This window comes from Xenopus tropicalis, chromosome 2 (assembly GCF_000004195.4).
Source record: "Xenopus tropicalis strain Nigerian chromosome 2, UCB_Xtro_10.0, whole genome shotgun sequence".
NCBI lineage: Eukaryota > Metazoa > Chordata > Amphibia > Anura > Pipidae > Xenopus > Xenopus tropicalis.
The window spans coordinates 110,369,921-110,640,682 of NC_030678.2; the positions used below are offsets into that span (position 1 = coordinate 110,369,921).

The 270,762-nt window shown below is 39.0% G+C and overlaps 5 protein-coding genes across 14 annotated transcripts; 2 read left to right on the forward strand and 3 right to left on the reverse strand.

Moving 5' to 3' along the window:
- Nucleotides 1-8,509: 8,509 nt before the first annotated feature.
- cnot11 (CCR4-NOT transcription complex subunit 11) lies at nt 8,510-19,631 on the forward strand. Of its 2 annotated transcripts, none has more exons than XM_012957669.3 (7): nt 8,510-9,332; nt 13,822-13,986; nt 14,392-14,544; nt 14,946-15,148; nt 15,257-15,459; nt 17,394-17,490; nt 19,118-19,631. In XM_012957669.3, exons 1-7 carry the CDS (start codon nt 8,924-8,926, stop codon nt 19,313-19,315), a joined length of 1,428 nt encoding a protein of 475 aa, XP_012813123.1. In that variant the 5' UTR covers nt 8,510-8,923; the 3' UTR covers nt 19,316-19,631. The 2 variants fall into 2 exon arrangements, with proteins under 2 accessions (XP_012813123.1, XP_002934570.1); XM_002934524.5 differs by having other exon boundaries at nt 8,522-9,245.
- A 1,449-nt stretch (nt 19,632-21,080) lies between these two features.
- On the reverse strand, nt 21,081-49,354 carry rnf149 (ring finger protein 149). 2 transcript variants are annotated; one of them, XM_012957300.3, is made up of 8 exons: nt 48,552-49,354; nt 42,005-42,025; nt 29,323-29,573; nt 28,771-28,839; nt 26,094-26,176; nt 25,128-25,224; nt 24,118-24,313; nt 21,081-23,888 (listed from the first exon to the last, which is right to left on the reverse strand). In XM_012957300.3, exons 1-8 carry the CDS (start codon nt 48,976-48,978, stop codon nt 23,836-23,838), a joined length of 1,197 nt encoding a protein of 398 aa, XP_012812754.1. In that variant the 5' UTR covers nt 48,979-49,354; the 3' UTR covers nt 21,081-23,835. The 2 variants fall into 2 exon arrangements, with proteins under 2 accessions (XP_012812754.1, NP_001072694.1); NM_001079226.1 differs by lacking the exon at nt 42,005-42,025 and having other exon boundaries at nt 21,213-23,888; nt 48,552-49,259.
- An 11,916-nt stretch (nt 49,355-61,270) lies between these two features.
- creg2 (cellular repressor of E1A stimulated genes 2) lies at nt 61,271-70,028 on the reverse strand. The gene is made up of 4 exons (XM_002934507.5): nt 68,823-70,028; nt 65,859-66,028; nt 63,631-63,741; nt 61,271-61,747 (listed from the first exon to the last, which is right to left on the reverse strand). The coding sequence occupies exons 1-4, from the start codon at nt 69,279-69,281 to the stop codon at nt 61,615-61,617; spliced, it is 873 nt and encodes a 290-aa protein (XP_002934553.1). The 5' UTR covers nt 69,282-70,028; the 3' UTR covers nt 61,271-61,614.
- Nucleotides 70,029-129,111: 59,083 nt separating this feature from the next.
- map4k4 (mitogen-activated protein kinase kinase kinase kinase 4) lies at nt 129,112-234,191 on the forward strand. 8 transcript variants are annotated; one of them, XM_002934506.5, is made up of 33 exons: nt 129,112-129,511; nt 130,125-130,190; nt 172,639-172,695; nt 188,939-189,064; nt 190,977-191,087; nt 192,844-192,934; nt 193,949-194,079; nt 196,132-196,186; nt 197,263-197,341; nt 199,815-199,990; nt 202,111-202,183; nt 202,573-202,783; nt 205,556-205,717; nt 207,297-207,383; nt 209,052-209,285; nt 212,328-212,489; nt 213,199-213,429; nt 215,036-215,142; nt 215,846-215,997; nt 216,896-216,993; nt 217,189-217,197; nt 217,607-217,782; nt 218,796-218,916; nt 219,701-219,883; nt 221,395-221,512; nt 223,148-223,372; nt 224,629-224,772; nt 224,960-225,094; nt 228,471-228,571; nt 229,077-229,226; nt 229,844-230,003; nt 230,300-230,439; nt 231,169-234,191. In XM_002934506.5, the coding sequence occupies exons 1-33, from the start codon at nt 129,455-129,457 to the stop codon at nt 231,250-231,252; spliced, it is 4,212 nt and encodes a 1,403-aa protein (XP_002934552.1). In that variant the 5' UTR covers nt 129,112-129,454; the 3' UTR covers nt 231,253-234,191. The 8 variants fall into 8 exon arrangements, with proteins under 8 accessions (XP_002934552.1, XP_004911842.1, XP_012813125.1 ...); XM_004911783.4 differs by having other exon boundaries at nt 129,113-129,511; nt 223,202-223,372; XM_004911785.4 differs by lacking the exon at nt 219,701-219,883.
- Nucleotides 234,192-240,857: 6,666 nt separating this feature from the next.
- il1r1 (interleukin 1 receptor type 1) lies at nt 240,858-266,008 on the reverse strand. The gene is made up of 11 exons (XM_002934505.5): nt 265,728-266,008; nt 262,673-262,736; nt 258,725-258,962; nt 256,936-257,104; nt 252,762-252,927; nt 249,553-249,618; nt 245,601-245,727; nt 244,427-244,569; nt 244,073-244,216; nt 243,414-243,575; nt 240,858-242,603 (listed from the first exon to the last, which is right to left on the reverse strand). Exons 2-11 carry the CDS (start codon nt 262,725-262,727, stop codon nt 242,248-242,250), a joined length of 1,626 nt encoding a protein of 541 aa, XP_002934551.2. The 5' UTR covers nt 262,728-262,736; nt 265,728-266,008; the 3' UTR covers nt 240,858-242,247.
- Between the last annotated feature and the right edge of the window lie 4,754 nt (nt 266,009-270,762).

Sequence of the window (270,762 nt, forward strand, 5' to 3'; positions counted from 1 at the left end):
AGCAAATTTTGCACAGAGCTAGTTTTGTGTATGGGGCAGAGTTGTACTGGATCACAAGGTCACTGGATAAAAAAGAGTTTGAGTAAGGAGAAGTAAAAAGTAGTTTGTAGAGTGGGCTGGTCGGCCCATGGCATCCCAGTTCGAATGTGGACAGGGGCTTTATTGTGCTGAAACATAAATATGCCTTTCCCAAAGTGTTGCCACAAAGAAGCAGGTAATTTTCATGAATGTCATTGTACTCTGTAGCATTAGGCTAATGCCACAATAGTGTAGAAGACCCAATGCTCTGAAGTGCTCTTTCTGATTGTATATTTGCTGACAGGCATAGCATCAGCCTGTCAGTGCAAACACACAGCAGATTTTGGCATGGAAACTGTAAATGATCCATTTTACTGTGTGTCCCTACTTTGTGTGTGCGCACTGGTGGTCTGATCCCATGCCTGTTTGCAAACATACATTCCAGAAGAGGAAGGCAGAAGAACTGCTTTTCTTCTATTCTTTCAGGAAAGACGAACTATGTGCCATTGGCCTTAAAGTTTGGAAGAGCTCACTGGAAGAGGCCAAACCATGATAAACAACCAAGGTCATATTCATCCTGCAACAAACTTTACAGCTGCCATTATACATTCACACAGGTAACAATCTTCTGGCATTTACCATAAGCTCATTTTATTTATATAAAGGTTCCGAAGAATAATCTTGTGATGACATTTATTCCAGAGACTGGAACTCGGCAGTAAATGTCTTGAATTATGGCTGTTCCTAGACATTTCCATTTCACAAACACTTGACTCAGGGCTTGGCCAGCTATAACAGGGCAGAAACTTGACACACTTACTTCTTGAAATGGTAGCGTACAATGATGGTGCCACAAAAGAAGTAACTGAGCCCTTCAATCTAACTCTTTTTGCTGTTGACATTTTGTGTTTAATAATACAATTCTAAAAGCACTGGGTGGTTTAACAATATACCATAGATATTTAAGCCAGTGGCTTAAAAATATTATATGTTTAAAGACTGCCAAGTTCACATACTGGACAGGGAGGAGGACTGGTTTAAAAGAGGTGTTAAAGAATCCATATATGTGAAAATGGAAAATCAAACATAAATAGAGGCAAGGGGGGCGTGCAACATCTACTGTCTGCCCCAAACAATCATGTTTTGGCACCTCTCCCTGGATTATTTTATAACACATAGCTCACACACCTTACTTTCATGAGATCCCTGACTCCATGCTGGTTATCATAAATAGTTTATGCTGATTGAAGCAACATTCCAGGATATTTTTTCCAGAAAGATCCTTGTACAAGTGGAAAAACACAGCCCAAACAAAAATCCAGTTGATTTGACTTGTTACTGCAGATATGCAACTGTAAGGGTGAAGACACACAGATACTAGTAGCAACTACTTGTTACGGCTACTAAAATAGACAATGCTGATCATTTACTAATAACTGTCTCTATGTGTGTTTTAGCAGAGGCAGTTCTGAGTATTGTCTATGGCAGAATAATATCTGGTGCTTAGTAGCCATGACAGGTAGCTGCTACTAAGTGTGTCTTCGCCCTAATATTATTTTGGTCATCAAATGCTTCCTATAGCTTACTCCAGATGAATCGTGACAAGCATCAGTAGAAATACATTACTTATAATAGCAGGATTGCAGTACTCTCAGATTAACTACCAGAGATCTCCTCTGCTTTCAGTTTAAACACCTGGATCCTTAAGATTATGGATATTACAGGGGTTCTGACATCTGACCCCAGTCACCCACAGTCATCTGAAGCTATTAGCTGCCCATAAAAGAAGTCCTTACCACCTTCTGCTTCTAAAGCACCTACAATTAGGACCTAACCCATTGACTGGTTCCTACCTCATTGTCAGGTCCTGGTTAAAATAAATCACAGCAAAAGCAAATTATAACTTTAGTTCACTTTTGAATTCTATTCAGCACATAACAGAACATAGTATGTCTAACAACTTTTCATTTGAATATCTCTTACCTGCACTTGAAAGGTCTTCTGTCCCTGTGTAGTGCAAAACCCAACTCTGACATTTTGCAGCTCTTTCTGTCTGCAAAGCCCCTGCTTTAGGGGCGGCATGCAGCCCAGCTGCTAATTTGGGTCCAAAGCATTGGGAAGTGTGGGAGACCTAATAGTTTTTAATGCTCCATGCACCAATCCCCAGTACTCTGGACCCGACTACAGATGTCTGAGTATGCGCACATCTGAGCGTGCCTTAATGGAAGGGGGCAGCAGTGACCGAGGAGAAGGGGCCTAGGGGCTCCCACATTAGGAATTCAGGCCTGGGCAAGCCTATGATTAAGTGTCAGATGGACACAAAACGTGTCAAGTTTTTTCTTTTTAACTATTGGAATGGCCTGTTTTTGGATTACTAGAGTGCTCTTCTCCCTTTTTTTCTTGTTTTGATGTTTAACGGTTTGTCCGTTCCTTGGAGCACATGGACCATCTTGTTCACCTTGGTAAGCTTTTTACAGGTTATGGGTGCCGTTTTGCTAAATATATATGAGAATCTGTGCTAGGGATGCCTGAGAAAAGTAAATAAAATGGTGGTGCTGTATTAGTTTTGTCTCCAGTCTGGTGCATTTTTACCTCAAAGGAAAAAACCTTTTTAGATGCAATTAGATTCATTGGTGGGTGCTTAACATATTAGCACCCACAATAATTGTTTGGTTTCCTTGTCCTTTAACACCATTTTAAGTTAAGATCTATTCACCTTCACTTGAATGTCCTTGACAACTTTTCATTGTGAAATCTCTTTACCTTCCCTTGCTTGACCTCTCAAGGCAGGACCCAAAACAGTGCAAATCTCTTTGCTGGAAACTCCTATGCTCTGCAGAACTCGTTGCTGGGTCCTGTTTACATTAAATCTGAACGAAAGTGAATTAAAGGAGTACTTCATTTTAAATATCCTTTGGTATGTTATAGAACAGTCTGTTTATAACAGTTTTTCAGTTTAAGATCTCTTTACCTTCTCTTGAAAGTCTTGTTGCACTTTCACAGCTTTCTTTCTTGCTTCACACTTCAAGGCAGGACTCAACACACTGCAAACCTCTTTGCTGGAAACAATGACGCTCTGCAGTTCTTATTCTCTTTACTTTGGATTAAAGGAACAGTAACACCAAAAAATGAAAGTGTATAAAAGTAACTAAAATATAATGTGCTGCTGCCCTGCACTGGTAAAAGTTGTGTGTTTACTTCAGAAAGTCTACTATAATTTATATAAATAAGCTGCTATGTAGTATGGGGGCAGCCATTCAAAGGAGAAAAGGCACAGGCACATAGCAGATAACAGATAAAACACTATTGTATTCTATAGAACTTATCTGCTATGTAACCTGTGCCTTTTCTCCTTTTTTCCAGCTTGAATGGCTGCCCCCGTGGCTACACCGCAGCTTATTATATAAATTATAGTAGTGTTACTGTAGCAAACACACCAGTTTTACCAGTGCAGGGCAACAGTGCATTATATTTTTATTTCTTTGGTGTTACTGTTCCTTTAAAAGTCTTTTTGTCCTATAGCAGTCTTCTTCCTTTGTTAACCTCTGAAGGCAGGACTGAGCGCACTGCAAACCTCTTCTGGAAACTGTGGCACACTACAGCTCTCATTTCCAGGTCCTGTTTATAACACATGATTGTAAGAATTACTGTCATTACATCACTTTTTCTTGCGAAATATTGCCAAAATCCGTCAATTTCTTTCTACTGCAACAGCTAGGCTGCTCATGCATGCTCTCATTCTATCCTGACTTGACTACTGTAACCTGCTACTAACCGGCCTCCCTAACTCCCATCTTTCCCCCCTACAGTCTGTATTAAATACTGCTGCCAGAATTCTCCTCCTCTCATCCAGGAGAGTTCAGGCCCTTCCCCTGCTAAAGTCCTTATCATGGCTTCCTATTAAACAAGGAATATCTTACATTCTCCTTCTCTTAACCTTCAAAGCCCTCAGTTCCTCTGCTCCTCACTACATCTCTTCCCTTGTGTCTCCGTACGTTCCTGGCCGACTCGTTCCTTGCAGAGCAACCGCTTGGTTGTGCCCCCCACTACTACTGCTGTTTCCCGCCTTAAACCTTTCTGCCTTGCTGCCCCTTACATTTTGAATGCCCTCCCTGATTTCCTCCGGAGAGAATCCTTCCTCAGTCATTTTAAAACTAAACTTAAAGACTACCTTTTGACTGGAGTGGTATCCGTGGGCCCAATATCTGGAGAGCCAGCAGCCAGATAGCTCTGAATAGAAATCGACGAGAACCAGTAATCTCTACTCTCACCTGACCCCCACTTTTCCTCCTCTTACCCCAACAACCTTACCTTTATACCTCTACCTAACCCACTAGATCACACCTCTTACCCAATCAACCACAGCTTATCAGAAGAAAGAACCAACCAAGAGAACAAAAAAGAAAACAAGCACAAAACAAATATGCAGTTAAGATTGTAAACTCTTTTATTGTGAAATATTTAGTAACAATGTTTAAAGGCAAATCAGATACGTTGATTGTACTGTTTCATATTTAACAAAAATCAGTAAAAATCTTCAAATTTAAAGACTACCTTTTGGAGCACTCGCACCGCACCTGATCTGGGAATCAGCACTTATATTGTAGTGTCACCCACTGTGACCTGCAGCACTTATATTTGCCTTTTATTTATTTGTGTTTATTATAATATGTTGTATTTATCTATTATCTTAATAACCTCCTGTTTGCATTAATGTATTCTACTGTACAGCGCTGCATACATAAGTAGCGCTTTATAAATAAAGATATACAAACCGGATTCCAAAAAAGTTGGGACACTAAACAAATTGTGAATAAAAACTGAACGCAATGATGTGGAGGTGCCAACTTCTAATATTTTATTCAGAATAGAACATAAATCACAGAACAAAAGTTTAAACTGAGAAAATGTACCATTTTAAAGGGAAAAATATGTTGATTCAGAATTTCATGGTGTCAACAAATCCCAAAAAAGTTGGTACAAGTAGCAATAAGAGGCTGGAAAAAGTAAATTTGAGCATAACGAAGAGCTGGAAGACCAAATAACACTAATTAGGTCAATTGGCAACATGATTGGGTATAAAAAGAGCTTCTCAGAGTGGCAGTGTCTCTCAGAAGCCAAGATGGGGAGAGGATCACCAATTCCCACAATGTTGCGCAGAAAGATAGTGGAGCAATATCAGAAAGGTGTTACCCAGCGAAAAATTGCAAAGATTTTGCATCTATCATCATCAACTGTGCATAACATCATCCGAAGATTCAGAAAATCTGGAACAATCTCTGTGCGTTAGGGTTAAGGCCGTAAAACCATACTGGATGCCTGTGATCTCCGGGCCCTTAAACGACACTGCACCACAAACAGGAATGCTACTGTAAAGGAAATCACAGAATGGGCTCAGGAATACTTCCAGAAACCATTGTCAGTGAACACAATCCACCGTGCCATCCGCCGTTGCCAGCTGAAACTTTACAGTGCAAAGAAGAAGCCATTTCTAAGCAAGATCCACAAGCTCAGGCGTTTTCACTGGGCCAGGGATCATTTAAAATGGAGTGTGGCAAAATGGAAGACGTGGTCAGATGAGTCACGATTCGAAGTTCTTTTTGGAAATCTGGGACGCCATGTCATCCGGACCAAAGAGGACAAGGACAACCCAAGTTGTTATTCAGAAGCCTGCATCTCTGATGGTATGGGGTTGCATGAGTGCGTGTGGCATGGGCAGCTTGCATGTCTGGAAAGGCAGCATCAATGCAGAAAAATATATTCAGGTTCTAGAACAACATATGCTCCCATCCAGACGTCATCTTTTTCAGGGAAGACCCTGCATTTTCAACAAGATAATGCCAGACCACATTCTGCATCAATCACAACATCATGGCTGCGTAGGAGAAGGATCCGGGTACTGAAATGGCCAGTCTGCAGTCCAGATCTTTCACCTATAGAGAACATTTGGCGCATCATAAAGAGGAAGGTGCGACACAGAAGGCCCAAGACGATTGAACAGTTAGAGGCCTGTATTAGACAAGAATGGGAGAGCATTCCTATTCCTAAACTTGAGAAACTGGTCTCCTCGGTCCCCAGAGGTCTGTTGAGTGTTGTAAGAAGAAGGGGAGATGCCACACAGTGGTGAAAATGACCTTGTCCCAACTTTTTTGGGATTTGTTGACACTATGAAATTCTGAATCAACATATTTTTCCCTTAAAATGGTACATTTTCTCAGTTTAAACTTTTGTTCCGTGATTTATGTTCTATTCTGAATAAACTATTAGAAGTTGGCACCTCCACATCATTGCGTTCAGTTTTTATTCACAATTTGTTTAGTGTCCCAACTTTTTTGGAATCCGGTTTGTACATACATACATACATACATATATCCTAGGAAATGTTACATTCATCTTGTTCAGGGTTGGACTGTCCTACTGGGATACCCGGAAAAATCCCATTGGCCCTTTCAGACAACAGCTGCCCTCCTCGATCCTGCTGACTACCTGCTGCCCACTGCCTGACTGAAATTGTTTGATGTCTTTGGAAGTCAACAAAAAATCACGATGGTCATGCTTTCCACTTTGAAATGTGAAATTTTTACAGTTTTTGCGTGAATTTCAGCTATGCAGGAGGCAAGCAGCATGAGAGGACTGGAAGAGAGGAAAAGTTTATTATATTTTATTTGTGGATGTGTGGGTGAAGAAATGCTTTCATTTATCCTTTTCTGTTGTGATCTTACTGGCGTGTCTGGGTTAATGTGGTCATTGTCCATTTTCTGCAGTGATTTTACTGGCATGTGTGGGGGTTAAGATGCTCATTGTCCATTTCTGCACTAACTTTACTGGCATATCTAGAGTTAATATGCTCATTATCAATTTTCTGCAGTCATGTTACTGGTACATCTCAGGTTAATATGCTCATTATGAGTATTCTGCATTCTCTGCAAAGGGCCTAAAGGTTTTAGCAGTCAGTCCATACTGATGAACAGGGGAAAGAAAAAGCTGCAAGGGGGTGTGGTGGCAGCTGTTAAACAAGTATCAGCCATATTTATGATCACCCATACAGTCTGTTTCTGTTTGTGGAGAAGTTGGCCAATGTATGCCTCCTTGAGGGAAAACTGAGGTTGTTAAAATGCCTCTTTTTTCACATTTGCTTGAATGGGAAGTGTGTTCTCTATTGCTTCTCCTACCAGGTCACCCTGGGAGCATGACCCATCTAACAAGAAGAATGGGGCCCAATTTAAAAAATTGCCCCCACATGCACAGCCATGACTCTTATCTCCTCCCTGGTCATAGACCATTTTGTCAAACCACACACAACTCACCTAAACTCCCACTTTCCCCTCCCCTATGCAAACAGAAATCATGCTTGGGGCCCGGGACTGCAGTAGCCCCTGTGCCCCTTCAAGTATTTTTGTGTATAGGTATGAGATATATGAGATATATTATGCTGGAACCCATTACCCAAAATGCTCTGTAACAAAGCAATGTCATACTATAAAAAAATAAATAGGCTGTAATCAATTTTTTTCACCTTAGATTTATTTGTGGCTGGCCAGCCTACTAATTAAAAATACTTATTATCACATACAATTCATGACTTAAGGTCAACTCTTCAATACAAAACACAGACCACCCCTCCTTTGAATCACAAACTGGGACAATAGCACATCTTTAGTGAACTCCAATAAAGGGTAATTTTCAAGTTTGATCATTTTTATCCCAGAATAAAACCAGCATCATATATTATTTATTATTGACTACATAGCTGGGATAAGACCAGCATCATATATTATTTATAATTGGCTACATAGTTGGGGTAAGTAATAGCATTATTAGTAATTGTATGTAATAATCAGTATTTGAATTAGTAGGCTGACCAGCCAAAAATAATTTTAAGGTCAAGTCTAAATAAAGTGAATACAGAAAACCCAGTGTATTTTTTATAGTATTGCTTTAACCTTACCCATTTGGGTTAGGATTTGTTGCCATTGGTACATTGCATTATTCCTTTTGGGATAAACAAAGCAAAGTTGCTTCCAGTAGTATCCTGTTTATATTCCTCACTATTGCAGGCGACTACTCTCCCTGACATGCCATCCCACTGGCAAGAATGTAAATCGCCGGTGGGATGGTATACGCATCACTTCACTCGGCTGAAATTGCCTTGCAAGCAAACTTGCGGGCGACTTTGGAAAACTGAAGCAGCTCATATACCATCCCACAGGTGATTTACATTCTTGCCAGTGGGATGGCAAGTTGGGGAGATTAGTCACTCACAATAGTGAAGATTTAATGCAGTTGACCAATCTCCCTTTGTGCCACTGCCCTTAAAGAAGAAAAGGTAAAATGTTAGGCTACAATCACTGGGGGGTGCTTTTCTTCTCCTTTAATTAGCATTATTATTCTAAGTCAGAAAACTTTGACCTCAAAAACAAATATGTTTTATTAGACAAACAATTTTCCACCAGTTCAGAAATACCCCTTATCCAGAAACCTCCAACATTTACCAATAACAGACCCTGGCTGTGTTTATTTTACTGTGGAAATGTTACAGTCCATGTAGCCACTATCAATAGCAGTCCCTTGCGGCTTTGTTGACATTCCAAAACTATGAACGGAACGCTCATCCCCACGTGATTTGTGCATAGTTCGTCACTTCCTGCTGTGTGAGTCCATATCCCGGTCCATTTTAGAAATCTTCTATCCAATCTCACGGCTGCGACGCATACAGAACCAAATAATACACACGCCGATCTGAGAAATACAAAACTTTATTGACACGTGTTTGAAAGAACAGTGACAGGCAGGCTGCTTGTGTAGGCCGCCATACATGTAATAACACGGGAGAAGGCGCGGGCTGTCTCGGCTGCCACAGAAGGCAGCGGCGTTACACTTACACGCTGTCCGCATTCCCGCCAACATGAGCCTCTGTGGGAAAGAACTGTCCAACCTGCTGGGCATCATGACGGAGGAGGCCTGCAGTACCACGTTCGAGGGCCTCTCAGCCGCCTTCCATCACTGCTTCTCCAAAGCAGACCATTTCCGTGTGGGCTCCGTGCTAGTCATGCTCCTGCAGCAGCCCGACCTACTGCCCAGTGTCCCGCAGCGCCTCACCGCCCTCTACCTGCTGTGGGAGATGTACCGCACCGAGCCGCTGGCTGCAAATCCTTTCGCTGCTGTCTTCGCTCACCTGCTTAACCCACCCCCTTCTGCTGTAGAGGAGGTAGAGAGACCCCTGTCAGGTAATCATTGTCCAGAGGTGGTGGGGGTTCACCCAAAGCTGGAGGGCAGCAAGTCTGATATACCCCGGTGTAGTCGTCTTCACAAAGGTAGTTGACTAAATGCAGTGATATTGTAATTAGTGGACCAATTTACTTTCTGTAGCTCTTCAGCTTGAAATTTTAGCAGCAATCTGGTTACTATGGTCCAGGTTAGCCTAGCAACCAGTCAGCAAGTGTAGATTTATAAAAGAGGACCTTGCTGAAGTCAGTGGCTATCAACTACAGTAGAACCCCATTTTACGTTTTTCAGGGGATCATGAAAAAAAGATGTAAAATCGGGGAAAATGTAAAATCAGGGAAATGTGTTAAGGACACATAAATGTCAATGATTTAAAAGAAATAAGTACAGGAATAATTTTTTATTTGCAACACAGTTCCTTTACTGAGTTATTTCACAGGTTTTAGCAGAAGTACTGAAACAACTTTTTACAGTACTGTAAAACATTTTGCATTTAATGCATGTGTTTGCTAAAAGTTTGAATATCACTATAAATTAATAAGATGCGGAAAAGAATACTGTACAGCACTGAAACAAAAATCTGTATTCTTTTAAAAATCTGCACCTTGTACAGCTGTTCCCCATACTTGTGCAACTCTCGCTGTATTTTGTACGCTCCGGGATAGGTACGCATACGCAGTATGAAATACTGGCGATAGTGGTGACGCTGACCTTCCTAAGATGGCGTCTGTGATCGCAAGACATGGGGGAAACTTTAATTCCTAAAGTAAGCTGTATTTTTACCTTAAAACTAAGCGATTTGCTAGGGAGAGGCATGATAAAAACAGTGTAAAATGCGGGAAATTCATATGTAAAATCCGGGAATAGAGCCCATAGGAATGCATTAAAATTGGTGGGACCACAAAAAAAACGGTGTAAAAAGCGGGAAAACTTAAAATCCGGGGATGTAAATTGGGGGTTCTACTGTATTAAGGTGGCCGTACGCTATAAGACACTCGATTTTCTCCCGATATGCCCACCCATGACTGGGCAATATCAGGGTAATTCGAACGGTTGGCCACATAAGCGCCGTTGTATCGGGAAAGTCGATCCAAAGGAAAAATCAAACCTGACAGATTGAAATCTGCCCAATTTCGTGCCAGATGTCTGTCTGTAAGACCCTTTGGTGGTGCCCATATCCTGCAGATAAAGGACTTATATTGGCAGCTGAAATCGACCCATGTATGGGCACCTTTACACAGGGTTTTAAACTGCAAACTGGAAAGGTGCAGAAAAGGAAGGCAATTAACTGAAAACTGGTCAGAAAGTTACTATGAACAATAGGCTGTTTTATAACTAAAGTTAGATAATAGTCAGGAGTGTAGTTAACATCACTGGCATATGGAAACGTACATGTGGAAAGACTGAATACACCACATGGAGGGCATCCCTGATCCAGAATATGGGTAACAAACTGGCTTGGGACTTTCCTACACTCTGGTTTCTGCTATCAGGCCATACCATGTCAATGTGAGAGCTGTGCATTAATTCGGCTAATAATATATAATTAGTTACTCATCTTTTATTTCTGCTTTGTCTTTGGAGTGATAACTTCTTTCTGGAAGTTGTAGTCATAAACATGCCATCATTAAATAGCAGGGGTCAAAACATCTGCTACATCCATTAAGCCTATATGTCACATGGGGCTGATTTTTGACCTTAGAATCGGCCCCTATACTGGCATCTGCCCTGTGCCCGCACCCGGAGCCACTGCATCAACCTGGGTGCAGTCACACAGTGTGGATTCCGGTTTTGAAAACTTAAACTTGCAAGTTTCAGGGACAAAATCTGCTCCTGGTGCATCAGCACCATGTGGCATTAGGTTGAAGTTACATGGAGCGATTAGTCACTGCAACTTTTTAAAAAGTTGCGGCGACTAGCTGCCGTGCTGCAAACGACGTACAACGCGTATATTGATCTATGGCAGCTAAATCGCCGCTGCAGAGTTTTTAAAAGTCTTGGCCTTGTATCTTTGCCCTTAACATGACTATCCTGAGAAGAGAGTTTAGCTATCATCACAGGCCTTGCAAGCAAGATATATTGGCAGATAACAAAATTGATGTTTTTCCTGGGTTGTCTCATTTGTAGTCAGAACTCTAGAGTGAGTGCTAGAAAGGTATGTAGCATCTGAAAAGGTACACACAGAGAATATTCAATACCAATACAGGTATGGGACCTGTGTTTTTCAAGATAAGGGATCTTTCTGTAATTTTGATCACCATGCCTAGTCTACTAAAAATCATTTTAACATTGAATAAACCCAATAGGATTGTTCTGCTTCCAATAAGGATTCATTATATCTTAATTAGGATCAAATTCATGGTACAGTACTGTTTTGATATTACAGAGAAAAAGGAAATCATTTTTTTCAATTATTTCTGAATTATTTGATTATATTGGCATCTGTTGGAAATGGCCTTTCTGTATTTCAGAGCTTTCTAGTTAACAGGTTTCTAGATACAGTATGTATGTTGTTTAGCCTTCTTGGTAATTCTAGTAAAATCCTGTTATCCACCTCAGAATATGCTGCATCTAGTACCAGAGACTAAAGCTACAGTAGTGTTTTTGGGGAGATATGGTGCAATAGGATTTGGAGCAGTTAAATTATTTTATATAATTGGTTTCCAATATTATACTGTGATTAGATTGTTTTTCTCTTTTTGGGAAAGACTATTAGTGTTTATTTCTGGCAGAAAACCTGACATTTCCTATTATGTAGCCAAGGGAAAGATTTTCCAGGGTGGAACTATTTCATAAGTGCTCTAATATGAGCAGCCTTATAAAATGGGTAATAACTTGGACATAAAACCCCTACAGATATTTTTATAGTAGAGAGTTAACTTTCCTTAGTGCAATTTTAGGATCCAATCAATTTTAAAGGAGAACTAAAGCTTAACTTAACTCTATTTAAAAAAAAAAAAAAAGTTTTTGGTAACTAGGACATTTTCACTGCGCATGTTCTTTCTAGACACAAAATATAGTATCTAAACCAAGATCCCATAAAAACAATCCGCACACCAGAGGCCACCCCTTTAGATTAGAGGAACGGAGCTTTCATTTGAAGCAGCGTAGGTGGTTTTTTTACGAGGGCAGTGAGGTTGGGGAATGCCCTTCCTAGTGATGTGGTAATGGCAGACTCTGTTAATGCCTATAAGAGGGGCTTGGATGAGTTCTTGAACAAGCATAGTATCCAAGGCTATTGTGATACTAATATCTACAGTTAGTATTAATGTTGGTATATATAGTTTATGTACGTGAGTGGATAGATAGGTCAGTATGTGTCTATATGTGTAAACTGGTTCACTTGAACTTGGTGGTCTTTTTTGAACCCAACTTAACTACTTTATATACTCAAGTATAAGCCTAGTTTTTCAGCACCCATGGGTCCGTCTAGACTAGCACCCTCTCTCCTTTGTGTGCAAATTAGGCCACCTGCAACCAGACCCTCCAGTGCCCTGGCCTAGGCTCCCACTAGCAATACTTATTTGCCCTTACATCTCCTCCGGGACCCGGTCTGCTGCCAGTTTGCCAATGTGCAATGAGCATAGGGTAGTACTCATATTGTTTTTGTTGACCCTCTTCTCCACTTACAGAGCTAGTTTACTGTTTTTCTTTGAAATAAATATTGAAAAACATATACCCCACTGATACCTCAATTTATGTAATTTTATTGGTATTTATTTTAATTATTAAAACTTAGCAGTAGCTGCTGTATTTCCCACCCTAGGCTTATACTTGAGTCAATAAGTTTTTCCAGTTTTCTTAGGTACGTCGGCTTATACTTGAGTATATACGGTATGTAACTATTCTGATAATTGTATTACTCCACTGAGTATTGGCCAAACCTAGTGAGGCAAATGGTTTAGCAGCAGGTCATTTGCATAAACTTGTTTTATATTTTCTCCCTGACTCTAAGTAGTCCCGTGATCTGGCGTCGTGCCTCAAGAACTGACGCAAGGGCTCAGTGAGTCCAGCAATGGGCTCCTTATTTTGTTAAATTTATATGGAGCTCCTCTTGCATTGTGTCAGTTTATAAAAGAATGTTTGTTTGTTTGTTTACTAAGGCTTTCCATCTGGTAAGAATCAGCCCAGTAAGGCCCATCCATGTCATTGCAACCAGCTTCTTGGTATAGAATAATGAGCAGTAGTGAATGAGTGTGAATTAGGTAACAAATTATCTGCAATGGACAAACTCTTGACGCAAAAGATTTGGTAGTGCTAGTTCATGATCAGGAACTAGAGTACTTTTGCCAATACCTTTGGACAGAGGGACATTTCAAGATAACATGCATAAAAGTTCCATTGTCAGTGATTGTAATACTTAAAAGTAACAGGAAGTCTTGTTTATGTGATTCCTCTTTATATTATAGTTATTGTTCTTGTAATGCTGGGTAGGTAAAGTAATATTTCTTATAAAAGATACCAGTATTTGTGTTTATATGTATTTTATATTTCTTCCTTTATCATTTTGCTTGATGGTGCAAATAAATGTGGAAATCAATATACAACATATGTGTTATATATCTATTGGTTTTACAGGATTTCTGCCTCCAATTACTCCACCAGAAAAATTTTTCCTCTCACAGTTGATGTTGGCACCACCAAGGGAGCTATTTAAAAAGACACCCAGGCAGATTGCTGTGATGGATGTGACCAGTTTGGCTCAACCAGTGGACATTAGTGGACTACAGTTAGCTCTTGCTGGTAAGGCATTCGAAAACATTCAGATGAACATATTGGGGCTAAAGCTGTCTCATAAAGGCTCAACATGTTAACAAACATATGCTGAGCATTACTTTTGCCATTATAAAGCAGTAATTCCCCACTCTCCACTATAAACAGGGTATTTGTTCAGTGAGAGATAATTTTCTGGGGTTTCTGGATAAGAGATTATGTAATTCGAATCACTATACCTTACATCTGCTAATAATCATTTAAACTTAAGTCAAGTAAACTTAAGTAGAATTTTTTTGCTGCTCCTTTAGTACAAGGTACTGTTTTATTGCTGAGAAAAAGGAAATCATTTTTAAAAATTAGAGTGATTGTTTTTTGTTTTTTTTATTTTAAAGCTTACTTTGTTGTATCTGCTGACTTTCTATTTCCCTCCAGAGCGCCAGTCTGAGCTCCCAACACAGAGCAAAGCCAGCTTTCCCAGTATTCTTAGTGACCCAGACCCAGATTCTTCCAATTCCGGCTTTGACAGTTCTGTTGCATCGCAAATAATAGAAGCATTAGTCAGCGGCCCAAAACCACCAATTGAAAGTACGTTTTGTTTTATTGTTTGTATATGTGTCTAAAACCAAGGTTTTATATTTAGTTAAGTAGTTAAATATACATACATTTTGAAAAACTACTGTAAGAAGTGTATTGAAATGTCTTATTAGTTTGCTTCAAAAACCGTATCCGTCACACTTTATGGCCAAGATTCAAGCTATCTTTATAAAAGACCTTATTAATAAAAGTGGTCACAGATCCTATCCAGTATCCATAATGTACAGCACTGCAGGATTTGACTAGCATTTAGTATAGTTATCTTATGAAGACCTGATATCTTTATATCTGTCCTTTGCTAATTATGAATTGCACACAAATAAAGTTGCAATATTAAAAATTGCTGATACTCACACACAGTGTATCTGAACCTGTCTTTGTGATGTTTCTAGGCCACTTTCGCCCAGAATTTATCCGTCCCCCACCTCCTCTTCATGTTTGTGAGGATGAGTTAGCCTGGCTCAATCTTATAGAACCAGATCATGCCATTAAATGGGACCGATCCATGTGTGTAAAGAACAGCACTGGAGTGGAAATTAAGCGGATTATGGCTAAAGCATTCAAAAGCCCACTTTCCTCTCCTCAGCAAACTCAGGTAAAGAGTAATAAAGTACACAGTATTACCATGATAATATACACCAGATGAGTTAAACTAAGATTACGATTAACCAGTTTTTTTTTCTTCTTATATTCCTTTTGCTAGCTTCTTGGAGAATTAGAAAAAGACCCTAAGTTAGTTTACCACATTGGCCTCACTCCTGCCAAGCTCCCAGATTTGGTAGAAAATAATCCGTTGGTTGCTATTGAAATGCTGCTCAAGTTAATGCAATCAAGTCAAATAACAGAATATTTCTCTGTGCTTGTCAACATGGATATGTCTTTACATTCAATGGAAGTTGTAAATAGGTGAGTCTTTGTTTATTTCTTTTTCTAATAAAATATTTTGCAGGCACAGAACATGGTGAATTGAATATAGTAAGCCTCCAAGGAAATCTGCAAAAAAAACCAATAAACCGAGGGGGCAGATTTTTTAGAGGCTGGACACAAAAACACCTGCTTCTTATCACCAGAAGGGGGCATAAAATATATTTTTTTCACAATACAGTACTTTTTAAAGCATTTTCTTAAAAGATGCAAAACCATTTTTATAAAGTAAGATTTCCCATATATGTACACTTTTTTTGGTTCAAAGAATAGAATGAAATGTACCTGCTTAAAGCTAAATTATTTTATTAGCAGAGATGATTAAGAAAGGTAAATAACCAAGATTGTTAATAAGTATGAGACTTTGTCAGCCTCTGTTAAATCTGCCACTCACTGAACCATTAAGGGCTCTGGCACACGGGGAGATTAGTCGCCCGCAACAAAACTCCCTGTTCACGGGCAACTAATCTCCCCGGATTGCCATCCCACTGGCGAAAATGTAAATCGCCAGTGGGATGGCATACGCAGCGGCGCAAGTTGCTTCGAGAGGAAACATGTGCAATTTCAGTGAAATTGCGCCGCCGTGTATACCATCCCACCGGCGATTTACATTTTCGCCGGTGGGATGGCATTTCGGGGAGGTTAGTCGCCCAAGACACGGGAGATTTGTCGCGGGCGACTAATCTCCCCGTGTGCCAGAGCCCTAAGAAGTCATTCATGTTCATTTACATCTGCTGACAAATATACTGACCTGCAACTCTGAATTAATTTTTTCTTTTGTTGCTTGGTTCATTATAAATTCATTAACTAATGCACATTGAGCATGGGATTCCACACCAATTTATGATATCAAAGGTGTGTTGCTTTCTATATATTTTACTCCTGCTGTGTTTCGTTTTGTCTTAATGCTTTCACCTCAATTCTTAAGCTGGCCTCACACGTGGCGATTTTCGATCCAACCCTCCACTGACGTTCAGCGCTGAATCGTCAGATATGGAGGTAGAAACAATAGGATTTCTACCTCCAGCCCTGAACATAGATTTTGCTCGGGCACAAAATCTTTTAACCCACCTGATCGGCAAGTCGTCCAATATCTGCAGCTTTTTTGCAATATCGGTTGCCTTGTTGAGTTGCCATACATGCACCGAATATCGTACGAAACGAGGTTTCGTACAATATTATCGGTGCGTGTATGCCCAGCGTTAGACAGGATTGCTTTTCCTGATCTCATAGGCCTAGTTCTGATACTTTATAACCTAAATGTGCACCACAGAATTAAGTGCCGTAAGCTTGTTGGGTGGTTTTTCTTTTGCATTATATCTGCTTTTACACTCTACTTTGTGTATACATTTTATTCAAACCAGCCTTTTTAGCTGTGTTTAGTAAAACAAAGAATGTGCATGGGTGCCATAAATTGAAAGTAAAGTTTTGTGTAAATACAATCAAATAAAAACATTTACCAGGGCCCCTTAAATGTATGCTGGTTAGAGTTCATGGACAAAGTTAAATACCAAGTATAAAGTGCATGCTGCTGCTGTATAACAGTATGGTTCAGTGTATATGTAAAAATGTAAATACCTTAATGAAGTATAAATATTTAATATCTAAATCATGTTGTCATTGCTTAAATTTTTTTACAGTGCAATTTAAGATTGAAATGTATTTTGTTGCTATTATTGTTGTGTATCCCAACGCTGTTTAGCTTTAGTGTACCCAGAACTTGAGCTTCTAGTGCGGCCAATCTCCTTTTTCTTGTACTTTCTACCTTGAGGTGGCACACAATACAGTACTCTACGATGAGTAGGGAGACCTGCGGAGAAACCCATGAGTTAAATAGTAGGGAAGCAGCCTATCATCTATATGGTCTTGTTCCTTAATCTGTTTTGTTTTTTATAAACTGTTTTTCTTCTTTTAAGACTTACAACAGCAGTGGATCTTCCTCCTGAGTTCATTCACCTTTACATTTCAAATTGTATATCCACATGTGAGCAGATTAAGGACAAGTATATGCAGGTAAGAAACATGCAAAACATGATACTATCCATTCAGTTAAAGGCTATTTGATTTCTTATCCAGAAGATGGAAAGACAGTTTAGTGCTTTTTTAATGGTGACTAGCGCTTTGAAAAGTCCCAGCAGGCATAGCTCAGGGGTGAGTACTGGGAATGGTTTTGCTGCAAGGGATGTCATCCTCTCCATTAAAAAGCGATTAGATTAAAACTCTCATAATAAATGGAAAATGGAGATATCCAGCTATGGATATATTTACTAGCCTGATTTTTATGATGTAATCTGGGACACTCTTTCATTAACCACATCAATTTGCCCCTGCATGCACCATGAGTGGGCTCCAATTGGGGGGTGCAGCACATGATTCGGGACATTCCTAATAAATTCTATTGTTTTCCCCGTTTTTGTGATAGATTTTTAATGGTGTACTTCCTGGCATAGTCAAAAGAAAAAAATAGCAATAGGGCCTGTGATGTTGCCCATAGAAACCAATCAGATCTTTTCTGTTGTTTTCTAACTTGTAGGTGACTGTCTAATTGGCTGGTTTGTCTCTGTTAATAAAAATGCCCCCAAATGTAAAGAAATAGGGGCTCACATATCAAATTTTACAAGATTCCTGTACGTTTTAATAGAGGCTTGAATTGATAGGGCAGTTCAAAAGAACCTTTAGATATTGTTTAATCTCCTAGGATTAGTTATTCTAAACCAGCCAAAACAACAGCTGTTTGTGTCAAATGTCACTAAAGGCTACTGGCAGTGATTTTTTTGTTCATATATATATATTTATTGATCCGTATTTTCTGTATTGTACTTTTGTTTAGACACTTAACGTTAAAACATTAATCACATCCTGCTTTTCTTTGCATTATGACTAAAGGTCTTATGTGTTAGTTAAAGTATGAATTGCCCTGTATGCCAGGTGCTCCAGTAGTTTTGCATAGCTACTAAAACTTATAAAAAAAGAGGCAAACAGTTTATTTGCAGAGAATTAAAAATGAGTCCTTTGTAAAGGGAATTGGTCATTATTTTGCAACTGAAGAAGAGGGAAATGGTTACGTAAAACTAGTTGCTACAGAAGAAAGGGGAAAACAACCAAACATGGGTGTGCTGTGCTCTTATTTGACCTTTTTGATATATAATACTGTGTGGCCTCTTGTATATGGACACCACTTATAATTAGTGGAATTGATTAAGCTATGCCCATCATTGCTGACACAGGTGCCACTTGACAGTTCTTATGGCTTTTTGGTGCTAGTTTGGGGAAGTCTCTATTTGAGCAGGATTAAGCCCCCGTTTTAGAATATGTTGGACAGGCAGGTGTCCACCTACATTTGGCATTATAATGTATGTATGTTTTCCCTCCTTCCTTCTGAAACATTATCATGACTTCCTAATCAGATATTTCTTATTTTTATCTGATGTTTCTTAACATTTGGATTTTAGAGCTCTGGATTGACATTATTTCTGTGCTGACTTCCCAAGTACATGTATTTGATGCTGATGTTGACAATATTGTGTGTTTCATTTGCTGTAAACTCCAAATGTATTGTGTGGGGAGAGCTACAATTCATGTCATAGCTTTTCATGTATTAACATGCTAATGTATTTATTTTTTTGTTCATCTGTTACAGAATCGTTTGGTGCGATTAGTTTGTGTTTTCCTCCAGTCCTTGATTAGAAACAAGATAATCAACGTCCAGGACTTGTTTATAGAGGTGCAAGCTTTCTGTATAGAGTTCAGCAGGATCCGGGAAGCAGCCGGCTTGTTCAGGTTGTTAAAAACTTTGGACACTGGAGAAAACCCTTCAGAGGCAAAGCCTTCAAAATAAGATTTTTCTCATTGCCTTTGTAAAGAAACTGCTATCTGTAGATGGAGTCTTGTAAATTAACTTTTTTTTTTTTTTAATATTTCGTTTTAAGCATTTTGATGTACTGTGCTCAGGGCATAGTGTATTCCTACAGTTTAAAAGCATTTTATGCCCAGTAAATAGTTTTTCACCTGTACACTTTAGGGCAATTCCAGAAATACTTTTTCCTAAATATTTAAATTTGTAAATATTCTGTGACTGTTTGTTGGCTGGTTCGGGCTACATTTCCATGACTAATAGGTGTTGGAATAAAATGTACTCTTCTGATGCCCTTACAGAACTGTGAAAGTATTCTTGTTCATTGTTCAAAAAGAACAATGTTATTTGCAGGCAAACCGCTGCATTTATTACAGCTATGTGCATAGCTTTTTCTTTACTGGATACTTAGTTGATGGCATGCTATCACATTGCTGATTAAATTTGCTTTACTGCTTGAAACAGAATTAGGATGAAGCTCCATGCCTGTCCTGCCTGCACAGGGTGCTGTCATTTGGCACTGTGAGCTGTTGCCCTACTATACAGGTATGATAGTTAAGAAAAATTATTATTGCTCAACAAACTGACTGACTTTAATTTTTCAGTTAAAAATTTTGTCCACTTGGTATGACATTAGTCTATCTCCTATGCCCCACCAAGAACTTTGCCAGCAGGTAGATCTATTCCAACTCTTCTCTCTCTATGTAACAGACACGTTTGTTCTACAGCTAAACAGTAACTGCTACCTGCTGATTGGATGCCACAGGCTACCAGACCTATTGGAAACTTAAGACTTTTAATATATTAATGATTTCTGCTCCTTATGAAGGGGGCAAAGCTTGGACCCAAATGAGTGCTGTTTTACACTGTGCTGATTTCTGTGGGTGGTGTAAAACAGGGTGAAGTCACTTTGACCACTAGGGGAAGCTATTGCTCCACAAGCTTCTTTTACCATACTTATGAAGACGTGGCTAGGTTGAATTTGAGACCATCTGGTTATATGAATGTCAGCAAAAGGGTCAAGTGGTAGATTAATCCTGCAGTTTGAATCATTGTTGCCCCCATAAACTGAAACTCAACCTCCCTAGAAAAGCCTCTCTTGGCCTTGCCTGTGTTCCTCATGGGCTTATGGACCCAGAAGCACAGTAGAATGTGGGCTGCCAATCAGAGCTCTACTTTTCACACAAACAGCAGTTCCTTGTCCAGTCTCTCTAGCTCATGGCTGCCCACCTACCAGATGGTGACTGGCTGGTATCCTAACTGCTTGTTAGGAGACTATTTCCAAATCCTGTTCAGTGTAATGTTTCTTTATCTTTTTCTCACTCTCCAGCATTTCAGATTTACACTGTACTGTTACTATATACACTATCTCTGCTAACCTTGTTTTGCTATCATCTCTGATCTGCATCAAACATGTGTATTCCATTTTAACTCCATCCAAGTCACAGACTTCTGAATTCTACACCTCCTAGCCAGCCCAACTGAATTTTCTTTTTGGTTGTTCTAAGAACTGTAGATGGAAGCTACAATAGGGCACAGGATGTTGTGGGGGGAAGGGAACGAGTTAATGCAACAAGAACAAGGAAAAGACCTATGAAGCATATCTAAAGGCAACAAGGATTTCCAGACCAAGAACTGCACACAGTACATGCATGAATGCCATTCTGAAACAACCTCACATCATCAAGCACAAAAGTAAGAACCATAACATGACATCTGACCCCAACATCTAAAAAAAACAAATGCTCCGTAAGGCTACAATTTTATTGTTACTGCTACTTTTTATTACTCATCTTTTTTTCAGGTTCTCCCCAATCCATATTCCAGCCTCTTACTGAAATAAATGGTAATTTGGACCGTAGCAACCAGATAGCAGCTGAAATTCCGAACTGGAACGCTGTTTAATAAGCTAAATAGCGCAAAAACTGCACAAATAAGAACCAAATGGAAATTGTTTCAGAATATTAATTTCTACATCAAGCTAAAAGTTAATTTAAAGGTGAACTCATTTAAGGCCAACATACTGCCAGTCTGTAACTTTTAAACCAAAAAGCAAAAATCTGTACTGCAGGAAGTGAATGAACAGAACAATTGTTGTTCTGATTGGAATGGGAACTGACCATTCTGATAAGGGAATCCCTGGACAATTTGTGGGGTCTCCTGTTAATGCATGGGTTTCTTGTTTTGGGTAAAATAAACTCAGTAATAATATAACAGAATCATTGGTCCCACTTGTATTAGTGATAATTTTATTGATACATAAATAATAGTTTTATAGTAAAGTCATGTAAAAGCAACTTGCTTGAGTTTGGAGATAAAGCTTTGGAATGTAACCATCTGTCAGTGAAAGACAAACTAACGTTAAAGGGATGCTCTCTTACAAATCAACTCATATGCTGTACACAATAGCGGAATGATTTTACTTTTTTGATTCTCTTGCTACATTGTATTTTATTGATGCTACGTTATGTACCAGTGCAATCATATAAATATTTATCTCTATACAGGTATGGGATCAGTTATCCAGAATGCCCTGCATTACGGGCCATCTCCCATAGACTCCATTTTAATGAAATAATTAAAACTGATTTCCTTTTCTGTAATAATAAAACAGCACTTTATACTTGATCCCGTCCAAAATATAATGAATCCCTACCAGAGGCAAAACAATCCTATTGGATTTATTTAATGTCTAAATTATTTTTTTATTAGATTCAGGGTATGTTGATATGAAAGGACCTCTTATCCAGAAACCCCCAGGGCCTGAGCATTCTGGATAACAGGTCTCATACCTGTATTTTTTTCCTTTGCTAATTACCTACCATCCTTTATTTCTTTTTTACCTTCTGGCTGTTTCAAATTGTAACATAATCATATTGCTATTGCCAGCAGCATACTAAGAGTTAATTTAAGGCCAAATATCTTTTTCACTTTGGAAGTAGAAATAAAAAATTTAAATTATCCATGTACAACTGCCAAGGAAACATAGATTGAGCTATGGAGAGGCTTCTAAGAACAGCAGTCCAATCATTTAACTGAAAGGCAAGATATGGCCTGATGGGTTTCACAAGAGCAGTTCCTGCTTCCAGCTACATGAAGTACCTTGTATCAGTTTGGGGTGCACCAAATCCATAATTTTTGCATTCATCTGAATCTTCCGCAAAAAGACTCTGCTCAAACGCCAAACAGAATGCACACCAGATTTGGATATTCACATTTGAGAGAAGGCAAAATATTGCATTGTATGCAAACGAAAGATTGCCATGCCCAGTTGTGCAGAGCCGTACAGTCATGATTTATTGTAAAGTCCTGCCAAATATGTTGCCCCTTTATAAATGCACCTTTGTAATAATAATAGTGTAACTCTACGGGTCTGAATTTAGTTCAGCCATATGCTGGATTCCGGGGCTTCCCTGTTTGTAGTTGTGAAGCTAAAAGTAAAACAAATATCCAACTATAAGTTATACAATATGGCATCACAGTTGCATATTATTTGTATAACTAAAGTGTGGTAATGTGAAGTATAAATATGAGCTTTTCCTGTATGAAGAGGACCATTCAAGGCCAAACAATGAGATTAAAAATAACCGCAGATAAACAGAAGGATACTCAAAGCAACCATTACATTTGCTTGAGCTTTGTGCTTTATCCTTTGTATTAACATCTTTGCTCTCAGTCTGGATACGTGCTTTTACTGTAAATGGGGGGGGAGACATTCAGCAGCTTTTGGTAAAATGAAGAAGTAAACATTGAACCCATTGCAGTTATTTATGCATATCTTCCTAAAAGCTGTGAAATCGTGCAACTTCTGCTGAGTTTTATCCTAGAAAATAGAATGTGCTGTTACATGGATTCCTGAGCCAGATCCCAGAGAAAGGAACTTGTTCATTACTGCTCTTGTACAGGTTCCTGAGCCATATTTACGAAGGTTGAACTTGTTCATCACTGCTGTCATACAGATTCCTGAGCTGGATACAAGCGAATGTCAAGTGCTGCCATACAGATACCTGAGACAATTTCCAGTCATAGAAAACATTATGTACTGCATCCCTGTAAAGCAAAATCCAGCGATGATATCTCGGACATCTCCCTTTTTCATTCTCCATGCCCCTTCTCTACTAAGTGCCCGCAAATCTTGCTTCTCATATGGTCTGAGTAAAGTGAGAGAAGTTCCAATTCAGAATGAATAACGGAAGAAAAACAAAAGAGTGACTGCTTTACCGAGATGAAGTGGGAACAAAATGTAAAAAGATTCACTGTGATCCATTTACGCCTGTGTTTGGGCCTTTCGGCATGAAACGTCACATGACCCCAAATAAGACCCTTGTGGAATCTTGACCTTCGATGGAAAAACAGTCAACATAAATCTGCACAAGAAAAGGGCCTCATTCTTGTAAACTGTAACAGACTAGGTTCTTATTAATTTTAAATTAAGACCTAATGGTTAAATAAACCTTTAACATAATAGTTTCAATAGTCAGTGGGTGTGTCCTCCAAACAGGGAGCTAGTGAGAGTCCTGTGTGTTCATTCCTGCTGTATTGTCATTGCCTGGGTCATCTGCAGGAAAAAGAGACACTGAGAACCAATTTTTGGTAATCAAAAGAAAAATGTAACCCCCCCTCAAACGATTACTTATATATAGTATAGTGTCATTTAAAAATGTGATTGTGATGTAGAAGATTGTGCTTGTTTATTTATTTTACAATTTACTAAATCCCCTAGATCAATATTTTAGCACTGAGGGTGTATATAACCCTGTAGACCTTTGGTCTATGTACCTACTCACCTAGCAAAGCTGTTGTTTCCCCAGCATCTTCCTTGACACTGTTACTTTGTTGTAGGGAGCTGCCTGTTGAAGAGGAAGGCAGGTTGTTTCCTTCACTCCTGCTCTCCTCTTGGGTAATGCTCACAGTCCCAATGGAAAGGCTGCTGCCAGCAATGGAGACCGGCACGTGGATATCCACAGTTTCTTCAGGTTCCACCTTTAAAGATAAATTTGAGATTTAGGAAGTGACAACTCATATGGTGTATCCATAACATGCCAACAGCTAAGTTCTGACATGTTCTGTATCATATGGAAAATCTAGCAGGTTCGTCTCATGAAATAAATGAAATCTAAAAGCACATTTAATATATACAAGAATATCACCCCTTAGTATAGGGGTAATACAAATCATTTTCTAGTTATAGGAACTCCTTACTTAACTATAGAAGATGCTGCTTCTCCATGCATTTTTTCCCATTTTATCACACTTTCTGTAGGTCACTACAATGAGGGTAACACTATACCAAGATATGCTTCTCACAAATGACTCGATGAATGACTCAAATGAAATGATGAAGTGAAGGAGGGACCTACACGTATATTATCAATGCAAACTACTTCCCATTACAGTGGGGAGTTATGACGCACTGGTTGGAAGGCATTCAAAGGAAAACACTCCCGTCTAGGCTTGCAAAACCAAAGAATCTTTTTATTGTAACAGAAGCATGAACTCAGCATTATGCATTTTCTGTTGTAACTCCTAAACCTATGACTAAGGCTAGTTACAGCATGAAATACATAATGTATTTGTCACAGTTTTTCCGCCTCCCTATGCTGTAGGCTCAGGGCAGTGCACTTGAGTCCTCCATTGTGCATATATAAAATGTACACATTACATAGGGTAAATAACTGAATGATTCCTTGTTCACATCATCTAATCAGTTGTGCCATAGTTATTTCTTCCAAATTATTGAGCTCCCTCCATATGTGTCAGCATTGTTGGTAATAGTTCTATCATAGCATTCCCTTACCCAAAACCCAAGAGCTTTGATGACATCTAGTTTACACATAGGACATGTTCTGTGTTCAATGAGCCATGGATCTATACAAAGCCTATGGAAAATATGCCTAGGAAGAGAAAGAAGAAATAAAATGAAGTTAGCACTGTGTCTATATTCAGTGCTTTAAAAAAAGCATTCAAACCCTTGATCAATTCCCTGCTTATACTGAATGAAAAAAGCTGAAACTTGTGTTATTTGTGATTTTCTTTTCCTTTTAAACACTATGCTTTATTTATAATAAAGGCACAAAATTTGCCCAGGTACAGTAACCCACAGCAAGCAATGTTTTATTTTTAACAGGTGGCCAGTATTTTTTAAAGCTGATTGGTTGTTATAGATAGATAAGTAGCAAAATTTGAACTATACCTACAGTGAAGTATGGTGGTGGTAGCCTCACGTTGTAGGGCTGAAAAGTGCATATCTCGGGGGTTAACAGTTCTAATATTAATAAATCTGGGAATCAATGACACTATTTGAGGTGCACAAGTATCATCTGACTAGACTGACTGCAGATATGCTCAAAAATTAGAGCATATCTCCCTAAAAGAATGAGCCAAAAGCATTCCCAAATTCCCACATTTAGCCCAAAAGAATATAACAACTGTTTAGGGTCAGCAGGTTACATTTAACTTTCCTTAATCATGCTTTGCAGTATCTGCTTTTATTTGAAGCATTTAGGCAAAGACACATATGGTGATTGTCACATTGTCGGCGACTAATAAGCATACCGCAAACAACAAGCGATTGGTCAGATGACTAATAACCTTATGTGTCTTCGCCTATGTAAGCTTTTGCAATCATATCCTGGGCTGTTCCATCATTCATTCAAGCACAAATAAGTATAAATCTGAGTGATCTAATTTGCTAAAGGAGTATTTATGCTAGTCTGAAGCAATGTGTAGAGTGAGCACAGACTGTAAATATGAGGCTACCTACTTGCATGGCAGAATGCGAACAAGGTCTTTGGTTTTGTAATTTTCAATGCACACCGCACAGTTCTCAGCATCAATGTCAATACCCTTGGACAAAGGAAGAAACACCATGTCAATATATGGAACATCGTCGTCATCACTAGAATTTAAGCATTACTGATGGGGTGAGTCACATCCTGTGCCATTTAGCTGGCAATTCTCTTCAGCAGACAAGTTCAGAATCAATTCGGCTGGATTTTGATCAGTCCCAAGGTGAAAGAGGCTGCACAAATCTCATTTCTCCAAAATGCTTATTCTCACGCCATAAAGCAAAATGTACAGTTAAATTGTTCATTGCTAGTTTTATATTATGTGTTATACCTATGTATATTGGCATGAGTTCTTTTGAGAGATATTTAGCTTGCTTTGTTAAGGTGTTTCTAAAGGCCCTAGCTTAGATTATTTGACCAATAAGCCCATGGAGAGTCATGGATCAGGAACTAAGTAGAAGAATGGGAAATGTTAGTAACTTTCTATGGATATGTGTGATTTAAAAAGGTGTGCAACTGGACTATTATGTCATGATGATATTAGCACTTTACATAAATGTATAAGCATGGCACAGAATAGTATTAGTAGCCCAAAACATCACCCACTGACCTCTAAATAGTATGACCTGTGCCACTGATGGTGCCCCCAGTAGCATCCCATCTTTTTTCTTACTGTTTCACAAAACTCAGTATATAAAATAGATTTCTAGCCATAAACAGTTTCATCTAAGTCGTGTATCTTTTTTGGGGGATTTTTAGTTTTCCTTTAATAGTGATCAATATATTGTGCTGAGTGCTTGTTCAGAAGGTACTTTTTTGCCAAGGTTTTTATTTTGATTCTGTTAAGGTGTTTAAATGCAAAAGCCCATGTTCAAGTTATTTGACCAGACAGCCCAAGAACAAATGGTTAGTCACATGTAAATATCCAAATAACGAGTATTTGCTTATTAGTTAATTGGGTACCAATAGGAGATACCGGCATAATAGATTTCCTGTCGGGACAGACAGCAGCCAAAACCAGTTCCCCTGGGGCTCATGTATACAGTGAAACATTGAGCATATGGATTCAACAATGAGTACTTGAAAGTGGTCTTGATAGAGGTCTAGGAATAACTAGGAAACTAAGAACAATACATATGGGTGCCTTTCTCTCTGGTACTACATCAGTTAGCTCTCAATGTCAGCAGAACAGCTGACCTGACATTAAAAAAAAGCAGAGTGCCACCTGAAATTTCTTTATCTATATCCACTGCAGATTTACTGGTACTTACAGGGTTAAATAAGGTGTTCTGTTGAAGTCAGAATGAGTCAGAACCAACTCATACAACTTGCCTGGCTTTGGTACTGTTATCATTAGGTAGTACATACTTGTGTAGAAAACATGCCAAATTACCCGCCCATAATGCATGTTGTGGTGCCCTGAGGTTTGGCACAGCTACACACAGAAAGGATGGGATGAGCAGCCCCTTAACGTGTACACGATTCAGAATGTGCAAGCCTAATATGCCTACTAGTAAATGGTTCACTGCACCTGTCTGCAATGCATAATCATAAGGTGAAGGGTACAGCTTCTAAAGTCCAAAAGGCTAAATACAAGTATATAGAAACTGGCTATCTAAGGTGAGCAATTTTCTGCCTACCAGTTTAAAAATGAACCCTATCTGCTCAGTGGTTTGTTTCTCTAAGGGCTGTGACACACGGGGAGATTAGTCGCAGTGCGAAATGCCATACCACCGGCTAAAATGTGAATCGCCAGTGGGATGGGCCGATTTCCTCTCAAGGCGACTTCGGAAAATCGCAGCGCCATGCTCAATTTACATTCTAGCTGGTGGGATGGCATTGCGGGGAGCTTAGTCGCCCCCGACAAGGAAGATTTGTTGCACGGTGACAAATCTCCCCGTGTGTCACAGCCCTTATTAGGAGTGCACATAAATCACTTAAGAGGTTTATGACTGTGCCCCAAAAACATATTGCTGGGCACATTTAACCCATGTCATGCTTTTTTGGTGTATGCTTTGGGGATAATTTTCTGGTTTTGATTTTTAAGTGACTTGTTAATGCATTTTACTACTATTGAGAAGATGTTGTATAGCAGTCTCATGGCAGATGAAGAAAGGAGAAAATCGATGCACATTGCATACAACATGGGGAATGAGTAGTTTTGAGATGTTCAAAGGACACTTTTTAATATGGCTGAATGAGCCTTGCAAGCTTTTTATTTATTCCCTGCTGAAGCAAGGCTTCTACTTACTAAAACATGAATCTAAAGCTGGCCATACAAACACACACACTCTCCATCTATTCTGCCCATGGGCCAATTGATTAAAGAGCGCAGGAGATCAGCCTGTGTATGGTCACCTTAAGCAGCTGTTTTATGATTAATGCTGTCAGATTTAAGTTCTTTTTGGTGCTGGAACAAAATAAACATGTCTATAAATCAAGAATCCAGTTTATTTGATTGATTAAAAAGAAATAAAGGCAATAGTGTGGGCAATTCACATACAGTTTTTTAAAACCTTAAATGTTATCATCATAGTGGCTCTGGTTGAACTTTAAGGGCCTCAGCTGCAGAGGGTACCAATGATATTGGAGAGTACATTTCGAAACAAATTTAAAACAAGGATGAACAAGCAATGCATATAATTGTATTACCTTTTCTCCTTTCTTTACCCTGTGTAGCTGCAATTGACTGATGGCTTTTTTGGTCTCTTTTCTGTTGCTCTTTAACAAAGAGGGAAAAGGAAAACAAACGATTAACAATTTTCAGAGGGCATTATCTAAAAGAAGAACAATTATTATCTTGCAAATGTTGTTCACCATAAAAGAATATAAAGTATACCTCTCCTTTTTCACAACTGGTTCAATGAATAGGGCTTGTTCTGATGTTCTAAACATATGTTTAATCTAAAAAAATGTTATATATACATACACACACACACTTTCCTTACAATGAAAACAGATCAAGACTACATAAGAAGCCTCTGCATAATGAAGTGGTCTAGCTGGTAGAAGGGGGGTGTTGTTTATGAACAGCAGTTAAAGTGCTAATGCTTATGGAATTAGCAGGACAATGTTTATATATAAGAAGAAAGAAAAATAAAAAATAGATACAAAATGTAAATAGTGCTTGCCTAAATATTACATTTTGATATTCAATGTCTTCCATACATAACTGAAACATACCACACAGTATTTTACAGTTACCTGATTGCCACACTGTGCACCAGTGTACAGGAACCGCTGAATGTAGTAGAATATAAGCCAGGCCAAGGAGATTATCATCATAGTGATAAATGCAATGGCAACAAATACCACTGACTGCCCACTGATGAATTCCTGGACATGACGGGTACCCATTGTAATAACCATTTTCACTGGTATATCTCTTCTCATGGGTTCCAGGATTTCCATTCCTTTTGGATAGCTCACCATAATCACAACTGTATTCCCAGTTCCTAAAGGAAGAGAGAGATTAGACAAGTAGACTTCAGCATTTTCAGTTCACTGTTTACTAGCCACATTAAAATGTTGTGCATATATTTAAAAAGAAGCATGAAACCCATATATGTAACCTTGGGGGATCCACAACAGACACTTTCTTCACTTTAAGGCAGTTTAGTAACACAGTTGTGACCAAATCAGCACACAAAACATAAAAAATAACTCATGCCCTCTGGGGGATGCCATCTTATTTTTGATGAGCTCCCTCACTAAACTGGGCCCCTTGTGGACTACCAGTAAGAAAACACACACATTTACAATCCTTCTTTGGGGGGGGGTTGCATTTCCCAGCCTCCTGGCTTTCCTCTCAGTTTCCCCACACTCTCTTTGTGAAAGGCTCCCTCTGCTCCTTGCAGTGGCAGTCAGTCCTCTGGGAGTTGTAAAAAACAGACAGGTATGCTTCCTGCTCTGTGCCCTGCTCTGAGAGACCTTCCACACATTTTCCATAAGATAAATCCACAGTACAGCCTTCCTGTGGAAAGTGAGCACCAATAGGTGAGCTGGACAACTGGAATGGATCACCTGGTCTGCCTGTTCCTTCCAGAACACTAGAAGTTCCCAGAAAAGACTGCAAAGTCTTTTAAACCAGTGCTGTCCAACTCCTGTGGTACCGAGGGTTGGAATTTTTCTGGCCTACATGGTGGAGGGCCGATAATGGAAGCCTGTTTTGACCACTCCCCCTTTTTTAAACCATACCCACTTCAAACCAAACCCATGTTATCACAAGAGCTTTTAAGACCATACCCACATTAATGATGACGGCGCAGCAAAAATCCAAATGGTTGGTGCTCACTGTAAGGATATCACCCATCATTCATATTTGAAATACTTATTTTATGTCATATTAAAGGAACAGTAACACAAAAAAATAACTTTCAACATATCCATTCTAAATATTTTATTAAGATATGTAGCGTTTAAAAAAATGCAATATTCTACAGGGTTTTAAAATAAATCACATTACCAGTGCTTTACTGTGCAGAGCTTGAAAGGCGATATGGCGACTTCCGGTTTAATCCGGAAGTTAAATGCCGCATTCTTCAGAGTCTGTTGTGAGTGATTTATGGGCTGTTAGCAGTTGGGGCATGGAGAGGGAGAGGGAGAGGAGAGGGATCACAGACATACCGTTCCTTCTGTCCAGCTAAGTCTGTATCGCTGTTTGAAGTAGCGCTGCGTGTGCCTGCATTAGGAGAGGGGGGGTGGAGGGGGGAGTTGAACGGAAGCGTGGTGCGAGAGTTGGGAGTAAATGGCAGCCTGTTCTCTATAAATCAATGCTAAAGTAAGATTTCTAAAAAAAACCACTGCTGCTATTGAAATTTCTGTATGATATATTTGATAATCAAAGTGTATAGAATGGATATTTTGAATGTTAAAAAATTGTGTTACAGTTCCTTTAAGACACACCCTTAAATCCATATGCCTCCTCGTTCTCTGTGGATAGCACAGAAACCCCAGCATATAATTACACGCCTTAGGCACCATATAATGACTACTTTCAAATGCTAACAAACTCCCAGAACAAACCTCTGCCAGGTTCACCTCCCACAGGCAGCATAGGGCAGAGAGTATGGCACACACAAGCAGCATAGGGCAGAGAGTATGGCACACACAGGCAGCATAGGTCAGGCAGAGTATGGCACACACAGGCAGCATAGGTCAGGCAGAGTATGACACACACAAGCAGCCTAGGGCAGGCAGAGTATGGCACACACAAGCAGCCTAGGGCAGGCAGAGTATGGCACACACAGGCAGCCTAGGCCAGGCAGAGTACGGCACACATGTTTTCCCATGACACTATTAACTACTTTTATTCTGTGATGTTCTTCTTAGTATGAAGCTGTCTCTTTTTCTACTACAGAAAAATATCACCTTAATATATGTGTGCACTGGAATTAATGATCAGGGCACAAATAATACCCTTAACAACTATGTTAAAGAAGAGACCTTCATAAGAAAAGCCATAAAAATGGGAGTTCATCCAGGTCTCACCCTTGTCATATGGCTTCCTGCTTGACTTCTCTTTTCCTTTTTGTTTTTAACACTGATCTTTTCAGTGCACATGGGGTAGATTTTAATGCAAAAGCACAAAAGTCTGCAGACTGCCTTTTCTCAGCCAGCATAAATACACTGCTTGCCACTAACCTTGGGGTTTGGATTTGAATTTGGGTCAGGCAGCCAAAGATTATGGACAATCCCTTGTTAAAAGAGAAAGCCATTACATTATTCTGCATACATTATTGTTGAGTGCAGTTAAAACCAGTTTCATTTCAGTCATTTACGCTATAAAATTGTGATAAATCATAAATGTCTAATGAAACATTTTAATGATACTGAGGCGCAGGAATGCAATAATACTGCTGCTTCCTTCAATAACAGCAGTGTATTTTGCTAATACATTGCTTGTGACAAACTATTTTAAGCACTTATTAGCAGTGTAGGCTTAACTGCATCATGCTTGTGCTTTTTAAAGGGCAGCTAAGGCCTGAAGAAATAAGCTGTCATTTGATTCTAATGATTTATATTGCTGTTCCACATCTCACAGCTCATATTTTTCAGCCTTGCTTTGCCTCTACTTACCTTCTAGGACCCTCCCTACTTACTTCTGTTTAATTGAACTTGATGAAATTGTTGTGAAAATTACATCATTTTCAGTGCTTGGTGTAAAAGGGACATCTCCACATGATTCTTTAGCCACAAGTCTGCACCATCTAATTATGCAGTAGACAGAGAGAACCCTGGAATCACCTCTAACCTAAAACTGGCAGTAGCTCCAAAATTTAAACTGGAGGTGGGATAGATGCACTAGTGCCGAACACAACTAGGGAAGTGCAAGGGGCTTTAATGAACGGTATCATTATATGCAATGACTGTGTCCATTTCTGTGACAACAAATTAGCCCTATGCTGTGCCTCACTAGGATACTAGGTAATGATATAGAGCACAATCCAGCACAACATGGCAGCAATATAAAAGTTCACTTTACCATGGGTGAAGAGAAGGACTGCACCAGAAGGGAAAAAAAGAGAAGTTAAGGCACAAGGGGAAGGTTTCAATGTATGGAAAAAGTCACTGACTTCAATGCTTTTTGCAAAGTTTTGCCATTTTACAAATTTTTCCAATTAGCTTGTTAATCTTGAGAGGATATTAAAAATGTTGTAGTTGAACATCTATATTGCCGAAGGTTCAAAATTTATGTCTGTGAAAGAGAAAGACTTAGGGGCTGATTTACTAACCCACGAATCCGACCCGAATTGGAAAAGTTCCGACTTGAAAACGAACATTTTGCGACTTTTTTGTATGTTTTGCGATTTTTTCGGCGTCTTTACGAATTTTTCGTTACCAATACGATTTTTGAGTAAAAACGCGAGTTTTTCGTAGCCTTTACGAAAGTTGCGTAAAATCTTGCGATCTTTCCGTAGCGTTAAAACTTACGCGAAAAGTTGCGCCTTTTTCGTAGCGTTAAAACTTAAAAGGTGCGAAGTTTCGCGTAAGTTTTAACGCTACGAAAAAAGCGCAACTTTTTGCACAAGTTTTAACGCTACGAAAAATCGCAAGATTTTACGCAACTTTCGTAATGGCTACGAAAAACTCGCGTTTTTACGCAAAAATCATATTGGTAACGAAAAATTCGTAAAGACGCCGAAAAAAATCGCAAAAAATACGAAAAAATCGCAAAATACCGATCTTTACGAAAAAAACGCAATCGGACTCATTTCGACCCGTTCGTGGGTTAGTAAATGTGCCCCTTAAAGTAGCCATAGGAGCAAATCTTCACCCCCCCCCAATATGCCCACCTCAGGGCAATATCATGTTAATATGATCGTGGGCCCTAGGGCCAAATGATTGCATTGCAATGAAGGTGATAGGAAAATGTTGGAGCAAGGACTGCATCAATGAGCTGATGTGGTCCCCGATCAAACAAAAAATCAAGCCTGTCCGATCAACATCTGGCCAATGGGGAGGTCTGCTGGAGGGCCCCATACATCGGCAGATACGCTGCAGAGATGGTCTTAATGACCCAAATCGGCAGCTGAAATCTACCCATGTATGGCCACCTTTACTTCACTGGCAAACCATTCTGCTAGCAAGGGGAACAAGAGGAAGCGAATCCCAGCAGAAGTTGTATTATTTTGAGTTTGTGTGATATAAGCATTTTCTTCCTAATCCAGCAGCTAGAAACTGCCAGCTAGACAAAGGCAATCTAACCTCTTTTTCTGCTTTAAACAGCACTGCTGACCAGCCGAAACTGGCAGAAAAAGGCTGAGCAATAGCTTCTGATGTGTTGTCTTTCATCAAAAAATTGAAGATTAGGAGAACAAGGTTTATTAGTCATAACCCAACATCACAAATAATATGTATGATGGGTTCCACTTCTGCATTGTAAACATTCATATTTTTTAGTGTTCAAGATTTATCTCAGTATTCCAATAAAATTATTACTTTCTGTTCATAGACAGAGTTCTTCCTGCTGTTCATTTGAGATCTGGAGAAAAGTTTCTTTGCAAATGTTGCTTTAAAGGAGTCATATCCTATAAAAATTAAGAATGCACCAGTGAATACTCCTCTAGATATATAAGGATTGTGCTTAAAAAAAAGTTGTGTTTCAGTTTTATTGAGAAATTCCACCAAAACCCCACTAGTCTTACCCACCTGTTCCATTCCTGCTGGCTGATTTCTCTGGATGTGCAGGGGAGCCGCCGACTCTCAGTACACTGCACTGTAGGATAGGAACCAATCAGCAGCTAGGCTGACCTGATAGGGAACTGAAGTCTATCTTTGCTTGTGTGAGTGCAGGGCTGTGATTGACTTACATTTTATATGTATTTAAATTAAATATAAAGGCAAACAATTTAAAATTAAACAAAGTAAATCATTGTGTGCAGGATTATCATTACACTGGCATATGACTATATCATATATATCACAAAAATGCAAGCGAGCAGGCAAGCATTTGTACTTTCTCTACTTTTTAATCTGTCAACATTTTAGTAAGAACCTGATACGGCATATCTATAAAGCATTCTTTTTATTGTGGGAAGTACTGTAGCTATATATCTGGTCTCAAGTGGGTATGATCCCCTTTTACTTCTAGGAGTAGTTGTACTAATGGAACAAAATGTATTTATTGGTGAACTGGATGGTGCTTTTTACTTTCTTATAAAGGAAAACTAAGAGCAAACAATAGATACACATCATGTGTCACATCACAGTAAAGATTCACACGTGTTGATACTAAATATAAAATAACTATTCATAATGTAAATCTTGACTAATCCTTTGTGAAAGTTTAGTTGACCTTTAAAGGTAAAGAAAGTATTTACAGCTGCTTTTTACTTTATTATTGGTGATCCATCCCACAAGTGTATTGACAGCAATGATCAAGATCCATGTCTCATTGCACCCATGTGGCAGATTTCAGCCACAAAATGCCAACACAAAGCATCTTTTCTGCCACGTGTGTGGAGTGACAGGTGAGTTTCATTTATTCCTGTACCTATTCATGAGGTTTGTGTGTTGGACCGTAGGGAGTGCACTAGGTCATTTTTATGGAAGCCCCCTTTAAAAAGAATAAAGGCCGACAGCAGAGAATGCCATACAGAACATCACCAAGGACATTTTAATGTGAACTTTGAACATAAAGATTTCAAAATATTTCAAATAATCTGCAAAGCACCAAGTCTTGCATGCAATCAAGAGTACCGTTTAAGTATCATAACTTGCTACAGCATAGTTTGTAATTCTGACAATCCACATTCATTTTCACTATCTGCAATTTCCTGAGATAATTAGGCATATGCACTTTTCAGAATATATTATTATAAAAACTCACAGACCAATGTACATTTGCCATCACTTGGCTAGATTTCCAAATGACCTGACCTACGGCAATTTAAAGTAGTTTACACTTAAGTAAGCTTTTAGTATGTTATAGAATGTCCTAGGTTTAGCAATTATTCTTCCAGTCTCTGATTTAAACCACTACCTGACTGCTACAGTAAACTGGAACCTAGCAAGCTGCTGAAATTCCAAACTAAGGAGCTGCAAAAGAAAATGGTGAATAATTAAAAACCACAAAAAAAACAAAAAACATTAAAAACAAATTGCAAATTCTTAGAATATCAATGCCTACATTAGGAATGCACCAAATCCAGGATTCGGTTTGGGATTTGGCTAATATTTGGCCTTTTTTAGCAGGATTCTGATTCAGCCGAATCCACACTCCTGGCTGAACCGAATCCGAATCCTTAAAATCACGTGACTTTTTGTCACAAACACAGAAGTTGAAAAATTTTCAGGCTCTCTTTAACCCTTCTGTGTCCTAATTTGCATATGCAAATTCAGATTCCGTTCCGTATTCGGCCAAATCTTTTATGAAGGATTTGGTTGAATCCAAAAACAGCAGATTCGGTGCATCCCTAGTCTGCATCATACTAAAAGTTAACTTAAAGGCAAGCTACTGCTTTAAGCATGGAGCTACAGAAATACAGCAAAGACTAGGCATTTTGAGCACTGCTAAAAAAGTGGACTTGCCATTGTGCCATAATGAATTGTATGGATTTCAAGTAGGTACTACTGAGAGAACCCTATAAATGTAGGATAAATAAAAAAAATCCCTGCATTTAGGCTATTAAGTAACAATATCAAAAGGATAAAAATGTCAGACGAATCAATCAGTAAAAGTGGGTAAAATGAAGAATACTTGTTTATTAAGAACTCCTAAGAAGTGAACTTTCCCTTGCTTAATCTGCAGCAGGTTCCAGTGTCAAAAGTTATTATATTAATATTAAGCAGAATTTTGCGTTATAATAATTTAGTTCATACCTGTCAACTCCCCAGATTCCTAACACTAGATGCCATTCTCCCCGTTTCCCTGGCTAGGCTAGATGTGTGTATGCACAGTGACATAAGAAGTGCCTTAGTGATGGAGAAGGACCTTTAATTAGGCCATGTTCACATTAGTTAATGAACACCTGGCCAATAGATAGAGCTAGTGAACAGACACATGGGTGGTCAGGGCTTACAAGTAATAATCCTCACTTTAGGAAGAATCCCTGGGATCTGAAGTATGTAGTGCTATGCATCTACATACAGCCAGTTTATGTAACTGTTGTTTTTATCATGTCGTAACTTTATTAATGTGCATTAAGAATAAGAGAAGAGGCACTGTGATATAAAGAGAGCCTGCCTGGCCAACACTATCTATCTGCACCCTATCATAAATCACAACTCACTAAGCAAAAGAGGAGGAGTGTACTACCCCTGTCTGATCCAAACCTGCAATGATTGTGCAAATTTCAACCTGAACTCATCTGACCCGTTAATAAACCAGTGTATTTTGGGTCAACCACACATCACTAATAAGTAGGTTATGGGTTCCCCTGTCTATCACATTTAGTGGTTTACTATTTGTAAATTGTCAGTCTTTCTGTTTTTCCAGGGGTTAAAATGCTTACCCCAATAACAACAGATACAAGAATGAGCTCTCTTACCCACAAGCCTCATATCGAGAAAGGCCATCACCTAAAACACATTTAAGGCAAATACAGTAGAACCCCAATCTTTCGTTTCTCAGGGGATCAGAAAAATATGGTGTAAAATCCAAGAAAATGTAAAATCAGTAAAATTTAATTTACATTATATTTTGGCAGGATCACACACAAAAAAGTGCAAAATGAGGGAAAATCAGGGTATTTAAAATTGAGGTTTCACTGTAATTCAATTTCCCCTTTTTCTGCAATAATAAAACAATGCATTGTACTCGATGGCAACAAATCTATCATAATCCATACTGGTGGCAAATAAGATATGGTGATCCTAATTAGGAAAAATAATTACCAATTGCTGTCATAAACTCATCTGATAAATATTTACAAAGCTGCAAAGTAATGCAAATTCCACAGATTCAGGGATTATCAGAATCTTAACATAACGGGAACATTTTTATATTTCTGAAATAGTGCCCAAAAATGTCCTTCTTTGTATGGCAGTCTCTTGATTAGGTAAAAATTAGGTCAGTGATCCCTTCCTAGCACACTGCCCTTTGTGCATACGCATCCTTGTGTAAACAGAATACAAAGTCCACTATTCATTATGGGCAAGCATATGCTATGTGCAGCATGGCCGGACCCCTAATACCCAGAAAAACATGATGGCGGCCACGGGAGCATGACTTGGTCAGTGGGGCCCACAAAGGATTTTTTTTCCAGTGTTCCGCCAGGCCAGTCCAACACTGTTTAGTTACGTAACACAAAGTAAACTGGGCAACATCTTCAGTGATCAAAACATCATAGGGTCAGTAAAATAAAGAAAAAGGTTTATAGCTTGAAATATGTATTTTTGATGGGATCCCAAAAAAGAGCTCATATAGCAGAGTACTCATTTTAGTTTGCTTATACTATCCACTATACTATAAAGATGCCATTAACAAATGTAGTTGTTTAGATGCAAATACTCAAGTTAAACTTCCTGAAAATCCAACAGAAATCATTTTAAGATTTTGGACCCTGCCAAGTCACTTTTAGGTAAATATATGTTTACTTAAAATATTAAAATTAGATTATGTAGGCTCAGTGTATTGCAACCCTTCCGTAACCTTGTTCAACTGTGAAGTGATGGATTCTGGGATGTGAAGCCATCTTCTTTGTAGACAGTTTGTACACCAACCAATATAAAAGAGCAAAGACAGATCACATGCCACAATTCATCACTTCACAATGGAACATGGTGATTGCATTAGGGTGACCATGCACAGGCAGATTTAAGCTGTCAATTTGAGTCCTTCAGACCAATTCAGCAGCTTATCTGCCCAAGTATGGGGTCCCCCAATGGGCCTACCTGACTGATATCTGGCCAAAAATTGGCCAAGTTTTGATCGGGCACGTTCGATTTTCCTGTCACACGGGAATAGGAGCTGTTGGTGGGAGGACCACATCAGCTCCCACCTACTTATTGCAATACCATCCTTTTATGTAAACACTGTTTATATATACATTTTTTCATTTATTCTTTGACCACCTAGCTATTAATTTATCCAGTTGAATACCACCCTCTAGGACGCATTGGTTAAACAACATGGGGGTGTACTCCTGCAAGTAGCACATCACTTTTTCACATCACTTGTTGTATTTCCCGGCATACACGGTATTTATGGTTTTCCCTCACTTGATTGTGTAACTTTGAGAAAGGCTAGTGTTTCAGCCGAAATGTTAGTTCACTGTTGCCTATATACATACATACATACATACATACATACACACACACTAAATACTGTATTCAAAGTAAAATGGACTCCTCTACTTATATGCTTTGAGTATATAAACAATAAGTTGCTTTATCATATTTCCCTGATTTTACACCTTTTTTCTGGCCTCCTGAAAAACATAAAACGGTGCTTCTACTATAAATAGATACATATATACACACATACCTACATACTGGAGGAATCGTGCAAAACATTGCACTTGATAGACAGCTGTCTTTTTCCAAGCCAAATTACCTATGTAGCTTTGAAGCGAGGCACAGAGGCATGTAAATATTTGATCAAATTCCGGTGTGAGCAGAAAGTAGCAGAGTTCACTGTGTGTCTGTGCAGCTACAGTAGGAAAATCTACCCATATCAATAGCAAAGGAGTTGACATTGTGTCATTTAAAACCACCATTTAATATTATGAAATGGCTCATCAAACAAATAAAGGCTTTCCACATGCTAAAGTGTGATCCCCTAAAGAAGCGCACCATGATAACTGATACAAGCACAGAGAGTATAAAGCAGGAAAGCTGCTTCACTTTCCATTTTATACTAATGGATAACAGATTGCTGGATATTTATTCTACAGGAGAGATCTATTTCACGTTAGCATAGGGAGGAAACTGAAGCCAACTGTAATTTAAGTAAAGTTGGCATGCAGACAGATAAATTAGAGCAATATATTGTAAACTGTAGAGTACAGGTATGGGATCCATTATCCAGAAACCCGTTATCCAGAAATTTCCAAATTACAGGAAGGCCATCTCCCATAGGCTCCATTATAAGCAAATAATTCTCATTTTTAAAAATGATTTCCCTTTTCTCTGTAATAATAAAACAGTACCTTGTACTTGATCCTAACTAAGATACAATTAATACTTATTGGAAGCAAAACAATCCTAATGGGTTTAATTAATGTTCGAATAATCTTCTAGTAGACTTAAGGTATGGAGATCCAAATTACGAAAAATAATGGGTCCCATACCTTTAGTACTGTAACTATAGTACAAATATCAGTGTAAGTCTATAATGATACAAAGGGTGGTCACAGACCAATATTCTTTATTGCCATTTACAGTAAGAAGTACATTTTCCTTATATACAAAAGTATATCTTTAACAGTGACACACGGAGCGCAAGGAGCACTAGTTTATTTTTGGACCTTAGGAGGAAACAAAAGTACTGTTCTTGCAGAAAGTCCACACAGACTTTGGGAGAACATAAAAAGTTATCCAGCTTTAATGAAACCCATTTACCGAAATCTGTGTTTAATGTTTAAATTTACTTTTTACAACCTCCACCTTTCTATTGTAAACAAAGCCCAGGCTATGGTATTGTTAATGGATGCACAGACATGCTAGATATGTGATGATTGGTCACTGTTGACCAGATTGATGGCCTGCTGGCTTTCAATTGCACTGGTCCGATCTATAATAAATCAAATTTTCAGTACAGGTATCGGACCCCTTATCCGGAAACCCCTTATCCAGAAAGCTCCGAATTACGGAAAGCCCGTCTCCCATAGACTCCATTATAAGCAAATAATTCAGAATTTTAAAACTGATTTCCTTTTTTTATGTAGAAATAAAACAGAACCTTGTAATTGATCCCAACTAAGATATTAATAATCCTTATTGGATGCAAAACAATCCTATTGGGTTTAATTAATGTTTTATTAATTTTTTAGTAGACTTAAGGTATGGAGATCCAAATTACGGAAAGACCCCTTATCCGGAATACCCTTGGTCCCGAGCATTCTGGATAATGGGTCCTATACCTGTATTATTTTTATAATTATGTCTGAGAAGTGCCCCAGAAAATCATTTTGGCCCATGTTAAAACAGTTATAGAAATGGCTGCAGGTGATAATACAGCACTAAGAAAGTATACATTCACAAGTATTTGTTGATGTGTGCTTTATATTTTGGTTGTGGTTTGCAAACTGATATCATGTACAAGTTTAGAGCATTGGGTTCTAACCTATGGATCTGGATCCCTGTAAGACCCAGAGCGGTTAGAGTGAATGGATATTCACTCTTTAAAGCCCTGTCTGAAGGTCAGCTTTTGGATGGGCTTTTATTTGTGACTCAAGATATTTTGGCAATATTTTCATAACCTTTTAAAACTAAAAGGGGTCCTGAGCAAATGTGGGACCTTAAAGAGAGCGCTTGAACACAAAAAGTCTAAAAACCTATGGTCTTACACCAAACTGCTATGCTCAGATGTCACGGTAACCAGAATGTTATTGACAGCAGAACAGCTTAACCGCATGATCAACAATGAACATTAGAAAGTGATCACTGTAATTGGGCAGTGACCTTACAATGTCAGCAAAACACATGGAGCGTGTCAGCATCACTGCTTGTACCGTTTGAGGGTGAAACGTACACACTTAGAAGGATGATTAAAAAAATAAATAAATAAAAAAGGAAAGTTGGGGTGGGATGATACTATGCACTAATAATTTTCATCTCAACTGTACCCATTGGGGCATACAGAAGAAAAATAAGACCATAACCATAATAACCATAACAAAAAAAGCAACTTACTCCACACTCCATGTTGATTACAGCAGTATGCAATTATATATGAATATTACCTCTCTCTGCCAATGATAATACTGTGAAAAATACACATTAATTGGCCTTCCGACAATCATTATCCAACACCCACAGTTTGTGATCAAACAAAATGGCCATAAACAATAAAAGCAATCAATTTCAGCACAGGCCAGCAGGAAATCAATCTCATCACTGGAAATATTATAAGTTAATATGTTATTGCGACAACTAATTAAAAAAACACTAATAAATTTCCTAGGGATTTCTTAAAACAAGGCTGGAAAGCTGATAAACATTTGGATTTCTGTTGTAGAACTATGTACATGCTTGACTGGTTTTAACAGAGAGGTTACATTTATAAGTAATTTAGATTGTAAGCTCTACGGGGCAGGGACCTCCTTCCTACTGTGTCTAATACCACATTGCACTTATACTGTATATATATATATATATATTTATATGTCCTCCCTGAGTGTAATTTTGTATTCTGTAAGATTGTACAGTGCTGCGTACCCTTGTGGCGCTTTATAAATAAAGTTATACATACATACAAGTCATTGGTTATAAATGGAATCACCTTCTGAAGTATCCATACTTTCTAAAAAGAAATAAAAAAAAAAAAAAGGACAGTTTAGTGTTATCGGTGTTATAAGCAATGTGATGTTCTATGCTATTAATTCATGGCATATCAATGTATTGCAGTGTCAATGCTTTTTTTTTTTTATTTTTTTAATAATTTTTCTCACACTTATTGTGTCTACTAGTGATTTGCTTAGGTTATTTTTCATGCCAGAAGTCCTGCAGGTGGAGAAAATGCCTGTAACACTCAATAGCACCTTACTACTCACATGGGGGAGATGCATCCCAAAATAAATGTCACTTACTACAAACATTGGCTGGTATCACCTAGAGCGACATTAGCCTTATAGTGCTGATATTTAATAGACTTTCACCTATACTGCCATAGACTAGTCTTCTCATCCGTTTAATAAGGTTTTTTTCTTTGAGATATCTGGAAAAACACAATGGCCAACTGTTAATGTAACTGCAGGATGCAAAAAAAAACATAACCAATTAGTTCACCAGTCACAACTGTCCCCTAGAATCTATTACTCTTTTCATTTCTTTGAAGACAAAAGAAACAGCATAACGCAAACTACACAACTGCATTCATTTGTTTAAAATTAAGAAACTCTTAAGGCGAAATAATGAGGCTAAATGAGCTGCTGTGGAAGCATCTGTTATGCTCTCTCTCCCACAAGGCCGGGTACATCATAGGGCATATTCATTAAGATTGGAGACAAACATCACTGATAATGTTGCCTGTGGCAACCAATCAGATCTTTGCTTTTGTTTTCTAACATTAAAGGAAGAGGAGAGGGAGGTAACATGTACTGCAACAGTAATGCAGGGACAAAAAATATAACCAAGTAAACCAAAAATACAGAAAATTGTTTAAAGCAATATTTACTCCAAACCAGTAAAACACACTGGTGCTCATTAACAATAGAGGGAAGTTTGCAATTGGGCAGTAACCAATGGCAACCAATCAGTGATTTGCTTTAATTTTTTTTTAATCAGCAGCTGAATAGAATAGAATAAGGCTGATGCCACACGTGGCGTTTTTACACTGCGTATTTTCTAATTCTCTCGGCAGCTGAAAAACGCACAATATGATCATCCATAGAAATAACTTGAAAAGACTCGAAGGAAACCACACAATGCGTAAATATACTAGAAAACGGCTTACCACGGATTTTTCAAGCGTTTGCCGAAATACGCCGTTATTTGCACAGCAACCTATTCCTATGTATACACAAAGGCAGCTGCCAGACCTAGCGGAAATACAGTGTTTTTTGCTGGTCATGCGATTCACAGATTTTCAGACGAGAAAACGGTCTGAATAGCCAGTACATTAATTTAAATGGTTATCACTTGGACCCACACAGCAATCTCAAGTGATTATCACTCGGAAAGTCACAATGTGAGGAAACAAATATTTTGGATTAAAAATAAGTAACTGATAATTTTTCTAATTATTTAGAGTTTGAGCAATAAAGGATTTAAATATAAACACTGCAGGGCTTGCAGTAACAGGTTCAAAACCACTGGCAATTAATGTGGAGTAATGTATTCAAGAGGTGATTTAAGGTGACCATTAACAGGTAAATGTATATATTTATTTGTCAAATTCCCTCACACTCAAATTTCCTGCATGGTAAAAGAATAAGACTCACAATCATTATTTTACACAGGGAGATTAGTAGTTGCTACTTGTAGCTGGCTAGAAATAGGATGTATTCTTTCCTATGCGTATAATAAACAACTTGCACCCTAGGAAACAAAGAAAGCTATTTCTATCTTAACAGGTGCACATTTATCTCATAAGGCAAGAATAGTAGACAGCTCAGACAAAAGAGAGCCTTATTGTCTCTAAAAAACATTAAATTACATCCTCCTCACTATCCAAGAATTTAGGTCAGACACCTCCCAGATTCCAGATGTTTCCTTGCTCCTCTTCCTTTGTCCTCTCAAATAATATGCTTAGTTTATAGCCTCATGGAAGCAAGCCAAACACCTACTAAATGCCACACTGTAGATCGATGTATTCTCAAGACAATGCCAAGCAGCGAGCAAAATAAGACAGAAAACAGAGTGAAAGGGCTATATGATTGTCATCTGGCATCATGGAGACAGATCTGCCCTATCAAACAGAGATGTTTATACAAGCAGTCTTTCAAGATTAAAATGAGATAAGCTGTTGCTAAAAACCACGAGATCAAACAGGCATCAACCCAAAAAAACAGGTCTAGGTATGCAACCAGCAACAGGTTTGTTTATGTTGCTGCTTATCAGGGCAGAGCATACTGCATCAAAAGAAACCAAAACAAGAAATAATGACCATTTATAAAATGCTGTTCATTATGGCCCCTGGCAACAAACCCCACAACAATAGGAGTGTTGTGCGTTGACTTGTATTACCACAAGCAGACTACTGGCCACTGCAATTTTGTAAGATAGTAGGTTACATCAGGCATCTTATAAGGTAGTATCATATGGGGAAATCACCTCCTGTGCACAACAAAATGCTGAAATGATTTTGCCTTTGCTTAGATCAGAATCACCATGCCTAAAACATTTGATAAAGGTATAGTCAGGCATTCGGTCGGCCGTGAGGAAAGCGAATATGCCTGTAGGATATTCCTAAACAAATTAATGTCAGACACCACTTTTCCATTTTATTTTTATTGTGATAGTTTTAACTGAAAGAGTGACACTTCTAAGTGACTGATGCCACACAGGGCTGATTATGAGCCTCCTGCCTTGCCTGCACCCAGAAGCATTGTCTCCCACTGGGTGCAAACACATGGGGCAGATATTGGCAAAAAAACACGCAAGTTCCCATTTCAGAGCCAATACTATCCAGTCGAACACAATGTTTCCGGGTGCAGGCATGGTAGGAGGCTGATGGCAGAGGAGGGGACGATTCTTGGCATGCGTTTTTTTCCAGAGAATCGAGAATCAGCCCTGTGTGGCATCAGCCTAATGCTGGCTACACACATACAGATGGCACTAAATCCTAACAGAAGAACCAAGTGGTCTGTGACAGATACATGTATCAAGCAATTACTGGCCAAATGGTTTAGCAACATGTCAAAATATAAAAGCTAGGCCATGCAAAATAAGTGCATTTTTTAATAAAATAAATTGGACACAAATGTTTTTTTCCCTGTGGTCCCATGTCACTTAGATTGTAAGCTCTACAGCAGGGATCTCCTTCCTCTTGTCTCTTTGAGACTTAGGTCTTTAATACAGGTGCACTTTGTAAAAAAAAAAATATAAAATATTTAAAAATATACATATATAAAATGTTTGCCCTAGTCATTGTGTGTACAAAGTCACATTGCTCAAAAAACTATTTTTCTTATTATGTACAGCAATGTCACGTGGCATGCTTTTGTACAACAGCCCCGCTAAATACCAGTGGGCTCTTAGCAAGAAAAATCCTGTTAAAATACCTGCTATGCAAAAATAAAACCTGCCATAAAATACATGAGCTCAGCTGAAGTTTCACAAAGATATTTCTTTCAGAGAGAAAAACATATGATTTCTAAATCCACCTGTTTTTCATGTGAATATTAACGGATAACTGCAATTATTGATTTTGAAGCAAATCCAGTATGTTATTTATTCTATTTTTTTGTGCTGCATATTAAAAGAGGAAAGGGGGTCAGATCAAGGAAAGCCACAGAATATGTTAATAATGAATAATACTTAATGTGGGAAGAACAGCTGTTACCAAAATATAATCAACAACACAAAAAATAGCTTTGTTAAAAAGGACAGGAGAGATCATACAAATATGAGGGTTTGTCATTGCCAGGAAACTATAGCCAGGAATTTGCCACTAATCACAAAACTACCAAAAGTCAAAATTAACTCTTAACTGTAAATGCTAAAGAACATTTTTTCTCTAGTATAGGTCTGCACAGTATATGTATCTATCTGTATATATTGTATTCTTGATGTATGTTGTTGTACAAGCAGAAAATATGTTAGTGCTTTATATATGGTGTAATACTATTATATTAATTATGTTAGAGGCAGAAGCAAATCAAATAGCATATTTAGCAAATCATCAATATGATGTTTTTAAATTACATCTGTAATCCTAAAAAGCTGTACAAACTTTTATCCTTAGGTAGTCAGGACACACAACAACTAACATTACAAAATGGTCAGTTACTGTGAGCTATAGCTCTACAAGAGGTTGGGAAGCACAGAACTTCTAATGTGTAAAAAGTTTGCTTTCTTTTTGTAAACAGACAGTAAGGGTATTTGTGCTTCACAATGCTGCTCCTTGTAGTTTTCAATTTTGACATCTTTTATAAATAATGGAAACCCCTAAACACAGTACATTTTTACAGAAAACAAACAGTAAAGCACCCCTAGACATTCATATGGGACAAATTTGGCCTACCCTCCTCCAAAACGGGGAAAAAAGGAAAATACAATGTCCTTAATTAACAATACTCCAAGTTGTGGTGTACTTTATAGGGGTAGGGAGGCAACCATTTGGCTGTCATTCTGAATAACAAAGCAGAAGACATAATGAGACTCACCCAAATGATTAATAATTCACATGGGCTCATATGATAAAAGTGTGTGCTGTGCTGAATAATATGTAATGATTGATAAGATGTGCTTACTGGAGTTATGTTTGCCTAATGATTTCTATCAATACCTGGCCCATATTTATCAAATACACCAAAAAGGCAGCTTTGCTTCACTTTTGTCCTTGGCATTCTACTCAATTTAAAAGACAGGTTGAGCAGATATGTAAGTATGTACAATTTATTTTAATATAATTTACTATTAGCATAACCATGTTTGTATATTCCGGCATGTTGCACAGTAAACACATTACATGAAGCAGATTAAGCAAGTAATCTGTATTATGAAGAAATGTCTAGCATGACAGCCTCCAGCATCCCTTGATTTTTTTTCTGGATCATTGGAGCTGTATTTAAACAACAGATGTTGGTGGCTGGATTTCCTAGTGTAAATTCCCTGTTTGAACACTCACACAATACTACCCGATTCACATCTGTTCGTTAAAGTCAAGGATAAAATCCCATTGCCTTATAACTGTGGGGAAAGGGTTAGGTAATACACAACATTCACATGAAAAATGTGGCAAAAGACAAAGGCAACATGAGTAAATAGATGGGGCCTGAAAACCTTTACATAGCACCTCACTTGTTGTTACAAGCAAGTCCCAGAATCCCCAGCAAATTTAAAAGAAATTATGATTGCAACAGAAACTGAAGTGGAATTGACCCACAATCCATTATTTCCAATATGGTAAATCTAGAAGAATAACAACATTCTGGGGTTATAAGTGAAGTGTATCTAGATTCAACACAATTCCATCTTCCCAGATGGTCTGGCAAGCCATCCTAGACCTATAGAATTTAAGATTAACATGAAAAGAGTTGGGATGCATGTTGATCTGTCTTGAATAGTCAATTAATATATTTATGGTTTCGCATATGTATAGCCTTGTAATTAGTTGGGATTGCCCCAGAAAACATTGCTGTATAAAATGTGCACCTTATCCCAAAAGGTATGAAAAGCTCTACTCTAGAACTGGTCTGGAAAAAAAAAAAGAAAGAAAAGAAGGACAGGGCCATTACCTGGCCCCCCAGCTGTGACTGCAACAAAGCTTCAGTAGAACTAAGCTGGTTTAAGAAGAAGAATAATAATAATGACATTTTGGGGATACAATTTAAAGGGTTTCTAGAATAAACACAGTTCTGAAACTACAGCTGGATATATAGCTTCCTCTAATACAGTGATCCCCAGCCAGTGGCTCAGGGGCAACATGTTGCTCACCAACCCATTGGATGTTGCTCTCAGTGCCCCCAAACCAGGTAGTTATTTTTGAATTCCTGACTTGGGGGCAAGTTTTGGTTGAATAAAAACAAGATTTACTCCCAAATAAAGCCTCCTGTAAGCTGATAGTGTGCATAGAGGCTGCCTAATAGCCAATCTTAGCCCTTATTTGGCACCTCCATGAACTTTTATGATGCTTGTGTTGCTCTCCAAGTCTTTTTACATTTGACTGTGGCTCACGAGTAAGAAAGGTTGGGGACCCCTGCTCTAATATATGTGATCATGCAAGAAGTTATAGCACCAGCAACATACACCCAACAGTGGAGTACATAAACATTTTGCATATACACCCATTATCCAGACTGATCAATCTACACACAGTTATTTTAAAAAAGAATTAAAGAACACAAGTAACAGCAGGTTCATGGGCATCTTTCTGTGGTATGGTAGTGGCAAGGGAAGCCGTTAATGGATTAGAAAGTGAAGAGCAGGAGAGCATAAGAAAGAAACAGACAGAAGTGAAAAGGAGAATGAGCGATATAAGGAGCTGGAAAGGGGAATGGGATTCTGACAGCCTGGAATGACTGCTCTGCTCAGTGGCTGCAGTGGCTGCAGTGACAGGAGGGGAAGGGGATCCTGCTGGGATTAGATAATATTTTACACCAAAACAAAGGCAGGTCACAGGACAGTGCAATATAGCACCATATTCTTCCCTTCTTGGTACTTACCGAGGTGTGACATGGACACGGTGGCATTGCCACTCTTGGCCTCATTGTAGATGACCACAGCCGATGCCCCCCTGTTCGCTGCGTTAAACACTTTCTCCTTAAAAGTGCAGCCGCCCCGAGCTATCAGCGCGATCCAGTCCGAGTCCGGCGCCGGGGAGGCGGGCATGCCTGGAACTATATACTGAGTGTCGGGGTGGCAGCCTTCCAGCTGCCATGGGTCCCGAGGGTATCCCACTAAGCCTTGCACCGTGTCCTTGGGGGAGCTGTCCCCATAGCGGCCGCTCTCCGTGCTGCCCGTCACCGTGCTGTTAGTCAGGGGCTCGGTATACTCGGTGCGAACCAGAGCAGTGAACCATTCCAGGGAGCGAGCCGAGGAGCCGTGTGTCAGAGCGCACAGCGCCGAGCATAGGCACAGCCATCGGAGCATCCCACACTGGCAGCCCTGAAGATGACAAACACTAGCCACAGAGCGACACGGTAGCTTGTAATCAGTAATATACGGTCACTGCCAAGAAAAGCGGCTACAGATAATGCCCTCTGGATGGTCTCTATCAGCTGGAAGCTCTATACCAACTTGGCACTGCCCGCTGTCGCCAATAACAGCCTCGGAGAAAGCTCCTGGGAGCTGCGAAGATTTGGCTCAGTTAAACCTTTGTACCTTGCTGGTAACCTGGCACTGTGGTCCAAGAAGCATGTACCCTGTGTGGGTATACGTCTTGTCAGTGCCAGCTCTCTGTGCCAGCTACAATAGTACCCCCTTCTCCAGATTAACTTCCTTTTACAGCACTGAGGCTCCTCCCCTTCCTCTTTTAAACGCACAGCCTCTTCCTATAGTATCGCCTGTGGTGTCTCGGTTTTGGGGAATTGCTGCTGAAGTGTTTTATCTGTTGTAATTAACATGTACTTACTAGGCGCCAGCATACTGGGCAGCACTATACAATACGTTTCTGTATATATTAAATATACAGATTACATTCATTTATCAACATCTGGAAGATTTGCACCAGGGCAGTAACCTATAGCAACCTATCAGTTATTATCTTTGATCAACCAGCTGTAGGTAGAACAGTGAGAAAAAAATTTGATGGTTGCCTTAGGTTACTGCCCAAGTGTAAATTTGCCCAGTGTTGATAAACTTGTCACAATAATGGCACACAATAACTGCAACTTTACATTACACACATACTTATACTAATTATTAAAGAATTTTTAAACCCAATTATACAATTTTGCCTAGTGAATGCAAATGTAATTCTAAGCAACTTTTTGTTAGCATTATTTACAAATGTCCAGGGATTTTAAAGTTATCCATAAATGTAAAAGCCATATCTGCTCCATGGTACTGCATCCACTGCTGTATGTTCCTTTGAAACTATATAGCAGTATATATAGACATAGGAACAGTATAGTCTATAGCCTGAGATTACAGTTAGTTTGGTCTGAGCAGGTGGCTCAACTGTGAATTTCTTGTCTAGGGCTTCATTTACTGTATGTGCCCCACAGGGTAAGTTGTGTTGATATCTCTGATTGAGATCAGGGCAAGTTCCCCTTTAACCCCACTTAAATCATTCACAAATAGTCCTCAGAAATGCTGTCAGGAGTATTATTCTTAATGATCAGTTATTCATATATCCTTCTTTTTGACAACATTTCAATGTAAGATGAAGATAAAAATGTGAGTATGAGCAGTAAGAAAGTTCAAATTGTTAAACCTGACAAGACGTGGGTGTGTACTGGTGAACGTGTAAATGATGAACAATCTTTGTAAAGTGCTGCAGAATATGTCAGCGCTATATGAATAAACCATAATAATAAAGCAAGTATACTGCAGTTATTTTTATCAGTTTGCCCTCTAGTGTTGAAAAATTTATATTACTGTACTTTGTATAAGAAGAGAGGCTGTCATCCCAAGTAACATAACTGTCATCCACAAATCTAAATGTGCAGGGAAGGCAATCACCATTGTCTATTTATGTCAAAATAATCAGGAGAAAAATTCTGCTTATACAGTATATTGCATTTTTTTTGAAAGAACAAAATCCTCCCCCCAACCTTCTCCTCCATGCTTCCTTCCCACACCATCTGTTACTGTGAAGTGTCCCTACATGTGTATCTGTTATAAAAATGCAGAGTTGCACAGTGGGGTTGGCAGGCAGAGTGCCATCTAGTACCACTTGAGATTATTAGATCGCTGACAGCCTTCGGGAGTTTAAGCTGATCAGGGTCCAAGTTTCATCTGTACATGCCACTGCTGGCAGCTCTGACAGACGATCCAAACAAAACAAAAATCTGTATGATTTGTAGTATGTTTATGGTTGCCCACTTGGGTTGCTATCTTTTTGTGTAAAAAATACCAGCATTGCTATTTTCTATCTTTATTCCCCTACTGGCATCAAGCAATGCTTTTACTGGCCAGGACGGCATCAACCCAGATGAGGAAATGAAGAGGAGCTGCAGTTCCTTTTCACTTCCTCCTGTTTCAGTTGTTTGGGCTGTCTGCCAAAAGGCATAGACTCTTGTATGGTATATAGCTATTCGGTCTATGGGATGACAGACCAGATAACATACTCAGGCTATTTATTGCCTTTGACGTAGTAGGCCTGCTTAAATATATTGCAATATATGTACAGCTGAGATTAACTGCAGGTGATTAATCTCCTAAAACTAATAACCCACAAAAATATTAGTTGCCTGCAATAAATCTCTGCTATCGCTGGCAACTAATCTCCCCAAAATGCCTTCCCACTGGCAATAATGTGAACCACCGTTGGGTAGGCATACACATTGCTAAATAGCCCAAAGTTTCTTTCACAATGATTTAGTGATGTGTATGCCTTCCTACTGGTGGTTCACATTATTGCGGTGGGAAGGCATTTTGGGGAAATTAATTGCCTGTATGTTTGAAAAATCATCTAATTGTGCCTGAACCCCAAAGCATAGAATCTGCCCAGGTGCAGGCACACTTAGCCGATATCCGCCAACTCCCTCCATATCATCTCAATGTAACACTTTGTCCTATGCTAATTGGCACCCGCAATGTTACAAAAGCGAGTAAATAAAGTCTGTAAAATGCGACCCAGGGCTCCAACTGAAAATCTGCATAGATCAGTTACTACTGATTGACATAGTGTCATCTTTAGAATGTGCCTCTCAAACATGCTGAACATCTGCCTGCACTCCTTGAACAAATGTTAATGGATGCTATAAAGGACATCAATTAAAGACAGTAGTGATTTTGGGGGCTCAGCAAGAGTTACAGCTACAGGAGGGACCTAAAAGAGGTATGAGCAAATTTTTTTTTCTGGAATTCAGTTTTTGATGTTAAAGGCAAAAGCTTAAAACCCATATACTGATGATTATGAACATTGGCAGTTGATTGTCCCTATGTAACAATACCTTGTGGTCTAGTGGGGTGGCAGGGACGCCTGCCTCTTGTTAAGTTCTGGTGCGACCGTCCCTTTATTTTGATGTGTGACATCATTCAAATATTTTAAGGCGCCTTGCCCATTTGCACGTGATGTTATTCAAATATTTAAAAGCGCCTTGCCCATTTTTTCACTGCCCAACCGTAGGTTCAGTTCTCTAGTTCCTGGATGTGGTTTCCTTCTTGATTCCTGTGTTTTGACCTTAACCTTGGCAATTGCTGCCTGAACTGTCCCTTTTGCCTGATCTTCTACTACACTTTCTGGATCCTGATTTTGTACCTCACTGCTAGTACGGTTTAGACCTTGGCCTGTGTGTGACTTTGCCCCCTCTCCCTGTACTCCGATATATGCTTAGGTTCCTTTGCCTTCCCAGAATGATTGCCTTGGTTCTGTTACATTAAATCCAAGTGGCTTCCAAGTAGCGGAGGGTGAAAGGTGGCTGTTATAGGCAGAAAAGTGATCTCAGACTGGGATCTTGTCGTTTGTTCTGGGTTTTGGGATACTGTGCATTAAACCCTATTTTCCATCTCAGTTTCTTTAGCAGTTGCAGGGGTGTTATAACCCATCTCCTTCCAAATGTGTACTTAATAAACTTGTGCAACAAAAAGAACGATAACTTAGATAGGGATCAGAACTGATCTGTAGGAAATTTTTCATAATTATATAGAGCAGCATTAGCTAAGGCTCTTACACAATTCATTTAGTTTGCTGAGCATGCAGGTCAGGATCAAAAGCAAACTGACTGATAAGGTATATGTGGGCCCTCCGCTATTTGCCAACTATTAACAGGTTAGAGGTTTTTGCTATTAGAGCTCTGGCACACGGGGAGATTAGTCGTCCGCATCAAAACTCCCTGTTCGTGGACGACTAATCTCCCCGGATTGCCACACCACCGGCGTAAATGTTAATCGCCGGTGGGATGGCAAACGCGGCGGCGCGATTTCACTGAAGTTGCCTCGAGAGGAAACATGCGCAATTTCACTGAAATCACGCCGCCGCCTATGCCATCCCACCGCCGATTTACATTTTCGCCGGTGGGATGGCATTTCGGGGAGATTAGTCGCCCGAGACACAGGAGATTTGTTGCGGGCGACTAATCTCCCCGTGTGCCAGAGCCCTTATGGTAAAGACACATGGAGCTACTAGTAGCAGCTAATTTTCACAGCTACTAAAATAGACAATGCTGATCTTTTACTGATAATTGTCTCTATGTGTGTTTTAGCAGAGGCAAATCTCAGTAATGTGCTCAGTAATGGCTAGAGTTTAGTAGTCGTGAAAAAATAGCTGCTACTAGTAGCTCCGTGTGTCTTCACCCTTACATTAGACATCCATTCACTCTAGCCTTTATACATTAAATTTCTGGCTAACTGACTATTGTGAAAATATTTTTTTAATTTGCATAGCCAATGAATTTACCCAGTTTTATTTTATACATTTTGTTCCTTTAAGGCAATAAAACAGGACAGGGCCATCTGCTACCTACAGAGTGTGCTAATGCACTGTTTACAAGATGCACCCATTTAGTAATTGCCAAACAAAAGAAAAGAGGTGCACATATGCACACTGCCCCCCTTTGTAAATGAGAATGAATTTATTAAATGCAGTAAAAAACATCTGGTCTCATTACTTAGATCACTTTGTCTCTCACCCTCATGCTTAACCCCACCGCATAAAAAAAGGTTATGTGTTCTGTGCTAGCAATGAATGGCTTAATAGGCTATGTGAAGGGTTGGGGTAGCAACTCTAGTTATTAATGCTGGTATTCAGCATGAGGTTATTAAGAATCAGATATTGTAGTAATATCACAAGTAGGAAAAAATAATTTAAGAGTATAATGTTATGGATTTTTAGAAAATATGCCATGCAGGGTACACCTAAAATGTAATTCTTGCTGTATGTATAGTTCAGGACTTTCTTATTAAATTGTAAGGCTTGGTAACTCTTGATCAGATTACCGAGAAACTGTTATATTTTAATTACTTTAAAACTGTTCACTGGAAACACACGGGGGCAAATGTATCAAAGAGTGTGAGATTAGAGCTCACCACCCACTCTATTTATTACTATGGGATTTTTAGAAACGTATTTATCAATGTGTGAAAGTTAAGGTCCTCATACACGCTGCGATCCGCTCGCTTGGCGAGATCGCCAAGCGAGCAAATCTGCACCCGATATCCCCACCTACGGGTGGGCGATATCGGGGAGCGTGTAGTTAAAAAAAAAATAATTTGATTGTTTGGCCCTGGGGTCAAACGATCGAATTATACTGGTGGCAAGGGGCAGTCAGTTCGGGGACCGCATCAACGAGCCCATGCGGTCCCCAATCCGACGGAATTTTCTAACCTGGCCGATCAAAATCTGGCCAATTTCAGGCCAGATATCGGTAGGCCAGGCCCCTCGTTTCTGGCCCTACACGGGCAGATAAGCTGCTGAATCGGTCCAAGCTACAATCTGCCCGTGTATGGGGACCTTAACTCCCATCTTTCCCCCCTACAGTCTATATTAAATACTGCTGCCAGAATTCTCCTCCTCTCATCCAGGAGAGTTCAGGCCCTTCCCCTGCTAAAGTCCTTATTGTGGCTTCCTATTAGAGTTCACCATTTGATATGGTAAATATGCTTCTAAAAATCCCATAGGAATGAACAGTGAGTGATTTTTTTGTTGTGAGCCCTTTGATAAATCTGTCCCCTACATTAGTCATGTTCAAGTTAACAGAGCAGTGTTTTTTAACTTACACAAATATATTTAATGAGGTAATATACCTGTATAAAACTGTAATATAAGCTTTATCTCACATAAATAAGATTCTTTCTAATTCACTTCAATATGGAACAAAGTGAGTGAGGGAGGGAATGAATGACTGTCAGCCTAAGGGGGGTGGGGAAATGATGCCTTTGAGTCAGATAATCATGGTTTTTAGGGCTCTGGCACACGGGGAGATAAGTTGTTCGTTGGCGACTAATCCTCCCGAAATGCCATCCCACCGGAGAAAATGTAAATCGCCGGTGGGATGGCATACGCAGCGCCGCGATTTCCCTGAAACCGCGGAAGTTGCCTTGAGAGGAAACTTCCGCGATTTCAGGGAAATTGCGGCGCCGCAGTGGGATGGCATTTCGGGGAGATTAGTCGCCCGCAAACAGGGAGATTTGTCGCGGGCAACTAATCTTCCCGAGTGCCAGAGCCCTTAATGTGAGCAATCATGTGTGACTGTGTAAAAAAAAATTAAATTAGTTCCATTCTCATTAATATTGTGACACAATCTTTTTTCTAGTCACAATGGATTTTTCCTCTGTTCTAACTTCTTTGCTAAACCCATTTGCTAAATGTAAATCTGAAAAGCAAACATTTTTAGTCCATTTTTAATCCATTCATTCAGTATTTCATTTTTTATTCCTATAGGATATTTAAAAGAGCATTTATCAATAGGTAAAAGTTAGAGTTCACCATTTGATAAATAGACTTCTAGAAATCCCATAAGAATGAATAAAAAGTGGGTGAATTTTTCTGTGGTGAGCTCTAATCTCATATTTTAATAAATCTGCCCTTTAGGGTGAAGACATATTGAGCTACTAGTAGCAGCTACTTGTCACGGCTACAAAAATAGACAATGCTGATCATTTACTGATAATTGTCTCTACATGTGTTAGCAGAGACAATTCTCATGCTGGGAGCTTGCAGTGGAAGCAAAGTCTCGTGCACCCATGTGCATGGCATCACTTCTGTATGCTGGGTGTACATGAAAGGGGTGGTTCACCTTTAAGTTAACTTTTAGTATGTTATAGAAATGCCTGTTCTAATCAACTTTTCAGATGGCCTTCATTATTTGATTCTAATAGCTTTTGATCTTTTTTGAGCTTTTTGATTTTTCTTCTAATTCACTGCAGCTTTCAAAAGGGGGTCACTATTGCTTGGTGAGGCTAAAATGTTATTTTTATTGTTACTTTTTATAACTTGTTTTTCTATTCAGGTCCTCTCCTATTCATTTACCATCCTCTCATTCAAACTGCTCCCTGGTTCCTAAGGTAATTTGGACTCTAGCAACCAGATAACTGCTGAAACTACAGTTGCTGTACAAAAAAAGAATTAAAAAACTACAAATAAAAAAAAACTCTACTGAACTCTCTACATCATACTAAAAGTTAACTGAAAGGTGAACAGGTGAACTCAAAGGTACTTAGCATGGCACAGGATGTAAATTCAGCCCTAACTGTATACACTCAGTAGTAACTGATATACAATGCACTTTAATGTTTATTATTGTAAGACAGAGGGTCTATCAGACAACCTATAAATTGGCTAGGTGAGAGAAGCATAAAACCTGGAAAAGAAGCATGAATATCTGTTTCTACAGACAGGTCTGATTTTAGGCTGTCGGCCAAACCGACCAACCATGTATATAGACAAATGGGATAAAATCTAAGCACTAATATGTGTAGATAATCAGTCATACACAATAAAAATCAGCCTATTTATGCAGGGGATTAATATAACTTGATCAGCCCCCCACCCCAGCATAAAACCCCCCAAAATACTAATACTGACTCCTCCACATCATGAAGCCAGCAATGCTAATTCTGTTGCGGCAACTTATCGCAGCGACTTTTCTTCCATAATAGAAGTTGCCGTGACTAAGCGCTTGCGAGTTTTCGCTGAACAGATTAGTCACTGCAACTTTTTAAGTCACGCCGACTAATCGACCTGTGTGTCTTCGGCCTAAAACTAGTCACTGCAGTGCAGTAAAATTTCCCAGTCTTAATTTCCTATTCTTAATGCACAATACTAAGGGGCCCATTTATCAAAATATGATTGCCTCCGAATACAAAAAAATTGTATTTTTTCAAATTTTTCGTACCTTGCGTATTTTTTCAAATTTTTTCGCGAATTTGCGCAACTTTTTCCGTGCTGTGCGTCAAAACTTACGCAACAAAATCGTACTGTCGCGCCGAGTATCACAGTTTCGGATTCATTCAAGCTTCAGTATCAAGCTGCAGAGTGCCATTGAGTCCTATGGAAGGCTTCTAAAAACATGCACAGAACGATCAGAAAGTCAGAAAGATTTTCCCACCGTTGACGAGCGTTAGGATACAAAAATGTTGTGACTTTCGGATCCCCAATACGATATTATTGTGACTAATATGATTTTTTCGTAAGCATATTTGTGACATTTGTGATCATCAGAAATTACCGTATCTAATCCGAATTTTACCCATTTCGGGATTCAAACTATTACTTTGATGAATCAGCCCCTAAGTATTACAAAGAGCTGTGAATATGCTACTATTTTCTTTCTCAACTTTTTACTATTAGCCCTGTTATTGTATTAGTATGTAGTCATAACTTTGCCAGCCTTGCATAACACATTTGCATATTACAGTATCATAAAACATTACCGCACACTTTAACTGAAATCTGCAGCTAAAACCCTCCAATAAAAAAGTTTGTGCTATATAAAAAGCTGTGTGTTTCAGAAATAATTAAGCTGCTGTGTAGCCATGGGGGCAGCCATTCCAGCTGGAAAAAGGAGAAAAGGTACAGGTTACTTAAGCAGATAACAGATAAGTTGGAATTCCCATTGTATTCTACAGAGCTTATCTGTTATCTGCTATGTGACCTGTGCCTTTTCTCCTTTTTCTACACAGCAGCGTTGTTTATATAAACTATAGTAGTGTTTCTGAAGCAGACAAAACTTTTACCAGGGTAGGGCAATAATACAAAATATATTTATTTTGATACATTTAAATTTTTTGGTGTTACTGTTCCTTTACCAATAGCTATACTGTAATTGTCACATACAATGGCAACTTAATGTTGACTGAACACAGCAAAATAGGTGTAAAAACCACCTAATAATGTAATAATGTATTTTCTTGTTTTCTTGGCATTCACCCAGTCACACCCCCACCCATTTTACAACAATAGTAAGAAACAAGGCTTAATTTTGCAAGTAATGATTCTTTAATGCCTTGTCTTTCAAACCTCAAAACTCTAGTATAAAATGGATACATTAAAGAATAATACATTCACTTTTTCATTAACTGTTTACAACCAGAGAGGCACGAAAAATAATTCCAACACTCTCTTGATGTTAATGTTGACTGAACACAGCAAAATAGGTGTTAATACCACCTAATAATGTATTTTCTTGTTTTCTTGGCATTCACCCAGTCACGCCCCCCACTCCCATTTAACAACAATAGTAAGAAGGGAGGCTTAATTTTGCAAGTAATGATTCTTTAATGCCTTGTCTTTCAAACCTCAAAACTCTAGTATAAAACGGATAAATTAAAGATTAATACATTCACTTTTTCATTAACTGTTTACAACCAGAGAGGCACGAAAAATTATTCCAACACTCCCTTGATGGAAGAAGTAACCTAGGACTTACATCTAATCTAATGTCCTTCATATTCATAACATGGAAATGCAAATAAAAATGCAGGACATATCTACTGAATGTATGGTAAGTGGCCTCAATGGATACTTTGTCAACATTACACCCCTATCTTTGGGTAAAGCTTTTGCCAAACTACATATAGACATCCCAGGCTGGCTGGTCAAAAAAAGGCCAAAACTAAGCAGCGGGTGCACACATCCATATATTTAAGCAATTTACAAATATATGTGCTCAGGAATTTGTTTTTTGTTCTGAGACAGAGAAGGCACTACTACAGAAAAGTATGATGCCAAACTAATATGTGGTTTATGTCAGGCCAAAGATTTTCTTTCAGCAAGCAAGTGCCTTTATGGTGATCATACTATACATGTACAGTGGAGGAAATAATTATTTGACCCCTCACTGATTTTGTAAGTTTGTCCAATGACAAAGAAATGAAAAGTCTCAGAACAGTATCATTTCAATGGTAGGTTTATTTTAACAGTGGCAGATAGCACATCAAAAGGAAAATCGAAAAAATAACTTTAAATAAAAGATAGCAACTGATTTGCATTTCATTGAGTGAAATAAGTTTTTGAACCCCTACCAACCATTAAGAGTTCTGGCTCCCACAGAGTGGTTAGACACTTCTACTCAATTAGTCAACCTCATTAAGGACACCTGTCTTAACTAGTCACCTGTATAAAAGACACCTGTCCACAGAATCAATCAATCAAGCAGACTCCAAACTCTCCAACATGGGAAAGACCAAAGAGCTGTCCAAGGATGTCAGAGACAAAATTGTAGACCTGCACAAGGCTGGAATGGGCTACAAAACCATTAGCAAGAAGCTGGGAGAGAAGGTGACAACTGTTGGTGCGATTGTTCGAAAATGGAAGGAGCACAAAATGACCATCAATCGACCTCGCTCTGGGGCTCCACGCAAGATCTCACCTCGTGGGGTGTCAATGATTCTGAGAAAGGTGAAAAAGCATCCTAGAACTACACGGGAGGAGTTAGTTAATGACCTCAAATTAGCAGGGACCACAGTCACCAAGAAAACCATTGGAAACACATTACACCGCAATGGATTAAAATCCTGCAGGGCTCGCAAGGTCCCCCTGCTCAAGAAGGCACATGTGCAGGCCCGTCTGAAGTTTGCCAATGAACACCTGAATGATTCTGTGAGTGACTGGGAGAAGGTGCTGTGGTCTGATGAGACCAAAATAGAGCTCTTTGGCATTAACTCAACTCGCTGTGTTTGGAGGAAGAAAAATGCTGCCTATGACCCCCAAAACACCGTCCCCACCATCAAGCATGGGGGTGGAAACATTTTGCTTTGGGGGTGTTTTTCTGCTAAGGGCACAGGACAACTTATTCGCATTAACGGGAAAATGGACGGAGCCATGTATCGTGAAATCCTGAACGACAACCTCCTTCCCTCTGCCAGGAAACTGAAAATGGGTCGTGGATGGGTGTTCCAGCACGACAATGACCCAAAACATACAGCAAAGGCAACAAAGGAGTGGCTCAAGAAGAAGCACATTAAGGTCATGGAGTGGCCTAGTCAGTCTCCGGACCTTAATCCAATAGAAAACCTATGGAGGGAGCTCAAGCTCAGAGTTGCACAGAGACAGCCTCGAAACCTTAGGGATTTAGAGATGATCTGCAAAGAGGAGTGGACCAACATTCCTCCTAAAATGTGCGCAAACTTGGTCATCAATTACAAGAAACGTTTGACCTCTGTGCTTGCAAACAAGGGTTTTTCCACTAAGTATTAAGTCTTTTTTTGTTAGAGGGTTCAAAAACTTATTTCACTCAATGAAATGCAAATCAGTTGCTATCTTTTATTTAAAGTTATTTTTTCGATTTTCCTTTTGATGTGCCACTGTTAAAATAAACCTACCATTGAAATGATACTGTTCTGAGACTTTTCATTTCTTTGTCATTGAACAAACTTACAAAATCAGTGAGGGGTCAAATAATTATTTCCTCCACTGTATGTAATGTATATGATTTTGTATATGTATAGTTATACTTATCCTGACCTTACATGTTCTAGTTTTCTATATTGGACCAGGATATGTTGTCAGATTTACAAACAATAGGCTTTCAGCATAGAATAATATTTAGCCAAGAAGAGTGCAATAAGTTCTTACCTAAGAAGTCCAGAATACAAGCTGAAGAAAATAAAGTTAAAGAACACTTATACTGTATAAGAAATAGTGACTGTGTGGAAAAACATATGCAAGACAGAGAGGGAAACCTTTAGGAAGTTCACTCTTTATATAATTTACCAAATCCATTATTAGTCATTTTATTTAACCACTAGATTGTTATTGCCTGTTGTATTTACTGTCACAATCATATCAGCAAAACCTGTAATAAATCTACAAATGATCTGTTGATCATGTCTCTCCATTAAATGTAGGATACAGCTTATGCATTTATAGGCAACATACAAGATTTCAGGGGCCCTACATCTGGCCTCTGTTAACCCAGAATGGCCACAAAACTGCATTTAAAAATACCAGAAAATACTGGATTCTGGAAACAATATTAAAGGAACAGTAACACCAAAAAATGAAAGTGTATAAAAGTAATAAGAATAAAATATACTGCTGCCCTGCACTGGTACAACTGGTGTGTTTGCCTCAGTAATTTATATAAACAAAGCTGCTGTTTAGCCACGGGGGCAGCCATTCAAAGGTGAAAAGGCACAGGCACATAGGAGATAACAGATAAACACTATTGTATTCTAGAGAGGTTATCTGTTATCTGCTATGTAACCTGTGCCTTTTCTCCTTATTTCCAACTTTAATGGCTGCCCCCATGGTTACGCAGCAGCTTATTTATATAAACTATAATAGAGTTACTGTAGCAAACACACAACTTTTACGAGTGCAGGGCAACAGTACATTATATTTTAATTACTTTAAAACACTTTCATTTTTTGGTGTTACTGTTCCTTTAATACATCTGTACCTATATTGTGCTATATTTGAGAGATACCTTGGCAGAGTAAGCAGTATGCAGCACCCACTTGCATTAAGAAATACAAATATGTAGAAGTACAAAGACCAGTGCAGAATATTTTTCTCCTCCTCATCGAACACTGACAGGTTAATGAAGTGAAGCTAAAACATACTTCTGAGCGGGACGTCTCCTGTTTGGATGCAAAAACCTCACATGTATAGTGAATTCCTCCCTTTTAAAGAAATATGGCCATTAATACCATGCTTTATAGTACTCAAGAAGCACCATGCTAAGCTCTGTAGTAATCTTCCATCTTAATTGTGAAAGCCTTGCCATAACAATCTGTTACATGGACATGCTCGGTCTTCATTTTCATTAGCAGCCATCCAGCAATTGGAGACAATTTCCTCATTACAGGGTGCCTGTGAAGAATGCAGTAGTAAAATTTCATCTGGTAAAAAAACAGTTGTCACTAACAGCCTGTATGTCCCACACTGCTCAAGGAACAAGACACCCTGCATTCAACAGGCACCACATTACAGAGTTTTTTTTTTTACAATTGCATTGTTGGGCTACTTACTGCAGTTGATTTTACTTACATACTTTACATTTAGCCCTTACCCTGTTTTTATTTCTTTCTTTCTACCACACTGGCCATACAGCTATTTCATGCCATCCAAATTCTACTGGGAACACAAAATAAGGGTCATTGTATGGCCTTTCAATTTAACATAATCCTGTAGTTTAGAAATGTAGCATCCTGCTCTATTTACTCAACCGCTTGGCGGCTCTGTATTTTCTTTTTAATTGCTCTTCATCCGGTTTCTCCAGTTCATGCTTGATGCTTGCACTATTTTTGTGTTTATGTGGGTGGCGCATTTACTCTAGGCTAAAGGAGTACTTTTTTTTAAAGAAAATTTGATTCTAAGCAACTTTTGAATGTAAATGGGGTGGACCCCCTTAAAGCCTTGATTATGATAAGCAGAAGTCATCTGACTATTTAGCTGGTTTGGCTCTACACACAGACCTACCAAAATAGCCTATATAATTGACCTGTGCAGTCAATACTTAGAAAACACAGCTTGGATAGAAATACAGTACATTGCAATAAACACTGGCTAAGCACTGGCCTACCAGTAAGATTCAGGTCTGTGGTTAGCTAATGACCCCATAAACAGTGGGGGCTGTTTGTTCACCTTTTGGCTGACCAAATGGGGTACACTTTCATGACTCAGATTGTCATTTTGATGATTGGAGGACCTTATGGCTTAGTTAGCAATGACAAAATTATACAGAAAGTGAACTTATAAGTGCTACTACAAGTATCTAAAAAAAAAAGGTCACATAAAGGGTCCATATGTGAAACACTCTTTCATATAAAGTTTTTATATAAAAACTGTGCCAGTAGCATGTGCTACTACATAATCCCATATTGAAATACTGCCATTTTAAGCAAATAAGTCTGCCCTTCTGTGCTCACACACAAAACAACATGCATGGTAGGTTTCACCAGTCAATGAATGGACAGAGTTGTGCCTTTTACTCCCACTGTTACAAGGTCATCAGTGAGTGACAAACATCACAAAATAGTGCAATAGTGGATTCATGGTGAGGTACCCATTTTTAAAACATTGTTTTAATGAGTTTAGTTTTTCCTGATTAAAACAATAGGTAAAAACTATGTTAATTCGTGAGTTAAACAGGGCAAACTGGGAAACTAAAGCTACTCTATGTTTGGTCCTTGTTAGGTAGATAATTAGATTACCAGCACACAAATAAGCCCATGCATAACAGGCACAATGGAGAGGACTGTATAGTTGTAATGCAATTGTCTATCTTGCAAGGACTAAACATGGAGTAACTTCACTGTTTAGCTAGATTGCTGACCTTCTGAACTGTCTGTACCATTTGAAATATTAGAAGATATGTTTTTCAGCAGCATTGTAGCAATGCCAGCAACTTATTTGTTAACTGTAATCAGTAGTAATAGCAGGGACTGAAACTCCTGCATCTGCTGAGGGATATATAATATAATGTATGAAATTGAAACATTTTAAATAACAGGCAACGTGGCTCACTAACTTTCTACTAAAAGATGTGAAAAGAAAAAAAGAAATGAATGCATTTTGTAACTAAAACGGAATAAAACCATTTGGGGTATGCTTTTGTGAAGGTGAACTGCCCACTTAAATTATACATTATAACAATGAAAGGGACAAAAATCAAACAGAATACATGTGAAACTAAATCCATGCTATCTATTGTTTAGCACATGGATTATACACTAAAGCATGATCAGTATTACCTGGAAAACAATGCTTTTTTAGCAAAGTCTACTTCTTCTGGTTGCACGGTTACCATCTGGCCTGTGAGGGTCAAGACAGCAGTTTGAGGATCATCCTCTTCAGTGATGCTCCTTCAAATAAGTAAAAAAAACAGCGAACAAGGGTTTTATATAATGTAATTATAGGTTGGAAAGAGAAATAAAGAGCTCAACCTCAACAGGCTAACATAGTAAACTAGGTGGAAAAAACACACGCAACCAAACTTTTGTGTCTATGTAGAAGCTGCCTAAAATGCTAGCTGATCCTGAAGGCGGCAAAAACCTCTTCTGAAACCTTCAAATTTGCCACAGAGAAAAAAATCCTTCCTGACTCCAAGATGACTCCAAGTCCCTGGATCAACTTATACTAAGAGAGATATATAAAGAAACCCTTTCCTAATATTTAAATAGAACCTCCTTTCTTCGAAAATGTATGCCATTGTGTCTGCTGGAAGAATCTATGGGTAAATAAATCATTAGAGTGATTATATGATCCCCTTTATATTTATAATATCCCCCCTTAAAGGAAGTTTTGTGTAAAAAAAGAAAATGGTAAATAGATAGGCCATGCAAGATAAAAAATGTTTGTAATGTAGTCAGCCAAAATTGTTATCTATAAACCCTGAGAATACAGGTCAGATTTGTAAACAGTTATGTTCCATAAGTCAACCCCCCCCCCCCCCCGCCAGTCACTAATTAGTTACAGACTGTTAACAGGTTAGAGAGCTGCAAAGGAGAAAGTGATTTGACTATTACGTTCTGTTCACTTCAGCCTTTTTTAGTCTACATTTTTGGCTAAATAACATTAAAAACATTCTTCTGTTTGCACAGCCTATTTACCCAGTTTTATTTTACACTAAACAGTTCTTTTAAGCGTTTCCTCTCCAGTTTAAATCAGACCCAACTTGGTCATTCTTTCTTGATAACAAGAGACTTTCCATACCCTTTACCAGCTTAGTTGCCTTTCTTTGGATCCTCTCTCTCTCTATAAATATTATATATATATATTAATTCATTAATATCCCGCTTGAGCACCGGAGACCAAAAATGCACAGAATATTCTAGATCGGGCCTTACCAGCTCTATGTTAAGTGGAAGAATAACCCACTCTCCGGTAAATCTATGCCCCTTAATATAGATCAAAACCTTGTTTGCCCTTGCAGCTGCTGCCTGGCATTGCTTGCTACAGCCAAGTTTATTATCTACAAGGAGTCCAAGGTTCTTCTCCATTATGGATTTGCTACTCCAGCTCCATTAAGTTTATAAGAGGCTTGCATATTTTTACATACCAGGTGCAAGACCTTACATTTATCGACATTTAATCTCATCTGCCACTTAGCCACCCAGATTGCCATTTTGTCAAGATCTTGCTGCAAGGATGCCACATCCTGGGTAGAATTAATTGGGCTGCAGAGTTTTGTTTCATCTGCAAACACTGATACATTACTTACAGTAACCTCCCCTAAAGGTCCCCATACACGGGCCGATAGAAGCTGCCGATATCGGTCCCTTGGACCGACTCGGCAGCTTATCGGCCCGTGTAGGGGCAGAAACGATCGGACTGGCCGACCGATATCTGGCCTGAAATTGGGCAGATATCGGTCGGCCAGGTTAGAAAATCCCGTCAGATCGGGGACCGCATCGGCTCGTTGATGCGGTCCCCGAACCGACTGCCCCAGGGCCAAATGATCTAATTCACCGACATGCCTCCCCGATATCACCACCCGTAGGTGGGGATATCGGGTGAAGATCCGCTCGCTTGGCGACATTGCCAAGCTAGCGGATCTGCCCGTGTATGGCCACCTTAAGTCATTAATGACCAAGTTAACTCAAGTTAACTCTGTCAGAAATTCCCATTTATGTATTTATTATTTCTTCATTTAATGGTTACATTTGCTAAAAGCAAAAAATCAGGATGGGGACTAACAATTCACATAGATTCTAGTACAGATTCAATATATGCTATTGACATCAACCTAACACAATGCTTTGCAGTCCTTACATGTACTAAGCCATTTATTTGTCATTCCACATATTCGAGGGCCAACTTATACCGAAATTATTATATTATTCAAACAGGTTTCCAGTTGGACAGAAATAGCTTAGCATATTTTGGTATTATACTGTACCACTACCAATTTTAAGAATTTTTAAGAAAGTTGTACATTTTGGTGTATCATAAATTTTATAGCCAATAAAATTACACATACTTGCACACATCAGCATCCAGATCTGCAATAGTCAGCGAGGCTACTGGATTCTTTAGCAAATCAGAGATAAAGCTGGCCTTTGGGCTGGCATAAATAAAAGGGTCACCTGTACCATTATCTATTGGGCCATCACTGATGAGTAGAACATGTCCAAAGGGTACACCTACAATCTGGTGAAACAAAGAAGATCAGCTGTTTAAATAATTTGCTGAAACATTATTAATTTTTTTTTGAAGGTTTTTATTTTTGCATTTTTTTGCATAGACTACATCCATTGGTGGGGTGGGGGTCACTAACATATTTGCACCTCCAGTGAATGTGGTCATTTTACACCATCCCCAAGGTTCTTAAATCTCAGCTTCTAGGGAGCCAGAATCACCACATGCACCATTGACCTTAGTTAGATCTGCCTGCTTAGTTAAAATGCTTTTTAGTTTGCTACTGTAAACATACTTTTGATGATGTACTGAGTAGACCTAATGGTAAACATATACTAACAGCAAGATAGTTACAGAGTGGAATCCTTCAAATGCATGAGAAAATTGATTTATTGTTCAAGTTTCTGAGCACCAAAATTTGATCACAACTGCAACATGGGCTATTTACTGCAGTCTCTTATGGAGGAATTTTGTTTTAAGCTGTGATGTTTCACTCATCATTTCTAACATGAAAATTTGGTGTAAATGTTATATACAACAAACCCTTAATATATGCACTTCTTTCCCACCCCTTTTGTTTCTTACTGTATCCTCTCCCTAATAGATTGTAAGCTCTTTGGGGCAGGGAATTCACTTGAACTGTACTGGAATCACCTAAGCTCTTAAATATTGATTTACTGTCACTGTCTAATCTATTATAATTGTACTCCTGTTTGTGTCTATGCCTTGTAACTATATTTTTTAACATAGCTTAATAAATATGTTCCCTTTTGTGGTTTATTCCAAGCCACACTAGCAAGGCAAACTCCCTAGCTGACCATATCATCTGATATCACTTAGGCCAGTGATCCCCAACCAGTAGCTCGCGAGCAACATGTTGCTCCCCAACCCTTGGATGTTGCTCCCAGTGGCCTCAAACCAGGTGCTCATTTTTGAATTTCTGGTAAAGGAGGCAAGTTCTGGAGCCATAAAAAAACAAGTATAATGCCAAACAGAGCCTTCTATAGCCTGCCAGTCCACATAGGGGCTATGAAATAGCCAATGATAGCTCTCATTGGCACCTCCAGGAAACTTTTTCATGCTTGTGTTGCTCCCCAACACTTTTTCCACTTGAATGTGGCTCACGGGTATAAAAGGTTGGGGATCCCTGACTTAGGCTAACAGTTTTCAATTGCAGACTGTCAATGCAAATGGAGGCCTGCTTAAAAGTATATCAAATATTGCTTTCATCTGTGGACACTGCTCCAATTATTACTCTGCACATGAATGGCATGCCCCTTTTGTGTCATAGTGGTCATGCAACATCTGTAACTAACTTTATCTATTCTATAGCTATCCTTATAGTAATTTGTTGTGAGTGGTTTGGATATGAGCCATTCAACAGGTAAAAGAGCTCATAGCTAAAACAATTTCAGTAAATGAGAACACAGCTCAAAGCATTGCCTATTTGTTGCTGAGGTACAAATTAAGATGGGGAGTTCACTGAATGCAGCTGTCCTGCACTAAGAATAGTGCATTTATTTATTTATGAGGCCCTGCAGAAAGACAGCTTTATTAAGATAGAAAGTAAATAACCTCCATTGCACCAAACTAGGGTACTCGCCAATTCTGCAAGTTAAAGTTTACCATTAATGAAACTTTTAGTACGACATGGAAAAGAGGCGCTTGCGAGGGGACATGATTACTCTGTACAAGTACATTAGAGGGGATTATAGGCAGTTGGGGGATGTTCTTTTTTCCCATGAAAACAATCAGCGCACCAGAGGTCACCCCTTTAGATTAGAGGAAAGGAGCTTCCATTTGAAGCAGCGTAGGTGGTTTTTCACGGTGAGGGCAGTGAGGTTATGGAATGCCCTTCCTAGTGATGTGGTAATGGCAGATTCTGTTAATGCCTTTAAGAGGGGCCTGGATGAGTTCTTGATCAATCAGAATATCCAAGGCTATTGTGATACTAATATCTACAGTTAGTACTAGTGGTTGTATATATAGTGTATGTATGTGAGTGTATAGATTGGTAGGTGTGGGTTAAGTGTGCTGGGTTTACTTGGATGGGTTGAACTTGATGGACACTGGTCTTTTTTCAACCCTATGTAACTATGTAACTATGTAACTATATTGATATTATGAGAAAATTTGCAATTGGTTTACATCTTTAATTTTTTTGAGTTTTTTCAGTTCTTTTTTTTTGTTCTGCAGCTCTCTAGTTTGGAATTTTAATGGCTATCTGGTTGCTAGGGTCTTGTTTACCTTGGCACCAGGCAGTGGTTTGAATGAGAGACTGGAATATAATTACGAGAATGTCTAAATAGAAAGATTAGAAAGGGATTTAAAGTAACGATAACCATAAAATGGTAACCTCACGGTAACCTCTGCTGAGGTTAATCCCCCCCCCCCAATCTGAACGCTGGAAAAATGACAAAGCTAAAGTCAAATAATACAGAAATTATTTTTAAAAAATAATGAAGACCAATTGCAAAGTTGTTAGCAAAAGGACATTTTATAACATGCTAAAAGAAACACCCCTTTAACACCTAGGTGGTAAACATATCCAGATCTTGTTAGAGACTGCAAATGTGGCATTGTGTATACAGTAGCGCAAGAGGGTGTCAGATCAATTGTATGTAAGTAACGTCCAACCTGCCTTGAGCAGCAGTTAAACTACAACTTCCAAATCTGAAGATAGTGGCTTCTAAAGAGATTCTAGCAACCACAACTGCCAGACTGCATGCTGCATAGCTGGATATTTTACATAGTGAGGCTATATTTTTCCAACCCTAGCCATATCTAGGCTCCTAAATACACTTACCAAATCCTGTGTAGACACTGTGGCTAGAAAACCCCATTTGCTGTGGTGCGCAAGGACCCTGGCACTCCTGGCCATTTTCTGATGGCGGGCCACTGCTGCTTGAGGAGGAGAGGGGCTCTCTGTGCCCACATTACTTTCTCTCTTGTATGAGAACATTCTGGAGGGAGAAGAGATCTGCTTGGATCTGTCTGACGCAGGCCTGGTTTTCGTTTCTCTGTCCTCTTTGAAAGCAGAGGCTGGGTAGCTTTGTTTCCATATGCTGATGGTATCCTCCAGCAGTGCTGGCAACGCATCTTCTGTGGATGAACTGTCCAGTTCCTCCTCCACCTCATTAGTTACTGACCAGGACACTGAGTTGACAATGACATAGCTGCGGGAGTGGGGAAGCCAGGTGCAGGCGAACACACAGAGCAAACACACAAAAGCAGCTATTCTGCTAGGAAAGAAGCACACAGACATTTTGAGGCTGCCATAGGATGCTGGAATCTACATTGCCTAAGCCGAAAGAAAGCGCAGACAATTTTAGTCATATCACAATACTCCGAGCGCCCTCTATTGACAGAATCTGGTTTTGCCTTGGCTGTCGTTCATAGGCTTGAACGTGTGATTAGCTGACTCCTAAACTGCCCGATGCAAAAAAATATTTAATTCACGTTCCCTCTGAAAAGATAAAAACTTTGGAAATATTTAGGTCATTATTTGTTATTTAGGTTTTTTAATTTACTTACAAGAGCACGCCATTTAGAAGTTCACGGGAAAATCATTAAGCAGCACAGGTGGATCTGCTCTTCCATTTGCTTACCCTCCTCCAAGAGCAGAATAGACTATTCCACATAAAGTTACAGGGTCAATTGTCATTCAGGCAGATACTAAAATAACAGGACAACAAGTAATTCAAAATGAACTCAAGGAGCAGGGCTTGTGCTGAATATCCGTTTTGCCTAATTTAATTAAGAAATATTTTTGTTGTTATTTATTGCTCCTAACTAGAAAATGAAACTACCTTTACTTTAGCACTTCCCATTTAAAAGCTAGCAACTTCCTGGCTCAGTTAAGTAGAGGAGCAATAATAAGGACCACAAATAAACCTTTTGCATTATGAGCTGCCTCTGACCTATGACACACATAGCATTTCTCCACCAGCCAAATATATGCAGATTTGGCCAACTGCAACTGCTACTATGCAGTAACCAGCTTACTGATACCCAATTGTCACTGTGCACACTAGGTGGATTCTGGCACTGTTTTTTCAGAATTTAGCAATTCAGTCCCAAACACAGCCCATTTTTTCAAGTTAACCCTTATTATGGGACAGGTCAGTTAGCCCCAATTAGCAGTGTGTTTGCTGCACATTTTGTTTAGAGAAAGAGGCAGTCAACTACCATGTGGTAATGATGCGGTAAAAAATAGCAGTAACAGGTGAGATTTTTGCTCCAGTTTGAGCTATGGATGGCCACACATAGCGTAGAGCGTATTCTTGGCAAGCTGAAAAAAGCTTGTCAAAATACACCCCACTACTTTAAATGCGCTTACCTTGTGCCTGCACCCGAATGAATGGCGTACGCTCGAGTGCAGGCACATGTAGTCGATATCCGACAAAAAATACAAGACTTTGCATTTACGGGCAGATATGGGCTACATGTGCCTGCACCTGAGCATATTCATTCATGTGCAGGCACAGGTAGGGGCATTTTTAAGCATTTTTTTAAAAACATTTGCAGAGAATAGGCTCCCTAAAATCCCCTTTTTTGGTAATTTCTGTAAAATTAGAAGCAATTCATAAATATTTCACTTAAATATTTGGAACTAGTATCATGATCCTTATTGTCAGCTTAAATAGCAAAGGATAAAGCTCTATATTCACTGCTCTCACCTTGGAACCCTGCAGTATTTTCAAGAAATACAAACCACTGAACACTGCATTGATTTCTAAAGGTTCCCTGTAGACGGTCTGTCTGCCATCAATTTGGCAAAAACCACATTCTGATAGAAGAACGAGAAATCCTGAGTTAAGGAAAACTGTCATTCATTAAACCTTGTGATGTCTTATCCAGATACCCAAAAACCAGCTTGGTCCAAATTAAAAAAAAAATAATTCCTTTTTCTTTGTAATAATAAAACAGTGCCTTGTAATTGATCCTAACTAAGCAACGTGAATCCATATTGATGGCAAAACAATGCCTTTAGCAATGGGTTTAATTTAAAGTTAGACAATTGTCAATTTACCTTTATTATTTTTAATTTACCTTTCTTATAAAAGTAGGGTGCGGCTAATACAGTGGGGTCCTTTCCCTGTGCCTACCTTTACAGCAGCTCTAACAGGTTGCTATGCTCCAGAGAATGTTTGCTTTATCGCTGTAAGCTTGTCGAATTTACTTTGCTGACTTTACTGACTACACAACTTTGCAGCACAGCCTTGCTTACTTTATTGACAGTGTTCCATGGTATTATATGTACTTCAGGCTGCATCTCCTTAGCAGGGCCGCCATCAGAAATCACGGGGCCCCTCACAAAAAAAAATTCTGGGGCCCCCTCCCACTAGTACAAAGGACTCACAGATATGAGACATTGGTAGCCAGCAGGGCCCCCCTAATACATGGAAGCCAGCAGTGCCCCCCCAGTACATTGGTAGCCAGCAGGGCCCCCCTAATACATGGTAGCCAGTAGTGCCCCCCCAGTACATTGGTAGCCAGCTGTGCCCCCCTTCCCCCAGTACATTGGTAGCCAGCTGTGCCCCCCTTCCCCCAGTACATTGGTAGCCAGTGTCTTGTGCGGCGGTTCCTCCTTGGCGGCGGCAGCGGCTTCGCGCTCCTCCGGCGAGGCCTTCCCTGTATGACACCTCGGCGCTTCTGAGCGCCGGCAGAAGACAGGCCCTTTTATAAGGTTGCGCCCCGTGCGTACTGACGTGTGTACGCACGGGGCGCGACCAATAGGATCCCCCGCTGACCACCAATGACAGGGGGCCCGGAATCGATTTAAGGGGGCCCGAGCTACTAAGAATACTTTAGCACGGCCGGGCCCCCTTTTAAAGTTAAAATCGCCCGGGCCCGGGACGGCTGTACCCCCTGTGCTCCCCTGATGGCGGCCCTGGCCACCTGGCTGATATTTTACTGGCCTAGCTTTAAATAAAAATACACATGATGCCAATGTTAAACAAAAAATATATACTCTCTTTATTTGACATAATCTTATTTAGCAGGGCATATGTACCTTGTATGATGCAGCACATCTATTTTAGGCTAATGCCACACGGGCGTATTCTCGGCAAGCTGAAAAATGCTTAGTCTACCTTGTGCCTGCACCCGAATGAATGGAATACGCTCGGGTGCAGGCACATGTAGCTGATATCTGCCAAAAAACCCAAGACTTCATATTTTTGATGGATATCGGCAACATGTGCCTGCACCTGAGCGTATTTCATTCATTCAGGGCGCAGGCACAGGTCAAACGTATGGAGCGTATTTTCAGCAAGCATTTTTCAGCTTGCCGAAAATATATACCATACGCTAAGGGGCAGATTTACCAAAGCACGAATTCGAATCCCGAATGGCAAAAATTGGGATTGGAAACGAAAATTTTGCGACTTTTTTCGTCTTTATCTTATTGAACGATCATAAACGGTGGAAAAACCTTTCCGACTTTGCATGATTTTGGAAGCCTCACTGAGGAATAAATGGCACTCTGCTGCTCCAACCTGGCCCAAGGAAAGTAACGATACTGAAGCTTAAATGAATCCGAAACTTTCGTACTCGGCGCAACAATACGATTTTTTTGCGACAGCGCCGAAAAAGTTACGAAAAATATAAGAAAAAGTCGTGACGGCGCCGAAAAAGTTGCGGACAATAAGAAAAAGTCACGACGGCGGCGAAAAAGTCGCAAAAATACCGATCATTACGAAAAAAAACGCATTCGGACGCATTCGGACCATTCGTGGATTAGTAAATCTGCCCCTAAGTGTGCCATTAGCCTTATGTTTGTTCAGTCACATAGAGATATTCCATCAACACATACGTGGTTTTGTGTAGACCCACAGCTGGGGTTGACACATTTTTTACAACAAAACCATGACCAGGTGGCAGCTCTACCCACAAGCAGCTAAATAGACTTTTGCTTTCATTAATCACTCTTATGTGGATCAACCAAATCTAATGGATGATTGTTTTTTAACACACTGTGGCAAATTCTCCATTACCTGGTAATGTATACATCATGACAATCTCATAGGGGGGAATTCACAAAAGTGGTGATATTGAGACAAAATAAAAGTGGAGATAGATTTGTGGGATTTTCCACCTAATTTACAAACCTCTATCTCCACTTTTGTGAATTTGTCTTTTAAATAGACAGTTTTCAGATTTTGTCATTTTCGCGACGTTTTTTTTATGAATTTGCCTTTAGCTCTTAAATTAGTCGGTGCCATCAAACCCAGTCCCAAATCTACATGAGCCTTGGAATAAGGATTTTACCAGCAGGATTTTGCATTTCATATGCCATTTCCTGAGGGGTAATTTTAGTTTGCACAGGGAAACTATACATCATTTTTTCAGGACAATCTATCATTTTTTTCTATATTTCTGTGTAATTCCACTTCTGTAACAAGATTTAACGGTCTAAATACCTTATTCTCTAGCTCCTACTCATTACTGCTTGTAATAGCAATTATAAATACAAATAACTCAAAAACCATTACAAACTTGTAATAAATGTATATTGCAAAGCTGCTTAGAATTTTGGTTTCTTTTATTAGGCAAAAAAATATATTTTGAGTTGCCTTGTCCTTTAAAGAGGGGGCACTGCTGCTAAAACTAAAATTTTGCCTGGGAGGCTTTAATTTTCCTTTAAATAAAAATGAATATATTCACTCAAAATGTTATTATTGCCCCATTCATTAAGCTAAAACTAGCATAACAATGCAAATGTGAGATAAAAACTTTTTTATATAAAACATATCAATTCAACTTTTTGTTTAATCAGTGTTTTACTTGCTTATAAAATGTCAATGAGGCTTTTTGCCCCCCCCCCGGGGCTCACTTATCAACTTTCTCAGAGAATGTTGATAAATGGAGGATTCATTCTCCCTACTTATTAAACAGTCCCCCTAGTTATATAGGTCTTGAGCAAACAGCAGGCTTCTCAGTTAGGATACACCAACTGCCACTATGTAGCAAATAAAAAACATCCTATAAGTGGGAGGAGGTAGGATAGCCTAGTGGTAGGGAGACCGCCCTGTGACGACGGGGTTGCAGGTTCAATTCCCTCCTCCGGGGTCCGCCTCGTGACTGCCCTGGGCACGGTCACATAACCTCCCAACGTGAAGATATCAGCCTTTAGAAATGGGCTGGTGGAGCGATGTCCAGATTTTTTTTCAGTGGCTGCATTTACATTTTCCACAAATCCTCTCTTTGCATTTTCAAGGGAATTGTGCTGTCTATGGCCGCTGAAAGCAACTGTCACAGGAAAAATCAGTTTATCACTGGCAATAAGAAGCCAATTGATAGGTGAGCTGAGCTGCAGCACAGGGACAATGTGCAAGTGCATTTTAGGGTTATTTTTTGGAATTTGATTAGGATATATGGAAATAATCATAGAACAGAATCTACACTGGGGAGCTGATAGGAGAGTAATGGAGATATTCCCTGAGCCGTATAATAGTGCCCATATGGTATGTAATACAGGTGATATCCTGTGAGCGCTATCTGTTATCCCCTGCTGGTATATGGTACAGGAGATTCACCCTACTTCTACAACTGCCCCAGTATTGAGTATGTTGCAGACTACACTGATTCCCAAGCAGCCACGGCTCATGTATCTAAATGGATTACTAATGAACTCTGAGCAGCGAATTGCCTTTGCATCTTTATACAAAATGAATAATAAAGTGGTCAGGTTCCATTTGCCAAAACACTGTCCAGTCGGGGGTCGCAACACAAACTGGGCAAATTTTAATTAAAATGTTTACAATATATTCGCACAAAATGTTATTATTGCCTCATTCATTAAGCTAAAATTTGCATAATCATGTAAATGTAAGGTAAAAACTTTTTATATATATAAATAATATATATTATAAAAGTAAAAACTTTTTAGGTATAAATTGAACTTTTTTTAATCAGTGTTTTACTTGTTTATAAAATGTTAATGAGGCTTTTTGCACCTATTGTTCTAGGGTTAGACAGAAACTTGTCTCCTAACAATAGGCTGCTAATCCATTACTATGTTAACGATCCCCCAATGGGGCCCCTACCTTAGGTCTGAAGTGGAGACTGGAGGAAACAAAACAGAAGAGCTTAGAATTGATCTAACAGAGTTACACTGAGCTTTACTCCATTTTAAAAATGTTGGGAAAAAATGTTGTTAAAATGTCATATAAATGTTGTTTAAATGACAAATTCACAAAAGTGTCTGTAAACTGTCTTTCTTTCACCAAAAACGGAAAAGTGGCGGATCAGTCGGAATTTAGGCGGATTTCTGTTTGTGAATCTGGAGAAAGTGTTTTCCACCAGTTTTCCCACCACTTTTACTCCAAAAAAGAGTTCACATAGTTGAGGGGGATGGATGCCTAAGGGGCAGATTCATTAAATACGAGTTCGAATCCCGAAATGGGTAAAATTCAGATTAGATATGATAATTTCTGATGATCGGAAATGTCATGAAAATGCTTACGAAAAAAATCGTAATAGTTACGATAATATCATATTGGTGATCCGAAAGTCACAAAATTTTGTATCCGAACGATCGTAAACAGTGGGAAAACCTTTCTGACTTTGATCCTTCTGTGCATGATTTTGGAAGCCTCCCATAAGACTCAATAGCAATCTGCAGCTCCAACCTGGCCCAAGAAAAGTCACGATACCGAAGCTTGAATGAATCCCAAATTTTCATACTTGTTGCAACAAATACGATTTTGTGGCGTAAGTTTAGTACAAAAAAGTCACGCAAATTAACAAAAAGACGCAGAAAATACACACAGTACGGAAACAATCGTACTTTGGTGAATGTGCCCCTAAGTGTGGCATTAGCCTTATGTTTGTTCAGTCACATAGAGATACTCCATCAACACATACGTGGTTTACTCCATAGACCCACAGATGGGGTTGCCACATTTTTTACAACAAAACCACGACCAGGTGGCAGCTCTATCCATAAGCAGCTATATAGACTTTTGCTTTCATTAATCACCCTTATGTGGATCAACCAAATCTAATGGATGATTGTTTTTTAGCACACTGTGGCAAATTCTCCATTACCTGGTAATGTACACATCATGACAATCTCATAGATTTCACATTGTTGAGGGGGGTGGATGCCTTAGTGTTAATTATATTTTGAGTAAAGTATTGCATTGGAAACATTTTGACAATTAGAAAACAGTATAATATACATTCAGTTTAGTGCACATTCAGAGGCTGTTGCTAACGCTCAGTCTATACCAGTGCTGGTTAACCTGTTATTGTCTCAACTGTTAATACTTGCCTATTTATGGAGCCATAGAAAAGGAAGAGTGTTAAGGGCATGGGCCCCTAAATTGGGAATAAACCAAGAGACTTGAGAATTACAGCTGATGCAAAATGGTAATGAAGTAGGGTTCCTGCATCTGTGAATCAGATTATCTTGCAATAGTTTAGAGACAAGGTATTATCACTAGGATTATATGAAGACAGCTGCTTATGGTGGGAGTTTGGATTGAATTGGATTAACTCACCAGGAGCCATTACAATTCATTTTTTAAAATTATAAAAACACAGGGATAAAAATGGGATCTAGTGTTAAGACTGTGGTATAAACTAAAAGTATATTGGCTTACACATACAAGTGCTCCTTTTGTGATACATTAGGTTAAGGATATTTGACTAGTCAAGTGGCACTGCAAGGCATTAGCAGGTCTTTGTAGTATAAATTATAGTTTGCCTGCCAAATATTAGTGTGGATTTAATAATTGTTTAATGTCAGGAAAAAAGAAATATGTATATTTATATGGAAAACACACACACACTTTCTCTGTCTCTCTAAAATAGAAAAAAATACTGTTGCACAACAGCAACAAAAGAAGAATATTTATATTACAAATCAATGTTTTGGCCCTTAATTGGAACTTCTTCATAAATACAAGGTACTGTTTTACTATTACAGAGGAAAAGGAAATAATTTTTTTAAATTAGAATTATTTGCTTCTAGTGGACTTTATAGAAGATGTCTATCCCTTAATTCTAAGTTTCAAGATAAAGGATAAAGTGTGAGTTTAGAGCTTAATACAAAAAAAAACTCACCCACGTTCTATTAATTCCTATGGGATTTTTAGAAGTGTATTTATCTATGGGTGAAAGTTAGAACTCACCATTTGATAAATATGCTTCTAAAAATCCCATAGGAATAAATAGAGCGTGGGTGAGTTTTTTTGTATTAAGCTCTAAACTCACATTTTGATAAATCTGCCCCATAGTGTAACCCAGTAGTGCCTGAAGTTTATATTCTTTTCTTTTTCCAATTCACTAGTTGTTAGGGTTGCCTAGGTTACTGACACTAATGGATAGTGCTGGATCTCAAACAGATGAGATGATACATTTTACTAAGATACTTGGTGGTGAAGGCTATTGTAGTAACCCATGAATCATTGCCAACAGTAAATGCTAAAGACCTACCTGTTAGGGGTAAGTTATCTTGAGGTCATTTAGAACCTGCATATTATTCAGGATTCAGAATATTATAAAACCAATGGGGCAAGGCAGTCAGGCCCGAACTGGCAATCTCTGGGTTCTGGCAAATGCCAGAGGGGCTGCTGTAAGATGCCATAGACAGTCACTATTTCTTGGGCTCCTGGGAGGCCTCCGTGTATATGAAATGTCAGAGCCTATTTTGAATCCCATTCCAGACCTGATAACAGTTTTTGTTGTAATGAAAGAAGAGAAAAGCGATAAAGTTCCTTCTGGACAGAAGCAGAACCAGGAACATGATACACTATATTCTCTCCATGGCAGGGGCACCTGCTCTTTTCTATAAATTGCTTCTTGGAAAAATGTGTGCAATCTGTTCTTTCATCCCAGCATACATCACACTTATTTAAGATTCAATAACCAGAGCTAGTTATTCATAGGTGACAGAGAGTGCATACCCAGCATGCACTGGAACACTCGAGTCAAACTTTCCATTACAGGAGACAAATTTAGTTACAATGAAACCACAGGTTGTGAAAAAATCTGCATTAATATAAATCTAGTGGTTTATTACGTAGGAAGTGTATTTCCTTTGGAGCTTTCTAAAACTAAATTATTTATAACTGCAATTAAGGGTAAGCCTATTTTCATTACATTGATTCCTGCACTTGTGGTGCTCCATATATTATCTAACTAGCCAAAGCACTTAGTCTAGGTGTTGATTTCCTTGTCACACTTGCATTTTCAGCATGGTTTTATTCAATTACCTTACACGTTAGCTTAAATCCTGCTGCAGGTATTGTGTGGGTTGTGGGTAGGCAATACAGTAGGAGTGTGGGCTAAAGAATCAGCAGGTGGTGGATGGCAAGATAGGCTCCTTCCCCTCGTTTGACTCTTTCCCCAACATCTGATGACATCATGTTCAGCTTTATGATAATCAAATATTCAGTTTTATGGAGGTCTGGGGCAGACCAGTTTGTGGTGAGTCTGAATGGGTAAAAATTTGGGTTGCAGGTCTATGGGTGGGTGTATGCAACGATCTTTTGTTTTCACTTTTTTAAGTCTGTTTTTTTCCCATTGAGATTATTAATACCTAGAAATTGTAACAGATACGGTAATTGTTCTATGACACAAAATAAATACCCTGGTACTGTATATTTCACAGAGATTTTACCTGTTGCTATAAACTATATTATTATTTTTTAATGGAGAAGGAAAGTCATTTTGGCATTTTACTGCCAATAGATTCGCCACATTAGCGCCACCTAGAATGCTATATTTATTCTGCAGAAAGCTTTATTATATCTGAGTAAAGAGCCCTAGAAGCTTTCTCTATTTATTAAAGAATGTGCACATGCTGTGTATGTGGTCTATGGCCAACAGTATTTCACTGATTTACATGTGGATCATATCTGATTGGTAGGGTGGACAAATTTGGTAATGCTTTGTTCATTTGTTGACCTTGTCAGGGGACCTGGCTCTTCCAATGCACAACTAGCTTTAATCTTGCTTAAGATGACATCCTCAGGCTGTCAAACCTTCATTACTACCTTCAGGCTGGAATTTTTGGGAAGGCCACAAAGTCCCGGGCCTAGAGCAGCAGGGATTTAGGGGTGGCATGCCACTCAGCTGCATTGGAATTGGTTCCGAAACCACTGGGGACGTGCAGGAGATTTGATAGCTCTTTAAATCTTCAGGGCTACTGACCCGACAAGGAAGAACTCCCGCATGTGATGGGGGAGGCAGGGGGGTCAGGAGCAGTGCTAGCCTAGGGATTTCTGCAGTTTAAATCCGGGCCTGAATAGCTTAGGGTTGTAGGGACCCATAGGGTTATTTTAGCCAAATAGGGGTTACAGGGTTTATGCCAAGTAATAAAATAGTTCAGACACATTAGTACAGACCAAAGAGAGGGATACCTTAACACTATGCATGCAAAATTGTTGGCCTGTACTATGTGCAGTTTCCAAAGGAAATTACAAGGTGTAGCAGTCCTTTAATGATTTAACCCTGACCTCTGTTTGTATCTGCACTCACCTACTAGGGGATTCAAAAATTGTTTTGGGGCTATGACATCACCTTAATTTTAATTGTGTTATAATGTATGCACTTACTCCATCTATCTTAGTCTTTTTTATCTAAAAGAAAAAAAATGATCCCACCATTTTGATCATCAGAGGTAGCTTCAAACTTTCCTGAACTCAGACTTTCCAAAACAGAATTATCATTCCTCTTTCATCAGTCATGATTTTCAGATGTCTCCATAATTATTAACACTGTAATTTACTCCTTCTTGAGTATACTTTGCCTTATAGCCATTCTTACAGGCAAAAGGGATCATTTACGACCCCCTGGGTAGTGTACAAAGTGCAAAAAAACAGGCAAAATGCCATTGCAGAATTGCTGCAGGCCTCTGCCCTTCATTATGGAGCACATAGATCTGAGGCTACCCCCTTGAATACGGCAATGTCTGCATTTGGTAGCACTCTGTTTAAGAGGGGGGTGTAATGTAATTGTACCCCTCCACCCCCTACCCATTGCCTAATTTGTGCTTATGGCCAGGAGGTAAGGACAGGAAAGGACTATGCCCCCTGATGCTAGACTGTGCCCCTCTTGCACCCCTTGATCTTCTTGTACTTCTGCCCGAGGGAATCATAAATGTCCCATAAAGTCTTTCTTATTATTAAATTGGGTTTTTTCTTCATCTATTGCATTCTGGGTCAAATAAATAAGATAGAATTGCAAATAAAAAATCACATTCTGTTTTGTTTAAGATATGTAGTCTTTAAGGGCTCTGGCACACGGGGGAGATTAGTCGCCGGCGGGATGGCAGGGGTAGGCAACTCGGGGAGATTAGTCGCCCGCGAACAGGGAGTTAAATCGCGGGCGACTAATCTCCCCCGTGTGCCAGAGCCCTAAAGGGTAATCAACTGCTGCACGTAAAGCAATTGTGTAATAAAAATTATTAACCTACAGGTGGAGTATGGGGTATTGCAAATGATGCAACCCAGAGAGTGATCTGGTGACATAACTGGAGGAACACCTAACAACACTGAAACTGTAAATTTGCTTAGTAAGCCAACCCAGGAATTCCATGGTAGTGTCAGTTCTTATCCATGTAATTGATTTTGCATTAATTAGAAAACACTATTGCTTTCACTATTTAAAGGAAAAGTAACACTAAAAAATATTAAGTAAAACATTTATTCTACCCTGCCCCAATAACTGCCCTATCCTGCACATCACTTATTATTTTGAATGCTTTATTAGAAAATACCTGCTAAAACTTGGCTTCATTTGAAATAAGGCAATACCGCGATGCAGCATAGAATCCACTCTGCAACGATCGATTGATTGAGCCTACTGAAGGAAGGCTAGGCTCGATCAATCGATCGTCGCATAGTGGATTCTTCCCTGCATCACCGTATCGCCCTATTTCAAAAGACCAGAAGCCAAGTTTTATCAGGTATTTTCTAATAAAGCATTCAAAATAATAAATTGTGTGCAGGATAGGGCAATTATTGGAGCAGATTAGAATAGAATTTTTAGTGTAACTTTTCCTTTAAAGATAGGCAAATTATTTGGTTTCATTTTACTTTCATTATACTTTTATCATACCAGTCAGTAGGGGGCAGTATTTCCCAATATTCTTCAATCCACACAAATGTTTCCTCTCAACAAATTTTACAATTTCCACTAGAGGTCCATAGCAGTATGTGGACAGCGGCTGATCAGTGTCAAAATAAAATCAAGGTTGCAAAAGGGTAAGTAAAAAATGTAATAAACTTTTGAACTTTTAACACTTTTAACCCAACTAGGTAAATATCTCGCCTTGTACCTTTTAAAGCCATAATTTCCTATATTTTGTCACTATTTGTCACCATGTTGCCTTTTCTCTTTAGCATATAAAACATTTAGGGCAGATGTTGGTGACCATAAAGTAGGGATGCATGACCAAAAAAATAATATTCATTATAATGAACAAAGTGAATAATAATGATTTATGTATGTATGTATTGTATATTTTTATTTATAAAGCGCTACTTATGTACGCAGCGCTGTACAGTAGAATACATTAATACAAACAGGGGGTTAATAAGATAATAGATAAATACAAAGTATAACAATAAATACAAATAAATACAAGATACAGTAACAGTTGCAATAAGTTAAGAGTCAAAGACACAAGAGGATGGAGGTCCCTGCCCCGTAGAGCTTATAATCTAATTATTTCCTCACTATGTTATAAATACCTGCATTAAAAAAGCATTAAATACAGTTTTATAGTCATTTGTAAAAATATTTGAATAATAGCATAATAATATTGGCTTCCTTAAGCCATATCAATGTTTTAATCTTTAATCATCATTCCTATCCCATTTTAATAATACTTTTGCATTGTGTCCCATGGCCACATTCCTTGTGGCAGGTGTCATAAAGAGTCTGCAGGTGAATAAAGTCTGCTAATAGCTTGCTTATACTATCCATTTATATGGATGAATGATAAAAAAAAGATATCAAAACCTGTTATCTAATTAGACCCATCACAACAATCCCCCATGCTATATCCTTTACATACACAACATACTGAATGGCCAGTTGCTGGATTACTGTGCACATAAAGAGGTTCTTAACGCTTCTTAGAATGTTACACTTGGTAAATAAAAAAAAAATTGGAAACTGTAACACAAAAGGGTGACATTTACAGGAGGATACAGCCAGAATATTACCAAATATTTCTATAATAAGGTTCATCTAAGTGGGCCCGTGCCTGTTGGTGAGCCGGTTACAGTGGTGGTTTGTAGTAGTGAGTAAGGTATAGATTCATTAAATATGAGATAGAGATTACATTGTAACTTAATCCCCATGGTTCTTAAAAAAATCTTATTTATACAACAAATGTTTTCCATGTAGAAGGTTCAGAAGCAGTTGATGGTGGTGAGGTAAGGCCAGTAAGAATGAAATTTACGGGTTTATGCTATTTACTGTTCTTGATACTTCTGGAACTGTAGTAGAATGGCTTTAATGGCAATAAATAAATAACTAAAGTAGAGGCTTATCATATTTTGGAACAAAAAATGGAAAGGGAGATCTTCAACCTGAGAGCACTATTAATAGAGTCAAATGGTTTCTAACACTCAAGTCATGTAGCCACTTAAAATTGCTTCACTGTACTGCATGGGGTAAGAATATGTAGAATTAGTGCTGTTTGAAATGACCTGCAGTTAATTCAATGATGTATGGCACACCATTGCTAGCTCTTTGCATAATAAAAACACTTAAGAATCATGTTATAAATATGAACATGGCATTTATATTGTCTGAGGCTGGCTTTCGCTAATTCGAAGTGGGCATGTGTATACATTGCACCTCATTTGTTCCCTTTAAAAGAAAACACAGTGTGGGGGCTCTGGTAAGTAAATATTGTGAATAACTTTTGTTTTCAGCTTCCCTGTACATTAACATTTCTTTTAATTTTGATGTTACATCATTACAATGCAGAAGCCTGCAGATCAAAAACACTTTTATTCTAGGAATTACAAATGAATATAGTAAAGATGTCAAAACATTATCCATAACCAGTTACTAATGGAAAGACAACTAGTTCCCATGAAGAATGAAAAGTCTGCAGCTATATAAGCATGTCAGCGATAGTTGGTATAGAGGCACATTTCTTTAATTTGTCCAAAAAATTATTTGTTACTCTTCAAACATTTTTGTCCATTAATGTATTTCACTGATTTCTATAAATGTGTTTATTTCATACATAAAGATGGATATATTAACATCTTTCTTTGGCCGATGTAGGCTCAAGGAGTTAATAGCTTCTCAAATGCAGCAGCGTTTTAAACCCCAGGATTAGCGAAACATTCAAGGTTCAAATTTCATATTAGATGGTAAAAAAAAGACGGAAAGGAAGAAGAGAAACATCTGTTTGCCTGTTGATTAGATTACCAAATGCTCTCAGATCCTTTTGTAGCAAACAAACTTTTTGAGGTGAAAGGATGGATGGGAGTTTGCTGTTGAATTCTGCTGCAGAAAGAGCTGAGGCATTGCAAATGGTTTATGATTCAAAATTTTCTTGAGTAAGACAGTAAAAGATAATATTTACCATTCATTTGCCACACGCTGCAAGATCTACTGTGTGGGAGATTCTGCATTTCCATTTTAGGGCCATCACTAAATTGTAATTAAAAGGAATTATTCATAATTTGAATTGAATGGGATTGTGAAGTCATATCCATGCTCTTTTTAGCTACTTTCAGCATAGACAGCAGTAGCGTAAATAAGAACCCCGCAGACCCCACAATGCAGAGGGGTCCTGAGTCCTGAAGGGCCCCGCTGCCACTGGCATCTAAGGGGACCTAAAAGTGTCTGCCACCACACCACCGTGCCACCACTGCTGCTTCTGGGTCACCGCTGCATGCACCCAGAAATGATGTCACTCTGCAGGAGGGCCCCACAAACGTTACGTTGCTGATAGGCAGCCATGCATCTTAATGGTTACTAACTGATACATAATAGCACAGATACACTTGAGATGAGTGCAGTGGGATGCGCTGTAAAATTTAAGTACCATAACTGACATAGATTGAAAAGCATGGCCTGAGAATAAATAGCTGTATGACCGAGCCTTAGAGATCTGGCACAGAGAAGACAAAACACTACATGCAAGGAAAGGCAACCCGTGGCTCTTCTCAACAATATTAAAGATCTACAACTTCCAGCATCCCACCAATAGCCAAAGGCTGTCAGGTGCTGCTCTCACGGCCAAAAGGCGATTATTTCTGGTACACAAGCCTATCAAGCTTAACCATTGCATAACTAGCTCAATATTAGTTAGAGAAACAACAATCGGAGACAGAAACTCATCTTTTTAATCTGAAAATTGCCAAAACAATAACTCCTTAATAATCATGTTTCATGCTTTTCCACCCACTTAATCACAAACATACCTATAATTAATAGAGTGGCTATAATTAAGCTGTCTCTGTGATTTATCATATTACATATACTAAACTTTTAAAAGTTAAAGCAGATTTTTTTTTTTTCGTTTGTTGCCAAACTGTGAGGCAGAAAGCCCAACCTTTATTTGATGCTCTATATACATGGAACAATGGCTGAAAAACTGATATACCAGGTATCTGTAACCTTGTCATACAGGATTGGGGCCCTTTACAAAGGTTAGATCTCCAAAGCTCCCACAATCATGTCATAGCCTGTGGCCTGACAATGGTAGTCTAGCCAAGGCAAAGGGCTATGGCACACACTGAAAATGACTCAGAACAGGGGTCCCCAACCATTGGTCCGGGGACCGGTGCTGGGCCGTGGGGTGTGCTGAACCGGGCCACCTCTGGTCCCAATTACTTGTGATCCCAACTCCCTGATGCGTTACACAGCCATGACAATGGCTATGCGAAGCCCAGGAAGATTTCTACTGATTACAACAAGGACCAAAGTACTTTATTAAGCTGTATGTAATAATAATATTAATAGTAAAGTGCATAATATAGAATTTAACTAGCACTAATTGCGCCGCACCCCCCATCCCCGGTCCTTGGCAAAATTGTCTTGCTTGAAACCGTGTTGTGCAAAAAAGGTTGGGAACCACTGGCTCAGAAGATTGATTCAGCATTTCTGAGCAGTGTTTTTTCCTACTGCCAGTGTCTGCCATAGGCAGACTGTTTCCCATATTTTTAGATGGGAAGCGATGAATGGTGATTAAGGGTGTTTTGACTGCCACAGTTCTCCCTAAGTGCACTTCAGCTGTCAAAACACTCCATGTGCCATTAAACTAAAAGTGCAGCTGAGCAAGCATTATAAAAAACAATAGAGAAATAATAAAAAGGGTCATCTATGAATACACTAGTGCTCCAAAGTGGATGCAATGTAAAGTACATGATGATGCAATTTGTTAATTAACTTGCTTCCATATGGGTGCAAATTGTGTCCATCTTAGGTCTAATAAATATAGAGAAAGCTGGGCATTAAAAGGCATCAGTTATGCACTGTTTTTAACAGTACAGGTTAAAAAGGGATCCCCCTTTATCCAGAAACCCATTATCCAGAAAGTTCTGGATTACAGGAAGGTCATCTCCCATAGATCAATTTTAAACAAAGAGACAACAAATCTCTTTTCTTTTGACAGATAACTCAGTGCAGCGTTTCTGTGAGTACTTATGGCTGTATTTACATAGACCTTTCTGATAAAGTTTACTTTGTTTTTACCTTTCCATCTCTTTTAAAGGGATTCTATCATGATTCTATCATGATTTTTATGTTGTACTTTTTTTTTTTTCTAAATTACCCTGTTTACATACACACAAATAATTCACTCCATTTAAAATTGTATTCTTGAACCAACAAATGTTTTATCTTTAGTTGTAATATTAGTGTGTAGGTAGCCATCTCTGAGCTTTCAGAAAGAGCCAGCGCTACACATTAAAAATGCTTTTTGATAACCTATTTCTCCTACTCCCATGTAACTGGAGGAGTCCCAAGCCGGACTTGGATTTCTTAATATTGAGTGCTATTCTGATATCTACTGGGAGCTGCAAACCTGCTACCTTCCCATTGTTCTGCTAATCAGCGGAACAACTTGGAGCTCACTCCAACTTGCAGCTCAGCAGTAAAGTGTGACTGAAGTTTATTGGAGCACAGGTCATGAGGCTGTAGCACTCTGGGAAATAAAGAATAAGGCTAACCCCATGTTAAATGTTTAAATGAAAAAAAATGTTTTTGAAAAACAGATTTCAATGCAGGAGCTTGCTGGAGAAGCTTTATTTACTAATTTTGCAAAAAAAAACATGTTGACAGTATTTCTTTAATCTTACTGCTTTAATCTTACCTATCATGCTGGCAGATAGGTATTGTGTGTGTATATATATACTGGGCTTCTCAGGAACTGCTTTTCTGCATTCTTGTTTTTCTTTTAAGTTAGATATGGAGTAGGGAGGCTCAGAAATGTGAAAGACTGAAACAAATCATACTTGGTTTTTAAAGAGAATTATATATCAAAGGGAATGAGCTGACCCCACAGTCTTCACCTCATACTCTAATTTATATTACAGTACCAAATTTCAAATTTTCCAAAACCCTGGGAGCAATGTGATATTATACACACAGTAAGCTGGGATGTGGGAGCTTAAGGGAAGAGTTCAATTAAATCCACTCTTTCAAGGTTTCAACCTCTGCTTGTTGAATGTTACCCAGATGTTATGGTTTCCATCACTCATTGCCTGCAGTTTGGATTGTTTTAAAGGCAAGTACAAGAATGCCCTTCCTAAACTTCAAAATCATCATGCTGTAATACCCTCATTAGAAAAAAAAGGCCATGCTGGTGTGGTTTTGTAAAATTATGTTTTTATGCATTTCATTACTAGATTCATGTTTTTAAAGGACAAATTCATATCCGTATCTGTACATATAAATATGTGTTCAATAACTACAGGAGGTTTGATTTAAAGAAGAACTAAAGGTATAATCACGGGTGGGGGGCAAAATGTTAGGCACTCCCCCAGTGATTATAAGTGCTTTCCTCATACCCCAGGCCGGTGCTCCTGTTCTCTAAAAACTGCACCAATCTAGGATATTATTGTAGAAGATCATTTTCTTCATCCTCTTTGGTCTCTTCCGTCTTTTCTTCCTTCTAGTCTGGGTAGACGCATGCACAGTAGAGTAAAAAGGCAAACTTAGATACAAAAAGCCTGCTTGGGGAAAGAGAGAAAGAAGCCTGCCTAGGAATAATATGTGGAAGAAGATTGTGGCATATAGGAGCACCAATCTGGGGTATCAGCTAAGCAGTTAAAATTGCAGATTGTGTACCCCATTGATTATACCTTGCCTTCTTCTTAGTTCATTACTGTTTTCTCTATTGCCTGCTTTTGAGTATGTACACATATTTCCTCTGTGGAAATATATTCCAATAGAGAATATTGGTTTTGTTTGAGTAACACTATCTTGGCCTAAATCAGTGCTTTACCTACAATTTAGGTAGGTAACAGTGTATTTAGAAAGCAGGTGTAATGATATCTGGTGGTCTAGTGGGGTGGTTGGGATGCCTGCCATCTTCCTTCACTATGTGTGTGCATGCATACTCGTGTCTTTTCATTCAGTTCTGTGTGTGATATATATTTAAAGCTCTCACTGCCCTGCACTCATTGCCCAACATAGGTCAATTCTTGATTGTTCCTGGGTGCGTTCCTGTTCTGATTTCCTGTGCTTTGACTCTTGCCTGTTCCTGACCGTTGTCTTATTGCTGCCTAAACCGACCTTTGATTGACTATTCTTCACTTTCCGATTTTGTACCGCGCTGACTGTTTGTTACTGACCTCAGCCTGTCCTTTGAGCACGCTAACCTATTCCCTGTTCCTCCTGTCACACGATCTGGTTCCCCTGCCTGTTCAGAACTCTCGCCTTGGGTCTCTCACTTTAAGTTCTGGCGGCATCCAAGTCTTCTCCTGATGTGAAAAGCGGCTGTTATAGGCAGAAGCGTGAGTTGTGACCAGATCCTTTGTGTCTGTTCTGAGTTTGAGGATACCAATCATGACAGTAGGGTTGCTACCTTTTGTGGAAATCCAATGGAGGGCAGGTGATGTTTCAATGGGCAGGTCTGTGTCATAAGGACAGGGCAATGATGCAGCAATTGATGATAGACCATTCAGACTTCATTCAGTCTTATGATTTCTCAGAAATATTACAGTTTTGTGCACCTGTATTTGTTTTATGGTGTGCTCTTGAGCTTACAATTGACTCACAGCTTCCTGGTCCTACACAAGCTTGGAATTGCATTCATATAATAAATGCTGCACTGAACTTAACTCCATTAAATCCTAAGGAGGGTGGGAACTTTATTATGCCATTAGCATTATACATAAAGTTATAAAGACACAATTATATAATTGATAGCAATGTGTGAGTGTTACTAGAAGTTAATGGCAGCAAAGGCAGCAATCTTCTTCTTCCTTTTTTTCAACACGACTTCCTCTAAGCCAAAACATCAAATAAGGTGACAAGGTGACAGTCTTAGCAGGTAGTGTAGGAATCTTACCTGTGGTAAAGGTGGGTCCGGGTGCTCATGCCCCAGACCTTCAGCTTAGGGAGCCATAATGGAGATTAATCACATAGAAAAGTAGTATAGGCAGGCACTCCGATTCCCAGAAAAAAATGTATCAAAAAGCAGCCATGTTATCAGTAAAAAAAGTATATAAAGTTTATTTAATCCATATATAAGTACAAAGAAGCCTTACACGTTTTGTACCATTAGGGTACTTAATCATAGGCTCAATCATAGGCTCTCTAAGCCACCCCAACCGGTTCTGGCACTCTCTGGTGGCACCAGTGGCAGAACTACTGGGAGCGCGGGGAGTGCCCTCGGGGCCCGCCAGCGGTTTACACGCATCCAGGGTGTCTGTAAATGACCCCAACTGTTTAAAATTTCTAAAGGATAACTATATGGGTACTTCAAATCCACATTTCTATGTTTTTTTTAACGTTTTGCATCAGGCATGTAATCTATAGATTGTGATTACACAATATTTAAGGACCACGTAGCTAAAGTATCAAGGTGAAGAAAAGGAATGCTGTTCCTCAGTAAGGACAATTAGCTGGTTCCAGCATCAGTGATGTGAATTTGAATGTGAACTTGAGCAAGAGAAGGCAGAAAAGATTTTCTTATGAAAACGGGAATTCGTACGTATGAAAGGAAGGTTTTGAATTCAACTAACTGCTAGGCAGAAGGCCACTGTGATTCTCAATGCTGCATAGAAACCTCCTTTGTGTACAGTATGTAAGGGATTAATCCAGCCCTTTACAACTCCATGAAAAGACACAGACAATACGAGTGAATAAAGTTTTCTAGCTTTTAAATCTAAATTCAAATGTTCCAAAGAGGATCAATGTCACTTTCTTGTGAAAATTAACTAGTGTCTGACATCTGCAAATTAATTTCTGTTTTTTTTATCTTAAATACTTGCTTTAATTAATCAGTAATTGTGTTTTGAGAGGTGAAGGAGCATTTTAAAAAGAATAAAACAAATGTGGAAGTTAGCTTCTGCCTCACTGAAAATTTTTGTGTGTAAATATAAGTTTACAAATTAAATCATTTGACAAAAAGGAATAGCTTCTGCACATTTTGTTAAAACATTAGTAATAAACGGCAATGTCATAAAGTGGTTACATACACTGACCAGCTTTGATTAGGATCTTACCACTGGTGACAGTAGACAGCAGAAGCTCCATCAAACTTTCATACTTTTACCTCTCACGTCCTGCTTAATTAATCATCTCTTATGGACACATCTGCTTTGCCAGCTGCCATTTCTCTTGTCCATGTCTTCCCGTATTCCTGTACCACCATTGATGCCATTGATGTGTTCTGTTTTTCTGATAATCTGATGACTTGTCTCAAAATTATATAACAACTTTGCACCTCTTGCCTTTTCTTTTAAAATACCTTTTATACTCCTGTGAAAACTAACTAACCTCAGTATTGTGAATACTGTATGCTAGACACAGTTTCATGTTCTGATTCTCTACAGGCATCTAAACTTTATGATTTTGTTATGCACTCTTTATGTCATTTTTATTTCCTTTAAACCATGACAGTAATCACCTCATTAAACAAAGAAAAAGTGTATCCCAAAACAAAATAAAAAAAATCAATAAAATAGCAAATGTATTCAGAACTACATAGAAAAAAAATACAGTAAAAAAATACAGTCCCTATAAAGTTCCATCTTATGCGTTTTGTACCCTCATAGGCCTATGATTAAGTACTGGAGGGTGGAAGGCGAGACATTATGGTGTCTGTATGTATTTTTTAATATGTAGTTCTCATTACATTTGCTATTTTATTGATTTTTTTGTTTTGTTTTAGAATACTCTTCTTCCTTGTTTATTGCATCTGCCATTTTGATCTGGGGGAAATATCCCATACTAGGGCCCTTTGACTTGCCCACATGTATACATTCCCTGCAGTTAGTAATTGCTTCATGCCATGTTCCCACCCTCCAGATTTCACTCCCAAGTCATTGTCACATACACATCTGCCTGCAAGATAAGCAGAGATAGAATGTTTATGAAAGCAAATCCACCAATAGAGGCATAATTATATAGTTAGATATACCATTATACAAAAAGCCTTGGTGAACTGCAATAACAAGGGAATTTTGGAAAAAAATGCTGCATTGAAGGTCAATACATGACGATTGTATTTAAACTTGCACTTTGCTCACTGCACTTGCGGACATACATGTGCCCTTTATTATTTACAATGAGAAGCCGCTAGATACATGACTTGCTAACATTACATCGTTATTAATGTCCTGCAAACTGTATTAATTCTGCTTCTCTAGTGGAATGCAATATGTGTGATGATGTAGGACTCACTTGTCTTAGAAGTCTTGTGTGTTAAGTATGTCTCGTCTTTGCAAATTAATCTTTGGCTTTGCTTTTCCCTTGAGGCTGCATCAGTTCATAGAAACCTAATCCAATTTCTTACAGATCTGTGTGCCAAAGAAATTTGAGTCGGCCCAGACATGGTAGCAATATTCTTCCGGTAGAACAAAAGAGGCAATATTCAGGCTTCCATGCAGAGCATGATGCATCCCTTTGTAACATCTGCCAAACAGCCTTTCACACTTCCTCTACAGAAACTGATGACTGCAGCTTAATATAAAGAGGGAAATAGACATTCAGTACACTTAAAAATAACCTGAATACACCTAACCATTTTATTGTTCAACCCAACACGATTTGCAAACAGTTTTAATTGCTAAAAGTAGCAATTTCTCCTCAAATTCCAATATTCTATATAAATCTAGATGTATCCCCATATAGCTGTTTATGGGAATTTCTAGAAAGCAATGCTTAGATGCAAGAGTACCATATTTTACTGGTGCTTAGACTGTGGTGCTAGCCACCCTGTGGTGGCCCATTAAAGTGAATAGTTGGGCTCAGCCCTTCCAGATTGGCTCACTGGATAAACATACAACTATTCATTTTAAAATGTTCATTATAAGGCACCTGCCCCCCACCCCGATGGCATGGATGCACGTTTATTTCGCTCACATACAGAGAGCACTGGGGACGGGACGTGCTGAAGCTGGCCTCGCCACAAATCTGGGCCTGTATACAACAGCAAATAAATCGAGTGCTTCTGTTCAGAGGGTACTTTATTTTGTATTCAGTTCCTTAGAACCAGTATAGGCTGATCTCTAAGGACAAACAACCAAACTGATGGCAGGTGATCCTACACTAATTTTAGATGCAGGATACTGTAACTATACTAATCCACATGCAGTCAGGTGCAGGTTAAACCCCAGCATTTTGTCATTGCTTTGAATGTCTTTAATATTCTAACCAGTTTCTGGGCTTTTTGCCAAACTGCAGGCCAACCCTTGCTCTATGGTATACCATTTATAGAAGTATTCTCTATTATTATGGCTTTGTGGCTCTAGGCCTAGGGTCTAAACTGAGATCATTCTCATTAATCATGTAGGTTATGTACTGCCGTGCAGTGCTATTTAATGAGAGGCTTTCATAGAGCATAGTGTCCCAACTAGTCTCAGATAACTAGGTTGTTTTCCAGTCTGCTGTATAAATCTTTCAAACTGATGCAAAACTGATGCAAAACTGATGCAAAAAATAAATATACAAATATACACAATTCACCCACTTTCTATTTATTCCCATGGGATTTTAGAAGCATGTTTATCAAATGGTGTCTGGCTGAACTGAATCTGAAATGAAACTTTGGTTCACAGATAATGCAAACATCCAAAAATTATTTGATGCCTCCTTAAAATAGGCAACTGTTGGAATGTACAGAAATACAAATGCATGGAATAAAGAAGTGGTGGACATAAAAATACGTACAAAAGCCTAGATTATACCTTCATCATCCAACTGCCATACATGGATCAGCACTTTGCATTTGTTTTCTTTGTTATCTTGAAAGGATTTTTGTTCTCCCAACATGAGCTTTTTCCTTCAAACCTGCAGGTGTTCTGGCTGATGGCAGCAAAGCTCAAAGTTTTCAAAAGCTGAGCAAGGGAACAAGTACACAGGAATGCTATCAATCTGGTAACCTGATTATGACCTGAAATGAGTTCAGTTGTGGATTTATAGGGCATCAGGTGACCAGACTAAAATTATGTGCATGGCAACCTTAGGGTTGCTTTGTGAATCCAGGTAAGTTACAACCTCACGTCTATTAGAAAAATTAGGAAAGTAGTTTTAATTTGCATCCAGTATGTTCATTAACCTTTGTAAACCATAGTAAAACCGTATACCATAATATAATTTATACCATCAATTATATAGATAAAAGGCCACCAGCTCTTCAGCCCAGAGTTTTTCATAGCAAAACATTACATTAAAAAACATGAATTTGCATTATGAACAGTATTCTGAAATATGTTTTATGTACCGAAATTACCACTATTTGACTTAATATTGAAAAGAGGTGCTTGCTATGTTCTACTTCATTTTAGAGTATTATTAATTATAATTGTTATTATTAAAAGGTACAGGTATAGGATTTGTTGTCTGGAAACCCATTATCTAGAAAGCTCCAAATTACGTGAAGGCTATCTCCCATATTCTCCATTATAAGCAAATCATTTAAAAAAATATTTTCTTTTTCTCTGTAGTAATAAAACAGTACCTTGTACTTGACCCCAACTAAGATATAATCAGTTCTTACTAGAGTCAAAACAACCCCACTGGGTTTTCTTAATGTTAAAATGATTTTTAGTAGATCTAAATTACAGAAAGATCCCTTAACTGAAAAAAACCCAGGTCCCACACGTTCTGGATAATAGGTCCCATACCTGTATTCATAAATCTCAAACATATTCTGCAGCTCTGTACAATAAATGGTTGTAAACAGTGAACTTCTATAAAAAACAGAAAAAGTTCATAAACTCACAGTTGCCCTTTTAGAAAAGACTTGAATCCGTTGTCCATTGGTGCAGTCCCTCCAAAGGCATCAGGCTCAGAAAGTGCAAGTAACAATAAGAAAAGGCAAAGAGGATGCACAAATAAAAAATAAGTTTGTTTTTTTTGTGCACACCGCAATAAATGCTTTTGGAGGTATTTTTACACCACTTTCATATGCTCAATTACATACGGAGCAGTGGGGGAGAGGTCCCCATTGCTCCGTATGTGCAAAAAACTTTAATATTTTGGTGCGGCGGGGCGGCATGCCGCCCCCCCAATTTTTGCCGCCCTAGGCCCGGGCCTTTGTGGCCTTTCCACAAATCCGGGCCTGGCTGGAGCCCTTAAACATACCCCTGGTAGCTCTATATTTGAGAGATTTATTGTTCAAATGTAACTGATTAATATTACCAAGAAAACACTTTGCCCACAAGATGCCGGTTTGCAAAAGTTTATGGAAAATGTTTTATTGTTTTGTATAGCAATCAGTGTGACAACTTCCAAAAAGACCACACATTTAGTATTTATTCTATGTGGGCACCTGTGCTCTGCTGTGTGTTTTGTAGGCTACCCCCTTAAAGCTGCCGCCCTGGGCATTAGCCCTTAAGTACCTATATAATTTAATCCTGGGTAGAGGATTTGCAAGCGTATCACTTCACCACTGACCATTGGGTGTAGGTTTAAGATATTTAAAACACCTATACTTATTTTATTCAGTGGGAAAAAAGTACATTAAATGCATGTAATGCTGGTTCATTTGCAAAATGCAGTCCAATGTTTTCACACTTTTCTTTTCCCATCTGCCACTCTCTTGTCTGTTTTTTTCTGCTAATAGGAGAATTTGACAGCACTGTGCAAATATGAAAATGGCATAGCTAAAGAAAAATAACGACTATTCTAATTATTAATATTAATAGACATGTGTACATTAATTACATAGTATTACAGAGCTCTCTGTATACAGCACATAATATAGAAAATAATACTCTGGAATATGCATGGTTTAAATTATTAGGACTAGTTCAATGCTCAGTAAGCGAAAGGTACAAGCGCTTGAAAAGCATATCCAAACGCGGACTAGTCACTCTGATTTATGCCTCAAACAACTTCTACAACGTTTTGGGGGTTGTAGAAGTTGGGAGCATGCTAAGGAAGTTTTTAAAAAAAAAACGAATCACTGGGGCCCCATATGGAATTGACTTTTGAGTGCTGGTATCTTTCATTCAGGCTTGGCCAGGCAATCTATAGATTCTGGCAAATGCCATAGCAGCTGCTGTAAGATGCCATAGACAGTCACTATTAAGTGGGCTGCTGGGGGGCTCTTTGGGTCTCTGTGTATTTGAAATGCTAGGGCCTCTGTGGAATCCTAGTCCTGCTTTGGTTGATTGGGCATTTGATAGGCAGTGCTGTCTTTCAGAACTCTTCCATTTAGCTACATGGGTTTTCAGAAGCAACAGACATGCATAATTGTAGCCCTGCCAAAAACAGCTCACGCATTTCCCTTTTTATAGCTTGGATTAGTTTAAAATGAAACAGTTGGCTTTAAATTTTCAATAGATAAATGTTTTGGGTACCATGATTTTGTGTGGGAAGAAGCCTGGAGCTTCACAAAACAATTATTGCATGGGGTCCTTGATGTTATGCCACTGCCCAAAGGGTTTCTCCAGTGGTTTAACTAGATGCACATGGCCCCACAAATATGGAGATTCTCTATTTACCCTACCCCAATATACTACATAGAACATAACACAAAATGAAAATAGGTATTTTTTCTGTCACAATATTCCCTGATACTACTTGGATATAGTATTGCATACCCTAGTTCTCTATTATCAGGCCCCTGATTTTGTCTCCTTACCTTCTTATACATATACAGAAGTAATAATGATACATTTGCCATGGCATCTTTGTTTCTATTAATTTATGCATCTTGCTGTTTTTTTAAAGCTTGATAGAGTGAAAGAGATGGGGAGAGATGGTTTCTGACTGTACAAAGCAGATTTCATCCTTGCCTGGAAACAAGCTCTTTTTAGATCAAAAGAAAAAACTTGTTTGGATATACATGGGAGCAAGATATCCACAATTTGAGCTGCTATTAAAACTATGAATAAATTATCATTTGTTTAGACTGTGCAAATGAAATGCACAAAGAATATATTAACCAATTTGTTGGATTCAACACCGTGATAGCTGTTACAATGGTATGCTTTTAAACAATTCAGCAAATCCATTCTTACAAGAAACAGCAACACAATTAATTTATTATCCCGTTGTTTCCATTTCAGATATGTACTGTATAGTGAGTACGCAAACAGCCATGGTTTAGGACAGAATCCCAGAGCAACATCCAGGAGTTTAAGGCTCCTGCCACACAGGACGGGTTCTTGGTCTGCAGGTCAAGAATCCGCACATACGCATCAAAAAGCTTATTAATGTACCTGCACCCGAAGCAGATTTTGGTGCATAAATGCATTCTCAAGCGAGATAAAGTAAAAATGGGATACACTAGAAAGTAAGGCAGCAATTCACAAAAGAAACAATAAAAAAAGCATCTGGAAGAATATTCTGTAAACCAATACGGGTCTATATACATATGAGAATGCAGAATTATACAGTAAGGTCCTTTTTCTAGTGCCCTTGCATCATGGTATCACCAGTGAATCAGTGCTTGTGTAAATGTAGCCTTATTGGTAGTATTGTTAAGCAAACACTCAACAGTGTTCTTCCAATGGGAATTGGGATAGGTGCCTGGGTAAGATGGGGGTACTGTGAACTTTTAAACAACTGTTTTGACTTATTTAGCATTAGGATCCCAGGTCTCTTCCTGTAATCTTGCTCATACATTCATCAGTGGTGGTCATTATGCAGTCATACAAGCCAAGACCAGCATTAGTACTGCACCCCAGAGTGGCAAGTTTTGTTAAGTATTAGCACCAACTTTTTCTGATTTACTGAGTTTAGAGTTCAAGTGCATACGCTTTATAGTATATATCAGTAATATTATTAATATATTAGTAATATTATTTTAAATATTTAAACCAAAAATAAAAAAAATCAGAACCAGAAATGAAACAAATGTGTCTAAACCTTTTTTGGAATTGGATTTGATGTTCTGTTTTTAATCGGTCAGTTCATGTGTAAACACTTGTGACACGTGTAAAGGCTCCAGCTCATTAAAAAGAGCTAGATGGGGAAAAAAACATGTAAGGCTGAGCTTAAAATATATTTAAAATAGAGATGACTTTGATTTGACATGCCTGATGTCTGTGGGATTTTATCGAAGAATGCCGATTATCCAAAAATGACTCTCATGAAAATTTGTATATTCTTTTATTTACCATACCTTGTTTACAGAAATGTAACCCTTCTGCATTTTTAGGCTCTTCTTATTGACTGCTTAATGAATATTATAGAGTACATAAACCCCTTTAGGAACAATAGAAAGGGATCCTTTGTTTTAGATATTGGATCTAACATTCTTTGAGAAATTCTTCCAGGAAAGTATCACTTTGATGACGAGAACCATTTGAACTCCATTCTTCTGTACCAGCACCTGCAAACATCTACATTATAATTTTGTTCTGGGTTGATCCATTCAGTCAGACAAATTATAGCTGCTTTTTTTTGGAGATAGACAATAGTTTAGCGCTTGAGCTATAATGTGTTTCCTTACACAGTCGTCTGCAAGGGTACACAAAAGATCTCAGTTTTGGTATAAAGCAGAGCTTTCAAGTCATTATACCATTTAAAGAGAATCAGGATACAGGGGAACGTTTTCGCTTACTGTAAAATGTTATGCAGGGTGATATTAGTAATACAAAGCAAAACCTGAATGGGATTGACCCTTCATTGGGATGGTGTCCTGTTTCAATATCATTCTTTACAAATGCCTCATATGGGGAAAAATACATCTATCATTTTAATGCAGTGTTTTTTTACTTGGCCTTGCTGTACTGCAGATATACTGTATGTTTTGAATCTAGAAGATATAGCAGTATACAACATACATTTATGGTACCATCTTTATTAAACCTACATTTTTCTTGGTGTACATTGTATATGATAACAACATATTGTACAGCTCTTTAGAGAGATTGTATATCATTTACATCAGCCCCTGCCTTAGCAGAGCTTATAATCTTATTTAGCTTTTTGCCTGAAGCAAAGCCATGGGAGTCAGTAGAACTACCATTTGTCTAGGCTAATTTAGATCAGCACTGACCCTAAACATGCATAGCTGCAAGGCTACTAACTACCAACCTTTTCCAATTGATAGTGAGCAGAGGTATGGATTATTATCTGCACAGAATGGGTTTGTCTATGGGAAAACTGAACTTTTTCATTCATTTCAGTGTAATTGAAAAGAGTCACTTGAGTGGTGAATAAATGCCCTGCTAAAATGAGCCCTGGAACAATCAAATGTGAAACAAATACTAAGGTTGCTGGTATATTATAGTAAGATATACTCTGTTACAATGTGAGATCTATCCCCATGTTTAAATGCTAAATGAGTCATGGCTTGCCTTTACATTCTTGTGCCCTGCCGATGGCAATCACAGTTAACTGTGTAGGGACCCATAAGATTAACAGTCCCTATAGATGTAAATCTCCTACAACTGCTATTTCTAGGTGCTAGACAGAAGCCTATGTATCTAAGTTACCTAATTTACATACATTAGCTTATAAAGTTAGTGACCACTTACTGTTACAATTTAAAATAGTGATTGGATAGGGGTGGTTCTTCCCCTTTGGCCTTCCATCCTCTGACCCAGGTGCATGCATCTGGGGAGCCTGGTGTCAACAAGGCCCGGTGAAGAGTTCAACCCTTCTACAGAAGTCAGGAATCAATTTTGTCACTGTATGTTCTAGGAACATGAGATAGATGTAGCTAGAAAGAGCAGCTTTTGTTTTAAATAAAGTGAGGTGATCACAGTGTGAAGGGTCTTTATTGTTTCACTCCCTGAACAGTTTCCATTAAAGGGGATCTGGACCACTGGCATGCAGATATAACCTATCAAGTAATCTTCACAGTATCACAATTGCTAGCTCCCTTCATGCCTTCATGATTGTATTTGACTGCACAACAATATTACCTCATTGTTTGTGAGTATTAACCCTGTGGCACTTTAACAATAAGGGCTTTTTTACGCCAAGATAGGGTTACAACTGGATAATATAGGGTTAAAAATTGGTTATTTTTCTTTTATCCCTTCTGTAAAACTTAAGAGCCTAAGTGGGCTGGATCTGCAAATTAGAGTACTCTTGACAAGATAGATGGGGAGGATCTCGTAATTATCTGTGCATAATGGAAATAATGGAAGTGAGATGTTAGTGTGCTGACACATGGTAGCATATATTCATTAAAAACACCACACCTAAATTCTGTTTCCTATCATTTTGGTTTTTGGTAGACTGCTAGTGCCATAGATGGAAAGCAGGCTGCTAGATTATTTATAAATGGTTAAAAGACTATTTCAACAGGTTTACACCACGCCTCTGAGGTCCCATGATACCCAGTCCTGGGCTTTCTTCCTTTATTTCACACACTCCTGAGGGTCTGATAGTGTGCCTAGGTTTTGGCCCAGACTACAATCCCAAACACTTGAATCCTCCAGCAAGTTTTTCCGATAAGTAAACACTTTTATGATGATATGATAATTTTTGTCAGCAATTTCTATAATTTTCCCAGTCCAATTTAAGGAAATCTGACCTTTGTCGAATATTTTGCTAACTTCGCTCTTGTTGGAAAGCTTCTCTGACCCCAGAGAAATGAGTGAAATTCACATTGCTGACAATGTTCATCCTAAGGCCTTATAAAGCTAAACTTGATATTTTGGCTGCTTTTGCAGTTTCTCAGATTTACAATTTCAGGAGGCACATTCATGTTTCATAATCAGTTGAAAAACAAAATATTTTGCCACTGGAGAGTGTGAGACTGAAATAAAAAGTTGTTATTTAAAGGACAATGAAAGGTTAATATAAATTAAAAGTCTAAAGGCATTCTTTTTAAGTACTTACTTCATATCTAAATTCCCAGATCCCTGCTTGCCTCTCTAAGATATGGTGCTGGCAGCCTACAGCAGTGTGAAGACTACAGTGACATCACTGAAATCTCTCTTCCCCTCCTGTAGACTGCCAGCGGCAGCCTTCCTATTCTCTGAGCATGTGTGTAACTTGATCCTGTCTCCTGTTCTGAGCTACACATGCCCACCAGCCAATCAGAAGCGGATCTGGCAGAGGGGAGGGGGGGAGGGAATGAAACACATGTGCAGTATGAAGCAAGGAGGGAAAGGAAGGGAGAATACCTTTTTAGAGATGGCTGCCTGTTCTAGAAAATATGAAGTAAGTGTGACTGAGTAAATATTTGATTAGGTGAGCCAAAAGTGTGGCGTTTTTACTAAACAATAGGAGGACTATTGGGCAGTATGCTTTTTAAATTTTGACTTGCATTCTCCTTTAAAGCTTTACACTTTTATTTAAAGCTTTACACAGGAAAGAGGCAAATTCTCTTTCTCTGAATATAGGTCAGCCATGGCTGCAACATAAACAAAACACACCTTATAAATTATAATCAAGAACACAATGATTGTCTTATTTAAAAGCCCCACGAGTTGTATAAATTAACAAATCATCTTAGGCCACTGTCAAATCTTTAATAGGGGTGGTTCACCTTTAAGTTAACTTTCAGTATGTTATAAAATTGCCAATTCTATGCACTTTTTCAATTCATCTTTGATAATTTTTTATAGTTTTTGAATTATTTGCCTTCTAGTTCTTCTTCTAACTCTTTGCAGCTTTTAAATGAAGGTCTCCGCCCCCAGGTGCCAAAAAACTATTGCTCTGTGAGACTACAGTTTTGTTATTGAAACATTCCTTACCTTTCTATTGAGGTCCTCTCCCATTCAAATACCAGTCTCTCATTCAAACAACTTCCTGGTAATTTGGACCCTAGCAACCAGATAGCTGCTAAAACTCACTCAACTGGAGAGCTGCTGAACAAAAAGTGAAATAACTAAAAAGACTAAAAAAAATAAAAATAAAGACCAATTGCAAACTGGCTCAGAAATTTACTCTCTACATACTAAAAGTTAACTCAAAGGTAAACAAACCATTTAAGAACAAAATTTGTACCCAGTGCTGAAATTTAACAAATTAAATATATGCATTTAGGAAGACATAACGCAGATGGCAGGCAATGCAATGCCAATAAACCATCTGCTAGATAAGGAGAGTTGTATAAAAAGTGCAAATATCAACTAACCGTTCCAAAGATAGATATAATTGTTCAAACATCTTGGCTGACTTATTTGCAACTTGTTTCATTTGTTCAATAAAATGAAATTATTAGACCATTTGGTTATTGTCAGTCTATTATACACGTCAAAAGGATATATTTGCTAGGTTATTGATAACAAGTGATTACAAATTAATCATTTTAGTAACTTATAGCTGGAATATTTGTTTAAAAATAGCTGTCTTTGTGGTTCGGGTTTAAATAAATGAGATTGTATCCTATGAAGCAAACGACCCAAGCAATTCTAGCTAAAATACGTATTAAAGGAGAACTAAAGCTTAACTAAAGAAGTAGGCTAGAAATGTTGAATATTATATTTTGGACTTCTATACCAACCCAAGGCAACCACAGCAGGGAAGATCTGTGCCTTTAAAGATGCACCTAGTAGCTCCCCATCTTCTTTTCTGCTGATTCACTGCACATGCTCTGTGCTGCTGTCAGTTACTGAGCTTAGGGACCGATGCACAATACATAAAATATGAATGTAACAATATAAGGCTGATTAGTAAATAATTCATATTATTAGTACATGGCAGCCCTGAAACCAGTGCAATTAACATCTGAATTTAATAATAAGTCCTGTAACATCAGCTTATTTTACAGGCAAACCTTATTTTCTGATTAATAATTTGTGATGTCTCCCGAGCTTAGCTTCTCAACAGCTGCCCAGAGCACACTGAGAATGTGAGTGTTGCAGACACTTCTGATTAAATCCAAGATAGGGCGCTTCAACCAAATCACCAAATCTGGTGCACTAAGTTCAATATACAGTATAAAATATGGCATTTCTAGCAATGTTTATGTTTAGGGTTTAGTGTCCCTTCAAGTGTAGGGTTCTGTGAATCCTACCACTTATTAAAGGAGTAAACCAGACAAGGGGCTTCCTTGGGTTCAATGTCCTATAAGAAAAAGTGAAGTTAATTAAAACTTCAAGGCTAATTCACATGAAAGATTTCTGGCCTGCTGTTTGTTGTAGGCTTGCAAGAGATTTCATTGTACTTTGTGGCTCAAACCACTTAAAATACTAGAAGGAGAAACATCTATTGAACATAACTGGTATTGTGGGGGCGTGGCCAGCAACTCCATGTGAGAAGTCGCACTTCTGTTGAGCTCCGCTTCCAGGGCTTACATATCCTGTAAAAAATATACCCCAGCGAGCCATCACAGACTCACACCACCTACACTGGGAAGTGCTACCCCAGAGGAACCTGATGGGCCAAAATAAAGCACAAAAGAGAACTTCAGAGACGGCCGCAAGGCTGGAGAAAATTTCCCGCTACAACAAGAAAGTGCAAGATGGCGACCAGAGAGCAGGCCCAACGCACCCTAACTCTCCATCACCGAGGATACAAGCGCAGAAATGGCATCCAACATCTCCATTTGATATGCAGTAACGCATTGACCGGACCACTAAGACTTATTCTGAATTGCCATCACAGACACTCTACTGCGGACTGAATCGCTTTAAGAGTACAAGACACGTAAATATGCATAACCTAAATACTGTGCTTACTTAACATTATTTAAATGTTTCTATGAATGTGGATAACATTGCTGGGGTAAAAGTGTGCCCAAACCCTGGTTGGGGAGCCCACAAGCGGAACAGCCCTAGCCTTCTCCTCACAGTCTCCTCACCACTAAAAGTTCTAAATTAATCCGGCTACACTCGCTAGCCCTGGGGTATATCTTACGGTTGGGTAAAGTTCCACCTCGGTTCCAAAAGGGTCGGGGCAGGTTATGCGCTATTGCGCATTTATGGTTTATGTTCTTAAGGTACAGTATTTGCTCAGGTAGTAGTAACAAACTGAAAAGCATACATGCACAGGGTGCAATGGCCCAAGAAGTTTCTGTTTGTATATCATACCCGCATTCCGACAATGGCAATTAAAGTCATATCTTGGAATGTGCGTCTCAACAACCCCATTAAGCGTAAGCTAGTACTTGACTACTTAAAGCGCAACAATGTGCACATCGCACTCCTGCAGGAAACCCACTTGGTGGGTAGTAAAACAATGGCGCTCAAACACACTTGGATAGGGTGGGCGTATCATTCATCCTACTCAGTGTACTCGACGGGAGTATCAATCAATGTAGTACACAAACATTTACCCTTTAAGTTAGAGAACCTAAGCATTGACCAGAAAAGTAAATTCATCTTACTGCACGGCCGAACTGGGCAAAATGAGCTAGTGATAGCAAACATGTACATACCGCCCCCGTATTCAGACGACAGTATTAAGGCATGGATGGACTACTCTGCAAAATACCCGCACACCCTCAGCTTGCTGGCTGGGGACTTTAACACTGTTCTCAACCCAGACTCTGATCGCCTACGCAAAGTAGGATCATGTACCACTGAACCCGCTACTAACCTCCGGTATTTAATGGAGGAACCAACATCCTCATGAGAAACAGTTTTCCTGCTTCTCTGCCTCCCATAAGGTTCTCTCAAAGCTAGATATGATGTTTGCAAACGCAAGTCTTCTCCCTAAAATATTGCAAACTAAATACCTGCCTAGGGGCATCTCAGACCACGCACCAATGCTGGCAGTCTTAACAATTACCAACCCCCCAACAACCACCCATTGGAACCCATTCTGGTTTCATATACTTAACAACCAGCTGAACTAGACGAGGTAATCTCTAAGTTCTTCCAAATAAACAGCGGTACTAAAGACACTCTTACGGTCTGGGAAACCTTTAAAGCGTATGTCAGAGGTACCCTTAACCCCAAATCAAGGCCCATAAAAGAAATCTAGGGCGGCAGTGGTTGAAACAGAAAACAAAATAATGGAAGTAGAATGTCAGGCTACCCAAAATCCAACAGAAAGTAATTTAGAACTATTGCATAAGTGGCAAGAGATATACACGAAACAACAATGGGAAATTTCCTAACATAAGCTCCAAAATTAACACATTTGAGCATGGGGAAAAAGCAGGCAACTACCTGGTTGGAACAAGATATATACACGTTGGGGAATATATGGGGGAGGAAAGGTACGATTCAATTTAGAACCCTCCAACTAGAATATGGGCTCCCTAACTCCCAGTGGTTAGCGTACAACGGTATTGCTACAGCACTCCGGAAACGTAACAGTACCCACAAAATAACAATTGGCATCTCTGACATAGCCACTGCCACAGCAGAAGGAAAGAATAAAGGGCCAACCTATATAAGAAACTATTAAAGCAAAAAGTCCAGACCAGTACTACCAAATCGCAAACTAAATGGGAAAATGATATCCCCACACTTACTCCCAATGGCAGCAAACGCTTAAAACCCAACCCAGGTGTCGCTAAACTACAAATACAGATTGCTGCAACTCTGCATTGTGCATAGGGCCTACTTAACCAAGAGTAGGCTACACAAAATTGACGCTAATATCTCTCCCCTATGCAACAGGTGTGGGCATGAGGAGGGCACACTTATACACACACTATGGTCCTGTACCAAGTTAAATATATATTGGGCCGAAATTCTAGATGCTCTATCGTAACTACTACAATACCCTATCCCAAGGTCACCGGAAGTATGTCTATTAGGGGTAACAACATCACTAAAACTGCCCACAGTGGGGGACCTGTGCAAAATTGAAAAAGCTGCTTATACTAAGAACGGAAATTACAATAAATATGTAGTAATCTGGAGCAAATGGAATAACGCATACAATTCAATGTCATAAATGTCAATGTGCTATAGCTTACTATCTATGTCCAACATGATGAAGCTCTGTAAAAAACTACATCTGCAATGCCTATGTTACAAAAGTTTTCCAAGCAAATATCCAATGTACCTATGCACTGTTATGTACCTTTTAAATAAACTTACCTGAGTAAAAAAAAAACATAACTGGTATTGTAGCCTGTCCCAGGAACATTAAAATCTCTTTTTTAGATTCCAATAAATAGTCAACTACAAATTGCTCTGGTGATCTCTCACAAAGGATTTTTATTGGTGTAACATTTTCCTATGGTTTCATCTTCAGAAACAAATAAACATACAGTATATACAGTATAGCTAGCTGCAACCAAATAAAGCCTAAAGCTGGCCCTACGTGTCCTCATTTTACTTCTCAAATCTAATTGTTTGGGTGCCAGCCTGAATTGATGGAAAATGTTATTCAGCCACAGTTGTGGATTGCCAAGTTGCACAATATCTGTGATTGGTTGGTTTGGTTGCACTGGGAGGTATGGTAGGAAGTGGTCTAAAGGTGGCTACAATGAAATCCATTGTTTGTTTAGAAGCTAGATCTTTGGCTCACCAGCCACATATAGCCACAATGTCTAGGATACTGACACTAACCTATATATTGTGTTAATAGACAGTAATTGGTAACAATATGCTTTCACTTGCTTATCCTTGTCCTGTGCTAATCTAATACTATATGTAATTATTGCAGTAAGTTGATATCCTTGACTGTCTACAACATAAACAAAATTCTTGATCCTTCTGCCCCTCCAGTATTTGGGTCAGAATCCACTGTAGTTGAAATTTGTTGGTGGAAAATGCTGTTTAAGCTAAATGTTTGTGTTATCCTCAAACCCCTTAGAATGCTTGTTTATCAAGCACAAGCCAGGAAACACATGAGCAAGTACCCATAGTAATATCCATTGTACTAATGGAACTGAATCAGAAGCAGAAGGAATTGCTTTAAAGGAACAGTAACACCAAAAAATGAAAGTGTATAAAAGTAATTACAATATAATGTACTGTTGCCCTGCATTGCTACAACTGGTGTGTTTGCCTCAGAAAGATTACTATAGTTTATATAAGTAAGCTGCTGTGTAGCCATGGGGGCAGCCATTCAAAGGAGAAAAGGCACAGGTTACTTAGCAGATAACAGGTAAACCCCCATTATATGGAGCTTATCTACTAGTATGTACCCTGTGCCTTTTCTCCTTTTTTTCCAGCTTGAATGGCTGCCCCCATGGCTACACAGCAGCTTTTTTATATAGTAGCTTTTCTGTAGCAAAAACACCAGTTTTTTTGCAGAGCAACAGCACATTGTATTTTAATTACTTTAAAACACTTTAATTTTTTGATGTTACTGTTCCTTTAATGTTTCAACCGGATTGAAAAAGTCCTGAGAAGAACAGTAAATAGATGTTTCCAAAAATGTCATCAGAATTTTTCTTGAAGATATAAACACATCACTGGCAAAGCCCCAGTACTTAACACCTGCCTTGACTAGGTAGTAAGGGCCAACACTAATGTTTTGCACCAGTGAAGTGTGATGTAGCAGGTGCACATATGCTGAAATTCTGAGAAAGAATGTCAATTGCTAGCAAAAGAAGCATGGAGGCCACTATGTATGCATTAGAAGCATACAGTGCAGCTGTGGTTTGCAAAGTTAAATGTACAAATTTTTACTTTTTAAAATGAAAATTTGACTCTCTGCTAGTGTAGAGAGTGCAATATCGCTCTATGCACTAGTGATGCAGTCATTTCTGAGCCCACTCCGACACTAAACGTGGAATGGGAGAGATAGGGCTGCATTAGGCCTGCTGCCTCAGGTGGCGGCAGCCCCAAGATTGCTCCTGCTTTTATTGCCACTGCCTTCGTCCTTCGTCCTGTTTTTGCATCCTTTAATGCGGGGGAACCCTGGAGCTACCACCACCTCTGAAAGCCCATATGTCAAATGTTTTTCTTTTATGTACAGAATAGCAAACTTTAAAGGCGTGGTTTCTCCTTCAGGTTAATTTTTAGTATGTTATAGAATGACCTATTTTTAGCAACTTTTCAATTGGTCTTAATTTTTTATTTTGTATAGTTGTTTTAATTATTTGCCTTCTTCTTCTGACTCTTTCCAGCATTCAAATGTGGGGTCACTGACCCGAAAGCCAAAGACTTTTTATTGCTTATCTTTTTATTTAAGTCCGTCTCTATTCATATTCCCTTCTCTCTTTCAAATCACTGCCTGGTTGTTAGTTTAAACTGGACCCTAGCAACAAGATAGCTGAAGATAACAAGATGCTAAAATTCCAAACTGAAGAGCTGCTGAACAAAAAGCTAAATAATTCAAAAACCGCAAATAATTCAAGAACAACTGCAAATTGTATGAGAATAGCGTTCTCTATCTCACACCAAGGGGCTGATTTACTAACCCACGAATCCGACCCGAATTGGAAAAGTTCCGACTTGAAAACTAACATTTTGCGACTTTTTCGTATGTTTTGCGATTTTTTCGGATTCTTTACGAATTTTTCGTTACCAATACGATTTTTGCGTAAAAACGCGAGTTTTTCGTATCCATTACGAAAGTTGCGTAAAAAGTTGCGCATTTTTCGTAGCGTTAAAACTTACGCGAAAAGTTGCGCATTTTTCGCGTAAGTTTTAACGCTACGAAAAATGCGCAACTTTTTACGCAACTTTCGTAATGGATACGAAAACTCGCGTTTTACGCAAAAATCGTATTGGTAACGAAAAATTCGTAAAGAATCCGAAAAAATCGCAAAACATACGAAAAAATCGCAAAATACCGATCATTACGAAAAAAACGCAATCGGACTCCATTCGACCCGTTCGTGGGTAAGTAAATCAGCCCCTAAGAGTTAATGTAAAGGTGAACTTTTCTTCATTTATGGTTTCATTCCACTTGAAACTTGGGTCCTTTGTATTGTATAGATGCCATCTACAGCTACATCTGCCCCAGGAAATTTGTATTTCCTCTATCAGCATATGCTGTAGTTTGGTTCACTCGCCCAGATCCATATCAGAACATATGCTGCATGTTCAGAAAGAAAGAACTGCACACACCCATGTTAACTGGCGTGTGTGGTTGCGACACATGCTCATTTTCCCACAGACTGCCTTTACAGGGATATCACAGTCAAACCAAAAACTGCTGCTTGCAGGAAAGTGTCATGAGGGCTGATCGAATGCGTTAATTCCCGTGCAACTGTGTGCGTTAATGAATGAAATGAAAAGAATACGAACGCATGATTCACAAAAGCACCTAAAGCATTAAATGCGTTAATTAGAGCACGAATGTGTGCGTATTTTAGCACCTGATTGGGGGAGGCATTGGGCAGAGCACATTTTTTATTTTGTAGTGGAAAAAGCTAAAATGTATGCTATGGGGTTTCTGCTTGACAGGGAGGAGGAATGTCAAGACCCCCAGCCTTCCTGAGTTATGCGGCTCAATAGGGCAGCGATATCCAGCCTGTATGAGCTGCTTGAGCCTTCCCTGCAACCACTGACTCGCCGAAGCCATGCTGTGCCCGGGATGGTCAAACTGCTGTGCTCCCTGCACTTTTTGGCCACTGGCAGTTTCCAGAGGGTTGGGGGGGTTTACGGGGGGTGTCACAGCCCATCTTTTCACGGTGCCTTGGCCAGGTCCTGGACACCATCCGCTCGGTGTCCAGGAATTTAATCTCGTTCCCCCAACATCGGAACGAGTGGAACGCTGTGAAAAGGCATTTTTATGGGGTAAGTGGTATCCCCAATGTGTTGGGTGCAATTGATTGCACCCATGTGGCGTTAAATCCCCCCCCCCAAGACAGGGAGCACATTTTTAGAAACAGGAAGGGCTACCACTCCCTTAACAAGCAAGTGGTGTGCGATGGCCGTATGAACATCATGAGCATCGTGTCTGGGTTCCCCGGCTCCTCTCACGATGCTTACATCCTAAGGCTGTCTGCACTTTACCATTCTTTCGAGACAGGACAAATGCCTCACGGGTGGCTGTTAGGTAAGTATTTGTGTCACCTATCTAGCACAACTTACCCACATTTGCTTTCTGTCTCCCACTGTCAAACCAGGCCCTGCCTGCCATAAGCTTGTTTTGCAATTTGAAAAGTGCCCTCTTTTGCCACTGGGAGAGTCAAAGCATTTTCACACTGTCACATCTGTTGCAAAAGGGCCGTGTTTTGACACAGGGAGACTGGAAGCAGCTTATTTGTTTGCAGCATCTTATTACATCTTATTTTATTTCAGGAGATGCTGGCTACCCCTGCTGTCGGTGGCTCCTAACACCCATTCACAGGCTGTGTTCACGGGCCAAGTGTGCTTTTAATGAAGCACATGTTAGAGCGTGGTCTGTGATTGAGCGGACATTTGGGGTCCTTAAAAGCCGGTTCCATTGCCTGGATAAATCAGGAGGCAGCCTCATGTACAGCCCCTCTAAAGTTGGCCAAATTGTGGCTGCATGTGCTGTACTGCACAATCTGGCGAACCGGCATGGCTTACCAGGCGATGTGGCTGAGGACCTGGATGACCCCATACATCCCCAAGATCCTGTCCGAGGTGCGGATGCCAGAGGGAATGAAGTCCGGGGACAAATCGTTACCAATTACTTTTCCTGTAAGTACCTACAATCTTAATCCCATAAACAAGAAATACCAAACAACTTCTCCAAAAAAAAAGGTTTTATTTACAGGGAACCCATTTCCAAAAGAAATGGTTTGAGCAGGTGTTTCCCCCACCCGCAACACAAATAGAATAAACAGAAAGAAATATTTACAAACAACATAGGCCTAACAAAAGATAGGTTCCACAGATCCCTAATGTGGCACATTTATTTTCTTTTCCGAAGCTGCCTAGTGGGAGCGGCAATAGCGGTAGCTGAGCTCTCACCACTAGCTCTACTGGTAGAGCATGTTGGCTCAATAGCCTTTTGTGCCTTTTCTTGCAAGGCAATTTGTTGCTCTAGGCCTAGCCAACAATGCAAGTATTTGGCGTTGTAGTTCTAACCGATCCTCTTGCAGGCTTAACATTGCAGCCTCGTGTGCAGCTTGGCGTGCCTGACTGGCCTGTTGGAGGCTTAACATGGCAGCCTCGTGTGCAGCTTGGCGTGCCTGACTGGCATTGTAGGCGTTAGTGGCCACACACAAGTCGACATGCAGTGTGTACAACTTTTTCATTACATTTTTATTATGCCTCATTAGGGATTTGTGGAACCTATCTTTCTCAGGTTCCTGGGGGGCCACATTAGCTGTTCTGGCCTGGGTTGTGACCTGCTGCTGGGCAATGTTGGCCGGCTCCTCATCTGAGAACAAGGCCACATCGCTGCCACATACGTGTGACCCTCTCTCACTTACCTCCCCACTAAAAGTTTCCCCTTCAGTTTCAGGATCACACTGTGGGAAGTGGAGCGGAGACGAGGAGTATCCAGCAGAGCGTCCGTGGCCACCTTTTGGAAAAAAGAAAAAGACTTTATTTAATTTTTTGTTATTATGTTCATGATTCCAGGCAAACTTCATGGGCAATAATGATTGTCATTTGTTTTAAAACATGACCAAGTTTATTTTGCAAAAACTATTTGTGGACATTGATTCATTCCAAAGGAGTCAAAAAGGTCAAATCAAGTTGAAAAGATTGACTGTCCAAAAGTACAAGATGAACTGACTGCACCTAAGCCAGCAAGACACACTTGTCCAATAACACACCTATCTTATTAGCAATACCCTGCACTTCTGTAATTGAAACACCTGCAATATACACGGATATAATTCACTATTATGCCACTGCACTGCACAAGCCTAACACAAAACCCAGGTCCAACAAAATTTGGTAACAAAAATACCTGGAATGGGAGCAGATGACGATTGTCTTGTGCCAGGTGGTGGTAAGGATGAATCTGTTGTAGAAAACATTGGATTAAATTAATATTAAGCTTCTCTGCAAGAGTAAATACACTTGTATTAATGTCATTACACCTACCTTGGCCAACATTCCTGTTGGAATCAACGATGCCGGCGACACCAGTCACGCTCTCTGCATGAAGAAATGGCAAGAGTTGCTCCTCATACCTGGTGAATTAGACTTTCTTTGCAGGGCCACCTCCAGTTCCCGATCTAAATAAAATATATGAATGGTTTTATTGTGCTGCCTCAAATAAGCAAGCCATAACAACGCAGTCACTTTTTGTTACTCATTGTTGCCCCAATCAATTCCCTTTACTTTCAAGTGTAACAATACTAAGGCATGCTCTGACACAAACCCTACTAAAATGCTGCAAGTTGCTGCTAAGTGGCCTCGCTAACTCCCAGGGCTCTCCCTTATACTCTGTATCAGTGCTGTCCAACTTCTGTTGTACCGAGGGCCGGAATTTTTCCGACCTACATGGTGGAGGGCCGATAATGGAAGCCAGTTTTGACCACTCCCCTTTTTGAAACCGCACCCACTTGAAACCACACCCATGTTATCACATGACCATACCCATATTAATGGTTGTAGTACAGCAAAAACCTGCCATACTCTGCCTGCCCTACCCTGCCTGTGTGTGCCATACTCTGCCTTCCCTACCCTGCCTGTGTGTGCCATACTCTGCCTTCCCTACCCTGCCTGTGTGTGCCATACTCTACCTGCCCTACCCTGCCTGTGTGTGCCATTCTTGGCTGGTTTGTGCCATACTTGGCCTGTGTGTGCCATACTCTGCCTTCCCTACCCTGCCTGTGTGTGCCATACTCTACCTGCCCTACCCTGCCTGTGTGTGCCATTCTTGGCTGGTTTGTGCCATACTCTGCCTGTGTGTGCCATACTCTGCCTTCCCTACCCTGCCTGTGTGTGCCATACTCTGCTTGCCCTATGATGCCTGTGTGTATGGCACACACAGGCAGCCTACAGTGACACAATGCTGGCACTGCTCCTACAGTCTGCACAATAACTATATATTAAAAAACTTTTTAATTGAAGTACCTCAGTATACTGTATGTTCTTTTTGTAGTGTGCAGGGATTATTTGTGGGTTTCTACTGCTGTTGAGGTGTGAACAGGGGAACAATGGGGGTGATTACAGCCTGAGCCTGAGGTGTGAACACTGCAGGGGGTGAACAATGCAGAGATTAAAAGGTGTGAACAACACAGGGGATTACATATTTAAACAATACAGCCTGATGGTGAGAACCATGGAGGGGGGGCAGTTAATCACAGTACTGATACCATTTAGAGCTTACACAAGAGTAAGCCATCAAAGCAGCCAGACAGGTGGGGGGCCACACAGAGGGGGGCCGCCAGTTGGACAGCACTGCTCTGTATTAAACAATGCTTCCACAATAATCCTCCTTGATAAAGGAGAGTACAGGGCATTAAGTATTTTGGGAAATATTTCTTAAAAGACCCCCCTATTTATTGGCCTAATTTGTTGTTGTACTCCACAGCTTTGAGGACATAAGTTGCGCACATAATAATAGGCGTGCCATACATACATTACATACAAGTAAAGTAAGTAGGAAAGAAGCCAAAAAGGAAGGAAAGACAGTAAGCCAAAAGGAAAAGCAGATTGAGGAGAAAAGCAGATGAGCAAGTGTTAAATAGAAAGACGAATGTAAGATATTTACCTGGATTGCGCACCGCCACCTTCCGCGCTCTCCTAGTGCAAATGCGCAAAATGGTGCTATTTATGTGCCGCGCGCGACAAGTAGCGTACGTGCTTTAATTAGCATGCGTTGCGTCATACCGCACAAAAAAAGTCTTTGCGACTTATATACCACAAAAAGCATCGCATCTAAATTAATGCAAATATCCTTTTAGTGAATCGTGCGTTAAGTCACAAAAAATAAGACGCGCTAAAAATGTTAACGCATGCTATAAATAGCGCTTGTTTCAACACACCTTAGTGAATCAACCCTATGGTTTTTAATGCAACCAAAATGTGCTACTAAGCCACAAATTCAGAAATAAGCACCATCTTTGAGGCCACCGAGAGCAACATCCAAGGGGTTAGTAAGAAACATGTTGCTCCTGAGCCACTGGTTGGGGATCACTGGTCTAGAATATGCACAGATACACTACATCATATATTTTAGTATGTATAGTGTTGCATATTGAATAGTATGTTAGAATAGCACAGATATGCAGATATACAATAAACATATTGCAAAAATTAGTGTAGTATACAACTCTCCAATATATATTAATAACAAAAAATCTTTTTTCAAAGTTTTTAACGGGATCTGCAATTGTAACTACATCTAAAACAGGATATATTTATTCCTTTCTCATCTTTGCACAAATTCTGCTTTTGACTGATGAACAATATAGCAGAGGTGAGTTCCCCTCAAGGTCCCTAAATCAGCTGGAGTCTGCTACATTGTTTCAGTAGTCTGAACCAGTTCTGCAATAAAAAAGCCAGACAGATACTGTTTTCAACAGCAATTAAATTTACAAATAACTTTTACACCACTTGGAAAAAAAAAAAAAATATATATATATATATATATTGGAAAGTTGCTTAGAATTATATTATCTTTCATTATGCAATTAAAGTTTTGTCACCAATTTTCACCAACACATCTCTGCCATGTATATATTAAACTTTAAAATATTAACTGTTGATGATATTGTCCCTTTGAATATAAGTGTAATCCTTTTTATTCTCTTTAGAGATGTTGCTGTAGCTTGTTAAACAGTGAACATGCTAGACTGAAATTCATTCTGAAATATGTGTTCTTTATTTATCATGAGAAGAGCTAAGTTATTTAAAGACAGAGAATCCTTAGAGAGAGTTACTAGGTCACATCCATGTGCACTCACAGATTTTCTCAGTTCACTGACTATGATTATCCACTCACAAGCTGCTTGAACAAAAGACAAAGAGCAGCCTTTTGTGCTTAGGCCTGCCCCTTGTGTCACTAACTATTGACATTGCCATTTGCCCTGCAACATTTCAACTGTAAGACCTGGATTATATACTTTTTATCATTATTATTGAGAGGCAAATGCTCTAGGTAACACTAAGGAAATAGACATAATGTAAACAGAACTATTGTTCTTATAATTTTCCTCACAGTTATTGTACAATATCTGTTATACTTGTGTGGCAAAAAACTTGTCCAGCAGGTGGGTAGAAAAAAAAATCTATTAAATCTGCGCAGAAGCAAAATAATAAATGTTTTACTCTTTTTCAAAAAAGTTATTTTTATATTACCTTTAAAATGGTAGGAATCTTGGGAAGAAAGGCAAACCAGTAAGATAGAGCTCTTTGACTAGCCATGTTACCTGGGAATATATGAGTAACAACGTATACCCACGGATAAAGGATAAAATAATAAGGAGAAACATAAGGATAGTAATAATAATAGTTTCATTTACATTATGAAGCATACAACTGTGGAGTAGAGATGTAGCGAACCTCACAAAAAAAGTTTGCGAACCCGTTCGCGAACTTCTGCCAAAAAGTGCGAACTTTTGCGAACTTTGCGAACCCCATAGACTTCAATGGGAAGGCGAACTTTAAAACCTAGAAAAGCCATTTCTGGCCAGAAAACTGATTTTAAAGTTGTTTAAAAGGGTGCCACGACCTGGACAGTGGCATGCAGGAGGGGGATCAAGGGCAAAAATTTCTCTGAAAAATACGTTGTTGACACAGTGTTGCATTTTGTGCCGTAAAGGACAGAAATCACACTACATTTCTAAACTTGTGTAATAAACTGCTTTTACAAGGACCATTGGGTTATAGCAGATGAGATCAGCAGGACAGCTGTCCCCAGCAGCTACATACAGAGCAGTAGAAAGTAGATTACTAGTCAGCAAAGCTACCTAAACTGCCCCTCAAACCCCTGCACAGCTCTCTCCCTATGCTAACTCATCAAGCACACACAGGCAGAATGTAAAATGGCTGCTGGGCTTTGGTTTATATATGGAAGGGAGTGGTCCGGGGGTGGTCCAGGAGGGAGAGCTGCCTGATTGGCTGCCATGTATCTGCTGGCTCTGGGGTGAGAGGTCAAAATTTGGCTCCAGCTAAGGCGAACCCAAAATTGCAAACTTCGCTAAAAGTTCGCGAACTTGTGAACTTGCGAACACCCGATTTTCGTGCGAATTAGTTCTCCGGCGAACAGTTCGCTACATCTCTACTGTGGAGTCTACTAGGCTAGGCAGCTGGGCATAGGCTGGCAATAAAGCTAAATCTGGCCCTGGGGCCTGCCCCCTGTATAGTTTGCCACTGATATGAACCATTTCACTAAGATATCACTATAGAAGGAATTAGAGTTTTGGGAAGAGAAGTGTCAAACTGTTGACAACCCTGAGGCAGAGCTGGGAAGTTGAAATTGGAGGAGAGAGCTCATATGCTGATTTAGATATTATATGACTACAGCAGGCTGACCTTTCTAAACGTGTGTTTATATATCTATAATCTTATTTTAAACTGGAGAAAGAGGCTAGATACAAAATTTGATGGTAAAGGATTCCAAGAGTGGAGCTTTGATCTAAGCTTGTGCTCTTCTGTTTGGATGTGTGTGCGCGTCTCTGTGTGAATTTTTCTAAAACTGTAACAGTATACCTTTTCTGTACTAACAGCTCTGTAGATGGGCATGGGGAAGGACATGGGCTCACATTAAATGAGGAACCTTGAATCAAAATGTGACTTTCCTAGGCAAAAAAACAGTAGAGCACACTTTGAAAATTCAATAAAGATAGTTTTGTCTTCAGCAGATTTTTTTTTTTCAGGAGGTTGTGATTCCACACCCTCAGGGAGGTAACAACAGAGGCAGCAGACCCAGCTGCTGAGGTCAGGTTATACCACACCGTTTACAGATATACAACACTGACAGATGGTAGTTTTTCCTGTTTTATTGTTTTATCAGAAGGAGTGGTATACAGCTATTAGAAAATATATATATACATATTATGTATATACTTTCTAGTGTCTGCACTCTGATGCTAAAAAATCCCACATAGCAGGGTGCAATTGCATACAAAATATATTTTCAGACCCTCATATCCCTATTAAAATTCAGTGTCTTTATTGTAAGCACATCACACAAAAATGTCGGATTTTTGTGCGATAAGCTTACAATAAAGACATTGAATTTTAATTAGGGTGTGCTAGTCTGAAAATATATTTTGTATATATATATATGTAACCCCTATTTAGCTGTAAAACAAGCAACACCAGCTAGATTGGCTTTAGAGCATGAGGTACCTAGGACTCTACACACCAAATGGGCTTTCACTATGTGGAAATATCTTTGGGGTGTAATGCAACTACAACTCACTTAGGCTGTGTGCAAAATAATAGAAAGAATGGATGCCAGAAGGTTCTTTTGCGGTAAACCATAAATCAACTTGTTTATTGTCCAAGACAATTAGCAGTCAGGGTTATTGCAGATACTCACACAGAGGAGATAGCAGTTTAATGCTCTAAGTATAGAAAGAGAGGATGTCCACCAGTTTATCCTACCTCTAATGAGTCTGAGCAGGGTAAAGACACCAAACAGCATGGCACCACTGTGGAGGGTAGTCTGGACAAATACCTCAGGTCCTCAAGATATATAGCTTAGCTGTTAAGGATCCCAAACAGCCGACTATGGATTAGGGATAGGAACTAACCTGATTCCTGCGTCTAAACCGTGGCCCTATGCTAAGGCAGCAATGCCTGTAAGGAAGGGTACTTCCCAGCTAACCTCTCCTGGTTGGAGCCAGAACCTGCTCTGATCATTCTGTCTCACTTTCCTAGAAAGTGACCTTAGAATGTTCTACTATTCTAACTATTCTCAAGGATTAGAAAGGTCCTGTTGAGGATGAGAAAGGTCCTGTTGATGATGAAAAAGGTGCTGTTGAGAATGAAAAAGGTCCTGTTGAGGACCTAATGTTGGATTTTTGTTTATACAATGTGTTTGCAATAAACGTATGATAATCTTACAGGGTGTGCAAGTCATTAAATATCTACTGTGTATATATATATATATAGTATATAGCAAAAGGAATTCAGCACACACAGAACTTAAAAAAACAAAAAATCTTTTTATTTGTGCAAAGCAACATTTCGGTCATGTACTCAGACCTTTATCAAGATGATAAAGGTCCGTGTAGGTAACTGAAACATTGATTTTGCACAAATAAAATTATTTTTTTGTTTTCTGAAGTCCTGTGAGTGCTGGGTTCACTTTTGCTATATACATTATTACATCTTACATCTATACAAATATTTTGTTCTACATTTTCTTCACGGCACCCAGACCCGGTAATTTATGACCTCCAAAGCAGTGTGCTCTTGTGTTTCTGCACAGGTAAACTTTAAATTAGCTTTATAGTTTTGCTCTGATGATATGTCCAGTTAAGGTTTTGCTTTTACGGTAAACCTAGGTATTTATCACTTGTGCATTTAACAAATAGTTGTGTACATAAAAATGTACATACAAAAACAATAACAGGTACAAGAAGAATTCACTAAGGACCTCGAGTGGCACAACAGGTAAGTGTTTGATTCGTATTGCATAGAGTCCAGTGCTTGAAACCCAGTAATTCCTGACAGTACCATATGGTTATAGTAAAGATGCTTGAATAAAGTCTTCTTATTCTATATGGTGGGAGCAGTACTTTAAACAAAACTCTGAAGAGTAGTGAAAACTAATGAAAGGGTATATGAGAAAGGATCTATAAATGTGATTATGGTAGGTGATTATGGGTTCGGAGCTGACCTCAGCACATCAATTGTGGGTCGCGGGCTGGTTCGGGTTAAGCTCTTCCACTCACCCACCCACAACCTAACGCTGCCGGCTTTCTCTTCCAGCTCTATAATTTTTAGGCGCACACCAGGCATGTCCAGTGCCTGATTTCTTAACTGGGCACCCCGGACCCCCCTTCCCGTGCGCATGCGGGTTAGGGTTGGTTACGGGTCGAAAATTTCTAGACACGGACATCTCTACAATTTGCCAACTTCCTTGGAGGTTTTTGGTTTTTTTTTTTGATTTGTAAATCCATGAAGATTTGTGAAAAAACATAAAAACAACAAAAATATATATAAATACACAGGGAATAAGTGCCATGTGGTATAAGACACAGTAGGAAAGAGGTCCCTGCCCCATAGAGCTTACAATCTAAGTCATACATCCCTATTCCATATGCTATAGCTGAACAGATTCAACGCCTTGAATAGTCACGCTTGTATGAGTTTTGAGTAGGATTTCAGCTGTACTGTCAGTTGTCTACACTGAGGGGCATAGGCAGATTTTCAATAAGGCTAGGGGAGGCTAAGCCTCCACAAACCTGTTTGGCACCTTAAAAGAAAGAAAGAAACAAACAAACAAAAAAAACCCTCACTCCGTTTCTGCACTGTCCTGGAAATCTTGTGTTCCTGCAAGCTGATTCTGCTGTGCTCTAATTGGATCTTTCTTCTTGTGGATTCTCCAATCAGAGCACAGCTTTCTTGACAGACAGCAAAATTGACCAATCAAGGCACAGATGCAGACAGGGATCGGGAGATATTACAAACTAAGGGCAGTGCAGAAATGAACTTTTGCTGCAGATTTCATCCCACTCCCAGAGGTACTATACGCAGTTACTATACACAGGTGCAATACGCAGGTGCTATACCCAGGTGCTATACGCAGTTGCTATACGCAGGTACTATACCCAGGTGCAATACGCAGGTACTATACGCAGGTGCAATTCGCAGGTACTATGCAGGTGCTATACGCAGGTGCTATACCCAGGTGCTATACGCAGGTACTATACGCAGGTGCAATACGCAGGTACTATGCAGGTACTATACACAGGTGCAATACGCAAATACTATACGCAGGTGCAATACGCAGGTACTATATGCAGGTACTATATGCAGGTACTATGCAGGTACTGTATGCAGGTGCTATACCCAGGTGCTATACACAGGTGCTATACAGTTCTAAAGGCTGACCCACTAGCTGAAATTAAATTGTTTTTTTGCCTGACCTGACATCTATAATATCCCTATCACCTACCCTAACAGATGAATGGTTAGTTAACTCTTTCCCCCTGAAAAAGCTCATTGTGCTTTTATACATTTGTTGTTGTTTTTTGCACTTACTATTTTTTTTTCTACTTTTGTCATTGTTTTGTTCATTTCTAGTTACAGTGGAGCCAATGTATCCGTGCCAGTGTTATAGTGCCAGGGCCTGCATATCTGCCATCCGTACCCACTGCTTCTCACTGCATATAATGTGCTGGTTTTGTAAATACAGACTGCGTCTCACTGTATATAATGTGCCTGGGATGTCAATACCCACTGCTTCTCTCTCTATAAAACTAACGTAAACACATCTAAAGGGGTGGTTTACTTTTAAGTTAACTTTTAGTATGTTATAGAATGGCCTATTCCTAGCAACTTTGCAATTGGTCTTCCTAATTAATTTTTTTATAGTTCTTAAATAATTTTCCTTTCTCTTCTGCCTCTTTCCGGCTTTCAAATTGAGGTCACTAACCACGGCAGCCAAAAAGTATTGTTCTGCAAGGCTACAATTTTATTATTATTGTAATTTTTATTACTTACTTTTCCATGCAGGGCCCCTTAACTATTCATAGTCCATCTCTTGTTTAAACCACTACCTGGTTGCTAGGGTAAATAAGACCCTAGCAACCAGGTAGCTGGTAAACTACCAAACGGAGAGCTGCTGAACAAAACATTAAAAATAACAGGACCAATTGCAAATTGTCTCAGAATATTAAAGTCTACATCATATTAAATGTTAATTTAAAGGTGAACTACCAAACACAAATGTATGGAGAACCCGTCACAGAAGTAAATACTTGTATATCCTAAGCAATTTAGGGTAAAAAAAAGCACTCCCATCTGCACTATTGCAAAGTATGCCTGGAATTCATTGGAAACAGCAAGAAGTAATTGGGGGGTTCATTTTTTTTCATACACCAGCAGTGAATCCATTTAGTCTCACATTAGCTGTAGGTCAGTCTATGTATGGCCCATCTTTAGCCTCCCCAAACAAAAAAGTCACCCTCCGCCTATGCTGAGGGGCCTATTTATTATGTGGTGTAAACCGACATTTGCTGAAAAAGTGGTGTAAAAACTGTGTAAAATAACTGTCCGAATGTCAGATTTTATGCCATTATTTTATGTAAGTTCTAGCATAAGAAAAAAACTCATAAAAGCCTGGAGATGTTTAATGAATTTGGACACTGTTTTTAACACAGCATAAAAAACAGGCCCCTGAATGTGCTTTTACCTTTGAAATGAATAGAGAGTGGCAGAATTTCACCCTGCTAAGAGTAAGAACCCACAAAGTGGTTCAGCCACCCACGACAGATCTCTGCTGTCACGGTTGACTAATAGGGTGACAATAGGAGTCGCCGGTGGAAAGCCCTGCGAATCACTTCGTTTACAGTTGTGCAAAGTTGCCTTCTATCATGGGCGACTGAACGTTGAGTGTTGACTGGAAGAAAGTTCCCTTCTGTTAAATTTTCAGAACCAGGAGTACAAAAGGGAACAATTAAAAACTGCTTTTGATTGCAGTTACATTGCAAGACCAATTAGAAGTCTTATTTAGTGTACATGGGAAAGAGGCTTAGAATTAAAATGGCCATAGACAGGCAGAATTTAGCTGCTAATTCAGTCCAAGTCTGCAGGTTATATGTCTGTGTATGGGGCACTCCAACGGGCCTACCCGACTGATACCTGGGAGAAAATCAGCCAGATATTGATCAGACAAGCTTAAGGTGGCCATACACGCTAAGATCTGCTTGCTTTGTGAGGTCCCCACCTACAGGTGGGCGATATTGTGCTAAATTGATCATTTGGCCCTGGGGCGGGTATAGGCATCCATTGGTTTGGGGACCGCATCAATGAGCCAATGCGGTCCCCAATCTGACTAAATTTTTGTTTAGTCAGATTGTTGCTTGCTGCTTCCTCAAAAGAACCCTCCCTTGAATGAGTCTCAAATGTGACCTCCTTATTAACAGCTACTGTTATAGAGGCTGAAGTTATTTAAAGGGCATTTGCCAAAATAATGAATAAGTTGGTGAGGAGGGGCAATAGAGGGATGGTGGGTGGGCTGGGTGTATAAAGAGGGAGCAGACACTGCTGTTATGTATTCAGAGCTGCCAATCACAAGATCTATAGGTTGAAAAAAGATCTTTGTGATTATAAAATTAAAAGTAATACGATGGAAACGCATAAAAAATATAAAAATGAAGAACAAACACACAATAGTATAATATGTACAATTTGTTGAATCCACCTACAGTGCCAAATGTGAATATACCAACAAAACAATTAGTGAAATGCACATGTGATCACCACCACTGGATGTGGTAAAAGTGCGCACACACCAGATGAAAAATATGATATGCAGAGATAAATCATTGTGAGTGAATGTTGATTTGAGTATGATTCAGAACCTCCATAAGCTTATAGATGCTAAAGAGAACAGAAATAGTATAATACCATTTATTCAAAACAATCCTGCAACAATACAGGCTACTCACAGTGTCTGGATATGAAATAAAACAGCTCAACATGCTTCACGTGTATCCAACACACTTCCTATAGCTCCTGAGGTAAAATAGTACAACCTTACCAAATGAGCAGATCTTATTGTGTATGGCCACTTATATTTTGCCTAAGAAAACCCTATGCAAGACAATTGGCCATGTGTTTTGATGCATTTTAAATAACTCATATGTACTTCCATAAAATGTAATTCTTCCAGTAGCACTTTGGTAGGTATACATTTTTCCAAGCCTCGGTTGATGTCACATTCATCCACTGAAGCAGTCCCTAGGTTAAGTTAGCCATTAACGGGCAGATTTAAGCTGCTAATTAAGCCCCTTCAGTCTAAGTGGGCCTCTGTATAATTTAAATGCCAGGGCCTATCTTTAATTCCAGTCTGGTGCTGCACTGGATAGAGGACTTAAAGGAACAGTTACACCAAAAAATGAAAGTGTTTTAAAGTAATTAAAATATAATGTACCGTAGCCCTGCGCTGGTAAAACTGGTAAGCTTGCAACAGAAACGCTACTATAGTTAATATAAATGAGCTGCTATGTCAACACGGGGGCAGCCATTGAAGCTGGGAAAAAGGAGAAAAGGCACAGGCACATAGCAGATAACAGATAAGCTTTGTAGAATATAATGGGGTTTTATCTGTTATCTACCTGTGCCTTTTCTCCTGTAAATGGCTGCCCCCGTGGCTACACAGAAGCTTTATTATATAAACTATAGTAGTCTTTCTAAGGAAAACACACCAGTTGTACCAGTACAAGGCAGCATTACATTATATAGTAATTACTTTTATACACTTTCATTTTTTGGTGTTACTGTCCCTTTAAGTTGTCCATACACATACACAAGATATGCTTTTTTTGCAAGGTCACCAAACAAGTGGATCTTTAACTGATTCAGTCACCTACAGTACGTGCTGGTTTGAAATGGGCTAAATTGATTGTTTGTCCCTTTGGCCAACAATCACTTCACACAGAGGGTCTGTCTATGGACATTTTTTGGCCAAATATCTGTTGGGAAGGCAGTTAGGCAGGGGCCCACATGTGCAGATTAGCTGCCAACTCAGTCTGAAGGGGCCAAATCAGCAGTTTAAATATGCCGATGTATGGCCAGCTTTAGTCTTCCAGTTTTCAGCTTTAAAGGAGAAGGAAAGGCAAAGTCATTTGGGGGTGCCAAAATGTTAGGCACCCCCAAATGACTTGAATCGCATACCTTTTACCCCAGGCTGGTGCCCCTGTTCAGAGAGAACAGCACCAGCCCGGGGTACCTGCAACGCTTCCTCCTTCCTGTATCGCTCGCGCACGCATGCGCAGTAGAGTGAAAAGCCGAACTTTAACAGAGAAGTCAGCTTTTCACTCTACTGCACATGTGCCTATTGTGTTAGCCGCAGCGAAACGCAGACGGAAGGAGGAAGCGCATCACTCCAGGTACCCCGGGCTGGTGCTTTTTTCTCCTAACAGGGGCACCAGCCCGGGGTACGAGGTAAGCAATTAAAGTCACTTGGGGGTGCTTAACATTTTAGCACCCCAAAGTGACTTAGCCTTTCCTTCTCCTTTAAACAGTAATGTCAAGAGATCTTATAAGAAACAGTAAAACTAGAGAAACATTCCTTAGCTAAAGCAGCCCCAACCCCTTATTATATAAATATTACTTAAAGATATCTTCTGGAGATAAATGGCCATTTATATTTTGTCCCTTTGCAACCAGTACATTTATTTAAAATATATTGGAAACAACCATCACTTAAAATATAAAACAACACTAAGATGTTATTACTGATAATTTCATTTACTACACAATTGATTGTAAACATTTTTAGATTTTGCATTATATTGTACTTGATACTTCTGTTTATGTAAGTGCTACATTGTCCTTTGATTTATTTTGCAATTTACATTAAGATTTGTGATGACTCTTCCAGGAGGGGGACATTTTTCTGTTCATAATAATTTAAACACCTGGTGCCTGTTTGTTATTGCATCAGTCTTAATAGTGAAAATGTGAAGGTGCTGATTTACACAATTGAAAACATATTGCTAACCTTGGCTTTTTACTAGGCTGGTTTAAATTGTTGAAAGTGAAAGGTTCCCTATAAACATAAATGATCTTAATAATTACTATATTGTTCATGTTAATAGCTACTATATTGTTTACCTGATTGTGAGATTGGGAAGAAGCAAATATAAGATGGTGTCTGAAGTAGAAAATAAAGATGGCGACAGAAAGCTGAACTGATTTTTGATCACCTGCTGCCTGCTAAGGACCTCAATACCCCTCCTTATTTCCCTCTATTTATCTGGACCACATGTGGCAGAATTACCCATCCACTCATGCTGCACATACAGCTGTTGAGGTAAAAAGATAGATATGAGAACCACTGATTTATGAGACTGAGTGCATCCTGATTCAGAGAGCCCATCCTGACATTTCATGTAGGTTTATTGTGGAACTGTGTATTACATCTAGCCTTGTCCTTTCCATTTATGAGTTGTGTTATTTATTGTTCCTGTCCAGCTACTGTAACCCTTCCTTAGATCCCTATTATGTCTGTGTGATGGTGCATGAGTTACTGTGACATACAGTGGGTCAACTTTCCTTTACTGCCTGTATCAAAAGAGTGTAAATAAACAGGGAGTTTTGTACTTAAAAAAATCTAATAAAGTAACAATGAAACAACTAATAACAATGAAAATACATAAGTTACCATTTGTCTCTGTAGAAAAATGACAGTAGTCAGTAAAGATTTTCTGTAGATTTTTTATTCAATGGGTCAGGACCTACCCAAATCCATACTCAGGATATGCCAAATTCCAGAGTTGGTTTGGGATTCAACTGGATTTTTTTTAGCAGGATTCCGATTTGGCCATATTCAAACCGAATGGAAACCCTTAAAATCATGTTACTTCTAGTCACATGGGTGTCACAACTTTTTTCATATGCAAATTAGGGTTGGGATTCGGTTTGGCCAAACCCTTCATGAAAGATCTGAGATTCATACGACTTCCAAAATAGTTTTGGTGTATCCTAGATTTATATCCTGGATTTGATAATGATTTGGCAGCACTTTTACCTTTTGAGTCAATGGAGGCTTTTGGAGTTTATCTTTATTAGTAAAGCAAAACATTCTCTACCACCTATTTCTCCACAGGTTCCTCCCCCAATCTTATTTAAGCTTTTAAAGTGCATATTAGCCTGCCTCTTTTTATTCTTGGGGTCCTCTGAGTATATGGTTCCACTACATGCCCTGTATATTGACACTATCTGACCTTTGTTCTATGTATTGCCTCTGTATGCCACCTGTCCTGATCCCTGGCCATGTGTTTTGGACTTTGCCTCGTCCTTCCTCCTGCCCTAATCTCAAGTCTGCCATAAGCCCTGACCTCTGAACTATATACAGGACTCTACCTGCCAACTTCTCTGACCTTTGGTCTGTGTGTTGGATTCAGCCTCAGTCCACTGCCTGTTTTACTCTCTTCCTTCTCACGGCCCTATTTACCAGTGTTAATCTGGCCATACACGTGTAGATTTTTTAAAGATCTTTTTGTTATTATACAACCAAGCGTATCTTAAAATTATTGTTTAGAAGTACTATTTCTCCATCAACAAAAACGACCATGGTCCTGCAAACAACTGGACAAATTTCATTGTTATGACTAAAATATTCAAAACTGCCTGATCAACTTTTTGACTGATGTCAGATAAAAAACTGGTAGATGTACATAATTCGGGGCACACTAACCTTTTGATAAATTGATGGTTGGTCAAATTATTGGTCATTAAACGGAGAAAAATTGTTATATGTATGGCCAGCTTTACCAAACATATAGGCTTCAGTCCATCTATACTCACCCGGTTATACCTTGCAGACCTGACACCCTAAGAAAGTCTGCATAAGTGTCTTGCATGCCTCCTATCTTCCTAGCATTTGCTAGATGGGTGAGTGTCAGTTAAAATAGAGTTAAACCATCCAAAGAAATATGGGTAGAGGAGCTATTTTTTGGGCCTATCTCTGCTCCACTTCATGTACCTGTACTTTTCAGTGCAGATAAAAAGAACTGAGGAAGGAAGCCTATTTGCTTCTCTCAGCCTACAGAAAAAATGCAAGCTGAGAGCAGTGGAGCCAGTGCTCCCTGTGCCCTTGGCCTAAAGAACTGTGGTCACCTGGCCAAAACACTCTACTCTGGTACAGGTGGCCCAAACACTCTCTGCACTTCCCGTCAACACGTGTCGTGAAGGAAGGTAGGCGGCACATATGCACAGATGGGTTGACTTCCTTGTCATCACTGGGCTCAGTGCAAAGGTCAAGACTGGGTTGGGGGCCCCTGAGGTAGCAGACTACCTCAGGAAGTAGCCCCAGACACCCCAGTCCAACATTGCTTTTTTGTGAAGCTTTACTTCTCATTTAATGCAATAGCTTTTTAAGGCTGTATTTTCATGCCGAAAAGTAGTTAAGACACTAGATTCCGCAGTGGTACCTCCAACATTTTAGAATGATGTCCCATGTGTGTTAGTCACTGACAATAAATCGTGGACAACTAACAGTTCCGAAATGCCTTTCCACCGGCAATAACAGGAGTTGCATCACTTTGGTTTTACAAAGTCTCCTGCTTTGGAAAACTGAAGCGATGTGAAGGTGATTCTATTTGTGCCGGTGAAAAGGCATTTCAGAGCGTTTAGTAGCCCGCAATAGTAGAGATTTATCGCGGACGACTAACATGCTCCATGGGACATCAGTCTTAAGTTCAAAGACTTGTCACGCTTGGGGAAGTCAAACTTTTACTATGCTTTTATTCTAGCAGTGAAATAGCACTGTGAAATATCTAAGGCTGATAAATATGCTGAGACAGGTACAGAGTGGAGAAGAAATTTGAAATTAGGAAATTAAGGTAAGAAAAAAGGGAGAAAGTAGCCTGGATGAGACAGGACAACATGAGAAGGACTGTTGAAGAAAAAAAGTATAAAGAACTGGGAGAGGACACAACAGTGGAGGGTGCAGAGGAGATTATTGAAGGGGGGAGGATACAGGAAATTGGAGATATACTGGAGAAGAGATATAGAGAGTGGGGGAGAAGCTGAGGGTGGGAGAGTCAGAATGATGAAAGACAAGGAAGAACTGTATATCGGAGCACTTCCTGTAGTGAACATCTATTCTGCTAGTAAAACCACTGGTAATCGTATTATCATGGTATATTTGCTTTTGCCTAATTTGTAGAACTATAATACTGTGCAAGAATGTAGTCATAAACAGGGCTTCCAGACAGTTTCCGTAAAAAAACAGGAAACTATAAAAGATGTTGGGATGTGTCTCTCATATACAATACCTCATATGCATAAGTATCATAACCAGAGTTCCCTCAAGCTGAAATCACATAATTTGAAGATGAATAAATACGACAGATCCTTGTTCTTAAAAAAACAGACTAAAACTTTGGTGAACAGCAAGACTGGCAGCTAAATCAGCAGTCATTTCAGGATGCAGGGACTGGTTTTGCCAATGGATTGATAAACTCAGTGACCTATTACACCCCAGGGGTGTAGCTCTGCTCCCTGGCCCACCTTTTGGGAGTGGTTTCTCCCCATGTACCTTTTAAACAGTAAAAGAAGCACATTGTTTCATCTATTTTATATAAAGCTTAACCAAAGATTAAGTGATACATATATTCTTCACCATCTGTGGTAAAAGAAAATGACACTGATATATGCAGGGCCACTGGACATAGGGGCCCAATGTTTTTTTAAACAAAACATCTGTTGACACACCCTAGTAAGTTTCATTCAGCCTTACTGTGTTCAAATACATAAAGAACAAATACAGATAAAAACAAAGGCACAAATGGACATACTTTCTTACATACATAGTACAGTATATACAATTACCCTATACTTTAACATTTGAGTATAAAATTTGGGTATAAAATAAAAATGCATGAGGGCAGAGAAACTCTGAAGTTACTTATAATATACTTCAGAGTTTCTCTGCCCTCATGCATTTTTATTTTACAATAGGGCAAGCTGTCTGTGTAAGGAATTATGGGTTTTGGCTCTGTGGGACAGAGAACAACTGACAGTAGGGTAAGAGAAAGAGATGGAGAGAAAAGAGATAAAGTGGCCAAGCCATGGGATGAGTTGAATTATTCTATTGTGGTTGAATAAGAGGTTCTGGTTAAGAGGAAAGTGTTGGCTTTTCACTTTGTTACAATCTTGTGGAAACTCCACAAACCAAGATAGTAGATAGTACCTCAGCCCTAATCAAACATAAGGTTAATGCCAAATAACAGGCAGCCTGTGTATAAATAATTTGCTCTATGGAGTAAGTGTACTTGCAGGCGTGGCATCAGCCTGTCTGCACACATAGAGTGAAAACACTAAGGGCTCTGGCACACGGGGAGATTAGTCGTCCGCGACAAATCTCCCTGTTCGCGGGCGACTAATCTCCCCGAGTTGCCATCAGTTGCCAAATCGCCGAAAATGCCTCACAAGGCAACTTCGGCGATTTGCCGAAATCGCGCCGCCGCGTGTGCCATCCCACCGGCGACTTACATTGCAATTCGCGGGCGACTAATCTCCCCGTGTGCCAGAGCCCTAAAGCAGTGCTTTAGTGTTCCCCAACCAATGGCTCGGGGTAACATGTTACTCACCAACCCCTTGGATGTTGCTCTCAGTGTCCCCAAACCATGTAATTATTTTTGAATTACTGACTTGGTGGCAAATTTTGGTTGAATAAAAACAATATTTACTACCAAATAAAGCCTTCTGTAAGCTGATAGTGTGCATAGAGGCTACCTAATAGCCAATCTTAGCCCTTATTTGGCACCTCCATGAACTTTTATTATGCTTTCTAAGTCTTTTTACATTTGACTGTGGCTCACGAGTAAAAAAAGTTGGGTATTCCTGCACTAAAGTATGCATTTTCACGGCAAAATCCAAAAGGCACTTATTCCACTGAGCTGATGGGGGTGGTTTTGGCCAGTTCTCTGCCATTCACAGGAGAAACAGCCTTTTGTGGCATTACCCTTAAACCCTGATAAAGTGATGAAACAATGCAAACCTCTGTATCACACCTGGATTACATTGTAAAATATACAGCCCCACCCCAAGCAATACTATTACTGATAGTAAACTGTAAGTCAAAGTGGGATGTTGCTGCTAAAGAACAAAATATGCTACATTGCAATATAATTTTATTGTTTTTCTTCAGATAATATACAATGACTTCTCTGCTGCTGGGTTAAAACAAGTAAACTCTGATGCCTTGCTAGAGGGCCAGTATAACTCCTGTCTACTTAGCAGTGTTAATGGGCAATGAGCAGGCTTTTGGCAAATGCATTTGCACTCTGAAGAAGAGACTGTATGAACACAAGAGCTGCTACTTTCCAAACTGCGCTCGACTGGACCCAGTTATACAAGTTGAATATATACTTTGTGTCATAAAGAGGTGAGTTTCGGGTACACTGCTCCATTTAAGGGGCTTGGATGCCAGGCTCTTTTTCTCAATGTATGCAGTCTGGTTAGGCCCTACAAAGAAAATGTGCTTGAAAAATAGTGTGGTACGGATAAATACAAGTGCTTTTAGCCCATTGAATCACACCTTAAAAATACAACCAAGTTAATAAAAAACAAATGCACTTAAAAGGTCCCAAAGTCACATTCTCTGATGAGCAGGCACACAATCCTCCTCAGTTTTGTTTGCACAGCTCCCGCTTCATTAGGAACCCCTTGGCGTAGCACGTTGAGTGGACCATGTTCTTTTTACTGACATATGCATAAGGCAACTTGTAAAATGTTGTATAGTTTTGAAGCACCCCTATCAAATCTGTCAATGTCTTTGGACTTTAGCATTAAATGACAGAACACACTTCCTTGTCAGAAAAAACTGTTTTTGACTTGTAAAATGAATAAAACAGTAGTGAAAATGTGACACTTCTTCTATTTATTGTGCCTGTACTGCTATTATTTTCCTATAGTATTATCCTGCAGTTCCAAAAACTGCATTATGGCCTGTAGTTGGGATTTCTCAAAAACCTCAACCATCGGATGGAAAAATTATTCTACACAGTCCTGGCCAATGTGACACAAAATGCGTTGCATTAAATGGACGGACTACTATGTGTTGCAGTTAAAAATCAACTGGAGGGCCACAGATTTGGAGCTAGGACCCGGCAGCTCTGCCTACTAATGCAAAGTAAGTAAACCCTCCCGGTAGGCGGGGCCACATCAGAACCCCGCCCAGCTGTGCTGCCCCACACCCTCCTCCCCTTAGTGCCTGCCTGTGTGTCCGAGGGGAGGAAGAAAGAAAGAAAAGAGGGAGGGGAGAGAAACAGCCCGGCTCACTGTGCTGGGAGCTGCCACCTCAACATGGTGTAAATCCCTTCCCTGCAGCAGCCAGCCGATAGGAGAAAGGTTGGGGGGGGGGAAGCGTGAGACAAGAACGGAAAGGAGACGGGGAGCGCCCGCACCCAGGCACGACCCCACGCTCCCCTACCCAATGAGGAGTTGGAACATTGCGAGAAGAGCGTGACTCGCCCTGTTGTGTCTGGGTCCGGGGGGGATACATACGGGGGGCTGCTGCCGCTGAGACATACTGAGGGTGGCGACCATGGCCAACGATTCGCCTGCCAAAAGTCTTGTGGATATAGACCTGTCGTCTCTGAGGGTGAGTGAATCATGGCATGTGTGAATCCAGGCTTTGTACAAAGGCGGCTGGCTCATTCCTTGCCCTGAATGATGAGGAGCAGCCGCAGCAGCAGCAGCAGGCCCCCACCCAAATGATGGAGGCTGGGCTGAGCCCCTATTTTTTCTTTTTAGTCTTGCTTGTTGTGTATGTTGTAGGAGGCCGGTGGGGGGCAGCTTTCTTTCCTCCTTACCTTGTTTATGGCTGACTTTGTCTCTCTGCCCATTTTGTGGGCATTCTGTTTATATTAGCCAGACAATTCAGTCTGTGGCCTTTCAGATGATATTATACTAAAACTCCCAGCACCCACCCCACTGGCACCAAAGTGCAGGAGAGTATTTCAGCAACAGCTGGAGGACCAGGGGCTGGGCATCCCTGATATGCCACAGGGGTGTTTTCTGTGCTGAAGAGTTCCTCTCATTCACCCTGGCTTCCTTTGTTTGCATGTGTTGGCATGTGCCTCAAGTGGAGGAAAAAGGAAAATTAGGGAGCAACAGCTGCACCAGTCCCCCTACCCCAACATCACCCCTCCCCACCAACCCCCTTGCATGTGCTGCTTTATACATCTTGGTTTTTTTTTTTGCTTCTTTTTCAGGACCCAGCTGGCATCTTTGAATTAGTGGAAGTGGTAGGAAATGGCACCTATGGACAAGTATATAAGGTGTGTATCAAATTTTATTTAGAATTTTAATAAATAATGCTTTAGGTCTTGTGCAGGAGTGGTAAAACAGCAACATCCTCTTGAAGAAAACGCATTTGTGGGATACTGGAAACTATAAGTCAACTGATGGGTATGCAAAGGGTGCAACTATCATGGGCCTGTCATTCTTGAGTCCAGTACAAATATGCTGATTGGACTAGGCCCCAGCCTGGCATGTGGCATTCTGATTTCACCCATGGAGAGTGCTGCAGTTATCTTCATTGGTCATTTTGGTTTGAATATCTCATTTGTCTGTGCATACTTGTATTGCCCGATAGGTGGTTTATTACACTCATTTTCACTAAATATATAGACTTTTGTTGGCTTTCATAATTGGTGTACTTTGCAAAATTACATTCATCTACAAAGTATATATGCGTTTACTATCAACCCCAACGTTATGTGCCTTAACAATATACAAGACAAGAATATGGTAATATTAACTGAATATTTTTGTGTAGCACACCGCACAAACCAAGTGGTGTGGGTGCTGGATTTTCTGGGGACTTCAAGGTCACTGTTACCATTATATATATATATATATATATAACATTGTTAAAAAAAAGTGACACCTGAACAAATGTTGACAAAGAGGTTTGATTGGTTTGTGTTGAATAGTAACATTGTAAACTCCTGTTGGATATTTATCTCAGTAGGCATATGTTCTGAGTCTTCTGCAAACCTTGATTAGGATGGGACAAAACCTTATCCCAGTTGTAGCATGAAGAAATTGGCTAGCGACTAGACATACTTAATGGCCTGTGTTTGATCAGTTTTAAATAATCTAATAATTTACGTATTTAGGTTTTTTTTTTTAATTTTAATTACAAGCACACCTAGATTATAGAGTTAGCTATAGTTACAGTATACAGCCTTTACAGGGAAGTGTTTTAATTTATATAAACTGTAACAAATATGGAATCTTCCAGTTCCTTTGCTCTCTGTATAAGGCATATTAAATACAGTGAGGACATAAAGAACAATTCTGCTATCAAAAGGTAATGATCGACTATGATCTACCAGTGGTTATCTGTAAATCAAAGCTGACCAACAGTGCTTGGTACTCCTGACTTTTAGACTGTCTCTAAACATGTCACTACCTTGTGTTTTTTTTTTTTTTTTAATTGTTAAAATTATTGTTGAAAATAAGTTGCCAAAACTAGTAGCCATGCCAGAAATAGAAGCAGCCACATGTGAATGTCAGCTGAAATGCTCACTTGTGAAAGTTGCTATGAGCCTTTCCCCTGGGACACTTTGCTTAGCTCATTAAACCTCACCGGAACGTCAGCAGTGACATAGTGTAAGCTCGACTGCCGAACACTGTTGTCATGTAGTTTGCGCCTCACTGGATTGCAAATTTATGATCTTCATCAGAGCATAAATAGAATATAGCTTCCTTTAAGGTTACCCGCTCTGTTGTAGTGGAAAGAGATGGCTGCATGTGCACTTTAGTTGATTTATTGACTTTACTTTGTCATTTGCAGGGCATGACCATGTTTCTATGTTGCACCTTTACTATTGATAAAGGAGGTTTTGTCCTTGGATGTTAGGACACATGAATCCTTGTTCTGATCTGACCTTTTAATGCGCTGGCTTTGAGGTTAAATTGGCCTGAATTGTGTCTCTATTTCTTCTTGTACACCCATATAGTGAGTAAATGAAAAAAAGCACCAATGTATATACATTTTCTTTTGACTTTTCTGTAGTGGCTTAATTTTTTTTGTAACTGCAGATACAAAGGAGGTTTTCTGACACATAATCTGTGAAATTCTCATTTTGAGTATCAGTAAGATTTCTATTTAAAGAGTAGACCATTGGTCTGTGTGCGGTCATAAGTTTTTTTCAGGGATCAAATTTTGCCACTTTCTCCTCAGAATTACCTAAATGGAAAACATGTTTGTTCTTCATTAATTTCTTCTTTAAGTTCAGGGGCCTGTATCCCTGCACCTGATTGATCGCCCCCAGGAGGTCTGTATTGGTAGATTTTGACCATTCTTATGTGTATTGAATTTGTACTACATCCTACCAATTTATATTCCCTTACCTTTGCCTGTGTGCTACTAAAAGGAACTTATTATGTTTATTATTTTTTAATTATTACATTAGGTTACATAATGTGAGATGCTTTCTATTCAGTCACTTTTAAATTGTAGTGTCTAATAAATGCTAATTAGCATAACAATATTGGTGATCAAACAAACTCCTTAAGGGCCCTTCTACTCTCATTTGTTGTTTATTAAATAACTTTACAGATATTTTTTTTGTTTCAAGTGGACCTGTCACCCAGGCATGAAGCGCTGTATAATAAAAGTCCTTTTCAAATTAAACATAAAAACCAAAATTCATTTTTATATTAACACATTCAAGCCCATTATAAATGCATTTAAAAATCCCAGCTGTCAATCATATACTGCCTGCCAGACAATTACTTAAACTTTCCATTCAGCACTCACATTCTCCCTACCTTCTCACCATCCAATTGTGTAGCCAGTGCATGGGCAAGGGCATCAGGTCCCCCATTCTGGCACATACACAAGATTTTGGGGTGATACAAAGCTTGCTGTAATAACAGTGCCCACAAAATGGCAGCTGTCTGCTGGCTGTGATTGTATATTCCCAAGACTGAAGGAAACAAGATATATATTTCATTTATATAGCATGTGAATTTAATTTTGCTTAACAAACACAATGGAAAAGAAATTGGAATTATTTCTTAGGGGGACATGTCCCCCTTTCAGCCCTCTGTTTGTGTTAGGTTTGACTGTTAAGAAAGTGATTGACCAGTTATGATAACTTTTTTATTCTTTTGGAATAAATTTAATATGAGAGAGAGAAGTGTGCATGCGGAAACAGAAATTACCTTTTCTTCTGAAAATTGTGTGTGCCTGTATTTTGAACACTAATGTGTATGTGTGTGCTTGTAATGACCGCAAGGCAAGGTCGCGAGTTCTGGATTTCATGAGGCCTGGTGATGATGAAACAGATACTGTGCTGCAGAGGTTGACTATTTTCATAGGTAGGGAAGGCCTAGGATATGTAGAGAAGACTTTTGGTATTTAGCTATTACCATAATTAATAGGTTATTAAAACAGAGATTGTATGTTTCTTCTATACTGTGATTGGATGAGAAATCTATGTATTTTACAAGGCTTGTAGAATAACAGGTATTGCTGGTCCATTCAGTGGTATTATATTCTGTGCAAAGAACTTCAGATTTATAAATGGCAATATATAAAGTAAAGATCAGATATTGTTAATGAATTCAGTAAATTCTGTGTGCAACCAAATAACAAATATGCTGAATCATAAGGCTAAAATCCAGTTCTGTGTACAAAAAATAAAAGCAATGTATGAATACAAAGAGGTAAAAATGCCAAGTACCAAGTACACCCATACCCAACCCTTGGAGGAGGTATAGTAGTACTGTGCGAAGTGCTTCATTCCCAGAATGTCTACAGCTCTTTCTCAAAGCACATCATACCTTTACACTCATCAGTAATGCATTGGCTTTGGAACTTTGGAACAATCATTTGAGTGTAACTTGAGTGTTCTGGAAATGCTTTTGAACCAAAACAGTATATAACTTGGAATAGATAGGTACATTGCTAAGCTCCAGCACAGCCACCCGCTGTTTGACATGGTATTTATAAAATGCCTCTTTGCTCTTTTAAACTGACTGGCCTTGATTTAGGTTGTGTTTAATTTTCTGAAAAGAATAGTCAGTCACAGCAATGTCCAAATATATGGGCTACCTATGTATACTTAAATGGGTTGCATTAACAGCTATAATTTATCTTTGAATCAATGCATATTACTTTAGTTTAGGATTAAATTTTCATTATTAATGTCTTAACAATACAGTATATTTCCCTAGGGTTTAAAGGATAGAAATCATCAACTTTTTTCCTACTTTTTTTTCTGCTTCTGATAATGTGAACAGAAATGTGCAGATTTTAAAAAAGGCAACTGAGCCTGCCCCTTAACAGTTGCTTAGCTATGACAGGTTTTTTTTGTGTTGGTTGCTACAGTAACCATGAAATTCTGATTTACCTTTCCAGCACCAATTATTAAATACTATTTATCTAATTTGTGTATTTATGTACTGAATCCTTGCCCAACCTGAGAAGTACGTTTTGCACTTTCACATAATTTGTTACACAGGTATTTGGCAAAAAATCTGCCCCCCCCTTTTTTTTCTTTTTGCAAATAAAAGTGGCCATACATGGCCAGTTCACTCATTTTGTAAGATTTACAAACAAGCGGATCTGGGACTGAGTTGACCATAAAATTGATATTATCATCAATTAGGGCCTTTTAAGACTTGTCTGAGTACCGCATCGACATCCAAAGGGATTTTCATACCTGTCGAGTAGACCCCTGGACAGTTTTCACCCAAATTGGTTGGTCAGAGGGCCCTATACACAGGCACAGTAATTCTGCTCATGTATCGGCATCTTTATTGTCCATCATTTGGTGTGTCTTTTTTGGCTTGGGGATTTTACAGGTATGGAGGCGTCTGCTGAGAAAGCATCCAAGGAAAGTGATGTATTTTGTTTTGAGCTGACTGCAATTCCAATTTGATTGTTGAATGTAATAACACCTTCTTATACAAGTAATTTTTTTTTACTGTGTTTTATTCGCCCGGTTTATAAATGTTCATCTTGGGTAATCCTAAACTAAACCATCCTGTCCTGGAATTAGGCCTCCCAGCAGCCTCTGTCATCCAGAAGTCATTAGCAGGTTGGGAATCCCTGCACTGTGCACAAGTACCATACAGGTGCAGCAAAAAAAAAAAATTGTCTTTGCTGGTAAATTGTGTTGGATGCATTGCTATTTGACATGCCTGGACTTGTTCTTAGGGCTGTAGGTTTCCTCTTAATGGAAACAAGTGCTCACTGCCTGCATGTTCTATTTTCTTAAACTTTACTCAAGAGTTCATTTTTTTCTTCTTTATTAATTGAATGAAGGATGGCATCTAGATATGATCATTGTTCACCAATGATTTCTTAGGTCTTTGTTCCAAGCTTAATGAAGCGACAGGGAGAGTTTGCCTGTAAAGTGCTGACTCAGAAGGCAGTGAATAGGTCAGGAATCTAGGTGTGATTGACAAGTACATGGTATTTAAGAACTTATTGCAAACTCAAAACCTATTTGCAGGATTTTCACACTGATTCTGGTAACTGGATATACATACAGAAAAAATGTGAAAGTCATTTCCATGTAAATAAATAAATATATATATAAATATATATATATATATATATATAATATATATATAAATTATATATATATAATATATAAATATATATGCTGTAAATTATTAATATATAAATATATATATATATATATATGTGCTGTGTTTTGTGTGTGTATTTAATATCACACACCCACTCAGGCTTAAATGATGGTTCATGCCATTGTTTGTGCCTTAAAACCATTTATTCACTTTGTATACTCTAACCACTTATCCTGTCGTAGTGAGCAATTTCTACATAATGCTCATGTTTTTTATCCACTCAGTCTGTACATACATATATACATACATACATATGATTTGCTGATTTGTACTGGGAAACAGACTATAAGCCAGACAAAACAAATAAATACGCTTGACAGTTTCTCTGCAAGTCTTTGTTAAATCTGGGAGGAAATCGTTATGGGCATATCCTTCATTTAAAGGCAGTTTTCCTTTTGAACTCCTGGGTACTTTCTTAACAGAAGTTTGCTTAAAACCACTAGGAAGTGCTGAGAATGGAAGGAGGAAAACTCAGCTCCCTGCCTTCTATATGATTCTTTTCCCCCAGTTTGACTACCTAGCTAGATAATTTTTTGTGATTTAAAACAATAGACAAAAAGTATGTTCAGCAGAAGGTCTATTCATTGAGCATCTTGAAAAAGTGGTTATAATGCCTCGTTAATTAGCTGGCTTCTGCTAAATTGTTTCAGGAGGTAGAAATGCAGAGGATGTAAGCAGCCAGGCAGATACTGATTATAGTAGCAATTATATATAGATTATACTAAACTATTGAAAATCTTTCATAAAAGCGATAGTGACACACTTTCGTGAAAATGAATCACATTGCTAGGCAAATTTGGCCACAACCTTGCCCTTAAGCAGTGTTCCCCAGCCAGTGGCTCATGAGCAATATGTTACTCACCAACCCCTTGGATGTTGCTCCCAGTGGCCTCAAATCAGATGCTTATTTTTGATTTCCTGACTTGAAGGCAGGTTTTGGTTGCATAAAAATTCAGATGTACTGCCGACCAGAGTCTGCTGTAAGCTGCCATTTCACATAAGGGCTACCAAATAGCCATTCATAGCTCTTATTTGGCACCCCTGGAACATTTTTCATGCTTATGTTGCTCCCCAATTCTTTTTCCATTTCAATGTTGCCCAGTTGTATAAAAGGTTGGGAACCCCTGCCCTTAAGAGTAATGCCAAACCATTGCATACTATGGAAAGGAATTTTTGACCGTTGTAGTGTTGCACTAAAATGTGGGCATAAAAACAAAATCTGTTGTTGCCCTGAAAACCTCCTGGATTTTCAGTGGAGAGCGCTTCTTCCTTTGGGCTGGAAGCAATGCAGTCCTTATAGGACAAGGAAAGGGTGCTTTTACAAAGTTGCTTATTTCATTTGTCTCATTTCCCTCTCCCAGATCGCTACCTTTGTTTTCAGAAAACCTTCTTGAAAGCGAATAGTCAATCATTTAATCTAAGAGTTTCTTTAGTAGATCGCGTCTGCCATTTTTTTCGTGATTGCGTCACCCTTGTCAATCTTCTGCGCATGTGCGAAATTTCTTTGTGTGTATCAGCATAGTTATGCTAGTGCCAGAGACAGAGCCAGCTTCAGGGGACGAGCGCACGCTCACAAGAAGGATAAAGTACGCATGTGCTGACTAAAGAGCTGGTCTCGGTGCAGGAGCTATGCATTATGGGAATCTTCTTTACACAGCTCAGTGTTTTTTCTTCCTGTTTGGCTTCTGATCATCTGAACGGTTGAAATATGGGGAGACTTAAGGGCTCTATTGAGACAACTGAAGGTATGCCTGCAGCTTGAGATTAATTCTTTACTAGCCTTTCCTTCTACTTTAAGAGTGATGCTTTCAGGTAAGCAGGTAAACCATAATGGAGTAATGAATGTCATTAAGTACCAGTGAGTCAGGATATTTGGGGGCATGTTTGTAAAGAGAGAAGGCTTTTAACATTCTTGCTTAGTAATACCTACAACTAATGGGTTCTTTCATTAGAAAAAAAACTTAAGTTCCTAAAAAATATTTGCTTATTTTTTTTTTTTGCTTTTACAAGGCACTGCATGTAATAAGTGAGGGCTAATATTGTTATCTGTAATTGTCTTTTAAACTGTTTTATGCAATTGCCATTGAGCAGTAAATATTATGGATTTTCAGCTGTCTGCGTGCAAGGAGCGCTGTTTGGTTCAATGACCACAGATATTTTATATGTGGGTGCAATTAAGCCTTTCTGCACTGATTTTGTAAAATGTAGTTTTTATGTGACTGCCTGTGAAGTAGATGCAAACATTTTTATTTATTTGAATTCCATAAATACTGATATATTAATAAATGCTTGTGCCTGCATATAATGTAAGAATGTGAGGGCCGTTGTGCTTTGTAACTGCAGCTTTTTCTAGAACTTTGTTGCCTCCGTGACCAATAGTTTGGGAACCTTTGCTCAACCAGTGTTTTTCTTGCTTTTTAAGTTCAACTACTCTTGAGACCTTGTCAGACATAGCTTTGTTAAAGGAGAAGGAAAGGCTAGTAAAGAGTTAATCTCAAGCTGCAGGCATACCTTCAGTTGTCTTAATAGTGCCCTTAAGTCTCCCCATATTTCACCTGTTCAGAAGATCTGAAGCCAAACAGGAAGAAAAAACACTGAGCTGTGTAAAGAAAGTAAGTAAGACTATGGGGGAAATTCACAAAAGTGGTGATATTGAGACAAAATAAAAGTGGAGATAGATTTGTCGGATTTTCCACCTAATTCACAAACTTCTATCTCCACTTTTGTGAATTTGTCTTTTCAACAGAAAGTTTTCAGATTTTGTCATTTTACCGACATTTTTTTATGAATTTGTCTTTAGCTCTTAGTAAATCTGTCGGTGCCATCAAACCCAGTCCCACATCTACATGAGCCTTGCAATAAGGATTTTACCAGCAGGATTTTCATTTAATTTGCCATTTGTCATTGCTGTTTGCTGATATCCAAGATGGCTGCTGGGAACAGAAGGGACACAGCTAAAGGTGGGGGGTGGGGGGAGAGGAAATGCTGTTAAGCAGCTCTGTAGTTCTGGACATGCTATGGGGGCACAAATAAATTGGGGCAAATATCAGTGAAGTGATTAAAGAGGGGGCACTGCTGTTAAAACTAAAAATTTGCCTGGGAGGTTTTACTTCTCCTTTAAATAAAAATGTATACAATATATTTACTCAAAATGTTATTATTGCCTCATCCATTAAGCTAAAACTAGCATAATCATGCAAATGTGAGGTAAAAACTTTTTATATATAAGATATAAATGTAACTTTTTTTTTAATCAGTGTTTTCTTGTTTATAAAATGTTAATGAGGCTTTTTGCACCTATTGTTCTAGGGTTAGACAGAGACTTGTCCCCTAACAATAGTCTACTAATTTCCATTAATATGCTAATGGAGCTCCTACCAGAGGTGTGAATTGGAGACTGGGTGAAACCAAACAAGTTACACTGAGCTTTACTCCATTTTTAAAATGTCGGGGAAAAAATGTTGTTAAAACGTCGTATAAATGTCGTTTTAAAAGAAAAATTCACAAAAGTGTCTGTAAACTGTCTTTCTTTCACCAAAAACGGAAAAGTGGCGGTTGAGTCGGAATTTAGGCGGATTTCTGTTTGTGAATCTGTAGAAAGTGTTTTCCACCACTTTTTCCACCACTTTTACTCCAAAAAAGGGCTATCTCCACTTTTGTGAATTACCCCCCTATGAGTCAGCTTCCTGCTGATTGGCTCAGATCCACAATCCTAAGGGGGGGGGGAGTGAGTTCTTAGCATTCTTGAGGGAGGGGGGAGCAGGAAAGAGCAGAAAGCAAAGAGCTGCTGTCTCTGGCAGAGGAAAACAGACACAACTAATCTTTTGACAGGGAACTCAGTGCAGTGTGAGTGCTTATGGCTGTATTTACATAGACCTTTCTGATAAAGCTTACTTAGTTTTTCCTTTCCATCTCCTTTAAAACTTTAAAAATGCTAATGAATAAATAATTGACCATAGTGCCATAAATATCAAGGATAGTCAGTTCTAGAACTTACTTGCCTTCCAGTAGTATCAAGGGGAGCAAACAGGCATTCCCTCCATATTTTACCAAAACTGGTCCCCCTTGGGAACCATTGCCCTAAAGTGAAGCAAATGTCATTTTCATAGAATTTTTATTTATTTTTCGCAGCACCACTAGCCCCTCTAAAAATTAAAGGGGTTATGTATTTAAAGGATAACTAAAGATCAACAAGGAATGTCTGGATATGTTTAACCATATGTTTTGGATTCATTTCCAGCCTAAGGCAACCACAACCCTTAGTGGGGAAGATCTGTGCCTGCAAAGATGTCTCCAGTAGCTCCCCATCTTCTTTTTTGCTGATTCACTGCACTGCTTTGTGCTGCTATAAGTCACTGAGCTTAGGGACAGACTTAAAATATACTATGTATGTATGTATGTATGTATGTATGTATGTATGTATGTGTATTACAGAATATAATGACAGGCACTCTCGACAAACAAAGTTCAAAGATGCCTGGGTGCAGTCTAAAAAATGGAGTAAAGTAACAGAAAGTTACTGGCACCGCACTCACAGGACTTATGAAAGTACATAAAGATTTATTCAAAAATTGTGTCTAACGTTTCGGCTACCACTGCAGCCTTTCTCAAAGACTATGTATGTGTGTATGTATGTATGTGTGTGTAATATATATAATGATAAAGGACCAGCACTCTGTGTATCATAAATAATAATTGTACTTTTATTCCACCATTGTGCTGAAAATTCCAACGTTTGGGTCCCACTAGGGGACCTTTATCAAGGATAACTAGGTCCCCTAGTGGGACCAAAACGTTGGAATTTTCAGCACAATTGTGGAAAAAAAAGCACAATTATTATTTATGATACACGGAGTGCTGGTACTTTATCTTCTATAAATGAAAGCTTTGACCTTGCACCCTCAGCTGGCAAGAGTATTGTGTGCGGACTTCATCTGAGGGGAAAAAAAAAATACACATATATAAGCTCTGTAGCATCAGCTGCATATGTTATCTCACTTTCTGCTAATGTCTTAATTATTCCTTAGCTTTGTTTCTCAATGCAGCACACTGAGAATGGGCAGTACCACAGGATGTCAATGGATTGATGTCAGACATCCCTTTCCTTTGTTTGTATTTAATTTTGTTAATGTCTAACCCGGTTAAAGGACTAGTGATCTATTGACAATACTGCTCTATAACTTTAAAGACATGTATCACACAGAATACACAAGTTCTCCCATCATATTTAGGCTAATTGTTTATTGGGGCTCATTTGCGAACAGTGACAATCATGCTTGTATACACCATACTTTGTAATTCCCACAAAGTAAATAGTTGTCTTTGTATATTTGCGATTTATCATGACAAAATCCCATGTATGACTTAAATGGCACCTATCACCCCTATATTGTATATATGCAAATAGCAAACTAGATACATGGGTCTTGCCCAGTAACATAATAAAGAAGAAAGTGGTAGGGTTTAAAGCCATAGGGGTATATTAACCCTATGGGTCCCTACACTTATTTATAAGAATTAGAATTTAAAATTTGTATTCTACACATTATTTTCAATGGGTCTACAAACTTCTAAGATAATTTGAATTGAAGAAATGGCTTAAATTTTGCTTAGGACAACTCCTATTAACTTTTACATTTGAGTTTTTCAAATTTTTGTGCACTTAACTATTAAATATTTTAAGTTTTGTATACCCTAATTCGAAAATATTTGAACCTTGAACTTTGATAAAAATCAGCCCCTAATAGGTACTTTTTATAAATCCAATTATAGCATATACAGTATATTTACTGATACCATAGATGTACCAAATGTAGTTGTGTATGATGTAATTCCTCAACAAGTTAGAAGAGTTCAATGGATTCTTTGCATGAATGTGTGAAATAATGGAGAAAATCTAGTTGTTTTATAAGAGCCAAAGCCAACTGCTCACTGTTTGTTGTGGGTTACTATGTTAAATAAATGAGCCCCACTGTATTTTGTAACTGGGTGTTGTTTTTAGTTTGTGCATTTGTTTTGTCCCTCAAAATGGCTGCAACCACTATCAATTTTGAATAAAAGCTACTTATGATGCTATGCAGGGGTTCCTGTAAAACAGTCCTTTGCAAATACATCAGACTGATTTACAGTGCACCATGCAGTGTGCAAAAACAGACCTTTGTTGGTGGGGGGAGGTATGTAAGGGACCCCATTTTGCCTACTACCTTTGCAGGTCTATTTACTACCTTTGCAGGTCTATTTTTTGGAGAACAAGGCAGGGAGCAGCAGGAGGTGCAGCCCACATTGGGGCCCTGTCTTTACAGTCTGACGTTGCTCTTTGCAAGTGCCCAATGTTTTTGCAAGTGCCCTTTTTTTTTTTAAATATTTCACTGTTCCATTTAAGTGGAGGTAATGACACATAGGGGCAGATTTATCAAAATGTGAATTTGGAGCTTATTACATAAAACACCCACATTCTATTAATTCCAATGGGATTTTTAGAAGTGTATTTATCAATGGGTGAAACCTAGAACTTACCATTTGATAAATACACTTCTAAAAATCTCATAGGAAAGAATAGAAAGTGGGTGAGTTTTTATGTATTAAGCTCTAAACTCACTTTTTAATAAATTTGCACCATTGTGTTAAGAGTTTATTGTAATTTGCTTAAATTGCTACATGTATTAGCTAATAGAGCTTGTCCTTGGAACTGCATTTATGAAAGATCAGAGGAAGCAATTTTTATTTGCTCTCATTTTTAACAAGACTAGCCTTCCCTTTTATATCTCTTTAACAGGAACTGTCATGTTATCTCAACTGTCTTTTTTTTTTTTCAGTATTACTGCTGAGGGATTGGATAACTCTTCCTTTTTTGTTAAATTATTATTTATTTATTTTACATTTTTGAAAGATTGTGATTCTATTCATACTAACTGAGCCAAAATGAATTATCTTTCGAAATCTAAAATAAATAAAAAAAAAAAAGGGAAGAGTTACCCAGTTCCTTGGCAGTAATACTGAAAAGACAGTTGAGATAACATGACAATCAACCATATGTGTGGCTTTAAGGGCTCTGGCACACGGGGAGATTAGTCACCCACGTCAAATCTCCCTGTTCGCAGGTGACTAATATCCCCGAATTGCCATCCCACCGGCGAAAATGTAAATCGCCAGTGGGATGGCGTTGAAATTGCGGAAGTTGCCTTGAGAGGAAACTTCCTTGATTTCCTTGAAATTGCGGCACCGCGTATGCCATCCCACCGGCGATTTACATTTTCGCCGGTGGGATGGCATTTCGGGGAGATTTGTCGCGGGTGACTAATCTCCCCATGTGCCAGAGCCCCCAAGGAAGACCAAGTTTTCAAAACTGTTTCTCCATGCACAATAGCACTTGTATAAATTTGTTTTAAGGAAACCAGAGCGTGGTGAATCGGGGCTGTCCAGCTGGAGCCCCTGGACTACATACAACTCTCCAAGGTCAATGCATAAGCATATTGTATGACCTCTTTGTCCCAGTAGGTTATGGGCCTGTCAGATAATAAACAGCTCTGCTAGAGACATTCTTAAATATGTTTACGAATGTGTACTGCGATAACTGTATGGAGCTCTGACTCAGAATACAGACAATAAATAGAAGGTATATTTGGCTACATCTAACTACACTGCACAGCCTTAATCTGGCAAAGAGGATGCTTAACACATAGAACCAGATATCTGCTAATAGCTTTATTGTAAAACCCTTTCAGTGCAGGTGTGCTCTACAATCCTATATTATTACACAGGATTTGACATATTGGCACTATTTTGCCACAGTCAGTTTTGCATTTCTCATATGATCATGCAGGTTTAGAGATACACTGTAAAGAAGGTGTAGAGTGCACACACAGCGTTTTCTCCACTGCCATATCTTAGCTGATTGAGAATTGGCTAAAAGAATCCCTGCAACCAATGACTTCAATACTTCTAAGCCCAAAGTAAATGTGAGTTAACAAGGGCGATTTTTGGCATATATCTCCACTAAAATACAGTGCAAGAAAAGACACCCTGTATGTAGTCCGCTTATATAGTAGACTCCTATTTTTTTGGTCTCTGAAGACCAATCCTTGCAGTTGAGGCTATTTCAATAAAACTAAACTTTTTCTTTATTTTTGTAACAAAAATGTTTGGTTACGTGTTCAGTAATGCTCTACATTACGGTGTAAAGCATTACCTAATGTTTTACACCGTAATGGGAGAAATATCTGATGACTGTCTAGACCAGTCACCATTGAGTAACAGGAAATAAAGCTAGGCTTTCATAAGACTTGTGTCACCTTTACAGGCAGTAAAAGGAGGGGTTGTTTGAGTACTCCAAGGCTATGTAAAAATATAAAAAAGTATAATGGAAGTGTGACTGATATGGTGAAGTTAGCTACAAACCTACAAAAGAGAGGGGTTTAATCAATGCACATTCCCTGGTCCCCCTTTTTTTATTAGTCATTTCTTATCTATGCAAGTTTATGTATGTAAAAAAAAAAAGTTCTTAGTTTTAACCATAAAATAAAATCCTTTGTAGGCAATGGTAGGCTAATAATGTGATAAGTATTGTTGCTGGTGATATTCCCTTTAAATATAGTATCTATTTATGAATTAATAAATGTATTAATTAGTCACACCGCCCTTCCACTAAAGGGGTGATTTATCAACAGTTGAGGTTTTTTTTTTCTCGATTTCAAGTTTTATTGCGCTTAAACTCAAATTTGAGTTATGGTTCAAAACTCAAATGTCTGGTATTAATTATCAGTTAAGTTCAAAAAAACAGAAACTCAGATGTCAAAGTCAGCATCTAAAAGCTTGCGAGTTTATATAGAAGTCAATGGGAGTTGTCATAAGCCATATACTCAAACTCAAAGTATTTTTTATTTTTATTCAAACAAATTTTCCTTATTAATAAATAAGCGAGCATTCGATATGTGAGTTTATTTGATGTAGAAAAAACAAACTAAAATTCACAAACTCGAAAACTGATAACTAAGCCCATAAGCATTCTGTGCCACTATGAATTAGGCCAAGTTGCAGTGTGCAGAGCATTTGGTTCAAGGGAACTTTGTACTCAGCATATGCCTTGAATGGTGTTATGTACAGGGAGTTTCTGTGTGCTAAGCACTTGCATCTTGGGTTGCATACACTTTCTGGTTGTGTAAGTTCATGCCTGTATCTTCGCTGTGAATTTGCAATCTAAGTGGAGCACATTTTATATTTGGTGGAAACATTTGTTCTGATTAGTGATGTGCAATTTTACTAGAATTCTGGGAAAGAAAGTTGCGCTATGGCTAAATAAAAAAAAGTCTGTGCTGATCCCACCCCCCACTTTGCACTTGCTAAGTAAATGAGCCCTTGTGCCCTTCTCCACCAGAGGCTAGTTTCATTGCTTTATTGCTTGCTGTACAGAGGATCTTTGGTTTTAAAATACCACACCAAGTGACCTTGTGACACTAGCCTAGGGCCACTTCTTGCTAAAGTGTTTCCAACAGTAAGCTGTCATAGTCACCAAATAGGAAATCTTTCAAATGACCCAGACAAATGCTGTCTGTATGGATTCTTTTTCATACAATATGACAAAAGACTGCAGTTTATGACACAGCATTAGATACAGGCACATGATTAGAGAGGCAAAAAAGCTGTTATTTAAAAGAAGAAGAATGTAATAAAACTGGTTAAAAGGAAACTGAAGTACTGGGAAATGTTGTACCTCAGAACTGCACTGTTATATGTTTATGAACTATAGGTGTGAAGACACACAGAGCTACCTTGTTTCCCCGAAAATAGGACATCCTCCGAAAGTAAGGCACCCCCCCGATTTTTCACCCCCCTCGGAAAATAAGGCACCCCCCGAAAATAAGACACCCACCTAGGGCTGGGCGATAAATCTCGCCCAAACGATGGAATAAATGTGTACTGTATTCTTCTTCATGGAAAAATAAGACATCCCCTGAAAATAAGACCTAGTGCATATTTTCGGGGAAACACGGTACTAGTAGCAGCTTCTTTTCCACTTTGCAAGAGAATGCAAAGTGGCATACGCTCCGGTGCAGGGACATATAGCTGAAATGTTATGCATATTTTGTCTGTATGTGCCTGCACCCGAGCGTATTCCATTCATTCGGGTGCAGGCACAGGTAGCAGGCGCATGGCGGTATTTTCAGCAAGCGTTTTTTAAAATATACGCCATACGCCTGGTCTGACATTAGCCTAAAGGTGGTGAATTTCAGTGCGATATGACAAATCCGTCAATTTATTGTAAGGTTTAGTGGACACCAAACAATTGCACATCTAGCGATTTTTCTTAATTACTGCAAATTACTGCAGGAAAGAAGAGGCACTTGACATCTATTAAATGTTGTTGAATGAACATAGTTGCTTAACCTAAGTGTAGGTTCTTGTGTCAATAAAATTTTAATTTCATGAGTGTGTGAGATATGATGTATTGGCCTTATTAGCCAAGGCACAAGATAACATACCTGGTGCAGGGTGGTTGAGTGTGGGGTTGTAGCCTGCTGAGTGATGGAACTGTGCTTGTAACTGCAACTTTAATGCATACCTCTGTCGATGCATTAAAATAAGTATGTTTGTATGTCTAATACAAACACTCAAGGTTTGTGGTGTGGCAGACATTTGGGGCAGGTAAAAAGTCTATTATTTCTTATTATCTTGTAGCATTGTGAGTTTTTCAGCAGTTAATATAATGAAATAAAGCAATAAAGCTTCTCATTGCTTGGTATAGACTAAAAAGACCTGGATGAAGGTGGATTTTTCTTATGAATCGGGGACCACATATCTCATTGATGCTACCCTTTTTCCGACAGCTCATACTCCCATATCTGTAATCCCCTAGGGCCAAACAACTGAATTAGCCTGATATCACACACCTTAACTGGGCATATTGGGAGAAAGATCTGCTTGTTTTGCAACCTCACCGGTGGAAAGGCATTTTGGAGCTGTTGGCTCTATTGTGGGCGACTATCTCGCTCTGTGGGCCATCAGCCTTGGACTGGCCTCTCTATGTTTGTTTTATGGCAGAGCTGGAAGCAGTAAATCAAAATCTAGGGACAGCAGGATGCATATTTGCAAAATTTAGGGCAATAGCACATAAGCGGCAATCAACAGAAGCAGGTTCACTTTGTTTTTAAGGCCATATGAAGGTCTACTAGTAGCCAAAGACTTGCAATTATTGTTTAAATTGTGTACTGTGGGCAGTTTTACGTAATAATCATAGGTCTGAGGCTACATGCTGGTTTTACTGTTACTTGTTAATGGGTAGCGACTTGCTGTAGTTAAAACACCTGCTGTGCCTTAAGCCTTGCTTCTCCAGGTGCATAATTATTGTTGGCAGAGGTTTCTAAATAATCCTGTCTGCTATTATTGTGAAATGTATCTGATCATATTAGTGTAAAACCTGGAAGATTCCTTTAAAACAGATTAATTTGATTGGAGTACCAGAGGTTTGCAAGAATCTTTAGGGGGTCTGTGATTTCTGATGCCTCTCATTTGCCCTAGATCTACCCTAAAACTGGCCTTCAGACTAGACTTTCAGGTGAATATCAGTCAATGGCCATTCTCAAGTATTCTCTCCCTTATTGGACTTAAGGTTGTTCCCCATTTCCCCCACCACTGTTCCAAGCCACCCAAAGGGGCAAACCTCACAATTTTGTAACTACTATAGTACATTGTTTAAAGGGTCAGAACCAGAAAACAGAAAGGGCTTTTAACAGTAATTAGTTTTACTTATAACTTTAAAACCATTTTAAATTTTGAGCAAACATATATTGAAAAGTTTTTTGGAATTACATTTTTTTCAGAGTTTTTGGGTTGTATACTTTTACTTGTAACTTGTTTTTTTTCAATGATTAAACGGGCTATATTAGAGTCAGTGGCTTACTATAGAGAAATCAGATCTCCCGGTCGAGGAGGGCTCGGGGGACAGGAGGTCCTGTACCACAGGGTTTGCTTTCTCTATAGCTGCGCTAGTCACAGAAACTTTGCATGCCCACTGCAAACTTTCAGGGCAATGGTTGGAGCATGTGGATAGGTGGTTGGTAGCTGTGCATGACCAGCCCCTCTGAAGATCCTTTTTTCGGGGATTAGTATATATTTTTTCCTGATTGTTGCATCTTTACCTGATCCCCCATCCAATTATTCACAGGCAATTAATGCTTTGTTACGTGGTTATACCTACTTTGTTCCCCTTCTTGCATACCTGACCTCTCTGTCTTGCCTCTGTAAGCTACATCATCATTTCAGGCCCTGTGGGGGAAACATAATGATAGCTTCTATGAGGGCTGGATCACATTACTCTCTTAAAGGAGAAGAAAAGGCTACTAAAGAGTTAATCTCAAGCTGCAGGCATACCTTCAGTTGTCTCGATAGTGCCCTTAAGTCTCCCCATATTTCACCTGTTCAGAAGATCTGAAGCCAAACAGGAAGAAAAAATGCTGAGCTGGGTAGAGAAGATTCCCATAATGCAACGCTCCTGCACAGACACTACGACCAGGACTGTAGGCGGCGCATGCGCACAAGCAGGAGCGCTCCCCCTGGCGTCTGGTTGCTATGGCGACCGACGAATTTATAAAAAGTGGATGCAGCAGCAGCTGGGGCCATAACAAGAGGACGCAGCTGGCAGGCAGGTGCGGAGGGGGGGGCGGGGCGGTGAATGCCCACAGACCGTCGTCTCTGGACACTTTGTACAGGCAGTAAGGTGGAGTGCAGTATTCATCTGGTATTTATACCTTTGTTGGGGTTTGAGCAAAGGGTATAATGGGGCTTGGTTGGGGTTTGACATAGATGTGCCAACAACTACCTGAATTTTTTGGGGAAGTTGGGGTTTTTTTGGGAAGTTGATGGTTTTTGAAAAATGGAGTTAGGACAAGAAATATGAACTATATTAAGGTAATTAGAGTTTATTATGTGCTGTACAACATATAAATAACATAAACAATACTCATAAACCATAAGAGCAGAGAATAAAGTAAACACTACTTATAAACAGGCTAGATTTCTTTTTAATGTACAGGGGGTGCTGCCATGCTGCATAGCGGAATAATATTCAAGAAACATGTTTGAAATAATTTACTTTTCTAACTTGGGAGGACTCTTGTTTGATCAATAAGACAAATAATACTGCATAATAAAGCAGTATAAGTTGAGTTCAAAATGATTATCCTTCAGTGTGTGTGGTGGGTGTCATGTTTGTTTAATTTATATTTGTGATGTAATATTGTGTTAACATAGGTTGCAGAGAAGATACTTTTCACCTTGGCAATGAGAACACACCAAGCCTTTGTTTGATTTTCTCGCTAGGCTAGTTACCTGTGTGATCTCATCTACCTTTGAGGAAATGGCACATTTATCTTATGATCCTTGCAGCTTTTTAGCTAGGTGGCTTTGTCTGGTAGTAGTTAAAAGATTCTCTTTACAAGAAATGCAGAAGCAGTTGATCTGTATATTGATAGTTTTAAAATGCAGGTATTAAGTAAAGAGTTGAAAATGCAGTATTAGTTCTACAGTACCTTCAGGGTGAAGACACATGGATCTACTAGTAGCAGCTACTTGTTCCTTCAGAGGCAACTTCGGGCAACTACAGTAAAACCGAAGCAACATGTATGCTTTCCCACCAATTTACATTCTTGCCAGCGGGGTGACATTTCATGGAGATTAGTTGCCGATAGCGAAGATTTATTGCGGGTGACTAATCTCCTCGTGTTCCACTGCCCTAACAGAGATCCACAGCAGAGTTTTCATGGTCACAGGGTTACCTGTCTCTCCCTAACAACATGGCAATCCTGGGGCATCTGCTAAATTTACAGACAGATTTTGCTTCAGGGCTGAAGTTACCCATTAACTACTTGGACATCAACAGTTCTTTGGGAACATGTAGCACTAGTAGGGAAAGTAAGTAAGGGTTGAAAAAGATCAAAGTTCAATCCTTCCAAGTCAACCTAGCACTCACAAACCTATGCAGTATTATTTTGAGCCTTATTTCTGTCTGAGGAAATATGTACATCACAAATTATTATAAACACTATTACTATTACTAAAGTAATCAGTCATACAGACTAATACCCCATTTGATCTTTCACTTATGTCTTTTATGTCTTTTATGTTGTCCATTGGTACATACTATTTGTGTATAGGGGTTACCATGGTTACGGTTTGTACATTTTGGCGCCATTTTTGTGCACTAGGGTTTTTAAGGGTTGTGTATGCACTTTTGTCTTTTGGTTTGTCCCTGAGGAAGAGCACAGTTTGGTGCTCGAAACGTCGGATCTCTTTCAATAAACCTTTTTTGTTTTTTCATAAAGTCCCTACGTGTGCGGTACTCTTTTTGCTTATTGGAATTTTGTTTGACCAGCACCGAGGGCATTTGTTTGCCTGAAGGGTGTGCTCCTCTCTGTTCGTGTGTGTGTGTGTGTGTGTGTGTGTCCGGCACCCTGTGCAAGTCTGCTCCTGGACTTATAAAGAATAAGAATAAGACCCTAGCAACCCAACAGATAGCTGCTAAAATACCAAACTGAAGAGTTGCTTAACAAAAATCGGAATCACTCAAAAACTTAATTAAAATTGAAGGCCAGCTAAAGAATTGTCTCAGAATATTTAAGTCTACATCTTATTAAAAGTGAATTTAAATGTGAACTACCCCTTTAATGCATTTTAAGAGTGGCTTGGATAATTTTGAACAAGCATAATATCCAAGGCTTAAAATCTACAGGTAGTTAGTATAGATCAGGGGTCCCCATCCTTTCTTGTGAGCCGCAGTCAAATGTAAAAAGACTTGGATAGCAACACAAGCATCAAAAATGTTCATGGAGGTGCCAAATAAGGGATAAGATTGGCTATTAGGTAGCCTCTATGCACACTATCGGCTTACAGGAGGCTTTATTTGGTAGTAAATCTTGTTTTTATTCAACCAAAACTTGCCACCAAGTCAGGAATTCAAAAATAACTACCTGGTTTGGGGGCACTGAGAGCAACATCCAAAGGGTTAGTGAGCAACATGTTGCCCATGAGCCACTGGTTGGGGATCACTGGTATAGATATTGGTGTAAGTGTATAGATAAGTCAGTAGAAGTATGTGCATATTTGTGCACTGGGGTTCCTTTGGAGGGGTTGAATTTGATGGAGTTGGCTTAACTTAAGTATGTAACTATGTAAATACAGGGATGCGTGTTCTTGCAGTGTCCTATTTAGCACAGTTCTTAAATTTTGACTGATTGCTATTTTTCTTTAAATAATGACTTCACAGTACCTTGAACTTGAACTAACCTAGCATAAATCTTTGCTAAGGGGAAAATAGTCCTATTGGATTTTTACTTTAATTTTTACTTTAATTTGTTTTTAGTATTCTTAAAGGACCTGTAACACCAAAAAGTTAAAATATTTATTTACATTTAAAATGTAATCTGTTAATAAAACAGATATAAGTAAAACTTTTTTTGGCAACAAATGTCCTATTTTTTCAGTCTTCATTATATAGTCTTATTGAGATCCATAAATGGCATTTGACTTCTGTTCATTTTCCTGTCTAAGAACTAAACCCATTGTATTTTACAGAACTTATTTGCTGTGTAGCCTTTACCTTTTTCTTCTTTTTCAGATTGAATGGTTGCCCCCACAGTTACACAGCAGCATATTCATATAAACTTAAGTAGGGCTTCTGAAATGCAATTTTTAACAGTGCAGGGTAATATAGTGCATGATGATTTAATTACTATAAAACACTTTCATTTTGTGGTTGTGTTATTGTTCCTGTAAAGCATTATATATAGAAAGTTTATATATATTTAAATTTAAGTATTATGTATAATACATCCCATACCTATATTTTTCCCACCTTTTTTTTTTTTTTTTGCAAAAGGTAGATTTTTATCAGCTATCGTAAAAATTATAGTCTTTAGATCAGAAATTCAGTGAATAAAAATAACTTCTGCTCTTAGACAGAGAGTTGCCATGGAGACATAAGTTTAGACCATAGCGCTTCATTTTGCATTATCCGTATGTGAAAAAAGTGTGTGTGTATGTATAAAATATGTGTGTGTGTACACAAAAAATCTAGTATATCATTTCAGTTAGAGCTGGGCGGTATGACCAAAAATTTATATCACAGTATTTTTCAAAATTATATCGGTGTCACGGTATTTGACAGTATTTTTTTTTTCCATGCATGATTAGGTGTTAACCCCATTTCCTAATAAATTAGAGGCAAGCGAAGGATCGGCAACAGAATGTCGTAAGGTAAATCAGGCAGGTTTAGTTTCCCAGGCAAGGCCGCAGACAACATAGCACAGGAGGAGGCGTTTGATAGCTTTAAATACCCCCCACGCATGCGCAGAACCGGCGCTGTCAGCGCGTCGCGGACGTGCACGCTTTGACGCACGTGGGCAACGTCCCGCGGACAACGGGACACGCGCGAGACCGGGCCGCACGGGTGAGTACCCTGACACGGTATTGCGGTATCTGAAAAATGAATATAGTTTTAAAAAAAAAAACACCGGTATTCGGTATTAAACGGTATATCGCCCAGCCCTAATTTCAGTACAAATTGGTACTAATAAGCAAAATTAGATTGTAAAATGTGTACTTTTATGCTTCTCCAAAAGAATCACCCCATCCACAAAATCACAACATAAGATGAGAAACCCTGTTTCAGTACTTTGGGATACAGGAAAGTGTAGCAAGGCAAATATGGAAATGACGTAATGATGTTTCATGAGCAAGCACAAAGATAGCAATAGCAAGGATGTTGTATGGGAAGGCATAAGGACATACATAACAGACTATTTGACTGATATCTGTTCATTGGTTTAATGTGAGGGGCAAGCAGACAAGAAAACTCTAAACAAAGCAAGATCAGGCAGTATTATGGCATATAGTCTGAAAATCCTGAGCACTTCTCAATTGTGTGACTGGGCCCATTATCCCTGAAAGTTAAGTGAGATGTGGAGAATCCTGTTTGCAGACACTGTTGAAGTGCATGTATGGGGAACACTAAAAAAAACAGGCTGCAGTGCTGTTTTTCATAGTAAAGGCCATCACAGAAGGGGGTGGGGTGATCTAGTCATCTGCCAAACGTAGAGTATACTATGGTATAAACACAAGCTAGAGGCAGCTTGTGATGGTTGTTTTTAGGGTGATGACACACTGGTATGTTTGAGAAAACTTTGGGCTACTTCGAAACACTGGAGTGTATGTATGTATATCTTCATTTATAAACGCTATGTACGCAGCGCTGTTTATGTACGGATTGGTGTGTAAGTTTGTTTTTCCACTGCCGATCTACATTATTGCCGATGAAATATTAGTCACCCGGGGTAGAGCAGATTTATATTTTAGTGGATACATTAACCAAACTGCAATGCACTTCAGTAGTTCTAGGGCATATAGTCTGTAACAATAGAATTGATTGCTTTTGTAGTTTAAAGGGAGCATGGCAGCTTTCTTAGCAGGCAGTCCTGTGCACATTTGCCATATTTTGTGACTAGTGAACTGTCTTGCAGAACATACCCTAAGGACTTGGGCTTGTCATGTAGCACTATTTTCCACAACAAATAAAAGTAGTGTCTGGATCACACAAGTGTGGGAGAGAAAACTCCCCTTACCGGTTTATGTCAGCAGTGAGGCAACCGCTCTGCTAAATGTGCCTGACTCACCTTACATATATGCCTGAAACTGTTTTACTGCTTGCCTTCAGTTCTTACAAATGAAGTTGACAAAATTCAGCGAATACTCAAAGTTAAACTCTATAGTAATCAAAAGAGGGGTCTTCTTCCCAAGTCCGTCCTGCTTTTTGGCTGTAGCTATTTAACCTGCATCTTTAATCCCCCAACCATCTTGGAGCTTTACATTCCTAGCAATTGTTTTTTTATATAGTTTTTGAATTATTTTACTTCCTCTTATGACTCTTTCCAGCATTCAAATGGGGGTCAGTGACCCCAGCAGCCAAAACACAATTGGTCTGTGAGGCTACAATTTTATTGTTATTGTTACTTTGTTAATTTTCTATGCAGGCCCTCAATATATCTGTGTCTCATTCAAAAGAGTCTCTTGTTGCTAAGGCAATTTGAACCCTAGCAACCAGTTTACTGCTGAAATTCTAAAATGGAGAGTTGCTGAACAAAAAAATATTTAAATAACCACAAATAATAAAAAATGAAGACCAGTTGCAAATTGGCTCGGAATATCACATTCTACATCAATCTAAAAGTTAACCAAAAAGTATAAATAACTCCTTTTAATGTAGTTCTTTGAAATATTGATTATCTCTGTTCATCCTCATTCCCACACGCTTGAAACTGATCATATTGGCATTTTGCTGCCTGTTTTGCATTTTAGGAAATAGTCCTGTAATTATTTGCATATGTTCTAGGTGTTATATTATATATCATTAACAAACAGCCAACATGCTGTACAGAGTTGTACAATAAATGGGTACATACATTTAAACAGATAAGAAAACGACATGCAAAACAGCCAAAACCAATGCAAGAGATGAAGAGGGCCTTGCCCAAAAAGAGCTTATTCTACAAATAACCTATAAATTCTTGTCCTAAAAAGAATTGCTAGAAATATTTCTTCAAAATTTTCCAAAATGGATTACTATCGTATATTTATAAAGTGCTAACTTATTCTGCACTGCTGTACATTAGATGGGTATTTACATAGAACATACAAATTACATCTAATTAAAGGAAGGTAAAGAGGGCCCTGCTAAATAGACTTTTCAAAAATAGACTTTTCAAGTAGCTTTCCCTAAATCCAAAAAGGACACCCATATGAGAATAGGCTTTGTTCAGAAATAGGCTTTGTTTACATATTATTTGCTAGCCCGTTGGTTGTTTTAATTTATCATTATTACCTGCAGTGATTCCTCACTATTTAGCCTGTGATACATGGCATATTCTACATTGTAGACTCTACACTGGGGTTTTTTCAGTGGCAGAGAACTGCCTGATCTTTTCCATTCAGGCTGTCACCTTTGTGCCATAGGCCTTTAAAAGCTATTAAAACAATGTATAATCCATGTATCTTTAGAACAGGTTTGTCTGATCTCTACCAGAAGTAGGAAAAAGTAGGCTACTATGGAGGAACTCTGGTAAGCTGTGGTAAACAAAGGGCTGACATTTAATATGAATAGGGCAGCTGTTATGTGAAAGTAGATCTGCAGCCCATTTGCAGAAGCATAAACAAAGTAAGGGGTATTGCATGTCGGACCTTCTTACTTGGACATGACACTTTTGTTCCATACTTTAACTTGACACTAAGTTTTTTGTTTTTTTTTTCCATCCATGTTAAAGGGCACCTGTCACCCTGAAATTGTTTCCCCCAGAGGTGTGGGTTAACAGAGGCCTGCATTTAACATGGGCGAGGTGGATGCATCTCGCAAGCCTACCACCACATATGCATAAAGAGAGAGTTATGGCATTCGTTTGTTATGCGCATGTGTGTGCCCACATGGCTAGCCCCACTGGAAGCTTCCTTCTGGTGCTCGTGGCCTAGAACTTGTGAGGGCTGTTTGTTTCCCCCAACCAAAATTTGGGCTCTATTAGCCCACACCTTTAGTGGAGATAACAATTTCAGGGTGACAGGTGCCCTTTAATTCATATTGCCAATTAAAAAAGGCTCTTCTTAATTACTTTAACAGCAACACACACGACCCTGATTCATAGCTTTTATTCCAGGTTTCTTCTCATCCATTGAGTCATTTTAACATAAACACACAAAAAATGTTTTTTGTTGTGTTCCAGGAAACAATATTAATGCCTCTGTTTTTCAGATGGTATAATACCATTCCAAGCAAGCCCTAATTCTGTGTGAAAAACAGAACTTCATGTGACCTTGGGCGGCTGCAGTTACGGTGCGTCTTGCTTTGTTTCCAAACCATGCAGTGTTTACATTCAGAGTCAAGGCAAATATTTGAAGCCGGGTTTTCAGTCTGCAGAGTTTGCACCATCAGCAAAAGACTGAACCTTTTGTTTGCACAGCGAATAGAAGTCTATGTCCACTCTGCTTAAAGAGATAATGTCATGTTCTGCCTTCCTATACATTTATTTTGGTTCTGGCTACAGTCATGTTCAGTTAGGTTCCTAAAGTTAAAATGCATTCCATGTAGTGTGTAAAGCCTAAATCTCCATTACATATGTGACAGTATAAAAGCATTCTGGATACCAGGTCCCATACCTGTATTTGCAAGCATATTAATTAATTTAAAGACCATGTACTGAGCTAGAAATTAGTGCTGTCTCCGAGAAAAGGATTTGACATTACCTTACCTGACCTCATTGTTCTGCTCTGAAAGTGTTCTTTTCTTATAAAAGCGATTCCCTGACTTTCACATATTTTTTTTTAAAACTTATGTTTGCACAAGGAAAAAATACTTTAAACATACTTGTGATTTGGCATAGGAAGGAATTACTAGAATTTCAGTTTTAGTACAAACATTTTCTCCATTTCCATTGAAACAATTGAGAGATTAGTGCTATAAGCTGAAACTGAGAAAGCAGAAAGGTCTGTAACCAGGATCCAGGTGTTAAAATATATATAGGGGAGAAAAAAACTACTTTTTTTCCAAGTGGAACTCTATACAGAATGTGGATTTATTTAATCATACCTCCCAACATTTGAAAAATGAAAAGAGGGACAAAAAGATTTGGTGCGTGCAGCGCGGCAATTTTTTTGACCACGCCCACTTTTGTGGCCATGACCCAATTACCACACCCCATTAAAAAAAATACTGCTTTTATATAGATGAAATGGTGGGATCAGACGCAAATGTGCTATACCCTCATACTGAACGACCTAAGGAAAACAATATAGCAACTCCTAAATTAAAATACAAATATAGAGAGAAGGCAGTCGGTTATAAGTGAGTTATAACTATGTACCAGTTTTGCTCCCCCACACACAGTAGCCCCCCCACACACAGTACCCCCCATAGGGCTCTGCTTTCGTCTGCGGCTTCTCTCCTTATGCGGCTCCTTGTGCGGAGGCGACAGGCCCTTTTATAAGGTTACGCCCGTGCGTAATGACGTCACACGTACCCAGGGGCGCAACCTTATAAAAGGGCCTGTCGCGCTGTATATGGAGCCGCATAAGGAGAGAAGCCGCAGGAGAAGCCTGAACATCCGGCTCCAGCCAGCGCATCCGAATGCGGGACATTCATGGAACTATCCGGGACAGCGGGATGCGCCATAAAAATCGGGACTGTCCCGCGAAAAGCGGGACAGTTGGGGGGTATGATTTAATATTTAAGTAATTCTTTAGTAGACCTATCATATATACAGTTGTGTTCAACATTATTCAACCCCCAATGCTGTAAAGGGTTTTAGAGAATTCAGTGTACATTTGTAATTGTGTTCAGAATGAAATCTTACAAGGACTTTTTAAAGAACCAAATGCAACTAAAATGACATCAATTGTTTTTGTAATACAGTATTAAATGTTTTTTTGTGATTTCTTCATTGACACAATTATTCAACCCCTTAAAGACTACCACTCTTAAGAACAGAGGTTCATTCAAGTGTTTTCAATCAGGTATTGAAAACACTCGTGGATGTCAACAAGCAGCAATCAAGCAAAGTAAGCACAAAATTAGGCAGATTTAAAATGACTGTGATACTCCGCTAGTTCTAGACATTTACTGGTGTGTTTACAAACATGGTGAAACATACCAATAGACACCATAGGAAGCATCATTCGCAAATTCAAGGCAAAGGGCACTGTTGAAACGCTACCTGGTCGTGGCAGAAAGAAGATGCTGACTTCGACTGCTGTGCACTACCTGAAGCTCAAAGTGGAGAAAAGTCCCAGTGTGACTGCTGAGGAACTGAAAAAAGATTTGTCAGATGCGGGTACTGAAGTTTCAGCTCAGACAATAAGGTGCACACTACGTTATGAAGGCCTCCATGCCAGAACTCCCAGGCGCACCCCCTTGCTGTCTCCAAAGAATAAGAAGAGTCGACTGCAGTATGCCAAAAGTCATGTGGACAAACCACAAAAGTTTTGGGATAGTGTTCTGTGGACTGATGAAACAAAATTAGAACTGTTTGGGCTCATGGATCAACGCTATGTTTGGAGGAGGCCTATGAAGAAAAGAACACCTTGCCTACTGTGAAGCATGGCGGGGGGTCAATCATGCTTTGGGGCTGTTTTGCTTCTGCAGGTACAGGGAAGCTTCAGCGTGTGCAAGGTACCATGAATTCTCTTTAGTACCAGGAGATATTGGAAGAAAATGTGATGCAGTCCGTCACAAACCTGAGGCTTGGGAGACGTTGGGCCTTTCAACAGGACAATGATCCCAAGCATACCTCCAAGTCCACTAGAGCATGGTTGCAGATTAAAGGCTGGAACATTTTGGAGTGGCCATCATAGTCACCTGACTTAAATCCGATTGAGAACCTCTGGTGGGACTTAAAGAAAGCAGTTGCAGCGCGCAAGCCTAAGAATGTGACTGAACTGGAGGCTTTTGCCCATGAAGAATGGGCTAAGATACCCGTAGATCGCTGCAAGAAACTTGTGTCAAGCTATGCTTCACGTTTAAAAGCTGTTATAACTGGAAAAGGATGTTGTACTAAGTACTAAGAATGATTGTCACTTGGGGGTTGAATAAAACTGATAATGATGTGAGCACAGAAAAGACACTTGTGGTCATTTCATTATAAATATTATGTTATATTTGTCTGACTTACAAGTGCCTCTTTGATTTAATTGTAAACAAGATGACTGAAATGATCAAAATCAATGTCAAACTGGCCAAAACACTCCATTTCAGTGGGGGTTGAATAATTTTGAACACAAATTTAGATCCAGATTACAGAAAGATGCCCAGAAAATCCCAAGCATTCTGTTTGTGCAGTGAATGTATTATTCTCTATACAGTGCAGCACTTTACAGTGATTATACATCATTCACATCAATCCGTGTCCCTGCCTGTATGTTTTTTTTTTTTTTGTTTTTTTTTGAAGCGTGGGACAAGCAAGCATGGGGAGAGATTTATAGAAACGGACTGACAAATACTGTTTTCAGCAACTATAAATTTTGCCTCCTAATTACCTTTTCTTTGATTATGCAAAACTTTTTTGGTTGACCTTTTAAATGGAATCTTACACTTTGTTGTACAACCCACAGCACCCCTGTTAACTGGTGGGGGAAGCTTGCTTTGCCAACAGCTTGTTTGTTTCCTTTTAGGATACCAATTGTATGACTTTGAAATTGTTATATACAATATTATATATAATCATAATTGCTATAGCTCCCATACTTTGATATAAGTATTGAAGGTCATTGAAATGTGGCTTCGTTTATACGTACTAAATGGGAAATCCATCCAAATTTAGCTTTGATGTAAGCAGGTCTGTATCGCTAAAAGGATAATTTAAATCCCAGTCATATTTGAAAGAGTTGTTGTGCTGAACTGAAGGGAAACACTCCAAATCTCAAGGATAAACAGTAAATCCATTGGTTGCTACTATATGAAAGGTCTTTGAGGCTCCCTGATACCATTCTCAAAAAAGGGCAGGGATCAGATCTTGTTATGACTAATGTTACACCTTTGTTTCTTAGCTGCATAAATCCATCTATTGACACACATTAGAACCCCATAATTAGGATTATTTCAAGGCAGTGCTTACGCCAGTCAGCCAGAATTATTTCATCCAGAGTTTGACACCACATCCATTTGATAAAACTTGTTAAAGAAATTACTGTACAATTATTCATTCAAAGAAACAGTTTTGTGCCTTCATGGCTAACCTTGCATGAAACATCTGTTTATAGATGCTTGGATTTACTTTCAATGCTTGTAGTCATTAAAGGGAAAGGAAAGGCTAAGTCACTTGGGGGTGCCAAAATGTTAGGCACCCCCAAGTGACTTAGATCGCTTACCTTGTACCCTGGGCTGGTGCCCCTGTTAGGAGAAAAAAGCACCAGCCCAGGTTCTTCTGCTGGCGAAATCTGTCGGCTGGCGCATGCACAGTAGAGTGAAAAGCCGACTTTCTTGTTTAAGTCCGACTTTTCACTCTACTGCGCGTGCGCGCGCAAGCGAAAAGGAAGGAGGAAGCGCTCACTGCTACCCCGGGCTGGTGCTGTTCTCTCCGTACAGGGGCACCAGCCCGGGGTAAAAGGTAAGCGATCTAAGTCACTTGGGGGTGCCTAATTTTGGCACCCCCAAGTGACTTAGCCTTTCCTTCTCCTTTAAAGGGTCCTTACACCCAAAAGCTATTTGTCCACAGTAAAAAAAAAGTTTTTCTACAAATTTCCAAAATACATTTTATGATGAAATTTTTGTGGCTTTAAAGTTATTGCAAAATGCAGTTGCTATTAAATGTAGTGTGTTTCTAAATGTTTATATTAGCTGGAACAATGTTGCAAGCCAGCTGATTAAAAGGACCACAGGAGACCTGCCTCCTGTTACATTGTATTAAGAGTTAGGTCCAGGGGAACAGAAAGTGATATAAACAGTGATTTCAATAGCAATTGAATTTACAAAATGTTAAAATCATGTTTAAAAGTTGCTTTAAAAAAAAAAAATTTTAAAAGTTTTTTTTTTTATGTCTTAAAATTATGCATATTTCGAGACTGCAGCTGAATCCTGATTTGTTGGGGGTCTGACCGATAGACTTTCAGTTGCTTTTTTGTTCTTTTAAAATTTTGCTGTATTTTACCTATAGTGGTACAGTTATTTACTATAATGTTTGAAGGCCAGGTTATAATTAAACAATGTTCTTAAAAGTGGTCAGTTGAGCAGTCTGGGGGCTATATCATTTTTAGGCACAGTCAGCCTGATCTACATTAAAAGTTTCTTTGTAGACAATCTACCCCTTTGAGATCACACATTTCAGCATACTTTTCAGTCCTGTACAATGTAATACTGCTAGTCACTGCTTAAGAATGAAGTACTAAAGTGATAAGGATTGGCATGTGTGTTTCAATGTGCAGCAAGCTGTGATTACAGTGCCATGCAATGTAATACTATCCTAGCAACCAGTAAATATCTTATACATTCACATTTTACATTTAAAGGCACAGTGTTTACAGAGGCATTTTCATGGCTTAGCAAAAACTGCTGATGTCCTTAAAAGAGAAGTCAACGACATGAGAAAAACCTCTTTGTGGGCCCCAAACAGCTGCAGCCAGGGTCACAAACTGTCTGCTACATTGCTACATTCCACCTGCCTGCTGTATTCTGCTTCATTGAGCAGAGTGAGCCTTGTTGCCTCTGTAAAAACTAGCTGGTTTTAACAAGAAAATCATACGCACAGAGTGCTGGCTACATTTATAAAAATAAAACAAAACAAAACTAATACACACACACATTATATATAATCATTTAAGAATGGAAATTGTGTTTGACTTTTTTGCTGTGAAATAACCTTTGTAGAAAACACTGCATGTATTCATGTTTTACTGTTCTAATATCCCTTCTTTTTTAAAAAACAAAACAAAAAAAAATTATACTGCACTTAACTTAAAGTACCACTTGAACCCTATAGAATGTTTTTATTTTCTAATTTGTGGTTATATTTTTGACCTTCAGTGGTGATGATGTTCTGTAAGACTTTTAGATTATAGACTATTTTTTTTTTTTCCCGGTAAGGACGTGTTTATTCAGTCACTTAAGACCATTATTTGCAGTAGGTAAGGCTCTTAGGCCTCTTAGGGCTGTGACACACGGGGAGATTAGTTGCACCGCGTCAAATCTTCCTTGTCGCGGGTGACTAATCTCCCTGCAATGCCATCCCACCGGCTAGAATGTAAATCGCCGGTGGGATGGCATACGCGGTGCCGCGGTTTGCTGAAGTTGCTTTGAGAGGAAACTTCGGCAACTTCAGCAAATCGCGGCGCCATGTATGCCATCCCACCAATTTACTTTCTAGCCGGTGGGATGGCATTGCGGGGAGATCAGTCACCCGCGACAAGGGAGATTAGTTTTGGCGCGACTTATCTCCCAGTGTGTCACAGCCCTTAGCAAGTAGGTACTGTGTAAGCTTGAAGCATGGTGGACTCTTTAAAGCTGGAAGCATAGCTCCCAAAGCTCACGGCACATGAGGCACATTCTCCACTTGTGGTTTTCTGCTAGCTGAGAAATGCTTAAACCTGGCAGGCTGTTATTCGTATTAGTGAAAACCACCTGAAATGACAGGTGGATTATGGCCACAAAACATGCTTGAGAGCACATGAGGAGAGATCTGGAGAGGATCCTGAGCTTTGTCCTGTGTTGGATTATAGATGTGCCATACACATGTCAACTGATTGTTTGCAGTTGTCTGTCGAAGTGGATGAAGTGCATAAAGTGGAGTGCGTGGGAAACAAATAATGAGGAAAGATCAATTAACACATTCCTGGAGTTAATCGTAATACAGAATAATAAAAAGGCTCCCTTACCAGAAAGATATGGTATGATATTGACTTGGGTCTGGCCACCCTCACGTGATTCACAGCTTTAGCAGTTATGATCTGCAGTTATGATCATTTGTACTGCATATATCCCCTCCGCTTGCCAGCACTATCACATTTTCCTAAACAAATAGCAGCTTTCACATGGTGGCCATTTTTCCTCTGATACATAATCAGATACATTTAAATCTGCAAACAGCCTACACACAGAGACCCTTATTCAGCATACATTTTATCAAGAATACAGCCTCACACAGGCAGAACTGTCTTTGATAAAAGTTCTTCTTTGTTTGAGCTGAGCTCAGGAGAGTTGGTTGGGAGGAAAAAATTGAAGCAGACAGCTAGAGCTGAGTTTCTATGGGAATAACTGCCCTATCCTGCAAACCACTTTTAAATGCTTTAATAGAAAATACCTGCTAAAAGTTGGCTTCCTGTCAATTGAACTACGGCGATAAGGCGAAGGAAGGAGCTGCATCCACTATGCAACGATCGATTGATCGAGCCTAGCCTGACTCCTTCCTATACAGAAAGAAGGCTAGGCCCGATTAATCGATCGTCGCATAGTGGACGCAGCTCCTTCCTTCGCCTTATCGCCATAGTTCAATTGACAGGAAGCCAAGTTTTAGAAGGTATTTTCTATTGAAGCATTTAAAATACTAAGTGGTTTGCAGGATAGGGCAGTTATTGGTGCAGGGTAGAATAGCTTTTTTACTTAAAAAATTTTAGTGTTACTTTTCCTTTAAAGTTTGGTTTTTCACTCTACTGCGCATGCACGCGCTCGTGAAGCAGGAAGCGCTGCAGCTACCCCGGGCTGGTGCTGTTCTCTACCAACAGGGGCACCAGCCTGGGGTAAAAGGTAGGCGATTAAAGTCACTTGGGGGGTGCCTAACATTTTGGCACCCCCAAGTCACTTTGCCTTTCCATGTCCTTTAAGGAGATGTTGCAGCCTTACTATTAACCTCTGGGCAACCAGTGTGGCAGATATTGAGAGATTTTATTGAGAGGTTTACATGTCCTTTAAGGCATGCTTGAAGGTGATAATCTTTTAGGGCAAAAATAATTTTCAGTAATAATTTTTTTATTACATTCACTGGTGCAAACTAACATTTCAAGTCTTTTTTTTTTTCTGAGTAACAGGAGTTGTGGTTTAAGGGTAATGTCCCATGGGGAGATTAGTCACCCCTGATAAATCTCTGCTACCGCGGGCGATTTATCTCCCCAAAAAGCCTTTCCACTGGCTCTAAAGGGAATCGTAGGTGCACAAAGTTTCCTCTTGCAGGCAACTTTTGTGGGACTTCAGAACACTGAAGCAAAGTGTAGGCCAGGGGTCGGGAACCTTATTGGCTGAGAGAGCCATAAACACCACATATTTTAAAATGTAATTCCGTGAGAGCCATACAATGGCCAACGGGAGCTAGGCCGAAGGCCGCGGATGCTGCGGGGCAAGGTAGGGTGGGTGTCATCTTTAGCTGTTCAATATGGCTTGTTAGTGGTATAACTAGAGGGCTACCTAGCACAGTGCACAGTTGGCTTCTCTTTGTAGCCCCAACAGAGACATATTGCCCACATTTGATTTTCAATTCAAGCGTGACAGGTTTCTGCTCCAATGTCCCTCTCAGTTCCCTGGGCCCTGGTTCAAGTGCAACCCGGTAAGGATGCCGGACATGGAGGAGGGCGTGGCCTGCGCTTGGCGGATAGAAGATGTGTTCTAAGGCATAGAACACCTCTTCTATCCGCTAAGCGCAGGCCACGCCCCACGCTATTTTTTTTTGTTAAAGATTTGGCAGGGAGCCAGATGCAGCCATCAAAAGAGCCACATCTGGCTCCCGAGCCGTAGGTTCCCTACCCCTGGTGTAGGCCATAGGCGGAGGTTGACTTTTTTGTTTTGGGAGGCTAAAGATGGGTCATACATAGACTGACCTGAAGCTAATGTGAGACTAAGTGGATTCGTTGCTGGTGATACTGCTCAAAAGTGCAGGTGGGAGTGCTTTTTTTTTTTTTTTTAACCCTAAAATGCTTAGGATGTAAAAGTATTAATACGTGCACTATTGTGAGGGGTTCTCCATTCATTTGTGTTTGTGATCAGTTAGCTTTAAAGGGTAGTTCACCTTTAAATTAACTTTTAATATGATGTAGACATTGATATTCTGAGACAATTTGCAGTTGGTCCTCTTTTATTTTTAATGGTTTTTCAGTTATTTAGCTTTTTGTTCAGCAGCTCTTCATTTGGTATTTCAGCAGCGATCTGGTTTCTATGGTCTTATGTACCATAGCAACAAGGTAGTGGTTTAAGCAAGAGATGGGAATATGAATAGTGAACGGGCCTGCATGGAAAAATAAGTATTAAAAAATTACAATAATAAAATTGTAGCCCCGCAGAGCAGTACTTCTTGGCAGCTGGGGTCAGTGACCCATATTTGAAAGCTGGAAAGAGGCAAATATAGAAAAATTAATTAGGATGACCAATTGCAAAGTTGCTAATAGGCCATTCTATAACATACTAAAAGTTAACTTAAAAGTGACCCCCCCCCCCCCCCTTAGATGTGAGACGCAGTCTGTATTTACAAAACCAGCACATTATATGCAGTGAGAAGCAGTGGGTACTGATGGCAGATATTCAGGCCCTGGCACTATAACACTGGCACTGATACACAACATTGGCCCCTCTGTAACTAACTAGAAATTAACAAAACAATGACAAAAGTAAAAAAAATAGTAAGTGCAAAAAACAACTGATATATAAACACAATTAAGTGTTTCAGGGGGAAAGAGTTAACTTACCATGCATCTGGATAGGTGATAGGGATATTATAACTGTCAGGTCAGGCAAAAAACAATTTAATTTCAGTTAGTGATTCAGCCTTTAGAACTGAATAATACCTGTCTGCAGATTCTTCTTTTCAGTCTTCATTTCTGCACTGCCTTCAGTTTGTGATATCTCCCAAGCCCTGTGTGCATCTGTGCCTTGGTCAATTTTATGCTCTGTCAAGAAAGCTGTGCTCTGATTGGAGAATCCACAAGAAGAAAGATCCAATGAGAGCACAGCAGAACAGGAGACAATTTCCAGGACAGTGCAGAAACTGAGTGAGGTTTTTTTATATTTGTATTTTTAAGGTGCCTAGCAGGTTTGGGGCGGCTTAGCCCCAGGGAAGCAGAGATTTATCGCGTGCAACTAAGCTCCCTATGGAACATTACCCTCACTCACAGTTTACAAATTCTCTTGCAATTTGTCTATGTGAAGGCATACATTTTCGCATTGCCAATATTTTGTCACTAACCATTTAATACTCTCCCCAGCATGACTTTTGGTTTCCTTTTGTTCATCCAACCTCAGTTATTTGCCGCACTCAGCAGTAACTCCAGGTTGTTATTCCTTGACAGCTGCCTAACTGAACAGAGCCTGCTGCTGTAGGTCTAATGTGTCCCTGACTTTCTGAAGTGCCTAATGGGTAATAGCTTAATGGGTTTGATGCAAATTGAGCTAAACATTATACAGCCTGGATGATCTAATTTTACTTTACCATCTAGGCTGGTCATGTGACCGCTCTTAGAAAGGCTTTTCTGTGGTCAGGCATTGATATGGGGCAGCTTGCCATTAGTCATCAATGTGACAGTGACCCTCATTGTTCAGCAGTGGGCCCATTTCCCATGTGCTTGTGGTTCAGTAAAGGAAAATCCACAATGCAGTTGGTGGCAATAATCTGAAGAAAGACTTAACTGGTAACCTAATATAAGATATTGGCCTTGTTTTACACCTGCTAAATAGCGTGTTCCTTTGTGTTTGAATGCAGAAGTCAAGCTGGCAGTAGGTCTTCTATATGTATTTGTGAAAAGTGATTTTCCGTATTGTACACCAAGCTGAAAGCAGTAACCTCTTATAAGTGTCATGTAGTACAGTTTGGGTTTTATGTATAAAGAACTTTTTATTACCAATTTGGAAAAAAAGAATTCAATAAATCAACTGTTCATTTAAAAAAAAAAAAAAAAAAAAAAATTAATGTTAAATATATTAGGTGGTAAGCAGGCCTACCTTAGGTGGTATAAATAGTTCTAATGGTTTAATCTGACATTCAGAATTTCTCAATCAGTAGCTTGTATGCAAGATGAACACTTGTCTTTTTTGCTTTCTTTTGATGTTTATTATCATTAAATGGGAAAGAAACTTATTGTATGACACTGGTATAGAATATGCTTGTAAGGCCTGTATCTTGTGTTAATTGACTTCCAATTAAAAAGCTTTTGTTGTTACAGAGGTTGGCATAGATTATAAGTGAAAAGTAGATAGCCCGGGAACATTACAGTGGATGCATCAGAAATACTCATTGCATCTGTTTGTGGGTAAATGCTCTAATGACCATTTGTTCATTGAGATGTTTGCAAGAATTCTTTGAAGTTTTGCCAGGTCCATAAGTGAAGTCTCTGCTGACTCTTTTGTATACCAAACTTTGTAGGTGATTATTAAGAAGCATTGTGGTGAAATTCCCTTTGAAAGCAGCCTTTAGTGCAGTGATCCCCAACCAGTGGTTCGTGGGCAACATTGCTCACCAACCCCTTGGATGTTGCTCCCAGTGGCCTCAAAGCAGGTGCCCATTTTTGAATTTCTGGCTTGAAGGTGAGTTTTGGTTGCATAAAACCCGGTATAAAGCCTAACAGAGCCTTCTGTAGGCTTCCAGTCCACATGGGGGCTACCAAATAGCTCTTATTTGCACTCCCAGGAACATTTTCAATGCTTGTGTTGCTCCCCAACACTTTCCATTTAAATGTGGCTCACGGGTGTAAAAGGTTGGGGATCCCTGCTCCAGTGGTACTGGTAGAATGGGTGTCCCAATTTTATGTCTCTCATATTCTTTTTGCATGATCCGCAGTGCATGGGCCCTATTAAAAATACTTTTACTTTACCTATGTTTTCATTTTGAGCAGGAATCTGAGAGTCCTGTAACAGGGAGTTGTTAGGTTTATTATCTTCAGCAGCTGTGTTTATTTAAGTTAGAATCGCCATGGCCAGAAGATGGATGTATGGTATGTAAAAGCCCTAGTTTTTCGAAGTGGGACCCTGTGCCATATTTCCTTGCTTGCACATATGGACTAGGCTAGGGCATGTTAGGGGCCTCATTTCTCTTTTTTCTCTCTGGTATGTGGTAACTGGTATCTACATGGAAATTACTCATTGCCCTTTTTCTGCTTTTGCCACCATGTCTGTATTGTGAAAATGTTTAGTGTTACATACCCAAGTAGTATGGTATAAATGAGGGGGTATGCAAATATAGATACATATATATACATACATACATACATACATACATACATACATAAGAGTTAAAGACTCAATGCAGCTTTTATTTTTGTCATGCTTTGCATTTATTTTCCATTGTATGTGCTGCTCTACATTTTAGAGGATTTTTATAATACATAGAGGCTAAAATGCCTATTTCATCAGAAAAAAAGCTTACTCTCATGATGCATATTGCAGTGCATTATCACCCTTCAGTTTGTCATTGAGCTAAAAATGTTTGTCTGAGTTGGTGCAGTTATTGGTTTCACAAATAGAAATGGCTATCCATCTACCCATACTAAAGTTCAGTGTGCATCACAAACACAATGACATGAAAAACACATCTACAAACCATTTTCTTTGTCTAATGCTCCTGAAAATGGTAGTTGTCAGCTAATGCTAGTGTCTGAGCTGTCACATGCATGTGTTTAAACCCAGCTGGTGGTAAATGGGATATTCTGCAACGTGCAGTTAAATAATGTTATCCATTTTATTTTATTTATTTTATTTAATGCAATAAGAGAATGTAAAACTGGTTAGCCATTACAGCAAATTGTTAACTTTTACATTGTATGACCTACTGTTGAAACAGTTAATGCAGGATATATCTTTTTCTGTTCTCTTTGACGTTTCAAAAAACAAAAGCAGGAAAGAACAGTAAGATTGACTCAGATGGAAAACCGGTGCTTTTCCTATCAAATGCAAAGATGTGTACAAAAATACATTTGGAGCCACATACCAGCAATTAAGATTTAACAACTAGAGCCAAGTATTTAAATGGGGGTAAAAAAATGTGGTGGTCATTTTTAATTGCCACCCTGTACTTGCTTGTTGCACTTCTGGCACTATCTGCCACTTTTTTTTTTTTTTACAGTTTTCCCACAGGCAAACCTCAGCTCAGAAATGCTCAGTACTTAAAGGCCTGCTCATTTAGCAAGGTCATCAAACAAGATGATCTAGACTCGATTTGGCTTCTCATGCGCAGGGTCAAATAGGGCTGTTCTGATCATTAGCCCTGAAGCAAACGATAGGTTCATACATAAATCTGGGGTGAAATGCATCAACACACTGATGTGGTCCTCATTCAACAGGATTTAAACATGGTCAATTTTCTGCTAGATATTCGTAGCACGTACCTGTTGGAGGGTCTCATACATGGGCCAAGAAGCTGCCAAGATGTTCTGGAGGTGCTGAGTCAACAGCTTTTATAGGCTTTTGTATGTGCATCTTTAGCCTCTGTGTCAGAGACACTGACTTCAATGTTTCCATACATGCATGTACACCCTAACTTTTGGGGCTTCTAATCATAGCAGAATTAAAATAGTAGGAATTACCTTATGTGACATTGATTAAATGCAGTTTGCAAGGACAATTTTTTTGTGAGAATTAATATGTTAGCAATTTGTTAGTAAATGAGTAATCCAGTTGTGTGAAACCTCCTTGCATAACCGTGCATTAAAATTCCTTTTTGGCTGTTTTTGGTTTGAAGTCATGATTTGAGTGTTGCTGCTAGAATGTTTGTTGATTGAAGAGTAAGGAAGGAAAGTGTCTGAGGAATGCTGTAAGTAAGAGAAGGGCCTGAGTCATTAAACCAAGATTGTCATCACAAATGAGATGTCCTCTCTTATGTACTTGAACACAATTAATTGTTCTGTCAAAATCCAGAAGTAGCTAGGGTTTCTGCTTCTTGGTATTGTCTGATGCTTTGGGCAAAAGTTGGACCTTAATGAGAATCTCAAACAAAAATAAAATAGGTCTCAATACCACTGTCCTGCATGGTGCTGGTTAGAAATAGGTTCTGCTGATTTTGTGGTGGGGGAAAAATAGATTACTTGGCCAGTGGCAAATAATAAAACCCACTTATTTATCCTTTATTTATATAACACTGATATCTTTATGATCTTTTTTTGCCACTTATTAGAATGGATTATATCTTGGTTGGTTACAAGATGCTGTTTTATTATTACAGAGAAAAAGGAAATAATTTTTAAAAATTATAATTATTTGCTTATAATGTAGTCTATGGGAAATGGGCTTTCCGTAATTCAGAGCTTTTTGGATAATGGGTTTCCGAATAATGAAACCATACCTGTATTCATCTTTTCTCTGATGCTAGCCACCCCCTAACTTGTATACTTACTATAAATCAGTGTGCTTCAGAAAATATTACTGACTATCTCGATTTTTGGGAAGGCAGCTTCAGCAGGCTGGTGCTTTTGGATCATGGTTTGTCCTTCTAATTTTTTAAACAAAAAGACAATTTGTTCTAACCATTATGTCTTGGGTTTCATTTAATCACAAGGTATTTTAAAGGGCTTAGAGTGAAACTTGTACAGAGTAAATCTCTTTTGACCCCAGAAAGGGAGTAATGATTTGGTGGTTTGCTTGCCTAGCCTAGTATAATTGGAGGTTGCTTACTTTTGCTTAAAAATGAGTAATATTTTGGAAAGTAGTTTTGTTTTGGCAAAGATTGCCTCCTAAGTGATTTATAGCATATGGGTGGGCATCAAAAAGCCAAAAATAGTTTGCCAGTAATGATAATCATAAAAAAACTTTATTTCCAGTAATGATAATCATGCTGACCCTGCAAAACCTTTGTGTTTTAGCACTAACCTGCAAGATAGAAATCCTGGCAGGTGGTAAAACAAAAAATCCTCACCGAAATGTCGGATTTTTGTGCGATGTGCTTGTAATAAAAACATTGAATTTTAATAAGGGTGTGCCAGTCTGAAAATATAATTTGCATGCAATTGATTTGACTAAGCACCCCACTACGAGTGAATTTTTTATGCAGCAGAGTGCAGACACTAGAAAGACTGTTATGTATATATTTATATGTCCATAGGGTAGCACTCTGCTTCAAAAAACTTAGAATCCACAAAATGACCATCAACACCGGGATTTTTTTTAGTGAAAAACCAAATGTGTATTTAGTAGGAACATACAGCAAACGTTACGTTTCAGTCATATGTGTGTGTGTGTGTGTATATAAAAACATACATACATACATACATACATACATACATACATACATACATACATACATACATACCTTTGGAGATCTGTGTTTAGGACAAAATCTGCTTCTGTGTTGCAACCCATTTAGCACTGAATGACAAAACAGGGAATAACTTTTTAAATAAGGAATGGACTTAGGTTAGGGTGCCTTTAAAAGGGGGGGTTGGTTTTATCTTTAGTCTTGGAAATTTGGCACAGATGTCTCCCTGGAGGATATAACCATTTTCAAAACCTATTTGAGAACTTTTCTTATTCTTTAGAAAGACGCTTAAGTGAAAACATACAGTTTGGATTGTTAAACCCATGCAGATGTCAGATATGACATCATACTGCAGTGTTGATTGTGGCCTCTAAAGCAGACCTTGTTAGCACTGGCCAGGCAGTGATTTTTCTTAGAATTGTATTAGGTTTTTCTTTGTAAAGGCCTTGCTATAAAGATTCCATATGGGGGAATTTCTGGTAGTCCAGAGACACCAGGTCAGCCCAAATGACCCCGTCACCTGAAGGTACCAATCATAGTGCTTGTCGGGTAGTTGAGAGGGGGTAGAATGCTTTTATTGGCTGTTCCTTTTTTTCCTTTCTGAACTGTTTTGTTTCTAGGTGAGCAGTGCTATCTGCAGCTGATATGACATGGTGATCTTGTGCAGATGAGCTCATTACAGTGTAGTGAGCATGTGCGCCTAGCAATGCACAGCTGCGCTCTGCCCCTGCTCTTCTGCCTTCTCCTAGATACAGCATTCTCACTGGATAACTGCTGGCATACGCTCAGAGCTGGGGAGAAGGAATCCAGCAATGGGCTCCCACGTGGCACAAACTTCAGATCTACACAGTGCATGCATGAATAGTTTCTGGCACACCACTACAGGGCATTTTTTTTTTTGCATGTTAAATCATTTCTCCATTAGGGATATTGTAGTTTTGTACCATGTGAATCATCCATTTGTCCTAAATAACACAGTGAGGTTTGTGTTTAGCTTTTATGTACTTATAATTCTTGGGCCTTAGGGTACACTGATTTTAGTTAGTCTATCTCACTCCCTCTCCTTGAAAAAGATTAAGCATCACTCCCTTTATGTTTTTGTCTTCCCCAAAATAGTTTTTTTCATGTTACCCATAAATATTTTCTGATGAGCTGTAAGAGCTGCCTAGTCAGTTTTGTACCCATTATTGTTTAGTAGATATATCTAACACACACTGAAAAAAAATTTGGTGGGAAAAAGCTATTCCATTTAGAGCCAAGTTACTAAATATGTCAAGTTTGCACAAAATTATGTAGTTTGAAAAGTTGTGGAGTTCCTTCCTTGCAGTGATGAAAATGAAATGTTTTCTTTGATCACTGTGATCTGGGTTATTTTAAATAGCTAGAACCCCAGCCATAAAGCATTATGGAACTGCTGCTCTGTGAGGGCAAAAGAAAATGCAGACATATCCATTTACATATATTTCCCCAATGAAAACACAATATTTATAATCCTAATTAAATGTTATTTAATCATTTTCCAGGGACAGGTTTTCCAGGTTAGTTCCCAATGCTATCCACCAAAGTAGTAGTCATTGAAGAGCCATGCTAACAACAATAACTACAAATATGAACACAAGTTATGTATAAAGAAGCTTCCGTTTGTGTGATGGTATTGATGGTGACAGAAAATAGTGTAACTCAATTGGATGCTCTACATCCACTAAGAAACCACAAATTTGTGACACTAAGGTGTAATCGTTAAGAGGATCTACAGCAATACAAAACCTAATTCATGTACACTTATTTGAAGTGACCCTCTAAACACTTTTGCAATTTACATTATTTATGTTTTCAGTAGATTGAGATATTTGCCTAGCATCTCTAGGGTTAACCGACTACACAGGAAGTACATAGAGATTTAGGGTCACTGACACTGAGCCATCAAAGAGACCTTCAAAGAGTTAAAAGCTCGGTATTAGCAGCCTAGAACTACTAATATCTTGGCAACCACTAAAATTAAGAATAAATGAGGACCACTTTGAAGTTTACATGAATGTGGTTTTTTTTTATAATTTTTTTTATAGTAGACCATTGTGGATGTTACAAAATACCCTTGTATAGGTGCATTTTAGTAGTGGGTTCCTTTTAATACCTATAGAATTAAAGCAGGATTAGTTTTTAGGTATAAATAAGCAGTCATTACCTGGCTATGAGTTATAAGTACAAATAAAGAGCAGGTGTAAAAACACAACTGTTTTATTGCTTGAGGGCAAGGAGGAAGTGTGTCCTATCTAAGTGCAAGAACCATAACTTTATCACCTTACCAACACACGTCAGGTTACAGTATTTTTAATGCTAAGTTCTAAAGAAACTAACTTAAATGATTTACATGTCCACATTTTTGCCATGTTTAATTTGTATGTTGTATGAATTTTAACAAGATTTCTTGATTGCTTTTTAGGGCCGACATGTCAAAACAGGCCAACTTGCAGCCATCAAAGTCATGGATGTTACAGAGGTAAATGATCAGTCAACTTGTATGCATTTATTCCCATCGTTTAGTACTCTAAAGTTAAAAATGTGCATTTCTAACCCGAGAAGAAATTTCATACCTAAATAAATTGCTGAAAAATCATTCCGACCAGCATTTTAATGAACACATTGATAATTTATTGTATTGAAGGACAAGGAAACCTTAATTCAGCTGAGAGTGCCAACATGTTAGATGCCACCCCTCCTTAATGAATTAAATTGATATGTATTTTTTTCCCTGGTCAGAGAATTTTAACACTTTTAGTCTACATGTGCAATTTTAAATCTTAAGAAAAAAAGATCTATGAAAAGTAACTCCGCTTCTCTACCTGCTTATATATATATAATATATATATATATATATATATATATATATATAATATATTATATAATAATATATATAATAATTTTTTTTTTTCCTACCTTATAACTGCCCTACCCCCAAACCCAAACAATAAAGGTTCAAAAAGACAGACTTGTGTGGCATATGGTATGGTCTTTCCTCGCAGCCTAGGTCTGTAGGACATCAGCCAAGAATCTAGTTGTCTGCTGATGTTCCCGGCAGAGCTATGATTGTATCTGTTCTTTGACCACCGGTTTCTTAAATATTGTTGTTCTGATGTGTGGTAAAAATGTTCATAAATATTCAGTATAGAATATCATATCTATTTCTTAAAGGGGCACTGCATTGATATAAACATATATTCTAGTTTTTGAGATATTAATGGTAGTAATGAAATATTAGTGGTTAATCTGAGTGTATCCATAACCTAATATTTTTACCCTACTGTAAACAACTCAGCCATGCTGATTTTTAGTGGTGCATTACAGATCACTCATGCTGGAATCAGCTCTCTGCATTAGTGTATTTGCAGCAGGGAGAATAGATTTAGAATACACAAATAAGATAAACAACTTTAAGAAAACTAAATAACCCTATTGTGATTATATAATTACATGCAATATGCTTACTACTTTTCTTGTCGGCTGTAGCAACCAGTCAGCAGGTAGCATTTACCATCCTATTGGTTGCTGTGGTTTACTGGACCTGGGCAAACTTTGACATTTTATTGCATATTTGTGAAATACATTTGTTAAAAAATTTGTTAAATTGGCCTGCTTTCCTTTACCAGGCCAATATCTGGCCTAAAACTGGGCAGGTATCAATTGGGCATGTTTGATTTTCTGTCTGATCAGAGGCCGCATCGGCTTGCTGATGTGGTCCTTGGTCCAACTGCGCCTATGCCCGCTATTGTAATTTGATCGTTTGACCCTAGGGCCAAAAGAGCGAATTAGCCAGAAATCGCCCACTTTTAGGTGGGCACATCAGGAGAAGATCTGCTTATTTGGTGACCTTGCCAAACAAGCAAATCTTACCAAATAGCCACCTTTACACAGCCCGAGAATAAGTCCCTACAGTCCAAAAAGCCTTTCCATGTGTCTGCATCCAGAGCCACTACGTCAACCAGGGTGCAGGTACATTTAGTGGATTATGGATTTTGGTGCCAAAATCACTATGTGCCTGTATCTGACCCGACGCAGTGGCTCCAAGTGCAGGCACATCTGAAAGCTGTTCTGAGCATAGGGGCCGGTTCTTGGTCTGCATTTATCCCTAACCTGCAAAACCTTAACCAGCTGTAACTCGCAAAATGTTGCAATTGTAAGACCCGCACCCAACCTTTACCCACATCTTTGCATTATGTACTCTACCTCTATGCACACCGTAGATTACAAGACAGGGAAACTTTGGGAACAGAGGGAGAGTGTACTTTTGCAGTCTGACCCGCACCCAACCTGACCCTGCATTGGTTGCCCAAATTTCAACCTTAACCTGCCAGTCTTAAAGGGGTGGTTCACCTTTAAGCTAACTTTTAGTATGTTATAGAATGTCCTATTCTAAGCAACTTTTCAGTAGGTCTTCATTATTTGCAACTCTTGTCATTTTTAAATGGGGGTCACTGACCCCACCAAAAAACTATTGCTCTGTGAGGCTGTAGTTTTATTGTTATTGTTATGGTTTGGGGGAATGCTACAAAAAGTGGAAGGTTTAAACTGTCAGTTTTGACTGTAAGGAATGTAATCAAAATGGAAGGCCACAGGCACAGTTGCTGTAAAACCCAGATCTGCAGGCCAAGAAAAATACAGGAGCGGCATATACAGAGGATTGTGAGAATAGTTACAGATAACCCAAAGATCACCTCCAAAGACCTGTAAGAACATCTTGCTGCAGATGGTGTATCTGTACATGGTTTTACAATTCAGCGCAATTTGCACTAAGAACATCTGTACGGCTGGGCAGAAAAAAAGCCCTTTCTGCACTCACGCCACAAACAGAGTCGCTTGTTGTAGCAAAAGCTCATTTAGACAAGCCACAGTCATTTTGGAACATTTTGGAACTGATGAGCTGATGAGCCAAAAATTGAGTTATTTGGTCATAACAAAAAGCACTTTGCATGACTTGCACCACATTCCAAGAAAAACACCTGCTACCTACTGTCATATTTGGTAGAGGTTCCATCATGCTGTGAAGCTGTGTGGCTAGTTCAGGGACTGGGGCCCTTGTTAAAGTGGAGAGTCGGATGAATTCAACCCAATATCAACAAATTCTTCAGGATAATGTTCAAGCATCAGTCACAAAGTTGATGTTACGCAGGGGTTGGATATTCCAACTAGACAATGACCCTAAACATAGTTGGAAATCTACAAAGTGGTTTATGCAGCGGGAGAAGTACAATATTCTGGAATGGCCGTCACAGTCTCCTGACTGTCTAATTTTGTTATGATGCATATTGCATATTTTCTGTTAATCCAATAAACTTTGCCACGGCTGAAATACTACCATAAGGTATGTTATATATTAAAAGGAAGTTGCTACTTTGAAAACTTAGCCAATTATAAAACTCCAATAAATTAAGAGGGGTTCCCAAATTTTTTTCTTATGATATAATATATAATTAAAGGATTTCATTTCACCCAAAATGTGTTCTATGGCCTGAAAGTTACATTATAGTGCGGTGCATCTCAATTGTCTTGATTTAGACTGCTGATGGGAAAAAAAACCTTCTATGGTTTTGTTCACTTATTTTCCCAGCTGTTGGATATTCTTGACACCCTATTCTGACTGTCTATTCTTAATATTTGGCATTCCCACGAAAAGTAAACACTGACACAAAGTGTCAGGTGTCTACAAATATGTAGACATAAGCCCTCTTCCAATTTTGGAGATTTATGGGTTTGCCCTGGATCCGCAAACCTGGTTTAGTGCATTTGTACTAGTAAAATTCTAGGAACATGGTATCATATAAACACTGTTGGTTGTAAAACATGATATCAAAATTGCTGTAGTTCTGGGAGTTGCAGTTCACTAGAGAACTGCGAGATAGATGTTGCAGATTCAAGTTTTGTTGCTGAAGATAAAACCAAATAGCTCTGTTCTGTGAGGAAAATATTGAAACAAGTTATACCAGTTGCTGCCATGAGTACTGTGTAGGATTGTTCTTGTTTTCTTATAACTCTTTCTGCTATTTAACCCCTGTGACTGTTATGAGGAAGAGTGGAACCTTTAACTTAAACTGTCCTTATTAGTTCTCTAATATATGTAACAAAAAAACTTACAAATGCAGTCTCCAGTGAGAATGCTGCTTACCAGAAATGTGTCGCCTTGCTGTTACATATTGAGGTTATAGATAGTGATGAGTGAATCTGTCCCGTTTTGTTTTGCCGAAAAATTAGCAAAACCTCAGTAAAATTTGCAAAACCGCTGTGTTTGCCATTTGACTTTTTTCTTCGCCCGCTCTTTTTTTTTTTGGTCACCTGCGACCGCACCTATTTTGATGTGACTGCAACTTTTTCTCTGAAGTTTTGGGAAACAATTTGCCAATGGCGAAATGCGGAAATTCGCTGTGAATCTATGCCTGTGAAAAAACATTTGCTCATCACTAGTTATAGATGTGCAAGTTATCACCTTTGCCTTGTGTGTTAAAGCTCCTTGACCCAGCTCTTCCCCCATAATACATAGTTAGCAGGACATGCCAGTCTAGGGGTCTGGAGTTGGTCCCTGCCAAAAGTGAAATTTAAAAAAAAAAAAAAAAAAAAAAAAAAAAAGCTTCCAAATAGAAGATGCCCTCTCCCTGCAAGAATCTTCCCTTTGTTGCTAACAGGACTCTCTCCTGTCCCCACCTCTTATGATGGCTGGCCCAGTGTTTTTACTATTGCCTGTACAAGTTGGTAATTACAGATTTATTACAAAAAAAGTAGATAAGAAAAGTGATAGTTTTAAGATTTAAGAACCACTATAATCCTTCTTGCCCATATCGTGTTTATACTGCAGTTTTGTCAGGGGTTGCTAAGTCTCTGGCTAGTAACTAGTTTGTAGGAGTTATAATGGCTTATAACAATTTAAAGAGATTGAGCTTAAAGGGACAGTAACACCAAAAAATGAAAGTGTATAAAAGTAACTAAAATATAATGTGCTGCTGCCCTGAATTGGTAAAAGATGTGTGTTTACTTCAGAAAGTCTACTATAATTTATATAAATAAGCTCCTGTGTAGCCATGGAGGCAGCCATTCAAAGGAGAAAAGGCGCAGGCACATAGCAGATAACAGATAAAACACTATTGTATTCTATAGAACTTATCTGCTATGTAACCTGTGCTTTTTCTCTTTTTTTCCAGCTTGAATGGCTGCCCCCGTGGCTACACAGCAGCTTATTATATAAATTATAGTAGTGTTACTGTAGCAAACACACCAATTTTACCAGTGCAGGGCAACAGTGCATTATATTTTTTATTACTTTAAAGCTCTTTAATTTTTTGGTGTTACTGTTCCTTTAAGAGACTGAGTCACAATTCGTAATTCCTGGGCTCTATTTTAACACGGAGTCGTCTTTTTCTGCTCATTTCTCATAGTTAATCTGACTAACAAAAGGATGTAAGGAAAGATATATTTGTGTCATGCACTCAGCCATAGTATAATTAATCATAGTAGATTACTGCATGACTATCACTAAAAAGATTTATAGGTGTAGCATGACTAAATATGAGTTTGCACTTTCTGTTGAAGTGACTTTAAATAACACTATTACTAGCCCCAACTTAGCCTTACTGTTTACACAGTGTGGTAAACTTAGGTTTGATTTGGAGAGTAGAAAGCAACTGTAAGAAATGATTTTTATTTTGAACCTGACAGAGCAAATTATTCCATCAATTTTCACAAGAGGGAAGGATTAAGCTGTCTCTTCTAATGGTTTCCATGACATTGATTTAGATAATCACTTCATCCTGTTTAGTTTGTAGAACATTTGCTAATTAGAATGAAGAGTTATAATCAATAAATTGGAACTAAATTAATATGCTTCCCATTGGTCTGTCTGCATGTAGGGAAATTATGCATGTGCATATAAAGGCATTGTTGGCAATGTAACTTGTTAGGAGGGCAGAAGTAAACATAGAAAAGCATACACACATTTTTTTGTTCCAGTAGATATATTCGCAACAAATAAAAAAATGTGAAGAATATTATAGAAAGTGCTTTAACAACTCACTTGGCTAGGGGAATAGGGTCAGTCAAAGATCTCCAGCTTGTGGCCCATGGGCTGGATGTTCCCCTAAAAGTCATTTTTAATGGCCCTGAATCTGCTAGTGAGCATCAGACATCTCATTTTTTATGTTTTTTTTTAGTCCTTCATAATTTTATGTTAATGGAACAGTTTCCAGCATTAGTTTAGTAAATGGTGCTAAACATGCTATTATTGTTTTAATTTAGGAAATATGTATGGTTTTTGTCATTTATTTTACTAAACAGGGCAAAATCCAAAATTGGAAGTAAAGTTACATCCTACTTCTGGTTAGCAATCAATACAGATGAACAATCCTCTGTAGTGCCACTGTTTAATGAGATGCATTTCATAAAGTATGAATGATTAAACCATGGCCCTCTTAGGGGGCACCACTGCTGGCAAAACACCCTTGCCCCTTGCAGCAACTTCATATTCATTTGAAGAGAGAAATGTGCTGCCTGTGCAGATGCTAGCAGTCTTAAGGTGGCCATACACGAGCAGATCCGCTCGCTTGGCGATGTCGCCAAGCGAGCGGATCTTCCCCCGATATCCCCACCTACGGGTGGGCGATATCGGGGACCATTTAGGTAAAAATAATAATCCGATCGTTTGGCCCTGGGGCCAGACGATCGGATTATGTGGGCGGCAATGGGGCAGTCGGATCGGGGACCGCATCAACGAGCCGATGCGGTCCCTGATCCGACCAGATTTTCTAACCTGGCCGATCGAGATCTGGCCAATTTCAGGCCAGATATCGGTCGGCCAGGCCGCTCTGCTCTCCCCATACACGGGCCGATTAGCTGCCGAATCGGTCCAAGGGACCAATATCGGCAGCTATAGTCGGCCCGTGTATGGCCACCTTTAGGTAGGTATTATTTTAGAACATTTAGTTTTGTGTTCTCCAGTAATCTATGTTTGACAGTATGTATTCTGCATGTTACTTTTTCCCCATTCAAAATAGAGTGGGGAGCATCTGCAGGCAGGCAATGCAGGCAGTGCTGTGACCCTTGTCCATGGTCACAAGAGAAACGAAGCCTGGTCTTATAATATTGCGTTTGGTCCAGTTATATTTCTTTACTGAGGAATAATTTTGCAAGAGCTGGTCTGCTATTCTATTACATTGTTTGTGGCAGGCAATCCCCAGTCGCTGCAGATGAACTATTTCATTACAGGATATAGCTTTTCAGTCTTATAAGCTTGTTTTTTGCCATCAAATATCTAAGGAAGAACTGGTGATCAGATCACCGCTTACTGGTGCATGTTGAGATCAAAGTAATTTGTGTCTCATAAACAGATACATTTGAACAGAAGAAAAAAAAATAAATCTAAAATGCCCATTAATGTAACCAACTCAGTGGAACAGTGTGAGATATATATATATATTATAAATGCCAGAGCTTTGGGACCTGGGTCTATAAATATATGTAGCCAGACGCCTTTTTCCGTGGTGCTGGGAAAGACCCTGGGAATCTGACCACAGCATTCCTCAACCCTTTAGATAAATGTTGCTTGAGGTCCAAAAGACAGGAATTTCTCACTGATCTGCACTTTGTTAATCTGTAGTTCTGCATGTGAATTTGCTTTGGTGCAGCCTCCTCCTCTTGCATTGGGTTTCTTATGCTGAAGAAACTTTTCTAGGATCTTTCATAATGCCCAGTCTTGCATGATTCACACTAGGTTATGTTTAGTCTGGAAACATAAGCTCCCACACTCAAGCAATAGCTTGATCTGTTCCTTGCACTAAGGAATGGGTTAAAGGCACGTCTGTTCTGTCTGTGTTGAGCTCTATCCCAGTATGACCTTGGCTGGGCAGTTCTAATCTAAATGCACAGTGTTGATGTAGTCAGTAGGTCAATCCTTGTAATAATCTGCTCACACCTGGGATCATGGTGCCTTGTGCAAACCATGTGGAGCGGCAAGCAGTCCTGTCTGTTGCCAGCAGTGCTTTGTGCTCTAGGATTAGGCAAGGGAGGCCGTCTCCCAGGTGACAATAGCTTTAGACAGCCATATGGCACTGAGCTGAGAAGGAAATGTTTCAGTGGTTTAGTCCTGTGCCTGAAATTTTATCTGGATCATAAAAAATAATGTACAGAACTGCTTTTTATCTAACTGGTCACCACTTAAACTTGGTTCTAAAAAAAGTAACTTGTTTAACCCCAATTTCTATATTTTTAAGTCTATGCTGAAGCAATGGTGCTTGAAAGATTGTGTACCCATTTGAATATTTATTGTTTCTACATAAATTATGGTTTCCACCTGTCTGCTTTTCACATAGGATGTCCCATTCAAAAGTGCCTGCCCAGTTTTACCATTCTGAAACAAAAGAAACAAAACTAAGTTCTCTAAAGTACTGAAATTAAGTCAGTCCCCATGCGCCACATGATTACTCCCAGCCGCTAATGGCAACGTCTGCCCCTAAATGGCACCACCCTACCCACTGAGGTCATTTCGATTATCCCTGTGATGTCACTGCCCTGATTAGAAAATGACAAAATGTGACAATCCTAGCATAAATATAACCTAAAACATATTTTTATTTGTAAAACTAGATATTTAGAACCAAATTAAAGAAATGGGTGAAAACATAAATCCTGTTCATTTACTATTTGAGGAAAATCAAAAGGTTATATATTTGTGTTTGGCAAAAGTATGTGAACCTCAAGGATTCTCAGTGTGGGAGGCCTGCCTTATTTAAAGAACAAAAATCTGGGCCTTCACCCACAACTATCCAAAAAGAACATTGCTGGGCAGTTTGCTATAGACCATGTGGATAAGTCAGAAGTCCACTGAGTAAAAATGTTCTGTGGATGCACGAGACCTAAAAAAAATGGCAAACAGTGCATTTTAGCATTTCCATCTGTGAAACATGGTGGTAGCATTATCCTGGTTTGGGCCTGCTCTGGTGCCTCTAGTCCAAGATGGCTTGCTGTCATTGCCTCCAGCTTTGCCTTGTGGACTCAGCACCCCATCTTTGGGTTTGCGAATGACGATGAAGTGGCATGCAAGGTGAACCATTTAGTATTCTATAAGCATTCATTTGGATGCCCCTTTCTAGCATGACATTCATTTATTCCAAGGAATGTGTGGATACCATATTAGGGGACATGCACATGGCAGGACCAGTCTGTTTTGATCATTCAGGCCGACAAACAGAATGATCAGAACAGCAGGATATTAAGAAGAGCCAAGTCTCCTCTTCCCTTCTAAATCTCAGATGCACCATACATTGGCATATATGGTTTACGTGCAAATTTAAATATCACTAAACAACAGAGCGACTGATGTCTACAGTACACAGATATCGGTTAAGATTTTCACCCTGACATATTTGTAACAAAAATCATTACTTTCATGGACCGTTTTAGACAAGCCTACTGTGAGGCAACAAAACCTCAAATAACCTCTACACTGGATAACCTATGCTTGTTGTTTCTTGAAGCCCTAATAGAAGTGATGTCTTACTGGTCCTTTGGTTACTTTATGGATACATAAACATCTGGTAACTGTTAAGCTGACCATACATGAATGTTTTTCTCTCCGTAATGACCAATTTCAGTGTGATCTGACAATCTGTCAAATTATTGCAAGGTTAGTGGGCACCGAACGATCGTACACCAGAGAGGCAGGTTTAAAAATTTGTCATTAGCAATAGTTTGCCTATTGTCCAATTGTTTGCTGGACAAAGCAGGTAGCTTCCTAGTTTCAACTAGGCAGTATCGCTTGAAATGGTTGTTTTCTTTGATGGGCAAATCTTAATTTTAAATAGGGATGCACAGAATCCACTGTTTTCAGATTCAGCCGAACCCCCGAATCCTTCATGAAAGAATCGGGAAGGGGTAAAGAGAATTGTGATTTTAAGGATTCGCATTTGGTTCGGCCACGAGTGTGGATTCGCCTGAATCCAAATCCTATTGAAAATGGCTGAATCCCAAACCAAATCCTGAATTTGATTCATCCCTTTTAAACAATCCTTTCAGAATAAGCGCGGTCCTACCATAACAAAAAGATTTAAAAATCTTAATGTGAATACTTAAAACTGAGAGTTCAGAAATATCAAACTGCTCTTCTAACAATTGATACTGTGCAGACTTTAATAGACCTTAACCCTTACATAATTTGCAGTTGTTTCAACAATGGCAATTTGAAAAGCTGCTGTTTCTTGTTTAAAAATCAGAATGATAATGCTGACAATGACATATTTGCATATCCTTACTGTGTGGAGGGTCCCTTGAAAGTTAGAGGGAATGGGCTCTTTCCTGCTTACCTTTTTATATACACTAATTGTCTCTTTATGCCCTGTTATTTGTGCCCAGTAATACATGTAAATAAAGGATGTTTGTCATGTTCTCAGTACATACCATACTCTCTTCCCCAAAAAAGTATGATGCAAGATAAAAGGAAGCATGCCGTTCTGTGCCCTTTAATAAAGGCTTGATAAAGGATCTAGAAAGGTTTGTATGTTGCTTTAGAATTTGTATGTTTCAGAATGCTTCAGTTCTGAGCTGCATGATTCATCTTTCTGCTTTTTGATTAGACAGTGGTGTGGAACCAGCTTTTTCAGTGCTGTATCCAGTGGCAATTAAAGATCTGCCCTTCCATGCTTAATTGCTGGGTTTCTAGATACAGAATCTGGGCAGTGAATTATGTCAAGACAGCATCCCCTTAAAAGAAAAAAAACCTTTTTCCCCCTAAATAATGACTTAGGGCAGTGCTGTCCAACTTCTACGGTGCCGAGGGCCGGAATTTCTCTAGCATACATGGTGGAGGGCCGCTAATGGAAGCCAGTTTTGACCACTCCCCTTTTTAAACCACACCCACTTCAAACCACACCTATTTTATCACAATGGTGGTAGCACAGCAAAATCCCAAATGCTTGGTCCTTACTGTGGGGATATCAACCATCATTCATATGTGAAAGAATTATGTCACATTAAGATATACCCTTAAATTCCATATGCCTCCTCCTCCCCTGTGGATAGCAGAGCAACCCCCAGTACATAATTACACACCTTAGGGACCATTTAATGGCTATTTCCAACTGCTAACAAACTCCCACAACAAACCCCCTGCCAGGTTCACCTCCCACAAGCAGCATAGGGCAAGCAGAGCATGGCACACACAGGAAGCATTCTGCCTGTCCTAAGCTGTCTGTGCGTGCCATACTCTGCCTGTCCTACCCTGCCTGTGTGTGCCATACTCTGCCTTCCCTATGCTGCCTCTGTGTGCCATACTTTGCCTGCCCTACCCTGCCTGTGTGTGCCATACTCTGCCTGCCCTACCCTGACTGTGTGTGCCATACTCTGCCTGCCCTACCCTGACTGTGTGTGCCATACTTTGCCTGCCCTACCCTTCCTGTGTGTGCCATACCCTCCCTGACCTATGCTGCCTGTGTGTGCCATACTCTACCTGCCCTATGCTGGCTGTATGTGCCATACTCTGCCTACAGTACCTATGTCTGAGGTGTGAAGAAGTGAACAATGGGAGTGATTACAGTCTGAGCCTGAGGTGTGAACACTGCAGGGGGTGAACAATGCAGGTATTAAAAGGTGTGAAAAACACAGGGGATTACATTTTTAAACAATACAGAGGGATTACAGCCTGAATCTGAGGTGAGAACCATGCAGGGGGCCAGTTAATCTCAGTACTGATACCATTTAATGCTTACTCAAAGGTAAGCCATCAAAGCAGCCAGACAGGTGGGGGGCCACACAGGGGGGTCGCGGGCCGCCAGTTGGACAGCACTGACTTAGGGAATTGCATAGGACAGGGGTCGGGAACCTTTTTGGCTGAGAGAGCCATAAGCACCACATATTTTAAAATGTAGTTCCGTGAGAGCCATACAATATGTTTGGCCGCGGATGCTGAGGGCAAGGTAGGGTGGGTCCCAAGGATGCCGGATGCGATGCAGAGGAGGCCGTGGCCTGGGCTCGGGAGATAGAAGACGTGTTCTAAGGCTTAGAACACGTCTTCTATCCGCCAAGTGCAGGGGCAAGTAGGGTGGGTCCCAAGGATGCCGGATGCGATGCGAAGGAGAGTGTGGCCTGCGCTTGGTGGATAGAAGACATATTCTAAGGCTTAGAACACATCTTCTATCCACCGAGTGCAGAGGCAAGGTAGCATGGTGGGTCACAAGAACGCCGGATGCGATGCGGAGGAGAGCGTGGCCTGCGCTTGGCGGATAGAAGACGTGTTCTAAGGCTTAGAACGTGTCTTCTATCCGCCAAGCGCAGGCCATGTCTCCCGTTATTTTTTTTATTAAAGATTTGTCAGTGAGCCAGATGCAGCCATCAAAAGCCACATCTGGCTCCCGAGCCATAGGTTCCCTACCCCTGGCATAGGACAAAATTTATAAGTGTCTGTATAAATCCCAAAAAGTAAAATGAGTGTGAAAATGCAGGAAGTTTGCCTTTTCAGTACACCACCAAAATGAACTATATATCTTGTGGTAAAGTACAACATCTTTATTTAATCCACAATAAATCATATTTTTTTTATTATGGTAACCCTTTATTTACTTTATTTACTGCCTTTTAACTTGAATTGCCTTATCTAATTTTTTAAACTGTATTTTTGTTTATTTGTCAAGTGAAAAATGGGAAGAGATGAATTTGTATAGGGTTTCCTGTATTGTTCTCTTAAGGTCCCCATACACTAAGATCCGCTCGCTTTGCAATGTCGCCAAGCGAGCGGATCATTACCCGATATCCTTTATTCTGTGGAGATGTTACTGAGTGCATGCAGTGACCTCCAGAAAAAACCTGTTATCCAGAAAGCTCTGAATTACAAGAAGGTCAACACCCATAGACTTCATTGTAATCAAATAATTCAGAACGTTCACGTTTCCTTTTTCTGTGTAATAATAAAACAGTAGCTTGTACTTGATCCAACTAAGATATAGTTAATCCTTATTGGAGGCAAAACAATCGTATTGGGTTTATTAAATATTAGAATTATTTTTTAGTAGACTATTGTATAGTATAGTGGTCTAAACTATGGAAAGATCCCTTATCCAGAAAACCCCAGGTCGCAAGCATTCTGCTTAATAAATCCCATATCTGCACATTTAATTATTAATTAAAAATGAATTACAGTACTAAATTAAAAAAAAAAATCAGTTTTTAAAAATGTGTTCTACCTCATTATTCTTCTTGCAGCACAATATAATTAATAGTAGTTTTGGTTTTAACCAGAGCTGCTTTTTCTCAAGCTACAATGTTAGTGGATCATTCATTTCACTTTTGAATACTATCCAAGTAGGCCATGAGGCCAGCAACACTAAGACAGGATTTGACACAAGTATTGTGTGTCTAGGGGCATTTAAGATTTAAATATATGAGCATATGGCACTCTTAATCCTTGTGATTATACCTGACTGCAAGAAGACTGCTGCCATCCATTCAAAACCACTGTTTTTATCTCGTCTTTGTGGGAGATGATGTCCCAGGATCGCCCACCCACTACTAATGCTTAGATTTGCTGACTTATCAGAAAAAATAAATTACTATATGGTCAAGTGGCATCTAGTGGGCTAGAACTGAATGGGAAAATAATCCAGATTTTTTTTTATGTAGCACTCTGCAGATACATTTTAAAGAGGGAGTTGAACCAAAAACTATTTTGCATTCTAAGACAGGGATCCCCAGCCTTTTTTAACTGTGAGCCACATTTTAATGTAAAAGACTTGGGAAGCAACATAAGCATGGAAAAGCTCCTGCTGTTGCAGTTGAAAATAGTATTGATACCTTTTTATGTCAAGGTCTGACTCTTGAAACATTAGTAGAGGCCCGTTCCCTAGGCCATTTAGAGTGATTGCACACTGGGCAATTATTTGCCCACTGGAAATAACCTCTGCTGTAGGCGTCAACAAAGGAACCAAAAATACCTTGCCATTGGGAACCACTGGAACTGTCATGGGGTAGTATATATGAATTGATTAATTGCACGGGACTGTCCCTTCTGCAGTTTCATGTGAATACTAGATTAATTTTTACCTGCTGCAATTCTCTTGTCGCAATAGCAAGGTATTCAAGCCCATTGTTGTTCATGGGGGAGCACAATATTCAGTGTTTGACCAAGTAACCCTTGTGCCATCACTCTTCATCAGCTGGGTTATGCTACATTGTTTCAGGTGTCAGAGCCAGGATAAACAATCAGATACTGATTTCAATTGCAATTACATATGCAAACAACTTTAAAGACACTTTAATGTATTTTGGAAAGTTGCTTAAAATTCATTTTCTTTCATTAGACTATATTTTTAAATGGAGGACCATCAAAATGTAGATATCAAGAAGAAGCTATATTTACGTTAAAAACATTCCAAGTTTTATTAAATCCATGCACAATATAAAAAGAGCCTTATGCGTTTTATGCCACAAGGGGCACTTAATCATAGGCTAAGCTTAACCCCCCAAAAAACACTCACAATTTAAAGCAAAACCCAATCACATTCTGGGACAAAGGTAACCAATCGAAGGTTAGAATAAGTATCATAAAACAGACTGTCATATTGGTTACTTGCAAAAAGGTTAAAACAAAAAATAAACAATGAAATTGTGTATGGATCAAAAAGTATAAACACAGTTTCCACCTAAACAGCAAATCTGCTAACAGAAAATTTTACATAACGTGATACATCATATTCAAAATTTAATCCATCTGGTTACCTTGTGTTTTAATAGAAAATCCATTTGGTCTCTCTTTTAATTAATTTATTAGTAATATCACCTCCCCTGGAGCCTGGAAATATTTTTTTTTATACCTGTAACTGTCAGATAGGACAAGGACCCATGGGAACATTCCGTAAAGTGCCTGGCAACTGTTTATTGTCTGTGATATTAAGATACAGTGGATATAAAAAGTCTACACACCCCTGGTAAAATGTCAGGTTCCTGTGCTGTACAAAAATGAGACAAAGATAAACCATTTCAGAACTTTTTCCACCTCTAATACTTTCTTTTAATTTCATACTGGTTTGTCCTATATATTGCTTATTACATGTCAACAAATGACATATGCCGTATTACAGTTAATGTAAAGTTTTATTTGATGTACTCTTTTTGTAACTGAAGAAGTAAAAGATTGTGTCTTTTTAATATAATTACAAGTAATGCATGGTCTCAAGCCACATTTGAACATTCCTATTGTTGATAACTAAGTTTTACTTAGGTTGTCTCCAAGCCTCATTTAAACAAACAATTACCCAGAGTTTGTTTTCCTACTGCCATATCTGTAACCTTTGTTCAATATATGTCTCAAAGTTGAGTCTGTTTTTAAAATCATTAAATTTGATGGTGATCTGCCCTTTTTTCCCTGGATGCAAAAATAATGCTACCCTGGCCAATAAAAAGGATTCATGATGCCAGTGTTAGTAGGGAGGAAAGATAAAAATATAGGAAGGCTGGCATTTTTTGCCAAAAAAAAAAAAAAAAAAAAAAAAAATGGCAACCCAAGTCCTTACACATGTTTGTATCTCTGCGTTTGCCCAGTGGTGGATTTTTTATGTTGGAGGTTTGAGCTCATCTGACTATCTCCATGGTGTGTACCCAAGGGCATGGTGAATGCAGATGTAATTGACTCTGATGCCACATGATGGAACGCATATAAGATCTACCACATGGCAAACAAAATGGGCATGTGTATGAGCACTAAGGGCACACTCAGGTAGGTGATTTGCTCTTATCTCAGATTTCAGTGTGTTCTGCTGCATTTTAATGTGCTCTTAGGGACTGAATATAGAATTGCCACTAGTAATGAGCAAAACTGCCGCGTGAATAAAACATGATTTGTTTCTTGTCTAAACAAAAATTCTAGCTCAGATTCATGAAAACACTCACAAAACCTCAAAATGTTGCTGTAAATCTGTATTAGGTGAAAAAAACAGATCATTCCTACACATTAACAAAGAAGTAGCCTGCAGATGGAAATTAATGTAGGAGTTAAGTTGGAGGAATAAGTATTAAAATGTCTTCATACTGGACAAGTTAAAAAGAAACAAATCATTTTTATAGTAAAAGGAAACAAATTGCATTTGGTAAGTTCAACTTTCCCTTTAAATCTGTGTATCTGGCAGCTTCCACAGCAAAGGGCAGATGCATCATTTATGTGGAGACAGGTTTAGAACAATAAACTTAGAAATCCTCTATAAAGCCAACTGTTTAGCTCACTGCCTGAAGCAGTACTTACTTGATCTCTGCTGTTGCTACATTTTCCAAAAGAATATAGTTTATACAGCACCAAAACTACCCTATACATGAACCCTTCATTTTACCTGAAGATTTTTCTTCATAAACCCAACTGAATAAGCTCATGCCAAAAAGGTGGATATATTTTTTCTTTGTTACCTGTAATTTTTGTTTTCCTGTGTAACATGAATCCTGTATCTTTAGGTTATATTTCTTATGGCATGTTGTATTACCAAAGGCACTACAGACCACTGTGTATGACATTATTTTATTATAATTTTGCTTTTTCATGGTGGGTCAGCACTTCTGTAGGCAAAATACCAAAAATATACTGGAACCTAATTTGTATTTGTAAAATAACAAAAGTGGAATGTGTTATGTCTCCATTCATATCTGAATAGTGCCAATACAATGTAAGTGACAAAATCCAAAGAAAAATCTTGAATTCAGCAACTAATGACATTTTTCCTTCAATCTGTTTTGTAAAGGATGAAGAGGAAGAAATCAAACTGGAAATCAATATGTTGAAGAAATATTCCCACCACAGAAATATAGCTACTTATTATGGTGCTTTTATTAAGAAAAGTCCTCCTGGGCATGATGACCAGCTTTGGGTGAGTATGATTTATTTATCATGCAAAACACTGGCTTCCTTCAGTGCTAAATAGTTAGGTTAGTGTAATGTCAAGGCTGGTGGGGTGAACAAAAGTTTTGCTGTAATCTCTTTGTTGACATAAATGTCACTCTTCTGGTTGATAATAATGAAAGTGATTGGATGCAGTTCATGGTATTTGGTTAGTGATCAAAATACCCAATGTGCCATTGACCTTAGATAGGAAGACTCAGGCATTGTGTTTTCTTTAGTGCTATATTAGAACATTGCAACTGGTGGGGCTGGTTCACTCTGAAATGGATTGTTTTTATCTTGGTGTAGGCTGCACACTTAATTTAAGGTTTTGCCGTATGAGTTGTCGACTCTGCAGTGTAAAAAGTAATGTTATAAAAGAAAAAACTTTTGGTCTTCTAATGTAACTTTTTCAAAATCACTGTGCAAAACCAGTTGTCTGCCTTGTCAAAAGCTATAGAAGATTGACTTTGGCAGAAACCAAATGTTTTAAAGGTTCTTTGTCATTCAGTACAACAAGTGCTTCTAACCTCTTGTGTCTTGAATACAATTTTGCACATGGCAATTTGTTATTCCAGTGTTTAGAAGTGCTAACTAGTTGGTTGGTATAATGTCAAGGCTGGTGGGGTGAACGTTATTGAATTACGAGGAATGCTTTTATGGCAGTGACACACAGGGAGATTTGTCGCCCACATTAAAAGTTCGCTACAATAGGCAAAAAAATCTCCCTTCTTAATCAAATGCAAAAGCAGAAGTTTTCCTGCATTTAAGCCAAATTGCTGTGAGTGATGTAATTTTATTTAGGGGATTACGATGTAAGTGAAGGGCAAGCATTTTGGGGGACTTTTTTTGCCCACAGCAGTAAATTTTTAACATGGACTACAAGTCTCCCCATTGCTCTAGAACTCTGCAACCAGTAAGTGGGTGTCAGCTGAGACATTTAATGGAGATCTGTGTTTTTGCTTACTTAGGGGATACTAAGTGCTGATGGCAGTTTCTATCCTAGGGATTTATGTTCAATAGCTAAGTGGACACTGTTGTGGTCAGCAGCAAAATAACAGGGGCTAGCTAATCGCCCCATCTGTCTTCACCCTAAGGGCTGTGACACACGGGGAGATTAGTTGACGTGCGACAAATCTCCCTTGTCGCGGGCGACTAATCTTCCCGAAATGCTGAAGTTGTGGAAGTTGCCTTTAGAGGAAACTTCCGCGACTTTGGAAAATCGCGGCGCTGTGTATACCATCCCACTGACGATTTACATTCTAGCCGGTGGGATGGCATTTTGGGGAGATTTGTCGCACGGCAACTAATCTCCCCGTGTGTCACAGCCCTTAATGGCACAAGGTAAATAGTGGATAACAAATAAACTCTGTAGAACACCATTGTATTCCACATAGCTTATCTGGTATCTCCTATGTAACCTGATCCTTTTCTTTTTTTTGATTGGCTGCCCACATGGCTACACATGGCAACATATTTATATAAACTATAGTATAGTAAATAAAACACACCAGTTTTATGTGTGCAGTGCAACAGTACATTATATTTAAATTGCTTGAAAACACTTTTTTTGATACTATTGTTCTTTAACAAGGACATATGCCTTTTAAAAGCAGGCTGTATTTATATTTCCTCAAATATGCATTAACATACTTTATTATGGCTTTGTCCAACTTGGACTAATGTGACAGGCACAAACCTTCCTATGTTGTGTGTATGCAGTGACAGAAAATGGAATCCACCTCTTACTTTTTACACAGCAAATTTAGGGCCACAAAATTGGTTTCTTCTCCTCGCGCAAAGGATTTTTTAATCTCTATATCCAGTCCAATCTATTTTTACTTATAGCACATTTCTACTGTATTGGTTCTGATCAAAGATTTTATTTGCTTGTTTTACAGTTGGTGATGGAGTTTTGTGGTGCTGGCTCAATCACTGACCTGGTGAAGAATACAAAGGGGAATAGTTTGAAAGAAGACTGGATTGCCTATATCTCTCGTGAGATACTTAGGGTGAGAGCAAAATGCACTTTTCACTGTGTGAAGTACAGTTGCCATTAAATATTCATCACCTGTTATAGACCTCTGAGAGGGAATCCTACTTTACTACAGAGACAACGTGCAGTGCTTTGGCATAACAGGGTTTCCAGTACACAAACTGGTGCTAGTTGTGTTTAAAAAAAAAATGTATATATCTTGTATTGAAAAGACCAAGACATCATTAGTGCTAGCTGTACAATATCCTCATGTGGTATTATATGCTGAACAATCCTTATCTGTCATCCTGTCATAAAAAAGATGCCTCCGCAGCTTAGGGCAGTGGCACACAGGGAGATTATTCGTCCCACGGCAAATCTTCATTACCGTGGGTGACTAATCTCCCCACAATGCCATCCCACTGGCAAGAATGGAAATCGCATCACTACGACTGCCAGAAGTCCCCCGAAGCTTCCTTGAGAGGCGACTTCGGGCGACTTTGGGAAGTCGTAGCAATGCGGTGACAAGTAGGGATGTAGCGAACCTAAAAAAAAAAGTTTGCGAACCCGTTCGCAAACTTACGCCAAAAAGTGCGAAAGTTCGCGAACTTTGTGAACCCCATAGACTTCAATGGGAAGGCGAACTTTAAAATCTAGAAAAGCCATTTCTGGCCAGAAAACTGATTTTAAAGTTGTTTAAAGGGTGCCACGACCTGGACAGTGGCATGCAGGAGGAGGATCAAAAATTTCTCTGAAAAATACTTTGTTGACACAGCGTTGCGTAAAAACGCAAGCTATTCCTATGTATACGCAAAGGCAGCTGGCAGACCTAGCGGAAATACGCTGCGTTTTTTGCTATTTTGCACTATTAGCACCATGGAAACGGGATTTGCTGAAAAACGGCATGTGTGGCTTGTGCAGCGTTTTTAGGGTGAGAAAAAACGCTGCGGAAAAACGCCACGCGAACCCAAATCGCGAACATACGCAAAAAGTTCGCGAACTTGCAAACACCCGATGTTCGCGCGAATTAGTTCGCCGGCGAACAGTTCGCTACATCTCTAGTGACAAGTAGCTGCTACTAAATAGCTCCATGTGTCTTCACCCTAAATGCAGCTTTTGCTTGGGTGCCTTTAACAGCACCTGATCAAAATCTTTTGTCCCGCCTGATCAATGAGATGACTGATATCCAAGGCTCTTGCAGTATCGGTCACCTTGTCAATCCACCATACATGCACTGGATTGGGCGCTAATATCGGTGCATGCATGGCCAGCTTTAAGGTGGCCATACATGGTAAGATCTTTCCCCTGATTTGGCCCTAGGGCCAAACAATCAGATTACAACTACAGGAATAAGAGTTGATGGAACAAGGGATGCATCAACGAGCCAATGTGGTCCTTGGTCCAACTGGAAAATCAAACCTGTCCGATCAACATCTGGCCAATTTTCAGCCAGATATCATTTGGGTAGCCCTGTCAAAGGGCCCCATAAACGTGCAGATAAGCTGTTGAAAGGCCCAAATCTTAAATCTGTGGCAACCTTTAGTGCCCACTTCTGCCCTCTTAGTGAAAGTTTTATTGTGTGCAATGACAGGTGGGACATTTTGTCACCCGTGATTAATCTCTGATACAGCAGGCAACAAAGCATTCCTTGTTTCCTTTCCATTTGGCTAACATGATAATCGCTGCTTGGGTAACTTTCTGGCTACTTCTGAAAGTTAGATGCATTGTGGCACATTATCCATTATGTCACACAGATACTGTAAACTCAAAGTTTTGTGTCTTGGTTGTTCTAGGGATTGGCCCACCTCCATGCTCATCATGTGATTCACCGGGATATCAAAGGACAGAATGTGCTGCTAACAGAGAATGCCGAAGTGAAATTAGGTAGGCTCCAAAAATATGCCAGTTTACCAAGTCCATTACATTTTCAAGACTTACTGACTGTCAAACAATTGAAGCTTTATCTGTAGCATCCATAAAAATGCCATATGCGAACCCAATATTATGAAATTTTGGCCCTGCTGAGTTTACTAGTTCCAACACACAAGAAGCTTGCATGTTTGTGCGTGTGTACACACAAATACTTACACACAAAAAACAAGCTTCTTTTGTGGGGGCCACTAAAATCAGCAAGCTGTATATACATAAATTAAATTATCCCAGTTTGGATCTATCCTCCTTTAGTTTGGAGCTTTGTAAATAATAAAGAATAAATTTATTGATGGAAATACGTCAATCTAACTTTTCGGCTGTATCCACAGCCTTTCTCACTTTGAGTGAGACCTGTGAGTGCGGCATCTTTTTCTACATTGTGCTACGGTTTGCTATTATACTGCACCCAGGCATACAGTAACCTTGATATACGTGAGTGCCTACTCTTTTGCATTCTCTATAATATTATACAAAGATGCAGGTCAATACAAATCTATGGTTTTATGCTTGGAGGGAGAGGGGTTCCAAGAAAAAGCAGGGTGCTGATTTAGCTCCAAGAATCATCCATCTAATTCTGCTTTAATGAACCTGATGTAAAAATGTTTTGTTGTAGTAGGTTTCTAAAATTAGCTTCTAATGGCAAGCTCTAAAATAAAAGACAAGAAAAGGGAAGAGGATTCCAATTTTAGTGGCGTCACTTATTTTCCGTATTTTAGCTGAGAAGCTGCTTCCATTTTGACTTGCTTCTGTAGATATCTAATATTTACAGCTGTGACTAAAGGACAGTGGCAGTGCTGCACCCTATTGATTTCCTGTCAGCTTATAAAATCTGTTTGAGAGTGTTTTGAAGCCTTAATAGTGTATTGATCTCTTATGCTAACTGTGCAGCCTTTAATTAGGTTGATGGCATGTTTTGTTTTTTTTTATTTGATTATGAACCTGCTTTTATCATTTTTTTTTCTGCAGTGGATTTTGGTGTTAGTGCACAGCTGGATAGGACAGTGGGCCGAAGGAACACATTTATTGGTACACCATACTGGATGGCTCCAGAAGTTATCGCCTGTGATGAGAACCCAGATGCTACCTATGACTATAGGGTGAGTGAGGAGAGAAGAAAGATGTTAACAGCAAATTTGTCTGTTGGCAATGAGTAGGAGAAATTCTTTGTTACAAGTACACTTCAAATTACTTTACATACTGCTTGCAGATCATTGGCTTGATTTAGAAGTTTGTCAGCAGTTTGAGCCCCAAGGGCCAAAGATTCTTGCTACAGATAAAGCTAAAAATGTAGCATATAAAGATTAAATGCAAAGATATAATTGCAGTTGGAAGATAATCAGCTTACAGGCATGTTACAGGCCTATTTTTCATGTTTTCATATGGAAAACAGTGTTATGAAAAAGGAGTATTTATCAAGATGTGCATTTTATTTAAGCCAGCTTATTGTATATGATGCCATTATTTTACACCACTTCTGAATTAGGTAGTTCTGGTGGAAGTTGTTCTTTTAAAAAAAACAAAAACAAAAAAACCCTGTTTTCTGTAAGCTGTTTGCGCTGAAAATAAATACAAAACGTATGCTATTTTTTACACAGCAATATCTGTCTATTAGGTGGTGATACATGGGGTATTTGATCACCATTATCATAGTATCATAGTATTCCTATGTATGCTGGTCTCAAAAAGGCCCCAAAACTACACTACTATACACAGTGGTATTTAAAAATGTGTACTTTTGGGGAAGGGGGGAAGCTTTAGTTTTCAGACATATTGGACTGTGGAATGGTAAGTTGGCTCTCCTCTATTCATTTCAATGACATGGGCCAGAGTCTCATATATATACATATATAAAATGTCATTGAAATGAATCTCCCTCCCTGATATATATATATATATATATATATCCCTCCCTGATAAAGGTCCCAGGAGGGACTGAAACGTTGGAACGCACGGTGAATGAATAAATAGAAAAATTGCTGTGAAATGGTGTGCTGGTCCTGTTTATAGGTATTTACATATTTTGACTTCATCACTTATCTTTTAAACTGGTTTAGAGTGCGGACACACAGCCTATAATATATAGGCCTTTGGCAAGGTGTCAAAAGTACAGGATTAACCAAATCTGTGATTCTAAGAATAAAAAGGGAATCCATGTGGTAGAATACAAAACAGTCAGTATCTTAAAGGAATGCTTTCATGGGAAAACATGTATTTTTTCAAAATGCATCAGTTAATAGAGCTTCTCCAGCAGAATCCTGCATTGGAAAAAAAAAGCGCAATTTTGATATTTTACATGGGGCTAGACATGATCTTTATTTCCCAGGGTGCCACAGCCATGCGACCTGTGCTCTAACACTCAGTCAGTCAGTCACACTTCACTGCTGTGATGCAAGTTGGAGTGATGTCAACCCAAGCCCCCACTCAATAGTAAGATATCCAAGTCCATCTTGGGACTCCTCCAGTTGCATGGGAGTAGGAGAAACAATAGATTAACTAAAAGCAGTTTTAAATTCCTGTAAGCCCAGAATCAGGCACCTGCTGCCTACATGCCAATATTACAACTAAAGAGAAAAAAATACATTTGTTGGTTCAAGAATAACATTTTTCATGTGTACATATGGTTTAAATAATAATTGTCTGAGTAACACTGTGGTGAATATTAAGAAAACAAATGAATAATGCAAATATGTGGTTTAGCATATTTAAATCATAGCATATATAATTTATAGCATATGTAATTTATAATAAAATTGAAGATATTAATTTATACACAGGCTGTGTGACTGTAACCATAGTCTCTGCAGGCCTCTCAAACTCAACAATGCTAATGTGCTATTGTCCTATCGATACTAGCTGTTGAAATTAAACACCACCACCCAAAAACTCTTTTGCCTGCATTATAATAGAGTATCGTGCCAGGACTTCAAGTCTTCACTGGAGAAGCGGTAGTTGGTAGTGGATGTTTAATTCATTTACGGCTAAAAAACACGTATTGTTGTTCCACTGCATGTTTTTTTTTTGTTATAGGGAATTCTTTTTCTTTCCCTGCATTGTAAAGTGTGTGCTATATTTATACTGCAGCTCTTATAGTATTCTTTACTTTGTACAGCTTCTGATGTTTACTTTTTTCTATACCTTGTGTTTTTCAGAGTGACCTCTGGTCATGTGGTATTACAGCGATTGAAATGGCAGAAGGTGCTCCTCGTAAGTTCTTTTATGTTTTCTTCCTACTTCAATCTGCTGTACCCCTGCTTAGATCCAGCAGCCAAATTGCTATCGAACACCGAAAAGCCAAGCAACCTGTATGCAGTTGGGCCCATAACTTCACACAGCTGTAGCACTTTTTCAACAAATCTGTGCTGACCCTAGGTTAGCAGGGCTTTGAGATATCTTAGATTAATATTATAGAAATCCAATTTTCCTATTGTATCTCCTAAACATTTGGGATTGCATTAGGTTGGTATATTTGGAGACCGTTTAAAGGCACAGTCAAGTGCATATCAAATGCAATTTAGTGCTCCGTGTGTGACTTCCCGAACGGATCAATATTCATAGTGCATGAATATCGATCAAGATTGGCTGAACTCCATGCATAAAGTATCATGTGGTTATTTGTTTGTTTCTTGTGATAATATGTTATTGGTATGTCAAAAGGCCTGTTATGTGCATGTACAGCTTGGAAAAAGGATATATATAAAAATAATCTTTAGGATAAAAATATTCACAATTGTAACAGCTGTATAAATACAGAAATATTACATTGTTGAGCTTCAAAGCAGAAGAAAATTAGGGGAGCACACACCAGGATAGCCCGCTAAGGTAAGTTAATTCGTGCTGCCACGCTAGGCTGCCCCCGATTGGGCCAAAATTTCAAACAAAAATTTGTAAAAAAGCGGAGCACAGAGAAACTTAAAAATAAAACCATAAATTTATTTCATCATTTAAAAACAGGTCAGAGCATATTCACCTCTTAGCTTAACGCGTTTCGTGGTAACACCACTTCCTCAGAAGCCCTCTTCTGAGGAAGTGGTGTTACCACGAAACGCGTTAAGCTAAGAGGTGAATATGCTCTGACCTGTTTTTAAATGATGAAATAAATTTATGGTTTTATTTTTAAGTTTCTCTGTGCTCCGCTTTTTTACAAATTATTGTTGAGCTTCAAACTGCACAGCAAGCTTGAGATTTCAAATTTCTTGCAATTGCTCTTCTTGCAAGTTTTATCTGTATGGTTGCGTCATTCTATTAGCCATTGCTTTAAATGCTGATTTTGTTTCTCTTAGCTCTTTGCGATATGCATCCAATGCGAGCCCTGTTCCTTATCCCAAGAAATCCTCCACCACGGCTAAAATCCAAGAAATGGTAAGCTAAACTTCCCCAGATATAGAATGGCATTCTAAGATGGCATTGGCAGTCAAGTGTAATAGACAAACCTTAAATGTGTTCAAGGTTACGTGCATTACTTGGTCACCCAAGACTTTACGTTTTCAATCAACAGCTGAAGGACTGCAGGTTTGACATCACCATGAACATGAACATATACAATTTTCTTTTAGCACTTCTGATGAGATACCTTGAAAAGTAATTATTCAGTTCATGGTGTTGCCAAAAGCAAATGTTTCAGACACCTAAAACCAACACATCCATTCTGACAGCTGGGAGGCTGTGTGTTTAAAGAGGTTAACTTGTAGCATGTTATAGAATAGCCAATTCTAAGCAAATTTTGATTGGTCTTATGTATTTTTTCATAGTTTTTTAATCATTTGTCTTTTTTTTTTTCCAGACTCCTTAGTTTTCAAAAGGGGGTCACTGATTCCAGCTAGCAAAAAACTATTGCTCTGGGAGGCATTTTGTTACTATTACTTTATATAATTTATTTTTCTATTCAGGTCCTCTTCTTTTCATATACCAGTCTCTCATTCAAACCATTCCCTTGTTGCTAAGGTCATTTGGACCCTAGCAGCCAGATAGTTGCTAAAGCTTCAAACTAGAGAATTGTTGAACAAAAAGGAAAATAATTAAAATTAATTACATACATAAATAAAAACAGAAAATGAAGACCAGTTACAGTTTGTCTCAGAATATTACTCTCTGCATAATACTAAAAGTTAACTCAAAGGTGAACATCCCATTTAATCACTGACTACTTGTTCACTTTGGAATTTTAAAGTTGTCCAAAGCAGCTCTCCATGTGTTCTGATGGCCCTGCACAAGGACAACATGCTCTGGGCTGTATAGAAGGAAAATTTAGAATTTCTGGAAATCATCAAAACATTAGCAGAAAAGAACGTTTCATTTGTTACAGAAACTGCTAGTACAAGGCTGATTATTAATCAATTCTGATGCATAATGCACTGGTTTCTATGCTGCCTGTAAATTGAATCTGAGTGAAATATTCAGAATATTGTATGAGCAGCAATCGCTTGATTGATTGAGAATGTTCATTGCCGGCACGCCTAACTTAATCCTTATGGGCAACAAAACACTATATTACATTTGCCATTGCCCTTTCAGCAGATGTTTTAATGCTTGCTAAAAATGATTGCCTCCCGTGGTTCACTTTACATGAATGAGGCATGCAAGTAGTGTATGTGTTAGTGTGTTTTCTAAACAAAAATTCTGTGTTGAGCATATTAGGGCTTAAAACCACTGACACCAGCAATTCCACTGATATCCCATTCAAATCATTATGAGCCGCGAGAGACAGTCATGGGTGCTTTTTAGCATGTGCTACATTTTCCATTGACCAAAGTTCAGTTAAAGCTCTTGGTGCTGCAATTGTATAGCAGATAACAGATATATAAATATTAAAACCAAAATATTCTTAAAAAGTCATATTTCATTAGTGTCTCTCTGCACACTTATGGGATGAGAAACTTTCTCATGTAATACAGGTATGGGATCCCTTATCCGGAAACCCGTTATCCAGAAAGTTCTAAATTACAGAAAGGCCATCTCCCATAGACTCCATTATAAGCAAATAATTCCAATTTTTAAAAAAATTATTTCTTTTTTTCTCTAATAATAAAGCGGTACCTTGTACTTAATCCCAACTAAGATAACATTAATCCATATTGGAGGCAAAACATGTCTATTGGGTTTATTCAATATTTAAATGATTTTAAATGAAGTTTTGGAGATCCAAATTACAGAACGATCCCTTATCCGGAAAACCCCAGGTCCCGAGCATTCTGGATAACAGGTCCCATACCTGTAGAATGTAATGTATGTAATATTTTATTTGTAATTAAATTATTTTTATGTTCTTTTTATGTTCTTTTTATGTTCATTACTGGCCTTTAAGAAATTAACACATATTTTATATTATAAATAATTCTTGCATTTTAGCAACATTTCCTTAATTTATTATCTCTATCTTTTAAGTAATTTAAATAAAGTCACGAGGAGTTTCCACGGCCATGTAAAAAGCACAAGGCCAAAGCCAAAGGGTTTTTATACAGGATATGGAACTCTTGAGGTGATTTCTAATATCCTCATATTTTTCAGCAGGGGGTGCTTTATTTTAATTCACAAACTTTAGTAAGTCATGTGACAGATATAACATTATTGAACACCAGTAGCAATTTTAGGCTGCTGCCGCCCCCTCTCTCCTGCTCAGTGCTTTCAACTTCAGCATCGGAATGGGTCCAGAAAATTTGGCTCTTTAAGTTATCAGAGGTGGATTTTTGCCGCCCCTAATAACTCGCCACTCCCTGCCACCTGAGGCAAGGTCCTCACTGTCTACATTATTCAAGTGTTTTTATAATCCTGTCCAGTTTTACATTTACATTCTTCAACTAATGCATTTCTACAACTCTGTTGCTTACAAATCTAGGTCAAAGAAGTTCTTCAGCTTTATAGAAGGCTGCCTTGTGAAAAATTACATGCAACGTCCCCCAACAGAACAGCTTTTAAAGCATCCATTTATACGAGATCAGCCAAATGAAAGGCAAGTCCGAATTCAGCTGAAGGATCACATAGACAGGACAAGGAAGAAGAGAGGAGAAAAAGGTGAGTGGCCCTGCTCCATTGTTCATTGTAACATGATTGCTGAGATCAGAGTTGGGCAAAGTGATATTGGTGGCCAAGGCAACTACATGGACCAGCACCCCACCAGTCTGCCTGCTCTTTGCTTGCAGCCCCTGCAATAGCTACACACCACTGCAATCAGACAATCCTTCCCCCTCACAGCTGACGCTTGCTTCCCACCCCCTTCCTGCTACTGGCTTGCTTTAGAGCTCTGAACTATACCGACTGAAAAATGTGCCATAGGTAGGTGCCTATCCTGCCTACCTCAATTTCCCATTCTGTCCAAGATAAATCTTTAAGTTTGTATACAACCCCTTCCGTTCATGTAAGCAGTAATCTATTTATCTACCTTGCAAGGACCCAACATGCAGTAGCTTCAGTTTGTCTGTTTAGGCTGATCCATTTCTATAAGTGCAATAGGAGGCATTGGTGCGGAGACATAAAAGTGTGCATTTTCACACCAAAAGATCATCTCTGTACGTGTGCGCATAGGCCAATGCTGTGCCATAGATCCAAAGATCCACAATACATATTTTGTGGTTACAATAATAGGCAAAAAGTACTCTCAGCACAAGCCTTGTTCATTGCACTAATGTTAAAAGAACAGTAACGCCAAAAAATTAAAGTGTATAAAAGTAATTACAATATAATGTACTGTTGCCCTGCATTGCTACAACTGGTGTGTTTGCCTCAGAAAGACTACTATAGTTTATATAAGTAAGCTGCTGTGTAGCCATGGGGGCAGCCATTCAAAGGAGAAAAGGCACAGGTTACTTAGCAGATAACAGATAAACCCCCATTATATGGGGCTTATCTACTAGTTATCTGCTATGTAACCTGTGCCTTTTCTCCTTTTTTCCAGCTTGAATGGCTGCCCCCATGGCTACACAGCAGCTTATTTATATTGTAGCTTTTCTGTAGCAAAAACACCAGTTTTTGAAGAGCAACAGCACATTATATTTTAATTACTTTAAAACACTTTAATTTTTTGATGTTACTGTTCCTTTAAACAAGGGGGGTATACTGCTCCTTTAATTGAAAATAGTTTTTTCGACATATTTTGGATACACAGTATAGGTTGTAGTGCACTACTACTCATGCCTGTATAGTAATACAAGGGTTAACTTACAAAGAATTCAGCTTTTCCAGTCAAAAGCCTCTCTGTCTATGTGCTTATTATTTCCTTTGTTGTCATAATGTGCTGAGAGCTTGAAAGAGCAGCTTCCTTCCTGCTCAGCACAGCTCCTGTATACCTTAGCAAGCCCCCAGACAATATTTGTAAGTCAGAATTTTGGGGAGAATCATTGTTGAAGTGTAAGATGTGCAGAGAGGATTCCAGTGGGAGAAGTCTCATGTATAATCGCTTGCTTACATGTGCAAAGTGCAACAAATCACACATGAGCCCCATGTTTTACCCTACTACATAGTGCTATTTTCCAAAATCCCGTGGAACTACAATCGGCTTAAAATAACAGGGAAGTGACCCACACAACCAAGCAGATTTTATAGTTTCAACCTGGATAAAGGCAGGATAGGAAGGCTTTTATACTTAAATATAATTTAATATTTAAACAGTAAAGAGTGTGTAAACTGTGTAATATAAATAGCACCAGTTTACGCTGTTATTTTATGTAAGTTCTGGCAGAAGAAAAACAAAAATACACCGTGTTTTTACGTGGTAAAATCTGGCAGTGTGTGCCTAATTTTGAAGCCATTTTTTACACAGTATAATAAATAGGCCCTTAAGTGTCAGCGACCCTAAATATAAAAAAAATTAAATGTGCCCAAACCCACTTTCCAGTGAGCTTTTCTTATTTCTGGAGTCTCAAGAAAGGACCATTACATCTGTTGGGAACCCACACTGGGGTTATTGCAGGGTTCTGGCAAATAGGAGGCAAAGCACAACACAGACTTTTAAGCAAAACATTGCTTGCCACGGTTCATTATATGGCCCTACCTCATCTTCTCCAACAGCGCTGCTCAGCATTTTACTTTTATGCACATTCTTCTTTTTAAAGCTTTGTGCTAATTATAACATTTCTGTTTTTTATTAAAATGACTAAAAAACATTTTTCATGTATTTTACCCCTATTTGTATTCAGATGAAACAGAGTATGAATACAGTGGAAGTGAAGAGGAGGAAGAGGAAGTGCCTGAACAGGAAGGAGAACCAAGGTAACTAACTTATTAAATCCACGTTACTAAATACAGTAATACAATATCCTGCTTTAATGTACTGTCCTCTGAATAAGCAAACTTCTCATTCTCTTTATATTTAGTAATTTACCTTCTCCACAGCTAAACTTGCCCTGGACATTTGCTATTGCTTCTCATTCACACTCTTATTGGCCAAGTCATTTTTGCATCTTATAGGGGAAACATCCATCTTAAAGGAATAGTTCACCATTAAATGTACGTTTTGTATAATTATTATATATTATTTTTAACACTCTTGTGCTATTATTTACCAAAGCTTCAATGTAAAGTCTTTGTAAACCTTCTGTTGGTAGTGCCAATACCAGTTTCTGTATCCTAGCTAAATGTTACAAATATTGCTCTTTCAGTTCCATTGTTAATGTGCCTGGGGAATCAACACTCCGACGTGATTTCCTGAGACTGCAGCAGGAGAACAAGGAGCGCTCTGAGGCTTTGCGACGGCAACAGCTGCTGCAGGAGCAACAACTCAGAGAGCAGGAGGAATATAAAAGACAGCTCCTGGCAGAGAGACAGAAGCGCATAGAACAGCAGAAAGAGCAAAGGAGGAGACTTGAAGAGGTATACATTCAGTCAACTTCTTCACAGCCACAGTCCTATACATACAACATTTTAATAGTGATTGCTCTTTCTGAACCACTAATAATATATGGCTTATAGGATACCTCACCAGCTTGTTGGGTCTTGTTGATGCAGAATTAAAGTGAATTGAATCCCCCTACGCTTTGAAATCTGTGTAAGCACTGTAAAATATAGTAGTAAGATGCTGCCATGTTACATAATGGCAATGTAGTACAACAGAGTATTGTATATTTTTAGAGTGTAGCCATACCACCACAGTTCTGCTAAGTCAGTTGTTCTGGGAGTGAGCTGGGAGAGAACACATTAGAAGATTAGTCACCCCACAATTAATCTCCTCTAGCTTTGGCACTCCACCGAATTCTTTCCTACTGGCGATAATGTAAATTGGTGGTAGGAAGACATATGTGTGGCTTCGGCTTTCTCGTAGTTACCCCGTAGTTTCCTCGTGAGGCAGCTTCAGGCAACTTTAGAAAACCAAAGTGACACATAGGAATGCATTCAGAGGAGATTAATCCAATGTGCCATTGCTCTAATGCAAATATTCCTTTAATTCCATTTGCAAACGTGGGTATATCATTATACAGAGATTCATACAGCAGGGTGGTGATTGGAAAGCAGCTGGAATAGTAAGCCCTTTAAGTACTGCTTCTTATTGGTTTTATTTGGCACACAGACAATGGCACGTTTAAAACCTGAACTGAAAGAGCAGATTGACAGCTGTGTTTATTATGCAGCCGGTGGAACTGTACAATTTTTGTTTTTTTTGTATTAATGTTCTCTTACAAAACAACTTCCTTTTTAAGTTTTTTTTTTCTCTTCAATTTTCTTATGTTGTAAATGTTTTAATATTTATTTGGACCATGTTTTCTTTAGCTTCTTTTTTCAGCAAATCTCCAGCACACATCACTCTTCCTTGTTTTTTTTTTTTTTTTACTGTTTTAAGGTTTACTTTAGGAGCCCTACAAATCTTTTCCTGATGTTCAGGAACAAATTTCAGGTTTTATTGCCAGCCTCACATCTTTCGCCTGCTAGACTTAACCTTAGAGCGCTGAGACTGTATGCAGTGTTATTTCTCTGTGAATTATGAATTACTGGTCTTTTCAAAATCAGTGGATGGCAAATAGTTGGTGACTAACCCTACTTAGTTATGTTATGTAAGTCAGCATTCCTTATAGATGCCATGTGGGTGTAATCTTTTCTGCAGCTTTGCCATGTGGGTATAATCTGCAGCTTTACCATCCACTGCTGTCATACTAATAATTTAAACCCATCACAGAATATATTTTTTGGTAGTTTTTTTTTTTTATGGTATAAAAAAACAGTGAAATATGCTGTTTTCAGATCAATTTTATTCCCATACACACATTTTTAGACACTCCTTGCAACAATAACAGCTGAAAGTCTATTTGTAATGCATGTGTGATATTTGTACAGTTAGTATGAATGTCTTAAGAATGCCTGCCCAACCAACATCTGGTTGAAAATTGTCCAGATATCTATCAGACAAGTGTAAAAAATGCTGTCAGGATGCCCAGAGCTCAAATTATGTCTGTAGTAGTGCTTTTGTTGTTGCACTTGATCTTGTAAATCTTCAAAGGCAGAACCTTTGTATTACTTCTATATATTCCACTTTGGGTCATTATTTTCACTGCTTTCCCTTCAGATTCACAAACTTGCTAATGATCTCTTAACCATCAATATTCTGCCTGAGAGATCTACATTTGTTTGGAAAGATTCACTGGGAGTGGCCAATTATAAGGCGGTTATATCTTGTTATCGAATTTGTTTTTCTCATGTGTACAGAGCTTCCAGAACAAAGGTGCTGAATACTTAGGCAACCAGCATACTTTTTTTTTTTTTTTTAAGTTTTTAAGTTTTTTAAAGTGCTTTAAAATAAAAAATAGGCCCATCCAAAAGCAGTCAAAGATAATTGTGTTTAAAGGAAAACTATACCCCTAAACAGTGGAGATCTCTATAAAAATATAATGCATAAACAAGATCATATGTAAAACCCTGCTTCATCTAAATAAACCATTTTCATAAAAATATACTTTTTTTAGTAGTATGTGCTATTGGGTAATCCTAAAGAGAAAGTTGCCATTTTAAGAGTTAAGGGCCGCCCGGGATGATAGGATTCACAGTGCACACAAACAAGCCAGGGCACGCATACATGCTACGCCCCATCAGCCAATTAATGGACTTGGTTCAACACTTGCTTCAACACTTCTTCCTGTTACAGCTAAAGCTGGATTGTTTCTGGTCATGTGATCTCTGAGGGAGCACACAGCCCATCACTAAATTGTGGCTCAAGAGAGAGGATGTAAAAAGACAATATTTACTGATATATATATTCCAGTTTGGCGTGATTCTATTATAGGTCCCTTAACGTAATATAAACTATCAGTTGGTTAAGTATTCATTCTGGGGGTATAGTTTTCCTGTAACAATATAATGTACTCTTTATTAGCTGTAGAAAATCTCAAACAATGAGGCAGCTTGCACCCAAAAGTATGAACACATAAGAAAACATGGATATTCATTTCTCAAATGTAACTTAGTGTAAAAATAATAGAAACTTGGCACATTTAAAAACAGAATATATTTTATATTTTATGCCGTTAAAAGTGGCAAATTGGCAGTTGACACAACTTTGTCTAATATTGTAACTAACTACGGTATGTTATTCTTCCATTATCTTAAATTATCATTAATATTCCTTAATAAGTGACAAGGCCCCTTTTTCTTTGAAAGCAACAAAGAAGAGAGCGTGAGGCTCGTCGGCAGCAGGAACGAGAACAAAGAAGGCGAGAGCAAGAGGAAAAGAAGAGAATGGAGGAGATGGAAAGAAGGCGCAAGGAAGAGGAAGAAAGGAGAAGAGCAGAGGAAGAGAAAAGAAGAGTGGAAAGAGAGCAGGTTTGCAATGCATTTTTACTAGTGTGTTTGATTTCTTTACAAATTGGCTGCATCCAAAAATGTAACTTGGTAGCATATCTTCTATAACAATTCTGTAATGTACCCTATGCCCTGGTCTAGTAGTGATAATCTGGTGATGGCTGGCTTTCTACTACTTGGAAAAGCAGCAGTGGATCAAGTTGCTCTTGTTATAGTCAAACTGATGTTAGGATTCTGCCATTTGTGTTCAGTTAAATTGGCTGTAGTTTAGTACAGGTATAGGACCCGTTATCCAGAATGCTCAGGACCAAGGGTATTCCGGATAAGGGGTCTTTCTGCAATTTGGATCTCCATACCTTAAGTCTGCTAAAAAAAAATCAATAAAACATTAATTAACCCCAATAGTATTGTTTTGCATCCAAAAAAGATTATTTATATCTTTTTTTTTCTTTTCTTTATATCAGTTTTAAAATTCTGAATTATTTGACTAAAATGGAGTCTATGGGAGACGGGCTTTTTGTAATTTGGAGCTTTCTGGATAACGGGTTTCCGGATGAGGGGTCTGATACCTGTAGTTTGTGTTTTAGAGTTACCCATATTGTAGCACAATGCAAACACATAATAGGTATCTTTATAATAGCAATTTTCAAGTGAACTGATGAGAAATAACGCAGGCTGAATATCAGCTGATATGCAGGCATCGTCCTTCTTTTTTGCCTGCGCCTTGAACCATTTTGTTGGCCCTGGTGCAGGCACCCATGATGGATATCGGCAAAGACACGCTAGACTTTGCAATTCAGAAATCATATCCACCATGTGTGCCTGCAACTGGCCCAGCACAATGGTTCCAAGTACAGGCAAAGAAGAAGGTTGATGCCATTGTAGGGGCTAAATCTTGGCCCCACGTGGGTTTCCGCAACTGTAAATGCAGGAGAGATTAAATAGATGCAAACTCAATAATGGCTAAGCACTGCTAGTGTCAGTTGTATGCACCTCTTGTGGAAATCTTCTTAGCGTAAATGGAACTGCCATTCTTTGTGTTGGATATAAGTAGATACAGGGCATGTAATATCCTGGAAAAAGAATACTCAAGGAAAAAAAAAACTAGCAAAAACTAATAACACTATATATTAAGTTTAATGAAGTGAACAGAGGTGAAAGAGCCAACCAAGAGGCTGCTCGGAGCACAAGAAAGCCCACCTTATTGCAGTAGCACCTCTGAATATTGGATCTGAAAAAAAAAATATAACCTTCTATATACAGTTTAACATTTCCAAATATTTAATTCTTCAACACTACTTTACAACTTACTCATTTTTTTGGTGCTGCATTTTTATGTGAATGCCTTTAAAACAGTGGTTATTCCTTACAGGGAGGTTTTCCTTAAATTAAAAAAAAAAAAAAAAAATAGGTGCAAACATTTTTTGTGTGTAGTAAATGGGCAGTACTGTCAAAAGCATACATACATAGGAAATGTAGGTGTGTAGAAGTGTAGAATTTTTCCCTAGCACATTTTCAGGCAATGTGTGCTTTGCTAGAATTAAATCATCGCAACAGGTTTTGGGGAAGAAAAATAACTGTAGGAAATTTTGTGTGACAGGAGTATATCCGAAGACAGCTGGAGGAGGAGCAGCGGCACTTAGAAATCCTTCAGCAGCAGCTGCTTCAGGAGCAGGCCATGTTACTGGTAAAGCTCTTTGACAGTCATTGGTGCTGTAACTAACAAGTCGAAAAGCCAGCCTTGTTCAGTGCAGCTGCACAAGCTGTGTAAACAACCATAGGCAGTTTATGAGGTGTTTTGTCACATAATGGAGATTGACAAGCACAGACACTCAGATTTTCTGGGTGCACTCACATAACATGTGAACTCTCCTTGTGATGTCTAATTTGAATTTTTAACCCAAATGTGTGGGGTGGAAATGTGTTTGTGTGGCATATCAAAGGTATATTAACCCACAAATGCTGTATTGTCAATTCCAGTTATGTAGAAAGTGCCAAGCTATATTAAAGTGCCGTTCCCAGAACAACACAGTATAATGTGATTAGATGTAAATGCATCAGTGGATTATGCAGAACCTGATTAAAACATAGCTTTCTAGGAATCAAATCAAATAGCCATGTTTTCATACTTAAAAAGCAACATATGCGGCCCATGGATTATCCTTGTGTGGTATGTTAAGTGAAATATTCTTTGCAATACAGTAATTCCTAAAGGTTTAAAGTTACAAGGACACTCTCCACCCCATTGTTGCCCAAATAGGCAAATGGCATCTTTTACAAAAAAAAAAAATCTTACACATTTTGACCAAATTTGTCATCTTGATGGAATTAAATGATTTTTGATCAACAGTTGATATTGCAAGTAGAAATTTCGATATTTGCCCTCTGTAGAGCCTGAACAGTCATCTGACACACTTTGAACTATCTGGGGCCATGTGCAAATAGAACTGTCATCCTTTTTGCATGCTAATTCAACAGACCAAGTATGCCCCCACCAAGACTTTTAGTGCTGTATATCATTATACTATTGTATAGATTAAGGGTAATGTTTGTTATCCTTATAACTGCAGTAAACTGAAACATTGATCAGTTTAGTGGAAAAGTGCCCTTGAAACATTCTGCTAACCATTTATCATACTGATGCGTTTGTAACATGATATCTAGTGCAAGTCAGATGTCTGTCCTGAAGCCCCCCAGCTGTTGTTGAACCAAAACTCTTACCATCCAGATCCATTGACAAACTTTGGCTGTCATCAATTGGAATGCTCAGACCAGATGTTTCAGCTAAGAAGGAATGAGGCTGTACGCCTCTCTTATAACATGGGGTTAGCTTGCTCTCTAGTGGAACACATTTACTTGCAAAATATTTTATGAACATTAAATGTGTTATTCATTGATAGATTTTAGCTGCTCTAATAAATAGCTAGTAGTACTGACGCGAGGAAGTTTGAAAGGCCCTGTGTGATTAGAGGCATTTAATAATTAAGAGTAAATATGATTCTTTGCAGGTTACACAATTCAGAATTTCTAAGCTACCATTACAAATAACCATAATTACTAAAGTATCTCTGAGAATGTACTGTGTCTCTAAAAACACTGTTTTTCAACTAATAGCCCCCCATTTGTTGCTGAACTAACACTCCCAGTATGTCAAAAAAAGGCAACAGAGGTAGAGGAGATTTGCATTTGTACATTATCATACTGAGAATTATATTTTAGCAACAATTATCATTTTATGTATCATTCAGTCTATTTTTGTCTGTGTGTATGTATATATGAATATACTCTGTATTAATGTCTTCCTGTATTGTTTATTCTTGTAAAAACTTTCTATGACCTTTCCTGTAACCCTTAGGAGTATAGATGGCGTGAAATGGAGGAGCACCGCCAGGCTGAAAGACTTCAGCGTCAGTTGCAGCAAGAGCAGGCCTATCTCATGTCACTACAGCATGATCATAGACAGCAGCAGCCACCACAACAGCAGCCCCAGCCCCAGCAGCCTCCACTGTCCCAGCAGGAAAGGAGCAAGCAAACATACCATACCCAAGAACCCAAGCCTCATTATGAACAAGCAGAACGAATACGAGAGGTGGGGGTTTACTGCAGTGTATATGCTTGCTTACAGTTCAGGCCTTGTACTGCTGCTGTTTCTGTTCTCCATTCTAATGTTTACATTATGTGTTGATGGATGAAACTGCAGATCTGCCATGACCTGCTTTCTATTTAAAGGGATATTGTCCCTAAAATATATATTTGCCACAGCGCTAAACTGCATGGTGGCACAGCTTCCAATATTTGTCTTAAAATGTGTCCATATCCAGAAACATTTGCTATCACTAAATGAATGATTGATTAGCATGATTAACTTTCTTCTGTAGACAAACCGGCACTGAAACTAAAGCTGGCCATACATGTTAAGATTTTTATCCTGAAACGATTGTTTAAAAGTATGACTTGTCCATTAACGAAAACGACCATTTCAAATGATATTGTCTAGTTAAAGTTAGGAAAACTAGGAGTTGGACAGTGGACAACTGCAATTGTCAACAACGAAAATTTTCAAACCTGCCCAATCAGTTTTCTGACTGATGTCGTATGCAAAATCGCTAGATGTATTACTGTTAGGTGCTCACTAACCTTTATGATAATTTGCTTTGTCAGATCACACTAAAATTGGTCATTAGGGAGAGAAAAATTTTAAGTGTTTTATTATTAGTGTTTGCAGCACTGCTTGCAATTCTTCCAAGTTAGTGAGATAAGAGATATGTATTTATTTTTACTGTAATCAAGTGTACTTAAAATGTACTTATAGAGTTGTGTAAAATAGGTATAATAGATGTAGAATTGGTGTATATAGTTGGTGAATATACAGTTGCAAGAAAACCCTTTGGAATTATATGGATTTCTGTACAAATTGGTCTTAAAATGTGATCTGATCTTCATCTAAGTCACAACAATAGACAATTACAGTCTGCTTAAACTAATACCACACAAATAATTAAATGTTTCCATGTTTTTATTGAACACACCATGTAAACATTCACAGTGCAGGTGGACAAAGTATGTGAACCCTTGGATTTAATAACTGGTTGAACCTCCTTTGGCAGCGATAACTTCAACCAAATGTTTCCTATAGTTGCAGATCAGGCGTGCACAACCGTCAGCTGTAATTCTTGACCATTCCTCTTTACAGAACTGTTTCAGTTCAGCAATATTCTTGGGATGTCTGGTGTAAATCGCTTTCTTGAGGTCATGCCACAGCATCTAAATTGGGTTGAGGTCAGGACTCTGACTGGGCCACTCCAGAAGGCGTAGTTTCTTCTGTTTAAGCCATTCTGTTGTTGATTTACTTCTATGCTTTGGGTCGTTGTCCTGTTGGAACGCCCATCTTCTGCTGAGCTTCAGCTCGTGGACAGATGGCCTTAAGTTCTCCTGCAAAATGTCTTGATCAACTTGGGAATTCATTTTTCCTTTGATGATAGCAATACGTCCAGGCCCTGACGCAGCAAAGCAGCCCCAAACCATGATGCCCCCACCACCACATCACAGTTGGGATGAGGTTTTGATGTTGGTGTGCTGTGCCTCTTTTTCTCCACACATAGTGGCACATGTACTAATCCACGAATCTGATTCCCGAATGTGAAAAAATCTGATTGGAAATGAAAATTTTGTGAACTTTTCGGTGCCGTCGCGTTTATTTCATATTTTGCACACGTCACGACTTTATCGTATTTTGTGCGACTTTTTCCTCGCCGTCTCAATTTTTTCGTATTGAGCAATTCTAAACGTCGGAAAAACCAATCTGATTTTTTGGCGACGAAAAAGGCCCGACGGCGACAGAAAAAATCGCAAAAAAGCGATTATTACTAAAAAAACGCATTTGGACGCTTTTCGGACGTTCGTTGATTAGTAAATGTGCCCAATAATGTTGTGTGTTTCTTCCAAACAACTCAACTTTGGTTTCATCTGTCCACAGAATATTTTGCCAGTACTGCTGTGGAACATCCAGGTGCTGTTTTGCAAACTTTAAACGTGCAACAATGTTTTTTTTGGACAGCAGTGGCTTCTTCTGTGGTATCCTCCCATGAAATCCATTTTTGTTTAGTGTTTTACGTATCGTAGATTCGCTAACAGGGATGTTAGCAGACGCCAGACACTTTTGTAAGTCTTTAGCTGACACTCTAGGATTCTTCTTCCCCTCATTGAGCATTCTGCGCTGTGCTCTTGCAGGCATCTTTACAGGACGGCCACTACTAGGGAGAGTAGCAGCAGTGCTGAACTTTCTCCATTTACAGACAGTTTGTCTTACCCTGGACTGATGAACAGCAAGGCTTTTGGAGATACTTTTATAACCCTTTCCTGTAAGTCAACAATTCTTAATCGTAGGTCTTCTGAGAGCTCTTTTGTGCGAGGCATCATTCACATCAGGCAATGCTTCTTGGGAAAAGCAAACCCAAAACTGGTGTGTGTTTTTTATAGGGCAGGGCAGCTGTAACCAACACCTCCAATCTCATCTCATTGATTGGACTCCAGTTGGCTGACACCTCACTCAAATTAGCTCTTTGAGATGTCATTAGTCTAGGGATTCACATACTTTTTCCACCTGCACTGTGAACATTTACATGGTGTGTTCAATAAAAACATGGAAACATTTAATTATTTGTGTGGTATTAGTTTAAGCAGGCTGTGATTGTCTATTGTTGTGACTTAGATGAAGATCAGATCACATTTTATGACCAATTTGTGCAGAAATCCATATAATTTCAAAGGGTTCACATACTTTTTCTTGCAACTGTATAATATTAATAAAGATCTCCCTCACTGTTAATTATCTACCTCACAAGGGCCAAACATGAAGTAGCTTCAGGTTCCCTGTTTGCCTTGTTTTATGTCAGGAAATAACAAAAACATTAGATTTTGGTAATTACAACAATAGGCAATAGGTATGTTCTGCACAATCCCAATTAATTGAGCTCATGTTAAACGGGATCTTGTTCCTTAATTTAAATGCTTCATGTTTTTGTACACAGTATAATATTTAGTTGTAAACACATTATCAAGTTATATGAGGGTAGGGATGAATTTTCCATCTACTCTGTTGCAATGTTTGGTTGGTTTTTGTGTGGTTCAGGCAGAGGAGCGCCTTAGGAAAGCAAACCAAGGCTCCCCTGAAGCCCAGGCTAAGCAACCAGGAAGAGTTTTAGAGCCATTAGTGCCTTCAAGATCCGAATCATTTTCCAATGGAAATTCTGAGCCTGCTCAACCTGCCATGCACAGACCAGTGGAACCACAGGTATCCTAAAATTTAGCTTTAAAAGATGTTTTTTCCTATAATTGTTATGTTTCTTTTCACTTTTTTCACTATTATTATTGGAACTTTTACTACTGTTCGTTGCAGTCAATGGCACTAGTGTTGAATAGTAGAAATCCTTGAATGTTAAAGCAAATTGTTTCCCACTTAATTTTTATTAAATAAGGCTTATAAATAGGAGAAAATATCTTTATTATGTAAATGTAAAGGTAAATTAAGGCTAATTAGGCTATTTCTTATACCAATGAATTGCTTACTGATGTTCGCTTGCTGCATATACAGAGCTCAATTTATTACTTAAATAAATATGAATATTAGTCTTTGTTTTAGAATTCTTTTTCACATAGAAACAAGAGATGTTTAAGTTATAGTTTGCCATAGATTATACCAAAATGTATAAATTATTATTAAAAAAAAAATAGATATTATAAGAGATTATTTGAAGCTAGTGAAATGTTTTGAGGGCACTGGTGCTCATTTAAATCCTGTTACTGCATGCAATCATATGCTATATAACACATTAACAGCAGTTCAGTCCATTTTCAAACCATTTTTCATTACAAAACTTGTCTCTGCCGTCTTATGTCAGTCCCAGTTTTGTTTTTTTTGTTTTGCCCTTAGCTGAGCTTAGTGAGAGAACCCAATATGAAGAGCTTCCATTTAAATGTGTTATGTCTTGTTCTCTTGTAAGGTACAGTGGTCTCATCTGGCATCCCTCAAGAACAATGTATCCCCTGTCTCGCGATCCCATTCCTTCAGTGACCCTTCTCCCAAATTTGCACCTCACCTTCTACGATCTCAGGATTCGCACCAAACTTCACGCAGTGAAGTGCAAAGTCAGGGTTCTGACCCTAAGTCTGAAATCTCTGAGCCAACCCAAAGGGTTTGGGCTCGATCAGACAGTGACGAGGTGCCTCCAAGGGTAAGGATTAGAAAGAAGAACAGTAGATTCCTGTTAAGGGTTAGATTTTAACTACTAGCCACTCGGTTGGAATTGCCTGTACAATGGAATGTTGGAATTGCCTGTACAATGATTAAAACAAGGGTGTATTGCATTCTACGAGATGTTCGGTTAAAAACTCGTTATTCAGGGATCGTTTGCAACGTGCAGTATCATTCGTCATTGAATCCATTTTGTAGATAGCAATAAAATGGGCTACTAACCGTGGTCGAGTTGCAGACCAGACACTGATCTCTGAAATGCAATGAACATCTCTCTGGGGTGACAGCCCCACCCCCTTTAAAAAAAAAAAATCTGTAGGAAAAGTCCAAGTAAACGTTTGAAACAGTATGCATTTTTCAGCATAGTCCTAAAGGAGTACGGTGAACTTCTATGGGAGATACACCTTTGCCATTTGCTGCTCTACGTATTTTTCTGTAAATATAACCTGAGAGGCTGTGGAGTATGCCATCCAGTGTTTACAGTTATAAAGTTTGTAAGCTTTTGTGGAATACAAGACCATATTTAACAAGGAATCCAGTGTCTACCCCCTGCCCCACCTTTTAGGCCATGAATCTTCAACCTGCAGCTCGCAGTACCATTCATCAACTGAAAACTACAGGATGGAAATTTTACTCAGCATTGTGCATTTAGCTTGAAGGAACTCAACTATATACTATACCCCAAAATGACCATGCTGACATTTGCCTAGTATAGGTGAAACCTCATACTTATATTATCACTTTTTGTTCTTTGTTTTAGGACTAGGTGGATACAGATCCATTATCTGGAAACACTCTGTCTAGAAAGCTCCAAATTATGGAAAGGCCATCTCCCATAGACTCCATTTCAGTCAAATTATTTTTTTTTTTTTTAATTATTACAGTTTCTCATTAATAATAATGCAGTACCTTGTACTTGATCCCATCTAAGAAATAATTAGTTTATTGGAGGCAAAACAATCCTGTTGTTAATGTTTAAATTATTTTTAGCAGATTTAGTATGGTGATCCAAATTTGGAAAAGATTCCTTATCCAGAAAACACCAGGATTTTTGAATAACAGGTCCTGTGCCTGTACCAAACAATAAAAAGCTAAAAATCAATTATATGTTACACGTTACCATTTCATATCACAATGTTCTTATAACCAAAGAGCAATTCTGTTCTTTACTGTCCATTTGATGCCCTTAGTCAAACTGATACATTTAGCAGTCTTACCTCATGATTATGTGGTGCATTTCTGTGCTTCCTTACTTCTGATTGTCAGCTTCCTTACTTGTCCAGCTTTGCTTTAACATGCCATTTAACTTCAGTATGTTTCATGGATCAAAGGGCAACTGTGATGAACATGGCCAGTAAAAGTGGTATCACACTAGTTCTGAGATTTGGCTTCTACGCTAATTAAATAACGAATAAAGCAGTAGCTTAGATACACCCTGCAAATGGTGTAGAGTATATTATTCACAAAGCACAGGTACAAACATGTACTGTAACATTTCTTAGGGAGATGGCTTAAAAGCTTTGTCTATTTGAGTTCCAAAAACTATTTTCCATTCTGAGGCGCTTTCTTCTCTGTTCCAACCTAAGGTGCCTGTGAGGACAACATCAAGATCTCCAGTATTGTCACGGAAAGATTCACCACTGCAGGGCAGTGGGCAGCAAAATACCCAAGCTGGTCAGAGAAATTCCACAAGGTTTGAGCAAATTCTTACCTTCTACAAAGTTTAGAGTGGAGATTGCATTCTATGCAGTGCACAAAATAGGAAGTCTTGTATGTGTTGGTGCTTGTACAAGCACCCAGAACAATAAAAGGGACTGCAGCAACTCTATACATCTAGGTGTTGCAAAGGAGAAAGCTTTAGGATACTGTTTTCAGATGACATCAGCCTTTTAGTAATGCATAGTACATTTAAGGGGTTTTGTAATAAGTTTTTGTAACTAAGTTTGGGTAGAATCATTAACCCATAGCAACCATTTAGCAGGTATAATTTACTGGCCATCTGTTTAAGTGAATATCTAAAAGGTTGCTATGGGTTACTGCACCTGGGCTACCTTAGTGCCTTTTATTAGCGTTTTATGTAGGTAATGGTATAAAAATAAAGAATGGCCAACTGTTTTGCCAGCTCCCCAACCTCAAAAGGGCAGACCTGCATGTATATAATTGGTATTACATTAATCGCAAAGGTGCTTAAAATGCACTTCGAGAGATTAACATGAAACGTTTTTCTGCTATACGTAAATCTGAAGCTCATGTTCTGTATCCCTAATGTTAAAGTTTCTCTGACTAATCTTGTGTTTTTTCATCCCAAGTTACAAGAGTATTTGTAATCATTCTGTAACTTTGCTTGGGAATATTCGTTTTTAACTGAAGCCTTTTCTTTGTTGTCCCATGAAAAGCAATATTGAGCCTAGACTTCTTTGGGAAAGAGTAGAGAAGCTTGTGCCCAGACCGGGTAGTGGTAGCTCGTCAGGATCAAGTAACTCTGGATCCCAAGCAGGATCCCACCCAGGATCTCAGAGTGGATCTGGAGAGCGCTTCCGGATGAGATGTAAGACGCCTCTGTTTATTTTTATTTTTTTGTTTTTTTATTTATTTTTTTTAAATCATGTACACACATCTTTCCCACCTTTGTATTGCCAACTAATTACTAAGTAGATTACTAAGTAGAAACCAACTCCAGGACAGTTTCAAATATTTCAGTTACATCCATTCTGTGACATATTTCTTGGTTACCAGGGGCAGATATCGAAAAGAAGTGATAGGTTGTTAATAGTGCACAGGCTGGCCATCTGGTTCAAAATGAGACATGACTTGAGTGTGAATTGATTAAAGAGAGGGTGTTTTCTTGTAGCTTAAAACTAATGGACAAATAATTATTTTGTCTGAGGCTTTATTAAAATGAAGAAGGGAATTGTGAAGGTTTTATGCAACTTTGATTTTCTTTGAGAAGAGCCTTTTTTGAAAATGTCACTGACAAAGGAGAGGAATTTGTGAATTTCTGAATTTTCATTTCACTGATTTGTAGAAGACAGACTAGACTGAATCTAAACATGTTGCTAATGGTATGTTGTTAGGTTTTCATATGGGCTGCAATCAAATATTCATAGCCAGATGGCTCTGAATTGCTCTTTAGAGTTTTAAAAGTGGGCTCCTAATTTGCTGCATGATATATTGTGTTCGATAAAAGAAAATATTTCTAGTAAGCTAGCTTCTGTGTTCCTCAGACATTTATGCAGTATGGATAAAATAAAAGAACAAAAAGGACACCAGGCTTGCTAGAATATATGTGAAGAAAACCATTAAAAAATATATATTAATTAAAACTGCATTTCCCAAGTACAAATTGCAGTCAAGTTCAAAATAAAATATGACTCATATACTCAGTTCTTTAAATCTTCATTAAATCTGTCAATCTGTTAAATCTGTTCAACTATATCTTTTTTTAGCATCTTCAAAATCTGAGGGCTCACCATCTCAACGACATGAAAACACAGCCAAAAAGTCTGAAGAGAAGAAAGAAGCAGTTAGACAGGCCAAAGCTCCTGTAAGTACAACAGAACTCATTTTCTTAGACATCTCCAAAATAATTTGCGTATTTTGATTTTCAATCTATTTTTCATAATAAGGTGTTACAGTAGTGTTTCTCTTTTTGCATCCTCTAATTGAGTTAACTTTCTTTTTCTCATTTGTCTCTGCTTGAACCTTGGGCTCACATTTCCTGTGAACTTGTACTCTTCAGGGAGAAGTGGTGAGTAATACACATCACCTAGTGTAAGATCATATACACTAATGATTTGCACTTTGCTGTTGCTGCCTGTTAAATAGGTGACACTGTATTGTGCTGAGAATTGTTATGCAAATGTGTAAATCAAGAATTTTTTCATGTATTTCAAGCTGGATCAAGTGGCCAAAATAATTTTGGTCAGGCTATAACCATATTCCGCATAGCATATTTATTTGTTACAGGTGTCAGGAGGACACCCGCAGTGTGAGGTGTCCTCCATGTTCATGCTATGTAGTGTTACATACAACAGGGGCACAGGAGCAACAGCCTGTTTAGCAAAGGTTTCGGCTGTATTGGAATACTGGAACTTTAAAGAATTATTTATTTAATTGTGTATCCTATTGTTCATCTGGTCAGTATGGTTTCTTAATAGGATCTTACTGCACTCGCTAAGGAGCTTCGAGCAGTAGATGATGTTCGGCCACTTCACAAAGTTACTGACTATTCCTCATCCAGTGAAGAGTCTGGTACTACAGATGAGGAGGATGATGACATGGAACAGGAAGGAGCAGATGAATCGACTTCAGGCCCAGAGGATGCTAGAGCTATGTATGTAAACAGTGTATTGAAAAGTTATTACAAATATTTTTTAAGAAGCAGTTCACCTTAGATCTATTTCTCTTGGTATAATGGAAATCCTGAAGTTTCTAAATATTTACATTCTGAATTCTACAATGCAGTCTTTAAGAAAGTGGACATTTGTTGGAGCTTTAGGGCCTTCATGTTAACTGGAACCTTTGATATAGTATTGGGTTACTGACTTTAGCCCTGCAGTATTTTTACTGCTTTTCAGTTGTTTTGGCGACAGTTGGTCATTAGGTATGATTAGATAGGGGCTGGTCATAAACATTATTAATTTTCCCAGGTTCTAACACAAACTCCTCAACTCAACAGAAGATAAACAGTGAGATGAAGTTAGATTGAAACTGTATAAATAAAAACATCTATAGGAGATGGTTTTGCCAACTCAACATCATGTACACTTTTTTGGTGGTTTACCAGGTACAGTACTATTGCCAGATAATGTATCTATCAGTATTATTAAGGGGATTTAATTAGCAACACTACCGTATATCATTTTAGTACACAGCCTTTTACATTGTTGGACTATTATCCAACAACCAGTTGACACAAGAACAGGACATCAGATTATAACAAGATATCAAATGCATATATAAATCAGAGCTGTAAATATTCCCTCCAGTTGGGAAGCTCTGTGTTTAATATATTGAACAATATCCGGAACTTTTGGTACATATAAGGTGTTTTTTGGGGATAAAATGAAGAAGTATATATTTTGAGCCACTGTCATTTTACCAGTAGAAAATTTAAGTAGCACAGAGTAAAAGGTGTGTAGTAAAAGGAGCAACAGAGTATTTTTATGCTATAAATACACTGGAGGTGTACATAAAATCGTTTTTTTTGTAATTGAATAATCCAAATGCTTTGTGGTGTTTTTCTCCCCAAAAATGTGGTACAGTGAGCCAAATCTTTTCTCTGTGATTGCCTTATTGAATGGACTTCAGTAACAATCTCCATGCAATAATTCTTTTTATATATAGGTCATCTTTGAATTTAAGCAATGGAGAAACGGAGTCTGTGAAAACCATGATCGTACATGATGATGTCGAAAGTGAACCTGCCATGACCCCATCTAAAGAAGGCACTTTAATTGTCCGACAGGTACTGATTTGCATTCAGAAAGCTGTCTAACCAACTCATCTATTCATGCTGTCCATTTCTACATCATGTTTGTGTTATGTATTGGCAGCTAGAATCCATACCATAGGCAATGTTTTTTTCTTTTTTTGCATGCGCATTAGTTAACTGAGCCCACTCATTGGCTAATCCCTGCATGTCTGCATGAACTCCCTCTTCACTAATTTCCTTACTGCTCTATGGTTTTCCTGAGCCAGGGGACTGTGCAGCACTAAATTTCGTTATGAAGAAAACAAAAGCACAAACATATGTTCATGTGTAAGAGTTCAATAAAGGCACAGGGCCGATTAAATTAACTAGTGAGTGCTTTCCTAAAGACACTAACGTTTGACTGGTGCTTGAACTTTATAGTAACATCCCCTAGTAATAGTCTTTCTGTTACCTGGAATACATTTATGACTTCATGCTTGGTGGTACAGTGGCTAGGTTAAGGGTGCTTATCATTTTCCTAAATTATTACTGTCTATGCCAATCTCAAGAACTGTTTACGAATTAATGCAATTTTAATTGGTACATTTTGTCTGCCATAATAAAATGGGGTTGAGAAGAAATAATGCTGGAAAAGTACCTATTTTTCAGCCGACCCCAAACCCTTCACCTTTTCCTGCAGCATCGAGTCATGAAGTTGTTCGATTCTGGGAATTTTTCCCTATAGTAAAACTGTAAATATGAGTTTGGAGTGTTACAAGAGGTTAGTTTGTTCTAAAGCAGCACTTGAACGAGACAAGTGTGCCTGTTTTTTCTACAGAGTACAGTTGACAAAAAGCGTGCCAACCAACTTGAGAGCAATGGCTTTGCGAGTCGTATTCACCTCTTGCCAGATCTCTTACAGCAAAGCCATTCCTCCTCCACCACTTCTTCCCCAACCTCAAGTCAACCGACACCTACCATGTCCCCCCAGACACCCCAGGACAAGCTAACTGCTAATGAGGTATGTCTGTTAAATCCGTAACACAACCCCACAGTAGATTCTTAGACAGAAAATGCCCACTGGCTTTAATTGTGTCTACTCTTGAACACTGTCCCGTATAACACCTTTCTTTTTGAACATCTGAAACCACAAATACTAAATCTCACCATAAATCTTCATGTGTTGACTGTCATCTGCATGTTTGTTTACCCATGCCAAAATGCACATGTTGTCCTATATGATAATTATAGCCAATGGCCTCCTCTATGTTCATCTGTATCTGTCCAAGACACCTTTTGTTTTGATTAGTTTGTAACTAAGGGTTTTTATTTTGTATCAGTTAAGGGTGGATGCTTATAAAAAAAAATCAAAACAATCACTCCATGCACTAAGCTTAGAATTTATATAACATTTTTGGTTTAAAAGATACTTCAGCTTTAGTAGATTACATTACTCAGTATGGCAAGTGAAAGTTTGGGATATTCTTTTACTTGCCTAAACTAGACTGTTCTTTGTGCTTTGTCTGGTATACTTTCTGTTTACATAGAAAATATTTGCTGCAGCATGGTGGGTTAGACTGCTATGCTATAAATATTTTATCTATGGTGGACTAACCAACTAACAAATTTAGGGGAGAAGTTGAAATAGGATAGTTTTACAGCACTTGCAGAAAGTATTTGTGATCACACTGGCAATAAAACATTGAGTAAGGAGATCTGATGATATAACCAGAAAATGGACCCTTTTTACAGATAGGATCTATTTTGCATTATGTAAGTTGTGAGGTATTGGGTGTAGTCAGCCATTTATACACAGTCATAGCATTACATCATTGCATGGGAGATAGACAGCCTTCAGCCCTGTTATAGAACTAGCATTGATCCCTGCAGCCTGCTCTACAACAAAGTATTGCATATATCTGAAACTTCAGCTTACTGTATTTCTTGATTCCTGAAATTAACTCAGTGATGATTCCCCTTATTCAAAAGAGCTGTACTGTCTCTGTATAAGATTTTGTATACCTTTTTACTTTATTTGTCAGTCAGCCAGCCATGAGATGCAGAACAATTAAGTGTATTAATGGCATATCTCTGTTCCCTCCAATGTTAGTTTGAATGCACAGTCCAGCTTCCTATTATCACATGTGCACTGCTTGTGTTATTTAGGTTGTAATTTGCTTCTTTTCTTTGCGTTCTTATATATATTGCCCAAGAGCAGTGCTTATTGCATCATGCTTTAATGTGCTCTTTTAATTGATAATGGGTTTTACCACAGTCGTGTCACAATAACATTATGTAATTGTGATCACTGTTTAAAATATAAAAGTACATGGTAAGCACTCGTGTTCACAACAGTCTCAATGTGAGAAACAGGTTGCAGTGGCATAATGAGGGTAATAGGTGTGACTCCATATTTTGTGGACTTATTCATCCCTTTGTTACATGCACCATCTGTGACTTCACTCTTTGGAATATTTCAAATACTATTCATGCTGCAGTGAACTGACATTTTTGTTTTTTCTTTACTTGCAGACTCAGTCAGCTAGTAATACTCTCCAGAAACACAAATCGTCCTCCTCTTTCACACCGTTCATAGATCCAAGGTTACTTCAGATCTCTCCATCTAGTGGAACAACTGTTACGTCAGTAGGTAAGCATTCATTCTGGGACTGCTTGGCAAGTCGTGTAATTTATTCTAACAAGAGCCTTGAACAAATTAAGGTCATACATTTTGATAAAAGGTGCCAGAAGTGTATTTATAATTTTCCATTTACCCGTGGACTTTTCACAAAATTTCTTTTAAAAAGTGTCAGTATTAAGGTCACTTTATTTCCATATACTGCCTTTTTATGGCACAGTCTTGCTACACCACAGCAGTCCAGCAGGGGTCACTCATTATATGGCAAAGTTAACAGTGTTTAAGTTCACCATAACTTTTTGTGTGTTATTGGGCAACATATTATAAGCAAGGTTCTGTTTGTTCTGCATTATTTATTTATTTATTTTGTTTATTCCAATATTTACCTTCCCATTCTTCCTATTTCCAGCCTGCAACTGAATATACACTGTGATTTTCTGGGTCACTGACCCTGGCAACAAAAAATACATTCTATGGCAGTTAATTTTAATCATACTTTTAATTGCTTTTTTTCTTTAGTCCCTCTTCTTTTCCTCTTTCAATCTAAATTGCAGTTGTCGCCTGGTGGCTACGAGAATTACTAGTGACAAGATAGCAGTTAGAATTCCAAGTCTGAGAGCTGCAGAATACAGAAAATTTTATACAAAATTTTAAAATAAAGACCAGCTGCAAATTTTTTTTAAGAATTCCTGTCTGTATCATACTAAAAGGGGAACTACTGTTCCTTTAACAAAAGCAATAAAGGGTAGATTTTGCGTTGCATTTGTTTATATTTTATTCCTTGCCATTTGTAAGTGTATCAGGACAGGACAGGCCTGTATTATAGTAGTTGTAACTAAGATATATGCTGCTGTATTATATGTAGTATGTATTTCTTGTGCTCCAGGCTAACAGCTTCCCTGCTTCTAATAACCTCTGCATTGTTGTTGAATTTACCAAACGTAGGGCAGCAGTCAAGTCTTCAGTTACTTCAACCAACCTAGATTAATCGCTGGAAACCCCCTGGGCTAATTTAGACAGCTACACGACCTAATGGCAAACGAGCCCTGCAGTGAAAGAGAAATGCAACACCTATTTCTTCACAATACTGTAATTATCCACTACCCTGTGGCAGGGCCGTCAGTGACAGATCAACCAGTGTGGCCTTGCTTTGAAGTTTTTCTTTTTCTCTTTCTGTTGGCAATTTATTCTTTTCTTTTAACTCTTGATAAGAGTCAGACACCTTGATGAAAGATGAGCAGTGGGCGCATTTTATTTCTTAAAATAATGAGTTTTTGATGCATTCTAGGGCAGCACTATGCTGTAACCCATGTTTACACCCAGTATTGCCAAATGAATGCATGCAGTTTAGCTCTTTTACCATTACAAAATCCATACAACTATGAGAAAGAAATCCAACATGCTCTGCATGTGGGATTTAGTTTGCTTTTTTTGTGTAAAGCAACTATAATTGGTTGGAAACAACAGAAGTGCCTATGAAAAGGAGTCTTCAATGGCTGCTGGAAGGGAGTCAGTGGTTCATAATCAATGAAATGACACCTTTCCCAGTATCATGGCCTGCCTCCCCTACCCTGCTTGCTATGTGCAATGTACAAATACTGCGGAGCATTCCATATCATTTAACATATGATTGCTTATATCTTTCAGGTACATACATGCGCACACTGGAAGCTAACCTTAAAAATACTAATTTTATTTTAGTGGGATTTTCCAGTGAAGCGCTAAGGCCGGATGCCATGAGGCAAGATCCTACAAGGAAAGGATCAGTTGTTAATGTTAATCCCACAAATACTCGGCCACAAAGTGATACACCAGAGATTCGCAAATACAAGAAGAGATTTAATTCTGAGATTTTGTGTGCGGCATTGTGGGGTAGGTTATTAATTATGTTGTCATTATAAGCCCTATGTCTAGCATCACGATTTACATCTTTGGTTGTGATTATTCATTGCTTTAGCCCTCTGTTTGCTTCCTTTATTTTAAATGATGCATTTTCTAAAAAATAGTCTTTTTGCTAATGAATATTGTGCTTGTTTAAAGGACAAGTCAACCCAGAATATAATTTTTTGCCTAATAAAAGAAAACACAATTCTTAGCAACTTTGCAAAATGCATTCATGACAAATTTGTAATGGTTTTGAGTTATTTGTATATATAATTGCTATTAAAAGCATTGTTTTGTCTGTTCTTTTCTATTCTCTGTCCTGGTGGCTCTGACTTATGAAACAATGTAACACAAGGCAGCAGCCTGACAGACCCGTCTTGCTGGAGGAGACTGACCTTTGCAACATTGTTTAAAAAGAAAGAACCAGAAGTTAAAGCACTGAAACTTTTTAATAATTTTATATAAGAAAGTTGCTTAGAATTTTTTTTTTTTCTATTAGGCAAAACTTTTTGGGGTTGACATGTCCTGTAAGGCCAAGCTACTACTTGTATATGCTTAGAATCTGTACATTTAGTAAGGATATATGCTATAAAGGACAACATGTAACACAACCTTTAAGCATAAGGACTAAAAGGCATTGTGACTGCTGAGTTGCAGAAAAGAACATCAGTAGCTAAAATGCACGTCCCTGTCTATACATCAATATGCATGTTTATAACGTGCATTAAACACTTTATTGTACAGACTGCCTTTAGATTTAACAAAGTTGCTTACTGTTCTGTACAAAGGTCCTATTATAGCGATCTTTCCAACAGTCTAGGTGCCCCATGCTAGCAATTGCCATTAGTACCTTTTTCCTGCTTTATGAGTTGACCATTTACATTGGAATTGTGCTGACATTATTTGCAATAATGGGTAGATGCCCTTTGGGCTTTAGAGTACTGCCTATCCAGTAGTGATGGGGAATCGGCATTGTACACTGATCAGTGCTATGTTGGGAAAATATAAACAACATGCCAGATAAAACGGGGTGGTAAAGCTCCACAACATGGTACCAGCATTAGTTTTAGCTCTGCACCATCTGTATGTGTTTCCTTTTGACTCCATCTCTTTCTTGGTCCAATTAATCCATAGTAATTTGAACATTTCTATATTCTTTAACATATAATTGTTTTTCCATATCATCCAGCTCAGCTGCTCAGATTGCAGGTATAATAAACATTGTCTGTGGTTTTCTTGTACAGGTGTAAATTTGCTGGTGGGAACTGAAAGTGGTTTAATGCTGTTGGATAGAAGTGGACAAGGGAAAGTGTACCCCCTCATTAACAGAAGGCGATTTCAGCAGATGGATGTGCTTGAAGGCTTGAATGTCTTGGTAACTATATCAGGTAATACCCCAGAGTGGCTATACAGTACTAAAATTGGGCTTTCCAAAACACACACTAGTCTTTCAAAACATGGAAGTCAGATAAGGAACAATCCCTTTTTTTTTAGTGTTTTTGATGAAATGGCAGTTTAACAGTATTAATAGTTATCTATATTATTAACTTAATTGCACTTATCTTGTGTCATTAGGGAAAAAGAACAAGCTGAGAGTATATTACTTATCCTGGCTGAGGAATAAAATTTTGCACAATGATCCTGAAGTAGAGAAGAAACAAGGATGGACAACAGTTGGGGATTTGGAAGGCTGTGTGCACTACAAAGTTGGTACGTATAGAATCAAACACATTTTCTTTCCTTTTCCTGACTGATTTCCTGACACTGATTTCTTGCTTTCATGTGTGGCTAAGTTCTCTAAAGCAGATCTTTGTGAAAAGACTGCCTGAACAGATGTTTTTTTCTGCGGAGATCACATTTATTGGGCCATGTACCCAGATGTGATTGAAGTTGAAAGCAGTTCATTTGTTTATCCCTTTTTTTTTTTCGGGGTCTGACTTTTAAAACAGTGTATCAAACGTTAGGTCCTCTGGGGCTGTTAATGGGTTGGCTTCTGCTACACTGTTATCACCCACGACAAATTTCCCTTGTTGTGGGCGACTAATCTCCCTGATATGCCGCATATACTATCCCACCTGCGATTTACATTCAAGCCGGTGGGATGGCATATTGGGGAGATTTGTCGCGGGCGACTAATCTCCCCGTCTACCACGGCCCTTAAGGAGTAAGAACCAGCAGTGCAGAGAATTGAAAAAGCCACACAGACACTACTATTAATAGAAATTACATTTACAAATAACTTTAAACCCAATGAAATTTGTAATAAATGTATATTGGAAAGTTTCTTAGAAATACATCTTCTTTTATATTACACTTTCTGCAGCTTATGTGCAGAGGACAGTATTGTACAGCACATTGAGGTGGTAGTTTTGGAACTGTCAGAGATATTAAAAAAAAATATATATATATATATATCAAAATAAAACAGCCAGCACCAAGGGTCTTTGTATTTCAAAAAATCTCTTGTGTATTATAATTGCATGTACAACCGACGTTTCGGTCCCTTTTGGGACCTTTTTCAAGGTGCAAATACATACAACAACTCAGTTTAAATAGCCTCCTCCCATGAATCCAGGGAGGGCCAGTGACATCATATGCACATTAACCCCATAGTGACCATTAATACCATATACCAATTATATATTTTATAAAAGTGCATTCATACTTCATAATAAATCTGTTGCACATATTCAATACCCCAATCTAGTTAAAACTGCAACAATATAAAACAGCATACATGTGTATAAAATTGCCCCCACATCTATAAATACTCGTGCAACATCGTATATTATGTGAACATTATGTGAACCGTATAAAGTGCAATTTTGCTAAATTAGTAAAATTTAAAAACAATACATGACTATGCAGTTTCCTATGTCCATGGTCCCAAAGTTTCCCATATTATTAACCCATTGACTCCTATTCGTACAATTTTACCTTGCTTAAATATAATACATTCATATAGATTATATGACATTTATAGTATCTATACCCGGGTCAATATAATACAGTAATACATCTTAATAGGTATTATTTTTCTGTCAAAAAACAGTTCAATTGCAACGTGGTGTTCAGTCCCCTCGGTGCAACACATCCCAGCTTGTGAATCCAGAAGGCCTCCTTTTGCAATAACAGTCGATTGATATCTCCCCCTCTCCTTGGGATTTTTACACAGTCTATTGGCATACATTTAAAATATATATATAGTGGCTTGCAAAAGTATTCGGTCCCCTTGAACTTTTCCACATTTTGTCACATTACAGCCACAAACATGAATCAATTTTATTGGAATTCCACGTGAAAGACCAATACAAAGTGGTGTACACGTGAGAAGTGGAACGAAAATCATACATGATTCCAAACATTTTTTACAAATAAATAACTGCAAAGTGGGGTGTGCGTAATTATTCAGCCCCCTTTGGTCTGAGTGCAGTCAGTTGCCCATAGACATTGCCTGATGAGTGCTAATGACTAAATAGAGTGCACCTGTGTGTAATCTAATGTCAGTACAAATACAGCTGCTCTGTGACGGCCTCAGAGGTTGTCAAAGAGAATATTGGGAGCAACAACACCATGAAGTCCAAAGAACACACCAAACAGGTCAGGGATAAAGTTATTGAGAAATTTAAAGCAGGCTTAGGCTACAAAAAGATTTCCAAAGCCTTGAACATCCCACGGAGCACTGTTCAAGCAATCATTCAGAAATGGAAGGAGTATGGCACAACTGTAAACCTACCAAGACAAGGCCGTCCACCTAAACTCACAGGCCAAACAAGGAGAGCGCTGATCAGAAATGCAGCCAAGAGGCCCATGGTGACTCTGGACGAGCTGCAGAGATCTACAGCTCAGGTGGGGGAATCTGTCCGTAGGACAACTATTAGTCGTGCACTGCACAAAGTTGGCCTTTATGGAAGAGTGGCAAGAAGAAAGCCATTGTTAACAGAAAACCATAAGAAGTCCCGTTTGCAGTTTGCCACAAGCCATGTGGGGGACACAGCAAACATGTGGAAGAAGGTGCTCTGGTCAGATGAGAGCAAAATGGAACTTTTTGGCCAAAATGCAAAACCTTTCAGCAGGACAACGACCCTAAACATAAAGCCAGGGCAACAATGGAATGGTTTAAAACAAAACATATCTATGTGTTAGAATGGCCCAGTCAAAGTCCAGATCTAAATCCAATCGAGAATCTGTGGCAAGATCTGAAAACTGCTGTTCACAAACGCTGTCCATCTAATCTGACTGAGCTGGAGCTGTTTTGCAAAGAAGAATGGGCAAGGATTTCAGTCTGTAGATGGGCAAAGCTGGTAGAGACATACCCTAAAAGCCTGGCAGCTGTAATTGCAGCAAAAGGTGGCTCTACAAAGTATTAACTCAGGGGGCTGAATAATTACGCACACCCCACTTTGCAGTTATTTATTTGTAAAAAAATGTTTGGAATCATGTATGATTTTCGTTCCACTTCTCACGTGTACACCACTTTGTATTGGTCTTTCACGTGGAATTCCAATAAAATTGATTCATGTTTGTGGCTGTAATGTGACAAAATGTGGAAAAGTTCAAGGGGGCCGAATACTTTTGCAAGCCACTGTATATATATTATATATATATATATATATATATATATATATATATATATATATATATATATATATATATAAAAATAAAACAGCCAGCACCAAGGGTCTTTGTGTTTCAAAAAATCTCTCGTGTATTAAAATTGCATGTACAACCGACGTTTCGGTCCCTTTCTTGAAAAAGGTCCCAAAAGGGACCGAAACGTCGGTTGTACATGCAATTTTAATACACGAGAGATTTTTTGAAACACAAAGACCCTTGGTGCTGGCTGTTTTATTTTGATATTTATATGATATCCCGTGCACAGGGGCAACTGCAGAGCAGCAGATTTTGGAGTGTGGTGCTGTCGTGTGGACTGTTTTATATATATATATATATATATATATATATATTATACACACACACACACACACACACACACACACACACAAGATATTAATTACTTTGTATGCATTTTTAGTTTTCAAATTGTAATTATGTAATTCATCTGTTGTGTATCTCTTTGCTTTAGTAAAATATGAACGTATCAAGTTTTTGGTAATCGCTTTAAAAAGTTCAGTGGAGGTGTATGCCTGGGCACCGAAACCATACCACAAGTTTATGGCCTTTAAGGTAAGATACCAATGTTAATTTGTGTGAGAAATTCCCATTTATCTTTGCTTATTTGGATTTTTCCTATTTTGCCACAGTGCATGTTTAAGCCTCAAACCTGATGGACCATGAAGCTTTAGGAGCTAATGGCTATTGTTATCTTGTCCAAAGCACAGATCATTTATTTTGAGTGACATATGTCTGTGTGGTTTCTACAGTTTATATCAAGATTTATAAATAAGACTATCAGAGATCATTCTAATATCTATATAGATGGTAATTAGTGTCGTTTTCATAAGTTAGGAATCACTGTGGCCTGTTTATAAGGATATATTTTACACATTATCTGTAGCTTCTGTGTATTTTATGAGTATATGAGAAAAACCAGGCCAAGATGAATGTATATGAAAAGATGTTTATATGAAATGTTTTTTTTTTTGTTTTTGTGTTTTATTTGTTTTTTTATATAAATGTTGGCAGATTTCAGTGCTGTAAGTTCATGTGTTGTTGTGTTTCTCTCCTGCAGTCATTCGGAGATTTAGTACACAGACCTCTCCTTGTAGACCTGACTGTGGAAGAAGGACAGAGGCTGAAAGTGATCTATGGTTCCTGTGCTGGGTTTCATGCAGTAGATGTGGACTCGGGCGCAGTTTATGATATTTACTTGCCAACACATGTAAGATTTAAAATTCATTTTCCTGGATCTTCATACGTGGGAAGCATTTAAAATGTGTTACATGTCTAACCTACTTCTACTCAAATGTAGTGCTCCTTTAAAGAAATGTTAATTTAATGTCCTGTAAATGTTATTTTCCTGTTCCTAAGTCAGCGTTCCACAGCTTGACTCCCAATTATATTAGCCATAATGACTCGGACTTGTGGAAGGGTCTTCAGCTAGGAGTCTTATTCCCTGTTGAAGGGGTGTAAAGGTTGGCCATACACCTTGCAATTAAAAATGTAAATCTTTGTATCTGCTAATTCAATTCCTACAAATAATCTATTTCTTGGCAACAAAGTGCTATTTTTATAAGAGGTTTTCATTTTATAACCCTGTATAAACCAGCAGAGATTTATGACTGGCTATTTCCCCAGCTGTTTTATACTGTAGTAGTGTTTCTGTTTATCATTGCTGGCTAATGGCTCATTTTTAAATGCTTATAAAACACAGTGTGCACAATGTGCATTTTAACTCTCATTTAGAGCGTGTGCCTCACCAATCCTAATAATGCAGGCTAGCCATTATTTTATTCTTTCCCTGCAGTGCTTAATGTTGCATATACCCCTTGTTTTCAGATTCAGAGCAGCATTCAGCCACACGCAATCATCATTCTCCCAAATACTGATGGTATGGAACTGCTGGTTTGCTATGAAGATGAAGGAGTTTATGTTAATACATACGGCAGGATCACCAAAGATGTAGTTCTACAATGGGGAGAAATGCCTACATCAGTTGGTATGTATAACACATCACTCAGCATGATAAAGTAAAATGGAATATCATACTTTTTAGAAATGTGCACATTTTCATCATATGGTTTCCTGTGCAAACTGACTTCTCTGAGAGGAAGGGTGCTGGTTCTTTATATCCCCTGATAGGGACTGTCTAACTTCAGTGATAATGTTTTTCCAAACTATGTAGTACAATTACTGAAAAATGTCTGACTGAAACAGTCAAAATATTAAAAGAATCTGCAGTATTTTATGTGTATGCCATTTTTCACTGTTATGTGGGTTTGTTTCTTTCCACAGCTTATATCCGATCTAACCAGATCATGGGATGGGGTGAAAAAGCTATTGAGATTCGATCCGTGGAAACTGGCCACCTTGATGGAGTATTTATGCACAAAAGGGCACAAAGGCTCAAGTTCTTGTGCGAACGAAATGACAAGGTAAACTTATCACTAGGATTGCTGGCATTTTGGTTTATTCACACCCAGTCATATAGAAAGTTTCTGAGCAGGGAAGAAGTCAGCGCTGTAGTCGGATATTCACCTTTTTGTTCTTGAGCTGCTTCATTTGTTTACTTGGCCTTGTGTTTGGGATCATTACCCTGCTGAGTGATTAACTTTCTCCCAAGATTTAGGCTCTTTCAGTATTTCTTTGTATACTTTGTATTACTCTGAATAGGACTAGCCTGTAGGGAAGTGTGGGGAAAAAAGAAGCCATTACTTCAAAATAAACATGAAAGCACAAGTGGAGTTTGCAAAATAACACGAGTGACCCAGTTATTATGTGGTACAGTGAGGCCAATATAGAACTTTTTGACCAAAGTTAAAGGAATAATTGGTGTAAATCTCACTACTGTCTGCACCTCAAGAACTTTATGTAGAGTGTATCTGTGGTCACAACATGCTATTAGCAGGGGAAGACTGGGCATCTTTTAACAATTTAATGAAACTATGGGTGGTACCAGAGGCAGATTACCATAGGACCTATCCAGGAGCTTGGGTGAGTTGAAGGCAGAGTAGTGCCCTAATAGTAGTTAAGTCTTCCATAAACCATTCAAAAGTGTTTTTTTGTCAGCTTTACGTGTACCTGCGGGATACTTATTCATGTTATATTGTTTTATAGTACAGTGCTGGCTCTCATTTTTACTAGTTTTCTTATTGTCTGTGCAGGTTTTCTTTGCCTCGGTGCGGTCTGGCGGAAGCAGCCAAGTGTATTTCATGACTTTGGGCAGAAGCTCTCTTCTGAGCTGGTAGAGAGTGGCATGGGAACTGCTGGCACCTCCCCTACAGTCTCCATTATCTACATAACTTGAAATAATATACAACTGGAGTAGAACCTGCGTACTGACCTTCTTCTTTTTTTGCAAGCTATGTTCCAGATGGAGTTTGCATTCATTAGTGGGAGTTGTTACTAATGTAGTTCACAAGATGGTAGAGTTTGTTGTATGTTTGTGCAAGGCAGTGGGTGCTGCAGATGCCTTTGTTGGGTGCTAAGTTCATCTAAAATTTGTGGGGAAAAAAAAAGTGTAGAATTTTTTTTTTCAGTGCCTCTGGTAGTTTCACCTACCAACGAGGGGTGCAAACCAATTAAAAAAAAAAATTCACATTAAGAGCACCATCACCGTTACAAATGAGGCACTAGAGGGCAGACAAGGAGAACTCATAATGCCAGTTTTGACAACGCACAGTCGGGCTTATAAAATTTCACTTTATTTAAGACTTTTTTTTTTTTTTTTTTTTAAGAATCTGATAAATGAAAGTTCATATAATAAAATGTATTTATAAAATGTGAAAGGCAGTGGTTAATGTAATTTTTTTTTTTTTTTAATAATTTTAGTACACAAATCTTTTGTCGCCAATGTTGTGCATTACTAAGCGTAACTACACACGATTACTGTTTTCTCTCCCTCTGGGTCACAGTATTAGTCCTGCCTCATCCATAGTCCTCATTTTAGTTTACTTAGAAACCTACGGCGATAATGTGCATGGCGTGATCAACCAAGTTTGTACTGTAGAAAGGGAGCAAAACAGGGTTTGTAGAATACTAAGGCAATTCCCAACCAACTTTTGTTATAATTTTTCCTACCTCATTCTTGGCGATGCACAAATTCTTTTGGTGCCACGAGATCTGCAGTAAAGCACGTAGGCTTCCTTGACACTCAAGGGCTGGATAAAGAAGGAGTCTCATTTTTATGTTAACTTCTTATAATATGAATGTGTAAACTTAATATCAGCTATACCAGGCAGAACATTAGGGGGGAAGGTTTGATATAGCTGGCACACGTTGGCACTAAATGTGGCACAGCAGCTTGATGATGGTGACAAAACCCTTACACGCGTCATTGGCTCACGTTGTTGGAATGGCAACTTCCCACCCTGGCGGTTTTCAAAGTGGGGTTTTTGTGTGGGCCTGTAGCAGCAGATGCTTGGCCGTTGCAGATGTAGCAGACTGGGGGGTTGACCTGCGTGTAAGCAGCGTGTAAGTTGTTAAATGTAGGAAGGCCAGGATAGGTCAGACTTGTTTGTGAAGGGAGGGGCGACATGTTCCTTTTATAAGAATGCAATGCACTAAAACCAATTCTAAGAATGTAGTTAATGTTACGTACAATGGCATACTGTACCTGTGTTTAGATGTAAGATTCCCAGTTCTTGACCTTTTTTAAATAAAAAGAAAAACAAATAAATATATATAGCCAGTTTTATTTTCAGAAAGTTGTGACATTTGTACAAAATGTCCAAACACTAATACCTTGTTTAATGGCTACATGTTCATTACTTGAGGTTCCTGGAGTGTATAGTTGTGGGTGATGTAGCAATGCGCAGTGTCATCATTACAAACGTTTTTTAGACAATTCTTTCCTTTCTGGTGTGGGGTACCTTGTTGACAGCTGCCTTAAGCTGTTCTTTTGTGAACAGTTTTCTCTTTAATATAGAAATAGACTACTCTTACTCCATTTCTGCCATAGTATTAGCATTTTCTTTTTTTTTTTTTCAACACAAAACCAGCAACTAATACTGATTCATACTCTTGCTCAGCATCTATTTTAATGGAAGCGTGCACCAGGGATGCCAAATGAGTCCCTCAGATGCTGGAAACCACAGCCCATGGCTTTCTCGGATACGTAACTGCCAGCAGCGAAGGGGGAGTTTGGCATCTGTGGTGTAAACTATCAGTGCTGTGTTCAAGACCCCTTGCGGTAGATGTTTTAAACAGCAGCATTGAGTTGGATAATACGGAAGCCTTATTACTAATGGCAGAAAAGTTATTTTTTGTTGAATAATCTTTCAATGTGTTACTGTTTCTTTCTAATAGCACTGGAGAGCAATGCTGATGTATACATGCTGTAATGTTTCACAATGGCAATAGGAGCTATGGCTTTGCTAGGGAGCTCAAACGGCCCTTCAACTCCTGTTTGACACATCTGTGTTTCATGCGCCCCCTTTCTTGGGAGCTATTCATACTGCTACAGTGAGGCTCCCGCTTCTAGGTATCACTCTTCTCATGCACTGACAGTAAGGAGGTGACATGGCAAAGGGGCTCTGTAAATGTTACATTGAATAAAGGGCAACTGTCGTAGCTACTGGTCACTGCATAACAAGAATGTTTTATGTCTTTCTTACAATTGGCAAGTTAACTTTTCCTACCCATGGTTAAAGAAAACCAGTATTAAAACCACTATGTAATAAAACATGGGCACTATGTATCAAGCAGAATGTCAGTGCTCCAAGATCGACTTAGTTATGCTTAAGGAATAATCCATTTCTGTACGTTTGCATAGGCGGAACTGTATGGCTGCAGTGTTGCGTTCTCTTATTATGCACATGTTATGTTGGAGAAAATGTTTACATTTTTTTTGGTTAAACTAATGTGCATCACATATTTATGGTTTATTTGAAAATGAATATTTTGTGTTTTTTTTGCTTGTTTTGTTCTTTTTTTTATTATAATTTTTTTATGTAGTACGCATTCTGTGACATATAATCCCCTAATTTTTCTGATTAATAATAATGTGCAGAGATAATACAGGTGACAAACTGCATATAAATACTAATTGTTCAGCTGCAAAGAGGCAGTAAGTAAGCATTTTCCAGACTCTCGCAGTGCTATCTAACTTATGTCTACTGTGTATCATGGAAATGCCCTACCTTCCCCCCAGTTTTTTTCCTTAAATAAAGTCAAAATCACACCTACAGTTTGTGGCAGTGTTCATTTCATTGGTTAAAAAAGGAAGGGGCAGAATAACGAGTTATCTATACAAAATGTTCCTTGAGCAGGTTATACAGAACATGCACAGATATTATCATACGTAGTGAGGTTTCCTACGATATTCAGTGCATTTATGATGAATTGACAAGGCGACCAATATCGCAAAAGCCTTGGATATCAGTTGCCTTGTTGATCAGGTGAGAAAGAAAATGTTGATTGCCCGCCGTTTAGGGCTGAATAGATCGATAATGGTAGAATTCCTATTTTTTCTCCATATCTCACAATTCAGTTCTGGACTTCAGTGGAGGGTACGAGTGATTGTGCCATGTGGTATGAGACACAGTAGGAAGGAGGTCCCTGCCCCGTAGAGCTTACAATCTAAGTACAATCACATGACTTATTCTCCACTGGTGAGAAGCACTTGAATCCTTTCAAGGAGTTTATAATAGATTTCAGACAGAAAATGCTCATTCTCTCATGCCTTCCTCAAATGCCATGCTCTGCGCTTATGAGTGAAGGCAATAAGTCTAAGCTGGCAGTATAGCTTGGGTCACCACCCAAACAGGCCAGTTTTCAGAAGGGCTATTCAAGTCAAAACTGCCTGAACAATTTTTCTAATTTCAGATAACAGGGCAGGACTTTGCTCGGGCAATTGCTGAGTCATAGCCCCCGCTCATGTGGCATCACCACCTTGCCGTGTATTATCACCACCCTACTCCCCTGTCTGGCGTTTGGCAAGGGGGAAAGTAGCAACTCCAAGCTTATCTAAAGGAATATTTTCCCCTATTGTAACTGATCTGGACACAGAGGAAATCGATGTCAAACATGTAATGGAAAATTGAGCTGACTGTTTATTAATATGCCTTATTTGCAGTAATGGTTGCATTTACCTATGTAATCTGTGGAAAGCAGTAAGATGGGAATATGTTTCTGTCTTCTGAAGTGTTAAAGGGACATAAATCAGTTGTCTCACACTCATCCAGTTTTTCTGCATTAATTCCCTAGGAGAAGCAGATCAGGATTCAAAATAAATATTCGATAAATATATCAAAATATTGCCTATTAATATAACTACTGCAGATTTTTAAACGATTAGATAAAATATTGAGGTGGCTCTGCCCTACCCCCAGGGTAAGTTTAGCCCTCATCTCAGTGGACCCCTATTATTTTCTGCTTGCCAGTGCCACCAAGCTCTAAAACACTGCTGCCATTTTGTTACATGCTCATTAACTAATATGTATTGTTGCTCCACCAATCAGGAGGGGGGCTCACTTATAAACTCAGACTGGCAATTTGTAGATTCTGGTAAATGCCAGCGAGGCTGTGGTAAGATAGACAGTCTCTATTTATTGGGGCTTTTTGGGCCCCTCTGTACATGAAATGCCAGAGCCTAATTTAAATCTTTGTTCTGACCTGCCTACTGATATTAAGTTCCCCCTCCTGGCCTCCCTCATTAGTAATAGTCCACCTCCTTGATCAGCTTGTATGCTGAGGGTTCAAAGAGCTAAAAAGTCACAATAGCACTCTGCCTTTGGTATTGGAACTCCAATAAAAGGCTCAGGATTGTCAGTGGGAGCTGAAATGGTCAGAGCTCAGTAACTCTATGGCAGTGCTGTCCACCTTCTGTGGTACCAGGGGCTGGAATTTTTCTGGCCTGCATGGTGGAGGGCCAATAATGGAAGACCGTTTTGACCACCCCCTTTTTTTAAACAACTCATGTTATCACAAGACCTTTTAAGACCATACCCACATTAATGGTGGTAGCGCAGCAAAAACTGCAGGGATATCACCCATACAACTTATGTGTGAAAGAATTTTATTAAGTCAAATTAAGACACACCCTTAAATCAACATGCCTCCTCCTCTCCTGTGGATAGCATAACAACCCCCAGCACATAATTACACACTTTAGGGACCCCCTAACAATTATTTCCAAATGCTAACAAACTCCCAGAACAAACCCATGGCATGTTTACCTCCCGCAGGCACACACCATAGGTCAGGCGGAGTATGGCACACACAGACAGCATAGGGAAGGAGACAGGGAAACTGATCATGACCACTCCAAAATGGACAGTTTGTACTGCAGTACATACAGTGACACAATGCTGGCACTGCTCCTATAGTTTGTCTGGGGTGTGAACAGGTGAACAATGTGGGTGCTTACAGTCTGAACATGAGGTGTGAACAAGCAGGGATTTAAAGGTTTAAATAGTACATGGGATTACATGTGTAAACAATGCAAGGTTTTACAGCCTGAATCTGAGGTGTCTGTTAATCTCAGTATTGATACCATTTAAAGTTATTAATAGACAGAGGTGGAGGGCAGTCACAACAGCCGGGAGGGGGGGGGGGCACTTGGATAGCACTGCCCCCCAAGGTAATTTACCCGGCCCCTGCTGCATCCTCACCCCTGGCTACTACCTGTCTGCCTCATTGTTGTGACATAACGCAACAGGGAGCTGAAGTTTGAGGACCCCTGAAGTAAGGTATTATATAGTGGCTGTGGTTGGCTTGTATTGTGGAATGGGCAGGAGGTTTAAATGGTGACAGGTGCATCTCAACAAAAACAAATGAATGAGAAAAACTGTATTGAGTGAGCAGATCCCAGTTGAACAATGTGCACCATTACTCTGGGCACAGTTGGTTATGTGTAGCCCTTAATGCTGATGTAGGAAATAATTACATGGCCTACCAAGCTGGTACAGATAACATTTATGTTTTGGTTTGCTGTCCATCTTAGAATCACAAAATCTCCCCATAGAACTCTAACACTGCTGAGGCAGACAGGCGTGAGTAACATTTGTGTGCCACCATTTGTAGTCATTTGAAGCCAAACAATCTTTTAAAAAAAAAAAAAAGGAACCTCATACAATTTTAGATTTCACTTTACAGTACACATCAGGACAAATAAAATTAAAGAAACGTTACCCGACTAAGGATTTGGCTCGAAGTAGTGGAATAGTTTCAGCTTGATCCATGTGGTGGGCCAGATTAGTGGGACTTGTAATTAAAACCAGTTCCTGGGCCCCACAGCAAAATAATTTCAGGGCCACCCTATTAAAATATTTTTGATAAACATATTTGATTTTCCCATTATAATACAGGGTTTGCCTTGAATAAGAAACAAATATTCCGAATAGGTCATGTGTGGTTAAAACAATATTCAACCTGCATCCGGCCTGGCACCCCCCAACCTATCTCTTCTTTGATGTCAGTGTACGAGTTGAGGCAGGGTGAGTGCAAGCATATAGACTAGTGCTGCCAAATCACATGTGGGGCTTGAAGCAGCATGGAGAGACCAGAGTAAATTTGGCCCCCCAACCCACCTCTGGGAGCAATTGGTTGGCTCAATCCCACCCACATATCATTATGCCAATGTTATTAATTTAAGGTTGATTAAATCCTTTATATACTGACGTTATTGCACCAGCCTAAAGTTTCAACATCTCTATAAAAGGAATGACCCAGGCCTTCACAACTGGGTTTGTCTTACACCATATAGGCTATCCGACATATATCTCCTTACTTCTAATACTTGCATTAAGTGTGAACAGGAAACTGGTTTGTATATACATGTGTTCTGGAGCTGCCCAGTTGTGCAATGTTTCTGGAGAGACATAGTGCATTATATTTCTGATGCCCTAAATTACCCACGGATCTCATCACCAATCGTTTGCCTGCTGGGAGTGGCGGAAGACTTGGGACTAAATCTTTTACCTTCAGCTTCTCTATTAAGCCAAGAAGGCCATCCTTCTACAATGGAAAGTGACGGCTCCTCTATCTCTTCCGTTCTAAAGGGACTTAGTTAACAACACTCTCACTACCCAAAAGCTGACTTACCTTGAAAGGGGTTGCCCCCAAAAGTTTGATGCTGAATGGGGTCGCTGGATGTCCATCCACAGAACTTCTGTTAATCTTGCTCTTTAAGTAAAATAGCATTGCATGGCTCCAGTATTTAGCTCTCTGTCTTTCTATTCTCTCCCTCATTTTCCTCCCCTCTATCTACCTTCCTACTTGTTAAAGTTTAAAATTACATAAATAAAAACTATAAAAAAAAAAAATACTGCTGCCAGAATTCTCCTCCTCTCATCCAGGAAAGTACATGAGAGGTACACCCCCCCCCCTCCTGCCACAAGCAGAGAGACACAACATGAGGAAACTGGGAGGGGTTTTTGCTGCTACTGTTGAGTTAAGCCTGTCAGTCAGTGCTGTGACCACTTCCTGTGGGAGACTGAAGTGACTCTCCCATGTTTCATTTCACTCTGGCTTCTGACTTGAGAGGTTGTGTATGCAGCTCTCATATAATGGGAGGATGAATATTATAACTGAATATGAACTTTATATAAAATGTCTCTTTCAAAGCCCTTCATTCCTCTACCCCTCACTACATCTCTTCTCTTGTGTCTCTGTATGTTCCTGCCTGACTCCTCCTCTCCTCTCAACTGCTTAGTTGCACCCCCCACTACTACTGCCATTTCCCAACCTTTCTGCCTCAGTCTCTTCAGAACTAAACTCAAAGACTGCCCTTTGGGGCACTCACATAGCACCTGAACTGGGAACTGGCACTTATATTGCAGTGTCACCCACTGTAACCGGCCACACCAAGCCTATTTGTGCCTGTAAGTTAAACTCCCATTTACTTTTAAATTATTTTTTTGTATCCATTATTATACTTTATCTATAATTGCAATTACCCCATTTGTAAATGTATTGTTCTGCTGTACATAAGTAATGTTATGTAAATAAAATATACATATATACATAAATATAATACAACGAAAAGGGAGAGCCCAGTTGGACCCATTGCAGTGTTTACCAAAAAACATTCTTTCAGAATTAATCTTAAATAAAAAAGTACAACTTGTAGCCTCAAAAAACTGTGCTTTGGTTGCTGAAAAAGCCAAAAAAAGGTGGCAATTCAAAAACTTTAAAAAATGACCAACTGAAATGTTACTCAGAATACAGTGGTGTGAAAAACTATTTGCCCCCTTCCTGATTTCTTATTCTTTTGCATGTTTGTCACACAAAATGTTTCTGATCATCAAACACATTTAACTATTAGTCAAAGATAACACAAGTAAACACAAAATGCAGTTTTTAAATGAGGGTTTTTATTATTTAGGGAGAAAAAAAATCCAAACCTACATGGCCCTGTGTGAAAAAGTAATTGCCCCCTGAACCTAATAACTGGTTGGGCCACCCTTAGCAGCAATAACTGCAATCAAGCGTTTGCGATAACTTGCAACGAGTCTTTTACAGCGCTCTGGAGGAATTTTGGCCCACTCATCTTTGCAGAATTGTTGTAATTCAGCTTTATTTGAGGGTTTTCTAGCATGAACCGCCTTTTTAAGGTCATGCCACAACATCTCAATAGGATTCAGGTCAGGACTTTGACTAGGCCACTCCAAAGTCTTCATTTTGTTTTTCTTCAGCCATTCAGAGGTGGATTTGCTGGTGTGTTTTGGGTCATTGTCCTGCTGCAGCACCCTAGATCGCTTCAGCTTGAGTTGACGAACAGATGGCCGGACATTCTCCTTCAGGATTTTTTGGTAGACAGTAGAATTCATGGTTCCATCTATCACAGCAAGCCTTCCAGGTCCTGAAGCAGCAAAACAACCCCAGACCATCACACTACCACCACCATATTTTACTGTTGGTATGATGTTCTTTTTCTGAAATGCTGTGTTACTTTTACGCCAGATGTAACGGGACACGCACCTTCCAAAAAGTTCAACTTTTTGCTTAAAAGTGGTTTACGCCTTGGAAATCTGCCATGCAGGCCGTTTTTGCCCAGTCTCTTTCTTATGGTAGAGTCGTGAACACTGACCTTAATTGAGGCAAGTGAGGCCTGCAGTTCTTTAGATGTTGTCCTGGGGTCTTTTGTGGCCTCTCGGATGAGTTGTCTCTGCGCTCTTGGGGTAATTTTGGTCGGCCGGCCACTCCTGGGAAGGTTCACCACTGTTCCATGTTTTTGCCATTTGTGGATAATGGCTCTCACTGTGGTTCGCTGGAGTCCCAAAGCTTTAGAAATGGCTTTATAACCTTTACCAGACTGATAGATCTCAATTACTTTTGTTCTCATTTGTTCCTGAATTTCTTTGGATCTTGGCATGATGTCTAGCTTTTGAGGTGCTTTTGGTCTACTTCTCTGTGTCAGGTAGCTCCTATTTAAGTGCTTTCTTGATTGAAACAGGTGTGGCAGTAATCAGGCCTGGGGGTGACTACAGAAATTGATATTGAAATTGAAAATTGAAATTGATAAACCACAGTTAAGTTATTTTTTAACAAGGGGGGCAATCACTTTTTCACACAGGGCCATGTAGATTTGGAGTTTTTTTTCTCCCTTAATAACGTAAACCTTCATTTAAAAACTGCATTTTGTGTTCAATTATGTTATCTTTGACTAATAGTTAACGGTTTTTGATGAGCAGAAACATTTAAGTGTGACAAACATGCAAAAGAATAAGAAATCAGGAAGGGGGCAAATAGTTTTTCACACCACTGTATGTCTGCTATACAAATGAAACCCTGTACAGATCTGAAGTAGAACTAAGAGGGTATCAGCACATCTAACTTGCAATGAGGGGTAAGAAATACATTTTTATATCATTTTTAACTTACAATTGCTCCAAATAATCAGGGAGGCTAATTAAAATGAATGTATTTCATTGTATGAATGTATTTATCTAATATTACTAATAAGAGCTTTAAATAGAAAACAAAAACTATTTCAGTGTGAATGAACATAGAACTTATAATGATTGGTTATGAGGAGGGAGTAATAGCTATGATAACAAGGAGGCCAATGGATCAGCACATGCTTCCTTGAGATCTATGGGGGTTACAAGTGAAATCCTTTTACAGTAACTGAGATTACAAATGGATGGTTTGCCAAAACAACTATGGGCACCCCTGTGTTAAATCGAAATGGAAGTATAACAAAAGTGAAATAGGTTAAGTAAAAAATAAAATAAACCATATAAATATACATTCATTGCAATGGCAAATACAAGAAGACAATTATTAAAGCAATCGTGTCCCTTTAATGGCTGCAACACATGTGCCACAGACCAAAGAGATAAACTGGTTAATTTCCTAAAAGGTACTACGTTCCTGCATGCCTTCACCCTCTTAAAATATTGTGGGCAAGCTTGTAAACAGCAGAAGCCTAAGAGGGGTTGTAACTTCTCCATGAGGTGGCTCCTGTGAGATCTTGCAGTATGCGTCCTGCAAGGGTCTGTATTTGTAGACACGCACCTGACCCCGGACTCGCATTGGCTATGATGTCTTTCACTGGCCTAATCTGCCCTATATCGAACATCTTTTCAAACCATCCAGTGACGTCAGTATTTCTTGGCAGGACTTGAGAACCAGAAGTGAGGTCACAAATCAGTACGATCGCTGGGGAGCTCAGATCTTTTTGCCCGCAACTTCCTGGATTACCTTCACTGATTACCCGCGGACCACCTGCACAGTCAGAACATCCAGGCTTGTCCGTCCGAATGCCGACTAATTTGTGAGTATTGTGTGGGTACCTAACCTGCTGCAAGACTCTACCTTGCAGTCTTGTGCCAGTGACTTGTCTATGGGATTCCTCAAGTATTGTTCTTCCTCTCCATACCCAATACAGTTCTGCACACCACACGTCTCATGACTGATTAAGGTGGCAGCAACCCCAAGACATTCTGGATAAAGTGGTATTCTGGGTAATATGTATTTCTCTGACGAATAAATAAGCCTTAAAATGCTTTGCAACAATGAGGTATGTGTGTACTCACTACTAATAATTATTAGTATATGCAAGGTCACTTTGTGCCCTGAGATACAGATAATGCCCAAGGGCAAACTGGTTTGAAGCAGATCCTGATCAGAACATCAGCTAGTGTAGGGCACAACTCAATGCCCCATATATGTGTTGGATAACAACACCATTTGCCCAGCGTTATTTGTCCATGTGTGACCAGCTTAATAACTCTGATTATCAGAGCCTTAGGAAATGCTCCTATGTGTGGGAAAACTGTTGCAGTTCCACATGAGTATCAGCACCTATTGAGATTAGTGCTGTCCGAGTGCTGCAGGTTTTTTGCCTGAGTTGGGGGCATATAGTATCTCATATGTTTCCAGAACTTTGTATTTGCTTGTGTAAATTCTCCTTTCCATCGGATGGCACCTTGCTTTTGTTTGATATACTGGATAGATTCTGGCATACTGGTGTAGTCAGTGCCTTTCTCTAATTCTATCAATATTACTTTAATTTTATTCCGAATAAGGGCATCGTACATTGCGATTTGCTGCTCAAAGTCATCCTTTAAATAGTTTCTTGTTTGAATGCCTCCTAAAACAATGACCAATCTTCGACTTTGGGAGATAGCTTCATCAATAACATCAGACATGGCTGTAAAAATCAAACAAAAACACAGTTTTTATTGATGTATTTAAATTCCTCCATGACAAGCACAAAGACAGACGTTATGAAATGAAATTCAGAGAGATTTGGCCGAAGGGTTTACAGTGGATAAATGAAATTGCTATACAGTTATACACAGTTACATTCAATATCATCCCCATGTCCCCCGGTCCCCCATTGCCAAATATTTTTACTTTCCCACAACAACCATGTGATGAGCATGATTACCCCACTCCAAATTACAACATAGGTTTGATGGAAGAAACCTGGCAAGTCCAGGCCAAGACTACCTGATTATTACTCCACTGTTCAATGGAGACCACTATTGCTCTTTGAGGTTTTCAGCCCAAGCTGTATCTAAAGGTGGCCACACGTAGCAATAACGATCGTTCCCACCCTCCACTGACGTTCAGGACTGAAAAAATTTTACCTCCACCTGCCGATTCAGCCCTGATATCTGCTTACTATTTACCATAGGGTACGCACCCACTGAGCAACTTACTTGCCTGCGATAGATTGCTGCTATAGTGGGTGGAAAGCCCTTCGCATTGCTTTAGTTTCTGAAATCATGGGAAGTTTCCTCCTGCAGGCAACTTCATGCGTCTTTGAAAAACCAGAGTGATGCGAAGGGCTTTCCAACCTTTTTGGAGCGGTTACTCGACTGAGATAGCAGCAATCTATCGCAGGCAAGTAAGTCACTCCGTGGGTGCTTTCCCTGAGACATGTTAGATCTCCTTGCATGACTCTAGCCATATGCATGCATGACTCTGAAATAAACTATGGTAAAAAAATATTTACCTTCCCCTGGTAATACATCTCGTCCAAATATAAAAAGTCGGTATGAAAACTGCACTTCAAGAACCTCAGGCAGCACCTTTAGTACAAAGATGTCCATGGGATAGGAGTTGGTTCCACTGAGACTTTTCGGATACATAATGTAAGCATCATAGAGCTTTCCATCTGTGACAAATGAATATAGTTAAATGTAGGAATTGGATGCAGAAGGAATACAAGGTATTGTGTACATTCTCAGAAACATCTGATGCTATTACTATTACACTTGCCCCTGTGCTTAGTACTGCCTCTTATGTACAGGAGCACAAGAAGAAAAAGGAAAAGCACACAAGACGATTTGCTGGTGTAAATAAAATACCTCCAAGCTGTTTGCTGATGTATGTGCACTCCACAATACAGTAAATTGTTTTGTGTGCTTTTCCTTTTTCTTCTTGTGCTCATTGTTACAGGCACCTGGCCAGGTGCATCAGGAGGATCTGCACTAGCGGATAATGGACTAAGTTAACAAGGAATCGGGAGACATTGAGACATTCAATGAACTCCAGCTCTCTCACTCTTTTCCTTCCATCAATGTGTAGCTTTGTGCTGCAAAAACTTCTCTGCAATGTTTATTGTGCCTTATGTATATAATAATACAGAAAACATACATATATCACCAATACCTTTTAGATTTTTCCGACCAAAGCAAGAAGTCCTATACCAAAGGACAATATCGATTTTAAAAATCTTGATGGCTATTACAATATTAATAATGACGAAAATCAGTGATACAAAAAATGCAATCAAAAAGGGCTGGAAATTCGGATCTGCAAAGAAAAGGAAGAAAAAGCTAAACTAGTGAAATAATGCACACAAATATGTATACGGACATATGGTTATTGTTTGCTCAGCATAGTCTTACTGGTGTCCAGTGATTGTTATAAATAGGTCCATGATTTCAATCACAGATCACATTCTTATGAAGAAATCTTTATCATAGCTTCATATTAAAAGAATAACTGATTAAACTTACATACCTGGACGTTGTAGCATAACGTATGCTTCAGACATTGAATTAGCAATTTGACAATAGAACTTTCTGTTATAATCTTCTTCCTTAATCTCTGTAAAGTTCAGATATCTCATCCACATGAGTTCTCCATCCTCAGTCTTTGAAGAACTAAAAAAAACACAACACAGCATAATAGTCTAATAGATCAGCTGACAACCTAACTACATGCTGATGAGCTCAAATTTGTACAACAATTAGTGCGTACCAACCAGAGTGAGTACAGGGGGGGCATATTGCTAGTGCAGAGAGCAAAATTGAGCTCTCTGCACTCTTAAGGTTACTCAGAGCAGCTTTTTGCTGCCCCTGGTAACTTGCAGGGTGCTGCCACCTAAGGTGAGTCTCTAAACATGCCTTGTGGCAGTAGCTCCCCTGTCAGGTGGTTGCAGATGATGGACCCAGTTTTGGTCCAATATTGGACCAAAACTGTTAATACAAGTTAATACAAGTAATATAGTAATCATGGCAGCATGATGAAGCCATGGAGAACAGTACAGGTATAGAATCCCTTTTCTAGAAAGCTATGAATTACAGGAAGACCATGTCCCATAGATTCCATTTTAATCAACTGTTTCTTAAAGTGATTTTCTTTTTCTCTGTAATAATAAAACAGGCCCGTGTACTTGATGGTAACTATGCTACATAAATCCATATTGGTGACAATATAATCCTACTGGGTATATTTTATGTTTAAATGATTTTTAGCAGACTTAAGGTATGGAAATCCAAATACCTCATACCCAATACCAATACAGATCCTATACCTTTATTAAAAATTGATGGCCTAACATTAATGCAAGGGTCAGGAAGGCTCATTCAGTAAACTCAAACTGCTTACTTTATAAAGGCAGAACTCTTCCTGCATATTAGAATTAAGCTGCCCATGAAGTCTTGGAATCCTCTATACAAGTATAAAAAGTATCAGTATTTTCTTTAGATATAAAGTCATTTTCCTCTAGGCCAGAAATTTTGACCCATCAGCTATTAGAGGCTGTAGCCTAGGTAAGCTGGACACAGACCAAATCCTCTTTTGTAACCATCACTGCTAAATCAGATTTCCCACTGTAGTTTGCAGATTCCTTACACAGACCATTTCCTGCTAGGAGTGAAGGAATGGGTAAGAATACTAATAATATACTTACAAGGTCTCTCCAATTATAACTCTGGTATCAGAACCATAGAATTCATCAACAAACGAATTATTGTACATCCATATCATTATAACATCAACACCGTTGATCGCTTCACATTTGAGGCTTATGGGAGATCCTGCAACATTACAAAATGGTATCTCAGACAACTGAAGGGAATTAAAGAGGAGATGAATGTACAAGTTAAGTCATTTCCCAGTCAGGCATATTGTAGCCATTTTTTCCTGCGGTTGCTAACCTAGCAGGAGGGCACTTCAAAGCAAGGTAGTATGGGCAATTTAATGCAACCTCATACAGCTACGACTCAGGCTGGCAGAAGGCACAATGAGAAATCATCTCTATACTTTAGGGCTACTATACCACAAAAAAAATAAAAACAGTGACAGGTGCCCTTTCAACTTCCCTGGAAGCACTGATGCCCCAAATATACTCTTAGTATGCTGCTGAAGAAAATGCCCATGTATATGAGCATGTGTGTGTCCTAAGCTGGTATATAATAAACTTGCTATAATTAGAATCAGGATCCTGCAAGGTGCAATCAGTATATTAATTTTCTAATTTTACCGAAAATTATATGACACTTCAAACATGTTTGGCAAAGTAGAATAAGGACTTTTTGGTGATGTGGAGCTTAAAACTGAATCTCCTCTTCTGCTTTCAAGTCCTGAATAAAAGAGAAATGTGTGGACTTCAAGCCATGAAGTATAGTGGGAGTAAGGCATGTGCTGCAAGGAAATTTCTAGGCAGGCGAAATGGCTGTCACGGTCTACTGCTAAAAATCCTCAAGCAGATAGTACCATATAGGTCAATACTTTTAAAAATAGCTTATACTGTATTTCATAACAGGACATTTAAGCCTTGGTCAGTCACTATTATCCAAGACTAAAAAGCCCTGTTATGCAATTAAGGCTGTTTATACCTATATGGTGCTGCCTATGTACCTCGACCTCGAAGTTGTGGGGGCCATGTGACATGCATGGAAGGTTTAATGGAATCAAGACTGGACCAAGTTCTTCAGCAAAGCTGAATGAAACCTGTAGGTTTATGAGACATGGTCAGTGATCTCAAGCCAAGAGCTGCTGGGCCTCCTGTGTAGCGGCATCATTTTAATATGATCTATCCCAAAGTCAAGGTATATTGTATATTGAATTATTATAATGCATCATTTCACTAGAAACATTGAAAAAACGAAACACACAAAATTGGCAGTCTCTCCGGCCACATTACTGTGGCCTGGAAATGTGACTATCCACTCCTTAAGGTGGCTGTCTTGCCTACTCATAATGATTCTGTATTTAAACCACATCAAACAATCTGTGACGCTGGACCAGATACCATTCAATGAGAAAAACATATCTCCTAATTGTATCTAGTAGAATTAAGTCTAAAACAACTGGACTTTTCTGAGTTTTTCTTGAAAACGTTTCACCACTCATCCGAGTGACTTCTTCAGTTCAAATGACTGGTAGGGAATTCCCCGTTATTTAAACTCTTGATGGTAGTAGAGTCACAGACAACCAATCACAATGGTTCCATTGAACTTGTTCAGTTAGGTGTTAGCTGAAACTGACAGGTGTAAGAAGGTATGATCCAATCACAATGGTACCAAGATTCTCATTGATGAAGGTGTTAATCCTTCAAAGTACATGACTGGAAGTGTGAACTGTTGTGAAACTGCCGGGGTAAGGATGTTAACGCGCCATTGTATGTTGGTGACAAGCGGTGTCTCAGGCCCCCTCCTCTGTTCAGGGATGGTTTTTCCAGGCTGGCATAAATGGCCTCTTTCACACCTCTTTCAAACCATCTGTCCTCTCGGTCCAAAATATGCACGTTACTGTCCTCAAAAGAGTGACCTTTTTCTTTGAGGTGTAGATAGACCGCTGAGTCTTGTCCTGAGGAGTTTGCCCGCCTATGTTGGGCCATTCTCTTACAGAGAGGTTGTTTTGTCTCCCCAATGTATAAGTCTGAGCACTCTTCACTACACTGGACAGCATAGACCATCATCAGTCCAGCTTTGTACCGTCGCCTTTACCCAGGCGAAGCCACTCCATGCCTATATGGACTCCCAAAAATACACAAAGAAGGAGCCCCTTTGAGGCCAATTGTCAGCAGCATTAACTGTGTGACTTATAACATTGCTAAATACGTGGCCAACATCTTAGCCCCCTTAGTTGGAAACACAGTACACCACATTCAGAACTCCATGGACTTTGTCAAAAAAGTGAAGGAGTTAAAGCTGGAGATCGATGATACAATGGTGTCCTATGACGTAACATCTCTGTTCACATGCATACCCACTGCCGAGGCAATTGATACAGTGAGGAAACGGCTGCCACAAGACACCACCCTCAGCAGCAGAACAAAGCTGACCCCAGAACAAGTTTGTTCCTTACTGGACCTATGTCTCAATACCACTTACTTCAAGCACAAGGAAGTTTTCTATAGACAAAAACATGGTTGTGCCATGGGTTCGCCTGTGTCTCCAATTGTAGCGAACCTTTACATGGAAGAAGTGGAAAAGAAAGCCCTGGACACCTTCAAGGGAACAACACCAAGTCATTGGTTCAGATATGTGGATGACACCTGGGTCAAAATTAAAGAACACGACGTTCCAGCCTTCACCAAACACATAAACTCGGTGGACAAAAACATTACGTTCACAAGGGAAGATGTGAAAGACAGCAAACTGGCTTTTTTGGACTGTGCTATAGTTATCAAAGAGGGGAGGGACCTGGATATTGAAGTATACAGGAAACCCACCCACACAGACCAGTACTTGCTGTTTGATTCCCACCACCCTTTGGAACATAAACTGGGTGTAATTAGGACTCTACATCATCGGGCTGAAACTGTGGCATCCAATGCAGAGGCTAAGGAGAAAGAATATAAACATCTAAAAGGAGCTCTGAAAACTTGTGGGTACCCAGACTGGGCCTTCATCAAAACCAAATCAAAGACCAACAGAAAGACCAGACCTACAAACAGAAGGGAGGAACACAGCAGGCGAAATAACATAGTCATCCCATATGTTGCTGGAACATCGGAAAAACTTAGGCGAATTTTCAACAAACATCGCATTCCTGTGTTTTTAAACCCAGCAACACCCTGAGACAAAAGCTGGTGCACCCGAAAGACCCAACACCCAAGCACATGAAAAGTAATGTGGTCTATGCTGTCCAGTGTAGTGAAGAGTGCTCAGACTTATACATTGGGGAGACAAAACAACCTCTCTGTAAGAGAATGGCCCAACATAGGCGGGCAAACTCCTCAGGACAAGACTCAGCGGTCTATCTACACCTCAAAGAAAAGGGTCACTCTTTTGAGGACAGTACCGTGCATATTTTGGACCGAAAGGACAGATGGTTTGAAAGAGGTGTGAAAGAGGCCATTTATGCCAGCCTGGAAAAACCATCCCTGAACAGAGGAGGGGGCCTGAGACACCGCTTGTCACCAACATACAATGGCGCGTTAACATCCTTACCCCGGCAGTTTCACAACAGTTCACACTTCCAGTCATGTACTTTGAAGGATTAACACCTTCATCAATGAGAATCTTGGTACTATTGTGATTGGATCATACCTTCTTACACCTGTCAGTTTCAGCTAACACCTAACTGAACAAGTTCAATGGAACCATTGTGATTGGATGTCTGTGACTCTACTACCATCAAGAGTTTAAATAACGGGGAATTCCCTACCAGTCATTTGAACTGAAGAAGCCACTCGGATGAGTGGTGAAACGTTTTCAAGAAAAACTCAGAAAAGTCCAGTTGTTTTAGACTTAATTCTACTAGATACTGTATATCATGACCTGGATGAATGAGAATCTTCATAGACATATCTCCTAATTCATTTCCGAGTTTCCTCAGTTTAACCCCTTTTTTCTTGAATACAGATTTATTTTGTGAGCAGAACATTGATGTGCAAGTGAAACGCTACTCACCTAGCTCCACCTTCTGAATGCTGTTACTAGGATTTAACATCATTGGAGAAGAAGAAGTTGCCAATACTGAAAAACAACAGATATATCCAAACAGCTTACAATTAAAAAGTGTAGTAATGCAGTATCCTTATATACATGAAGCAAGCTTAATTGGCTACTAGGAAGGTTATTTAACCTTTTGGAGAGACCTGCAACTTTATTTGGTGTTTTGCCCACCAAGTTTTTTTAGTGCCCACACTTGATGGAAATTGTCCTCCATTGGCTATTATGTGAATCACCTGAAACAGCTTTATGAGCCACTGCCTACCAAAGTGTAACCTAAATGTTACAATTACCAAATAAATCATGCAAAAAAGGACCCCAATTGCTGAGTCTCCATTAGATACAATAAGAACAAAATGCCCTTAGTAGTACTTGATTAGTGGTTACTAGATCAAACCCAAAGGGGCCTGTGTATTAACTGTATCCTATGGTGAGGCAGATAATAAAGCTGAACAGGGCAAAATGAATAAACAGGGATCCAGTGCCATTCATGGCTCTCTACAGGACTATAGAATGAAATCCTCTCTCCTTTAAACCAAGGCAATTACTAGTTCATTTGCACGTGCTTGGTCAACAAAACAAGTTTTAGGTGTAAACAAATATTTTCACATTATGACATAACTACCGTATATACTCGAGTATAAGCCGAGTTTTTCAGCACTAAAAATGTGCTGAAAAAGTAACCCTCGGCTTATACTCGAGTATATGTGTCCGTGCATACCTGCCCTTAAAGGAACAGTAACACCAAAAAATGAAAGAGCTTTAAAGTAATAAAAATATAATGCACTGTTGCCCTGCCCTGGTAACACTGGTGTGTTTGCTACAGTAACACTACTATAATTTATATAATAAGCTGCTGTGTAGCCATGGGGGCAGCCATTCAAGCTGGAAAAAAGGAGAAAAGGCACAGGTTACATAGCAGATAACAGATAAGTTCTGTAGAATACAATAGTGTTTTATCTGTTATCTGCTATGTGCCTGTGCCTTTTCTCATTTGAATGGCTGCCTCCATGGCTACACAGCAGCTTATTTATATAAATTATAGTAGACTTTCTGAAGTAAACACACAACTTTTACCAGTGCAGGGCAGCAGCACATTATATTTTAGTTACTTTTATACACTTTCATTTTTTGGTGTTACTGTTCCTTTAAGCGCACGCAGACAGGCTCTGGCCGAGCACTCGAAGCACTTACTCGCGGCATGGGGGAGAGTTGTGCGCACCGTGCGCATTTAGCCACAGTCACTCTGAATGTGCTTCTACAGGTAAGGGTTCTTACTTCACAAACTGGGGCTTCGGTGTAATTTTTATTACTCGGGTTCGGCATGGGGGTGAGGTACTTACTCCTGTTCGGCATGGGGGAGAGGTGTGCGCGCCGTACGTATTCAGCCACAGTCACTATGAATGTGCTTAAGGGCAGGTAAGGGATCTTACTGCACAAACTGGGGCTTTGGTGTAATTTTTATTACTCGGGTCCAGCATAGGGGTGAGGCACTTACTCGTGTTCGGCATGGGGGAGAGGTGTGCGCGCCATGCGCATTTAGCCACAGTCACTCTGAATGTGCTTAAGGGCAGGTAAGGGATCTTACTGCACAAACTGGGGCTTTGGTGTAATTTTTATTTCTCGAGTCCGGCATGGGGGAGAAGCCCTTGCTCGCGTCTGGCATGGGGGAGAGGTGTGCGCGACGTGCGCATTCAGCCAGAGTCACGGATTGTTATTGTGATTGTTATTGCTGAAAAGCTGTGTAATGCACGGACACGTGGAGGGAAGTAGGGAGGTATGTCACGCTACCCTCCTGTTGGTTTTTAACTACAGGGCACCCCCTGGTTTGTATTTCAGCATACTAAACAGAGCACAACTTAGGGTCCCCCCAAAGGATATCCCATACATATTAGGAACAACTTTTTTTTTTCTTAATGTTGCACTCTACTGATATTAGTAAATATGCGCTTATATATAGTTATACTATTACACGGAGGGAGGGAGGTATGAACGGAGACAGGTGGAGGGAGGGAGGTATGAACGGAGACAGGTGGAGGGAGGGAGGTATGAACGGACACAGGTGGAGGGAGGGAGGGTGGGTGCGCGCAATGAGCGCGTTACATCTGCACATCCATCTGCACAACGAGTCAGATTAAGTAATTGGTACAATAACTTGTTATTTAAAAAAATTAAATTTGTACTAAGTCCAGCATCAAGAATTATTTAGCCCTTGTAACTACTATTGTAGTACTGTGGTGGGACTTGTACACTGGGGTCCAAGTACTTGATAATTAGTATGGCAGCTTCCTTAGCTTTCCCAAACTTGCTTTTGTCTGCTGCTGTAACATTTTTCTTTCCCTAAAGTTATCTATTTATTTATCTGTTATTTGTTTGATTATTGAAACTTAGCAGTAGCGGTTGCATTTCTCACCCTAGGCTTATACTCGAGTCAATAAGTTTTTCCAGTTTTCTTAGGTAAAATTAGGTACCTCGGCTTATATTCGGATCGGCTTATACTCGAGTATATACGGTAGTCCTTTAAGGCAAGGGTGGCCAGACTTTTTGTCATCGGCGATTGACCGATGACTCCTTCCCCAAGATGCAGCATACATACGTAACGCAGCGTACTTACGCATTCACAGCGCACTTCCACATCCCACAGTCTCGTAGCGGTCCCCCAGATATCCCCGGGGGATCGACTGGTGGACCGCGATCAACGTCTTGGCCACCCCTGCCTTTAGGTATAAGGCCTGCTTAATTATATCACTTTGGGGGAAAAAATCTGTCTCATACATGATCCAATATAATATTAAACAGACTGAATACAGCACTTGGAATTCCTTATGTTTTTCTTACTATTATACAGTCAAACCTCAATTTTAAATGTCTTGCTTTTATGTTTTCCTGCATTTTACGCCAATTTTGTGTTGTCCCACCAGTTTGAAAAGCAAAATACATTTCCCTGGATTTTGCACCATTTTTTTGGTCCCCTAAAAACTGTATTTACTGTATTTCTCTATGAAGCAATGAAGCTTTATTATATGTTGAAATATGTACTTTATGCATATTTTTTCTTGGCATATTCGCATATCGACAAAAGTCATTTATCCCATCTTATGCCAATCATTCAAACACAAGAAACTGAAAAATTCAGGGCATGAAGATCTATATACATAAAGTTTTACCTGCAATTTTCAACTCAATAGTCCGAGTCAATGAGTATTCTGTCCCATTGTAGTGAAACTGCACAGCACAAGTATAGAGCCCTTCATCTTCCTTGACAGAATTCTTTATGCTCAGGGAGTCGGCCAAAGCTAAATACTTATCTTCAGGTTGCAAAGGATTGCAGTTCTGTAGAGAAAACCATTGTGCTGATTTATTAGACGGAAAGATTTAGTGAGGCTACATAGTAAGGCTAATGTCCCACAGAGCATTTTAATCGCGTGATAGATCTCTGCTACCATGGACGACTAGCCATTCCGAAATGCCTTTACACTGGCAACAAAGGGAATCGCCGATGGAAAGGCCTACATAACGCTTCGTTCTCCACAGTTGTTTGAAGTTGCCTGCAAAAAGAAACTTGGCGCGACACTGGGCATTTCAGAACTCCGCTGCTAAAAAGTCATCCTTAGTTGGCTAATAAAAAGTAGCTATTTAGTTTCACAAACATTTAATACAGTCCTTTTGCATTTGTATGAAGCCCTGTTAGTTTGCTACTGGTTTGGTAAAGCACAACAACCAATTAGCATTAATCAGCTGTTTAAAACAGAAATCGGATTGCTTGCTAAGGCTTACTAGACCTGGGCAAATGTGTAAATTGACATTAAATTACCCCATAACCCAGTGCCATAACTATAGAAAAAGCAGACCATGTGGTAGCAGGGGGGCTCAGACAATGGGGTCTTCTTCCTCTATAGCACAAAATATCTCCCCCCCCTCCCAAGCCGATGAGAGGGGAGGATGCAGGTGGGCAGCAGATCTGAGTATGAATTATTTTTGCAGGGTAGGCCCAGCGCACACTATTTACACTACTGCTTTAAAGGAGAAGGAAAGGCTAAGTAACTTGGGAGTGCCAAAATGTTAGGCACCCCCAAGTGACTTAAATCGCTTACCTTTTAACCCGGGCTGGTGCCCCTGCTCGCTTGCTCGCGTGCGCGCATGTGCAGTAGAGTGAAAAAGCTGAACTTTAACAGAGAAGTCGGCTTTTCACTCTACTGTGCATGCGCCTGTTGTGGGGTCCTGGCAAAACAAAGCAGGAAGGAGGAAGTGCTCACAGGTACCCTGGGCTGGTGCTGTTTTCTCCTAACAAGGGCACCAGCCCAGGGTACAAGGTAAGCGATTAAAGTCACTTGGGGGTGCCCAACATTTTGGCACCCCCAAGTGACTTAGCCTTTCCTTCTCCTTTAACAGTCTCTTTTGCAAACAGCTTGTTTGCTCTAATTTTTATTCAAGAGGTACAATACTAAGGACAATAAATATTTACTGATCAGGTTTTAACAATTTACCTTCCACATATAGAATAATCTACAGTGCTGGCTATCAAGGACCTTACTGCCACACACTTTAGATTCTGTTCCTGGTTTACATTTTCATTACAGGAAAGAATACATTGCTTAGTAATGTGTGGTGCCAACTGTGGTTGGGTTGGCCTTTACACTGGTTAAAAATCAAAACAGCAAGATATTTTTTACTCATATACTCATATTACATACTAGGAATAGTATATATTCGTCTCTACTACTAACCTTTCCATTAAGGGGCAGATTTACTAAAACTCTAACATTTCTCATATTTTTAATTCCACTAAACTAATTTCCAAGAATGTCTGAAGTAAGCGCAGGAAAAAGTTGCAGAAACTGCAACTTTTTCGAATTCTTGGCCCAAGAAATCAAGTTTTTCAAATTGTTGCAAAATCTAAAACCAGTGTCAAAAATCTAAAACCTCTAAAGTTTTGAGGCAAAAGAAGTATCTTTCAGGAAAGGGAAGGGACATCAGCCATTGACTTTTACATAGCCATCTGGATGCATAGTAAATATTGAAAAAAAAAATTCCTACAACATTTTGCAAAAAAAAATAAAAATAAAAATCTGATGGTTAGTAAATGATCACTAACTGTCGGACTGACCTGTCTGAGTAACAGGATTCTTCCTGGTGGGTCATGGCCTTTGTCCTTTTCTGGAGAACAGAGCATTAACCCTTTTTAATGCAACTTCAGAAACCGAATTGACACAAAGGTCTTTCCACCGCCGACTTCTATTGTTGGCAATTGAAAACCTTTTCGGAGCAGGTACTCGCACACGATAGCAGCGATCTATCGTGGGCGAGTAAGTTGCTCAGTGGGTGCTTGCCCTTACCAGGTTTCATTTATCATCAGCAGTGAAAAAGACAGGAAAGAGTTAGTTTAGGAGACTGTGAAGGGGACCAGGGATTGACGCAGGCCACATTTATTGCCACAGATAATCAGGAGAATCAAGGGAGACTGTTTCTTATATAGGGCTGGCAAGAGCTAATAGATTAAGCAAAACAAGCAAATAATCTGGGTTGTAAAAAGCATGTATATACAGAGGTTCTGTCTGCACAATGTCTGTCCGTCTGTGCTATACTCAGCAGTCTGTCTGAATCAACTGTGTTGGTCTGTGTTCTCACACAGATTGTTCTAGCAATAACACATAAAACATACAGAAGAGCGAAAATGCCCTGGGAAGCTGCCACACTGATTCCTGTGTTATCTTTATGTTTAAAATGTTCTCATAGATTTAATTGAACTGGCATCTAGTGGGCCAGTACCTTACTATTAATATTATATATATATATATATATATATATATATATATATATATATATATATATATATATATACAGGCTACCCGTTTCTTCAGCAAGAAGAAAAGGTTTTATGGTTCTAGCTGGTGGGCCTTGGATGCCATTTTTTTTGTGGTGGGTCCTTTATGTCATTTTTTTTGTGATGGCTCCTGGTTGTCAGTTTTGGTGGGTACTGGATGCCAGGTTTTTTTGCGGGTCCTGGATGTCAGGTTATTTTGGTCAGTCCTGGAGTTTTTTGGTGGGCCCTGGATGCCAGGTTTTTTTGTGGGTCCTGGATGCCAGGTGTGTTTTGTAGGTCCAGAATGCCAGGTTTTTTTGGTGGGTCCTGGATGTCAGTTTTTTTTGGTAGGCCCTAAATGCCAGGTTTTCTGGTGAGCCCTGGATATCCACATGAAAACTGATAGGGAACAAAATATAAGACTTATATGTAAATTTATAAAGGATTGTGCAACTGAAAAGACAGAAAGCAAAGCTTCAAGGACCAAGAAGTGTAGGCAGAAGAACATGCATGCACAGTAGTGATGTGCGGGTCGAGAAATCCTCGACCCACACCAGACCTGAATATTAAGCATCATTTTTACCCCCTTTAAAAGGAGAAGGAAAGGCTAATAAAAGAGTTAATCTCAAGCTGCAGTTGTCAGAAAAAATGCTGAGCTGTGTAAAGAAAGTTCCCATAATGCCTCACTCCTGCACAGACACCCAGACCAAGTGAACATGCTCAGTTAGTAAGACTATGAGTCAGCTTCCAGCTGATTGGCTCAGATCCACATTCCTAAGGGGGGGGAGTGAGTTCTTAGCATTCTTGAGGGAGGGGGGAGCAGGAGAGAGGAGACTGCAGAAAGCTGCGTGTCTCTGGCACATGAATTACTGACACAGAAATCTTTTTTCAGAGAAGTCAGTGCAGCGTTTCTGTGAGTACTTACGGTTGTATTTACATAGACCTTTCTGATAAAGCTTACTTAGTTTTTACCTTTTTTTCTTCTTTAAAGGTGTTGTTCACCTTTAAGTTAACTTGATTTAGTATAATGTAGACAGTAATATTCTAAGACAATTTGCAATTGGTCTTCATTTTTTATTATTTGTAGATTTTTAATTATTTCAATAATTGTTCAGCAACTCTTCGGTTTAGAGTTGTAACAGCTATTTGGTTGCTAGGGTCCAAATTACTATAGGAAGTGGTTTGAATGAAATACTAATATATGAAAAGGAGGGGGACTAAATAGAAGAAAAGTTAGAAAAAGTAACAACAACAAAACTATAGCTTTACAGAGCAATCGTCTTTAGCTTCCAGGGTCAGTGACTATAATAAATAATGAAGACCAATTAAAAAGTTGCTTAGAATTGGTAATTCTATGACACACTAAAAGTTAAATTAAAGGTGAACCACCCCTTTAAGCTTTAACTATTATCACCATCATAGTGAATACTGTATGTCATCTTTACAGAACCCAATGGTGTGTCGCTACCAATAATTTATCAAAAATCAGTTTATTCATGTTTAACCTCTATATTAAAAGGTCAATAATAAAATGTTACCTTAGACCATTTAACCTGAGCCTTGGAGACATCAACATAATCCGTTATAGATGGGCATACGATTTTGATGGCTTCCAAATACTGCTCATTATAGAACAGTGTGGATCTGTTATAGCACAAGCCTTCCTCATTCTCAAAAACAATCAGCCTGGTGCAGTATGTAACATTTCTATAATTAACACAAAATGTGAAACAATCAGTACAAAGGATACGCTCTGTAACACAGGCTGGGGTCTGATATTTCTGATCTATTTCTGAATTTATCCTTTGATTAGAAATAACAGGGCCACATGTGCAAGTATTTTCTGTTAACACATGCATTAAAGGGTCTGTATATCATAGCAGTGTATTCTTATTTTCTGTCCCTTTATGGCCACAAAGGTCTACAAAGGAAAATTCAATATATCTCAAAAACGTATTTTGCTTTGTAGCTCCAAAATATATTAATAAATAAAACTAAGCAGGAAAATAAGGCTTTTGTTAGAATATCCCACCACCAGGTATTACTGCAGATATAAAAAAATGAAGGGAAAAGGTACATCTTCGATAGAAGAAAACTGATGTAGAGGTTACTCCTACCCATAGTCCTACCCACAGCAATGACTAAGAGAAAGGAAGATATTCAGCTACCAAACTGTGTATAATTGTGTGATAAATGGGTCTAAACAGCTCATTGCCCTTAGTAATCCTTTGGTTAGTGGCACACAGGGCAGCTCATTGGCTATTCTCTGACTGTGTTTCCTATGCAAAAAAAAAACAAAAAAACAATGTGCACTCAAACAATGCTCTGTTTTCCAGCATAGGCCTGTCAGTGCACATATGGGGTGGATTTGGGCAGAAAAATGCATTCTTTTACATCTTTGCGGAACACAACAGGTCGCCTGTGTAATGTGCCACTAGCCTTTAAGCTTTTTGTAAGATATTTATTATCAGATATAATCACATGGACCCTGGGTTAGCACTGTACAGGTATGGGATCTGTTATACAGAATGCTCGGGACCTGGGGTTTTCCGGATAAGGGATCTTTCCGTAATTTGGATCTCCATAACTTAAGTCTGCTAAAAATCATTTAGATATTTAATAAACACAATAGGCTTGTTTTGCCTCCAATAAGGATTAATTATATCTTAGTTGGGATCAAGTATAATTTAAAAAATCAGAATGATTTGCTTATAATGGAGTCTATGGGAGATGACCTTTCCATAATTCAGAGATTTATGGATAACAGGTTTTTGGATAAGGGATCCCATACCTGTACTGTGATTACGGAAACCTGTAAAAATTGTACACTGTAGTTATAGTATGTGGCAATGTAAGACTGACTTCAAGGTGGGGATAATGTCATGTAATGTCTAATTGTAATTATAAGTAGTTGCAGAAAACCACATGAGAAAGATCTAGATTGGATCGAAAGGGTCCAGATACAATTAGGTACCCCATGCCACCTGCCTGGATACAACACTAGGTGGTAGATTTATCAAAATGTGAGTTTAGAGCTTAATACGTAAAAACTCACCCACGTCCTATTCATTCCTATGGAATTTTTAGAAGTGTATTTATCAAATGGCTAGTTCGTACTTTCACCCACTGATAAATATGCTTCTAAAAATTCCATAGGAATGAATAGAACATGAGTAAGTATTATGTTCCAAACTCATATTTTGATAAATCACCCAATCATTTGTGCCAATCCAAGGCACAAGGCCACAACAGGAATAAGGGGTCCTATTGCTACAGTTGACTATTTTATAACTCACCACCAACAAAGTTCATTATATGGAATCTTACCTGACATTGCATGTGTACAATCCTGCATCATCTAAGCTTGCTGGGATAAACCAGAGAACATTTTCATTTTGGTGAATTCGTGATTGTGGATCTGAAGTAAATGATATTTGGGAATCATTTTTAAACCATGTTACGTTAGCACTGCCATTTATGTCCCCACAAGAAGACATGCGGACCGGTTCTCCATTTGAAACATAGAACATGTCTTCACATACGACAGCATCATTGCTGCAAAGTTCTGCAAGGGGAAAAAAGAAATTACACCAAAAATTTGCACCAGGCAAAACTACACTGCAGAATTCGGGATATTTGTAGGAAAACAAGGCAGACTATGCCGATTTATGGTACTTGTCTTCTGTTAGTAAATGGCCCCAATGTTTATCATTTATTGCTTAATTCTCTTAAATAACTATTAGGGCAAGTATTCTAATGACAGAACAGGTACACAAAACCAGCTATTAGCCCTTTAAACCTTAACCACTTCAATGCACCATGCTGGGTTGCAGGATTCATAATGCACACGTATACCATTATCCTGCCCACCAGGGCAGCACAAGTCCCAGTTTCAAGGCAATTGCAGTGGTGGAAAATTAATACCCATTACAATAGAAAAGAGCTTTGTACACCAGCCCCATTATTATCTAGCATCTGTGCAAGTGCAACAGACTAGCGGGAAGTGGTGCAGCTTTTGCTTTCTGTCAACTGTGTTGTCTGAAACACTTTGGTTACTTTCTACTTCCATGTTTCACTTGGATCCTGAATGAATATGCTGACAAATAATAGAATACCCATGTTTTCTAGACTGCTGTGTCAGCATATTTCTCTTCTGTAATTTTTAAGCTAAGCCAGCTAATGGCTTTTCATGCTGGGGGTATAAAGAAGAATTTCTGCAATTTTAGGGAAGGATCTGTTGTTGAGTTTCATCCGTGTGTTTATACAAATGTATTAAAATACTAGGAATGTGCAGTTTAATTGGATGTCAATTTGTTATTCACCTCTCAAGTAAATATAATTGCTAACCTTGGAATATGGACACAACAGCCACATTTACTTTTTTTTCAAATGCCACAACCATGTTAAAAGATTTCCCAGGGATCCTTTGTGGTGTCCAGGACCGGTCATGTGAAATTTCCAATGTTACTATAGTACATGCGGCGACCTCTGATATTTCTATACTGCACATGTGAAAGGTCATGGAAACTGCAAGGGATCCATGTGAATTCAATAAAGAGGAGTGCCAGCTCCTCAGGTGGGGCTGATTATATTTCCCTTTGCATTTCTAGCAAGCTTCAAGGCACATACAGGTATAGGACTTGTTTATCAATGCTTAGGCCTCGGGTTTTGGGAAGGGGTATTTCCGTAATTTGTATCTCCATACCTTAAGGGGCAGATTGATCAAAATTTGATTTTCTGTTTCTTTTAGGATCTAAGAAAAAAAACGCTACAAAAAATGGAAGTTTATTAAAACATTCAAGTTTTTTAGCCTCACTGAAATTGACTGGAACAATGTAATTCTCACCAGCATGACTCTTTTTTGAGGCAAAATGCACATGGGAGTATTCTGTTATGTTTTTTCTTTTTGTTGTGGTTATTTTTTTACACATCCACTTTTTTTTTCAGATAAATTAAAGTACGACAGGTCTGATTACAAAAAAAATCGTATTTTTCTAAATTTTTTCTAAAGTTTTTCTAAAGTTTACATCTTTTGCGTATTATCTCTGATATTTTCATTAATTTGTGCAACTTTTTCATACTTTGCACAACAAAATCGTATTTGTCGCAATGAGTATGAAAGTTTCGGATTCATTCAAGCTTGGGTATTGTGACTTTCCTTTGGCCAGGTTGGAGCTGCAGAGTGCCATTGAGTCCTATGGGAGGCGTCCAAAATCATGCATTGAAGGTTCAAAGTCAAACAAATCATTAAGGTTGAGGAGACTGCCTCATACAGATAAAAGTTAACAAAAGGAATTCTGGGAATGAATTCCAAACTCCCATGGGTTTATCCTATAGGCTAAAGCTCACCCACTGGGTTTTAAAGTCAGGATAATAGCTGATCAAATTCCCAACTACAGACCAGTTTCACCTTTCTCATCAGTGTAGCGCAGGGTTTTCTGATCAGCTTAGGTAGAGTCACTGTGTGGTTTCACAAACATATCATTAAGGTTGAGGGAGACTGCCTCATACAGATACAAGTAAACAAAAGGAATTCTGGGAATGAATTCCAAACTCCTAAAAAAAAATAAATCCCATTTACATGGGTTTATCCTGTAGGCCAGTGATCCCCAACCTGTGGCTTAAGAGCAACATGTTGCTCAACAACCCCCAATGGCCTCAAAGCAGGTGCTTATTTTTAAATTCCTGGTTTAAATGCAATCTTTATATGCATCAAAACCATGAGTAGTACCAAACAAAGCCTGCTGTATGGTATTAGTTCAGATCGGGGCCACCTATAGCCAATCATAGCCCATATTTTGCACCCCGAGGAACCTTTTCCTTGCTTGTGTTGCTCTCCAGTTCTTTTTACATTTGAATGTGGCTCACAAGTAAAAAAGGTTGGGAACCCCTGCTATAGGCTAAAGCTCACCCACTGGGTTTTAAAGCAGAAGCCATGATAATAGCTGGTCTGATTCCCAACTACAGACTGTTGTCGCTGTTTTTAAGGCTCATCAGTGTAGTGCAGAGTTTTCTGATCATCTTAGGTAGAGTTACCGTGTGGTTTCACAAACAAATCACTAAGGTTGAGTATGAGGCAGTCTCCTCAACTTTAATGATTTGTTTGTGAAACCACATGGTGACTCTACATAAGCTGATCAGAAAACCCTGCACTGCACTGATGAGCCTCAAGAAAGATGAAACTGGTCTGTAGTTGGGAATCTGATCAGCTATTATCCTGGCTTTTGCTTTAAAACCCAGTGGGTAACCTTTAGCCTATAGGATAAACCCATATAAATGGAATTTTTTTTTTTTTAGGAGTCTGGAATTCATTCCCAAGGTCAAAAAGGTTTTTTCGCCGTTTACGATCATTTGGATATGAAAATTTTGTAACTGTTGGATTGTACCACAATATTTTTGTACAAGCACAACATGATTTTTTGCAAAATTAACACACATCAGAAATTTTTGGATTTAATGCGAATTTTCTCAAATTGTACTCCTAATTCGTACTTTAATGAATATGGCCCCAAGTCTACTAAAAAAATAATTTAAGCGTTAGATAAATCCAACATTTGTTATGCCTCCAATAAGGACTAATTGTATCTTAGTACAAGTTACTGTTTTATTATTGCAGAGAAAAAGGAAATATATTTTAACATTTTTAATTATTTGATTAAAATGGGGTCTACAGAAGATGGCCTTCCCATAATTTTGAACTTTCTGGATAATGGGTTCCCAAATAATGGATCCCATACCTATAATATATTTCTCAAGAAAACCTGTTATTGAAAAAAAACATAACTGTCCCAAAGTTCTACTAAAAGAAGAAGGAGAGTAGGGGATCTTTATCTAAAGCCACAGAACCAAAATTATTTTGAAACATGTAATACTGTTACTGACACATGTAAATTCAACTTCATTTGTACAAACTGTTTGTGAATTTGCTAATTGCTGCCAACGCTGCTTCAGGAAACTTTGTAGGTGGCCATTTACATACAATGCACTGTCCCCTGTTTAAACTGAGTTTAATGGATGCACATAATATGGAACTTGCTAAAGCTGGCCATACATGCACCAATGAAATCGTACAAAACATAGTTTAGTGTCAAAATGTCAAAAATCATATGTTTGCGCAGAGATAATGCTACATTTCACTGCTACAAAAAATGGCAAAAAAAGATCCCTGTATCCTATTGGCAGCCCCTTTTACAGTTTCATTCTGTTAATTAGTATAAGACAAACAATTTTCATATCATAACATACGGTAATTTATTAAAACTATTATTTACTTACGAGCTTTGTATGCAGCCAGACCAGACAGAATAACAAAAAAAGCAAATGGGTGCATAGCGGAGTTCTACAAAATGAAAAAAAAAATGAATGAGGAGGTACATTTACTCTCTAAAACTAATATATACATATATATATATATACACAAAAATCCAAGTGCACATCCACTTTATACCCTCTGCAGATTTGCAAATAAGCCCCCATGTTCCCTGACAATATCTGACAATTTTGTTCTATCTTTTGCTTAGTGCAGTTTTGACAATTGCCTGTCTGCACTGTTCTTTGGCACTGAAGCTATCGCTATAGATAAAAAAAGACATTGCAGACAGCCAATAGGGAACCGAACAGTGCTGTACATATAGCAAACCTCAGGCACGCTGATATAGAAGAGGCCACACTGAAAGGTACATATGGCACCACCTGTTAATATGAACTAGGAACAGATTTTGGTCTCTAAATGGACTGCTATTTTGCATGGCAGAGGAAACTTCTTGTGGCCTGTGGTTCACACCGGGCTGACCAACACATAGTAAAATAGTATATATGGCTGTCCAAAAATGTTACCCACTCCTACAGACCAGTGCTCAAGGACAACATCACACAGGGTGCTTTGTGTAAATTTTGCTCTATTTGTAAATTAAAGTGGACATCAAAAAGTCAACACAGCAGATTTCCCTGTAGACTTTAAAGGAAAAAGAAAGGTAAAGTCACTTGGGGGTGCCAAAATGTTAGGCACCCCCAAGTGACTTTAACCGCCTACCTTTTACCCCGGGCTGGTGCCGCTGTCAGGAGAAAACAGCACCAGCCCGGGGTAGCTGCCGGCGCTTCCTCCTTCCGGCTTCGCTGCGCGAGCATGCGCAGTAGAGTGAAAAGCCGAACTTAAACATTTAAGTCGGCTTTTTCGCTCTACTGTGCATGCCCGGCCACCGGCAGTTTAGGAAGTGGAAAGCGGAAGGAGGAATCGCTGCGCTCCAGGTGCCCCGGGCTGGTGCTATTTTCTCCTAACAGGGGCACCAGCCCGGGGTACAAGGTAAGCGGTTAAAGTCACTTGGGGGTGCTTAACATTTTGGCACCCCCAAGTGACTTTGCCTTTCCTTCCCCTTTAATCCTATATTAAAGATGGCCAGGGCCAAAACAAGGGGTAAGTAAGAAGAGGTGCAATGGTTGGGGGGGGGGTGGGTAGTTTCATCTGAAGTCTGTATTTTGTATCAAGTTGTGTGAGGAGAGGAGAGGCTGATGCTTGCTTTAGGTTCCCCCAAACCTAGACTGAAGATTGCTCATCATTCACATTAGGTCTTGCCACAGTGGAGCTTACAATCTAACTTCTCTGACTTTTAAACAACACACAAAAGCCAATTAACCTGCCTATGTGTTTTGGAGTGAGAAAGGACACCAGAGTATCTGAAGGAAACCCACGTAGTACCATAAGGAGAACTAAAAACTACTTGCAGATAATTCCTAGGTTGGAGTTGACCTTAGAAACTCAGCGATGCAAGGCATCTGTGCTCATCACATAAAACATCTGTACGAATAAAGGTCCTAAGTACAGCAGAATAAGTCTGGAAGTTAATAAAACCACTGCAAGTAAATCCTTAGCATGACTAAAGGAATGACTCAAGCACAATTTCTACAGTCTATAGACAGTGCTGTCAATTTATGGCTTCCTCTAATGATTCCACAATTTGTTACAACTTAGTAATAATAAAATATAACAGGAAAAATTACACTTTCTCCTACAAGTCACTTTTTTTATTCAAATAGTATTGACCCTAATTTCCTGGACAGTGCCATTCTTTTATTACCGTAAGTAACTGTGCAGAAATATGCAATTTTTGAACTTCAGCCAGAATGTGGTTCTTAAGGAGGAAGTATGTATGTATATTTAATTTTGGTAAGAAAAAAATGTTACATTTAAAAGAATAAGCTGTGGTGTCTAAAGTAGAATTAATTCTGTTAAAACTATTTAGAAAAGTATGCCAGAATTATGATTGAATTTATATCAAATTTATTATAAATGTATAAACTTCAGTGACACAGCAAAGTGACGTGTGGGGGTGTAGGGTGTGGGGAGTGGGAGTCACCCGGTTTTGGCCTGGGGGGGGGGGGTTAAGGGAACAACCTAAAGATATAGGTAATATGATGCCTATTTGCTCTCCTAGATTGCATAGAAAATATTTTTCCTTAAAAGCAACACCAGCAAAGCAGAACTGGGAAAAATCCAAAATGATGTATTCATCCACTAAGACTGCTTACCCCCTCTGTGAAGGGTATGAGAAATGCAGAATATGAACGTACAGCCAAACATAGACCCGCTTATCAGCAGTGCAACATGTATGTACCATGCAATCTAGCTGGTCAAGGGAACCATGTGCTAGCATTGCATAATTATGTAACTGTTATTTACATACAAATAAATAGGGCATTTGCATTGTTCCAGTACACAATTTGCTAGAGGTAATTAATGGTGTACAAGTGACAGCACTAGGCACTGACTACTCATGGATTTGGATAATATACACAGATTCTGGCATGATATATATATATATATATATTCGCCACCCTGGCACAACTATGATTTATTCTCCATTTTGCACCATTTTTTCCTTTTAGTGTACATGAAACCACTGCAAAATCTACACAATAAAACCTCACTTATTTTCTAAACCCCATTAATTCGACCTCACATAAAAGTAACATAAAGTAAACCCATAAATACATATCTGCAATTCTCCCAGCACCCCTCCACAAACAATGCAGGGAGTTCAAACTGTACAAGTGAGGGCCAGGTTGCTGCCAGGTACTCCTCCCCATGAATAGGAAGGCGATACCAATTAGCACAGACAGAAGGACCAGGCAATAATAAACCAACGACCCCCCCTGTCGCAAGGATTATAATGACCCAGTCCTGTACTTTTAAATCCCTTTTTACTCTCATTCCTTTTCATACTGAAATGTTAACTAAATAAAGTTACCATAAATGGCCGGAGTGGGCCATTATCACCTAAAGACATTACCGCTGCCGGCCTCCCAGCGATAGGTACAAAACTAAGGTACTTACCTAAAGCTGTAGCGCGGAAGGAGCCGGCGTGTAGCACCCCTACATGGAGATTCTGGTATGAGCAGCAGGGAACCCGCAGCAGGTAACTGGGCTACAGGCGCTTCCTTTTCCTGAGTGGGAGGGGGCGCTACCGATTTCGACATCTCAAATCTTGTTTTGCAGATGCAGTGGCTTCCCGGCAACATTCCTGCCGTGAGAGCTGCCGGGACCTGTGCCAGCGACTCGCTAGGCCTCTAGCTTAACTCTTGCAGCGCTGGCACTTGGGAGTCTTCTCTGCGGATGATAGCAGTTTCTACATAGGAAATGTTATAGCAGCCAGATAGGACAATTTGGGGAAGATTTACTAAAATCTTAACATTTTTCTTTTTTTTTTGTTTTTTAAAATACGACTATACCAATTTCCATGAAAGTCAGACATTTAGTAAAAAATCCGAACGGAAAAAGTCAGCGGGAAAAAGTCACAGAAACTTTTTTTCATCGCCAGAAAACTCAAATTTTTGGAATTGTTGCACAAAAACCAGTGTTGAAACTCCTAAAGTTTTGAGGCAAAAGAAGGATCTTTCAGGAAAGGAAAGGGACATCTGTCATTGACTTCTAAATGATGTCTATGAAGATTTTCATTTTTATACGCAGTCCAGTGTAGTGAGGAGTGCACAGACCTTTACATTGGTGAGACAAAGCAACTGCTCTCCAAGCGAATGGCTCAGCATAGGAGGGCGAACACTACAGGCCAGGACTCTGCTGTATTTCTACTCCTAAAAGACAAGGGACACTCCTTTGAAAACAGCAACGTCCACATTTTGGACAAAGAAGACCGCTGGTTTGAAAGAGGTGTAAAAGAGGCCATTCATGTCAAAGTGGAGAAACCATCCCTTAACAGAGGCGGGGGACTTCGACACCATCTGTCTGCTACATACAATGCTGTTCTAACATCTGTACCCCGGCAGTTTCAGAACTCTTCACACATCCATTCATGCAACTCCAAAAAGTAACACCTGTTTGAAGAGTTGCATGATACTTTGGTAATCCTTTCAAAGTAACTCCGCAGCATTCACACCTCTGTGAGTTTCAGATGTCACCTTTCTGAAGAGTTACAAAGTGCCATTGTGATTGGATTAGTGGAAGAGTATATATGCTGAGGACTTCCCATACCAGTCAGTTGAACTTAAGAAGCTGCTCGGATGAGTAGTGAAACGTCTTCAATGATTACCAAACAAGTCCAGTTGCTTTAAATTTATTTATACTAGATACTTCTAAATGATGCTGCCAAGTTTTAGCTGAGGAATTGTTGGATTCTGATTTTTAGCGGTTTGGACTTATAGTAAATCTTGAAAAAGTCACAACTTTTTTTCCCAGGGCTAAAAATCTGAATTTACAATAATATACAGGTTTCAGTGAGTCCTGTGACAGAAATTACATGACAAAGCACCAATTAAAACTAATGCCATCACTAAACACACTTTATACAGATGGAATTTACAGGATAATCATGGTGCCTGTGTATTATAACCTGATATTCTGCAGTAGTTGTTCTCTCTATAATCCTTACGCAGATATGTATACTGAGTCACACAATTAGTACAAACATCTGTATCACAAATCTGTTTTATATATATATATATATATAGCTAACCGAGATGCAGAATAGGGAAGAATTATTAAATCAGTGCAAAACTGGGGTGGGTGATTAAAACTGGGTTATTATATTATGGCAGCGGAGCACTGAATTTCATTATAAGAGATGACTGCGAGTGATGTTTAGGTATGGGATGTCATACCTGTGGATCTACCCACTGAACCAGCGCATTTGTTATAGCATCATGAACCCCATTATAAAAGGAAGTTTTAAAGCCACTTTCAGCCTCTGTATATAAATGTGTAAAAGTCTTATGGACTTTTCTGACTTTTCCAACAGAAGGTTAGAATCAGGTGGACCCATACACCGGCAGGTAAACTACCAACTTTCCAGCAATAGGAAAGACAAAGGGCTACATTCATCAAATCCCGAATGGGAAAAATTCGGATTGGATACAATAATTTCTGAAGATCGCAAATATAACAAAAATGCTTACGAAAAAATCGTATTGGCGATCCAAAATTTTCGTTCCGAACGACTGTAAACAGCGGGAAAACCTTTCCAACTTTGATCCTTCTGTGCATGATTTTGGAAGCCTCCCATAGGAATCAATGGCACTCTGCAGCTCCAACCTCGCCCAAGGAAAGTCACAATAGCGAAGCTTGAATGAATTTGAAACTTTCGTACTCGGCGCGCCAATCTGATTTTGTCACACAGATTTTGTGGCAAGGTACGAAATTGTCGCGCAAGGTACGAAATTGTCGCGCTCAGAGCGTTCATGCCTTAATAAATGTCCCCCAAAATGTTACAAAAAATAAGAGTACAAACCCACACTTCACTCCATGAGAAGAGACGTGGAGGTTCCTGGTCTATAATGATATGCAATCAAATCAATTTGTGAGTAGAATGAGAGCCTAAATTCTCAACAGATTTTTTACTACACTTCTATATGGATTTGGAATTTTAGATTTCATGAAATTTGGCACTGTTATCACTTAATTATATTTAATTGCCTATAGTATGATTTTGAATATTTTTGCATATTATAGTATTCCAATTTGTTATTGTATGACTGCAACTCTCACTTTTTTGGGCACCTTATAAGCCATTAAGTATCATTGGATAATTGAATCATTATAATGAATTGTCTATAGCAGTGTTCCTCAACCAGTGGCTCGTGAGCAACATGTTGCCCACCAACCCCTTGGATGTTGCTACCAGTAGCCTTAAAGTAGTCGCATAAAAACCAAGTATAATGCCAAACAGAGCCTTCTGTAGGCTGCCAGTCTACATAGGGGAGTATAGCTCTTATTGGCACCCCCAGGAAACTTTTTCATGCTTGTGTTGCTCCCCAAAACTTTTTCCATTTAAATGTGGCTCACGGGTATAAAAGGTTGGGGATTCCTGGTCTATAGTAAGACTTTAAATATTTTTTCATCTTATAGTATTCCAATTTGTTATTGTATGACTACAACTCTTACTTTTGGGCTCTTGCACTTTATAAGCTATTAAGTATCGTTGGATAATTGATTATTATTGTTATCATTATCTTTTAGCACATTTTAAAGGAACAGTAACACCAAAAATGAAAGTGTATAAAAATAATTAATATATTATATACTATTGCTCTGCACTGGTAAAAGTTGTATGTTTGCTTCGTAAACACTACTACAGTTTATATAAATACCCTGCTGTTTAGCCATGGGGGCAGCCATTTAAATTGAAAAAAGGAGAAAAGGCACAGGTTACTAAGCAGATAACAGATAAGTAGCATAGATTCCCATTGTATTCTACACAGTTTATCTGTTATCTTCTTATGTAACTTGTGCCTTTTCTCCTTTTTTCAATTTAAATGGCTGCCCCCATGGCTACACAACAGCTATTTCTATTAACTACAGTAGTCTTTCTAAAGCAAACACACAACTTTTACCAGTGCAGGGCAACACTACTTTCTATTTTAATTATTTTAAAACATTATTATTTTTTAGTGTTACTGTTCCTTTAACATGTTTTTTATTTTGTCATAGAGGTTTTGTATAACTGCAATTGATTTCAGCACTTTTTGATCTGCAGCATTAAGTGTTATTGGTAAATTATTAATTAATTATTATTTCATTAGCGTCTAATAATATTCAGGGTCAGACTGGGCCGCTGGCACACTGTGAAAAATCCTGGCAGCCCAGACCCGACCCTTGCCGGCGCTCCCCCTGCCCAACCGTTCCTCCCCTGATGTGTTAAAATTACACGAGCTCGGGGGAGGAGGGGTGGGGGTCCCTACGAGGGGGGGGTTTGGGGACACAACCGGAGGGGGCACCTGCAGGGCCCCTGGGGCGGGAGCCCTGGTGGGCCCTGCACCCCCCAGTCGGACCCTGCATATATTTTTTCCTTCTTCTTCTCTACTGCAGTTAAGCATTAGTTTGCTGCAATATGAGGGTGGTCATTTTTGCTGAGTTGTATCAAGACACTTCTTGTTATTAGTCTTTTTAGATTAGGGGGCTGCCTGAATGCCAGAAGTGGTGGGTCTGGGAATATGTTTTTGAGCCTCTCATCCTTGTGAAGTGTACACTTTGCTGCAATACTAACTCTCCAGAACTGCTAAATCATCAGGTGATAAAATACCCACAATGGCTGCATGTGCCCATGAAAAGAATGAACCCCAAGAGCCATACAATATGACCAATTCATGCATAGAGTTTTTTAAGCAAGTGTACTAATGCTAATCACAATGTTAAAGGAGACATATTGGATAAATGGGAAAAACCCTAATTTTGTAGGCAATTAAGCCAGCAGGAAGTGGAACAGGTGGGTGGGACTAGTGGGGTTTTGGTGGAATTTCTCAATAAATCAGTCTGAAACACAACTTTTTTAAGCACAATCCTTATATATATAGAAGAATATAATTGACTGGTACATTCATAATTTTTCTAGGATATGTCTCCTTTAAATGGGATTTCTTACAGAAACACCCAATGTTCTCATATCTAAAGTGTCCATAATTAATCCAAATGTAAATGATCTAGCCAAGTAAGAGGATATTTAAATGATGTTAATCTTTGTAGATTTTGTACCAATTTATTCAGTTCAATTAATATTCAACTTCAATAAACACTGTTACAATATCCACACAATCTCATTGCTGCATGTGCATGGCCTAGGTACACAGCCTGGACCCTTCTCTCTGGAGTTATGCTTTACTGCCCTTTTCAGTTAATGCTGTTCACAGGTTACATACCACATTGCTTTGGTGGCCTGGGTGCTACTTTCCAGATGCTGAGGGCAGCATCCAAACACTGCTTAAAGTGATACTGGCACTAAAATTGTACTTCTGCCAATAGCAAAGTGGATGCATAAAGTTAGCCATACACAAAAAGATCCATTAATTTGGTGATATTTCCAAACGCAAATGAAGGTTCTGTTCCTTCAATCTAGAGTGATTTACAGACTGTCCAGTGTGGTAAT

Excerpts from the sequence above, each read along its gene's own strand:
- cnot11 (XM_012957669.3), top strand. The coding sequence starts at position 8,924 with ATGAGCCTCTGTGGGAAAGAACTGTCCAACCTGCTGGGCATCATGACG. Across the intron at positions 9,333-13,821 it reads GTGTAGTCGTCTTCACAAAG|GATTTCTGCCTCCAATTACT; the intron begins GTAGTTGACTAA and ends TTGGTTTTACAG. Across the intron at positions 15,460-17,393 it reads TCAATGGAAGTTGTAAATAG|ACTTACAACAGCAGTGGATC; the intron begins GTGAGTCTTTGT and ends TCTTCTTTTAAG.
- rnf149 (XM_012957300.3), bottom strand. The coding sequence starts at position 48,978 with ATGCTCCGATGGCTGTGCCTATGCTCGGCGCTGTGCGCTCTGACACAC. Across the intron at positions 28,840-29,322 it reads GTGCACAGTGTGGCAATCAG|AGCAACAGAAAAGAGACCAA; the intron begins GTAACTGTAAAA and ends TCTTTGTTAAAG. Across the intron at positions 25,225-26,093 it reads GTTCGCATTCTGCCATGCAA|GCATATTTTCCATAGGCTTT; the intron begins GTAGGTAGCCTC and ends TTCTCTTCCTAG.
- creg2 (XM_002934507.5), bottom strand. The coding sequence starts at position 69,281 with ATGTCTGTGTGCTTCTTTCCTAGCAGAATAGCTGCTTTTGTGTGTTTG. Across the intron at positions 63,742-65,858 it reads CTGGATGCTGATGTGTGCAA|GAGCATCACTGAAGAGGATG; the intron begins GTATGTGTAATT and ends ACTTATTTGAAG. Across the intron at positions 61,748-63,630 it reads AAAAAAGCATTGTTTTCCAG|GCACCCTGTAATGAGGAAAT; the intron begins GTAATACTGATC and ends CATTCTTCACAG.
- map4k4 (XM_002934506.5), top strand. The coding sequence starts at position 129,455 with ATGGCCAACGATTCGCCTGCCAAAAGTCTTGTGGATATAGACCTGTCG. Across the intron at positions 130,191-172,638 it reads CCTATGGACAAGTATATAAG|GGCCGACATGTCAAAACAGG; the intron begins GTGTGTATCAAA and ends ATTGCTTTTTAG. Across the intron at positions 215,998-216,895 it reads AGAGCGCTTCCGGATGAGAT|CATCTTCAAAATCTGAGGGC; the intron begins GTAAGACGCCTC and ends ATCTTTTTTTAG.
- il1r1 (XM_002934505.5), bottom strand. The coding sequence starts at position 262,727 with ATGCACCCATTTGCTTTTTTTGTTATTCTGTCTGGTCTGGCTGCATAC. Across the intron at positions 258,963-262,672 it reads TCTGGCTGCATACAAAGCTC|AACTTTGCAGCAATGATGCT; the intron begins GTAAGTAAATAA and ends TTCCCCTTGCAG. Across the intron at positions 244,217-244,426 it reads CGTTATGCTACAACGTCCAG|ATCCGAATTTCCAGCCCTTT; the intron begins GTATGTAAGTTT and ends TTTTCTTTGCAG.